General features: G+C 45.2%; 1 protein-coding gene across 3 annotated transcripts; it reads right to left on the reverse strand.

Moving 5' to 3' along the window:
* Positions 1-238: 238 nt before the first annotated feature.
* On the reverse strand, positions 239-141,860 carry MAP3K4 (mitogen-activated protein kinase kinase kinase 4). Of its 3 annotated transcripts, none has more exons than XM_073560183.1 (26): positions 140,777-141,860; positions 60,129-60,319; positions 54,034-55,415; positions 51,000-51,257; positions 48,669-48,815; positions 40,383-40,540; positions 38,535-38,651; positions 36,737-36,836; positions 35,473-35,556; positions 33,139-33,405; positions 32,815-32,964; positions 31,418-31,579; positions 28,562-28,695; positions 28,153-28,231; positions 26,357-26,435; positions 19,357-19,453; positions 17,380-17,480; positions 17,131-17,211; positions 15,774-15,965; positions 14,898-14,968; positions 10,053-10,169; positions 7,992-8,151; positions 5,974-6,096; positions 3,286-3,392; positions 2,716-2,895; positions 239-785 (listed from the first exon to the last, which is right to left on the reverse strand). In XM_073560183.1, exons 1-26 carry the CDS (start codon positions 140,779-140,781, stop codon positions 765-767), a joined length of 4,563 nt encoding a protein of 1,520 aa, XP_073416284.1. In that variant the 5' UTR covers positions 140,782-141,860; the 3' UTR covers positions 239-764. The 3 variants fall into 3 exon arrangements, with proteins under 3 accessions (XP_073416284.1, XP_073416285.1, XP_073416283.1); XM_073560184.1 differs by lacking the exon at positions 140,777-141,860 and adding an exon at positions 78,212-78,339; XM_073560182.1 differs by lacking the exon at positions 140,777-141,860 and adding an exon at positions 74,049-74,255.
* Positions 141,861-288,358: the final 146,498 nt, after the last annotated feature.

Raw genomic sequence — 288,358 nt, forward strand, 5'->3', positions numbered from 1 at the left:
GGAGTACATACTTTGAGTTCTGCTTAAACATATACAGCATGTTTTCCTCTTGATGAGAAACTGTAATCAATAACAAAAAATTCCTTGTTACGTAGATGTCCCTCTTGATCTTTGTCAGCAGACGACGAGCGGGTATAGTTACTACTTTCTATACCAACATTCAAATTATGGCTTCCGTAATCGCTTTAATTTCCCCCATGAATTGTTATCAGATAAATGGGAAAAAAATACAATTAGATGTCCTAAAATAAACCATTTATTAAGAAAACGCTCTTCCAACTTAACTTTTTCTTGCATAACAAATCTGAAGCTGGCCAGAAAATGACAGGATCACAGTGCACTCGACAAACCAGGGAAGTAGAAACAATTAGAAGGTCCAGAATACATGGTAATACTACAACTTGCGTCAGAGCTCAATACATAGGAAACAGTTCTGTGTTTATTACCGCTCTCATTCATTTGAGAATTAAGCCGGAGTACAAATTAAAAACACAATGGTCCATGTACAGTAGTAATGGCACTTCACCTAAACATGCAGCTTTTATAAAAACGAAAACACGTGCGGGGACATTGTCACATGAAGAAAATGTGCCAAATAACAGATACAAGAGCAGCAGGAGAAGTGACGGCCGTCAGCTGTGCAGTCTTACGGATCTTCACGACGGTGCACGGTGTGCCTCAGCTCAGTCTATGTAAATATTACATACAGTAGTGATTAAGAGATGATTTGCTGAATTATATTATTAGGCCAAATCTTGACAGTTTCATTCTTCATCGGTGCAAACCTGTCCACCAGAAAAGAGACAAATAAGACGCATGCTTGAAAACACCAGGCATGTTTTCATAGGACTCAACGGTCTCTCTACTCCCATGAAAAAAGCTCTGTTCTACTGTATTTGCGTGTGAACTTTGTTCTGGTGCATGAAAAAAATAATTTTTTTGTGCCTCCTCACATTCCAACAGCCATACATACTAGTTATTGCCTAAATTGTACTAGTTTTTATTATTGGGAAAAAGAAAATGCAGGAAAAAAAATAATTTTAATCACTCCAAATATGCTATGCAGATGCAAAGTATGGACTTTATTTACTGTGTGAAGTATTAAATTAATTTTTGCTAGTTTTTTTTTTTTACTTTAGCCATTTCACTGTCACATTTCTTGACCATTACTTATTGACTTTTTAACTAGATTGTACCAGTTTAACTCAATAATTAATATGTTGTGGGATCACTTAACCCCTTAATGACCAGGGGTATTTTTGGTTTTGCATTTTCATTTTTCCCTCCCCTTCTTTCCAGAGCCATAACTTTATTTTTCTGTCAATATGGCCATGTGAGGGCTTATTTTTTGTGGGACAAATTGTACTTTTAAATGACACCATTGGTTTTACCATGTAGTGTACACGAAAACAGGAAAAAAATTCCAAGTGCGGTGAAATTGCCAAAAAAAGTGCAATCCCACACTTGTTTTTTGCTTGGCTTTTTTGCTAGGTTCACTAGATGCTAAATATGACCTGCCATTATGATTCTCCAGGTCATTACAAGTTCATAGACACCAAACACGTCTATGTCCTCTTATCTAAGTGGTGAAAAAAAATTCCAAAGTTTCCCAAAAAAAAAAAAAAAAAAATTTGCGCAATTTTCCGAGACCCGTAGCATCTCCATTTTTCATGATCTGGGGTCGGGTGAGGGATTATTTTTTCCATGCCGGGCTGACTTTTTTAATGATACCACTTTTGTGCAGATACGTTCTTTTGATCGCGATTTTAATGCAATGTCTTGGCGATCAAAAAAAAGGAATTCTGGCGTTTTTAATTTTTTTTCTCGCTACGCCGTTTAGCGATCGGGTTAATGCTTTCTTTTTATTGATAGATCGGGCGATTCTGAACGCGGCGATACCTAATATGTGTATGTGGGATTTTTTTTTACTGCTTTATTTTGATCGGGACGAAAGGGGGGTGATTTGAACTTTTAGGTTTTTTTAATTTTTTTTTATTTTTCACTTTTGGCATGCTTCAATAACCTCCATAGGAGGCTAGAAGCATGCGCAACCCGATCGGCTCTGCTACATATGGGCGATGAGCAGATCGCCCATATGTAGCAGATTTACTGCTGTGCTTTCAGCGCCGACCACCGGGTGGCGCTGATAGCCATATGCCTGGAACAACCATAGAGGTCTCATAGAGACCTCTGGTTGTCCAGGCAACATCACCCCGATCACGTGACGGGGGTCGGCGATGACGTCATTTCCAGCCCAGCGGCTGGAAATGCTATTTAAATGCCCGCTGTCAGCTTTGACAGCGGGATTTAACTAGTTAATAGGCGCGGGTGGACGGTGATTCTGCTCGCGCCTAATGCGGGCACATGTCAGCTGTTCATAACAGCTGACATGTCCCGGCTTTGATGCGGGCTCAGCGCCGGAGCCCTCATCAAAGCAGGTGAGATGTCTGATGACGGACTGTGTCCGTCATTGGACATTAAGGGGTTAAGGACCCTTCACATGTGAGATTTATAATAAATTTCTCCAACTGTTCCATACTTCTGAGGGTACTGTAATAGCACAGACACATACTAGACAAGCAACCAAAATCAAATGTATGTAATGGATTTCCAGTTACAGCAATTTCTACAAAAAAAAATCTAACACAAGCAAACTAAAAATTTGAGTTGCATGGGTCCCTCAACTATAACAGCATCATCTGATGGTTCACAAACCTTGACAAAGGGATGGTCCAGTAGCTGACTAGCCGTCCATCGCTTCTTTGGATCGCTTTCCATACAGTGAGAAAGGAAATCTTTACCTTCTAGGCTCAAGCGATCTGGAATTGGAGGCTTGTGCCCCATACCTACTTTGTACATAATCTGGAAATTATGCTCAAATTCGTGCCATGGTCTCTGTTCCAGAGGGAAACAAAACATTAATATCGCAAGCACTTCCTCACTACAGATTGCTCTCACATAAAGATAGACATTGTTCTGAGAATTCGAAGAAACATTCCCCGAAAGCCAAACTGGAAAGCTAAGATAACCATCTGCTCCAGCAGGCCGTGCATGCCAGAGGAGAGACTTTTCAACAGCTTCATTAGGAAATAAATAATTAAAAACTTATCACAGTCACATTCTCCACAGCCATCAACTAGAAGGATTGACACACAGACCACTAACAGTAATAGTGTACGTTTCAAAACTAAACCGAATGTATGAAATTCTGTAGAAAATTTGACAGCTATGAGGTTCTGCAGGCAAAGCCGTTTCCAGCACATTATACAATCAAACTTCTTTTACCTTGCCAGTGACCATTTCAATTAGGACACATCCCAGACTCCAGATGTCCGCAGCTCGACCATGTCCTTCTCCTTTAGCCCTTGTGATGACTTCTGGAGCCATGTAAGCTGTGTAAGAAATTTTGTTAATAATAAATCAAGAAAAAGGAAAAATCTATATAATAATCCATTACTGCAAAAGGACTCGATGCTCAATTCATAAAGACAGATGTTTTGTACATCAGTGGTAATTAAAAACGACCTGGAGGCGTGCGCCTCTTAATGAATATGGCGCATCTTTCAGCTACAACATGCCAACGCAACAAATACCCTCCAGTCAGGATCAGAACGGCATTTGGTCATAATTTATGCCATTTTTAGTGTAAATGGTGATGAATTTTGCAGCTGTGGAGTACAAGCCAAGATTGGTGTATACTACAAAACTCACAAGATTTTCACACAGCTACGAACTGTGCAAAAATTTTGTGGCATTTCGAGCATCAATGAATCAGGGTCTCAAACTGACTGCTCCAGGTCTCATAGAAAGTTTTGGAGATCTGTGCTTTTAGAATGAATACTTAGAGATTAGTATTTGGCTAAGACAGGGCAAATCAACAACTACATATAATGCAGCAGCCATTTTAAGGTGATTTTAAGATCGGGAGTCAGAGCTCACAGCTCAGCAGTCCTCAGATAGGAAGAGAAAGCCCTAAAACATTAAACAAATACTCCAGATAGTAAAGTGCAGTATAACTGCAGCACTGCAGAAGATGATAGCAGTAGTCTTGGAATAATACAGAGGTTCAATGTATAAGGGGGAGACAGATAAGAGGTGCTACGTGCAGCAGTAGTGGCAGACTCTGTGACTGATCAGTGATACGGTAGCAGGCATACTTCCTGTTCTATGGAATTTGAATTACAATTACACAAACCAGATGCAGGACAGCACAATGTTTTACATGAAGGAAAAAAAAAAAAAAAAAAATCAGAGTCAGATGGTATGATTGCATGTCACAAGCGACTGTAGTGAGTTTTTGCATTTCTGAGGGCAGAATTCTGCAGTGCGCAGGCGCCAGACCTCTCCCGACGCCTGCGCACTGCAGGACTCTGCTCTGCCCTCAACAGGGCAAAGCAGTGCGCCTGCGCCAGAGCCATTACAGGACGTCATCACATGAAGAAGGGAGGCGCCGGACGGGACGGCTACACCCATCGGACCGGACCGCCCACCTCGGTGAGTATAATATAACGTGTTTTTCTTCTCTTTCAGGTTACATCAGAGGCTTAGCTACAGCATTACAGAATGCTGTAGATAAGCCCCCGATGTATATGCCAGCAGCTGCAAAGCCAAAAAAAGGGTGACAGATTCCCTTTAATAGAGGGTAAATCATCACGCAATGTTGCAAAAGATGTTGGTTGTTCACAGTCAGCTGTGTCTAAAATCTGGACCAAATACAAACAACATGGGAACGTTGTTAAAGGCAAACATACTGGCAGACCAAGGAAGACATCAACTGAATGAACATCCTCAAAGGCCGGCGATTGCATAATTTCTGCCAGGGGTTGTAGTATTTCTTATTACATCCTTTGGGGCAAGGGTTGATAAGATTGATAAAAAGTTAATTACAGTTTGCAACGTGATGTATGGATAAAAGAAAAGTGGCAATGGTAATGGATGGGGTAGTATAAAAGAATCATCTAGGCATGGGAGCCACTAGTAGCAGCAGAACACCCACTACCACTGACACCAGCCATCCTGGTAGTAGTGCTACCAAACACGAGCCACCATTGGCCTTCCTTTGCCTCAGGAAGGTGTATTAATGGGGAGGAAGTAGTGACCATTACGGAACATACGGCATATCACTTGCCTCAATCACTGCAGGATGAGGTTACCTCTAGCAGCAACATCGTCAGTTTGAGTCCATGTTCTGCACAGAATGGTCTGCCTGAACACATGATTAAGTGGGGTAATTTGTTTTTACAGTTTTTAAATAAAAAACAAAACAACAACATGAAAAGTCTGTCAGTGTGTTTGAGTTATTAACTGAGATGTCGGTTACTACTGGGTAACCAATTACCATACATTTCTATGGTGATGTCACTGACATTACTTAGGGCTCACTCAGATATTCGTGATCATTCTCGTATGCAAAAAAATTGAATGATTTTCATCAATGTTTGGTCAGCTTGTCAGTTTTTACTACAAGTTATCAGTAATTCTTGTATGCAAAATATAAATAATGAATGCTTCTCAAGCTTCTGTCAAATAGTCAATGAATAACAGACAGCAAACGGTTGGCATCTGGGTGCATTGGCGAGTTTGAGCCAGGACTTGGATCAGAAATCTCTCCGTGTTTTGGTGTGGACCACTCAGTCTGCAAAAATGCATGGACATGTAATCAGCCCCCCTTATGCATATTAGGGTGTGAGCTATATCCGTCAAAAACACGACTAGAATGTGTATTAAAAAAAAAAAAAAAAAAAAAAGACTCTAGAATGAGCCCTGGTGCTGCATTTTGGTTAAAGAGATTGAAACTGTTTGATACTAGGAGACCTCAAAGAGTATCTGCAATTGGTGCAAATCAAATTTTGGGGAGAACAAATTACTGAACCAGGCAAATTCGAATTTTAAGATGATATGATCTCTAGACACAAGTATATAATTCATAAAGATTGAAAAAAAAAAAAAACCCTATAATTAGCTGCTTTTTACCTGCTGTCCCCAGAGTGCTGTTTACTTCACCAGGCATGGTCTGGGCATTATTCTTTAGCTTCACTGAGCATCCAAAGTCTCCCAATTTTATTAGGCCGGAAGATGTTAGGAAAATATTTGCTCCTGTGGAAAAAAAGAAAATAAATATGGTACTGCTGCCGTTATCCTTATACTTGTGCTATCACCTAGTTTAGGGGTCAGATAAATCTACTTTAAGGTTAGATTCACACACTGCAGTTTATATGTTAAAACGCTGAGCCCAATGGAAAAAATAAGCAGAAAACATCCAGTGTGTTTTAGTTTGTGGCGTTTTGTGGTGTTTTTTTAATCTTCAAAAAGCATTTTGTACATTCACTTGAAAGTAATGGACTGACTTGTTTCTCAGGGGTTATCCTTGTTGCATCATTTTTTTCTTCCATTAAAGGGGTGTGCTTTCTTCCAAGCCAATAGAAAGCCCCTTGGAAGGATACATTTTTATTAAAATTTATCACTGAGCAACAGATTAGTGGTACACAGACAAAACAAAAGCATTATGATTTGCATATGTTTCATGAATTCCCATTGACTTGCATGGGCATGTCTGATCCGCAAACACATCAGGATAAGACCTGCTCAGAGTCTCATGGATCTCACACTCGGACACAGGATTTCTATAGATGTGTGAATAGATTGATGCAATCCTGTGGGTGCGTGTGCAGTGCGATCAAAAAATTACTCAGATACCACATAGACATTTCACAAGGATGTGTGAATGCAGCCAAAGATGAGATTTTTTTCCCTGAGGTTTTTGAAGAGTAAAAACCTCACTAGTAACTGAAATATCACAGCAAAGGACGAAGAAAAATGATTGGAAACCTTCTTGCACAATATATGGAAAAAACAAAACCCACATGTACATATGCAAGTTTGCATCGCACTGCAGCCTTGCAGCGCTGGGGTCGTGGGTTCGAATACCACCAAGGACAACATCTGCAAGGAGTTTGTATGTTCTCCCCGTGTTTGCTTGGGTTTCCTCCCACATTCCAGGGAATGATAAGGAATTTAGATTGTGAGCCCCATCAGGGACAGTGATGATAATGTGTGCAAACTGTAAAGAGCTGCGGAATATGTTAGTGCTATATAAAAATAAAGATGATTTATTATTAAAACTTAAGCAAAAACATATTTACATAAGAGAGACAGAAGATTCGGCACTGCTCCTTAACCCCAAAGCAGTTCCATGACTGCTATTCAAGTCGAAAATCACACACCTGGACCGACAAAATACCGTCAGAACGGGTGCTCAATCCAGAAAAGCAAACATGTAATCTGATTTTGTACAAAAGAGAAAAAAAAGTGATGGCACTCACCGTTCTGATGTGAAAATTCTTTATTAATTAAAAGGCATTGGCACAGGAGGAACGTACAGAGAGTGGACAATGGCCGTTTCACGCACTTGTGCTTCCTCAGGACCCGTTGAAGCACAAGTGCGTGAAACGGCCGTTGTCCACTCTCTGTACGTTCCTCCTGTGCCAATGCCTTTTAATTAATAAAGAATTTTCACGACAGAACGGTGAGTGCCATCACTTTTTTTTCTCTTTTGTACAAAATCAAAAACATTTACACCTCAAGGAATTAAGGTTCTGTTCACATTTGTTTTCCTATCGTACAAGCATCAATGGCACACCACGGACTAAACGGTCTTGCAATCGTGTCCTGATGGTCCTACTGCAGTGGCCATCTCTCTAAACAGAAAAATAGCACTGCATACAGTTATTTCCACCAGATATGACACTACAATGGAGGCTGCAATAGGATGCAGGTGTGTACGCAGCCCAATTACAGGAAATCACGATCCTGCCTGTGTAACAAAAACAGGGGCCTGTAGTGCACTAGAAGAAGCTCTAAATGCAGGAAGCATCATAAAAGCAACACCATGTTCTATGGACTATATGGAGCTAAATGGCAAATCATTTGCAAATGAACAATTTAAAAAAAAAAAAAAAAAAAGTATTTAGCATAAAATGTGTTTCTATTACCTTTTATGTCACGGTGAACAATGCCATGTTCATGAAGCACATTTATTGCAATTGTGATCTGCTTGGAGTAAAGCCGTATGACATGTTCTTGAAGTCCAAGCCTAGAAACTTCCTCTAAAGTACCTTCATCACAATATTCCATGAAAATGTACATTTCTTCCTGGATTGATGGTGAAAAACAGGTTTGTTAAATATAAGTACATAAGGCATCTCAATAAGTGGTCAAGACAAGAAAAAAAAAACTAAACCAGAGTACAATTCACAGAAAAAGTGGAAAATCCCAGTAAACAAGGTCACCAAGGTTATATCTCCAACCTGGATGATTAGTATGAACTGTGGCCCATTACACTGCATCAGAATTTTTTCCAGGATGCGTTATTGAAAGCTATTAGTTGGCTTGTTCAGGTCAATAATTTGATGACCTATCCTTAAGATCCCACATATTAGGAATCTTTAGCTTCGACCGAAGCCGGATGTGAACAGAGAACACACAGTTCACTGTGTAGTGTGCTGCCGAGAACTGAAGTGAATAGGAGCGGAGCTGTAGATTTTTACTTCAGGAAAGGTCATCATATCACAACTTGCGTAGGGAACTACTACAGTAACCACAAACATATAACCCAATAAACCACATTTCTTCTAGCTATACCTGTACCTTTTACCATAAACTTTCACAATAAAATGTTAAAATTATACAGTGTGTTGGTTAAGTCATGGTGCACTTTTGACCAGTCACAGGAAAGCAACAAAAGACGATAGAAGTGTGAAATTGGCGCAAAATAAAAGAAACTCTCCCAGTTTCTGTAGGATGATGTGGCAGCACATGAGCAGATGATGACGTAACACCGTGTATACAAAGGAGCAGCCCATGCCAGTCGAGATGTGGAAGGTACAGAGGAAAGTTCAGTGTGTTCTGTGGCTCGCTAAATTTGAATCCGTGACCAAAGTGTTACGTGAATATTGGTGCGTTTATAACGAAGCGTCATCACATAGGAATAACATTACTCAGTGGGATAAGCAGTTAAAGGAAACTGGCAGTTTGGTGGAGAAACCCCTTTCTGGTAGGCCATCAGTGACGAGTCTGTAGAGGCTATACGGGATAGCTACCCAAGGAGCCCTAAAAAAATCTCTGAGGGTTGTGTGTTCGACAATTACACCTAAGCAAGGAGATTGTGCTTAGCGATGAGGCGACCTTCCATATCAGTGGACATGTTCATCGCCATAACGTCCAAATATGGGCTGCTGAACATCCTCATGCCTACGTTGAGTACGAACGTAACACCCCTAAAGTGAACGAGTGTTGTGGCCTGATGCATGATAAGGTAATAGGGCCATTTTTTTTCGCGGAGCAGTCTGTGACGGCAAACACTTATCTTGACATGTTGGAATTGTATGCAGTGCCACAATTTCCAGAAGGTGTCATCTTTCAACAGAACGGCGCTCCTCCACACTATGCCACCATTGTTCGGAGTTTCTGAATAGAACATTCCCCCGGTGGTGGATAGGCAGGGGTTCTGTCAAACCATGGCCACCACGATCCCTGGATCTCACACCTTAGACTTTTACTTTTGGGGTTATGTGAAGCAACATGTGTATAATGAACGTATCAATGACATTAATCACTTAAAACAAAGAATCACAGACGTTATTCACTGTTAACCCAGACATCTTTAGCCGTGTTTGGCAAGAACTTCACTATCGTTTGGATGTATGTAGGGCAACAAATGGAGCCCACATCGAACTGCACTGAATAGGTGTGAAACTGGGAGAGTTTTTCCTTTATTTGGAGCAGATTTCACATTTCTATTGTCTTTGTTGCTTTCCAGTGACTGGTCAAAAGCGCACCATGACTTTACGGACACACTGTATTGTAACTGATCTTATTAGTGGATTCATAGAAAAAAAAGTTTTCGGGGTACACTGTTCATTTTCATATCGCTGTACTGTACTTTACTGCAGGAAAACAAAGCATGCCCATAGGACACTTACACTCATTACAAACGATTTGCATGTTTAACTATCAATAACTGCATGAAAATAATAGTAGGATAATATGCTTACTCTGTGAAGCTCCACACCAAAGTAGCGAACAAGGTTAGGGTGTTTGATGCCTTCAAAGATTTTCAGTTCATCAGCAGTTTCTTTAATTGTCTTATGGTCATTTGGTTGAAATCGGATCTTTAAAATAGATCATATTCAGATTATTACTCAAACAATGAATGCTAGAAATACAAATTAAAGATAAACTCCATCTCAAATGTTCACATTATAACTTATTTTATTTGACTATCTTTAAAATTCTCATCAATAATCAATGAGTTCCTATACCCAATACCTTATTTCATCTGTAGTTAATGGCAACATCAGTCAGTGATAAAATTATATACTGTATCAAGCCATGACATCAAAACATAAAATCAAGCCCTTGCTCATGTTTCAATGCCAGTTGTATTCCTTACCATTATGTAGTCCCAAGTAATTCTATGGTTTCCAGTCTTTAAAGGGACTGTCAGCTCACTATGCAGGCTATTAAGTAATCTGAGAGCAGCATGATGTAGGTGCTGAGAGACTGAGTGAAGTGATGTGTCATTTACTAGACTGCGTTGCTGTTTACGAGAAATACAGGGTGGGCCATTTATAAGGATACACCTAAATAAAATGGGAATGGTTGGTGATATCAACTTCCTGTTTGTGGCACATTAGTATATGGGAGAGGGGAAACTTTTCAAGATGGCTGGTGACCATGGCGGCCATTTTGAAGTCAACCATTTTTTCCAATGGGAATAGGGTCATGTGACACATCAAACTTAATGAGAATTTCACAAGAAAAATGATGGTGTGTTTGGTTTTAACGTAGCTTTATTCTTTCATGAGTTATTTACAAGTTTATGACCACTTATAAAATGTGTTCAAAGTGCTGCCCATTGTGTTGGATTGTCAATACAACCCTCTTCTCCCACTCTTGACAACAGCCTACCACATCCACATTGCCGGTATCTATTCACCCTGTGAGCTTAGCTTGCTATCCCACGAGAAGAAAGACGCAGAGGTGCTTGTGTGCCCCATACCACTTGAGTGCTATGGCCATGGCTGTGGAGTCGGAGTCAAGGAAATTGAGGAGTCTGAGTCAGAGGTTTGGCTCATCGACTCCACAGCCCTAGCTGTGGCGGAAGATGAAGGGGAAGACCAGAGGGGCAGGAACCCGATGTGCCAAGAAACCCCAGCCGATTGGCTGACAGACCGGAAGCGCTGATAGGCGCCAGAGTAATACCGTTGCTATCTGGCTGGAAATGTGCCCCCCCCCCCCAATGCCCTGAAGATCCAGATCCATTTAACTTTTGCTCCATGCACACGAACACTATGTGGGGCGGTGGAGGCAAGAGCTAGTTGGCTTACGGACCTGCTCCCCAGTACCTGACTACCGACAGTGTCAAGGTACATTGGTTCCTGTGACACCAAAGCGAGAGAATACAGACAGAACAATGACACTGTGCCATGTCGCTACATGGGTGAAAAACTGCATAATTACACTCTGTTACCCAGAGACATCTGAAAAACAGATAGCAAAAAAGGTTAGTGTCTAGCTAAGACAGGTCTGAGACACAGACCTTGCCTTCAACAGAAGCTACAAAAAAAACCGGAGGAAGCCTGACACCATCAGGTGAAGTATAGTCTGCTGTGAAGAAGCCACTTTTATTTAATTCCAATAATGTCAGCCTCCAGGTGGCAGCATACAATCCCATGGTTTTGTGTCCTCCAATGAGATGAACAAGAAAATACATTTTTTTTTTTATCAACAGGAGATTATCACTATAGGACTATGTGTCACACGCCTTGCTCCTGCTTTGCGGAACCATGCCTCCAGCTCAGAGAGAAACCGCGATGATATCAAAATAACATGCAGACCAACAAGTGACATCGCTGGAATCAGGGTCTCAGTCCCTACATCATGCTGTGCTCAGATTACATATCAAAGTCCTACTGACAGATCCTTTTTTATAACAATATGTGTTTGATAGAACTACAAATGATTCTATACATAGGAAAATCTGACAGGTGCTCGGAAATCCTCAGACACTGCTGGTCCTAAGTTTAATTAGAAAAGGCAAGCATGTTCCTGCAATGCTTCTACTCTTATCGTCATTAGTGAAAGCTAAGTTGATGCCCGTTACTCTAGCTTCCACATCTTGGGAACAGGCTTTGACTGCCATCCACATTGACTCATGTTTCTGAATGTAGGTCAGGAGAAATTGTTTAGTTTCCAGGCAACAATGCCTCAATGTAGAAGAACATCAGCAGCGGGTGGCATTAGCTTAGTGGGATCAGGTTCTACAGGTCAATGACGGATGTCTGAACTTAGCACTGTGTGATTAGATGTGTATCATAGGACTATAATATTCACAGGTGACAATATTTCAGCCTTTTGAGAAAGGATGTTAGTAAGAGTCTTAACATAGGAACGGTTTTTGCCTTGCCCTGTTATATCGAACGTGCCCCAACTCGGAGAATTCTATATCATAAATTGTACACGAGTTCCTCTACAACCTCAAAGCAAACACAGAAAACACACCAGATCCCATAAAACAAAGATATAGGCCCATGCCATGTAAAGAACACAGGCATATTTTTATGAAGCGGTTTAACCCCTTAAGGACTAAGGCGTTTTTGTTTTATGCTCCTATTCTTCCCAGAGCTATAGCTTTTTCATTTTTGCATGAAATCGGCTATGTGTGGGCTTGTTTTTTTTTTTTTGCAGGACAAGTTGGAAAATTAATGGTACCATTCAAAAGTGCCATATCATATGATGGAAAACAGGAAAAAATGCAAAGCGCGGTGAAACTGCAAAAAAAAAAAAAAAAAAAAAAAGAAGTGCAATTCCACAATTTGTTTTTTTTAACAATGTTGACTAAATGCTAAAGTCAAATGCTGACCTTCCACTATGATTCTTCACGATTCTCCAGGTCATTACGAGTTCATAGATGCCAAATGTCATTAGGTTATTTTTTTTTTAAAGTTTGTAAAAAAAAAAAAAAAAAAAAAAAATGTTGCCGTTTTCCAAGACGCATAGGATCTCCATTTTTGTGATCTGGGGCTGGGTGAGGGCTTATTTTTTAAGCGCCAGGCTGACATTTTTTTTTATACCATTTTGGGGTAGACATGAGGTTTTGATCGCACGTTATTGCATTTTAATGCAATGTTGCAGCAACCAAAAAAAACAAATTCTGGAGTTTTGACTTTTTTCTCTTTATGCCGTTTACCAATTGGATTCTTTTTATATTTTGGTAGATCGCATGTTTCTGAATACGGCTATAACAAATGTGTATTTTTTTTTTTGCTTTGTTTTATTTTGAATGGGGCAAAAGGGGGCTTACTTTATTATATTTTGGTAGATCGCATGTTTCTGAATACGGCTATAACAAATGTGTATTTTTTTTTTGCTTTGTTTTATTTTGAATGGGGCAAAAAGGGGGCTTACTTTAAGTTTTATATTTTTTTATATTTTGAAAAAATGTATATTTTCTCCTTTTACATGCTTCAAAAGTCTCCAAAGAGACAAGAAATTGCGGTCATCTGATTGCTTGTGTTACACATAGCAGGGCTGCTATGTGTAAGAAAAATGCTCATCAGCTAGTGGTGGCGCTCATAGCAGTCAGTCAGGCAAGGACAGACCCCAGCATGTCATGCCAACCCATCGGCGACCCGCGGTCATGTGACACGGGATACGATGGACGGAGCCAAGACGTGGTTCCGGCGTGGCCATTTTAAATGCCGTTGTCGGAGTTTGGAAGCGGAATTAATCAGGTTAACAGCTGCTGGTGGATCGCAATTCCACCCACAGCTGTTAGGTGTACATGACAGCTAATCAGATCAGCTGTTATGTGACGGAAAAGAGGCAGGCTCAGCAACGAAACCCACATCAAAGAGGGGGAGGCACCTTATGAGAGATAAATCAGTCATTGGGCACTAGAGGGTTAAAAGAAAGCAGTCAATTCATGCTGCCCAAACCATGGACAGTAAATCAGAGATCGGCTCATGCACTAGAATGTGTTGCTGTGTTTCTGATAAATAGACTGATGAAAGCGGGATGGGAGATGAAGCAGCTAGTCACAGAGGCATTTCTCATTCGGCTTCTCCCCACTAGCTCAGTTTGGGTATGTGCACACGTTGCGGATATTACCCTGTGGATTTTTCCGCGCGGATTTGGCTAAATCCGCAGGTAAAGTTATCTGCGCTTTACCTGTGGATTTAGTGCAGATTAACTGCGGATTTTCGGCAGATTTTGTGTGGATGTGGATTTCCCCTGCGTTTTGACACCTGCGGAATCCTATATTGGAGCAGGTGTCAAAACGCTGCGGATCCGCACAAAAGAATTGACAGAAAAATCCACAGCATGTGCACAGTGTTTTTAGTTTTCCATAGACGTTAATGGTACTGTACACCGCAGCAGAATCTGCTGCGGATCTGCAGGGCCAAATCCGCAGCAGAATCCGCAACATGTGAACATACCCTCAGACTTACGTAGGTGGAGACTGTCGGTCTAGCAGAGATAGCGGGGAGGAGCTGGAGGGGGCCTACACTCTAACATGTAGCAGTGTTTCAGAGTAAAATAGATGACTGTAATGCAGGAACTGTTTTCTAATGCATTTGTTCTGTGGTTCAGGCAGCATGAATAATTTGGCAGGTTCCCTTTAATCAGACAGCATACTAGAGAATATAGGGTATAGCAACAAATTATTTGCAATATCAAACAAAATAAATTCTTTTGATACAGTAAAAAAGCAGTACAGTTAATTGTTAGCAGAAAACGACACCTGTAATGGCCACATAATATGCAGTTTGTGCCTTTTTATCAAGCAGTTTATTAACCATGGAAATATATATGGAAACTGTCACCATCCAACTTACTTCTTTCATAGCCATGAGTTCTCCAGTATCAACACTAATGCAGGTGTAGACCTTTCCATACTGACCCTCACCTGTGAAATGAGAGACAGGTATTGGAAGGCAATACAAGCTGTAAAAATCTAAAGTAAACTACACTGTAAACTACAAAAAACCACCCCAACTAAACGTATATCAATCAGTGCCTTAGAGTTTTGTGCGATTCGCAGGACCTGGTCCAGTGTCCACGTCTGTAATCTGTGGTCGCTGGATAGGAGTTATGAAAACTGCCTCTTACAGCATCACTGGGTTCTTGCGTCAATTAGCCGGCCCGTGGCACCGTCACATACGCTTCAGGCCGCAAATATGACGTAGTGCCAGGCCAACTGATCAAAACAAGAACCCGAGGATGCTGTAAGGCAAGAGGCAGTTCTGAGGACTCCGGTCCAGCGACCACAGATTATGGATATGGACGCTGGACTGCGTCATGGAAATTGATTCCAACCAACTCTAGTATACTTTCTGTTCGCCACCATTATCCAACATCTGCACAGTACCTGACCTTCGCTGTACCAAATGACCCCAATTTAGACTAGCCGGACCAAGTGTCTAGAAGATTAATGTTGAGGCTCTCAGACTTACATTGACAAAGCGACTTTGGGTCCACACATGAGACGTTGTGTGATGAGGCTAGTGTGAATTGCAATCATGTGGCACAGAAGAGGACTGAAAATATATGGATTTTGGGAGATGATGGTGATTAGTACGTATATGACCATATGCACTGTAAACACCATACTGGATAAAAAGGTTTGTTAGAGTGCTTCTTTAAGCACAAAATGTTAAAAACTTAACCCATCAAACACTGACATTCAAACTAAAATCTAAGCTCCAACGTACCAATTTTGTTACCCCTCTGCCATTTAAAGGTCACTTTCCTCAGTCCAACATGCATAAAGTTATCATAGGATTTTGGAGTGTCACAGACTTGTCCTATTATGTTTTTCTTCCTCATTTGTCGATATCTTTGATCCTCGAATACCATGATTGATTTCTGAACAGCATCCATGGGACGGTGCCTGGCTGCAAAGTCTGTTAAAAGAAAAGAAATATATATCAAAGTCTACGGGGTAGTTCTCACCCGATTTTATTAACTAGAAATTCTCATTCATTTTAATTCCCTGGCTAATGAGACATTAATACCAACCATTAAAAAAATCTACCAACGAGCCTATGAGTTGGGGCATTGTACAACATGTTGGTGAGCTCAGACAGAAATTTTAAATGTTTCAGACCACTCATCAGCAATGCGCAACACCAGTGTTCAGAGGAGGTTTTTCTACTGTGGCGGAGCGACCAAGTTTTTCTACTAAGAAAGATTGAATGTATTCCTAACATCCTTTGAGGAACATGGTGCCTAGTCTTGCTTGCTAATTGCAAATCATACAAAAAGAAAAAGGAAACTATATGCCATGAAATCAATAATGTTTTATTATAAATCATTAAAAATGCATTGCAATACAATGCGGTATATGTGGGAGCAAATACATGCAAAAAATGACAAAAAAGGCCTATAGACCAGGTACAAAAAGAGGCTCAAGGATAAGAGTAATACATAAAGGTACAAATCCTACAATCAATTCATCATGGAAAGCCAGTATAAGCCCAGATCGTTTGATATTGACAGAGTGTATAAAGCATACAGCAAAAAAAGGATAAAAAGCCAAATAGCAAAAAAATATATATATGCCAGATCAAAATTGTAATGCAATAAGTATGCTATAGCGTAAAGCATAGTGCAATCATAAAGGCACACAAACTATTTGCACAAGGTGTTATAGCATAAAGTAAACCAGAGTTGGAAAGGAAGAGGCTAAGAGTTGCTGCTGCTAATGCAAATACTGTACCTGGATGGCCGTGGCACCGCTGACGCGCGTTTCGCGGTTAGGCTTTTTCTCAAGGGAATGTACGCACATTGTATTACTCTTATCCTTGAGCCTCTTTTTGTACCTGGTCTATAGGCCTTTTTTGTCGTTTTTGCATGTATTTGCTCCCACATATACCGCATTGTATTGCAATGCATTTTTAATGATTTATAATAAAACATTATTGATTTTATGGCATATAGTTTCCTTTTTCTTTTTGTATGATTTGTAATATATTGGAAATGCCATTATTACTAGGCAATATATAAACTGTGATGATTGCTTGCTAATTGATGGAGCCCATGGATACTGAAGCGAACTTCCAACTTTACCTCGAGTCTGACTGATTAGATTCTGAAGCTCCCAACTTCGTCTTGTAGAACCTCCTTGCTCTGCCTTCGGATAAGTAGGCTCTAAATACATTAAACAATTCTGTGTTAATAAAAAGGAATTCAAATTTAAAAAAAAAAACTGTGGCTATCTTTTATACAAGGATTTGGTGATCGGTATGGAATATAAGAAAAACATGATAACATCACAGTCGAGATGAAAGCTTAAACTAGTAGTGAAGTATGAGCTACCGTCTCTCTCCTCCGTTGGGCTTGAATGTCGACTAAGGGATCTAAATTGCAACTCTGATGCTATGGAGGAAAGTCTGTCATTCTCCGGGACGCTTGAGCCTCTGCGAGAGAGAGAACATATTCAGCATTAAAACCACTGTGTACAAACACTGAAAATGTCAGAATGAGACCGGCAAAAGATATTCCTTTCTTTACCAGAGTGGATTTTGATAGTCTGCGTTTCTCATTGTTCTCATAATACTAAATAAGTCTAGGAACCATACAAAAATAGACACTGATGTCAAATACAGTCAATATTTAAACCCTGATGGTGTAACGTAAAGTCTATGGGCATCGGGTCAGAGGCATGTCGAAAAGCATTCTTCAGACTGAAGCCCCAGATGAAGCACTGGACAGACACGAGTATGTGCTGTGAACCCAACCTAAATTAGGCCGGTAAAATACTTATTTGGCTGCACTGGGACAGAAATCTAGTGCCTCGGCAGGCAATCAATCGATTAGAATAATCACAGCCACAAATAACTTAAAATTAGTTTAAAGGGGTTTTCCACCAAGTACACTTTAGTAAAAAAAAATGTTCCTGTGCTGAGATAATCTTATAAAACGTGCCCCTGCTGTGTACTGTGTAATGGTCGAGGACATGGTCTGATCATAGCACAATTTTAGAGGATTGACGAATCTGCAGTCACAAGGAGTGACAACAGACTTTCGGAAAAAACTTGGACAACCCCTTTTATATTTTACCTTCGCAGTAAAAGCATGAGGACTGTTTTTTTGTGGGATGTTATTGTCAGTGGCACCATTTTAGGGTACAAATAACTAGTTTTTAGTAATTCTTCAATGGAAAGAATGGAAAAAAAACCCCAAAAATTTGCCATTGCTTTTTTTTTTACATTTTAAAGTTGCTGCACAAATAAAATGTTATCTTCATTTTGTGGATTAGTACTAGTACTATTATGGCAATACCAAATTGATATAGCTGTATTTACATTTTATTGGAAAAAAATACTAATATATTGGTTTAAAAAAAAAAAAAAAAAGTGTTGTTCAGTTGCCATATTCTGAGAGCTGGAAGCTTTATATTTTTCAGCAATTTTTTGCATGACAAGATGTATTTTTATTGGTGTCATTTTCTAGTTCATAAAGCATTTTGCTTGCTTTTTATACCATTTTACTTAATTAGATCTATTTTTTAATGTTCATACTTTTGCAGAAGAAAATCACTTTCAATAAATTTTCAAGATGTCTTTAAAGGAGTAATATTTTTTTCAAGATAAACCATATTTTCTTATTTGAAGAGGGATTCGTTATACACTTAATTTTGTTATACACTTAATTTTTTTTTTTACAATATGTGTTATTCCCACAAGAGAAAAATGAACATGCAATCCTTTGTAGTGCAGCATATTATACGTGATGCTCCCTACTCCTGTACTGGACAGACGCAGAATGTCCTCCCTCTGTTAGACTCCTTAGATGTATGTAAACACAAACTGGAGTAAGAAAGTCAGGAACATCCTGGACCACCCAATATGGAGAATATGGTTCCCAAAATGTGTTGTCCTGGAACAAATACTGTGTGCACCTTTCTTTATCTGGACATCACTGGCTCTGCTGGCAGCATATTTCCTCTTTTAGGCTACGTTCACATTAACACATTGCTCTCTGCTGAGCACTACATCAGTATCTGTCGGAATCCCTAAAATACAGCGCTTCCACTAGAACCTGACGGAGTATCTGTGGACACTGTTTTGCCTCTGTCCTGGCAGTGTTCGTCATTTTTTCCAAACATGAACAAAAACGAGGCTTGAGAAACACAAATACTGCCGAGTCCAGGTCCATACTATCCACAGTAACTTTATCAAGTGAAAGACTCAGTTGTCTTTCCCGTTGGAATACAGTTTTCGGGTATTCCAAGATACAATATAAACAGACAATCCTACTGGAACTTGTACGTGCATTATATATATTAAATACCTAAAGCCTTCTGGTGCTGGAGTGTTCAGATGTGGATTTGGTGGGTCACTGTGACATCGAGGCACCTTTACAGGTCTTGGACTATTGCGATGTGTAACTAAGAAAACAGGACAACAGAAGAGTAAGTAAGGTCAAGAATACAGCTGGTAAATTATACGTATCTGGCAAAATAAAAGATTATGATAATTTACTAAGACTTATACTAGTACAAGACGATAGGGAATAGTCACTGACACCTTGGTAATCTCATGATGCTCAGCCAGTACTAGAGTATTGCAGTTTATAGTAGAAGTAATTAAAGTCCACTAGGGAAACTAAAAAAAAAAAAAAAAAATCATGTAAAAAAATTTAAAAGTGGAAAATAAATTAAAATCACCCCCCATGCTCCTATTAAAAATAAAGGAAAACAATATAGTACTGCAGTGTCATTAAAAGTTGTTAGCTCACCAAACGAAAAAAAAAAAAAAAAAAAAAAAAAAAAAGTCTTCACTACTCAACCGCAAATAAACACGTTATGGGTCTCAGAACATGGTAACACAAAGCTGAATTTTTTTCTCTAATCCCCTCCACGACAGCACATAGGAGGTTGCCTCCCCATCCTGATTAGGGACGGAAAACAAGAGGTTAAATAGCCCTCCCCTTCCTCTAATCCCCAGAGTTTTCCTGTCCCTAACCAGGAATGAAGAGGTGCTATGTGCTCCGTGGATGGGGCCAGCGACATCCCGGGGTTCTCCTTACCATGAGCCGGGGTAGATCATCCTGCACCTTCCTCCCCGCTCCTGCCGCTGGCGGGACCCGCACCATCCTCCGGCGCTTCGGCAACGCTGGATGGTGAGTGGGGCTGGGGGCCTCCTGTAGCTCCCCAGCCCGGTATTCGCTCCCCCCGCGCGCCGCATGCCTGTCTCTCCTGAGCGGCATGCACCGGAAGTGACACGCAACGTCACTTCCTCCTTGTTTTCCACAGTGGAACGCACCGCCATTTTGGCAGGAAATTTAAAAAAAAAAAAAAGAAAGTGGCGCCAGGAACTTGAGGGGGATCGATCTCATCCGATTGGATGAGGAAAAGGAAGCTGGATCTCGGTTCCTATTTAAGGACCCTGATGGAAGACGCCATAAGGTAGGACAAACGTCTGCATGATGGATGCGCCTTTCCTGAAAGCTGCGTCTGCAGAGCCCAGCTCAAACCCTGGCCAAGTGAGTACACTCGGAAAAGGGTATATACCTTTTTGGTTTAGGACCCATTCTTAGGGGCCCCCCTCCTCTCTCTTTCAGGGAGACAAGGATCCTACACCAAAAACAGAAAAACCTACAAGCCGAAAATGCGCCATCTGTAGGAAAAAACTCTCCTCCGATTATAAAAAGACATTGTGCCAGCAGTGCACGGCAAAAATCGTACGGGAGGAACAACCATCCCTGATAGAGGAATTAAGAGGGATGATGCGACAGGAAATCCAGTCGTCCCCGTCTACCTTCTCCCAGTCATCCGGGGGGGGCCTAAACCTCAAGGAAGAGGAAATACGCCCCTGAGGACATCTCAGATTCAGAACCCGAATCATCGGTTTCGGCAGACTGGAGGGAAGAGGGTGAACTAACACCAGTCCGGTCAGAAGATAAGTGGTTCTTTTCCTCAGACGATATGGAGGAACTACTCTCAGCAGTCAGGAACATAATGGGAGTAGAAGAAGATAGGCCACCCCGCTCAGTGCAGGATGACCTATTTAGCGGCCTGAAATCCAGGAAGAAAATGGTTTTCCCTATCCATGATAATATCCAGACTCTAATCCTGGAAGAATGGGAACTCCCGGAAAAGAAGCTAAGTATCCCGGGCGAAATGAAGGATCGATTTCCCCTGGACGAAGAAGCCGCAAAACCCTGGACTGAGATTCCAAAAGTGGATATCCAGGTAGCCAGAGTAGCTAAAAAAAGACTACGGCACGTTTCGAGGACTCCTCACAGCTGAAACACCCGCTGGACCGAAAGATGGACAGCCTATTGAGAAAGTCCTGGGAAGCCTCAGCGACTTCCCTGAAAACAAATGTTGCATTGGCCTGTGTAACCAGGACCCTGTACCTCTGGCTTCAGCAGCTAGGAGACCATATAAAAAGGGGAACTTCGAAGGAAGATCTCCTAGCCTCTCTACCACTTCTACAGAAGGCAGCCGCCTTTTTAGAAGACTCCTCTGCGGAGTCAGTCCGTATTGCAGCAAGAACGTCCGTGCTCTCTAACACCACTCAAAGAGCCCTATGGTTAAAAATGTGGAGTGGGGATATCCTATCAAAATCAAAGTTATGCTCTATCCCATTCAAGGGCGAATAAGTATTTGGGCCGGCATTGGACGAACTATTAGAGAAGGTGACCGACAAGAAGAAAAACCTTCCTAAGCCAAAACCACCAAAGAAAAAACCCTATCATCCACTCCAGACTCAAACCCCCAATACAGGGGTAAAGGGAAAACGGGACGTTGGAGCTACCCAAAAGGCGGAAGAGGCAGGAATATTTTTCACGATTCCCGTTCAGACAGACAAAAAATGATGCCAAGCAAGTAGGGGGCAGAATTGCAGATTACTTCCCGAGCTGGCAGGAGATAACAACAAACCGAAAAATCCTGGACTCTGTCAGATGGGGAGAAAAAAAATAGAATTTTCCTCAGCACCCCCAAAACTTGGAAGTTACACATCTTCCGTCAGCAAAACTGCAAAAGGTTCTACACGGCGAGCTCCAAAAGATGCTATCATCAGCGGTAATCTCTCCAGTCCCAAAACTGGAACAAGGTCTGGCCCACTACTCACCACTGTTCTTAGTAAAAAAAAAAAAGCCAAGTGGGAAATACCGGGTCATCATCAACCTGAAGAACCTAAACCAATACGTCCGGTACCAACGCTTCAAGATGGAATCGATAAAGACTACGATACCACTGATTGGACGAGACTTTGCCATGGCCACCATAGATCTCCAAGAGGCCTATTACCACGTTCCCATCCATCCATCCCATTGGCAATATCTAAGGTTCGCAGTCACTCTAGACATGGAAGTACACCACTTCCAATTCAGAGTAATACCCTTCGGCATCTCTTCGGCACCTCGAACATTTACAAAGATAATGGCAGAAGTGGTAGCATTCCTCAGAGGGAAGGATATATGTGTCGTCCCTTACTTAGACGACCTCCTGGTCTTGGCTCCCTCCAACACCATTCTAAGACAACACCTACAAACAGTCCTGCAGACCCTGACGTCCCTGGGCTGGATGGTAAACATGGAGAAATCAGACCTGAATCCCTCAACCAGGAAGATCTTTCTAGGGATACTCCTGGATTCCCAAAACCAAATATCTTTTCTTCCGTCCACCAAGCAGGTGGGTGTGAGATCAAAAGTTCGGACTCTAAAAAGTCAGAAAACAGTGACCATAAGGTTTGCCATGTCAACATTGGGGTCAATGACTTCGTGCATCCAAGCGGTCCCCTGGGCCCAGGCCCACTCAAGGATACTCCAGATACATCCTTTCCCGCTGGAACAAAGACCCGGAGACCCTCAATACGAGAATCTCTCTACCCCAGCACGTAAAGCTATCTCTCAACTGGTGGCTCAACTAGGAAATCTAGCGAAAGGGACACCCTGGATACAAGATCCCATGACGTCAATCACAACAGACGCCAGCAAATGCGGCTGGGGAGCAGTATCTCAGGGAATCTTCCAGGGACTCTGGCCCAGAGACATGGAAAAACAGTCTTCAAACTACAGAGAACTGAGAGCGGTAGAAGAAGCCCTAAAGGCAGCAGAAACATTAGTCCAGGGAACCCATGTCCGAATTTACTCCGACAATATGACCACTGTGGCCAATCTACGTCACAGGGCAGCACAAAATACGGAAGTCTGCAAAACGTTTCGGCACGGATATTCAGCTGGGCAGAACACAATCTCCAGCCCCTTTCAGGTCTCTATCTAAAAGGATCCGACAACACCGAGGCAGAATTCCTAAGCAGGACAGACTTAGATCCAGGGGGATGGAGCCTCAACGCCAGAGTATTCCATACCTTAACCAAAAAATGGGGTCTCCCAGAGGTAGACCTATTTGCGAGCCGGGAGAATGCCAAAACAAAGCATTACTTCTCCATAGGGCCGAACAAGAAACACTCAAGAGTAGACGCCTTCGCTCACCCGTGGAACTTCGGACTGGCATACGCCTTTCCGCCGATTCCCCTAATACCAAGAACTCTGCAAAAGGTCAGGACAGACGGGGTCAACACTATCCTGATCGCCCCTCTCTGGCCAAAAAGGAGCTGGTTCGGAGCCCTAAAACTGATGAACTCAGAGGGTCCCCTGATCCTGCCCACGGACCGTGACCTTCTACATCAAGGTCCCATCCTTCACCCGGCTCCCCACAGCCTAAGCTTGGCAGCCTGGTTTCTGAAACCACAATTCAGAAAGCCAGAGGCCTCAGATGCAGTGATAGGTTTCCTACTTTTTTGAAGTGTAGCTATCACAAATGCCATATATTCCAAAATATAGGAAACCTTTTCAGCATGGTACGGATCCACTCCCATAGATCCCTTCCACCCCGTGTCAAAGATCCTAGACTTCTTACAGGACGGGTTATCCAAGGGTCTGAAACCAAGCACCTTGAAGGTACAAATATCAGCCCTAAGTTCTTTCTTCGATCAAAGCCTGGCAGAGCATCGATGGATCAGGAGGTTTATGTCAGCAGCTTCCAGAATCCATCCAAATAAATCCAACATGGCCCCGACATGGGACCTGAATATAGTACTAAAGGGTCTAACGAACCCTCCATTTGAACCTATCGACCAGGCCCAGATAGCTAAACTATCCTGGAAAACAGTACTACTCGTAGCCCTTACAACGGCAAGGAGAGTGGGAGAAATTCAGGCTCTGTCCATCAGAGAACCCCATCTAAAAATTCTGGACGATAGGCTAATTCTTCAGCTAGACCCTTCCTTTGTGCCAAAAGTGTCTTCAGATTTCCGCAGATCCCAGGAAATAATACTGCCCCTCCTTCTGTGATAGCCCGAGGCACGAGAGAGAAAGAGGATTCCATTCACTGGATGTCCGGCGAGCAGTTCTGACCTATTTGGAAGAGTCAAAACTTTGGAGGAAAGATCAGAATCTCTTTGTTCAGTATGGCGGACCAAACAAGGGGAAGAAAGTGTCCAAAAGCTCCTTAGCTAACTGGATCAAAAAAGCGATAACGGCCGCTTATAAAAGCCAGGATCTACCTCCTCTGGTATCCCTGAAAGCCAACTCCACCAGAGCTGTCTCCGTCTCCTGGGCAGAAAAAGCTGATGCATCCATTGAGCAGATCTGCAAGGCCGCGACCTGGTCTTCAGTCCATACCTTCACAAGGCATTATAGATCAGATCTTATGTCAGGACGAAATCTAACCTTTGGCAGGAAAGTCCTGCAAGCCGTGGTCCCTCCCTAAACCATTATCCTTTGGCATACCTCCTATGTGCTATCGTGGAGGGGATTAGAGAAAATAGAAGTACACTTAACGGTAGTTGGGTTTCTAAGACCCTCCACGACAGCACAGGTAATTCCCCCCCCCCTAACAAAATTTTGTTCATGTGACTTATGTGAATAAATAATATTTCAAGCATTCACTCTATGTGGTCCTTGGAAAACACTGGGGATTAGAGGAAGGGGAGTGCTATTTAACCTCTTGTTTCCTATCCCTAATCAGGATGGGGAGGCAACCTCCTATGTGCTGTCGTGGAGGGTCTTAGAAACCCAACTACCGGTAAGTGTAGTTCTATTTTTCCATCACTTTAAGGCTATGTGCACACGTTTGCAGATAATTTCTGCATAAAAACAGGACTCCTTCCCAGAAAACAAGCGTTTTATGCACTTTTTTGGGGGCAAAAAACGCATGTTTTTAATGCACTTTTTCCCGCGCGTCCCCAGACACATAGAAAATAGCCAGAAATGCGTAATTTAGAGCTAAATTAATGAGCATGCCGCGTTTTTTACCGCAAAGCATTTTTTTTGCGGAAAAAAACTCATCAATATGCACAAAAAGTGCAAAATGCATTAAAATGAATGGGAAGCTATTTTAAGCATTTTTAGAGTGGATTTTTTTGTAAATCCCCGAAAAAAAACGCAACGTGTGAACACAGCCTAACAGAAAAAGAAAAAAATTTGATGCAAGTTTGGCATCACCGTACTCGCACTGACCCGGATAGTCATGTTGCCATGTTATTTTTATCACACAAATGCCGCAAAAACAAAACCCCAAAAACAAAGGCAGAAATGCATTTTTTCTCTTTATCTTAACTTTATCCCAAATGCATTTTTCCCAGCTCTTCAGCACATTATATGGTAAAAAAAATGGAGTCATTCAAAATTACAGCTTGTCAGGTTAAAAAAAAAAAACCCTCATAGGCTATTTTGACAGAAAGAAAAAAAAAAAAAGTTATGGCTCTTGGAAAAACTGACGTGGGGGAGCGCAAAACCAAAAAATATTCCCTGTACTTTAAAGGGTTAATTACAGTTTGCAATACATTTATTGCGAAAAATAATTTCCAGAGATCCAGCTGTGCCCAAATGTAATCACACAGAATGAAAGACGCGATTATAGTAAAACTCCTCTTTGTGTCAGTGCCATGGAAACACGAATATGACAACAATCTCCCATTCACTTCTGATCTCCACTGCACTGCTATCAGGAGAAAGGATCGGCGCTCGTAATCTTCTCACAGTGTTACAGGTGCGAGCCATGCTACAGACAAGTATGGCGGAACGATTACCTTACAGTATATGCCACATGTCTCGCTGCCGCCAATGCACATTCTAGGTTTTTGATGTGAAAGATGGCTCTGTGCGGTGCTATGGTTCGCCTTACAAAGAGCGATACTTCAGGAGAACACCATGGAACCCACTGTAAGTCAATAAGGTCTATCGAGCAGCGCTGGTACTGTTTCTGGACAGATATGACACGTGAGCGGCAGTATTGACGTTTCTTTTCCACTTAAAGAAAAAAACAAAAACTTACCAAGGTATAAGCCGGTGACAGGACTATGAGGTTTTCCAATAACGTGGCCAATGCATTCATTCATAAGTGCTTGCAAACTCTGAACAACAAACCAAAAAGTCTAGTCATTCCAAGCATAATGAAATAGAACATAACTAAGGAAATGCATAACTGGCACATGCAATAAAAAGCAGATTGGTGTGAGTTTGAAGTTGGCTCAATATAGAGAAGGGGCATCATGGGGTGGGACCCGAGACCCCCACCGATTGCTCAAAAAACCTCTTAGAAATGCACAGCTCAGGAGACAAGACTATGACTTTCTACTCACTCGATCCACTCTGTGCCGCTTCCTGAGCTTTTGTCTTCTAGGAGGTCCCTGTTTAGCGACTGGTAGGGGCCTCAGAACTGGATGACCCACCGATCTGTTCAGAACGGCCATTAAACATAAAATATCCCAAAAGTTTAGCTACTCTAAGGTTTGAACCTTATTCCCTATCCACGGGATGGGGAACAACTTTCTGATCACTGGGGGTCCAAGCGCTGTGGTACTCTCCGATCCTGAAGACTGTGGATCTGAAGAGCATCCGCACTACTGCTGCATTCATTCTAATGGGAACGCCAAAGATCAAAAAAGCGCTGCGCTCTGTAACCTCCGGCACTACCATTAGAATGAATGGAGCGATAGTGCAGATGATCGACCTCTGTTCCAGTTCTCGGAAACGCTGGGGGTTCGACAACTTGCAGGGTAGATAACTTTCCAAATTAAAAAAACCCTTTAAAGAGCATTAAAGGGGTTGTCCGATCTAAAACTACAAATCTGCCGTCACTCTTTGTGACTGCAGACTTGTGAATCCTCACATCACACACTGCTTGCTGTGAGAAATCTCTCGTGACAGCGCCAGAAATGGTGGTCATGTGACAGCAAGTATGTGATATGCGTACTCCTGGCCAGAACCCCGACTAGTGCTGAAACAAAAAACACAGCCCAGTAAGTGACATCGCTGGAGTCAGGCTCTAAGCCCTTACATCAAGGTGCTCTCACATTACATACCAAAAACCTGCTAACAGAATGCCTTTAATAGCTGCTGGTCGAACTCATTCAGTCTTCCAGAAATCCACACACACACACAGAATCTGCTGAGTAAGCATGTCCGTAATGTCAGTGTGCAAATACACTCACCTAATGCTCGCTTCTTCAGTATCCAGCTCCTTCCTCTTCCGAGTCACGTGGTGGCAATTAAAATGATCGGGTTCACTTTATGTGTGAGCCAGAAGTCTTTTATAATGTAAGTCTATGGATCCTTGTTCTGATGCACCATAGGCTTACATTGTAACAGAGCACAGTGTGATCTGGAGAGTCTGACGAGACATCACTCAGACTATGGGAATGGGAATGGCGCTGGATACCGGAAGAGATGGCAATCAAGAGAGTGGATTCAAACACTGTCACTACACTATATGTATGCATACACACAGGTGTATGGAAAAAGGTTTATGGGACGGCTTCTTCACCAAATTATTATGTTCGTTTCATTCTCCATGCTTTACATTTGAATCTTCCCCTACAAAAATGTAACAATTTAGTAAAATAGTTTCTAATAACTGAAGGGAAATCTGCTCTGTACTAAAGGAAAATAAAGCAGCACTGACTCTTATTTTGCCAATTCATAATATGCTTCCAAATGATTCAGTATAAGGCCAAGCTCTACACACAATTGTCAGTGATGGTGAGCGAGGTAAGAGAAATGGAAAGAACAAAAACTCCGACCATATAATTGTTCCAGAAGACTACATGCAACTCAAATCCCAAAACATACCAGAAAGTCATCCTCCAGAAGGCCTGAAATAAATACTGGCTCAATTGCTTGAAGATAATCAAATCCTTGTGTTGCCCACCTATAAAAAGTGCAGATTGTCATGAATACTAACAGTGTATGTCCACATTTTACTTTCGCTGTCTAGCCAATCCATATGCCTTTTCTACATCAACTGCTTGTCCCATCTGGACAGCTTACCAGCTTGTAGAACCAGTATACTTTGTGACTGGGAACCATACCAGAACGCTTAGTAACCACACTGACGTCATGAGGGACAGCCGACATCTGCAAGCCTGGCGGTTCAGTTATTTTACACTCTAAATTGGTGACAATTTGCCCACTCTTTTTTTTTACTATTGGAAAAAAGAACTTACTCACAATTTTGTAAAGAAATGTATAAATATGTTACCTTGGTCTGGTGCCTCGGCCACTCTCACATTTTGTCAGCACATAGTTCATCCACTTTCTGGCAAAGCTGATGTATTTGTCACCAATGTCATGCCTGAATTTCCCAGACATCAGACGGACAACTTCTTTGTGATACTTGAAGGTAAAAATATTTAGGTCAGAAATGTCTGCTTGCTTGTTTCAAATGATTGAAGATACAAGTCATATTATCCCAATGAAAAAATGCTGGCGTCAAAAATTACTATATTGTGTTTATAACTATAAAGAAAAATATAGTTCCAATAACTGCACAATCCTTCCAGATTAGAAAATCACTAAAGCTACTCTTTTTGACGAGCATAAAGGTATATGTAGTCCACATCTGCAATGACTTTTCCAAAAAATAAAAAAATAATTGTTTTTACACTGCTTTTTAATTTTCCTTGTTTTAACAAAGAAAATAAAAGTAATTTTACTACACATAGCCTGGAGAAATTACTAATTGCATAAAGGAAACCTGTCAGGCCAATATTGCCGTTAGCCTGCAGATATCGGGCTAATCTGCATATTAATAGCATTCTGAAGGTACCCAGTAGTTGTAATGAAAGTGCAGCATCGTGTGCACAAATACTTTCTAGAAATTATGACTTGTATCCGGTATTACACACCTCGATTCCCTTATGCAGGTTTTGCCTTCTAATTATCAATTGACCAAGTTACTGGGTGCATACTGGCTGCTATGTCATTGGCAATCTCTCAAGAAGCTTCATTCACTGGAAGTGTCTTTGAATGGGTTCTAACAGTCTTGAGTTCCCAGTGGTGCGGAGCACTTGTTGGCTACTTTGTCTTCACTTTGTGGTCCACATCATCCACAACCATCGGTTGATTATGTTGGCCGTGTCCTCTGATGCAGCACTCCATTGCTCTCCTCTATGGTCACAGAGTCTGGAGGTGTATTATGGGTCATTGTCCTGTTGCATTATAAATGATGGTGCCACTAAGTGCACACCAGATGGGATGGCATACTGTTGAAGAATGCCATCTTAGCCATGCTGGGCAAGTGCACCTTTAATTTCAAATAAATCAACAGTCACCTACAAAGCAGACCCAAACCCATCAGAGCCCCACCTCTAATCTGTCCCAGTGGGCAACAGATATGTAGAAATCATCTGCTCACCTTTTCTACATCTCACAAAGAAATGGATATTGATCTCACAAGTCAAAATGTGAGACTTTTAGGTACGATAGTACAAATTGCCACTGATCTAATAATGCACATTCAGTTCTTGTGTTGATTGATACAAAACAAGTCTTTTCTTGTCTCCTGTCCTTAGTGACTTTCTTTGAAGCAATTTGACCATAAAAGGTGTGTGCACATGGTGCGGATTCTGCTGCGGATCAGCAGCGGTTTTGGCCCTGCGGGTCCGCAGCAGATTTGTGTGTGTTGTACAGTACCACTGTTTTCAATGGTAAACTGGAAAACGCAGTGCACATGTTGCGGATTTTTCCGCGCGGTTTTGCTGCGGTTTACAATCCGCAGCATGTCAAATTCTTTTGTGCAGAAACGCTGCGGTTTCACACCTCATCCATTATGAGGTGTGAAACCGCAGGGCAAAACCGCAGGCAAATCCACAAGACTTTAGTCCTGCGGATTTTACTACAAAATCCGCACCACCAAAAAACTCTGTGCGCACATACCCTTAAGGTTTGCTTCTGCAATCGCCGCAGGACAGTTGATGTGGAGATGTGTCCGCAACTTAATTCATCATTTATGATGGCTGTTATCAGAGGTGTTGTCAATTTGTGGTTTCTGAAGATTATTCATCAGTTACAGAGGTAATGCGTCTTTCTCTGGGACGGTCCTCATGAGAGCCAGTTTCATCATAGCGATTGTTGGTTTTCATGACTGCACTTGCGGATACCTTCAAAGCTCTAGGAATTTTCCAGATTGACTGACCTTCATTTCTTAAACTAAGGATGGACTTTCATTTCTCTTTATTTAGCTGAGCAGTTCTTGTCATAGTCTAGCTTAGAATAGTAGTGGAATAAGGCTCAGCACTGCATGGCACTGAGTACAAACATGGCCTTTACAAAACACACCTGATTGGGGCAAACATTTTCTGAAAGCTCATGATTCCACAGATGAACTACCAGGTGACTACCTGATGATGCTACTTGAGAGAATGCCAAGGTCAGCTGTCATCAGTGTAAAAGTGGGTAATTTGAGGAATCAAAGATTTTACACATTCAGGTTTGCTTCATTTACGTTTCTCTACTCGTTATCATATATATCCATTTTGTGGTTTTGTTACCATCAGTCTGAATTAATACTGTGAACAATCTAATAAGGAAAACCATTATATGAACAGTTGTGGCCAAACGTGAAAGGCTGCGGGAACTACCTGACCCCAGAGGTGGATAGAGGAACGGTTCTACGTGTTACCATCCCTCTTAAAGATTTGAGTGAATTCGGTTCTGGATAATCTGTACATACGGTAAGTGCTTACGGAAATCAGCATAACTAATGTGTACACTCTGCATATTTTACACTTTTAAGCGTACAACTTTTAGCCACATGAATTTGTATGAAATTTTCCAAATTGTAAAGCGATGGGCGAAAAGTTTAAAAAATAGTGTTTGAGAACAGAGTATGATTTTTTTAATTGTATAGTCCAGGTTGTGCGTGAAAATGGTCCTGGTAGCAAAAAATCATACAAGTGGACTGTGCTCAACCACGAAACATAAAGAAACATCCTATCAATCTGATTTTTTAACTTCTGTCATTTGCATATATTTACTTAAGAGATTCATTTTTTCCATTCCCATCCAACCATGAAAATCACTTCATTTTTTTCCAAATTTAATTTGAAGGACATACCTCAAACCCAAAATTGTAACCTTGAATCATGGCTTCTCGATAATATTGCTGCAAAGTGGAAGTTTCTGATTCATCCACCTCAGCTTCAAATTCAGAGGTGTACAACTGATCCACCCGGTCTATGGCATTGGTGATCTTATTGCAGAGGTCTAAGGCATCACTCTATTGTAACAGAAGAGACAAATTCAAGCTTCTTACATCAATACCAAAATTTAAAAAAATTCTGAAAAATTATAAATATTTGGCTTATGTCACTTTTTTTTTAGACTCTTATCTTTCTGTCAGTCGAGCAGTGAGAGCTTATATTATATTGTGCAGGCAAGTTGATGCTTTTATTGATACCATTTTGGAGTACATACAATACATACAACACTTTGATCAATTCTTATTGCGTTTTTTGTGGCTGTATGGCGATCGAAAAACGGAAAATCTGGAACTTTGATTTTTATGCACATTATGGCATTTACTATATAGGTTAATTAAAAGTGTATATATATATATTATATATTATATATATACACACATATACATACACACACACACACACACCATGCACTTTAATGATAAAGGCTGATTGGTGCACAGAAATTAACAATAAAGGGGTTAACAGCAGTGATTAGAGACCGCTCCACAATTGCTGCTGCTACAGGCAGATGCTGGCTGTGTAACATAGCCGGCGTTTGCCAGGTATGGCTTATGGCTTGGGTTCAGTTCCTGAGCAGGAACCATAATTCCACACTCAACATGCACAGTATCATGAATGTTTTTAAAAATACAACATATACTGGGGACTTAATAGGCTCAAATAAAATACAAAATATGGGAGGGAGTCTGACATCGGCATACTATTACACCTAATGTTGGAAAGGGGTTAAAGGGGACCTGTCACCAGGTTTGGCGATATGAGTTAGAGCCACCACCTTTCAGGAGTGATATACAGCATTCTGTAAAGTATAACACTGAGCGGGCTACATAGGGCTTCAGCTTTACATGGATTGCAGCAGGCTAAGAAGAAGTCAAGTATAAAGATAAAAAAAGAAAAAAAAAAAAAAAAACTTTTTTGAAGCACCACTGTGGTTTCAGTGTGAGGCTTGCGTGCGTTAGTTATGTCACACCAGCCCTGCAGCCAATCAGCAGCCACTTGCTGCTCACTTTCTTTGGATGAAATGGACACCAGAAGAAGAGAGAGCTGCTGCTCGCTGGACTTCCTACGAATGTCAGTAACAATAAGAAGGAAGTGAGAGGGAACGGCCACTGATTGGCTGCAGGAAGAGCACGCGCCAACATCACTACAACGGCACTGGCAGCAAGTACAAGATGCTGCTAAATTATCAAAGGGAACACCGAAATTGAGAATGAATTGTCTGAGAAATGGACCACACCTTAAAGGCTCTTACCTTAAGTTGATGCAAAGCTTCTGCAATCACTGGATGGCTGGATGTCTGTTCAAGCCCTAGCAAAAGAATGCCCTCGACAGAATGCTGAAACAGTTTTCTGTTGCGAAGCAAATGGGCTGACTGCATTACTACAAGCAGTAGATTGTCCACCTTATGGGTATAAATTAGAATGAAAGGTTTAGGGGCAAAACTGTCAAAATTGGAAAAAGTAAAAAAAATAAAATAAAAAAAGGAATTGGTCTGTGCTTTGTCTGTAGGAAATGACAGCACCACAACATAGTGAATAATATGGATTGAATACCTGTAAAAGTTATACACATGTACCTGCATACTTCTCAGAGTGTCAGCAGTTTCCACAGGAGGCACAATTTTCACAGTTTGTCCTTCCCAGGTACCCCAGATATCAACCCCTTGCTGATCCACCTCAAAGTGCTTGGTCATCAACAAGAAGGCCTCATATGCCACATCTTCACAGTCTGAAGAACAGTCTACACCAGCTGCAGCATTCAGTAACTGCAAAATGACCGTTCTTCCTATAGAAAGATTATCTGGCACGAACGCATGCAGATTTTCAAGGGTAGGAACTAAGACCTAAAAGAAGAGAACGATAAGTAATAAACCATTGTCAGTCTCATACATTGTTTTTTTTCCAGCCTACATGCTCCCGTCCATAAGTCTAGTCTGAAGTTTACACTGCCAGCAGTTAGTCCGCGCCACAGTATGGTGAAAATGTTTTGGTCAGTCATTCCTCCATTCAGTCTAAACATTAGACGCTCAGTCCACATTTTGGTGCAGTATTTTTATTTCAGATTGCCACTAAAGCAATAAAATACCTAATTAGTCTCAATGCATTCTAAGTGAACTATTTACATTAAAAGGGTGGTCCAAAATTAAATTTAAATTTTCATCCTAAACCCCTATCTATTTAATACCATAATCTAAATTTTCTAATTTAGTTGAGTAAAAAATTCTCTATCCCGAGCTACACTATATAACCGCTTTTCCTTTGTACAACATCCTTTCTGGCGATACTTCGTTTGAGAATCCAAGTGCATGCTGGGATAATCAAAGGAGGCGTCATTAAGGAGCAGAGGCTGCAGTCACTGCCTGGCCACCTCCCTGAAACAAGTCCCTGTGCAATGTGCACAAAGACAGTGCACTCTGGCACTAGAGTGCACTGTTCGTTTGTGCTGCGGATTTAATTTTAATTTGAGCACTGTAGAGCTGCCAGTAATCTTACCAGCTGCCAGCTTCACCTGTTATTTAGCTATTCCGGTTGATTTCTGCAGTTTGTGACCTGCCGGCTCACTCCAGCGTTTGCCGGGTAATCCAGGAGTTACTGCACAGTGTAAGTCTATTGGTGACAAAACAAGGCTCTCTATGACTTCCACTGAAAACTTGTAACCGTTACAAGCTGCAATCACAAGCGGCGGCAGGAAAAGTGGAAGACTGCCGCAGGTAAGTATATTACTAGGGACAGGGAACTAACATTAGTGGCACCACTCAAGGCACAACTAAAAATAAAACGGAGTGGTGCTTCAAAAACCAAAATAGTTTCTCTAGTCAAAGGAATACATACAGCAAAGCAGTTCACAGTACTGCAAAATAGCGGAGACAGAAGAACACTGCCACCCTAACATGTTTCGCCAAGTACTGACGTTCTCAAGGGAGTACAAGTGGCAATCACTGCAGTCGCAACGAATACACTGAATTTATATATTGAATTGTAACTGTTGAGCAGTGAGCTCAGAGATTACAGCAGCAATTACAAAACATTATTTTGAATAGCGGAACCATCAGGTTTTTAACTCAATTATGCGTTATGTTATGCTTTGTCAATGCTTAATAAAGGTTTAAACAAACAGTATATAGTTCCTGGAGAGTGAATGGAGACTGAGTAATAAGCTGCCTTAGTGACAATCTGAAATAAAAAGGATTCGTTATAGATATGGGTTACTTGGTTGTGAGATTTTCATCTTTGTGTAGAAGCCTTCTCGTAATGTTAATCTATAAACATTAGGAGTAAAAGTCATCTAGTGACCTACGGCGTTTACTATATGTATTAGTACATTTTTAGTTATTGATGACAGAAGCAACAATACTAAATATAGGAAAGGAGGGCGATTTAAAAGAAAAAAAAAATGAAAAACATTTTAAATTCTGATGCATTTCTAATAAAGCTTGTGATTTTTATGCTATGCTTGTATTATTCTGTCCCGCTCATGCTTTCCACATGGGTTTAATATTTTTTTTGGTAGTTGATTCTACTATGTCGGTGCACCAAAAGATATTTTGGTTAATTGGTTAAGCTTGCGAGCCGACTCAATAGCACCGTCACATACATGTACACCCCATATTGGCAATTGGCTAGTGAGTTCACCAAGTTTAGAAGCAATCCTCTGGGGAATAACTTCTAAATTTGATACAAACCCATGATCAGCAAAGTCCGGTTTCTCATGATCGGTGGGGTTATTTGCTATTTACAATCATTTTTCATCTCCAATACCCGTTTTTAAATCATGGTGTCATTTTGTGGCAAATAGAGAGTATGGTAATTTATATAAATTAACAATTCGGTCAAAAAGTCATATGTACATCACACATGTACAGTGAAGTGTATGGTATGAAATGCAGTCCCTTCATCAAACTGTCATTTACCTTTGAATAATTCTTGGATTTTAGGTAAGTTAACAAGTCTTGCACAGATGTGGAAAAAGTAAATTCTGCAGCAATCTCCAAATCCTGGAAAAAGAAAAATTACGGTAAGTTAAATAAAACTAGCTTAAAAATGCAATCACATAGCCTATCCTTTGGACTATAGCATTGGGGCACGAAGGCTCAGGTGTCCAGGATTTGCAATATCTAAACTTAAAAGAGGTGTTCTCAAGTTTGAAAGTTATCACCTATCTAAATGATAGAGGATAATTTCCAATCATTGGGGGCATTGACCCACGTCGATCCAGAGAATTGGGACTCTGAAAAGCTCTAGCTGAATGGAGTGGAGGTCGATCATGCGTAATGCCTCTCCAATCATTCATAGGAGCACAGAAAATCAGAGTGCTGCACTGGCAACTTCCAGTGCTCCCATTAAGAATTAATGGAGAGGCAACGCACAAGATGGACCTCCACTCTAATCAGCCAGAGCCCGTTTTCAGGATCGGTGTGTGGGCCATGGTGGTCGAATCCCCAGCACGTCGATGGGGGATAACGTTTAGACTTGAGAACACCCCTTTAATCTAAATGCATGTACTTCAGCCACTTCAGGCTTACTAGACTTTGCATTAATGTCGTAACACCACAGCTACTTCTTGGAAAACAATGCTAATACATTATTCAATCACATGGAACAGAAATGCCCTAATTTTTAAGCTTGCCTTTTCCTTTAGAGCTGCTACATGCAAACTTCGGCCTGAACTAGTAAGCACATGGGGAGCAGATATCGCTGTAAAGAATTTGGCTTTCTTGCATTATTATTTGTTCGTGCGCAAGGCTTCTTTACATGATGAAAATTGTTTAAAATCACCAACTAACAATTCTCAAGTCTAAAATTCAGTCTACATTTAAGACAGACTTGTAGTGCTAGAAATGTGTATGTACTAGAATTTTTTGAAAAGATTCTATAATCACACTGGTCACTGAATTAAGAAAAACACAGGCATCACCATTTTCTCCATTCTACAATAGTTTAGTGCTGTGCCCCATTACAGTTCCTCCCCGTACAGTGGTGCCTGCACGTTCTCAGGATCGCTCTGGGTCCCAGAGGTTGGACGCCACCAATTAATTGACGGCACCTAGCTGCAATATCCCAAAGTTCATGATAGGAATACAACGTCAATCATCGAGAGATAACTAGAGAGTCGGTGACCAGCAAAACACAAAAACTACTTGGAATAAGTTCAACAAGCAGACAGAGGTACAGTACCTTTCTTAACATTTTAGCAAAACCAAGAGCTTTGGATGCTCTCTCTCTGGCTTCATGAAAGAGTTCTTTCAGGGCACGGCTGGTTTCAATAACTGATCTCCTGCGGACAGCACAAAGACAGTTATAAGTATTATCAAGCAGGGATAACAGGGTGCATCGCTTAGTACAAGCAGTAAATCTCTTATTTGCATAAAAGACAATATTTCTGCTAAAAAAAAAAAAATAAAAAGTAACCTATTAAAAGAATTTGCAACCAGGTTTTTGCTATCCCACCTAAGGAGCAGCATTATTTAGGGGCAGAGACTCGAATACCAGCAATGTATCACTTATTGGGCTGCTTGCTGCAGTTTTTATAAAATCAGTTTTATCTGCTGTAGATCTTCCAGTGATATGAATGCTGAACTCTGCATAACCCACCCAATACCACTAAGTGACAACTGTGTACACTGTGCATCGGCAGAAAGCTGCCCATCGGTGGTGGGGACAGAATTATAGAGCTCATGAATACGGAGGACTACCTGGCAGCAGGATTATTAGTCTTCTACTGATAATCAACATCCATGGTTACAACCAAATCAGTTTTAAGAGACTGCAATGCCCTGCACATGGGGTAAGCGACATAGCTTATCAGAAGAACTATACTACATTCCTAATTTGAGGTATTTGCCAATATTACAAGCACACCTACCATATATTGGGATCGGATCTTAGAAATGGGAATACTCCTTTAAAGGAAGTGTCAACAAAGAATGACTGTTTGAACCAAGTACAGGCGCTCAGTGCTTCATGGCAGCCAATCATTTATATGCACCTTCCCACCTGCTTGGTTTCCATCCATCTCCACCCTTCTCTGGCTCTATTAAGCCAGAGCTGTCAATCAAAGAAGAGGGTGGGTGGAGATTGAGGGAAAACAAGCTGGTGTAAAGGTGTATTTAAAGGACTGACCATGATGTAAATCACTGAGCGGCTTTCCATAATATGAACAGTCATTCTGTGCTGACAAAGTCCCTGTAAGGATACATTAGTTACCCAAGGATAAATTACTTCATTAATCAGCACAGAACTTTATATCTAAAACTGGAATTGCAGACAGACTATATTTAGAGGAGCCAAGTTGGTATAGGTTGGCTCTATAATGGAATATGGCTCTACAGCCCCTGTGTATACACCACATTGTTATTGTCAACCATACGCTCCTAACTTGCCTATCTGTACAGCCTTCTTAAAGGGGTTGGCCATCAGTAAAATAGCACTTACACTCACCTCTGGTGCCGGCGCTGTTACAGCAGTGTCAGCACTGGCTCTCGCTGGGATTGCCTGACATTGTTATGTCACGCAATTCCAGTGGCTGCTTCACTCTCCCTATAATTAGCGAATCACATACATCCAGCGGAACGGAGAGCTGCAGCTCAATTACCACAGTTGTATGAAGTGGCCGGCGATTAGCCGCAAGGATCACGTAAAGCAACGTCACATGATCCCCGGGAGAGCCATTGTCGACACCATTGGAACGGTGTTACCACCAAAAGGAGAGAGAGTAAGTGTTATTTTATAAAGGGAGAAAAATACTGATTGAGGAGGGGCCGTTTTGTAAGTCTGAAATATGTAAAAATAAAAAAATTTAAAAAAAAACTGTTCTAGTGTTTAAATAATACAATATGATATACATATAAATTTATAGTAAAACTATTGACTCCTGCTGTTCAAGACAAATATGCACCATCCTGAATAACAGAACATCCTTTATGAAGAATTTGCCATTTCTATAATAGAAAACTCCCCACCATGCTAAACTTACCTTATTTCATCAGAGACGCTGCTGTCATCAGTACTGGCCCAAAATTCATCACAGCTCTCCTGTAAACCAGTGTCCAGAAACTTCCCTGTAGACTTCAGCAGCATCCCTGCAATATCGCTAAAAGCACAATATAAGGGTTACAGGCCCCGCCACTAGACCAGCTCACTGACATTCACCGGTAATGCATTCTGCAGTGTTGTAGAGCCAAACATTTTTATTGACAACTGCAAAAACATGTTTTCACTTTAGGCTAATAAACCTATTATAGACTATGCTTTGAAAATAAAAAGGATGGATTTTACTAAAGTCAAGGCACGCCTGTCAATGCACATGGTCTACGGTACATTCACCACAGCCAAGCAATAATGTGGAGAGTTTTAGGCAGGCCTCGGATTGTGCAGTCACACTCCCCCGCTATTAGTATTTCATAAGGGAGTAGGATCACCAGTTGCCTCCTGTCATCCTTCTCTAAGGATTGCCCCCTTCCTTAATCGCTGGTGTTTTCTTTCGGTGTTATTTTCCTATTAGGCTTATGTTTATTCGCCACTAAGTGCGGGTCCTCTCTTACCTGGGTAACGCAAATTTGACCCAATTAACAGATTCATTACAGATCACAGGCACCAATGCCTTATGGCACCCTTAACATAATGTGTATGGGGGGCTTAGACGGTCACTAACAGATGATGCTTGGGAGAGGAGAATAGCCTGTTGAAATTTAACAGCCGATCCTTTTGTTCTGCGTGGAAATAATCTGTTGTCGTCAGAATAGTTTGGCAGTAGCTCCCTCAAAGAACACAGGGACACTATACCAAACCTAGCATTTCTATGTCAGAACCAGAAGAGTCAGCTATCTAATGTGTATGGGGGGCATTAAGGCCATACATGTTAAAAAAAAAAAAAAAAAAAAAAAAAGTGCAACCTTGTGTTTTGAATGGGGAGAGGGAATAAAAGCCCCCACCCACAGACTAACGTTGGCATATCTAGCCGATACTAGCAATTAAAGCCTGGCAAACTAATGTGTATTGGAGTCTCATAACTCTTCCCTGAAACGTTGTGTTGGGGGAGAAGGATCTGACCTGCCAAATTCCAATTGCTGCTCCTTTTCCTCTACATGAGATTAGCGGCAGCCAGCGGAGACTGGCGGCAGCTCCAGAGAACACAGGAAAGCTTAAAATCCAACCTCCCCATTCTTCTGTTACTGGGCATATGCCATCACTAATCCACTATATATCCACATTTTATTGGCTGGTAATGTGAGGAGTTATCAGCTTCCACAGTGTCCGTACCAGATCAACTAAAAAATATAAAGTCAAATACCGGTAATTCTTTCCTAGTTTTGTTCTTCTAATTATTGGTGTTCTGGTCAAATACGTTGGCTAAGATAGATATATATATATATATATATATATATATATATATATATATATATATATATATATATATATTTTTTTTTTTTTTTTTTAAATTAGAGCTTCACTTTACTACCTCCGTGGTGTACATATTTCAGGGCACATTTCTCTCTGGCTCCTCTTTCTTTACAGTGTTATGTGATATTAAACAATATTTAATAAGACTAGTCACTAGTTGATGGAAATGATTAGGACTCTGTGGGGTACTGAGGTCACACTAAATTTTAATTAGGGGCTAGCAAGAGAGGATAACTTATAGTTCACCAGGTGATTGACAGTTGGCTATATCCTCTAGTCCCATAGAGAATGAACGGAGCAGGGGTAAAAATCGTTAGGGCAAGTGGGAGGTCATCGTCCATCATATGTCCTGTTGATGTGGAATAAGTTTAATAACCTGGCCTCAAAACTTTATAGCCATAAACCACAATGTCTTTCCTACCAGAAGAGTTTCCCAGCCTGAGCTTCTCCTCCCCGTATGTAGGGAGTAATTTCTTTGGTGAAATTCCATTCTTCCTCCAGAAGGTTCTTCAGGCTGTGCGATGCCTGAGGTAACTGCTGCAACATTTGGATCCAGCTCCGCATGTAGTCAAAGTACACCTAGCAGCGAGAAGGACGTCATTGTATCAGCTTGTGTAGATTAAAGCTAGAACATAATATTCTTGTCTCATCATTGATAACATCAGGAGTGTATGGTCATCACACCGTGAGTAAAACTTGGTGCTGGCTTCAGAACGTATGTATAACAGTTTAAAAGGCTATTCCAGTTACTAGAAGTTATCACCTTTCCACAGGTGCATATAATGGCTGCATAATCCCTACTGAGATCTCACACTGCTCAGTGCAAGCTGCAGCGGGACCAAGACTGAATAGCAATGAGCAAACATGCTTGGATAAAACATTAGCCGAACATGCGCGTATGCTAACCTACTGACTTCAGCGTCCTCGAAAAATGTTCTAGTCCCCACGGCTGTTAGCCGCAACACATGCAGGGATTGCCTGCATGTGTTTTGGCTGTTAGACAGATGCAAGACATGCTGCTTTCTAACATAATTCCTTATCTGAACATGTACACTCATCACTACTGAATACAATGTTATTCTTGAGCGCTCTCCTTTTAAGCTAGACTCGTAAAATGCTCATTTCCACCCCTTACCTATTGCTTCCATACATGTACGGCGGCTGTGTGCCATCACTATATGGAGTAGATTCAGCTCCCGACGGCCAGCACCCAAAAGTAACTGATGCGTTAGGAGATTGGTCTTGATCGCATCAGTTTAACCTCTTAAATGCCACTGACAAGTAGTTGACCGTCATTAAAAAGCCCACACAACGTCAATGAATGTCAGCTCGGTGAGCAATAAAAAAAAACTAGTGCTCAACCAAATGCATCAACAGAAAAATAAAATAAAGTTACAGATGTCAGATAACCGTGACACAAATGAAGCTTTTTTTTTTTTCTACAGAAGGACTGAATTTTTTTTAACCAAATTATTAAACATAAAAACAAACAAAAAAAAAACCACACAACACAACTGGTTGGTATCCCCATAATGTGAAGAATGATGCAGATCATTTTTACCATATTTTACCATTTTCCTTTTTTCCCCCCAATAATTTCACTGCGCTTGGATTGCCTGCCCCAATTAATTTTTGTGTTATAAAACCGCGATACTGTGGAATGTTCAGAACAGAAATTTAAAAAGTAACCTTGGAAATTGTGGCAGATTTGCTGTGAATTTGCAGTCCATTTTGAATGAGGATTGGTATTCAACAGGTCAGCTCCCTAGAATTTTCAATAAGAAATAAGGGCACTGCCATGATATTTTGAACTGTAGAATTTTTCCAATGCATATGAAGGGGGTGGTGAAAACCCCATTAACATGCACACTGCCTAAACCTTGCTCGTACAATTAGAAAGTAATGTAGTGGTCATTTCCGGGAGCTCATGTCTAAATGATTGAAATATGAAATTTTCTATCAGAGGTTCCACAAAATGTATTGACACACCTCCTAATAGGACCCATATTCTCGATTACAAAGGCATGCATGGATAACGATAACAAAATCTGTCGTAGTAGCCCTACGGTAAGCAGATTACAAATTTTATTTTCCAGAGCAAGCTTCAAAATAACAACAAAGGCATCTGTTGCTTATGCTCAGTAATATATGTATGGCTTACAGCTTTAAGACATGAGTTTAAAAAAAAAAATAATTTTAATTGTGTTTTTTTCGCACATTCATAATTTGCTCTGTATTTGAGAGGTGAGATGCAGTTTATATTCTCCTGTAACGGGTCATTATGACATAAATCACAACAAATATGCATATCCCGTCACAAACAGGAACCAGCACTAATTAAGGTAAACACTGATTTTCTTTTGGATCATCATCCAATGCATACTTCACTGAGTCATTTAGCTTGTTTGGTACAAGTAAACATGTTTGAAACAACATAAATGGAAGTTTTGAAGTCAAAATGAGAAGTAATAGCTTTATTTCCCACAACTTGAGGCCAAATCTCAGCTGCTGAATATTGCACGTTCATAGCCTGAGGTCACAAATAGTCTTCCTTATAAATTACAATTTAGAACAAAATTCAGGTTATTTAAGGACATTACCCATCAAATATGTTGGTAGGAGACTTTTCTAGCTTTGCATAAACAACGATATACAGAGGCTTTCGAAAGTATTCATCCCCTTGGCACTTTTCCAGTGTTTTGCTACTACACAATCTGGAGTTTCACTTTTTTTTAGGGTTTGCATCGATTCATGTAAAGAACATTCCTATAACTGTGAACATTTGGTTTTCATTTTATTGTGAGGAAAAGAACAAGCAGGACAAAATAACTGAAAACTTCAATGTGCATAACTATTCACCCCTCTAAAATCAGTATTTTGTTACAGCTACAAGTCGCTTTGGATAAGAATCTATTAGTTTTCCACATCTTGCCACTGAGAATTTTGCCTATTCCTCAAGGCAAAACTGCACCAGCTCCTTCAAGTTAAATGGTTTCCTCTGGTGAATAGTAATCTTCATGTATGACCACATATTCTCAATTGGATTAAGGTCTAGGCTTTAACTAAGCCACTCCAAAACATTTAGCGGTATGCTTTGGGTCATTGAAAGGTGAACCTCCATGTCAGCCTCAAAGCACTGAAAAAAGTTTTGCTCAAATATAATTCTGTATTTCACACCATCCATCTTCCCCTTGACTTGGGGACCATTTTTCTTGGGTCCCTGCTGCCGAAAAACATCCCCACATCATGAAGCTGCCATCACCATGTTTCACTGTGGGGATTATGTCCTTGGATTGATGAGCTGTGTTGAATTGGCGCCAGACACTTTTTACCTTGGTGGCCAAAAACATCAAGGTTACTTATCGGTAGCCGGTTTATCCGGAGCCCATGACGGCACACCTGAGAGAGGGGATCCGCCCAGTCAGGACAGGAACCCTACTGAAGAAAAAAGGGCAATACCTCTCCCTCACTCCAGTTGGTTTACAGAGCATGAGAGGCACTCCGGTTTAGTACACATGGTAAAACTCTCACCACATTATATTTAACAAAACAAGCACCCAAATTATAGTGCACACCAAAGGAGTGATAAGGGGGGGGGTTAGGGAAATATACAGGTGCCGTCATGGGCTCCGGAAAAAACGACTACCGGTAAGTATCCTTGGTGTTTTCCCGTCTCCCACGACGGCACACCTGAGACTTTTGTAGAATAAGACACCTTAGGGAGGGACCACCGCTTGTAGCACCTTTCTACCAAAGGTTAGGTCAGTAGAGGAAGATAGATCAAGTCGGTAGTGCTTAAAAATGGTCGAAGGTGAGGACCAAGTAGCGGCTTTACAAATCGGCTCAATCGATACCTCAGCCTTCTCTGCCCAGGAGGTAGCCACGGCTCTGGTGGAGTGAGCCTTGATGCCTTCTGGAACCGGCGTGCCACTTGCCGAGCAGGATAACATAATGGCCTCCCTGATCCATCTGGCAATGGTACTCTTAGCTACCCCGTATTCTTTTCTACTACCCTGAAAGGATACAAATCAGGGACTGATCTTTCCTCCACTGACTAGTTATTGACATATATTGTATGGAACTTTTGTTCCCCAGGGTTTCTAGGATTATTACAGAAAGATGGCAAGGAGATCTCCTGAGTCCTATGAAACTTTTGGACCACCTTGGGGAGGTAGGGCAGGTCTGGTCTTAGAACCACTCGGTCATCCAAGATCTGTATATATCGAGGGCATAAAGATAGAGCTTGAAGGTCGCTCACTCTACGGGCCGATGTTAAGGCTACCAGTAATACAGTTTCATTAAGTGTGAGTAGTTTTGGTGACCGCTCTTGTAATGGTTCAAAGGGATCTTTGGTTAAAGCCTCTAAGACTAGATTCAGGTCCCAAGGTGGTATCTTTGGGATAATGACCGGCCTCAACCTGCCACAGGGCTTTATGAACCTATTGGCTGCTAGGTTGCAGTTATATAGGGCCCCAGAGGTGAGACTTGGAGGGTGTTAGTGGCTAACCCGAGTTGCAGCCCCGACTGTAGGAATTCTAGGATAGGTCCCACTGGAGCTACAGTACATCCCCTAAAGGTTCCCCCAGGAAGTCTAGGAACTTTTTCCACGTTGTACCGTAGATTTAGGATGTTATAGCTTTCCTACTCTTCAACAGGGTGGAGACTAACCCTGTTGAGAATCTCTGGCAAATCAGTAGCGCCCTCTCAAATTCCAGGCTGCCAGATAGAAGCCCTTCACTTGAGAGTGGATCACTGGTCCCTGGGAAAGCAGGTCTGGAACCTCCGGTAAGATCCATGGATCTGTCACTGACATGAGAGTCTCAGAAAGGAGAACCAAGGCCTCCTCGGCCAAAACGGAGCTACAGTATAAGATTTTTTGGAGGAAGTAGAGGGCCCTTTAAACATATAGTCCGATCCTCTCCTTTCTTTAAAGTTCCAATTTTTCCTATCTCCTGGGGGACGACCCCTGTTAAATCTTCTCCGAAAGGGCTGTTTTTGGGTTCTCCCGGAAACCGGGGAAAACCTTTCTTCCTATCCCCCGCATGCTCCAAAATTTCCTCTAGTTTCTTCCCGAAGAGGAATTGGCCATCACATGGAATGGAACACAGTCTATGTTTCGATGGCTGATCCCCAGGACACCCTTTAAGCCACAGGGCTCGTCTTGCCGCATTTGACAAGCTTGCCACTCTAGCTGTTAATCTCGCGGAATCTGCTGAGGTATCTGCTAGGAAAGCCGCTGTTTCATGTACCAGTGTCAGTTTAGACAGTATTTCGTCCCTAGGAACTTTGTCCCTGATCTGGTCCTCTATTTGTTGTAGCCAGACCATGAGGGCACAAGCGGTACAAGTACCAGCTATTGCCGGTTTTAATCCGCCTGCCGATGCTTCCCAGATATGTTTCAGGAAACCATCTGCTTTTTTATCAAGCGGGTCTTTCAGCACGCCAGAGTCCTCTAATGGTAGAGATACCTTTTTTTGAGGATTTGGCTATGGCATCATCAATTTTTGGGACTTTTTCCCAGGTTTCTGAGTCTTTTTGTTCAAATGGGTACCTCTTTTTCGATGTAGAAGGTAAGGCACCCGACCTCTCAGGTCTTTTCCATTCCCTGTCAATTAAGGCCTTTATCTTATCATTTACAGGGAAGCTGCATTTTTTCCTTTCCTCCAGTCCTCCAAACATAACATCCTCCAATGATTTGGGAGTCTTTTCCTCCTTAAGGCCCATTGTAAACCTGACAGCTTTGACCAGCTTTTCCACGTCCTCTGTTGTAAAACACGGACGGCCCCCTATATTGCTGTCCGAGGAGGATTCTGAGCACTGAGTAGAGGAAGAGGAGGTGGACAGGCATTTTTCACGACCTTTCTGCACTATCGAGGCGCCTCTGAATCAGAATCCCTTTTGCAGCTTCTTTTATCTGTCTTTTTAAGGGCTGCCTTTAGGGAGCCTTTCACCTCCTCTTGTATTATAGCCCTAAGGCTAGTCACCAAATCAGGGGTTTCATCCCGTATGGTTTTGTTTATACAGTCCGCACAGAGATCTTTCTGCCACTGATCTGCCAGCGGGTGTCTGCATAGGGCGCATTCGCTATTCTTTGTTTTGCAGCTAGACTTCCTTGACCCCTAGTGATCAAACAGAAAAAATGGGACCCCCCGTTACCATAAGGGTGACATTCACGTAGATTACTCACCACCGCTGTCAATCACGGGTACCGATCTCGGAGGCTCCTCTGTTGTGAATTCGCTTTCTGGTCTACCTCTGGTTACTAGTGACGGTAGTGGAGGTGGTTATATTGACAGAGGGGTCGCGTGTTCTCTTTCCGGGCTCCCTCTGGTGGTTACTGGAGGTAATGGAGCTGATCTAATTAACAGAGGCCTGCCACCTGATAATGAGGAGGATGACTGGAGATCTGGAGTTTCTGACTGGATTTAAGACAACCGACTCCATCGATCCCTGCTGGTGATTTTTTTCCTGCCTCCTGAGGTCTTAAGTTTCCAGCTCAGTCCCTGCATGCTCAGGGGTCTGCAATCCGCTTAGTTACCAACCTCTCTGGTTTTCTAAGGCTTAGCTTGGTCTTGCTTCTTGCTTTCCTCCTCGGTGACCCAATCATAACACTCCTCAGGTGCACTCGTGACGTTTTTTCTGGACGTCTCAGAGTCATGCCAGTCGTCCCTGCCTCCTCCGGTGCCCTTTTACAGTCCCTCCCCCCCACTGCCACGCTGCCGGGATATCCATCTTGGATCCGGCGCCGCCCCCGACGTCACGCGGGCACGCCCATTCTCAGTGTGCCTTGCGCGTGATGTCAGAGGGGCGCGACCCGGAAGCGGCCACCCCTCCTGGATGAACTGGATGCCGGCAGGGGAAGGAGGGCGGCGCAGCAGCCACGGAAGAGCCCCTGGACCCCTGACTTTGCTGCACTGATGCCCGCTCAGACGCGGAGCCCCTGGGGGACCCGCGGACGGCGCTTCCACCCCCGACGCCCAGTACACAGGCTCTGCCTGATCTTCCATGCTGGCACGGGGGTGGGCAGGTACGGACATCTTGACTCGCAGTCTTCAGCATATGGGTCCCTGTCAGGACAGGAAACCCAACTGAAGCGAGGGAGAAGTATCGCCCTTTTATCTTCAGTGGGGTTCCTCTCCTGACTGGGCGGATCCCCTCACTCAGGTGTGCCATCATGGGAGACAGGAAAATTTAAAATTTAAATTCTGACAACAGCACCTTCCTCCATACATTTGGTGAGCTTCCCACGTCTTCTGGCAAACTCAAAACGGACCTTACAATTTGTGGGTGTAAATAAAGGCTTTTTTTTTTTCTACTCACTCTTCCACCTCTATGGAGTGTACGGCTTATGGCTTATTGTCGTCGTATGGACAGACTCCAGTCTCTACTTGGGAACTGCAGCTCCTTCAGGGTTTTCTTTGGTCTCTGTGCTGCCTCCCTGATTAATGCCCTCCTTGTACAGGCTGAGAGCTTTGATGGATGACCCTCTCTTGGAATGTTTATAGTGGCAACATAGTCGTTCCATTTGATAATGGATTTTATGGTGCGCTGCGGATCATCAGAGATTGGGATTTTTATTTCTATCCCAACCCCGACTTGGACTTAACAACTTTGTCCCTTATTTGTTTGGAGAGCTCCTTGGTCTTCATGGTGTTTGGTTAGTGGTACCTCTTGCTTAATAGTATTGTAACCTCTCTGTTCTTTCAGAAAAGGTATGCGACGCCTGCTAGGGCCGGGGGTACTCTGTCTGGGCAGGTCAGTCCTTCAGAGGATGGGACAGCAGCAGTGACACGGTCCGTGGCCCTGGGCGTGCAATAAAAAGGGGGAAAGTTTATAGGGGATTAAGTCATGACCCCACCCGTGGTGTTCAGCAACAGAGTCAATAATGACTTGCAGGATTGCTACTTCGAATAAGTAGCATTAGAGTTCAAGTCGTCTTCCTCTCTGAAGAGATAATTTGCATATTTAATTTCAAGGAAAGACCTGCCCACAGGCCCGCCCCGAAGCACAAACATGTTCCTCAACATAGAAAAAGACTGCGCTTCAGGGCAGCCTGTGGGTGACTAGTGGGCAGGTTTCTCCTTGTTTTCTTTGGCTTAAGGCCCCGTCACACACAGCGGTCTCGCTAGCGAGATCGCTGATTTTGTGACGCCACAGCGACCTCACCAGCGAGATCGCTGTGTGAGACGGGGGATCAGCGACCGGCCCCCCTGCCGGTTATCGCTGATCGTGCAGCATTGGCCTGGGCCGTTGTTCGATCGCTGGTCTCCCGCTGGCCAGCGCGCATCGCTGTGTGTGGCAACAGACCAGCGATCAGCAACGCTGCACGCTGGTTTCTAATGTAAACATCGGGTATCCAGGAGCCGCGGCTCCTGGATACCCACTGTTTACCTTGGAAACCGGCGTGCACACTAGTTTCCAAGGTAAACAGCAGGTATCCAGGAGTCGCGCGGCTCTTAAATACCCTATGTTTACATTAGAAACCAGTGTATACGCCGGTTTACAAGGTAAACATCGGGTATCCAAGAGCCGCGGCTCCTGAATACCCGATGTTTACATTAGAAACCAGCGGTGCTGATCTGGATCGCTGGGGCTATGTGACAGCTCACCAGCGATCAGCCTAACGATGTCCCAGCGATCCCATCATGTCGGATCGTTGGTGGGATCGCTGGGACATCGTTATGTGTAAAGGAAAATAAAATCTTACCATTAACATTTTATGCAGGTCTTCCTCAAAAGCATCAATATTACAGTCAGGCTTGTGAAAATCATCTAATACTTCTCGTAGCATGAACTGATAGTATTGCTTCATTAGCAGCCCGCCTTTCAGCACTTCTTTGCACTCTCGTACTAACTGTAAGGGAAATACATTACTGCATTATTTTGTGATGGCACAAAGAGAACAAGCATAATGCTGGTGTAACCACTACCATCGCTAGTTCTGCTGCATTCAAACTGCGGTAAACTATGTGTTGTCTTAGTTTACGAGTGGTACAGCCTATATATTTGATATTTCTCTCTGTACACTGGATACAAAAAAACTACAAACTTAATGCTGCAATTAATAAATTGCTTGATTTGATTTTTTTAAGTAATGTAGTTTAATATAATTTTTTTGCACATCTGCATAGTGTGCATTTATGATTATCGCATTTATGAAAGGCCACTGGTGTGAGCCAAGTTCTTTTCTGCAGTTCCTGTGAGACTAGACTAGGAGTTAGAAGATTTAGCCCACGTTGCATTTTTTTAAGCGTTTTTGCCGCGATTTTCGGCGCGAAAACGCTTAAAAAACTCATACTGAACGCACCCCATGCATTCCTATGGCATTCCGCACATGCTGTGCTAATGATGCGTTTTTTTCCGCAGCGGAACCGCATCACGGAAAAAAAACGCAGCATGCTCATTCTTTGTGGAATTGCCGAGATTCTGCAAAGAATTGCCGCGATTCCGCACCCATAGGAATGCATGAGATCCGCTTACTTCCCGCATGTAGCTATGCCCACCATGCGCAAAGTGAGCGGCTCATGTGCAGATGGTACCCAGGGCCTGGAGGAGAGGAGACTCTCCTCCAGGCCCTGGGTACCATATCCCTGAAAAAGAAAAAAAAGAATTAAAAATCGGGTTATATGCGCCTTCCCGGGCATCAGCGATGCTCCCGTTCCCAGTAATGCCTTGCGAGTCCTTTGATGATGTCACGGACCCGCAATACTGTAGCGATCCCTATTCCTCGCGAGATCGCTACAGTAACGCGAGACCTCATGTGATCAATGGTCTCGCAAGGCATTACTGGGAACGGGAGCATCGCGGGACGTCGGAAGGTGAGAATATCACGATTTTTTATTTTTTTTTAGTATTTTTAACATTCTATCTTTTACTATTGATGCCGCATGGGCAGCCTCAATAGTAAAAAGTTGGTCACACTTGTCAAACACTATGTTTGACGAGTGTGACCAACCTGTCAATCACATTCCAAGCGATGCTTCAAATCGCTTGGAAAGTGCTTGAATTCCGCACGCGAAAATTGCAGGAAAAACGCGATAACCGTGAAAAAAAAAAACCAAAAAAAAAAACACGCGTTTTCTGGGAAGGAGTCCGGTTTCAGGTGTCAGGTTTTAAACACTACGTGGGCACACATAGCCTTAATAATGTTGGGAATTTCTGGCAGAAAAAAAAAGAACCATTACATACAATTTGCTGATTATTACTAGATAGCTGCCTTTAAAACTGTACGTCCCTAACTTTACAGCTTCAGCAAATAAAGGTTATTCCATGGTCATGACACAAAATACCAACATACTTTGCATCACTTCTTTACAGTTGGCAAAGTATCAAAGTCATAGTCTTCATTGTTTATCCCCTTGACTCCTCTCCCAGTGATAAAAATCAGTCCTGATCGTGTAATTCCTGTGCCTGGTAAACACCTGCGTGTCTGATACAGGTACTGTACTGTTACCAGTCCTGCGTCTGTACGTCCATCACAAGACAGGTTTGTATGCAATAGGAAATAAGTAAATATTACTAAAGAGGACCTGTCACAAGGTCAAAACGATCAGTTTTTTGTTTTAGAGATACGGGCCTTTTTATTTAGTGCTATTTTTATTGGGTTTTCCAAGGGGTTGTGGCTCACAGGATTCTGCGTCTTTATGCTGCTCTATGTTACCACCCCGTGTTGCCACTTCACCTTAACAGCAGAAAATTAGCACTAAAGAACAAAAAAATAACCAGCTGCAGAAATAAAATAAGAGCAAAAAAGTGGCCCCTTTTGATCTGGTGGCAGGTGGTCTATAATTATACCATAACTAACTATTTGCTAAACCAATAAGAACTACTCATATTTCCCATGGTATAGTAAACTGACAGTTTGCACTTTAAAAAGCAAGAATGTACTTTATATACAACTCTCCAGCAAAAGGATAAGACTCAATGTTGTCTTTGCCTGTTTTTTTTGTATGTATCAGGATCTAAGCAATCAGTTTCTGAAGATAATGACGTCCAGAAAGCCCCAGGTGCATAAAGGAAGAAAGAAATCTATAGCTACCTGTTTAATGCTGAGAAGGGATGGCTCTCCAGCAGGTCTCTGCTCCAATCTCAATTTGAGACATTCATGAATCACATTAAGAAGAACACGGCAAAGGACTAGGAAGGCTGGCTCAAAAGATGGCAAGTCCATGGCATTCAGCTCTTCTAATGAGATAGGGTCACATGACAGGTCCAAGTTTTGTGTGGAACTAGAAGATTGCTTTAACAGGTCCGGTAAATAATCGGAACATAACATGAGGTCTGGGAAACCTGAAGACTGTACTCGTGAAAACACAAAAAACAATGTCAATATTAAAAAAAAAGTTATAATTTGCATCTATAGTCAGTGCTGGAAGTTTACATCAAGTCCTGGCACAGACTCATTATTCAACACCCAGATTATGAGCTTTAAGAGATATACTTGGGCTAAAGGAGCATGAATTTTACCAAAGGCAGATATTACTTACGCTTCAGGAAAACCGAAAAGCCTTGTACTTATAACTTTAGCAGATTGTTTATCTGCTACAAAAAGAACACACTGTGACTTCCTAATGGCACAAAATATCCCTCCTATTACCCATGCTTTATTTCTGAAAATAGCTCTGTGAAATAAGTGTCTCAAGTTACATAACAAGGAAAACCAAAACACTAAAAAAAAAAACCTACCGATTTGTATTCTTTAGCACAGGCATAGTGCAACATTTGGCCCATTGGCTGTTCCTGTCCAGCCTGCAGACCAGGACAGCCAAAGGGCTGGAAACACTGGGGTAAATCCATATGGTGTCACAACTGCAATGGTATCTGCATCCCAAGGACTGGTGAATACAATGATGGAGCAGGGAGCCGTCAGCTCTCTCCTCCACTATTGATACTGTGCATCTGAGAGCGCCAAAGGCATGATGACGTCACTAAACCTCACGAGCAGTGGTGACAGGTTCAGGTAAACAGTTTTATTTTTTACTTCTTTAAGTGATCAGTACTTGTGGGAAACTGGGTGAACATCATAACCGAGTGAGGCGCTGTGTGAGGACATTATACTGTGTGGGACATAAAACTGGACATTATATTGTATTGGTAGCTGTTGATTAAGCTACAAGGGCTGAACAGCAGCAGCAGTACGATTGTAAAGGTACGGTAATAAAAAGCAGTGAAACAAATATTGTTGATTAGCTGCTGCAGGTGAGAATATGCCACAAGCCCTATCGCAACGTGTTTGCAGTACCAGCTACATAGACTTAATTTTTCTCAATATTAAAATCATAAAAATCCATATAGTATATTACTAAAACAATAATAATATTGAGCAGAATTAAGTTTGGCCTGTTGGTTCGGACACCCACATCCATCATGGTCTCATGTGGCCCGTTGGGAAAATTAATTGCCCACCTCTACTTTATCATCTAGGTGCCGGGAAGAGGTCTCCAATCTATAAATCAAGCAGAATGTTTGGTAGTGGGCATAATGCCACCATACTATTTAGCACACAAGATCTGCACCATTGAATTTACTGCGATGGATCTGTAATACCAGATGCAGGTCACTAACTAGGATGGCAATTTAGAAGAAACTATCAATCCCTTTTCTTTTAAATCTCTTACACCCGTTCCAATAACTTGAAATATCAGATGTCCGTCGACTGTCAGGATTTGCATGCAGATAATTTTTATAGAAATGGAACAAAAAAAAAAGTTAAACATCAACCACATCCTTAAAAATTATTCTTTGGAGTTAACTTCCAATGATACAAAGTGAATCTGGCTATAAAATAAAGAAAATGTATATGTAGATCAGATAATAGCATACTTTATATGGAATCATTACATATTTTTATATGTTGAAATTCTTATTACGATCCCACATAATCGCTACGTATTAGGCAATTTTCACTTACCGTATACTGTACAGTACTCCATTCTTACTCCGAGTCTCAACTTTAGAAACCTATAACCTTTTAACAAGGAGTCGCTAATGACTACTGTGACAAAGTCACTGGTGGAGTAATGCAGGGGAGAGGTGTGTCACTGCACATGATGACGTCAGTGATAAGAAACCAGAGTAGTTTCCTCCAGCACACTACATGTTGTGAGGGTTAAATTAAAATTATATTATGGGCTGGTTTAAGTGGACATCCATAGAGTGGGTGGGAAGGTGTCCATTTTCTCTCCACCTACAAAGCCATGCATTGCTGTGTGCTAACAAGACATTTGGTGATGTCATCATCATGTGATCAGTCACATGGCCTGTGTCTTCAATGGCTGGCCTCCAAGGCCTTCAGGGTTCAGTGTGTGCCAGTAGATGGAGAACTCCAGGAAAGTGTGTGCTTAAAACCTTGAACCGTGAGTGTTCTGCTAGTCGGGAGCAGGGGGAACCCTGCTCTCAGAAGCACAGAGTTTGTTCTGCCACCATTTTGTTTTGCTGTTTCTGCCCAGAGGTCTGGATTTGCTTTACTACACCTTGGTTTATACTGCCTGTAATAAACCAAAGGAAGTTCTTAAAGCCGCAGTGTACCCTTGTCTATCTCCGTGCGCAGTCGAGTGAGTCGATCTACCACAATACCTTAACTGTCTAGATAACGGACCTCAATTTAAATCTGTAGGGAGATCTACTGTAAGCTGCTAGAGCCACATTCAGACATCCCTCATTACAAGCAAAAATGTCTGGCAACAGAGGGGGGCTTTATCATTGCCCGAATGAAAAAAGACAACATATTTACGCCATAATTTGTGACTTTTTCGCTCTGTTGTTCATGACACTTTTCAAAAATAAAGCGCAGCTCAGCAAAAGGGTGCAGGGTCCGACAATTCTACACAAGCCTATTGCCTACATAAAACTAATTTTCTGGCATAAAATCTGGGGAACTCTTCTTCGCTCACCTTTGTGCCCAGACTTCTCCATCTCGGTCTAATTGGTTTTTAAACTATGTAGTCTCTGAAATGTTGCAGGTCTTAAGAGTAAAATATCATTGTTAGGGTAAAGAAATCTTCTGACAGATCTCGATAAAGATTACATATATTACAAATACACCTATATATGTGAAGCCCATGAACACTAACCTCCAGTTTATGGTCAGTCTTTATCAAAGCTGTGCGTGCCCTCTGGAGTGAGCCATCCATTAATTTATGGAGCCTTAAAATTAACTTTCGCAGTCCCATTTGCTTTAATGCCTTGTCTACAAATGGTCTGTATATCGAAGTCACACAATCCCTACTACAGCCACCATCATGGCTGCATTCAGAAGCTGCCCAGCACGAGTCATCCTCTGACACAAATCTGTCCAATTTCAAAAGGTTGTTGTCCTCTTTTTTAAAATTAAACTTTACTTGGCTGTTTAAGTTATTTTCAGAGTCAGCACTGGCATTAAACATATTGTCCATCTCCTCTTTTTCATCTTCGCTTTCTTCTGTACAGGTTCCTGAGCTTTCAGTGCTCATAATCCCTTCCTGTTGTAGATCAGTGTCCTCTTCTTCTGGGCCATTTGATGGGCGAGGTGAAGATATTTCAAACACTGGCCAGCCAATGTCAGAAAGGTTTTTGATACCCAGAACAGTTCCCATAATCCTGAGCTTGTGGTTCAGGTCCTTAGTTATATTAAGCCATAAACAGAGTGCCTGCACTCGTGCTTGAAAGTCTTTTGCAGCATATTTTTCATAGTCTCTCTGGAGAGCTTGTAAAGATGGGTAAAGTGCCTCAATATACTCCAGGAGTTCCATTATCTGTTTTACTTGCTCAAAAGAAACCCTTTGTTTCTGGATGTGGTCATGATAGCTTGAGTGACCATCTGCAAAAGCTTCATGAGGGCTGATACATGTCCCTCCAGAGAATGTCCCATTAAGATCCCCCCCATTGCTGAAAGAAGACAGTCTCCCATAATTTACTTTAAAAGTTAGTATTTCATTGACAATTTCTGGTATGGCCTGTCGAGCTGTATAGAGATACAAGTCTTGGTCATTAATACTGCGGCCGGCATGCCAGGCTTGTAGCTCCAGCCAGAAGAGTTCATTCGATCTGTTAAACCACGTAGAAGAGGTTTCCTGACCCCTCTGTTCCCTTTCTTTCTTTTTGGAGACTGAAGTAAGCTTAAGCAGAAGCCGGAGAGTCTCAAAAAACTTCAAGCGGTCAGCCGGGCAGTCTGTTCTTGAGGTCTGTCGTGTAGTCCTGGCAAGAGGAACAGGCACAGACACTGGTAGCTTTGCATTGCTGCAGCCGAGGCTGAGGTAAGGCTTATTAAGGTCAACATCTGGTATGGATTTTTTTGGCAAGGATCCACAGCCTGGATCCAGCATAAAAGAACATTGCACATTTTTCTTGCGATCTCTTTCTGTTGTCCTGAGAGTTGCTCTGTTCTTCTTTTCCTGACGATAGCTGTGATCCTCTACATTATCGGTACTTTTACTTATTTCTTTCTGAGGTGTCTGATTTGGTGTGCTCATCTTTTCTGAAAAAGTAAAAAACACAAAAAAACTGACTTTAATAAATACATACAAATTCTTTAACATGTGATATACGTTCCATTTTTCAATCATGATAACCACAAAATATACTGATTACCCAATCGTGTGAATGGGGCCCACTGCAAGTCTATTTTTCCACCATTAAATGTACCTGTCTTCTACTGTTTTTTCTTAAATATTCCTTGCAAAGGATTGTAGAGCATGTTTATGTAAAAAGATGAGGACAGGAAGAAACTCCGGATTTGTAAACTCTCCCAAGTCTGTATATGATATACATTTGTTTTGGGTACCCAAAGATATCTATGGCAATAATTTTACTTTGAGTGCCCCTGCTTTCAAAAAGGAGGCTGAAAAGGTATTGTCCCCTGATGAATCTTGCTTAAATATCAATATCTCATTACCATCAGCTCTCAGGATTAGTCTAATTTAGTATATTATTTGAATGCCCTATAAAATAATATCAAAACACTGTTATTCCTTCTTAATGAGAACCTGTCATTCGATTCACACCGCCAAATCCATGGGCAGCATGTATCAGGGCCTGCACTATTGCAGCCAGGTTTTTCTTTCCTGGAAGCACTCTGGAATTTCAGAGAGTCATGTCAATGTTCTAAATTGATATGTGGAGAAGCCAGTAAGGGACCACACCAGACTAGTCAGCCTCTCGCTATAGTCCCTGGCCGGATAGTCAAACTACATTCTCTCTGAAACAGCGAAGAATTCCAAAAGATAGCCATACCTGGCTGCAATCGTGAAGCCAGTCTCATCTATGCTGCCCGTGGTTTAGGCAGCATGAATCGAATGACAGGTTACCTTTAAAAATTTGGAATAAATTGACACTTTTTCCACCCATATCTAAGGCGTTTGACCCTAAACACTAGTACTGCAATCATTGCTGACAGTGTTAGACTGTTATTTACAGAATTAAAAAAAAAAAAAATATATAGTACTGTGCTGTCGATTTACGCATCGTTACAGACAGAATAACAGATGATGGCACAATGCAGAGGTGCCTGAGCATTATTTCATGACTAGTTTATTCCAAAAGTCAGAGGAGATGACTGGCCCTCTTTTAATGGGAAAAAAAAAAAAAAAAGTATGAATCTGGGCAAATCATATATTTGTCCTTAAAACCCTGTATATCTCAGTACACCTGTACCAATCTGACCTTATGTTTATGTGGAAACTTATTCCCACAAAAATATTACTAACATACATATAAGGGTAATTACACACTTGTTGTGCTAGTCTAAATAATGTGTCACAGGCATGGTTGACATCTGTCCAGAAATTACGGGACAGTTTGTAGAAATAAGGCACTTTTTCACGTCTGGAAAATAAAAAGAATTGATGTGTCAGTGGTTTTTTTCTTTTAAAGATGGAGAGACTTGTGCATATTTTTTTTGTATTGATCACCATTTTGCAGTTCACAGTGAATGCAGCGAATGATCAGTAGATATATACCTCTTATCATTTTAATGATTTATTGTGGTCATCTAAAGTCTGCATAAAAAAAGTTGGTCATCTATAATAAAAAAAATAAAATTGGCAGCATTGGACACAGGGATTATAAAACCCTAGCTTTGGTTTGACCCCGCAGTGTAAAAGAGTACCGGTACTTTACATCCTCTGCAACTTGCTCTGCAAGGAGTTGTACAGACTACAGGAAGCACACAGCTTTCTGCCAGAGGGAACTGGCTGGAGGTTCCGTTTTAGATTACAACAACTTTTAACGGAGCTAAAAAGATTCACATATCTACGTATTCATGCTCGGGCACAAAAGAATTATATGCAAAGTTCATCTAAACACCCCCCCTTTCTATTTCGGAACGGTTATTTGGGATATTTAACAAGTTAGGTCCATATGCCATCCAATAGATATTTACCCACGCCACAGTTAGTTTCACCTTTATCAGTTACATGGCGGACTTTCTGGTAATTTACACAGTGCATCGGGACATATACCAACCTTTACTGCACATGTCCAAAATCTGAGTGATGTCACAGGAAGTGACGTGATACTTCTGATGCGGTCCAATGTGGCGCATATACCAGCCTCCATTACGCATCGTCCAAACATCGAAGGGGCGTTGCAAGAAGTGACGCAGCGACACCTCCGATAGCGTGGAACGCACGCCAACTGACTGCCACGTACTACATGTGTGCGCTATTGGCCTCTAGTGCTCAGCTGTTACACTAGAGCGGACACAGAAGCCCAGTGAATAGACTGCCAGCTTGATGAGGTGGGATATTTAATCCCACAAGCTTTGACCAACAGGTATGCTGAAAATATTATAGCATCTCTGGCATCCCATTATCCACCAGGCCTCCTGATAAACCGTGTGGATGGGGAAACACACTGAGGCGCAGTCAACTTCCATGATAAGTCACTTACTCCTTTTCATGAGCCCTCAGCATGATGTATCCAAGACTATATTGTTTCCATGTTCCCTATAATTTTGGGTTCATATTCCACCCTTGCCTTCATCTACTGCTATTCATAATAAGGCTGGGGGCAAAAGACATGTAGAGTTTTTCACAAATATAAATTCAACTCCTAAAGGGTAAATACCCTATGGAATAATCATAGGGAAAGATAATCTATTGGAATTTTATTGTTTTCTAGTATATCTCATTTATTGTCTACAAAATACCTACAGTAGATATATCATCCTCTCCTGAGAAGGAGGATGTTCCTTGATCCATTTTAGTTTAGCAATATCTAAAATTGACCTATATCTTCATGTCTTATCTTAAATCTATATGTTTTTCTACCAGCCTATTATAAAGGGACATCAAGGGAAGACAGGGTTAGTCTTCATTGAGTGGGGGTGCCAACAAATCATACTCTTTAGGGTTCCAACCTCCACAGATAGGCAGGAATCAGCTAGGATTATTCTAGAGACCTTCTAGGTATCTTGTAATTCACTTTGGTCTATGCTACCATGCATGTTATAATGCTCTACTTATTGCTATAATTCTTTAATGCAATTTAATTATTGTTTGTTACACTGGGTTGGTGTTCAATATTAAGTAATAATAAAAACAGTTTTAAGGGATTACAGGTTCACACAAGAAAAAAAAAATGAATAAAAAGTGTTTTTTTTAATTTTTTAACAAATCCTAAAAATACACCAAATATTTTTGGGTTAAACCACATTTATTAAAAGGAATAATGCCACATATACATTTTGTTACTATTGAAAACTAGATACTACTTTTAGTTCCTTATTTATAATTGTTTATTCCCACGTTCCCTTTAAAAAGTGTGTGCAAGAGCACAGTTCCTATTAGCATAGGGCTACAAGTCGAACAACATGAATTTGCAAATGCCACTAAAAATCCAATCCTACTGACTAAGGCTGGTTTCACATTTCCATCTGTGCGCGCAGCGTTTGATCTGCATGCGTACATATATTTAACATGGTGTACGCAGGGACATGTGTTTGCATGCTTCGTTTCGCGGTCTGCGGCGGTGCTCGGCAAACGCGACATGTTGTATTTTTTTGAGGCGTCAAATATGCGCAGGCATGCGGATGAGTTCGTCAAAAAAAGCATTACTGTCTATGGGAACGCATGAGTTATTCAAAATACATATAGAAATCCCATGAGACACGCCCATTTTTGTCTGGTGTCATATCAAACACAAGCGCATAAACAACGCAAACGCATGCAAAAACTAATACAAACGCATGCATGCAGCATCTTCCATCATGCGTAAGATGATGCGCATAAAAAACAATGCGTAAACATGCGGTTTACGGATGATACGTTGCGAACTCAAACGTTAATGTGAACCTAGCCTAAGTCTTGGCTTTGATTTGATTGGTTTTCAACCAAATTGCAAATCTAAAATAGTCATGTGACAGCATGATTGCACAACTGGTCTATGAAATAATGTGCAAAGAAAGTTGCTGTGTGGCACTAACAAGCAGGTAGCTCATGCTTTTAAGGTAAGAAGGTCAGCCTAGTCAGCCAGTGGCCCTCCTCCAGTAAAAGGTGCTATGCATTCTCTCGCAGTGTCTTGTTCTGACGCCAGCAGATGATTTATGCTTGTAAGCAGCGCATGGCAGGCACGTCATGTGCTGCTTACAAGCCAAGGATAGCTGCCGTAATACTCTCTGCTCCCCGCACCGGGACTATGTGCGTGGATAGCAGTGAATATTCATTGCTGTTTAATCGCGGACATGCTGTTAGCAGCAGCCGTCGGGCTTCCTGCAGACGTCGAGCGTTCACATGTGCAGCTACTAAAAGGAATGAATATTCACTGCATTCCACGCCTATGGGAGTGGAGAGCAGTGTATATTCATTGCCTTAATTAGCAGGGACACACAAAAGCCCAGAAGCTGTAGGAAGCCAGCGGCTGTGGCTAACACCATGTCCGTGATTAAAGAGAAATTAATTTTCACTGCCCTCCACGCCCAAGGGTGTGGAATGCAGGGAATATTCATTTCTCTTTAGCAGCGGGCATGGGAGTAAACCGCAGCCGCTGGCTCCTGCAACCTGCTGCTCCGCCGCCTCCTCATCACAGCCAGACAGCTACATCTGGACTATAAGATGCATCCTCCATTATTGTAGGAAAAAAAAAGTGCATCTTATAGTTCGAAAAATACGGTATAAGTTGCTTTGTCAAAAGTAGGGCAATGTAATACCATTCAAGGAATCAGACGACAAGCCAATGTTAGTCAATAACTGACCTTTACATAAAGTCCGAGTCACTGGCCTCCCCGTGCAGTTCCGCTGATGTTTGGATGACATACGCTTCATCTGTCGGGGAGTGCTGGGAGGAGAGGTGCCATAGAAGGTTTCGGCATTTGCTTCATCTGAAAAGTCATCAGCCTCACAATCCAGATTATCTCCAGCAGCATTTTCTGTTTTGCGCATGTGCCTGAAACATAGAGAACAGCGTTGATAAAATGGCTGATAATACAAAAGGGAGACAAAAAAAAAAAAAAAAAAGATAGTGAAAGATCACGGAGGATAATGATCTAACACAATTCTGTTGCTCAATAGATCTAGTTTTGTGTAAAAATTGTGATATAGGACTTAATTTTCCATAACACCTGTTAACACAATAAAGAGCTATTTGCCACAGATTCCATTATTTTTACTGGAAGCATGAATTTTATTTATCTGCTCCTCCAACAAAACAGGAAAACAGAAACCCTAGTGCAGATGTTAACACAGCTCAACTCTGACGTAAGTGCAGGTAATAGACATTAAGTCATAATTAATCAACCGTATGAAAATGTTAAAGGCAAAGCAGGAATGGAGCTGTTTACTGCCAGCAGTTGCACAGAGCAATAGTACAAACAGGGGAACAACACATACCTGTAGAAATCAGACCATCATCCACCCAGTCCTGCATAGTCACACGTGCTACTCTGAACTACACATGCCTTGTCTAAAAATGACAGCACATGTAAATGAATTAAAATGTGTTAACCATTTCAATTATTTTCTTGGAAAAAAAGCAGCATAAAAATCATGTTTTCTAATCTATAGTTTCTTCACTGATCTCCTGTTCCAGGTAACCTATTCCGAAACTACTTAGGGGCCCCAGGAGAAGCAACAAGCAGGTCAAACTAGCCTCCACTTAATGTACCAGAAGGATCTCTGCATCCCAGTCCCATTAAAATGAATAAGACTAAACTACCAGGTTAATTCAGCCACTACAGTATGTATGGAGCCTTGCCTGGTGAATTAAGAAGGAAATATGGCGCTTGACCACAGTGGCCCTTCAATCAGCTAAGTGTGAATTCAGACACCCTTACAATCTGATACTGATATCCTGTAAAGAAGTAATCCTGATGGGGTGGTAGGGAAGACTTTACCTGGAAACTGTTCTTTTGGCAAACTTTGCATAAATTCGTACAAGTAAAAATTTAGGAACCGTTACAATATAGATAACATATTGGATGCTTTCTTCACTTTTTAGCCACGTCTCTGCCCTCCGCCCCCGCTTCTGAACTCATCATTACTCAAGACAGGAAAAGACTGACTGCTAGCAGGTAGAGATGAGCGACTTAGCCTTTTTTTGGGTCGAGTCGGGTTTCATGAAACCCGACCTTCGCAAAAGTCGGGTCGAACGAAATAGGCCAATTTTTGTGAAAAGTCGAAAGCCGACTGAAACACGAAACCCAATGCAAGTCAATGGGGAAGCAAAGTCGGCAGGGAGTGGAGGACAGGAAACACACCTACAGTGCCCATTTCAATGCCAACAACATCAATTCTTATTACTGAAGCATTTCAACCTTAATTTACTTCATAATACCAGTTACGCACTGAAAAATGGGGGTTATTTGGCTAAATTTGTGGGGGGTAGGGTTGGCTCCAGGTTTTCATGTGACCTGGGCCAAAGAGCGCCCCTTTAACATATAGCACAACTCATGATACTCCGATACGGCAGAGAAATAGCGGTATAGTACAATGAAAAATACTTCACTTTTTACATCTCATGACTGATATCCATTTTAAATTCTCCAATAGCTCCAAAAACGGACAGTATATAACTCCATACAGTATTATGGCGCTATACAGAGTAATGAGGCCCATATATTTCTCTATACAGACTCATTGGTCCCATATAATGTTTGAAACAGTATAGGATGAGCTCCACATAATGCTACAGTATATGTTGGTCCCCATGGATGAAGCTGCACTGTCTTATGGGCCCAAATAATGCTCCATATATAATGGGCCCCATTTCTAATGCTCTAATGTATATTGGGCCCTGTAAATGCTGCTGCAGTGTCTGATGTCCACCTTTGGAATGCTCCAGTGTATGGTGGACCCCATATATCATTGTCCAGAGTATAGTGCTCCCCAAAAATTGCTGTCCCAACATTGAAAACAATTAAATAAGTCTCCTCAAATAAGTCTCCTCGCTAGTGAATCCCTGTACTAGTGTGGGCGTACAGACGTGATGTAATTGCGCTCTCTGATCAGAATATCACTGTCAGGAAACGCAGAAGACGTCATGGCGGTGGAGCAGGGAGAGGTAAGTATTTCAACTTTGCAAGTGCTGTGATCCTGAGCAAGCAGGGGGGGCCCACTCTTTGGCGACGGCACTGGCACAGGGCCCCTCATAGTACGGCGGTGTGTCTGACGGCGGGTGGGCCAAATCTGCACTTTCAGCTGCACCTTCCTCTTTGTCACCTTGTAAGGTGGTACAGTATATGGGAAGGGTAACCTGAGTTTCATCAGGGTCAGATTCTGGCTGTGTAGAGTGCGAGGGAAATGTAGTGGTCTGGGTCAATGTACCAGCAGAATCATCTAGCAGTGGCTGGGCATCAGTGCACTTGTGGCGTCCCCAGGAGTACGGTCGCCACAGTGGCATTACCTTCCTCCTAGGGAGTGTGATGTCATGCTTGGGAGCAACGAAGGATCTCTCTAGCAGTTAAACCAAGACACAACACATTTCCCACTCCATGCCAGCAGGGAGACCTCTGAACCTGACTGCTGAGGAGCTGCTCTCTGTGGTCGGGAGGAGGTAATTTAGGGCAGTCTGTGAAGGGAAGGGGGAAGTGTGTGGACGTGAGAAGGGGAGCTGGAGGATGAGCAGAGTTAAGGCTCACTCCTAGCTGGAGCACATGGTCCGGATTCCGGTCTCCGAGTTTGTAGGGACACTGACGTTCCTGCAGCTGAAACCGGAGGAAGTAGCAGCTGTAAATGCTCTGTACCCAACTAAGGCTCGGAGGCCCCAGCAGCGACGTGTGGGAGCCAGAAGGAAAAGGCTACGGCTGCCTGCCATATGAGAAAGTTCTAAAAGAGAGTCAACAGGGGGAACTTCATTGAACTCAGCACTGCGAGTATCTCAGATAAGCGCTAGAACGGAGGCCACACTACCTATCTACAGAGAGAGAATTCCAAATTGGCTTCCAGGCTGACCAACTCCTACTCCATCTGTACTCTGGGTCCTGGACGGCACCTACCAAGTACAGGTAAAGGAACTGCGCGACTGTCTGTCATCTTTCTCCTGCGCCTGGCACACGGCTCTGCTACATCCTGTACTGCACACCATCTTCCAACTCTTTCATCTGCCCTGCGACTACGGCCCTACCTGTGCAGGGCTTCTACATCTTAGCTGCATCACAACATCTGTCCCAGAGAAGCGACACTGCAGCGCTGGTCAATCTAATCAAACCACAGGTGGCGTCACATATAATTCACCTATAAACGTAGTTCACCCCTTTGCATGGACGTCAAGGGCCACGGAACGGCTCACCACCACCGTGACACATCCCTCTGAGACACCGGCTCGGTACCGATTAACCCCACTGCCCTGGCTGGCCACCCACACCCCCATGTCAGATTCATCTTGGACTGGGAAATTCACGATTTGACTTGATAACCCAGGAACGGTATGATAGAAAGAGCTACATGGACTAATGTGAAGTGTGGCCTGCTGCGTCATTCACTTTGGGTGGGGGTGCAGGACACAAGGAAAGGGGTTCTTCCTGACCAGGAGCGAGCACTTGACGACTCAGTGCTTGCATTTTTTGAAACTTCAGAGAGCATATTTGCTGGAGTCTGTTTCGGCAATGTAAGCCAAAACCAGTTCCTTATGCTCCGGCTTTAAAAGCGGTTAACCTACTCCCAGAAAATATAGCCTTCCAGGCGTTCCGGAGCCAGACCATGACGCAGGCTCAACACCTCCTGCCTTAGCTGCTATTGTGCTTTTGCCACTACCAGCAGATGCACCACCACCACCAGCTGGCCCCCCCACGGCCTCTTCCACCAAACTTCAAAATTTAGCACAAAATAGACACAAAATAACATCAGATATATGGCACTGTATCAGAAGCGTACAGCTCTATTCAGTCAAAGGATAATTGTCAATCTCCAGATATATTCCATCAGTCACGCAGAGATGCTCACAGGCTCAATATGGATTAGACAAGTATATAAAAAGTAGGCAAAGTGTACAGTATCATCAGATAGCAGGTATATATAGCATAGTTTAAACATTAACAATGTACGTCTATATATCAGGAGTAGTGTTGAGCCACCCCGCTAGTGTTTTCGTTCGTCGCACAGGAGGCAAGTTCGTCAAACCACATTGAAAACAATGGCAGGCAAGCACAAACACATAGAAAACAATTACAAAACACCTTAAAAGGTGTCCCAAAGCCGAAAAAATGCTCAGAAGACAAAAATTAACATATGGAAAAGGGCAACTACATTTAGAAAAGAGGTGGAGGAGTAAAAGGAGGAGGTGGAGGAGACACAAATATAGGCTTGTCATGCCCTTATGAAGTCAAGAAAGGCTGGAATAAAAATGTAAAATACCAACCAGAAAAAAAAAATCTGAAATCGAACACAATCATATACCGTCGGACTTCCCACCAATAAATTATGCCACCTGGCGATCGGGCGGCGTTATTCCCACGAACCTCCAAACAGCGTCCATGAAGGCAAAGTGTTTGCTTTCCGGGGGGCAGTATGATTGCAAAGCTGAACCTTAAAGGAATGTCCAAAAGGGCACCACCAGGAGTGGAGCCTGCAGCTTAAATGGACTCCACCCGGGAAACCACAACCATGCCACCTCAAGAAAAGATGCACACATTGAAAGTTTTGTCGATTCTGTGTGTGGTGTGGTGTCCGTTTGTAGTTGTGCTAGCGATTTGTCAGCTTTATTCTGTTAACAAACGAGACTCCGGCATGCCCCCGCGGTACACGTCAAGCTTACTAGAGGGATACGCGAGGCTCTGGCACGCGAGATCGCGCAATAACAGGTCTATCATTGCCTTACATGTCCGGGGCTGCATGTGCGCTACACTGAAAGGACCAGCTTTTGTCGCTTACAGGTGCAGATAACCCGCTGAACACCGTTAGTGATGGGGATATGTGATTCCAATTATTCCCCGTGAACGATGATTTCCCAGTAAGTGCAGGTCAACCGCAATTCCTGAATTAGGCCTAACCGGCATTCCTGAAAAAATGCAAAAAATTACGTGTCCAAACCACAGGTGCTGTAGCTTGCTTAACAGCTCGGCAGCCGTTCTCAGGCCCAGTATGGATTCGACAAGATTCTAGAAAGTTGATAAAGGGTACAGTTTCACCGGATAACACGTATATATGTAGCATAGTTTACACATTAAAAACCTATGTCTATAGATCAGGAGGCAGGCTCAGACGGTCTCAGGCCCAGTATGGATTAGACGTGATTGGACAAAGGTGACAAAAGTTACCGTATTACTGGATAACAGGTATGTATAGCATAGTTTACACATTAAAAATATATGTCTATAGATCAGGAGGCAGACTCAGACGTTCTCAGGTCCAGTAAGGATTTGACAAGATTGTACAAAGTTGAGAAAGGGTACATTATCACTGGATAGCAGGTATATATAGTATAGTTTAGGCTGGTTTCACATTTGCGCTTTTGTGCGCAGCGCATCGTGCGCACCCGTGCGCATGCGCACTGCGCACCTATGTTTAACATGATGTGCGCATGTTTTTGCGCACACTTGCGTTTTCGTGCGCATGCGTTTTTTTGTCTTTTGCGCCAGGTGCGCCAGACGCAACATGTTGGATTTTTTGGTGCGCCCTGTCTCGGCAAAAAAACGCATGCGCACGCTTGCGCACGGAATGCGCAAAAACAACACATTGAAGTCTATGGTAACGCATGCGTGCGCATGGTCTTGCGCACGGTTGCGTTTTTTTACGCATGCGTTTTTGAGTGAAACAAGTCTAGAATGTTCTCTAGACAATGGAAAAAACGTCACACTTAAAAACGCATGCGCATAAAAAACGCCAACGCATGCAAAAAACGCATGTAAAACGCAAACAACGCTGCGTTTTTTTTTACACATCAGCGTGCGCATGACGTTAAAAAAACGCGCGTTTGTTTTGCGTTTTTCTTTGCGTTTTTTATGCGCCCGATGCGCTGCGCAAAAAAACGCTAATGTGAAACTAGCCTTAAACATTTAAAATCTCCGTGTTCTCAGTATGGATTAGACAACAATCTAAAAAGTCAAAAAAAGGAAATGTATTTGAAGCGTACACCAGTATACACTTTTGGTGGTATTTTTTAATCTTCATATATATTTCTGTCTCAGTAAGACAGTCCAGACTCTCCGCAATAGGAAATGAGATGCATACAAATACTGACAAAGTCTAGTGATTGCAGAAATCTAGGAATTACTATTCACGGGAAAAACTTCCGTCACAATTCTCAGAGGCGATGCTGACCCTCAATTAATTAGTGTGTGGAGACAGCAAAAACCTCTCTTTCTGAAGAAGGTGTTGCTGTATCGCAGAACCGTTGATCCCATCGCCGTTACTCATATCCATCCAATTTTGATCACAGGGAGAGATGTAAACATGGTGCTCACTGCCTATCATGATCTGTCACGTAACTTTTGGAGTGCAAAACACAGAAGCCACAGGCCGTAGGCGATTAAATTGGATTGGCATGAGAGGGCACATTTAAAAATGTGCGCTGGAATGTCACACGTCTGTGGGTAGGAAAACTGTGAAAGCTGATGAGAAACTACCATTGCATCTCATAGTGAGTCATTGTCCATAAGAAATGGAAGCCATTGATCATCTGAAGCTAGAGTCCGGCCAGCGGGACAGGGCATAGCTACGTCTTAACCATCATCTTCTATCAGTTCACCAAATTTGTAGTGGCAGTCCCAGTGAAGGATTTGACAGCCCATACTACACAGCGGAGGAGCAGGGAGAGGTAAACATTGCAAATGCTGGGGCCCTGCCCAAGCAAGGGGGGCCCACTCGTGGGCGTCGGTACTGGCACTGGGCCCCTCATAGTACGGCGGTGTGTCTGATGGCGGGTGTGCACCACCACCGTCAGACACTTGATTGCACTATGAGGGACCCTGTGCCAGTGCCCGCGCACAAGAGTCGGCCCACCCACCTGTCCAGGGCAACGGCACTCGCACGGTTGCGTGCGCTAGGTGGTGAGCCCGGCCATGGGGGGAGGAGGCAGCCCAGTTAGGGAGGTTTACAAAATGGCATATGTTGATGTGGGACATTCACCTGCTGCTAAAGGCGAAATTGGTCAAGTCCCAGGAAGAGGAGGACCAAAGAAAGCCATTTTTCTGGCAACCTATGTGTCATCAGGGTAAGGTGTGACAAAATCCTTGGAAACCCATGCATGGTTCATTTTAATGAAGGTTAGAGCATCAACATTTTGGGTCGAGAGACGGGTCCTTTTTTCTATCAGGATTGATCCAGCTGCACTGAAGACTCTTTCCGACAGCACACTTGCAGCTGGGCAAGCGAGCTCCTGTAAGGCATATTGTGCCAATTCAGGCCAGGTGTCCAGTTTAGTGGCCCAATAGTCAAATGGGAATGACCTGTGAGGGAGAACATCGATATGGGACGAGAAGTAGTTTGTAACCATAGTTGACAAGTGCTGTCTCCTGTCACTTTCAATCGATGCAGTATTACCAGTCGTGTGAGCGGGACTTGAAAAATCAGTTCACAACATGGACATGAAACCCCTGTCTCCAACGCCACTTCTGATGTGTGCACCAACAACACCTCTTCCAAGTTGCCCCCGGCCCCTACGGCTCGTGTGAGAACCATCACCGCTGCCGTGTGCTGGGAATGCCTCAACCAACCGGTTTACCAGAGTTGCTTGTTTGCTAGCCAATATTAGGTCAAGGTTCTCCTGTGGCATGATGTTTTGGAATTTGCCTTTACAGCGTGGATCCAGGATGCTGGCCAACCAGTAGTCGTCATCATTCATCATTTTGGCAATGCGGGGGTCCCTTTTTAGGATCTGCAAGGCATAATCTGACATGTGGGCCAATGTTCCCGGTGTCAATGATGCACTGCGAGTGCTGGGTGGAGGAGCACTTTCTGGCAAATCCACATCCCTCCAGTCACGCACAAACCCTGTACCAGACCTTGCCACGCCAACATTTTCTATTGCCCCATGAGAAGCATCCTCCTCCCCTAAATAATCATCCCCATCATCATCCTCCTGCTCCTCTTCTTCCTCCACCTCGGCCAGGAGAGTTCCCGGAGCAGACAATGGCTGACTGTCATCAAGGCTTCCCTCCTCCTCTTCCTCATCATCCTCGGCTGCAGACGCCTGCTCCTTAATGTGCGTCAAAGTTTGCATGAGCAGACGCATAAGTGGGATGATCATGCTTATGATGGCGTCGTCTGCACTTACCAGCCGTATGCATTCCTCAAAACACTGAAGGACTTTACAGAGGTCTTTCAGCTTCGACCACTGCACACCTGTCAACTCCATGTCTGCCCTCAAAATGCCTGCCCGTGCATCCTCCCACAAATGCATTACGGCCTGCCTCTGTTCGCACAGCCACTCAACCATGTGCAGGGTGGAGTTCCACCTTGTTGCAACGTCAATAATTAGGCGGTGCTTGGGAAGGTGGAGCAATCGCTGCAGCTTCTGCATACGACTGGAGAGTACCGGCAACCTGCGAATGTGCGAGCACAGTCTTTGTACCTTCTGGAGCTGACCTGTTAACTCTGGATAATTATTGAGGAAGCACTGCACCACCAGGTTCAAGGTGTGAGCCAAGCAAGGTATGTGTCGGAGTTTTGAAAGAGCTATGGCTGCCACAAAATTCCGTCCGTTATCACTAACTACCTCGCCTGCCTCAAGATGTAGACTGCCCAGCCATGACTCAGTTTGTTGCTGAAAGTAGTCGGCCAGTACCTCCGCGGTGTGTCTGTCGCCCAAACACATCATCTTCAAAACAGCCTGCTGACGCTTTCCACTAGCTGATCAATAGGGGGGACACCTCGTGTGCAACACTGGCAGCTGCGGATGGAGTGCTCGTGTGACTGCGTTCTGTGGACGAGCTTTCGCTTCTGGAGAAGGAGGAGGGTCGAACGCCTACAGCCAACTGTTTCCTATACCGTGGGCTAGGCAGCACTGTCCCACTACAGCTGTCCCCTGTGGACCCTGCATCCACCACATTAACCCAGTGCGCAGTGATGGACACGTAACGGCCCTGGCCATGCCTACTGGACCATGCATCAGTTGTGAAGTGCACCTTTCCACTCACTGATTGCTTGAGTGCATGCGGTCTTTCACATGAAGGTGGAGGGCTAGGATGGCTTTGCGAGAAAAGAAGTGGCGACTGGGTAGGTCATAGCGTGGTACTGCGTAGGCCATGAGTTCGCGGAAAGCTGCGCTTTCAACCAACCAATAGGGCATCATCTCTAACGAGATTAGTTTGGCAATGTTGGCGTTCAAACCCAGTGTACGTGGATGAGAGGATGAGTACTTTCTTGTCCTACTCATAGTCTAGGGTAGGGTGAGCTGGACTTGAGAGATGCATATGGTCAAACTAGCGGTGGACATGGCGGACTGAGAGGGGGTTGATGATGGCGATGGAGTTGGTGTTCTTTCTGATGGCCTAGATTCAGTCTTTCTTTGCAATAACGGTGATTCCCTGACTGATTTGCCCTTGCGACGACAACTCAACATTTGCTGCTGGTGGTGTGCTAACCGGTGGGCTTACAGTGGGGGAAACAATGTAGTGCTGCTGCCTACCTTCTTTGGGAGCAGTTGCACATGTGGTACGTGAGGTTTGGTAGTCCGTCCATGCTTGCAAGTGCATGGTGGTTAAATGTCTTAGCATGCAACTGGTATTCAAATTTCTCAGATTTTTCCCTCGGCTAAAGGTCTTTGCGCACTTCTTACAGATTACCTTTGCCTGATCATTAGGATTTTGTTCAAAAAAGTGCCACACTGCACTCTTCCTACTATGGAAGATATTTTGAGGCCTTGCACGCTGTGCTATTTTGACCGTCTGGCTAAGCTGTCCTGCAACTCTCTTGGTTTTTGTAACCTGTTTTTGGACTGCTCCGGGCCTGCCAGATAACAGCTGTTGTGATGTTGATGCCCGCTGCGGATGCTCCTCCTCCTCTTCTGAGCTATTGGCAGAGGCACCCTCTTCCCCCAATGGATGCCAATCTGGGTCAACAACTGGGTCATCCATCACCTCCTCTTCAATGTCATGTGCACCTTCCTCTGTGTCACCGTGTATGGTGGTATAGTATGCGGGAAGGGGCACCTGAGTTTCACAGGGTCAGATTCTGCCTCAGTACACTGTGAGGACAACGTAGTGCTCTGAGTCAATGTACCAGCAGAATCATCTATCAGTGGCTGTGCATCAGTGCACTCCATGTCAGATTCATCTTGGCCTGGGTAATTCACAATTTGACTTGATAACCCAGGCATGGTATGTGAAAACAGCTCCATGGAGTAATCTGTATTGTGGCCTGCCGCATCCTTCAATTTTGGTTGGGGTGAAGGACACAAGGAAAGGTGTGGTTCATGACCATGAGCCTCCAATGACGACTCAGTGCTTTTATTTTTTAAAACTTCAGAAGAGGAGGTGATAGAGCTGGAGTCTGAGTCAGCAATGTAAGCCAAAACTTGTTCTTGAAGCTCCGGCTTTAAAAGCGGTTTACCTACTCCCAGAAAAGGGAGCCTTCGAGGCCTTGTGGAGCCAGACGATGACGCAGGCTTAACACCTCCTGCATTAGGTGCTATTTTGCTTTTGCCACTACCAGCAGATCCACCACCAACACCATCATTACCAGCTGCCAACCCCCGCCCACTTCCACCACACCTCCTCGTTTTTGGGGAAAATGTACCCAAAAAACCACCAACTATATGGTACTGTAAAACAAGGTACAAGGTGTATATAGTAGTGGGGAGAATTGGAATCTCTCGACTTCAGGACACAGTTGGATTCTGTCAGGCCCAGTTTATATTACACGGCAATGTGACAGGCAGATTTTGGATGGTGTAAGAAAGGTGTATATAGTAGTGGGGAGAATTTGAATCTCTCTAGACTTCAGGACACAGTTGGATTCGGTCAGGCCCAGTTTATATTACACCGCAATGTGACAGGCAGATTCTCGATGGTGTAAGAAAGGTGTATAGAGGACTGGGGAGAATTGGAATCTCTCTAGACTTCAGGACACAGTTGGATTCTGTCAGGCCCAGTTTATATTACACCGCAATGTGACAGGCAGATTCTGGATGGTGTAAGAAAGGTGTATAGAGGACTGGGGAGAATTTGAATCTCTCTAGACTTCAGGACACAGTTGGATTCTGTCAGGCCCTGTTTATATTACACTGCAATGTGACAGGCAGAAATTTCCTAGTGTATGACAAACTACAAGGTGTATATAGAATTGGGCAGAATTGGAATCTCCCTAGAGTATAGGTCTGTAAGAACGGACAAACTCCTCGGCTTTTCCTTACAGAGTCACACACTTAGATAGCTTCAGTTTGGCCGTGATAACAGCCGTTACCCGGTACTGTGTGAGGAGCGTACACCGCTGTATGGTGTGTGAAAAAATGAACGCTCAGTACCTCACCAGGACAAAACAATAAAATTTGGATTGCTTTTAAAAAAGCAGTTTGAACACCAGTGTGCGCACAGCAATGCAGCTAGCCTTAAAAGGCAGGCTAATCACCACCAGCGCTGCTGCACAAGAGCAAAAATCTTCACCTTTCACTGCACAGTAACTACAGTGAAAAGCGCCATCAGCTGAAGCAGTTTTTTTTTTTCTTTTTGCCTTCCTAACGCTCTCCCTACAGAATCAGCAGCAGCAACATGGCGGTTGGCGTACACGCCCTTTTATACCCCCTGTGAGGCCCCACAAAGCAAGCCAATTACTTGCATGCCCTTCTCCAAGAGGGTGGAGACTGCTGCCTATGTCATCACGTTGCCCACAGTGTCCGTTCTTCCTGATTGGCTGAAAAAGGGCGCTAAAGCATCTTTTGAAACGCGACTTTGGCGCTAAAGTCGCCGACCTCATACGCTAAGGTCGGGTTTCGTTTCATGAAACCCGACTTTGGCGAAAGTCGGGGACTTTTGAATTTTTTCGACCCGTTTCGCTCAACTCTACTAGCAGGTGTTAGTTTACATCCTCTATCATACTTTATGACGAAGAGTGGGAGGTAGAGCAGAAAAACACAATCATACAGCTTTCTATCAAATCTGGAGCTGGATACCTGCTACGGCCTGATTTGTTAAGCAGAAATCATCACTGAAGCTAATCTCTACCCAATAGCCCAGAGTCAATTGCAAATTATGAGATAGGGTCTGCCAAGGGAAAATCTGGTGAAAATGCTGGATATAAACACAGATATAGTGTTAATCCTCCTGAACGCATAGGACAGCTTTTTCTGAACAGTTATCCTTTATAGGATACCTTTCATTAGATGCATACTGCCTGAACTCCAGGAGGCATGAACTGTATGATTGCAGCCAGGAAGGTCTCTCTCTGAAACATTGTTATACTTCAGGAAAAAAAAAAAGGTTTGAAAAGCTGGGAGAGACCTATCAACATGTAGAGAGAAGCCAGCCAGAGCAGCACAAACTAGTCAGGTCTCTCTCCATTTTCTTCTGCTAGCTTTTCAAATCAGGTTTTCTCCAAAATGCTGCAGTGTTTCAGAGAGCGACATAAATGGCTGCAACCATGCAGTCAGGCTCCGATTCAAGCTGTTCATGGTTCCCTTTAAGCTTTATGTACATGTAGCAATTTATTGTCTGGAAATCCAGTAAATTAATGGAAACAAAAGCCAAACTGAGTATACACCCTTCTAGGCAATGTACAAATAAGCTGTGTGTCCTGCTAAGAATGTGCTCAGATAAAAGATAGGGGGTCCAGCTCTTGAAGCATGGAGGCGTCCATCGTAAGCGATATGACCAATATTGGTTAATCCTATTTCTCAACAGCAATGTGAAATAAAAAAAGCACACTGTGTTCCCTCTGCCCACAAGCACTAAGAGCAGCGAAACCTACCCCATGATGAGTCTGACCCTGGGGGGCCTGCATGGTAAGATGGTCTAAACTGGGTTTAAAAAAACAAAGCCTAAAAAACTTAAAGGATATGCGCTGAACATGCATATTTATCCAGATTCTAGAGCTTTGTTCACATTTAGCTCCTGCCTCTGGTTCAAGGTAAATGCATTACAATGTATGTCAGAGTAGAGAGCACACAATTTGTAACGCCCTCTTGTAAAGATCATAAAATTAGCATGAAGTGTTCCATCTCTCTGGAATCATATGGCAGATTTAAAAAAAAAAAAAAAAAAAAAAAAAAAACTCAGGGGAGCAGCAGTAAATAAAATTTGAGCAAAAACCGATCACTTCGACAGGCCCTCTTTAAAAATAATTTCATCTGGCGAACGAGCACTTTGTTCAATCATTGAGTATTTGGTAGTCTTTTAAGCAGGGCTGTGGAGACGGTAAGTCAAACCTCAGACTCCCCAATTTCCCAGACTGACGATCCCACAGCACGGCCTCACTACTAAGCATGTACATAATGTGCAGCACAGATTCATCTCTGCTAAAAGAACAGACATTTGTAGGACAGTTCATAACTTTCCAAAGTAATTATGAAAACATTTATAGCACATCCTGCATTGTACTACTGAACCCAATTTATTGTATATTTCAGGAGTCGGACAATTCATACTGACTCCACCAAAATGGACACCAACTCCACAACTCAGACACCCTGCTTTTAAGTAGATCATTAATATCAGATTGGCAAGGTCCACCAACTTGATGCCCTCTTACACAACAGTCATGTAACAAGTGTACAAGCCCTCAGCTCCCCCACAGACCAAAAAATTTACCTTATACAACTCTCCCTTGCTGTATGCCTATTGAATTGGTCTGGTCGGAGGGGTGGGGCTGCTCTGTACTTGCCCCCTCCCTCTCTCATCCGAAATATGCGCTCTGCCTGTTGATGGACGCGAATGATGTCATCCCCGCAGCGCTGCATATCTTGAGCCTGTGCAGTTTAAGCACAAATCAGTGCAGGCGTGCTTCACTGTGTCCTGCTGAAGGCAAAGACAAGTAATGTGAATGCACCATCTTTACTTCCGACTCATCAGTTCACTCAAGGCAAAAAGTCTGTGTTTTTGTAATGAAGTAGAAAAGATAGCTGGCACTCCGTCAGAAGACCTTTGTATTTATAAAATGCACCATCCTGTTTTATATGTTTTATCTATTGTGTGGCCTGCAACGGTTAGCCTGCACAAAAAAGATTAACTATAGGGCTAGCCCGTGAAGGGAGGAGTTAAGTGGGCATAAGAACTTTGTTCCTGTTTGTCAGTCAGTTGTTGGAAAGAAGGAACATACATTGGCAGGCCAGCATTAAGGGTGGTGTGTGTGAAGATGAGAAGACTATACTCAGGTAGCAAGAAGTAGGATGCCTATAGAATGTGCTATCTATATTAGCTAAGGAGATCAAGTGTCATCCAGATCTGGAAGCTGGAGTGAAGGAAGACTATGTTGGTCAGGTTAGGACACATTTTCTCCCGAGGAGTGGTAGTTGCACACCTGTAGTTATGTGGCCTGAATGAACGGGAAGTTAAGAGTAGTTGTGAGGTGCTGCCACCTCCACCGAGGTGGCCATTAACAAGGGAAGATGGAGGCCATCATAAATCAGTACAAGTATCAGATATATGCCACCAACTGTAATCGTCGAGTTGACACATCTGAATTGTGCAAAAGACATATTGCAGAGATTTCCCTTGCATTTCACTTTTAAACTGCACAGGCTTTAGATTTGCAGCACTAAATGAATGATGAGGAGACGTCATCGACCTCCATCAAAGCAGGAAGATCAACTATTGCTGAGAGACAGAAGCAGGACTGGAGTCGGTAAGCCAAACCTGCGACTCCGACTCCTCAATTTCCCTTACACCGATTCCAACTCCGACTCCACGACTCCGACATATATTGCTTATATTTAAGTGAAAAATTTATTGTAGTACAATGTGAACATCAGACATTTAATCATTTCTATGATCCAATAATCAAGATATTTAGATAGAACATAATATCTATTTATTGAAATACAACTTTAGACCACAAAAAACTGTAATAAATTGTAAATATGTAATACTGTATAATATCGATTACATACATACGGTACAGACCAAAGTTTGGACACACCTTATTCAAAGAGTTTTCTTTATTTTCATGACTATGAAAATTGTAGATTCACTCTGAAGGCATCAAAACAATGAATTAACACATGTGGAATTGTATAACAAAAAAGTGTGAAACAACTGAAAATATGTCTTATATTCTAGGTTCTTCAAAGTAGCCACCTTTTACTTTGATTACTGCTTTGCACTCTCTTGGCATTCTCTTGATGAGTTTCAAGAGGTAATCACCGGAAATGGTCTTCCAGCAGTCTTGAAGGAGTTCCCAGAGATGCTTAGCACTTGTTGGCCCTTTTGCCTTCACTCTGCAGTCCAGCTCACCCCAAACCATCTCGATTGGGTTCAGGTCTGATGTCTGTGGAGGCCAGGTCATCTGGCGTAGCACCCCATCACTCTCCTTCTTGGTCAAATAGCCCTTACACAGCCTGGAGGTGTGTTTGAGGTCACTGTCCTGTTGAAAAATAAATGATGGTCCAACTAAACACAAACCGGATGGAATAGCATGCCGCTGCAAGATGCTGTGGTAGCCATGCTGGTTCAGTATGCCTTCAATTTTGAATAAATCCCCAACAGTGTCACCAGCAAAACACACCCACACCATCTCACCTCCTCCTCCATGCTTCACGGTGGGAACCAGGCATGTAGAGTCCATCCGTTCACCTTTTCTGCGTCGCACAATGACACGGTGGTTGGAACCAAAGATCTCAAATTTGGACTCATCAGACCAAAGCACAGATTTCCACTGGTCTAATGTCCATTCCTTGTGTTCTTTAGCCCAAATAAGTCTCTTCTGCTTGTTGCCTGTCCTTAGCAGTGGTTTTCTAGCAGCTATTTTACCATGAAGGCCTGCTGCACAAAGTCTCCTCTTAACAGTTGTTTTAGAGATGTGTCTGCTGCTAGAACTCTGTGTGGCATTGACCTGGTCTCTAATCTGAGCTGCTGTTAACCTGCGATTTCTGAGGCTGGTGACTCGGATGAACTTATCCTCCGCAGCAGAGGTGACTCTTGGTCTTCCTTTCCTGGGGCGGTCCTCATGTGAGCCAGTTTCTTTGTAGCGCTTGATGTTTTTTGCCACTGCACTTGGGGACAATTTCAAAGTTTTCCCAATTTTTCAGACTGACTGACCTTAATTTCTTAAAGTAATGATGGCCACTCGTTTTTCTTTACTCAGCTGCTTTTTTCTTGCCATAATACAAATTCTAACAGTCTTTTGCAACTGAAAAACGTATACTCAAAAAAACGCAGCAAAAACGCTGTGTGTGAATGTAGACTTAGATCAGGAATAGAACAGTCATTTATAGGACATTTCATAACTTTCCCAAATTCCTATGAAAAAATATTCAGCACATTCTGCATTTAACTACTGTACCCAATTTATTATATATTTTAGGAGTCGGAGTCGGTCCATTTTATTCCGACTCCACCAAAATGAGCACCGACTCCATGACTCCGACTCCACAGCTCTGGATAGAAGGTGCCAAGCACAAACCAGCGATGCCCAAGGGACTGTTCCATAACAATTAGCAAACGGCACAGGAGAATCAGATAAGGCATTTTCTTTGATTTGCAGGGGAGCTGAAGGCTAAGGCCGAGATCACACATGCAAGGAATACGGCCGAGTCTCGCATGTTAGTATCCAGCACTGCCTCCAGCACTCTTGAGCAGAGCGTGCGGCAGCATATATTGCTCCCCTCCCGAGTGCCAGCGGGAGTTCCGAGTATCAACATGAAAGACTCGGCAGTATTCCTCGCATGTGTGACCCTGGCCTTATGCTGCTGCTTGACAGCTGTGCAAGAGGGTGTTAAAGGTGGTGCTTTAGTTTATCTTAGGTGCTAAGATGAATGGGCTGATGTGCAAAATTGAAGAAACTGCAACACATGCACAAGCACCATGGCCCCTAAACAGATAATGGTCAGGAACACCAAGACTGAGACGACACAGATGGGCCAATAATGTCCAATCTTAACAGAGGTCAAAAAGGTTTGGGAACAAAATAAAATGAAGGGCCTGTCACACTAAGCGATATCGCTAGCAATATCACTATAACATCACTGGTTTTTGTGACGTTAGTAATTTAGAGCGTTGCTTTTTTTACTCTGTTTGCTGCAAACATAAGAACAGGTAGTAATCCCTGTGATGGTAAAGCGGCTATTAAATATATTGGCATCATGACAAGTTGTGTGACACTGACGTTTGCACCTTACATGAAACGTCAACAGAAGCACGGGAAGTAAGGGAGAGGTTATATAACAGATGACTGACTGGCATTCACTTCTGCTACATTGCGATGGCTGGGTGATGGCAAGAAAGGAAGAAAGTAAATGCTTGATTGAAATTTATTGCAGAAATAACCACACAACTGCTGCAGTCAAATATGGAGTTACCTCTGTAAAAAATAATTGCCATCTAGTGCAACATTTATAGACAAGAATTACTTGTTGTGGGCAGAGTGCACCAATGATGCAACTGAGAACTGTATGGACATGCAGAGCGGGGAGGTCTGTGTCTGCAGCCGGCAGAACTATCGCTGGGATGGCCATCATTCCCCTCTTTGCGGCAGAACCGTGCAACCACTGACCAATGAAAGCGCTATTAACGGCGGTCATCTAAGTGCTCGGCCCTAGTATGGCCGGACAGGTGTGAACTCAGCCTTACCATAGAAAAGGTTGAGCTTTACAAATCAGTTATTCTGGAATTACAAGTTGATTTGTTCCGTGTGTCTCGCACAAGTACTTCAGGCTTACAAAGGGTAGAACATCCTTGCAGATACGCCAAGTAACCACAGAAATCCATATACAGAGAAAGCAGCAGGTACAGTGTCCATCTCCTAAACAAACACTCACCATACTCCTGTCTGACAAGACAACTATTATGATCAGCGTGCTCCATAGTTAACGATCGCAATAAATCTTTTGGTCGGAAAAACTGTTTCAGATGTTCCAAATTCTTGGCGGAGATGTCAGCCCATTCCATAGATGTGCAAAGTAATAAATGCTCCAGTGCTGCCTTCTGTACAGCCGACTAATCTTGTAGGAAACTTCTTACAATGAGTCACTAAGTCTCCACCCTAAGAAAGGCTTTTTTTTCCCCATAAAGCATCACAAGTCCGCCCAGCCGTCACCACAGAGGTAATGATCCAATACAGGAGGAGACGTGAGATCACGTCACTCTAGAAAAGCACTTCATTAGTAACATGCAATCCTAGATTCTCCCCAAAAACACAAAACTGATGTAAAAGTCACAGAGCACACGCAGGCATACAAAGAGGGCTGCATCCAAAATACTAATAAAAAAGGAAAAATTCAACATAGGAAGAAAAGATGACATATATACATTTAGAAAAAAAATAAATAAAAATAGCTTAGTATGCTTAAAACGATTAGTGATTGAGCCAATTTATTTTAAAATCTGACGTGTCACTTTATGTGGTAATCTGCAGATTGCTTTTGCATATCCAAATTCTTATATTTGTTTCTTTTTGGGACACATTGTACTTTACTCCAGTAGTAAATTTAGGTCAATGGCCCTAATTTATTAATCCTGCTATTCTGTTCGTTACCACTATACACTTGTTATGTTCCGGTCATTTTTGACCAGACCTAATAAAGTCTTGATTTTTAGCTAATTTAAGTGTTTTAATTGAAAAATGTTTGCAGTATTATATTGTATGTGAACCTGGTTGTTTATAAACAAATGAAAAATGGAAACAAAAACTTACTTTTTATTTTTTTGTGTCAAAACATTTAACATGGCTTTATTGGAATATTTATGCATATTGCATATTTAACGATGATCCTTCAGAACTCTGTTGTCTGTATATGTCCTCTCTGCTCTCTCCAGCTGGACTGAAAATTGAAACTGGATAGACTACTATGGCAATTGTCTACTGATAAGATAAAATAAAACACCCCCCACCCTTTAGGATAAGAGCTCAGAGTAAAGCAAACACACTTTTCAGACAGAATTTATTAGTACTCTTTCTATTTAACATGAACAGCAGGGTAAAAATATTTGTCACATAACTATACTGGAAGGTAATCCATCAGCAGTATTGTAATGAGAAAATGTATGTATGTGTAAATCTGCATGGACCAAAAGGACCCAGATAAATTGACAAATAGTAGTACCCCCTTAACCTCCAAGGGAGGTTGGCATGTTAACGCCCGGGCCAATTTTTACAATTCTGACCACTGTCCCTTTATAAGGAAATAACTCTGGAACGCTTCCATGGATCCGGTGATTCTGACATTGTTTTCTCATCACATATTGTACTTCATGATAGTGGTAAAATTTCAGTCATATAACTTGCGTTTATTTGTGAAAAAAATGGAAATTTGGTGAAAATTTTAAAAATTTTGCAATTTTCCAACTTTGAATTTTTATGCCCTTAAATCATAGAGATATGGCACACAAAAAACTTAGTAAGTAACATTTCCCACATGTTTACTTTACATCAGCACAATTTTGGAACCAAAATTTTTTTTGTTAGTTATAAGGGTTAAAAGTTGACCAGCAATTTCTCATTTTTGCAACACCATTTTATTTTTACGGACCACATCACATTTGAAGTCACTTTGAGGGGTCTATATGATAGAAAATCCCCAAAAGTGACACCATTCTAAAAACTGCACCCCTCAAGGTGCTCAAAACCACATTCAAGAAGTTTATTAACTCTTCAGGTGCTTCACAGGAATTTTTTGAATGTATATAAAAAAAAAAAAAATGAACATTTAACTTTTTTTCCCACAAAAAAATTACTTCAGGTCCAATTTTTTTTTATTTTACCAAGGGTAACAGGAGAAATTGGACTGCAAAAGTTATTGTGCAATTTGTCCTGAGTAAACTGATACCCGATATGTGGGGGGGAACCACTGTTTCGGCGCATGGCAGAGCTCAGAAGGGAAGGAGCGCCGTTTGACTTTTTCAATGTAAAATTGGCTGGAATTCAGATCGGACACCATGTCACGTTTGGAGAGCCCCTGATGTACCTAAACAGTGGAAATCCCCCACAATTGACCCCATTTTGGAAACTAGACACCCAAGGAACTCATCTAGATATGTGGTGAGAACTTTGAACCCCCAAGGGCTTCACAGAAGTTTATAACGTACAGCCGTACAATTAAAAAATCATATTTTTTCCACAAAAATGATCTTTTCACCCCCAATTTTTATTTTCCCAAGGGTAACAGGATCCTAAAAATTATTGTGCAATTTGTCCTGAGTACGCTGATACCCCATATGTGGGTGTAAATGACTATTTGGGCGCATTGCAGCGCTCAGAAGGGAAGCAGCGCCATTTGACTTTTTTGGCTGGAATTGAGATCGGACACCATGTCGCGTTTGTAAAGCCCCTGAGGTACCAAAACAGTGGAAACCCCCACAAATGACACCATTTTGGAAACTAGACCCCCCAAGGAAATTATCTAGATGTGTGGTGAGCATTTTGAACCCCTCAGTGCTTCACAGAAGTTTATAATGCCCGGGAGTGAAAATAAAAAAAAAAAAAATCATTTTTTCCACAAACATGATCTTTTAGTCCCCAATTTTTTTATTTTCCCAAGGGTAACGGGAGAGATTGGACCCCAAAAGTTGTTGTCCAATTTGTCCTGAGTACGCTGATACCCCACATGTGGGAGAAAACTACTGTATGGGCACACGTCGGGGCTTGGAAGGGAAGTAGTGACGTTTTGGAATGCAGACTGATGGAATGGTCTGCGGGTCTCATGTTGCCTTTGGAGAGCCCCTGATGTACCTAAACAGTGGAAACCCCCCACAAGTGACCCCATTTTGGAAACTAGACCACCTAAGGAACTTATCTAGATGTGTGGTGAGCACTTTGAACCCCCCAGTGCTTCACAGAAGTTTATAACATCCGGGCGTGAAAATAAAAAAATCATTTTTTTTCCACAAAAATGATATTTTTGCCCCCTATTTTTTATTTTCCTAAGGTTAACAGAAGAAATTGGACCCCAAAAGTAGTTTTGCAATTTGTCCTGAGTAGGCTGATACCCCATATGTGGGGGTAAACCACAGTTTGGGCGCATGGCAGAGCTTGGAAGGGGAAGGAGCACCATTTGACTTTTTCAACGCAGAATTGGCTGGAATTGAGATCAGACGCCATGTTGCATTTGGAGAGCACCTGATGTGCCCAAACAGTGGAAACCCCCCAATTTTAACTCTAACCCTAACCCCAACACACCCCTAACCATAATCTCAGCCCTAACCCTAGCCCTAACTGGAAAATGGAAATAATTTTTTTAATTTTATTATTTTTTCCCTAACTAAGGGGGTGATAACGGGGGTTTGATTTACTATTTATGGCGGGTTTTTATGTTTGGCAGCTGTCACACGCTAAAAGACGCTTTTTATTGTAAAAATCGTTTTTGCATCACTACATTTTGAGAGCTATAATTTTTCCATATTTTGACCCACAGAGTCATGTGAGGTCTTATTTTTTGCGGGACGAGTTGACGTTTCTATTGGTACCATTTTCGGGCACGTGACATTTTTTGATCGCTTTTTATTCCGATTTTTGGGATGCAGAATGAACAAAAACCAGCATTTCAAGAATTTCATTTGGGGGGTGCGTTTACACCGTTCCGCGTGAGGTAAAATTGATAAGGCAGTTTTATTCTTCAGGTGTGCACGATTACAGCGGTACCTCATTTATGTCTTTGTGTTTTGGCGCTTTTATGCAATGAAAACAATTTTATATAAAAAATAATCATTTTTACATCGCTTTATTCTGTGAGCTATAACTTTTTTATTTTTTCGCTGATGAGGCTGTGTGGCAGCTCGCTTTTTTGCGGGGGGACTACATGACGTTTTCAGCGGTACCATGGTTATTTATATCCGTCTTTTTGATTGCGCGTTATTGCACATTTTGTACGGCGGTATGATAATAAATCATTATTTTTTGCTTTGTCTTTTATTTTTTAAGGGGTTCGCTAAAGGGGTTAACTAGTGGGACAGTTTTATAGGGCGAGTCATAACGGACGCGGCGATACCAAATGTGTACTTTTGTTTTTTTTTATTTCCAAAATGAATTAGGGAATTTTTTTTTTTTTTTTATTTATTTAGCGATTTTTTTTATAAATTATTTTTACAATTTTTTTTTTTTTTTTTTTAACTTTATTACAATGTCCCAGGGGGGACATCACTGTCATGAGACAGATCGCTGATTGGTCACATCACAGATCGCTGTGACAGATCAGCAGGCTTCCTCATGCCGGCGCTCAGCAGGCATGAGGAAGCCGTCTCCCTGCAGGCCCCCGGTGCCATATTGGATCTGTGGACCTGTAAGGATGGAGGCCCCCGCAGCAGCGCTGCACATCACGCTGCTGCGAAGGGCTCAGGGAAGCACGGAGGGATGCTTCCCTAAACCCCCGGTACACTGCGCTCATGTTTGATTGCGGTGTGCCAGGGGTTAACGTGTTGGGGGCGGTCCGTGACCGCCCCTGACACAGTGCCGGGTGTCAGCTGTGATAATCATCTGACGCCCGGCAGCGATCAGCGGCACTCACACTGTGAGCGCTGCTGATCGCGATGACGTACTATCCCGTCCATGGGCATAGGGGCCCAGGTCCCATGGACGGGATAGTACGTCAGATGTCAGAAAGGGGGTAGATGTAATATACAGTCCAAAATGAGATTATAGGTCCTTTATTTTACTCATAAAATGGCTGGAGATCACTATAAAAGCCTATCGGTCATTTTTGACCGAACAGTACAAGTGTATAAAAAATTGTGGAGCAAAAAGTAAACAAAAAAAAAAAAAATACCCATAGTAAGAACCCCTCAAATGAGGAAAAGTCAATCAACCACAGGTTTCAGAACCACATCTTGAATATTTTAAAAAATATTACAGTTCAAAATCGGTCGTTTTTGACCGAACATAACAGCAGGGTTAAGACTGGCATTGTTCACATCAGGCTTAATGAATGGAGCAGCTCGAGTAACATGCACCTAATTTATTAAGATGTGCATGCCATTTAATAAATCTGGCACAACTCCGACAGAAATGGACTAGTACTAGTGATGAGCGAGTATACTCGTTGCTTGGGTCTCCCCGAGCATGCTCGGGTGGTCACCGAGTATTTTAGCGTGCTTGGAGATTTAATTTTCGTCGTCTCAGCTACATGATTTGCGACTGCTAGACTGCTGAATACATGTGTGGAATGCCTGATTGTTAGGGAATTCCCACATGTATTCAGCCTGTCTGCAAATAACAAATCATGCAGCTGAGACGACAAAAACTAAATCTCTGAGCACGCCAAAATACTCAGAGATCACCCGAGCAACGATGCTACTCGCCCATCACTAGTACTAGTCCATTTTTAGCCTGTTGCATCTTGTTGGAATGAGAAATTTCAGGGCAGGGTAACACTTTAGCGGAAGAAACTTAGGCCTCGATTCAATAAGACTAATGTCGTGTACAGCCCATAATCATAAACAGAATTGTTATTATTATAGTGCCATTTATTCCATGGCGCTTTACATGTGAGGAGGGGTATACATAACTAGATGGGCATTTCCTGAAAGGAAATACATGGTGCCTGAACAGCGCTGCCAGCTTTACAGCAGGGTATCAGGTGTCGACTGTAAGAAAGTAAAGTTAGAATATGAATGTTGTGTATAGCGATGGCACAACCTGGGATGGGTTGTATATGAAGCCAATGGGGGTGATGTAGTGATGTCACCATCATATAATATTGGGTGCAGGCTAAAGGACCTGTGTGATGTCACCACCATTTGCTTCAAGGGGACGCTGGGACCCACAATGATGAAATGAACGGGGTCCGGACACTTGTGAAGAACAGGTAGACGGTCCTAGGCAGAGTCTGTATGTAAGAAATCGTGGCTGCTCAGTTTGATTTATTGATTTCACTAGAAATTCTGATTGCAACGAATAATCTCTCTAGCAGCAAGTTCTCACAGGTAGACTCTGCTAATGTAAAGTTTGTCTGCTGGAAACAAACTATTTTTATGTAGCTAATGAAGTCACATTTAGGGCTAGTACACACAGTCAGAATAATCGGTCAAATTCGGATGTAAAAATCGGACTGTGTACAAGCCCTTATAAAGCAGTGTATAAGTGTACACATACTACAGTATGATTACTTACATATAGCTTTAAAATCAAAGGAAAGCGAATTAGAATGTTTTATGCCAAGTCAGAGAACAGGAAGCCTGTGCTGGTACTGCACCACACACACCAGATGCTCTTACGCTTCATGCCCCTTTGACAATATGAAGTAAAAACACAAACAACTTTGTAAATTGTAAATGGGTGGTGGTGGCCACAGCTTTCAATAAATCAGAAACTCTCACATTTTAAAAATTAAAATCATTGAAATGGAACAGGAAGCAGGGTGCCACACAGACGTGCACTAGTGCCTTCCGATATAATTTTATCCACTCCGTTAACATATACCATCCTGCTGTGACTTAACAACAATACATCAAGAATAAACACCCAAAATGAAACATGTATGTATATGTGTATATATATATATATATATATATATATATATATATATATATATATATATATATATACACACATACATACACACACACATATATATATGTACCCACACTTATTTTCTTTTTTCTTATTATCATATATTCTTTATGTAAAATACTTTTTTTATATATATATATATATTACAATAAAATCCATAAATACAGAGTTCATAACATTACATGGGTTGGAGGGCAGGACAGAAAACACACCTGGAGGGAAGGGAGGAATTCTCATGCTGTACACGCTATATCCAATGTCGGGAGCGGTGTCAAAGGACGTGACAAGATCTGATTAGTCCTTAAGGGTACTCTCACACACCAACAGTCTGCAGATACTCGGCCAAGCAGCTGCTGTACGTGTTTGTACCCGGATAGACTGGGCACTGAACAAGTGCTCGGTCAGTTGGAGAGATACTGCACCACTGTAAATTAGACATTTCAGTATTGTGCTCAGCCATTCATTGACGCTAGCACTCAACCGCGGCAATGAAGGTCTATGGCCATGGCCACCCACTCGGTCGAGCAGGTGGACGCAGCAGCCGCTTAGTGTAAGGGCATATTCACATGTGGCCATGTGAATACGGCCATTGAAAATAATAGGTTGTGATTTGTAGAGCTAAAATGTCCGGCGATATACGTGCCAAAGAATCTCCTGTGTGCAACGACCTTATTGCCACAAAACCTGTAGCAAATCTGCTGGAATAAGCACGGCATAGTTCCCCCCATGGAAATTAATAACATAGGTGAATTACTGTATTTTAGGGTTGTGGGAAAGAAACAATGACATGCCCTATTTTTTGGCTCCTAGCCCTTACATAATACTGTATGGCAAAATTTGCTATGAGAAAAAAAAATGGCAGCGATTTGTTAACTGCTCCTCTCACACGTGTGAATACACCCTTAGGGGCAGATTTACCTCAGTGGAAATTCCTTCAGAAATTCTGCTTTATGTTTTTCACCGAACACAGAAATTAGAAGGTGACTAGCAGACTAGGAAGAGCAAGACTCACACAGTGAAACTGCCTGACAGACTGCTCGAGTTGCTCTGACAACCAATCAGAGGTCAGCTTTCATTTTACCTCAGCAGTTTCAAATATGAAAGCTGACCTCTGGTTGGTATGGACAACCAAAATGGTTTTACTCAAGGCAATTTTCATTAATCAGGCCACTAACATTTGTTAAAGAAATCAGGGAACCTTGTCACATACATTTCTTATAGTAGTGCAGTGGTCCCTATTTACTCAATAAAATTGTACAGTTAGTGGACTAGTAAGTCCTTAAGGTCCCTTCACACTGAATGATACCGCTGACGAATGCGACGCTGCAACGTCGCAAACCCAACATCGCAGCATTGCAAGCGCAGCAGTCACAATGAACAATTTTCTTCGCTGGGAGTGTATGATGCATGACACCCCAGCGATGAAAACGGCCGGGACTGGGATCTGCCATGCTCAGGAATGTCCCCTGCGATGTTGTATCCCACTGTCAAATGCAGCAATTGCCGCCGTCATAGAGGGGTATTGCTGAAACGTCATGGATCGGATGCTCGTTCAGTGTGATGGGGATCTTAGTAAAGATAGCAACCATTTAATTGCAGCTGTACCCCTGAAAAATAAAAATGGACAAAAGCGCATATCGCGTTTTCATGGAAATATTTTGTGGACATTCTTGTGGTGCGAATCATCTTAAGTTGGTAAAAGCCAAATCGACTGGCATAGTACAGCCCCTCACAAGCCACTTTGGCATGGTGTGGCCCCTCAACAGCCACTATGATGGGGCCTTTCAGGAGCCAGTCTGGCAAGCGAGGCCACTTTAGTATGTGAAGCCCAAGACCCACTTTGTTGTGCCGGCCCCCTCAGGAGCCAGTCTGGTTCCCAGGGACCCTCAGAAACCACTTTGGTGCCAATGAACCTCAGGAGCAAGTCTGCCATGTAGGGCCCTGGCCCTGGGTAGCCATTTTGGCCCCTTGGTAGTCACTTTGATGTGCAAGACCCCTTGTTAGCCACTTTGGCCCCTTGGTAGCCATTTTGGCATGCAGGAATCCTTGGTAGCCACTTTGGCCCCTCGGTAGCCACTTTGGCCCATTCGGCCCCTCGGTAGCCACATTCGGCCCCTCGGTAGCCACATTCGGCCCCTCGGTAGCCACATTCGGCCCCTCGGTAAGCCACTTTAACCATGTTGACACATGCTGCCACTTTGCCTCGGGGGCCACTTTGGCGCTCCGGGCCGCTCAGGGGCCACTTTGGCACACTGGGCTTCTAAAGCAACTATGGCGTCCGACTGCAGTGATGGCAAACCTTGGCACTCCAGCTGTTGGAGAACTACAAGTCCCAGCATGTCTCATCTGCTAGTGTAGGGAGGTTGAACTGACGGACTGATCTGCCTGTAGTAAGAGGCAGAGGGGTGGCCCAGTGTAGGTATAAAAGCGCTGAGATGAAGAGAAAGGGTGCTGTGCTGTAGTTTGACCATTAGAGGGCAGTGGGGAGTGTAGGAGTGGGACTGTGTAACTGCCATTGGTCAAAGAATCTGTCAGGTGATAGTGGGCAGAGCTACCAGGACTGGAGTATAAGAGGTTGAGGGAAGGTTCTGGAAGGTCCAGTCAACCAGGGGAGCTCACTAGTAAGGAGGTACTGCTGTAGAGAGAGACGGTAGAAAGGCTCCAGAGAGGACTGACAGTTGAGGCGGTCACGGGGGGTGGCCCAGAGGACACTAGCCGTAGACGGTCTGGGGGCACCAAGCGGACGGCGTACTTGGAATGGTGAAGTGCTGTGGTGGATGGGCCTAGGGCAGCCACAGTGAGAAGAGCCATAAAGGACGCCACAACGACAAAAATAAGAAGTGAAGGTACCCGGGTCTGTGAACAAAAGAAGTGTGAAAGTCCTGTGGTGAATTGCAGTGGTCGTCAGAGAAGTGGCAAATAAAAACGGACCTGTTGAATACAACCCCTGTCTCAGAATCGTGTCTGTCGGCCGCAAGAAGTGGGTCACCCCCCCCTGTCGATTACCCTTCCTACACTGCCTCAACTGCTGCAGGTTGCAAGGGCATGCTGGGAGTTGTAGTTTTACAACAGCTGGAGTGGCAAGGTTAGCCATCACTGGGTGGGGCTTTTCAGAAGCCATTGGCGCGCTGCGCCTTTAAGACCTTGAATCAGCGATCTGTCAGCTTCTATTAGCTAATACGGGTTGTGTGTGGAAACTGCATTTGCATAGCTGCCATCTTTGTAAGGTCACTGCACCTGCGCTGTGGCTTCAATCCATGTCAGTTGGGGGTCATGGAAAAGTCGCCATTAATTCCTATGGGAAAATTTTTTGCTTAAAATGCGATTTTTTTAAAAACTACAAATCGGATCGACTCCAAAAATAAATAGCACACCTGTCCCCACCGAGGGCTTCAAAACGCCGCCTGAACGGGGTCTCTGCGCCGAACGGTTCGGGGCGCATTAATTGCAGAAAACGCGGAGAAGAAGAAGTAGAATAAAATATAAGAAATCTGATTACAATATGTTGCTTGAACCTAGAGGTTCAAGCACCATAATAAAAACAAATACAGTAATCTTAAACGATACAAGTCACGACTGTTACAGGGGGAGAGAGGACCTTGCCCGCGAGGGCTCACAATCTACAAATAAAACATAAAAAAAAAGTAATACTGTCATAAGGTAAATATATGGGAAATATTTATTCGCTTGTATGATGTGACAATGTGGTTTAAGGGTATGGATTCTAATTTTTCCACATTTTTGTTAAATTTCAGATATTTTCGTTGATAAAAGCAAAACTTAATGGCCCCGAAAATGTTTATGCCAGTTTTCTGTCATAAAACACGTTCAAATCTAGTTTTTTCAACTCGGAAGTTGCACAAAATGTTTGAACTTTTGGCATCTTTACACTAGATCCGAACAACTATTTTGAAAAGGGCAAGATGTGGCATGCCTGAGCCTGCCCCCCCCCCCTTTAATTCGCAAAACATGCCGCTTTAGTAATGTAATTTACACCAGAAATATGCAAACAGCTTCTTAAAAGAATGGCAGCAACTCTAGTGCCACCTATTGGGGGTAGCAATCCACAGGCCGGGGGTCACACGAGTTCTCTCATTCAAGAGAATTGGGTTGATTTATGCAAATGACACTTTGCTCAAACTCTGCTTTGAGTGTGAGACAAGGTGGATTCATAATTGGCTTAGTGATCGGGCCTGAAGAGTGGTTGTAAATGGCAGCACATACAGTTGGAAGAATGTCTCAAGTGGGGTACCACAGGGCTCTGTCCTGGGCCCTGTATAGTTCAACATCTTTATCAATTATGTAAATGAAGGAATTGAGGGTAACCTGATTCAATTTGCTGATGACAAAAAGCTAGGAGGGATAGCTAATACTAGTGAAGAGAGAGAGGGTTCAAAAAGATATAAATAAACTGGAGCAGTGGGCAGCAACTAACAGAATGGTTTTTAACAGGGAAAAATGCAAAGTACTACATCTGGGCAATAAAAATGTAAAAAGTATATATTATATACAGAAAGGAAGGAATAGGGCTAAGCAACAGCACATGTGAAAAAGACAGGTATACTAATAGATCACAGACTGAACATGAGTCAACAGTGTGATGCAGCTGCAAAAAAGGCAAATACAATTCTGGGATGTATTAACAGAAGCATACAGTCTAGAACATGTCGTCATTATTGCAGTCTACTCCTCTTTGGTCAGACCTCATCTGGAATACTGTGTCCAGTTTTGGGCGCCACATTTTAAAAAAAACACATCAACAAACTGGAGCAAGTCCAGAGAAGAGCAACCAGAATGGTGACCGGTCTGCAAAGCCATGTCCTATGAGGAACGGTTACAGGATTTGGGAATGTTTAGCTTGCATAAAAGAAGACTGAGAGGAGACTTAATAGCTATCTACAAATATCTCAAGGGCTGTCACATTGTAGAAGGATCATCTTTACTCATTTGCACAAAGACCAGAAGCAATGAGATGAAACTGAATGGGAGGAGACACAGATTAGATATTAGAAAATACTTTTTGACAGTGAGGGTGATCAATGAGTGGAACAGTCTGCCATGAGAGGTGGTGAGTTCTCCTTCAATGGAAGTCTTCAAACAGAGGCTGGACAAACATCTGTCTGGGATGATTTAGTGAATCCTGCTTTGAGCAGGGGGATGGACCAGATAACCTAGGAAGTGCCTTACAACTCTATTCTATGATAGCTCTTCACTCCAATTCTCTTGCACAAGTTATTTCTCCATCCCTCCATTGCCAGCGTCCACATTAATTGGACTGCATACGCACCTTGTATGAGCGAGTGCGTTCGGTCCGATTATTGTATGCACCCACAACACGATTGTTTTCTCCTGCTGAACTGGCATGAGAAAATCATCGTAGATCTGTTCTGTCCCAAAATGCTATCTGATAAAACACTGCATAGTACTCAACCGTGTTAGATGCTCATGTGAGTGAGCCGTTAGGCTGAAGAGAGAGTATCGGATACGATATGCTAATGTCATTCAGCTCCTGCTTTTCTGTGAGCGTGAGCCGAGTGTCAGTGCTCTGATCCTCTTGCATGAGGGAATCACAGCACAGCTGAGGAGGAGACTGAGAAAGGGATTTCTCCATCTCCTCGGCTGTCTGCGTATGACGCACAGCACTCGGGTGATAGTGCCATGCAATTTTTCATACTCACTCAGATGGGTGTATGCTGCAGTTTTTGAATTCCGTATCGGCACGAGGTGTCTGTTTCTGACAATGTGACTATGGGGTTAGTAATGGGTGCGTTTTATTGACGCCTCTCCATTACTAACCTCAGACCACCTTACAATACAAAGGTGACATCAACCCCCTCCAACTATCACCCCACTTGCCACAGCAACAGGGCAAGTGGGAAGAGCGATGCCAAGTGCCAGAGTTGGCGCATCTTAAAGATGCGCCTTTTCTGGGGCGGCTGAGAGCTGATGTTTTTAAGTCTGGGTGGGGGGGCAGTATCCATGGCCCCTTCCTAGGCTATTAATACAAGCTCGCAGCTGTCTGCATATCCTTTGCTGGTTATTAAATTATAGGGGGACCCTACGTCATATTTTTTCAGGGTCCCCCATTTTAATAGCCAGTAAAGGCCAAGTATACAGTTGTGGGCTGATATTAATAGCCTGGGAAGATCCATGGGTATTACCCCCTTTTTAGGTTATAATCATCGGCCCCCAGCAGTCAGCTTTCCCTCTACTAGTTATGAAAATTACGCAGGCGCCTACGCCATTTTTGTCATAAAAATAATTTTATTAACTAAATACATGTACAGTAATTTGCACATACCATTTACTGTATGTAATTCATCTCTTCTATGCTGTTGGCTGCCTGTAGTGATTTTACAGTACATGGCTTTTGTTCTATGTATCTACAGTTGTGGCCAAAAGTATTGACACCCCTGCAATTTTGTCAGATAATACTCAGTTTCTTCCTGAAAATGATTGCAAACACAAATGCTTTGGTATTATCTTCATTTAATTTGTCTTACATGAAAAAAAAACACAAAAAGAATTGTCCTAAAGCCAAATTGGATATAATTCCACACCAAACATAAAAAAAGAGGGTGGACAAAAGTATTGGCACTGTTCGAAAAATAATGTGATGCTTCTCTAATTTGCGTAATTAACAGCACCTGTAACTTACCTGTGGCACCTAACAGGTGTTGGCAATAACAATCACACTTGCAGCCAGTTGACATGGATTAAAGTTGACTCAACCTGTGTCCTTCTGTGTACCACATTGAGCATGGAGAAAAGAAAGACCACCAAAGAACTGTCTGAGGACTTGAGAAACCAAATTGTGAGGAAGCATGAGCAATCTCAAGGCTACAAGTCCATCTCCAAAGACCTGAATGTTCCTGTGTCTACTGTGCGCAGTGTCATCAAGAAGTTTAAAGCCCATGGCACTGTGGCTAACCTCCCTAGATGTGGACGGAAAAGAAAAATTGACAAGAGATTTCAACGCAAGATTGTGCGGATGTTGGATAAAGAACCTCGACTAACATCCAAACAAGTTCAAGCTGCCCTGCAGTCCGAGGGTACAACAGTGACAACCCGTACTATCCGTCGGCGTCTGAATGAAAAGGGACTGTATGGTAGGAGACCCAGGAAGACCCCACTTCTTACCCCGAGACATAAAAAAGCCAGGCTGGAGTTTGCCAAAATTACCTGAAAAAGCGTAAAACGTTTTGGAAGAATGTTCTCTGGTCAGATGAGACAAAAGTAGAGCTTTTTGGGCAAAGGCATCAACATAGAGTTTACAGGAGAAAAAAAGAGGCATTCAAAGAAAAGAACACGGTCCCTACAGTCAAACATGGCGGAGGTTCCCTGATGTTTTGGGGTTGCTTTGCTGCCTCTGGCACTGGACTGCTTGACCGTGTGCATGGCATTATGAAGTCTTAAGACTACCAACAAATTTTGCAGCATAATGTAGGGCCCAGTGTGAGAAAGCTGGGTCTCCCTCGGAGGTCATGGGTCTTCCAGCAGGACAATGACCCAAAACACACTTCAAAAAGCACTAGAAAATGGTTTGAGAGAAAGCACTGGAGACTTCTAAGGTGGCCAGCAATGAGTCCAGACCTGAATCCCATAGAACACCTGTGGAGAGATCTAAAAATGGCAGTTTGGAGAAGGCACCCTTCTAATATCAGGGACCTGGAGCAGTTTGCCAAAGAAATTATTAATATATAAATTAGGGATGAGCGAGTATACTCGTTAGGATTCGGTACTCGGCGAGTATTACGGTACTCGCGGTACTCAAATCCTGACGAGTATTTCACTACTCGCCTCGAAATATTCGCACAGCTCAGCACGGTCCCCGCACAGCCCAGCACCGTCCCACACAGCCCATTATTCGCATTTCCCATAGACTTACATTGGACGAGTACAGCGAGTCCGAGTATTTGAATACTTGCTCATCCCTAATATAAATAAATGTCACTGACATCTATATATCTATGTATTCTATCCAGTCACTCTAATCTTACTGTGCGCGGCACATGAATTGCCGGCTTTTATGCTATATAAATATATTTGTTTTGACGAATATTTCCTTTGAAAACGATGTGTAAAGGACAGAATTTCTCTGTAAAAGCTCATGTAAAAAAAAAAAAAAAAAAATCGCATTGCAGTTGAATAGCAATTGCACTGCATTCATTCGGATGTAAATTGAATGCTAGGTGTGAAAAATCGGATTGTAGTTCGCATTACATACACTCATGCCACTCTCAGCAGGGAGACTCGGACCGATTTTTCATACCTTTAGGCTGTGTGCCCACGATGCGATTTTTAAGCGTTTTTGCCACGATTTTCGGCACGAAAACGTTTAAAAATCTTGTACAGAACGCACCCCATGCATTCCTATGGCATTCCGCACATGCTGTGCTAATGCTGCGCTTTTTTCCGCCGCGGAATCGCATCGCGGAAAAAAAAAAAAAATCGCAGCATGCTGATCATTCTTTTGTGCGGAATCGCAAAGAATTGCCGCGATTCCGCACCCACAAGAATGCATGAGAATCGCTTACTTCCCGCATGTGGCTATGCCCACCATGCGCAAAGTTAAGCGTCTCATGTGCGGTTGGTACCCACGGAGGGGAGGAGAGGAGAAAAAAAAAAAAAAAAAAAAAACAACAATCGGGGTATATTTCCCTTCCGACGTCCCGCGCTGCCTTCCCGGGCCACAGCGCATAGGCGGCCTCAATAGTAAAAACCTGGTCACACTTGTCAAACACTGTTTGACGAGTGTGACCAACCTGTCAATCACTTTCCAAGCGATGCTTCAAATCGCTTGGAAAGTGCTTGAATATCGCACGCGAAAATCGCTGCAAAATCGTGCGGGGGCAAAAAAACGCACGATTTCAGAGAAGGAGTCCAGTTTTTAGTGTCTGGATTTAAATGCAACGTGGGCACATAGCCTTAATGTGACTCCGGCCTTAGAGGTAAAAACAGTTCAGTCATGAGGTGAGATTAGAAATCAGAATCTCTCTCACAACCACTTCCTATTTGTTAATATGCCCTCACTTTCACATGGCTGTGTGCACTTGGGAAAAGGAAGTCATTATTACATTGGTTAATAGTAAACTACAAGTGTTCTAATGTGGCCATTCGCTGTTATTAGACAACACATATTACCGTATTTTTCGAACCATAAGATGCACTTTTTTTCCAAAAAATTTTGGGGGAAGTGGGGGGGTGCGTCTTATGGGCGCAATATACTCACTTTCGACCATGGCTGGTGCTGCGGGGCTCTGTGGTGTGCTGGTGGCGGCGGGCTGTGCTCCGATGCAGAGGCTGCAGCTCTCTGTGCTCCGTGGGGGGCTCTGCCGGCATTTCCTCAAAGCCCGAGGCCCGCGCACATCCGTTGCTGTCTGTCGCCATGTTGCAGTGGCCTCCGGGAACATGGACGCCGGGAAGATGGCCGCTGGTCCGGGGACAGCGCATGCTCAGGTTCAGATCTCGTCCCGAGATCTCCGGAGACGAGATTTAAATCTCGGCAACGAGATCTGAACCTGAGCATGCGCCGTCACCGGACTGGCGGCCATCTTCCCGGCGTCCATGTTCCCGGAGGCCACCACAACATGGCGGCAACCAACAACGGATGTGCGGGGGCCTACGGGCTTTGAAGAAATGCCGGCGGGGCCGCCGCCCCTGCATCGGAGCCGCCGCCCCTGCACCGGAGCACAGCCCGCCACCACCACACCACAGTGCCCACCTGCCCCAGCACAGCCCGGCTTCCCCAGCACAGTCCACCTGCCCCCGCACAGGCCACCTGCCCCAGCACAGAGCCGCCGCCACTGCACCAGCCTGGACCACTGAATGAGCCCTGTGACCACTCCTCCACCTGTGCTGAATCCCTTCCCTGGTAAGCTGAATTCGGACTGTAAGACGGACCCCCATTTGACACTTTTTTCTCTATTTTCCTTCTGAAAATTTGGGGGGTGTCTTATGGTCCGGTGCGTCTTGTAGTGCGAAAAACACACTACATCAAGAAATTCAACATTTACCAGGGCTATATGGCATAAATACAAATACTGCATGTTAAAATTTTACTAGGTTTGAAAAGAAAAATAAAATAGCTCCTAATTCTGTCAACATACAGCAGACAGTCCCAGCATCAGGCCGACTAATCCTAACCTCTGTATTCAGCCTGTATATGAATTAGGAGAAAACTGATGTGGATATGGTTTGGTGCTGCTACAGAACCAAGTATTATAAAATATACTCTGATATCACGCATTTGTAGAATTTTGCAAAAAACTATGAAACAAAGCAAATGAAGAGAAGTTTAATAAGGTAAAGCAGTTGGTAAAATCCATGAGTAAATCCATGTAGAAAGCAACAGGATTGTTCAGAAGTGAAAGCTAATCCCCTATCCTTAGGATAGAGGATAACTTATAGATCACTGGGGGGGCACACCCCGATTTCTGCCATGGATAGGCACAGGTTCACTTACAGATTAGCCCCATCAGCTGCCTACTTGAGTGACTTTTTTTTTTTTAAAAAAAAACCCTGGCAGAAAAATCTCCAATGCCTAAAGCAGCAGGTTTCAGGCACAAGAGCAAGTCACAGAGAAAAAGAATCCTGTGTAAACATAGCTGAATAAGACATTGCTGTTGGGATGTAGTCTAAAAAAAAAAAAAAAAAATCTGGATTTACAATACATGCAAACATGGCCTAAAATAAGTTACAATTACTAAATTAATCTGATACTTTAAGGCTAAGTTCACACTAGGAATTTTTGCAACTTTTTATATATGCAAGTTTTCAGCTGCGTTTTCAGTACCAGCAAAGTCTCTGAGAATTCAGAAATCTCAGGCACACAGCTTGTTTTTTTGTCATCAGGATTTTGCGCTTTCCTCGTTTTTTGCACAATGGAGAATGTAACTTCTTCAAGCACTTTTCACCCATTGAAATGAAAGGGTGCTGAAAAAAAAACCGCATTGAAAACGCAGGTATCAGGTTTTTTGCTGCCTTTTCTGTGCCAGAACCTGATTCTATAGAATAGGACTTCCCACACCCCCAACACTAAACTTTATCAGTATGCACAAGAGACAAATCCGGCATGCCAAAACCGCTGCTAAAGAAAAACCAAGGAAAAACATGCCTTTTTCTGCAGCTTCTTTCCTGCCAAGAGATCAGGTTTTGCTTCAGAAGAAAAAAAAAAAAAAAAACACACCTAGTGTGAATTTACCCAATACAGACAAATTGCTTTTGCCGCATAAATTAATAAACTGATGGACTTGGCATAAAACCTGAAAAGTTGAGTGCAGAATTCCGGGTTTTGCCTCAGCCTGACAACAGAATTTTCATACCCTTGTTACATATTCCCTGTGGCTCCCAAAGCAATCTCATATCCTATTGGCCCGCAAGTGACATTCTAATAGGACATAATTAGGATTCAGTGTCAGTGTAGAAAAATGCATGCTCATCGCTCGCCAAAGACTCTGTCCCAACAGGTTTAACACATGAAGCTACTGACAGTTCTAAAGGTAATTTCCTTCAGACCAAATTAAAGTCCAATGATCTACCCCACACAGGAACTTGCACTGACTGCAAAACTCACGGGTGTTAAAGGAATACCACAGCACAAACATGCTCGGACAAGACGTCCTGCTGTAAAGTTAGGAAGAGAAATGCTGGAAAATGACACACGTAGAATGTTTCCATGATACAACTTGGTATTTAATTGCTACTAATACGGGACAGCCTACTCTCACATAGACGGAAGACACAAAGCACACTGTACCTACAGCTGGCCACCGACGTGTGAATAGAGCCCAACGGTTTATTTTATTAGAAGTCAGTCATCACATAACACATAGATCAATTAAAGGGAACCTGTCATCAGGATTTATATGGCATGTATGGAAAGTTGTTTTAACCCTTTCACCCAAGCCTGGTTTCACCTTCCTGCCAATTCTGACCACTGTCACATTATGTGGTTATAGCTCTGGAACGCTTCACCGGATCCCACTGATTCAGAGACATTTTGTACTTCGTGTCAGTGGTAAATTTTTTCAGTTTGTTAAAATATCAGAATTTTGGTGACAATTTTGAAAATGTCGTTTTTGCACTTTCGTTTTTTGCTCCGCTTCTTCCCAGAGCCATACCTTTTTTTATTTTTCCTTCGAGTGCTTGTTTTTTGTAGGACAAGTTGCACTTTTGAACAACACCACTGATTTTACCATATAAAAATTCCAAATGCAGTGAAATTGCAATTCCACTATTTTACTCATTTATACACCATGTTCCAAATTATTATGCAAATTATATTTTTCTCTGATTTTCCTAACTGTTCGGTGCAAATGACAGTCGGTCTAATAAAAGTCATCACCCATTAGATTATACATCGAATTTTATTGAAGAAACCTCCCAATAATAACAGTATAATCTCCAAAATGAATAAAAACTCAGAATGCACTGTTCCAAATTATTACGCACAGTAGAATTTCTAAACATTTGATATGTTTTAAAGAACTGAAAATGCTCATTTGTGGAATTTGCAGCATTAGGAGGTCACATTCACTGAACAAAAAAGCTATTTAACTCCAAAACATCCTAACAGGCCAAGTTACATTGTTAACATAGGAACCCATCTTTGATATCACCTTCACAATTCTTGCATCCATTGAACTTGTGAGTTTTTGGAGAGTTTCTGCTTGTATTTCTTTGCATGAAGTCAGAATAGCCTCCCAGAGCTGCTGTTTTGATGTGAACTTCCTCCCAACCTCATAGATCTTTTGCTTGATGATACTCCAAAGGTTCTCTATAGCAGTGGTCCCCAACCTTTTTTGCACCAGGGACCGGTTTCAAGCAAGACCATTCTTCCATGGCCCGGCAGGGCGGGGATGGAGGTGTGGCAGGGGCGGGGCTTTGGTCATAAGGGGGCGGGGCTATGGACACGGTTGTAGTGTAGCAGTGCATACTTATAATTAAATAACATTTAGAATGTGACTCAACTCACCATAGGTTTTGAATGAGTGCTCCATCACTCCCTTCTCCCCATCATTGCCTTCACCCCATCACTCCCTTCACCCCATCACTCCCTTCACCCCATCACTCCCTTCACCCCATCACTCCCTTCACCCCATCACTCCCTTCACCCCATCACTCCCTTCACCCCATCACTCCCTTCACCCCATCACTCCCTTCACCCCATCACTCCCTTCACCCCATCACTGCTGTCTCTCCATCATTGCCTTCACCCCATCACTGCTGTCTCTCCATCATTGCCTTCACCCCATCACTGCCTTCACTCCATCATTGCCTTCACCCCATCACTGCTGTCTCCCCATCACTGCTGTCTCCCCATCACTGCTGTCTCCCCATCACTGCTGTCTCCCCATCACTGCTGTCTCCCCATCACTGCTGTCTCCCCATCACTGCTGTCTCCCCATCACTGCTGTCTCCCCATCACTGCTGTCTCCCCATCACTGCTGTCTCCCCATCACTGCTGTCTCCCCATCACTGCTGTCTCCCCATCACTGCTGTCTCCCCATCACTGCTGTCTCCCCATCACTGCTGTCTCCCCATCACTGCTGTCTCTCCATCACTGCTGTCTCTCCATCACTGCTGTCTCTCCATCACTGCTGTCTCTCCATCACTGCTGTCTCTCCATCACTGCTGTCTCTCCATCATTGCCTTCACCCCATCACTCCCTTCTCCCCATCATTTCCTTCACCCCATCACTGCTGTCTCTCCATCATTGCCTTCACCCCATCATTGCCTTCACCCCATCATTGCCTTCACCCCATCATTGCCTTCACCCCATCATTGCCTTCACCCCATCACTGCTGTCTCTCCATCATTGCCTTCACCCATTACCCCCTCATGGCCTTCTCTCCCCATCACGGTCTTCTCCTCATGTCCCCATCTCCTCCAGGGCCAGGCTCCACCTACACAAACAGACACACACACACACACACACACATACATGTACACACACACACGTACACACACACACACACACACACACACACACAGACACACCACCTCTCTCCTCTCACCTGCCCGCCGCCCACGCTTCCTCACTCTGACACAGCAGCGGCCGCGCTCCTCTCTGTGTCAGTCAGAGACAGGAAGCGCGGGCGGCGGGCAGGAAGCTGGACGGGTACTTGCAGCTCCGCTCCTGCTATTCCCTCTTGCAGGCAGCGGAGCTGCTTGGATCGCTCCCTGCCCGCCGCTACACATGAGGGCAGTCTAAGAACTGCTGTGCGCCGCCCCAACCCCCGCTACGCCACTGACCGCCCCTGGCTCCCCTTGTGTCCGCGGACCGGCAAGGGCACTGCAGCGGCCCGGTGCTGGGCCGCGGACCGGCGGTTGGGGACCCCTGCTCTATAGGGCTGAGGTCAGGGGAAGATGGTGGCCACACCATGAGTTTATCTCCGTTTATGCCCATTGGCAGAAAAATCTCCAATGCCTAAAGCAGCAGGTTTCAGGCACAAGAGCAAGTCACAGAGAAAAAGAATCCTGACTCAGGTATTCTTTGCAGCATGAGGTGCATTGTCATGCATGAAGATGATTTTGCTCCTGAGGGTACGTGTCTGCTTTTTATACCATGGACGAAAGTTGTCAGTCAAACTCTATATACTTTGCAGAGGTCATTTTCACACCTTCAGGAACCTTAAAGGGCCCCTACCAGCTGTTTCCCCATGTTGTCACACAGATAACAGCACACACAAACAGATGTTGTCCTCGGTGGGATTTGAACCCAGGACCCCAGCGCTGCAAGGCTGCAGTGCTAACCACTGAGCCACCATGCCGCCAACTGTTTTTGTTCATTATTCTTCTCCGGGTCATTTGTTTGTAGATGCCAAACATGTCTAGGTTCTTTTTATTTTAAGTGATTGTAAAACAAGTCATTTTCCGAGGCACTTAGCATCTCCATTTTCCGTAATCTGGGGCTGGGTGCGGACTTATTTTTTGCGTGCCAAGCTGACATTTTTATTGACAATATTTCAGTGTACATGCAATGTTTTGATCGCCCAGTAATTCTGGAGTTATGATTTTTTTTCTCTCGTTACACCATTTACCGATCGGATTAATTTTTATATATTGATAGATCGGGCGATTCTGAATGTGTAGCCATACCAAATAAGTGTATTTTTAATATTTTTTTAATTGTTTTATTTTGAATAGGGCAAATGAGGGGCGATTTAAACTTTTATAGTTTTTTCAATATTTTTGAAAAAATTTTTTATTTGTGAGACATGGGAGACTAGAAGCTGCGATCATCCAATCGCCTGTGCTACGCACAGCAGAGCAATGCTCATAATTTTTCAGCTATGACAACCACAAGGGTCTCCTGCACACCCCGGGTTGTCATGCCAAACCATCAGTGATCCGCGGTCATGTGACAAGGGCGCTGATGGGCAGGGTTTGTGACGCGCTTCTGTAGTAATCATGTTAAATGCCACTGTTGGAAATTGACAGCGGCATTTAACATGTTCAGAACCACGGGTGGATTGCAATTCCACCCATGTCTGTTAGCTGACATATGCAGGAAAGATGTGGGCTCAGCGCAGGAGCCCACATCAAAAGGGGAAACCTAACATGTGCCTTACATGTACAGAGCATGTTGAGAAGGTGTTAAACCAGTTACTCATGTTGTACAAAATAATTTAGAAATAACTTTTCCCACATGTCTACTTTACATCAGCATGATTTTTGAAGCTTTTTTCCATAGCTGATATTGCATGCGCTGTGCACTTACAGCTTTCCTGCTGCTCTCGCTTGCCCCTGACTGACAGAACACTGAAACATGAGTAAGCTGTCAGAGAGCTGTAACTGCACAGCCCACCCACTGCACATACAACTCATTAGCATGCAATATCAACTATGGATTTCTCTAAAGCAGCAATGCAGATTTCTTCAAAAAATGTAAATATTTACTAAAAATTAACCTTATTACGACATCCGCCATACTTGTACGGTGCTAGAGGCTTGTTACCGCAAATCACCCTACATGGATGGCGTGATGATCGCGCTGGCTGACTCAGGGTATGTTCACCCTGGAAGTTTTTGCTGCTTTTTTTTGCTAATTTTCAGCTGCTTTTTTACAGTACCAGCAAAGCCTATGAATCATAGAGTCGTAGAGTTGGAAGGGATCTCCTGGGCCATCTGGTCCAACCCCCTGCTCAAAGCAGGATTCGCTAAATCATCCCAGTCAGATGTCTGTCCAGCCTCTGTTTGAAGACTTCCATTGAAGGAGAACTCACCACTTCTCGTGGCAGCCTGTACCACTCATTGATCACTAACTGTCAAAAAGTTTTTTCTAATATCTAATCTGTGTCTCCTCCCATTCAGTTTCATCCCATTGCTTCTAGTCTTTCCTTGTGCAAATGAGAATAAAGTTGATCCTTCTACAATGTGACAGCCCTTTAGATATTTGTAGACAGCTATTAAGTCTCCTCTCAGTCTTCTCTTTTGCAAACTAAACATTCCCAAATCCTGCAACCTTTCCTCATAAGACAGGGTTTGCAGACCGGTCACCATTCTGGTCGCTCTTTTCTGAACTTGCTCCAGTTTGTTGATGTCTTTTTTAAAATGTGGTGCCCAAAACTGGACACAATATTCCAGATGAGGTCTGACCAAAGAGGAGTAGAGGGAAATAATGACTTCACGTGATCTAGACTGTATGCTTCTGTTAATACATCCTAGAATTGCATTTGCCTTTTTTGCTGCTGCATCACACTGTTGACTCATATTCAGTCTGTGATCTATTAGTATACCCAAGTCTTTTTCACATGTGCTGTCACTTAGCCCTATTCCTCCCATTCTATATATGCTTTTTTCATTTTTATTGCCCAGATGTAGTACTTTGCATTTCTCCCTGTTAAAAACCATTCTGTTAGTTGCTGCCCACTTCTCCAGTTTATTTAAATCTTTTTGAATCCTCTCTCTCTCTTCACTAGTATTAGCTATCCCTCCTAGCTTTGTGTCATCAGCAAATTTAATCAGTTTACCCTCAATTCCTTCATCTAAATCGCTGATAAAGATGTTGAACAATACAGGGCCCAGGACAGAGCCCTGTGGTACCCCACTTGAGACATTCTTCCAACTGGATGTGCAGCCATTTACGACCACTCTTTGGGTCCGATCACTAAGCCAGTTATGAATCCACCTAACAGTTGCTTTGTCCATTCCATACTTAGTCATTTTTTCAATAAGGATTGAAATAAGGATTTCAGAAGTCTCATGCACACACTTTTTTTTGTCATCAGGATTTTATCCTATGCTGTTTTTTTGGACATAGAGCATGTCATTCTTTCAGCGTTTCTGCAGTGTTTTTCACCCATTGGCTTGAATGGATGTTGGAAAAAACCGCAGGTATCTTTATTTGCAGCCTTTTTGCTGCAGAAAAGTCATGGACAGCAACTCAACTTTAACAGCATGCACAAAGACACAAGTTAGCTAAGAAAAAAAAAAAAAAAAAGCCGCTCTTGGATTCCTCAATGACCCCGAGTTTCAACATATGTTGCACCGCCTTGGAGATTACCTCTCGCCAGGCCTCAGGAATACGATATGGTTTCACGTTCACCCGCACATGTGGCTCGGTCAGAACTTCGTGCTCCACCACCTTTGTGCACCCCGGCAACTCTGAGAACAGGTCCCTGTTCTTCTGGAGTAACTCCCGGCACTGCTGTTTCTGGGCCTTCGATAGCGTCTCGGCTATGGTAACCGCTCCAACCTCCCCTTCTAGGTTGCCCAGCAAGCACGGAGTTACCGCTGGCTCTCTATCTTGCCACGGCTTGATGAGGTTGACATGGTAAACCTGGTATAGCTTCAGTCTTCCGGGTTGGTCTCCCAGCCTCTCCACCACCTCATATGGCCCTTGCCACTTGGCCAAGAACTTACTCTTCACCGTCGGGATTAGCACGAGAACTCGGTCTCCCGGACTGAACTGCCTCACTCTGGCTGACCGGTTGTAGACCCTGGCCTGAGCCTCTTGTGCCTTGGGGAGATGTTCTTTAACAATGGGCATCACCTTCGCAACCCTCTGCTGCATCAGTGCCACATGCTCAATGACGCTTCTGTGGGGCGTGACTTCGGCTTCCCAGGTTTCCTTGGCTATATCTAGGAGACCTCGCGGATGCCGGCCATACAGAAGCTCGAAGGGCGAGAACCCCGTGGAGGCCTGGGGAACTTCACGGATAGAAAACAGTAAATACGGCAAGAGACAATCCCAGTCTCTAACATCTTTCTCTATGACTTTTCTCAGCATGCTCTTCAGTGTCTTGTTAAACCTCTCAACAAGGCCATCTGACTGCGGATGGTACACTGAAGTCCTCAACTGGGGAGATTTGCAAGACTCTGCACAATTCCCACATCACCTTGCTCATCTCCTTCGGCAAACCCGTCCGGGAAAACACATGGACCAGCTCGCGGGCTATACTCTTCGCGGAGGAGTTTCTCAGGGGAATGGCCTCAGGATAGCGTGTGGCATAGTCCAGGATGACTAATATATACTGATGGCCCTGAGCTGATTTAACTAAGGGACCAACCAAGTCCATGGCAATTCTCTCAAATGGCACCTCAATAATGGGCAGTGGCACAAGAGGGTTCCGAAAATGAGATGTGGGGGCAGTTAACTGACATGTCGGGCAGGACCTGCAAAAGTTTGCTATTTCCTGGTGACACCCAGGCCAATAGAACCTCTGTACAATCCGTTCCTGCATTTTTTCCACCCCCAGGTGTCCCCCCAAGATGTGTGAATGGGCCATGTCCAACACTTTCCGTCTATATGGGCCTGGTACTATTAACTGCTCCACCACCTCCTCCCTTATTTTCGTGACCTGGTATAACAATTCCCCACTCAACATAAAATAGGGAAACCTTGTGTCTGCTCCCGGGCTCTTGTGCAACCCCATTAATGACGGGGACATTGTTAAAGGCTTCCCTCAGCGTGGGGTCCCTATGTTGGGCAGTCCCAAAATTCTCCCCGGCCACCCCTAACTCCGGGATGTCAGGTACAGGGGACCCTTCCTCTTCATCCCCAACAAGGACACATAAAGGAAACCCGTCTGCCTCTGGTGGAGGCGATACCTCATTGGAGTGGATTGGTTCCCTGCTCTTGCTAGCACACTCAGAACCCTTCCCCTACAAATCCCAAAACAGACAGAAATCCCGGCCAATAATTATAGGATGCAACAAATCTCGAACAACGCCAACTTCATGCGACTCGGTGCCATGCGCCGTTTCAATGACAATCCGCTTAGTTACCAACCTCTCTGGTTTTCTGAGGCTTAGCTTGTTTTTCCTCCTCCGTGACTCATTCATAACACCCAAGCGTGCGAGAATTTCCGCTTTTAATTTGGGATACTCTCTGGCGTCTTGTACAGTCAGGTCAGAGTACGCCTTCTGGGGCTCCCCCGTTAGGTATGGGGCCAGTACCTCTGCCCACCACTCTGGCTGAAGTTTTACCCTCTCAGCCACCCTCTCAAACCCCATCAGGAAGGCCTACACATCATCCTCAGGGGTCATTTTTTGCAACGCGCGTCTTACCGCCTTCGTGACGTGGGTGGCATCAGCCGGACCTGGGGTTGAGGCGCTCGTCCTGCCCTCTTGGATGGCGGTTACCAGAAGCTGCATCAGCTGCCGTTGCTCCTGTTGGCTCTGCTGGAGCTGCTGTAAGAACAGCCTGTTGGCCTCCTGTTGCTGTGTCTGGGCCTGGACCAGGTGTTTCAGCAGGTCCTCCATTATTCCGGGTAAAGCTTGCTGCCTCGCTGAAAACTTTACCCAGGACATGCAGCAACGGTCTCAAGTTTCTGCTGGGAACTCTGCCCGCACGTCTAGCACCAATTGTAGGGATTCTACTCGCTTAGGTGCGACGGGAGACAGTCAGGAGGCAGGTTCCCTTAAAGTTCATGCAGTGTATTACGTCATAAACCAAACAGCATGTCACCAAAATAAACAGCCATCAGTTCAGGCGACAAAATAACATCATATGTCCTTTCCTTCAGGCTCAGTCCGCGAGCCTCAGCGCACACAGGAGGTGTATACCCTCCTCACATACAGCTGCCTGGTTCAAGAGCAGGCCACATTATAAGGGTGTAGCCACAGGCACGAACCCAGCAGCTGACTGGTCACATGACTGTGACCGCACCATAGGTCCTTCAAAATAATAACAATACAGCAATATTTGTTATGTCTTACATTATGGAGACAAGCCATTTATGAGACACATCTCCCATCGATTACACGACCCTTAGCCCTGCCACAAGGGGTTATTAGTACATTTCTTTTGCTGATAAGAGGGTAGTCTCCCTGCTGGTATGCCCAGCAATAAGTGGGAAACAATGTTCAATTTTTCTGCAGCAATTCTAGGACTCCAAAATTTAATAGATGGGTTTTCTATATAATGTATGGACAAATAAAGAGATAGAAAAATCTACATGGCCAATTTCAAGTCCATTGGCTATGAAGAGTTTCTAATCAATGGATATTCCGAATAAATCACTTCCCTCTAATTTTCACACATCCGGTGTGTGGGGTCCGGCGGCGTGCGGCGAAAAGCCGGGCCGCCGGATCCGGTCTGCAGCTGTGACACCGGATGTGTGTGCGGCGTCTGATACGGCTCGGACAAGATTTAAAGGAGCCGCAGGAGTAGGTGGACAGAGGCAGCCGCTGAGAGAGACAGCTGCTGAAAGGGAGGTGAGGGGAGGGTAGTAGAGGAGAGGGGATGGGAGAGGAGAGGGGAGGGGAGGGGTGAGGAGAGAGGGGTGGAGAGAGAGAGAGAGAGAGAGAGAGAGAGAGAGAGAGAGAGAGAGAGAGAGAGAGAGAGAGAGAGAGAGAGACACATGTGGGGTTAACACTCAGTGTCAAGGCGAGAGAATCTCTCTCTTGCCGGGCACTTGTGGGGTTAACCCCACAGAGAGATCTCTCTCTCACCCAGACACTGTGAGTGTTAACACCACAAGTGCCCGGCGACAGAGATCTCTCACAAGTGTCCAGGTGACAGAGAGAGATATCTCTCTCTCTCGCCGGGCACTTGTGGGGTTAACATTCACAGAGTCCGGGCATGCGCTGTGGAAAAAGCCGGTCCGGCGCTGACAAAAAACGTTGCAGAGAACGTTTTTTGCAGATGCTGGACGGCTAATTTTTGCCGTGTCCGGCAACAACTGGACACGACGCATAACCATCCGGCACGATGCGGCGACCATGAAAGCTTTTGGGACAAAACCGGATCCGGTGCTGGATGCGGTTATGAAAAATTTTGCCGCATCGTGCCGGATTACAAAAACCGGATGTGTGAAAGAGGCCTTAGGATATTTGAAAGTCTGACTTGATATATGCTTTTGCACTGGACGGATTATTATGTACAACGTATGGCCTGCACAGACAAGAGGCCCATATACACAGACTAGAGATGGCAAACCTGTCTTATGCATATGGAGGCCGCACGATAAGGGACAGGCAGTTTTTCAATTTTCAGCTACATTAGTACATGAGTATTAGGTGAACTTTTGATGTCGCATATTTTGTGGACATTACTTGCATGTTTTTTTCATAGTCAGCTTTTTTTTTTTTTTTTTTTTTTTAAAGAAACCGTTTTTATTGCCTTTTCGAGGCTGTGCTTTTTTATCTCTTGTTGGTATAACATGTATTATATTAAGCTGCTTTGTTTTTGACACTTTTCGATATTTGGATTTCACAAAACTTTATTGATACAGTCATGTTCTGATTACACACAGATTTAGTGCGTTGCTGCTGCATTTTTTACCAGTGGATTTTCCACATCTAATGCAACTCTAGAAGATCCATACATAAAACTCCGAGTACCGGCAAGAGAAATTAACATGTCATGGATTTAAAAAGAACAGCAAATCGAAGAATGAAGCACAGTGGGCATGAGATGTCTATAAATCCATTTCCTATGCTGAAACTGTAAGGCGCTGCGTTTTTTGCGCAACAAAAATACACAGCGTCAAGGCGGCAACATGGCATCTTTTCCTAAGCGGACAGTCAGACAGCCATACAACACGGACGACCATCACATCGCAGCGAACGGACTGTGCCGGCGGCACTTCTGACCATAGAAATGCAGTCTGTCACGCTCAGGTCAGGAGAGCCGCCAGCCAGTCAGAGCATCAGTGTTATACAGCCATCTGACCAACTCTTTTGTTCCTCCGGAGTAAGCGGCTTTCTTTACCCTGCCCTTGAGAATATACATGTATGAATGCTCAGCCGAACTGAATGTACTTCTGTATGAAGAGGGAGGAGGCGAGCCAGGAAAGATACCTGATGTCTAATGAACACCAAGCTGTAAACTATGTATGGATATGGCTAGCACAAGATGAAGACACACAAGTACATTATGAAATTGCCATCTATGAAATGTCAAAATGCCACCTGCTAGAAATCACTAGAACTAAAGTGACGCAAAATTGAACGTTTGTGCCATGTATACAGGAATGCTACATACACATAGCATTCAAGTGTTACATCTTTGCACAAGGTACAGTTGTGCAAACCTTTATCTATTTTTAATGCATGCTCTTTCAGCTTTGACAAATGGGTGGAGCTTATCAGCAGGGGCGTGGCTAATCCTAGGCAGCATCTTCATGAATTTGGTGCTTCTTACACCAAGATTCAGACTGGCATACAAATGACCAGTCTTGAGGAATATTAAATATTTTTTGTTGCAGCTGCTCTCTGTAGGAAAGGGCCAAAACTTAACTGACTTTTACTGCAAACTGCTGCAATTTGTGCAAAGCAATTTTTGCCTGCTTGGCCTTTACTGGTGAAACATTGTGAAAAATGCATCATTCCTTCTACGCTTTATTTTTTCCCTTTTGCATCTTTTTAAAATTGCTATAAACTATATTTGTGCCTCTATGAAAAGCGCAAATTGGTAAATTGTAGCTTAGCTCCATGACAGCTCCTGACATACATATATTGCGTTTTTCTCTCTTACTGGCAGACAAAACATTGCAACAAATGTATTAAGAGGCCTATGAATCTTAAAAGGGGGTACTTGGGACATACCGCTCCTGCCAGGGATTCAGCTGCCTCTGCTGACGTCACATCTACAGAGCGGAGCTTCTTTTCCGGTCCTCTCTGTAGGCAGGGCGGGAATGCCGAAGTCACTCTGACAGCCGAATTCTCACTGCCTAACTAGGGGAGCCGGCTGTCAATCAGGATGATGTTGTAAATCCCAGCCCATCATGTCAGTATATGCAGCTGAATCCACAGCAGGAGCGGTCTGTGACTACTCCATGCTGGGGAAGAACAGCACCAGGCACAACAGGCAGGTAAATTGCAATTTCCAGCCTGTTCGTTAGATACTTGCTCTTTACCAAGACTTAAATGCGGCTCTTAGCAGATATCCTCACTGATTACAGTTGCAGCAGTAGAACCACTTGTGCTTTTCAATGCCATTTTCAGGGCAAGTTCCAAGCACACACACAAAAAAAAAAACAAGTTTGAAGCGGGAAACACTCGACCACATACACTTTATATGCCTCTAGGCCCAGCAAACAATACAGGATTTTGCAGGTTGCAATAGCAAATATGGCGAATGGAAAACATTTTTTTTTAAATGACAATTTACAAAAAAAATAAATAAATACTACTGAGTAAAAACAGGAACACACAGAGCCTTATTGACATGTTCACATACAGCATTTTCTGCAGCCAAAACCTGCTCTTGACCGTAAAAAGCTACAACTCAAAATGCTGTTTTGCTGCGTTTTTTATTGTCTTTCAAGGGTGAAAAAAATGCTGCAAAAACACTGAAAATACTCACATGCTGCACATAAAAAAAGATACAGTGCTCAAATCCTGTAAGGGGGGGGGGGGGACAAAAACAAAAGCATGAGATTTCATGCTTTTTGCTGCTGCAGGAAAAAATGCTGTGTGAACATAACCTAAAAGTTACCACTGCATGTGATAAAAAACTACACACAGCCGTGTAAGGGGAAAAGTGGTAACAAAAGCACGTTCGCTATACCATAAAGGTCACTAGGAAAGGTGTCCCAAGAGTGGGATGAATGGAGAAACACCCAGTGCTCTGCACTTCCACTTGCTGGGAACAATTTTCCACAGTAATGAAGTCACACCCACCGATGGCTGCTGTCAGCGGCTGCCAAAAGCCAACCTGTATCCAATCTGCATCCAAAGGGCAAAGCTGAACCAAACAGGAACTGCATGAGCTCTCCGACATGGGGAGAAGGGGTGTAGGTGACAACGAGCACTTGTGACCTACTCGTATGCTCCAGACCCTCCAATGCACCAGCAGAAGACTACTTTAGTGAAACCACCAAGATTTCCTTCTCGTGTTTCACTTTTTCATGCAGTTTGTGTGACTATATGACTGTGGCTGCAGACGTAACAAGTCTTCGCTGCCAGCACAGACCCACAAAGCTTGAGACAGTAAACATGCCACAGACCTAGCACAACCTGCCGGTTATTCTCTGGATCTTGCCCAATACCGGGTATATTACTAATACAAGACAGCTACAGCTGAATCATAACCGGAGCGTAGGAACATTCACCATTAAGGCCTCATTCAGACGTCAGGATTTTTCACACACAAAAAAAAGGTACCAGTGTCATCAGTGTTTTGGATCCATGAGTCAGGAGTGATTTTCACGTATGGATAAGTAAATAATTAAGTGACAAAGTTTCTCTTATACACTACAATAATAAATACGGATTGTACACGGATGACATCCATGTGCTGTCTGCGATTATCACGGAATTAGCCTTGCACTGGTATATTTTTACCAGCATCATGGATAAAAACTGACACATGGGCTGCGAAAAAAAATAAGGACATGTGAACAGCCCCAAAGACTATAATGGGCACACGTATCCGTAAAAATCACTGATGGAACATGTACTTGAAATACGAATGTCTGAACGAGGCCTAAGGGAGAGGACAACCATATGTTAATTGCACGATTTGAGGGGGGGGGGGGGGCGCGCAAAAGGCTGGACTGGTAACTGTTGGCTAACAGATGCCCCGTCATTGTGATGGATAGCCTTCAGGGAAAACTCACAAGTGGCATATTTTTCTGCAGTGGATTTGCTGTATTATGGGTCCATCCAGAATCTTCCATTAAAAAGCGCTGCAAAAGCACCACATAAAATGAACATTGTGCACAGCAAAGACAAAGCGACATTGCTGTACACATGTTCTGTCTTATGTCACTTCCTTTAACTGTTTTGGGTCCCAATAATATTAACCCCTTTACGACCTATGATGAATAGGTACGTCATAGGTCACCCCCCTTTGATGCGGGCTCCGGCGCTGAGCCCGCATCTTTTCAGGTGAATGACAGTTAATTTGTCATGTGCCCCTAACAGAAGCGGGTGGAATCACAATCTGCCTGAGGCTGTTAACATGTTTTATGCCGGTCAAACACTGAGCCTGCTATGTGTAGCACAAGTTATTGGATGATCGCAGCTTCAAGTCCATAAGGCTACATTTTCCATGATCTGGAAATAGCAGCGCTTTGGACACAGCGCATGTTCACTTCCTCCAAAACACAGTGTGAACACTGGTAAATCCGCATGTGTTCACCAAACCATGAAGATTTACAGCATTCAATACATTTCTACTGATGGAATCTCTCTGCAAGAGAAATTGACATTCTGTGGACTGGAAAGATGTGCCACATGTCAGAGTCCGCAGGCGATTAAGCATGCATAGAAATCCAATCCACTATGCTGTCACAGCAGGCCGCTGCGGGCTTGATATTGCGTAAATAAGCAGCGTCAAACTCGCAGCAGTTCCTGAATGTGGGCATGCATTGAAGTAAAAAAAAAAGTTAATATTTCGTAAATTTTTAAAAGAAAATACCGAATATACTCGTGTATAAGCCGACCCCCCCCCCCTAATTTTGCCACAAAAAACTGGGAAAACTTATTGACTCGTGTATAAGCCTAGGATGGAAAATGCAGCAGCTACTGGTAAATTTCAAAAATAAAAATAGATATAAAAGTAAAATTAATTGAGACATCAGTAGGTTAAATGTTTTTGAATATCCATATTGAATCAGGAGCCCCATATAATGCTCCATACAAAATACATCCCATATGCACAAAGGTTAATAATGGCCCCATAAAATGCTCCACAGAATAATAGGCCCCACAGGCTATGCCCCCATATGCGGCCCCACAGGCTATGCCCCCATATGCGGCCCCACAGGCTATGCCCCCCTTTTGTGGCCCCACAGGCTATGCCCCCATATGCTGCCCCATAGACTATTACCCCATATACTGCCCCACAGACTATTACCCCATATACTGCCCCCATAAAATGCTCCATATATTATGCCCCATATGCTGCTGCAAAAAAACAAAAAAAAAAGCCATACTCATCTCTCCTGCTCAGGACCCGGCACCTGTGATATTCACCTGTCTGGGGTCCATCGCTGCTCACCACTGTCTGCGCGTCCTCTGTCAGTGACTGTTCAGCCAGCAGAGGGCGCGGCGCGCACTAACCACGTCACCGCGCCCCCTGCTGGCTAAACATCATGGACACAGAAAGCAGCAGACGGTGGTGAGCAGCGTGGGAACGAGGACAGGTGAATATCGCTATACTCACCCGTCCTGGAATGTCTCTGCAGCCTCGCTTCTCCACTGTCTCCCTTCAGCGGTCATGTGATACCGCTCATTACCACTCATTAATATGCGCATATTCATGAGTTTAATGAGCAGTACCACGTGACCGCTGAAGGCAGGAAGGGAGACAGTGGAGAAGCGAGGGGGCTGCAGAGTGCCAAGACGGGCGAGTATGATCTGTGACACCCCCGCCCCCCCTCCCCCGCTGACCCCCAGGTATACGACTGGTGTATAAGCCGATAGGGGACTTTCCGCCCAAAAAAATGGGCTGAAAATCTAGGCTTATACACAAGTATATACGGTAAGTAAGTTCAAATTACCCCCTTTTGCCCCATTCAAAAAGAAAAAAAAAATTTTAAAAAAAGGACATGATTGGTTTAGCTGGGTTCAGATACGCCCGCTCAAAATATATAAAAAAAAAAAAAATAAGATTGGTAAACAACGTAAGAAGAAAAAGAAAAAAAAAAAGCGGCAGAATTACTTTATTTGGTCGCCGCAACATTGCAATAAAATGCAATAACTGGTAATCAATACATTGTATCTACACCAAAATGGTATAAATTAAAAAAAAAAAAATCAGCGCAGTGCGCAAAAAATAAGCCCTCACCCAGCCCTAGATCACAAGAAAAATGTTTTTAACAACCTTTGGAATTTTTTTTTTCACCACTTAAAAAAAAAAAAAAAAAAAAGAACCTATACATGTTTGAAATCTGCAAACTAGTAGTTATCTGGACAATCATAATGGTAGGTCCGTTTTACCGTATAGTAAACATGGAAGAAAATAAAAAAATCTGAAACTGAACTTATTTTTTTTGCAGTTTCACCGCACTTGGAATTTTTTTCCCGTTTTCCAGTACACTATATGTAACACCGATGGTGTTGTCCAAAAGTAAAACTCATCCCACAAAAAAACAAGCCCTCAAGCAAAACAAAGTTAAGGCTCTGGAAAGAAGGGGAGCAAAAAAAAAGGAAAAATGAAAAATCCCAAGGTCATGAAGGGGTTAAAATGCAACAAGTGGCAATTAGGAAAGCTGGGAAATAGACTGATGAATACCCAAACAAATGTTCTCATGGAGCTTTTTAGAAGTTGAAAAAATCCAACATGTATTTACACAGAATCTAAATCCCATTGTGACCTTTAGATTGCTGACACATATTTACAGATTGTACTGGTGATGATGTATGCCAAAAATCCGAGAGCAATCTGTCCAAAAGCGTCTTCAGTAAGTGACCTTTCACTAGTATAAGGGTCAATGGACATAAGAATGGATGCTATACTGTGGCTCCCTACGACATTTGGTCATTGAATAACGTGGTGCGGAAGGGAAAATCAGATGGCACTCGTCCGATTAATATGGTGGGGTGAGAAGCCGTTACTAGCAATCGGCCAGCACTGTAGCTTCAGAAGCTTTGGCTTTACTTTCCAACAGAGAGGAAAGGTTTTAAATACAAGAGTTAGGACTGTCCCACAAGGGTTGCCGTGACGTGGCGGGATGGCTTCTACATTATTTTGATCAAAATTATGTTAACTAAATACCCTTATTATTACTATTATTACTACCTTCATGCAATTTTTGCAATATATTTTTTTACTTTTTTATTCCAGGATATTTGTTTTGTGTTCTGTTTTTCTCTGTGTAAAGGTCATGTGTTCATATGCAATTACATTTAGCATGCACATTAATTTACTTTTTCTGCTCAGACCCAGTTTCTCACTTTCCAACAGTTGCATCTGTCATTCTCCAATTAAATAGAATCAATAGGGAATGATCCAAATGAAATTGTTCTATCAATACATATTAACCCCTTCATGACCCTGCCTATTTTGGCCTTAATGACCAGGCCAATTTTTTGCAATTCTGACCAGTGTCCCTTTATGAGGTAATAACTCAGGAACGCTTCAACAGATCCAAGCGATTCTGAGATTGTTTTTTTCGTGACATATTGGGCTTCATGTTAGTGGTAAATATAGGCTAATAGTTATTGCGTTTGTGGAAAAAAAAAAACAAATTTGGCAAAAATTTAGCAATTTTCAAATTTTTATTCTGTTAAACCAGAGAGTGATGTGACACAAGATAGTTAATAAATAACATTTCCCACATGTCTACTTTAAATCAGCACAATTATGGAAACAAAATTTTTTTGGTTAGGAAGTTATAAGGGTTAAAACAAGCTGACCAGCGTCTTCTCATTTTTACAACCAAACTTACAAAACCATTTTTTTTTTTTATTTTTTTTTTTTTTAGGGACCACATCACATTTGAAGTCACTTTGAGGGATCTATATGGCAGAAAATACCCAAAAGTGATACCATACTAAAAACTGCACCCCTCAAGCTACCGTATTTTTCGGACTATAAGACGCAACGGACCATAAGACGCCACCACCGCACCGCAGAGCCCCGGAGGTGAGTATATTGCGACCATAAGACGCACCCCCCACTTTCCCCAAAATTTTTTGGGGAAAAAAGTGCGTCTTATGGTCCGAAAAATACAGTACTCAAAACTACATTCAAGAAGATTATTAACCCTTCAGGTGCTTCACAGGAACCGAAGCAACGTGAAAGGAAAAAATGGACAGTTTAATTTTCCCCAAAAAAATTTCTTTTAGCATCAATTTTTTCATTTTCACAAGGGTAACAGGATAAAATGGATCCTAAAATTTGTTGGGCAATTTCTCCTGAGTACATCGATACCTCATATGTTGTCATAAACCACTGTTTGGGCGCACGGCAGGGCCCGGAAGGCAAGGAACACTATTTGACTTTTTGAATGGAAAATATGATGGAATATTTAGCAGTTGCCATATAGCGTTTGGAGAGCCCCTGTGTGCCTACACATTGGAGCTCCCCCACAAGTGACCCCATTTTGGAAACTAGACCCCCAAGGAACTTATCTAGATGTATGGTGAGCACTTTCAAACCCCAGGTGCTTCACAGAAGTTTATAACGAAGAGCCGTGAAAATAAAAAATTGTTTTTTTTTCCCCTTCAAAAAAATCTTTTAGCCCGCAATTTTTTATTTTCACAAGAGTAACAGGAGAAATTGGACCCCAAGAGTTGTTGTCCAGTTTGTCCTGAGTACGCTGGTACCCCATATGTGGGTGGGAACCACTGTTTGGGCACACGCCGGGGCTTGGAAGGGAAGTAGTGATGTTTTGAAATGCAGACTTTGATGGAATGGTCTGCGGGCGTCATGTTTCGTTTGCAGAGCCCCTGATGTGCCTAAACAGTAGAATCCCCCCACAAATGACCCCATTTTGGAAACTAGACCCCCCCCCAAGGAATTTATTTAGAGGTGTAGTGAGCACTTTGAACCCCCAAGTGTTTCACAGAAGTTTATAATGCAGAGCCGTGAAAATCATCATTTTTTTTTCTTTTTTCACAAAAATAATTTTTTAGCCACCAATTTTTTATTTTCCCAAGGGTAACAAGAGAAATTAGACCCTCAAAGTTGTAGTGCAATTTTTCCTGAGTACGATGATACCCCATATGTTGGGGTAAACCATTGTTTGGGCATACATCAGGGCTTGGAAGGGAAGGATCACCATTTGACTTTTTGAATGCAAAATTGGTTCGAATCAATGGTGGCGCTATGTGGCATTTGGAGACCCCCTGATGTGCCTAAACAGCGGAAACCCCTCATTTCTAAATCCAACCCTAACCCCAACACACCCCTAACCGTAATCCCAACCCTAGCCACAAGGCTAACCCTAATCCCAACCCTAACCCAACACACCCCTAACCCAAATCCTAACCCCAACCCCAACCGAAAAATAAAAATACATTTTCTTTATTTTATTACCTACCTATGGGGGTGATAAAGGGGGGGTATTCACTATTTTTCTTATTTTGATCACTGTGATAGGGCCTATCACAGTGGTTAAAATGTCCCTGAATCATTCATTCAATCTGCCAGTCGGCAGATTCTGCGGGCGCACTGCGCATGCGCCCGCCATTTTGGGAGATGGCGGCGCCCATAATCGATGACGGAGGGACACCGGGACTCGGAAGGTACCGGGGGGAGCAAATGCTGACGGCGGCAGCAGATCACCGCCGTCAGTCGGTGGCAGGGGCAGGAAGAAAAAAAAATGTCACTGTCCATTTGTGCATGTTTCTTCAGAAGTGGTTTTAGTTCCATAAAGATGCGGTGCATTATGGTATCCTCCATTTTGATACAGGAAAGATTATCTTTGTACCGTGTTAGCCAGTAAAGAAAGCTTGCAATGTGTTACCATCTTTTCAGTTAGCCATTAAAAAGGTATCAACCACTGAGGACTCTCAATTCTGAATATTTTTCTATAGGCAGACAAATCATTTGTGATTTAGGAGCTAAATGCAAATTTCCTCTTGTGAAATATTGTGCTCTAATTAACATAAATATTCAGACAGGTGGGAGGGCCAAGCCATGTTCTTGCACACAGCATCAGATGAACTAAGATATGGAGAAAAGTATTTTGATCCTACGGATAAGAATAGGCATGGGCAAAAAAAAAAAAAAATCCTAAATGAATAGCTAAGATGCAGGGTCCGTGACGCATCCCTCTACCCCGACGCACGTTTCTTCCACACATCTTCAGGGGGCGTGAATAAAATGTCCGCCCAGAACAGAATGCCACACACTGCTGCAGCGCGTGCTGTTGATCCTCAGCATTCGTTATTGCCTCCAACCCTGTGCACACTACTATCGGGATGACTGATGAAGGTCATTGTAAGACCAAAACGTCATCTTTATTTTTGGATTGCCTGCACACACTAAAAATATCTTCTTTTAAAATTTACGTGAGTGCAAAGTTTTCTAAGAGATGTCCAGAGCCGAGAACCCAGCTCTCTGCTACGAGCGTATGCACTTTGCAAGTAAATCAGAACAAGACAGCTAGGCCCCCCAACTCATACTGTGTGTGTGTGGGGGGGGGGGGGGGGGGGTTAAGTCACTTTTCTTTTTTGCCTCGTGGTTTGACTTTATTTTTATTTATTTTTACACACCCACTTCTTCAAAATGACAAACACAACTCATGATGCAAAAAAAGTCTATTTTTGTCTTTAAAAGAAGCTTTTCCTTTAGGGCTATGACAGAAGATTATTGAAGACTGACTTGATGAATCCCAAGCTGTGTGTAGAAACAGGAGGTCAATTTTCCCTGCATGAGTCATTAGTAGCAGAAAAGTCCCTGGCAGGGAGAAGTAGGGAACAGCTGGGTCAGGAATTAGAGGGGAATGATAAATGAAGGGGGGGGGGGGGGGGGGGGAGAAAAAAAAAAAAAAAAAGAATTCCTGTTTCTACATAGAGCAGAGAAAAGGGAAGAAGTTACTGGGTGTAAGGGCAAAATGAGCAATTGTAACTACTCCGTGCTATATAATATGATGATTGCAATACATTAACCCCTTCACTATCTGGCGATTTTCCATTTTCCTTTTTCCTCCCCTTCTTCCAAGAGTCACAACTTTTTTTTTTTTAATTTTTTCATCAATATGGCCATGTTAGGGCTTGTTTTTTGCAGGACAAGTTGTACTTTTGAACGACACCATGGATTTTACCATATGTACTAAAAAACGGGGGCTGCTTCAGGGCTTAATTTTATGCCCTGAGCTGACATTCTTATTGAGACCATTATGAGGTACGGTAGATATGATGTTTTGATCGACTCTTATTGCAATTTATTGCAATGTTGCGGCAGACAAAAAAAAATAGAAAATTAATTCTGGCATTTTGATTTTTTCTCATTACGCCATTTACAGATCTAAATGAATTTATTTTATTTTTTGATAGGAGCGGACATTTCTGAACATAGCGATAAATGTGTTTTTTTACACGGTTTTATTTTCAATGAGGCAAAAGGAGGGGGGGGGGAATTTAAATTTTTTTTTTACTGTCTTGAAATAGTCCCCCTTAAAAAACTTGAAACTGCAATCAATCATCTGATCGTCTGTGCTATACACAGCAGTAAGTCAGCGATGCTATGTATAGCAGAAATCATGATCTCTGAATGCCGGCCACGATCCAGTGTTCACAATGACAGGAACAAGGGTCTTCTGCAGACCCCCGGCTGTCATGACAGCCTATCGGCGCCCTGTGATGACAGGATTGTAATATAATTGTAAATAAACAATGGCTAGATGAACTGTGATGACTCCTGATGAAATATTGGCAGCTTTGGATGCTTCTAGTGATGTCGATACTGATAAGGAAGATAATTTGGAAGATAATTTGAGCTGGGTCGAAAGTGACACAGATCTTGATGCCGCATCGGATTCAGACAGCGAACAAAGTGCTATTCTGTCTGACACTGGAGACGCCAATTCCTCCGATGAGGAGGACGACGACGACGATGATGATGATGATACTTCAGGTGAAATTCTTAGCAAAGATGGCTATAAGTGGTTGCTACAGCCAAAGACTATTCGCCGAACTCCAATCCGAAACATTGTCAAGGCCAAACCAGGACCAAAGGGTGATGGACGCCTTGCCGATACATCCTTGAAATCATTCGAACTTTTTTCAAACAATGCTTTGATTGAAGAAGTCGTCAAATGGACGAACCAAAAAATTAAAAGTGTTAAAGTGAAATACAAGACCCAGTCTGGATATCTATATGGCGCAAGCATTGACGAGATTCATGCTCTACTTGGAATTCTGCTCTTCTTGGGTGCTATGAAAAGTGTAAAAGAAAGCACAGCAAGTGTTTGGAAGAAAGATGGCACTGGACGGCCAATTTGCATAGTAGCTATGAGTCAGAAACGTTTTTTTATTTCTTCTGTATTGCTTGCGATTTGATGACTCCACCACTCGAGATCAAAGACGGGAAGCTGACAAATTGGCACCAATTAGCAAGATTTAGAATCAATTTGTCTTGGCTTGTGAAGCGAACTACTCTCCTGGAGTTGGGTGTACTGTGGACGAACCTTTGCTTGGATTCAGTGGAAGGTGTGGCTTCAAACAGTACAAACCAAATAAGCCAAGCAAATATGGAATCAAGTTATACAGTTGTTGACACCCCAATTCTGTCAGATAATACTCAGTTTCTTTCTGAAAATGATTGCAAACACAAATTCTTTGGTATTATTATCTTCATTTAGTTTTAAATGAAAAAACACAAAAAGAATTGTCCTAAAGCCAAATTGGATATAAATCCACACCAAACATAAAAAAAGAGGGTGGACAAAAGTATTGGCACTGTTCAAAAAATCATGTGATGCTTCTCCAATTTGTGTAATTAACAGCACCTGTAACTTACCTGTGGCACCTAACAGGTGTTGGCAATAACTAAATCACATTTGCAGCCAGTTGACATGGATTAAAGTTGACTCAACCTCTGTCCTGTGTCCTTGTGTGTACCACATTGAGCATGGAGAAAAAAAAGAAGACCAAAGAACTGTCTGAGCGCTTGAGAAACCAAATTGTGAGGAAGCATGAGCAATCTCAAGGCTACAAGTCCATCTCCAAAGACCTGAATGTTCCTGTGTCTACCGTGTGCAGTGTCAAGAAGTTTAAAGCCCATGGCACTGTGGCTAACCTCCCTAGATGTGGACGGAAAAGAAAAATTGACAAGAGATTTCAACGCAAGATTGTGCGGATGTTGGATAACGAACCTCGACTAACATCCAAACAAGTTCAAGCTGCCCTGCAGTCCGAGGGTACAACAGTGTCAACCCGTACTATCCGTCGGCATCTGAATGAAAAGGGACTGTATGGTAGGAGACCCAGGAAGACCCCACTTCTTACCCCGAGACATAAAAAAGCCAGGCTGGAGTTTGCCAAAACTTACCTGAAAAAGCCTAAAACGTTTTGGAAGAATGGTCTCTGGTCAGATGAGACAAAAGTAGAGCTTTTCGGGCAAAGGCATCAACATAGAGTTTACAGGAGAAAAAAAAGAGGCATTCAAAGAAAAGAACACGGTCCCTACAGTCAAACATGGCAGAGATTCCCTGATGTTTTGGGGTTGCTTTGCTGCCTCTGGCACTGGACTGCTTGACCGTGTGCATGGCATTATGAAGTCTGAAAACTACCAACAAATTTTGCAGCATAATGTAGGGCCCAGTGTGAGAAAGCTGGGTCTCCCACAGAGGTCATGGGTCTTCCAGCAGGACAATGACCTAAAACACACTTCAAAAAGCACTAGAAAATGGTTTGAGAGAAAGCACTGGAGACTTCTAAGGTGGCCAGCAATGAGTCCAGACCTGAATCCCATAGAACACCTGTGGAAAGATCTAAAAACGGCAGTTTGGAGAAGGCACCCTTCAAATATCAGGGACCTGGAGCAGTTTGCCAAAGAAGAATGGTCTAAAATTCCAGCAGAGCATTGTAAGAAACTTATTGATGGTTACCAGAAGTGGTTGGTCGCACTTATTTTGGCTAAAGGTTGTGCAACCAAGTATTAGGCTGAGGGTGCCGATACTTTTGTCTAGCCCATTTTTGGAGTTTTGTGTGAAATGATTAATGTTTTGCTTTTTGCTTCATTCGCTTTTGTGTTTTTTCATTTAAGACAAATTAAATGAAGATAATACCAAAGAATTTGTGTTTGCAATCATTTTCAGGAAGAAACTGAGTATTATCTGACAGAACTGCAGGGGTGTCAATACTTTTGGCCACAACTGTATGTCATGGCTGACAGCAAGAACCTTTATTCGGTTTCTTTGAAGATTTACAAAAGGAGCTGGAACTCATGCTCCAGGATTGCCGATTCCTACCCAAGCTGTGCTGGATTTGATTCCTACAATTGTTGGAACGAACAGAAATGTTACAACAGACAATTACTACACTTCGATTCCCTTGGCTTTGGAGCTGAAGGTTCGCAGTTTGACTTTGGTTGGCACATTGAAGAAGAACAAAGCTTATATCCCTCCAAGCTTTGTCGCTAAAGCCGATCAAGGAACAGTTCAGTATGCTTTTGATCATGCAAACGACTTTACATTGCTGTCCATTGCGCCAAGAACAAGAGAGTTGTGTTTCTATCGACCATGCATCGCAAAGAAGAGAAAGACGAAGAAACCGGAAAAGAAAAAAATGCCTTCTACAATAGCCAAAAAGGAGGCATCGATAGTCATGATCAAATGTGCAACTTGTACAGCACTGCTAGAAAATCGAATCGGTGGCCAAAGAGGGTCTTTTATGGAATGATTGACAGCACTGCGGTGAATGTTTATGTTATTTTTATTGAAAATGTACCGAATTACGTATCTAACAATTTGGACAAACGCAAAACGCAGTTTTTGAAGGAAGTCGCAGTTGCACTGATCACTCCATATGCGAGTCAGCGATTGGATGTGCATCAAACGCCAAAGGATGTCACGCAAATCATCCGCAGTTGTGGAATTTTGCAGGCACCATCAGACGTTCCAAGTGACACCAGCAGTGTTACAGAGCAGCGCAAACAGTGCTGTTTGTCCTGGATCAAAAGGACAAAAAGACGAGATTTGCTTGCAATGACCGCAAGAAGTTCATTTATAAGAACATGGCACTATGACGTGCAGTGATTGCAAGGGTTAAATTTATTGCCAGATCATTCGTTGTCATTATGTTTTTACTAAAATCCACACAGTTGCAGTTATTGTGCATTTTTTTTTATTGAATTTGAATACTTTTAGTTATTAGTAAAGCATTTTGGTATAAATTTCAGTTTGTGTTTGATGATGACAAATCACTTAAAAGTTACGAATGATTTCATAACTGTGTTCTGAAATGATGACAGAATAAAACTTGATTATTCTGAACAGCCAGCATGTTCAGTTTTATGAAATATGACGATTTTGAGCCTGGGTCATATAGACCCCATGGTACCAAAGCAGTGATTTTTTTCATGGTTGCAATAGCAGGGTTAACCTTTTTTTATGGTGACTTTTTTAGTGCAAGAAGTTGAACATTTTGTGAAATGTTGCAAAAATTGTGCATGCATAAAATCGCGCCAGAAGGAAACTGGAGTACTTATGCACAAATAAAATTGAGAATTTTCAAAAAGCTGCAAATGATGACGTGGGAAAAAACATATGGAAAAATGCAAACCTGCCCACAATGGCAAACCTAAAAAAGGAGCAAATGGAAACCAGGCATGAGACCAAAAACTAGGCAAGAAAAGGCACAAGGCAATTAAGAATTAGGCATTTTGAAGGATTTAAAGTGGTAAACATATGACTGAATTCAATAGAACTGACAACTTACATGAGTCTTAATGGAGGGACCATTAGCGTAAGATGCTCTTAATTCATTAATTCACTCAAGCAAAAATGTTACTCCAGTCAGGAACTGGAGTACATTTTGGCATAAGTAATACCACTTACATACAAGTGCATGAAGCGAGGCCGAGTCCACTAAATGGGTTCAGCCTGGGAGCATGCATATCCCATATACTTGACAGCCTTCCCCAATGCAAATACCAGCAAATCTGTTGATAATGAATGTACAGCAAGGTGGCTCAGTGGATAGCCTTGCAGCGCTGGAGTCCAGGGTTCGAATCCCAGCAAGGACAACATCTGCAAGGAGTTTGTATGTCCTGGGTTTCCTCCCACATTCCAGAGACATACTGATAGGGAATGTAGATTGTGATCCCCATCGGGAACAGCGATGATAATGTGTGCAAAACTGTAAAGCGCTGCGAAATATGCTAATGCTATATAAAAATAAAGATTATTATTATGAATGACTGCAGACTTGTCATTCTAGACCAGAAAACCCCTAGGCGACATGCGCCATACTAGTACTGCGCGAACTGCATTTGTACCAGCCACAGTACTAGTATGGCACCGTCATTTTCCGGTCGCCGCGCAGTGATCGGGTACCGATGGCTCCTGTCCCTGTGTCCCAGTATGTCGCCCCGGGGTGCTGCACCGACCCCCCTGCATCGGCTATTGTTGTGACTGGCTGGTCAGAATTGACCAGCCAATCACAGCACTGTCACAATAAAGTTAATAAAAAAAAAACATGCGACATGCTGTGATCTGTGCTGTGTGACGCAGCACCAGTCACAGTGGGTGGTTTGATCACGTCACCTCACCTGATTAACCCCTATGGCGCTGATTGGCTAGAAGCTATTGTTCAGCCAATCAGCGCCAAAGGGGTTAACCTAAAATAGGGATCACCGCCCTGCACACCATCTTTACCTCTGATTTGGCGTGCAGAGCGGATCTCCAAACCCCTCTGTGTACCTGAGTGAAACAATTCATTGGTGGCAGTGTGATCTCCCTGGCGATCTCCAGCCTCCATCTTCAGCGTCCTGCTCCAGCTTCCTGCTCTGTCCTGTGATCTGCCTGCTGTGTGACTCCTATAATCACAGCAGCAGCACCTTCCTCAGCCCTTTCCCAATCCCCCATCCCTGTTCCAGTTCCCCCCCCCCATCACTGAATTTTTAGCGCACTTTTTTGTGCTTTTTCTTCCTGTGCTGAGCACTCGTGCTCTTCCTGAGTCCACAGCGCTCTGATCAGTATCGCTGCTGATCAGAGACTGCGCCACAGGACTTTTTCTTATTTTTAGGTAGCTAGGGTAGCGGGCGTCGCAGTATGGGCAACATCTGATTTTTATTTTTTATTTTTTTTTTTTTAGAAAAAAAAAATTGTTCAGAGTAGTTTCATAGGTAGGGAGGTAAAGTCTTTTTTTTTTTGCATAAAATAATTTGCTAGTGCATTAAGGGAGCGTACATCACACTCTTGGTAAATTTATACTTTTAATACAAACTTATTTTTTTACATCTGATTTTTCTTTTCATTTTTTTATTGTTTCTTCTACATTTTTTCTCTACTTTTTTTATTCTCTGTTTTGTTATAATAAATAGTACCCTATACACAAGCACCACCCATTACACGTGTACATACACATTCCCTGGGTTTGGAAAAAGAAAAAAAAAAAAAAAAATGGCCCATTCGTCAAGAATACGCTATTCACCAGAGAAGGCTTACGCTACTTTGTGTCCAACACGGATTCAGCCAGCGAGGAAGATCCCACATTCCTCTATTCCGCCTCCTCCTCATCATCTAGGGAGGATGAACCCCCAACAAGGCGCCCTAGGACCCAGGCAACTCCTGCAGAAATCGATCCCATATGGATTGCACCCTCCGAAAATTATCAGCCTGTCATTCCGGATTTCAGCAGTAGCTTAGGAATCCAGTTTAACATCACTGGCCTCACTGAAACTGACTTCTTCAAATTCTTTTTCAGTGATGAAATAACAAATCTTACGGTGACCCAGACAAACCTGTATACCCAACAATTTTTCACCCAAAATCCCACGTTATCATTCGCCAGATGGACCCCCCGTAAATGCAACAGAGATGATGACATTTTGGAGAGTAGTGCTGCATATGGGCATAATAAAAAAAACAGGGCTTCGGCAATACTGGAGTACTGATATTCTCTATAGTACACCAGTATTCCGTATGGCCATGACAAGGACACGTTTTGAAGGGATCCAAAAATGTTTGCATTATAGATGATAATGCACAGCGTCCTTACCGAGATGATCCAAACTTTGATTGTCTATATAAAACTCGGCCAGTGGTTGAACACTTCAGCATAAATTTTGCCGAGGTGTACACACCCCAGAGGGACATCGCTATTGATGAACCTCTTGTTCGCTTCAAAAGGGAGGCTAAAATTCCAACAATTCCTGCTCAGTAAGAGGTCCAGGTATGGAATAAAGCTGTACAAACTGTGCAAAAGTACCTCAGGGTACACCCACAAATTTAGGGTCTACAAGGGGAAGGACACCCAGCTTAATCCCCCTGAATGCCCCCCCCCCCCCCCCCGTCTTGGGGGTGAGTGGGAAAATTCTGTGGGAATTGCTGCACCCACTGCTGGATAAGGATTATCACCTCTACATTGATAACTTTTACACCAGCATCCCACTCTTCAAGATCCTCTCTGCCAGATGTATAGCCGCATGTTGCACCGTGCAAAAAAAAAAAAAAAAATCAGCAAGGCCTCCCTAAGCCGCTAATTGGCAAACACTGAGAAAAGGTGAAAGTGTAGGGAAGTGGATTGACCTATGGACCTGTCTGAAGAGGAACAATGAATGCAAGATGGGCAGTAAATATACTTGACGTGAATTTGTACATATGTACAGTCATGGCCAAAAGTTTAGAGAATGACACAAATATTAATTTTTACAAAGTCTACTGCTTCATTTTTTCTAATGGCAATTTGCATATACTCCAGAATGTTATAAAGAGTGATCAGCTTAACAGCAATTACTTGCAAAGTCAATATTTGCCTAGAAAATGAACTTTATCCCCCAAAACACATTTCAACATCATTGCAGCCCTGCCTTAAAAGGACCAGCTAACATCGTTTCAGTGATTGCTCCATTAACACAGGTGTGGGTGTTGATGAGGACAGGGCTGGAGATCAATCTGTCATGATTAAGTAAGAATGACACCACTGGACACTTTAAAAGGAGGCTGGTGCTTGGCATCATTGTTTCTCTTCTGTTAACCATGGTTATCTCTAAAGAAACATGTGCAGTCATCATTGCACTGCACAATAATGGCCTAACAGGGAAGAGTATCGCAGCTAGAAAGATTGCACCTCAGTCAACAATCTATCGCATCATCAAGAACTTCAAGAAGAGAGGTTCCCTTGTTGCCAAAAAGGCTCCAGGGCGCCGAAGAAAGACCAGCAAGCGCCAGGACCGTCTCTTAAAAGTGTTTCAGCTGCGGGATCGGGCTACCAGCAGTGCAGAGCTTGCTCAGGAATGGCAGCAGGCAGGTGTGAGTGCATCTGCACGCACTGTGAGGCGGAGACTCTTGGAGCAAGGCCTGGTCTCAAGGAGGGTAGCAAAGAAGCCACTTCTCTCCAGAAAAAACATCATGGACAGACTGATATTCTGAAAGAGGTACAGGGAGTGGACTGCTGAGGACTGGGGTAAAGTCATTTTCTCTGATGAATCCCCTTTTCGATTGTTTGGGACATCTGGAAAACGGCTTATTCGGAGAAGACCAGGTGAGCGCTACCACCAGTCTTGTCTCATGCCAACTGTCAAGCATCCTGAAACCATTCATGTGTGGGGTTGCTTCTCAGCCAAGGGAATGGGCTCTCTCTCAGTCTTGCCTAAAAACACAGCCATGAATAAAGAATGGTACCAGAATGTCCTCCGAGAGCAACTTCTCCCAACCGTCCAAGAGCAGTTTGGCGATCAACAATGCCTTTTTCAACATGATGGAGCACCTTGCCATAAAGCAAAGGTGATAACTAAATGGCTCAGGGAACAAAATAGAGATTTTGGGACCATGGCCTGGAAACTCCCCAGATCTTAATCCCATTGAGAACTTGTGGTCAATCATCAAGAGACGGGTGGACAAACAAAAACCTTCAAATTCAGACAAAATAAAAGCATTGATTTTGCAAGAATGGACTGCTATCAGTCAGGATTTGATCCAGAAGTTGATTGAGAGCATGCCAGGGAGAATTGCAGAGGTCCTGAAGAAGAAGGGTCAACACTGCAAATATTGACTTGCTGCATTAACTCATTCTAACTGTCAATATAACCTTTTGTTACTCATAATATGATTGCAATTATATTTCTGTATGTGATAAAAACATCTGACAAACACACATAAAAACCAGAGGGCAGCAGATCATGTGAAAATATAATACTTGTGTCATTCTCAAAACTTTTGGCCATGACTGTATGAGGAAACAGCTGGAATTAGGAAGGGATGGTGTAGGACCCGGTAATGGCTACTAGGGACTAGGGGGAGATAAAGAATAGCAGGAAAAGGAGATGGTGCAGTACTGAGGTTTGGCCACTACAGGGAGTTGAAAGAAAGCAGGGAAAGGACTTAGCAGCTAATGCTTAAGAAACCGCAAAGTCATGGTGGGGGGAGTTACGGGGACTCGGGAGGGGAATTCCAAGGCAGGGGAATAAAAAGAGAGGGAGAGAGCCCCAGGGAGGTCCAGTCCAGGAGGAGGAGTTCAGCGCAGGAGGAGACTGAAGAGGGACGAGCTCCGGAAGGGACTGGAAAGAGAGACAGTCAGGGGGGTGGCCCTGACAGGATAGCCGCAGGACAGAGGACGCCCGAGGTACCAGACGGACGGACTCGGCCAGGGGAAGCGCTGTGGTGGTGGGCCTAAGGCAGCCACAGTGAAAGAACTGTGAGGGACGTCACTTTAGGGGAAAGCAGGAGGTGAAAGGTACCTGGGCCTGTGCGTTGAAGCTGTCGTGGTGCTGTGGTCATTGGGAGGACAGAAAATAAAGTGGACCTGTTTGAACGCACATTGGTTTCTGTCTCCAGTCTGTTTGCGGCCGAAAAAGGACCACCCCCAGTTGGCGCACAATCCTACAAAAGCAGAGCCCAATGCAGCGACAACATGCTGGTGGTCAAGTATATAGACGAAAGGGATGTCCTTATCCTGACCACCATACACAGTGACAACAGCTCCCTTGTCACTGTTCGTGGGACCACAACACAAGTCCCAAAGCCATAGTGTCTTGGATTACAATCGGTACTTGGGAGGTGTAGATCTCTTAGATCAAGTCTTCCAACCATAACGTGCCATGCGAAAAGCCAAAGTATGGTACAAAAAAATTGGCCGTGCACATTGTACAGATGGCACTGTATAATGCTTTTGTGCTGTTCCGATCTGCAGGCAAAACGGAGACCTTCCTTCAGTTTCAGGAGGAAGTCATCAAGGCCCTAATGTTTGGCACTCAGGGAGTGGAGGGTCTTCTGAATCTGATAGTGCCCGTATTGTCCCAGGTCACCATTTCCCAGGGCACGTTCCCCAAACAGCGAGGAGCGAGGACAGGACGATCACAAAAACGGTGCAGAGTATGCTCCAAGATGGGAATCCGAAAGGACACAACTTACCATTGTGAAACTTGCCCTGAGAATCCTGGCCTTTGCATTAAGGATGGTTTCAAACCGTACCACATGTCCACAAGTTAATAAAATTAGTTTATTACCTGGTGACACAACACACTTATTATCTGATGTACCCCTCACATCTTACACATAATACATTATAAGTTCATACACCGGTAAAACCAAAAGCATTATAATCAATACTATAAAACTCTGCCTCTAGATAAGTTCCTTGTGGGGGGGGGGGGGTCTAGTTTCCAAAATGAGGTTACTTGGAGGATTTCCACTGTTTAGGCACATCAGGGGCTCTGCAAATGCAACATGACGCCCGCAGACCATTCCATCAAAGTCTGCAATCCAAAACGTCACTTATTCCATTCCGAGCCCTGCCGTGCGCCCAAACAGTGGTTTTTCCCCACATACAGGATATATCGGCGTACTCGGGAGAAATTGTACAACATCTTTTTCTGTCTATTTTCTCCTATTACCCTTGGGAAAATATAAAAATCGTGGCTAAAAGCCCATTTTTGTGGAAAATTGTGTGTTTTATTTTTTCCACAACTCAAAGTTATAATTTTCTGTGAGGCACTTGGAGGTTCACGGTGCTATCTAAATAAATTCCTTGGGAGGTCCAGTTTCCAAAATGGGGTCACTTCGTGAGAGATTGCCACTGCTTAGGCACATCAGGAGCTCTGCAAATGCAACATGATGCCCGCAGACCATTCCATCGAAGTCTGCAATCCAAAACTTCACTCCTTCCATTCCGAGCCCTGCCGTGCACCCAAACAATGGTTTTCCCCCATATATGGGGTATTGGTGTATTGAGGAGAAATTGCACAACAACTTTAGCAGTCCATTTTCTCTTTTTACACTTGTGAAAATAAAAAAAATTGTTGCTAAAAGATCATTTTGGGGGGAAAAAAAATTAGATTTTTTATTTTCACGCCTGTACGTTCTAAACTTCTGTGAAGCACCTGGGGTTTCAAAGTGCTCACCACATAGCCAGATAAGTTCCTTTAAGGGTCTAGTTCCCAAAATGGTGTCACTTGTGGGGGGTTTCCACTGTTTAGGCACATCAGGGGCTCTCCAAATGAGACATTGCATCCGATCTCAATTCCAGCCAATTTTGCTTTGAAAAAGTCAAACGGCACTCCTTCCCTTCCGAGCCCCGCTGTGTGCCCAAACAGTGGTTTTCCCCCACATAAGGTGTATCGGCGTATTCAGGAGAAATTGCATAACTTTAGCAGTCCAATTTCTCCTTTAACGCTTGTGAAAATAAAAAAATTGTTGCTAAAAGATCATTTTTGTGGAAAAAAGTTAATGTTCATTTTTTCATTCCACGTTCAATTAATTCCTATGACGCACCTGAAGGGTTAATAAACTTATTGAATGTGATTTTGAGCACCTTCAGGGGTGCAGTTTTTAGAATGGTGTCACTTTTGGGTATTTTATATCATATAGGCTCCTCAAAGTGACTTCAAATGTGATGTGGTCCCTAAAAAAAAAAAAAAAATGGTTTTGTAAAAATTTGTTGGAAAAAAAAAAAAAAAAAAAAAAAAAATAATGAGAAATTGCTGTTTAACTTTTAACCCTTATAACTTCCTAGCAAAAAAAATATTTTGGTTCCAAAATTGTGCTGATGTAAAGTAGACATGTGGGAAATGTTATTTAACTATTTTGTGTGATATGACTCTCTGATTTAAGGGCATAAAAATTCAAAGTTTGAAAATTGCTAAATTTTTGCCAAATTTCCATTTTTTTCACAAATAATCACAAGTTATATCAAAGAAATTTTACCGCTAACATAAAGTACAATATGTCACGAGAAAAGTCTCAGAATCAGAATTGAACCAGAAGGGAACTGAAGGTAACTGTACACAGTCACTGTAAACAATGTTTCTGTTTGTTTTCATTTTCACCCCAATAATCCTTCACTTTCTGCTAATTCCCCTAATCCCTACTCCTAGTAAGGAACTGTTCATCTCTTCTTCAATCCTCCCCATCCACCTCACCTCCGCCTCAAAACTGTTCCTTAACATACAATCCTCTGTCTCCAAACACAGACAGCCCCCTCATGCCCTCTCCTGCTCCCACCTGCTAACACTTTCTCTGCTCCTTCTCACTGCTGGTGATATCTCTCCAAATCCTGGTCCTCCTCACCACATTCCCACAGTCATTTCTACCTCCCATCCACGCTCTATCACAACCTTCCGTAACCTCTCCAACCTTATACCCATTCACCCAGCCCCCGCTTCCCCAGTCCCACTAACAGGAGCTCTGTGGAACGCTCGCTCTGTCTGCAACAAGCTTTCCTACATCCATGATCTTTTTGTCACTACCAAACTTTCCTTCCTCGCCATCACCGAAACCTGGCTCACCCCTTCTGACACAGCCTCTCCTGCTGCACTTTCGTATGGCGGCTTCCACCTTTCTCACACCCCCCGCCCCAGCAGCAAACATGGCGGAGGAGTTGGTTTTCTCCTGTCAGATACCTGCTCCTTCACCCCAATCCCACTGCCACCCTCTGTTACCCTCCCTTCCTTTGAGGTGCACTCTGTGCGCATCTACTCCCCCTCCAACCTCCAACTGGCTGTCATCTACCGCCCCCCAGGGCCAGCCACCACCTTCTTTGACCACTTCACCACCTGGTTACTTCATTTCCTTTCCACGGACATCCATACTATCATCATGGGCGACTTCAACATCCCCATTGACACTTCCCTCTCAGCTGCCACTAAACTTCTATCTCTCACTTCCTCCTTCGGCCTCACTCAATGGTCTTCTACATCCACCCATAAAGATGGCCACACACTGGACCTCATCTTCACCCGCCTCTGCTCCCTATCTAACCTCTCTAACTCACCTCTTCCTCTCTCTGACCACAACCTGCTCACATTCTCTTCCCTCTTCACTCCATGTCTACAATCCCCACCCCACAAACTTTCACACCCTCGCAGGAATCTTAAACACCTTGACCTACACTCATTCTCTGAATCCCTCCTCCCTCTCACAGATATAAGTTCCTTACACAATGCAGATGACGCTGCTACTCTATTTAACACCACAATAGCTGTAGCTTTGGAATCCGCTGCCCCACTTACACATACCAAAACTCGCAAAATCAACAGACAGCCCTGGCACACCAGCCTGACCAAAGAGCTGAGGCGAGCTTCCAGGGCTGCTGAGCGCAGATGGAAAAGATCCCACTCCAACGAGCACTTCATCGCATTCAAACAGTCCCTCACTACTTTCAAGACCACACTCGCCACAGCTAAACAAACCTACTTCTCATCTCTCATATCCTCCCTGTCTCATAACCCTAAACAGTTATTCAACACCTTCAATTCTCTCCTCCGCCCCCCAGCACCTCCTCCCTCCCCACTCATCTCAGCTGAAGACTTTGCCTCATTTTTCAAGCAGAAAATTGATATCAGGGACAGTTTTGGTCAACAACCCCCAGAGCCCTTCCTCCTGACTTCCCAGCCCTCCACCTTCAAAACCAACTTCTCCACCATTACAGAAGATCGACTCTCCACCCTACTCTCAAGATCACATCTCACCACCTGTGCACTCGACCCGATCCCATCCCACTTCATATCAAACCTCACCACAGTCTTCATCCCAACCCTAGCCCATCTCTTCAACCTATCACTAACAACTGGTGTTTTCCCCTCAAGCTTTAAACATGCCTCCATCACACCTATCCTCAAAAAGCCCTCTCTTGACCCATCCTCTGTATCTAGCTATCGCCCTATATCACTTCTCCCCTACGCCTCCAAGCTACTGGAACAACACGTCTACCATGAACTGTCCTCCCATCTCTCTTCTTGCTCCCTCTTCGACCGCTTACAATCTGGCTTCCGGTCACACCACTCCGCTGAAACTGCCCTTACTAAGGTCACCAATGACCTCTTAACCGCCAAGAGCAAGCGACACTACTCTGTCCTCCTCCTCCTGGACCTGTCGGCTGCCTTTGACACAGTGGACCATTCCCTATTATTACAGACCCTCTCATCCCTCGGTATCACAGACTTGGCCCTATCCTGGATCTCATCATACCTAACAGACCGGACATTCAGCATCTCCCACTCACACACCACCTCCTCACCTCGCCCCCTATCTGTCGGAGTCCCACAAGGTTCAGTCCTTGGGCCCCTGCTGTTCTCTATTTACACCTTTGGCCTGGGACAGCTCATAGAATCTCATGGCTTTCAGTATCATCTTTACGCTGATGACACACAGATCTACATCTCTGGACCACATATCACCTCCCTACTAAACAGAATCCCTCAATGTCTGTCCACTATTTCATCCTTCTTCTCCGCTAGATTTCTGAAACTCAACATGGACAAAACAGAGTTCATCATCTTTCCCCCATCTCACGTGAACCCCCCTACGAACCTATCAATTACAGTAAATGACTGCCCACTCTCCCCAGTCCCACAAGCTCGCTGCCTCGGAGTAATCCTTGACGCCGATCTCTCCTTTAAGCCACATATCCAAGCCCTTTCCACTTCCTGCCGACTTCAACTCAAAAATATTTCACGAATCCGTTCATTCCTCACCCAAGAATCTGCAAAAACCCTAGTCCATGCCCTCATCATCTCTCGCCTTGACTACTGCAACCTCATGCTCTGTGGCCTCCCCTCAAACACTCTCGCACCCCTCCAATCTATTCTAATCTCTGCTGCCCGACTAATCCACCTGTCCCCCCGCTATTCCCCAGCTTCTCCCCTCTGTCAATCCCTTCACTGGCTCCCAATTGCCCAGAGACTCCATTACAAAACCCTAACCATGACATACAAAGCCATCCACAACCTGTCTCCTCCATACATCTGTGACCTCGTCTCCCGGTACTTTCCCGCACGCAACCTCCGATCCTCACAAGATCTCCTTCTCTACTCCCCTCTTATCTCCTCTTCCCACAATCTCATACAAGATTTCTCTCACGCATCACCCCTACTCTGGAACTCTCTACCACAACATATCAGACTCTCACCTACCATCGAAACCTTCAAAAAGAGACTGAAGACCCACCTCTTCCGACAAGCCTACAACCTGCAGTAACCACCGATCGACCAAACCGCTGCACGACCAGCTCTACCCTCGCCTACTGTATTATCACCCATCCCTTGAAGATTGTGAGCCCTCACGGGCAGGGTCCTCTCTCATCCTGTACCAGTTATGACTTGTATTGTTTAAGATTATTGTACTTGTTTTTATGTATACTCCTCCTTACATGTAAAGCGCCATGGAATAAATGGCGCTATAACAATAAATAATAATAATAATAATAATAATAATAAAAATCACCGGGATTCGTTGAAGCGTTCGAGAGTTATTACCTCATAAATTGATAGTGGTCAGAATTGTAAAAATTGGCCTGGTCAGGAAGGTGAAAACAGGCAACGTCTCAAAGGGGTTAAGTATTACAAGGATGCATAGTTACCTGTGTGACTGTTTATGTACTCACTTATATAGCACCATTAATTCCAGTGCTGTTGACTGTGCCATCCATGTGTCATTGCTGTGTGACCTCCAAGGTCCTCACGCACAACAGAACAAAAGGTGCTGGGGCACTTGGAGCATTTGGTCCACACACTGTGGGCACAAGCCCCAGAAATACAGCTCTGCACCATTCAAGTGACCGCAAAATGAAAAACTAAAAAACTATAAAGAGCGATTGTGGTCAATTCTCATTCTCTAACCTAGTTATTGAGAACACTTAAAATGACTATCACTCTGCTTTTGCCACCTAATCTGAGAGCAGCATGATGTAGGGTCAGAGATCCTGATTTCAGACAGGTGTCATTACTTGGCTGCTTGCTGTAGTTTTGATAAAAATCTAAGTTTTATCAGCAGGAGTTTATCAATAGTGGTCTAGTAAACCTGCTACCAGGTAGTCCAACCACAGCCCACCACTGACTGGCAGCTTTCTGCCTGTGAACAGTGTACCCAGAAAGCAGCCAATCAGTGGGGTGCGTATGGTTATACAAACCCCACATTTGAGCACTGCGAGATTGACATAAATCTGTGTTTTTGTCTTCACAACTGCAGCACCCAGTTAAGTGATACATTCTTGGAATCAGGGCCTCTGCCCCTACTGCTATCACGTGGGGTAGCAAAAACCTGCTGACAGATTCCCTTTATCTGCCATTTTTTTTAGCTTGAGAAAAAAATATTCCATCTTGTGAAGCAGTCTAAAATACAAATGAAATGGCTCCATACAACAACATATTTGTTGCTTTGACCAGATGCTCTGTCTGAGCGCATTAGCATGTTCAGACACTTTTCACATAATATGCAAGAAACACTCTTCCCAGGCAGCAGGCAGAGATCCTTGCGATACCGTGCCACTTCTTCCTCAGCAGGCTGTTCCATTCCACAACAATCCCTTGTCTCCTGCCACAGTCCACCTGACAAAGTGACTACAATGTGACAAGTGACGCAGAATGCCAAGGAAAAGCAACTTCCACTGAAAACCAGACGACCAATGCAGCAGTGTCTCAGTTTTGGCGTTTATCGCCTGTTTTTTTAAAGCCTATGTGTTTTATAGTCATAATGATGAGCATCGTTTGAGGTTTAGGGATGTTTTGGCCCAACTTCTCATTTGTCACTTTTTGAAAAATAAAAACATTTGTGGCGCAGATGTATTCAACCCTTCCCAGGAGTGATTTTATGTCCTGATTTTTTTTGCAACATTTGATGAAACAAGTGACTTGTTGCACTAAAAAAAATTGAAAAAAATAAAGACTTCAAAAAAAAATATTCAAAATGATGAATCGAGGCCAACAAGAAATGGCAGTGTCTGAAAATAACAGGAGTTAGGCTATGTACCCACGTATGCAGAAAAGAAACGGACCTCTTCCCAGGAAAAATGCGCGGTTTTTATGCGTTTTTTTTTCAGGAGCATCTACATGCTCATAGAATATAGTTAGAAATGCGTTTTTTGCGGAAAAAAACGCATCATGTGCACAAAAATTGCGGAATTCATTAAAAAGAATGGGATGCTTCTTGTGAGCGTTTAAGCCGGGAAAAACGCGAAAAAAAAAGGCTTACGTGGGTACATAGCCTAAAAATCACCAACTTGTAACAGCAACTGCACATGTAGCATCATACCTTTTGCGGTTTGGAAACTCTTATATACAGTTTAGACTGAATGAATTCAACAACAGCACGATGGAAGCAGCCGCGCAGCGCCACACCAGTCCGGGAAGCGCCACAGCAGCCCGGACAGCCGCGTGGCACCATACCAGACTGAGGATACAGAAAAATAATATGGTCCATTAGATAAAGCCAGCCTGTCTCATAATGTAGTGAGCTGGTCAGTTAGTAGATTTTACACCTTGAAGTAAACCTAATACTTAGGACACTGCCCTTAAGATGATTTAGAGCCATAATCCGGCTATAAAGCGTACACTTATTCATAGCTACATATGCAAATTGTGACAAGTCTGAAGGGCCATTGCTTTCATACAACAGTCCCAATTTGCAGTCTGAATGACATTCTACCCTGCCCACAGCATGGGTCATGCGACTGCAATCTTGCTCATTAACCCAACTTCCTTCCTCCCTGGGCAGGCGCAATGTGTGGATGGAAGTCAGACAGCGTCCCCCGACTTCACTGCATCTGTGGACGCAAAACTGCTAGAGGCAGTAAAGTAGGAGCGGATTATGTGCATATTTACGTCACGCGAGCCTAGCCTTAGGCTTTGTACAAATGCAACATTTTTGAAGCATTTTTTTCTGAGGCCGGAAGCTGTTCTTTTGGCAGTGAAAATGTTTTGTTCCAAAAGCAGGTTTCATTGTATTTTTATCTACAGATCATATTTAAAGAGAACCTGTCAGCAGGTTTATGCCATATACCGTAACCTACGACCAGCACCTTTCAGCCCCATGTGACAGCACTTTAAAGCTATGTGCACACGTTGCAGATTTTCGTGCAGAGTTTTCTGCATCTCTTGGCAAAATCCGCAGGTCAAAATCCGTGCTTTTATTGCGCGGACTTCCTGCTGATTGGCATGCATTTTTACCAATGCGGATTTCTATAATGGAATGGGTGTAAAAACGCATGAGGATTCGCAACAAGAATTGACATCCTGCTTAAAATAATCCGCAGCAGATTTTTCCGCAGCATGTGCACAGCTATTTTTTTCCATTGATTTACATTGTACTGTAAATCACTTGTGAATCTGCAGAGATTCCGCGCGGAGGATCCGCAGCCAATCCGCAACGTGAGCACATAGCCTAACATGCTGCATGTATTATTCCAATTTGCCCTGTAAGGCTATGTTCACGCTAGGCATTTTTATGCAAATTTTCAGCTGTGTTTTACAGTACCAGCAAAGTTTATGGGATTTGAGAAATCTTATGCACACAGCTTGATGTCCTTGTCCTCAGTAGTTTGTGCTTTGCTTGGTTTTTGCACAATGGAGCATGTCAATTCTTTCAGTTGTAAGTAATGGTTTTGCTGTGTTATTTGTGCCAAAACCTCATGACGTAGAATATGATTTTTTTTTGTCACTAAACTTTATCAGCATGCACAAGAGACAAATGTAGCATAACAAAAACACAGCAAAACCTGTTTTTTTTTCTGCAGCTTTTTACAGCAGAAAAAAAAAGCAGTAAAAATGCCACATGTGAACATAGCCCAAGGCAAAAAAAAAAAATCACTTACGGGGTGGCCCAGTCTGATGCCTTCTCTCTTTTTGCAATGCCGTCCTCTTTCTTAGATTTGTGCGGATGACGCGTCCAACGTTATTCACACAGTGTTGGCAATCTCGCTCCTGCGCCGGGGCACTAGTCTCTGCCTTGCAAAGGACAGAACAAAGTACCTTCTGCGCATGGGCAGGAAAAGGCCGAAGAGCACCAGAGCATTACAGTACTTTGTTCTGCCCTCAGCAGTAGTGCGCCGGCAAAGGGGCGTGAAGGGGAACACTGTGTGATGATGCAGAACGCATCATCCACACAAAATAGAGGTTATATGGGAAAAAAAAAACTGTTTGCTGGAAGGAGGGAGGTCCCAGCTGCTTTTGCACTCTCATTGCTTTCTAAGGGTGAAAAAATGCTGAAAGAATTGACATGCTGCAGAGACTTTTGTTCAGGCGCAGTGCACCTCTCTGAAGCTGGAACGCATATACCCGGCCTCAGAGGGGAAGAAGCCGTGCGCATGCGCAAGGTTAGTGCTTGTGATGATGTTGGTGCTTGTAAGTTACGTTATCATGACCACAGGAGCGTGATAACATGCTAAGTGGGGCGACTACTCTAGGGACACTAACGCCCCTTCGACTAGTCAAAGTCCTCATTTACATATCATAAACAGACTTTAGAAATGCATAAATAGATCTTTAGAAAAAAATACGTAAACACACAGACTGCAGTATGCCTATATGTGCAGACGCAAATGCTTGCGGTTCTGGGGGCACAGGGGACCTGACTGGTTAAGTGCTAGATGGTTTTCTAACAATAATTGGCATTGTGGGTTACATATCTACCGAGAGAGAAAGTATAAGGCCATAATCACACCTTCAGTTTTTGTGAGCTAAACCAGGAGTGGGTGCAGAAGTGGTGACGTGTTTCTATTATACTTTTCCTCTGATTGTTCCTCTCCTGATTTTGGCTACAATTACTGATGTTATAGGGAACCTGTCCGCAGGATTGTGCACACTAACCTACAGACGGTGTCAGGTCAGCGCCAGCCATTATACTGATTAAAATGGTACCTGGGTGATAAAATCCGTCTTGTGATTGTGGTTTAATCTTTACTTTCGGTTTGGCTTCTGACAGGTCATAATAATAATAAAAAATGTATTACCTGTCAGAAGCCAAACTGAAAATAAAGATTAAACCACAATCACAAGACGGATTTCATCACCCAGGTATCATTTTAATCAGTATAATGGCGCCAACCTGACACTGTCTGTAGGTTACTGTGCACAATCCTGCTGACAGGTTCCCATTAAATACTGACCAAGCACTGAAAGTGTGAATGTGGCCTAACTGTGAAGAGGGGTTGACTTGGTGCACCTAGAACTATTTTGCAACCTATGTAACTACTGTATTTGTAAACACATGTTGCTTCTTATTTCTAACAATAGTTTTTCTTAAACCTCTTCTCAATTGTACACTTCAAAGTGACAATGGCATTTGTGAATTGTAGCAGCAGATTAATGTAAGTGAGGAAAAAAGAGCAAGTGGTTAGTAGCCTTTAAGCCATGGCATCTGGAAAAACAGCCAGATTAGCATCAAAAGGTGCCCTATAGCATGCAGGAAAAAAAAGACATCAACAATGAGAACCTGAGACGGGCATAATGGAGATTAGAGCTGTAGCTATGGGCAACAGCAGCGCTTCCCTATATTATGAATGGGAGTGCTGTGCTACAAGGGTCTGCTCGGACCCCTCCACCATAACAGAGGTGACCAGTACCCTACACACAGCTGGCACAGCACCGCTTCACTATAGCAAGAGTGCTGTGCTACAAGGGTCTGCTCGGACCCCTCCACCATGACAGAAGTGACCAGTACCCCACACACAGCTGGCACAGCAGCGCTTCACTATAGCAAGAGTGCTGTGCTATAAGGGTCTGCTCGGACCCCTCCACCATGACAGAAGTGACCAGTTCCCTACACACAGCACTTCACTAGTGCTGTGCTATAAGGGCCTGCTGGGACCCCTCCACCATAACAGAAGTGACCAGTACCCCACACACAGCTGGCACATCACTTCACTATAGCAAGAGTGCTGTGCTATAAGGGTCTGCTGGGACCCCTCCACACAGCTGGCACAGCACCGCTTCACTATAGCAAGAGGGCTGTGCTACAAGGGTCTGCTCGGACCCCTCCACCATGACAGAAGCGACCAGTACCCCACACACAGCTGGCACAGCACCGCTTCACTATAGCAAGAATGCTGTGCTACAAGGGTCTGCTGGGACCCCTCCACTATAACAGAGGTGACCAGTACCTCACACACAGCTGGCACAGCACCGCTTCACTATAGCAAGAGGGCTGTGCTACAAGGGTCTGCTCGGACCCCTCCACCATAACAGAAGTGACCAGTACCCCACACACAGCTGGCACAGCAGCACTTCACTATAGCAAGAGTGCTGTGCTATAAGGGTCTGCTGGGACCCCTCCACCATAACAGAAGTGACCAGTACCCCACACACAGCTGGCACAGCAGCGCTTCACTATAGCAAGAGGGCTGTGCTATAAGGGTCTGCTGGGACCCCTCCACCATGACAGAAGTGACCAGTACCCCACACACAGCTGGCACAGCAGCGCTTCACTATGGCAAGAGTGCTGTGCTATAAGGGTCTACTGGGACCCCTCCACCATGACAGAAGTGACCAGTACCCCACACAGCGCTGGCACAGCAGCGCTTCACTATAGCAAGACTGCTGTGATATAAGGGTCTGCTCGGACCCCTCCACCATGACAGAAGTGACCAGTACCCCACACACAGCTGGCACAGCAGCGCTTCACTATAGCAAGAGGGCTGTGCTATAAGGGTCTGCTCGGACCCCTCCACCATAACAGAAGTGACCAGTACCCCACAAACAGCTGGCACAGCAGCGCTTCACTATAGCAAGAGGGCTGTGCTATAAGGGTCTGCTCGGACCCCTCCACCATGACAGAAGTGACCAGTACCCCACACACAGCTGGCACAGCAGCGCTTCACTATAGCAAGAGGGCTGTGCTATAAGGGTCTGCTCGGACCCCTCCACCATGACAGAAGTGACCAGTACCCCACACACAGCTGGCACAGCACCGCTTCACTATAGCAAGAGGGCTGTGCTATAAGGGTCTGCTGGGACCCCTCCACCATGACAGAAGTGACCAGTACCCCACACACAGCTGGCACAGCACCGCTTCACTATAGCAAGAGGGCTGTGCTATAAGGGTCTGCTCGGACCCCTCCACCATGACAGAAGTGACCAGTACCCCACACACAGCTGGCACAGCAGCGCTTCACTATAGCAAGAGGGCTGTGCTATAAGGGTCTACTGGGACCCCTCCACCATGACAGAAGTGACCAGTACCCCACACACAGCTGGCACAGCAGCGCTTCACTATAGCATGACTGCTGTGATATAAGGGTCTGCTCGGACCCCTCCACCATGACAGAAGTGACCAGTACCCCACACACAGCTGGCACAGCAGCGCTTCACTATAGCAAGAGGGCTGTGCTATAAGGGTCTGCTCGGACCCCTCCACCATGACAGAAGTGACCAGTACCCCCCACACAGCTGGCACAGCACCGCTTCACTATAGCAAGAGGGCTGTGCTATAAGGGTCTGCTGGGACCCCTCCACCATGACAGAAGTGACCAGTACCCCACACACAGCTGGCACAGCACCGCTTCACTATAGCAAGAGGGCTGTGCTATAAGGGTCTGCTGGGACCCCTCCACCATGACAGAAGTGACCAGTACCCCACACACAGCTGGCACAGCAGCGCTTCACTATGGCAAGAGTGCTGTGCTATAAGGGTCTACTGGGACCCCTCCACCATGACAGAAGTGACCAGTACCCCACACACAGCTGGCACAGCAGCGCTTCACTATAGCAAGACTGCTGTGATATAAGGGTCTGCTCGGACCCCTCCACCATGACAGAAGTGACCAGTACCCCACACACAGCTGGCACAGCAGCGCTTCACTATAGCAAGAGGGCTGTGCTATAAGGGTCTGCTCGGACCCCTCCACCATAACAGAAGTGACCAGTACCCCACACACAGCTGGCACAGCAGCGCTTCACTATAGCAAGAGGGCTGTGCTATAAGGGTCTGCTCGGACCCCTCCTCCATGACAGAAGTGACCAGTACCCCACACACAGCTGGCACAGCAGCGCTTCACTATAGCAAGAGGGCTGTGCTATAAGGGTCTGCTCGGACCCCTCCACCATGACAGAAGTGACCAGTACCCCACACACAGCTGGCACAGCACCGCTTCACTATAGCAAGACTGCTGTGATATAAGGGTCTGCTGGGACCCCTCCACCATAACAGAAGTGACCAGTACCCCACACACAGCTGGCACAGCAGCGCTTCACTATAGCAAGAGGGCTGTGCTATAAGGGTCTGCTCGGACCCCTCCACCATGACAGAAGTGACCAGTACCCCACACACAGCTGGCACAGCAGCGGACAGGCAAGATGAACATCAGGACTACGCTTTGTGCAACCAGTAGCAAAGAATACAACGGGACAGATGTGTAATCCCCTGAACAATAGCAGAGACCGGAGATCAATCACAGCCTGTGCCAGGAGAGCCATGCCCACCTGGCCTCACACAATCACACACATCGGTGTGGCAGGGGCACAATATCAGCTATTCTGCATCTGTGAACTCCCCCAACATGAAACACAACAAGGCGCCCCCCACTTTTCACCAACTTACAGAGAAGTTGCCTCTGCCCTGGGATCACTACTGATGAGGGGTAGCACAGGCAGGATGGGAGCTTTCAATGATGGCACCCCCCTGCCTCACTAATGCCACTATACAGACAGATGGAAGGCACCTACCTCATAGGAGCAGAAGTCACGTCCAAAGTCCTTCTTATTAAAGCATCCAAGCAGACTCCATAGAGAGTGCCGCCTCAGGCATTCTGCCCAAAGTGCCGGGCTGCACACTCCTCAGGCTCCTCACTCTGGCTCCCCGGCTGCACACTCCTCAGGCTCCTCACTCTGGCTCCCAGGCTGCACACTCCTCAGGCTCCTCACTCTGGCTCCCAGGCTGCACACTCCTCAGGCTCCTCACTCTGGCTCCCCGGCTGCACACTCCTCAGGCTCCTCACTCTGGCTCCCAGGCTGCACACTCCTCAGGCTCCTCACTCTGGCTCCCAGGCTGCACACTCCTCAGGCTCCTCACTCTGGCTCCCAGGCTGCACACTCCTCAGGCTCCTCACTCTGGCTCCCAGGCTGCACACTCCTCAGGCTCCTCACTCTGGCTCCCCGGCTGCACACTCCTCAGGCTCCTCACTCTGGCTCCCCGGCTGCACACTCCTCAGGCTCCTCACTCTGGCTCCCCGGCTGCACACTCCTCAGGCTCCTCACTCTGGCTCCCCGGCTGCACACTCCTCAGGCTCCTCACTCTGGCTCCCAGGCTGCACACTCCTCAGGCTCCTCACTCTGGCTCCCAGGCTGCACACTCCTCAGGCTCCTCACTCTGGCTCCCCGGCTGCACACTCAGGCTCCCCAGCTGCTCCTGGCTTCTTTTTCCTGTCGCCCCCTCTTGCACTATTGCAGGATGCAAGCGACAAGTACCGAGTGGCTCACTATTTGCCAGGAAGGGAGCCGGATCCTCCCGCGCAGGCGCCTTCCCCAGGTGTGGAGCGGCGGCTCACTATTAGGCAGCTGCAGAGGGCAGGCATTGCTTGCTTTGCATATGGAGGAGGGCAGAGCTGGAGCCGCTCCATGCATCAGGCGACGTCGGTGCTAAATTGCTTGATTACATTCCACAGATAGTGACGGCAGTGTGGTGGAAGATGTCGCCGTGTGCGGCCCTCACTCCTCCGCCGAGGCCTGCATGGCGGCTGTGACTCACAGTGTAGTCACTGGGGCTGAGGCGGAGAAACGCTGGAAGGACATATTGCCCTCATGTGTTTCTCATTGTCGGTGCATGCAGAATGGCGTCAGTGCCCTGCAATGTCAGTGCTAATCTAACGTGCAGCTATGGACACGTTCAGGAAAGCCCCCAAACCGCGGGGTCCCCTGAGGTGGAGGAAGTATACACTACAGGGCTCATTCTACAAGGGAAAGATCATTGTTCTCTGCAGCATATTATCCTGTCAGCAGCCTAATCTGTGCTGCCGAGAACAATGGCAGCCTAATCTGTGCTGCCGAGAACAATGGCAGCCTAATCTGTGCTGCCGAGAACAATGGCAGCCTAATCTGTGCTGCCGAGAACAATGGCAGCCTAATCTGTGCTGCCGAGAACAATGGCAGCCTAATCTGTGCTGCCGAGAACAATGGCAGCCTAATCTGTGCTGCCGAGAACAATGGCAGCCTAATCTGTGCTGCCGAGAACAATGGCAGCCTAATCTGTGCTGCCGAGAACAATGGCAGCCTAATCTGTGCTGCCGAGAACAATGGCAGCCTAATCTGTGCTGCCGAGAACAATGGCAGCCTAATCTGTGCTGCCGAGAACAATGGCAGCCTAATCTGTGCTGCCGAGAACAATGGCAGCCTAATCTGTGCTGCCGAGAACAATGGCAGCCTAATCTGTGCTGCCGAGAACAATGGCAGCCTAATCTGTGCTGCCGAGAACAATGGCAGCCTAATCTGTGCTGCCGAGAACAATGGCAGCCTAATCTGTGCTGCCGAGAACAATGGCAGCCTAATCTGTGCTGCCGAGAACAATGGCAGCCTAATCTGTGCTGCCGAGACCAATGGCAGCCTAATCTGTGCTGCCGAGAACAATGGCAGCCTAATCTGTGCTGCCGAGAACAATGGCAGCCTAATCTGTGCTGCCGAGAACAATGGCAGCCTAATCTGTGCTGCCGAGACAATGGCAGCCTAATCTGTGCTGCCGAGAACAATGGCAGCCTAATCTGTGCTGCCGAGAACAATGGCAGCCTAATCTGTGCTGCCGAGAACAATGGCAGCCTAATCTGTGCTGCCGAGAACAATGGCAGCCTAATCTGTGCTGCCGAGAACAATGGCAGCCTAATCTGTGCTGCCGAGAACAATGGCAGCCTATTCTGTGCTGCCGAGAACAATGGCAGCCTATTCTGTGCTGCCGAGAACAATGGCAGCCTATTCTGTGCTGCCGAGAACAATGGCAGCCTATTCTGTGCTGCCGAGAACAATGGCAGCCTATTCTGTGCTGCCGAGAACAATGGCAGCCTATTCTGTGCTGCCGAGAACAATGGAAGCCTATTCTGTGCTGCCGAGAACAATGGCAGCCTATTCTGTGCTGCCGAGAACAATGGCAGCCTATTCTGTGCTGCCGAGAACAATGGCAGCCTATTCTGTGCTGCCTAGAGCAATGACAGCCTATTCTGTGCTGACTAGAACAAAGGCAGCCTATTCTGTGCTGCCGAGAATAATGGCAGCCTATTCTGTGCTGCCGAGATTAATGGCAGCCTGTTCTGTGCTGCCCAGAGCAATGGCAGCCTATTCTGTGCTGACGAACAAAGGCAGCCTATTCTGTGCTGCCGAGAACAATGGCAGCCTAATCTGTGCTGCCGAGAACAATGGCAGCCTAATCTGTGCTGCCGAGAACAATGGCAGCCTATTCTGTGCTGCCGAGAACAATGGCAGCCTATTCTGTGCTGCAGAGAACAATGGCAGGCTATTCTGTGCTGCCGAGAACAATGGCAGCCTATTCTGTGCTGCCGAGAGCAATGGCAGCCTATTTTGTGCTGCCGAGAACAATGGCAGCCTATTTTGTGCTGCCGAGAACAATGGCAGCCTATTTTGTGCTGCCGAGAACAATGGCAGCCTATTCTGTGCTGCCGAGAACAATGGCAGCCTATTCTGTGCTGCTGAGAACAATGGCAGCCTATTCTGTGCTGCTGAGAACAATGGCAGCCTATTCTGTGCTGCAGAGAACAATGGCAGCCTATTCTGTGCTGCAGAGAACAATGGCAGCCTATTCTGTGCTGCAGAGAACAATGGCAGCCTATTCTGTGCTGCAGAGAACAATGGCAGCCTATTCTGTGCTGCAGAGAACAATGGCAGCCTATTCTGTGCTGCAGAGAACAATGGCAGCCTATTCTGTGCTGCAGAGAACAATGGCAGCCTATTCTGTGCTGCCGAGAACAATGGCAGCCTATTTTGTGCTGCCGAGAACAATGGCAGCCTATTCTGTGCTGCCGAGAACAATGGCAGCCTATTCTGTGCTGCTGAGAACAATGGCAGCCTATTCTGTGCTGCCTAGAGCAATGACAGCCTATTCTGTGCTGACTAGAACAAAGGCAGCCTATTCTGTGCTGCCGAGAATAATGGCAGCCTATTCTGTGCTGCCGAGAATAATGGCAGCCTATTCTGTGCTGCCCAGAGCAATGACAGCCTATTCTGTGCTGACGAACAAAGGCAGCGTATTCTGTGCTGCCGAGAATAATGGCAGCCTATTCTGTGCTGCTGAGAACAATGGCAGCCTATTCTGTGCTGCCGAGAACAATGGCAGCCTATTCTGTGCTGCCGAGAACAATGGCAGCCTATTCTGTGCTGCCTAGAGCAATGACAGCCTATTCTGTGCTGACTAGAACAAAGGCAGCCTATTCTGTGCTGCCGAGAATAATGGCAGCCTATTCTGTGCTGCCGAGATTAATGGCAGCCTGTTCTGTGCTGCCCAGAGCAATGGCAGCCTATTCTGTGCTGACGAACAAAGGCAGCCTATTCTGTGCTGCCGAGAACAATGGCAGCCTAATCTGTGCTGCCGAGAACAATGGCAGCCTAATCTGTGCTGCCGAGAACAATGGCAGCCTATTCTGTGCTGCCGAGAACAATGGCAGCCTATTCTGTGCTGCAGAGAACAATGGCAGGCTATTCTGTGCTGCCGAGAACAATGGCAGCCTATTCTGTGCTGCCGAGAACAATGGCAGCCTATTTTGTGCTGCCGAGAACAATGGCAGCCTATTTTGTGCTGCCGAGAACAATGGCAGCCTATTTTGTGCTGCCGAGAACAATGGCAGCCTATTCTGTGCTGCCGAGAACAATGGCAGCCTATTCTGTGCTGCTGAGAACAATGGCAGCCTATTCTGTGCTGCAGAGAACAATGGCAGCCTATTCTGTGCTGCAGAGAACAATGGCAGCCTATTCTGTGCTGCAGAGAACAATGGCAGCCTATTCTGTGCTGCAGAGAACAATGGCAGCCTATTCTGTGCTGCAGAGAACAATGGCAGCCTATTCTGTGCTGCAGAGAACAATGGCAGCCTATTCTGTGCTGCAGAGAACAATGGCAGCCTATTCTGTGCTGCCGAGAACAATGGCAGCCTATTTTGTGCTGCCGAGAACAATGGCAGCCTATTCTGTGCTGCCGAGAACAATGGCAGCCTATTCTGTGCTGCTGAGAACAATGGCAGCCTATTCTGTGCTGCCTAGAGCAATGACAGCCTATTCTGTGCTGACTAGAACAAAGGCAGCCTATTCTGTGCTGCCGAGAATAATGGCAGCCTATTCTGTGCTGCCGAGAATAATGGCAGCCTGTTCTGTGCTGCCCAGAGCAATGACAGCCTATTCTGTGCTGACGAACAAAGGCAGCGTATTCTGTGCTGCCGAGAATAATGGCAGCCTATTCTGTGCTGCTGAGAACAATGTCAGCCTATTCTGTGCTGCCTAGAGCAATGACAGCCTATTCTGTGCTGACTAGAACAAAGGCAGCCTATTCTGTGCTGCCGAGAACAATAGCAGAAAAAACTCCAAAAATACATTTTCAATACATAACTGTAAACATACAGACGATGCCTCATAAAGTATCCATAGAGACGACTCCCAAACAAATGAGAAAACAGGAGAACAACAGAGTTCAAACTATATTTGTACGTGTAATTTTATTAATGCAAATTCAAGACCCATACATGAGAAACAGGACATATATACACAAATATATCAAATGGTCAAATAGATTATTTAGCCTGAAACTGTGAAACAGAACAGACTGGCGATATTAGTTAAAATGCCAAAATAAGTGACACAGTGAAGGGTAGATAGTATTATGTCCATCACGTATGAGGTGGAAATAGGCGAATAATCATAACAAAAGGTCCCAATTGGTAATACAAATGTGCAGTAAAAAATAGACAAATAAGTGGTAGTTGTCTGGTTATATTGCACAATGCCCTGAAATGTAAACAATTGGCACAGCGGTCGGAAGTGCAGTTGAAGGCAGCGCGGGGTGATTGTGTGTAGTCACAATACCTGGCAACGCCAATCTATGTTCACTAGGGTGACCGGATCTCATATGGGGGGGAAAAAATGTCAGAATCTTGTTCGTCTGGACCCCACAAAACGATTCCCCTTTCCAGATACTGAGAGAGCCAAAATTTGAGCTCGATCAAACGACGTTAACCCGTGCCGCTCATCGCTCAAAGTTTGAAAAAATCCAAATTGAGGTATTTTAAGATTTAGGTATTTTGCATAGTCTGTTAGACTATAAAGAATGTGACAACAACATTGCAGAAATAGCCCTGACCAAATTTTCGAACCATTTGTGGTATTTGAATGCAGAGTTGGTGGGATTATCGTTTTTTGATCCCACCATTACAGACAATGAAAAGTTGTTAATGGCTAATAAATTGCTCAGTAGCACAGATGAACCATCAGAGCACGCTAACCTACATGAGTTGATAATTTTACATAGTTATCTAATCTATTCTAGAGCTTTTGTTAAAGTAGTTTTTGAAACGTCAGAATATAATGCTCGGCATTTGCTTACAACTTGCAGGACATATTGCTTTTGTTCTTCATCTTTTGTCAGAAGGTCGTTAAAGTCGGTTACTTCCTACCTCTTTTAATTTTTCTTTCCTAACTTTTGGATTTACAACCCTAGCGTGCTCTGATGGTTCATCTGTGCTACTGAGCAATTTATTAGCCATTAACAACTTTTCATTGTCTGTAATGGTGGGATCAAAAACCGATAATCCCACCAACTCTGCATTCAAATACCACAAATGGTTCGAAAATTTGGTCAGGGCTATTTCTGCAATGTTGTTGTCCCATTCTTTATAGTCTAACAGACTATGCAAAATACCTAAATCTTAAAATACCTCAATTTGGATTTTTTCAAACTTTGAGCGACGAGCGGCACGGGTTAACGTCGTTTGATCGAGCTCAAATTTTGGCTCTCTCAATATCTGGAAAGGGGAATCGTTTTGTGGGGTCCAGACGGACAAAATTCCGACATCGATTTTTTGCGGTCACCCTAATGTTCACGCTAGCTGCGACTTCAAACATCACCGCTGGGTCAAAAAGTGCAGCAGAGGCTACTAAGTGCCAAAATAATGGGAACCTAATGATTTACATGCTAAAATGTATTGCACCAAAGCCACATATTAAAATATATAGGAACATACCCATCATGTCACATGTGAGTCGCCAACCTGAGAACCCCATTTGATATATTTGTGTATATATATGACTTGTTTCTCATGTATGTGTCTTGAATTTGCATTAATAAAATTATACGTACAAATATAGTTTGGACTCTGTTGTTCTCCTGTTTTCTCATGAGAACAATAGCAGTCTATTCTGTGCTGCTGAGAACAATGGCAGCCTATTCTGTGCTGCTGAGAACAATGGCAGCCTATTATGTGCTGCCAAGAACAATGGCCTATTCTGTGCTGCCGAGAACAATAGCAACCTTTTATGTGCTGCTGAGAACAATGGCAGCCTATTCCGTGCTGCCGAGAACAATAGCAGTCTATTCTGTGCTGCCAAGAACAATAGCCTATTCTGTACTGCTGAGAACAATGGCAGCGCATTCTGTGCTGCTGAGAGCAATGGCAGCCTATTCTGTGCTGCCGAGAACAATGGCAGACTATTCTGTGCTGCTGAGAACAATAGCAGTCTACTCTGTGCTGCCAAGACCATTAGCAGCCTATTATGTGCTGCCAAGAACAATAGCAGTCTATTCTGTGCTGCTGAGAACAATGGTAGCCTATTCACACGCGTAATTAGAATATGACACCTTATGGCCACATGCACACATTCAGTATTTGGTGAATTTTTTACTCCAGTATTTGTAAGTCAAAACCAGGAGTGGAATGGTCAGAGGAAAAGCATAATAGAAACATTTGCACCCCTTCTGCATTTATCACCCACTCCTGGTTTTGGCTTATAAATACTGGGATAAAAAGTTCACCAAATACTGAATGTGTGCATGTGGCCTTACCGTGCAACCGTGCAAGAACCTACCATGTTTTTTCCAGCGGAAGATTATTCAGGAAGTGCCAGTGTCTGTTGTCCTGAACAATCTTGTGTCTTGATTCTTTTCTCATTACACTGTGTTACCAAGGTTTTGTCCCTCGGACAATTTTGAGTGTTCCTGATAGATTTTTTCATGTTGATTTCAGAAATGACTTCAGGAAAGATGTATATCTTTGTACCGTGTTAGCCAGTAGATAGAAAAATATTCAGGATTGAGAGTCCTCAGTAGTTGATACCTTTTAATGGCTAACTGAAAAGATGGTAACACATTGCAAGCTTTCGAGACTACTCAGGTCTCTTCATCAGGCTAGACTAATACAAAATCTGAAGTCACATATTTATGCACAATACAGCCTAGAAAAAATGCAATAGATAAGACAAGTGACGTGAAGCAGAACTATCAATATGGGAGAGGGAGAAACATAAATATAAACATTGGACCAGTTCATAGATAAGGAGTCTGGATGTTTTATGGTCCTCTGATTGGGGTCTAGTTCTGTGTTGCCCCGCAAGGTTTTAAAAGGAAATTCCTTAATTGATGTAAAACGACATAAATCCATGCGACACATTCATTCCAGCACTGAGAGTGTCAAAGTTCGTCATAAATTTGTACTCCCAAACTCGTCTCTCTCTCTGAGATGTGAAGTTACCTTTCAATACCAGTAATTTCATATCCATGCTGCTGTGATCAGGGATACAGAAATGTTTTGCCACAGGTAGATCCATTCTTTGGGCACCCTCACTGAGCAGGTATCTGGATGGGTAGAGGGTATTCTTAAACCACTGGTGAAGGATACATCCAGCTACATTCAGGACACAACTGACCTATTGAATAAACTGGCAGCAATAGGTCCTCTACCAGAAGGAACCATCCTGGCCACCATGGATGTGGAATCTTTGTACTCTAATATCCCACACCAAGATGGTTTACATGCCTGCAAATTCTTCATGGAAAACACAGGGACTGATGCTGATGCTGTGGTGAAACTTATAAAATTCATCCTCACGCACAATTACTTTGAATTTGACAACAGGATCTATCTACAGGAGACTGGCACAGCTATGGGAAGTAAAATGGCTCCACAGTATGCAAATCTTTTCATGGCCAAGCTTGAAAGCGATTTTTTGTCTTCATGCCCCATCAGGCCCCTGGCCTACTACCGCTTCATTGATGATATTTTAATCATCTGGACGGAGTCTGAGCAACAGCTAAAGACGTTCCACGAACAGTTTAATCAATTTCATCCCACCATCAATTTAACACTCAACTACTCCAGTACCGAGATTAATTTTTTGGACACCACCATTAAGCTAAAAAACAAAGAAATAGAGACATCCCTGTATCAGAAGCCAATCGACCGTCCAACATACCTTAAATGGGACAGTTTCCATCCAAAACACATAAAGAACTCTATTATCTATAGCCAAGCCATCAGATACAATCGTATATGTTCCAACCCCATGGATAGAGACAAACACCTTGGTCGCCTCAAATAGACCTTTTTGAATCAGGGTTACCATCCAAGAACAATTGAAAACCAAATTACAAGAGCCACCAGATTGTCAAGGAATCACCTGCTACATTACAAAGCTAAAGAAGAAAATAACCGAGTGCCTCTAGTCGTCACCTACAACCCAAATCTGGAGGTGCTAAGGGGAGCTGCACGGAAATTACAACCTTTACTACAAAAAGATGCCCGATTAAAATCCATTTTTCCAGACCCCCCACTGCTGTGTTTTAGGCAGCCCCCAAATTTAAGAAGCATCATTGTCAGAAGCTCCCTGTCCTCTCCAACAGCTGCAGGAACCTTTCCTTGCAACCAGAAAAAATGTAAAACCTGTCCATTTATAATGACCACGGACAAGATAAAGATCCCCAACTCACATCAGGACTACAAGATCCCAGGTACTTTCACCTGCATTACATCTAATGTGGTGTACTTAATTATTTGTACTAAATGTCCAACTGGGGGTCTGTATGTGGGGGAGACAGGGCAAAAGCTTAGAACAAGGATGAATGCTCATCGTCACACAATAAGAGAAAAAAGAATGGATCTACCTGTGGCAAAACATTTCTGTATCCCTGATCACAGCAGCATGGATATGAAATTACTGGTATTGAAAGGTAACTTCACATCTCAGAGAGAGAGACGAGTTTGGGAGTACAAATTTATGACGAACTTTGACACTCTCAGTGCTGGAATGAATGTGTCGCATGGATTTATGTCGTTTTACATCAATTAAGGAATTTCCTTTTAAAACCTTGCGGGGCAACACAGAACTAGACCCCAATCAGAGGACCATAAAACATCCAGACTCCTTATCTATGAACTGGTCCAATGTTTATATTTATGTTTCTCCCTCTCCCATATTGATAGTTCTGCTTCACGTCACTTGTCTTATCTATTGCATTTTTTCTAGGCTGTATTGTGCATAAATATGTGACTTCAGATTTTGTATTAGTCTAGCCTGATGAAGAGACCTGAGTAGTCTCGAAAGCTTGCAATGTATTACCATCTTTTCAGTTAGCCATGAAAAGGTATCAACTACTGAGGACTCTCAATCCTGAATATTTTTCTTTCAATACCAGTAATTTCATATCCACGCTGCTGTGATCAGGGATACAGAAATGTTTTGCCACAGGTAGATCCATTCTTTTTTCTCTTATTGTGTGACGAAGAGCATTCATCCTTGTTCTAAGCTTTTGCCCTGTCTCCCCCACATACAGACCCCCAGTTGGACATTTAGTACAAATAATTAAGTACACCACATTAGATGTAATGCAGGTGAAAGTACCTGGGATCTTGTAGTCCTGATGTGAGTTGGGGATCTTTATCTTGTCCGTGGTCATTATAAATGGACAGGTTTTACATTTTTTCTGGTTGCAAGGAAAGGTTCCTGCAGCTGTTGGAGAGGACAGGGAGCTTCTGACAATGATGCTTCTTAAATTTGGGGGCTGCCTAAAACACAGCAGTGGGGGGTCTGGAAAAATGGATTTTAATCGGGCATCTTTTTGTAGTAAAGGTTGTAATTTCCGTGCAGCTCCCCTTAGCACCTCCAGATTTGGTTTGTAGGTGACTACTAGAGGCACTCGGTTATTTTCTTCTTTAGCTTTGTAATTTAGCAGGTGATTCCTTGACAATCTGGTGGCTCTTGTAATTTGGTTTTCAATTGTTCTTGGATGGTAACCCTGATTCAAAAAGGTCTATTTGAGGCGACCAAGGTGTTTGTCTCTATCCATGGGGTTGGAACATATATGATTGTATCTGATGGCTTGGCTATAGATAATAGAGTTCTTTATGTGTTTTGGATGGAAACTGTCCCATTTAAGGTATGTTGGACGGTCGATTGGCTTCTGATACAGGGATGTCTCTATTTCATTGTTTTTTAGCTTAATGATGGTGTCCAAAAATTAATCTCAGTACTGGAGTACTGGACGGAGTCTGAGCAACAGCTAAAGACGTTCCACGAACAGTTTAATCAATTTCATCCCACCATCAATTTAACACTCAACTACTCCAGTACTGAGATTAATTTTTTGGACACCATCATTAAGCTAAAAAACAATGAAATAGAGACATCCCTGTATCAGAAGCCAATCGACCGTCCAACATACCTTAAATGGGACAGTTTCCATCCAAAACACATAAAGAACTCTATTATCTATAGCCAAGCCATCAGATACAATCGTATATGTTCCAACCCCATGGATAGAGACAAACACCTTGGTCGCCTCAAAAATACCTTTTTGAATCAGGGCTACCATCCAAGAACAATTGAAAACCAAATTACAAGAGCCACCAGATTGTCAAGGAACACCTGCTAAATTACAAAGCTAAAGAAGAAAATAACCGAGTGCCTCTAGTAGTCACCTACAATCCAAATCTGGAGGTGCTAAGGGGAGCTGCACGGAAATTACAACCTTTACTACAAAAAGATGCCCGATTAAAATCCATTTTTCCAGACCCTCCACTGCTGTGTTTTAGGCAGCCCCCAAATTTAAGAAGCATCATTGTCAGAAGCTCCCTGTCCTCTCCAACAGCTGCAGGAACCTTTCCTTGCAACCAGAAAAAATGTAAAACCTGTCCATTTATAATGACCACGGACAAGATAAAGATCCCCAACTCACATCAGGACTACAAGATCCCAGGTACTTTCACCTGCATTACATCTAATGTGGTGTACTTAATTATTTGTACTAAATGTCCAACTTGGGGTCTGTATGTGGGGGAGACAGGGCAAAAGCTTAGAACAAGGATGAATGCTCATCGTCACACAATAAGAGAAAAAAGAATGGATCTACCTGTGGCAAAACATTTCTGTATCCCTGATCACAGCAACGTGGATATGAAATTACTGGTATTGAAAGGTAACTTCAATTCTCAGAGAGAGAGACGAGTTTGGGAGTACAAATTTATGACGAACTTTGACACTCTCAGTGCTGGAATGAATGTGTCGCATGGATTTATGTCTTTTTACATCAATTAAGGAATTTCCTTTTAAAACCGTGGGGGCTTCACAACACAGAACTAGACCCCAATCAGAGGACCATAAAACATCCGAACTCCTTATCTATGAACTGGTCCAATGTTTATATTTATGTTTCTCCCTCTCCCATATTGATAGTTCTGCTTCACGTCACTTGTCTTATCTATTGCATTTTTTCTAGGCTGTATTGTGCATAAATATGTGACTTCAGATTTTGTATTAAGGTGCTGTCACACTTAGCGATGTACCAGCGATCCCGACCAGCGATATGACGCGGTCAGGATCGCTGGTGCATCGCTAAGTGGTCGCTAGTGAGCTGCCACACAGGCAGATCTCACCAGCGACATCGCTGGGGACGGGGGTCGCTACTTACCTGTCACACTAGGCGATCCTGCGTCCTTCCGTCCGGCTCCACGCGTCGCTCGTCTTCACAGGAGGAAGCGCCGCAGGAAGCTGACGACGAGAAACAGTCCTGAACGTTCTCGCGCGATCAGCGATAACCAGCGGGGGAGCCGGTCGTAGGTAAGTATCACACACACAGATATTGCTAGCAATATCACTATAACGTCAGTAGTTATAGCGATATTGCTAGCGATATCTCTTAGTGTGACATGCCCTTTAGTCTAGCCTGATGAAGAGACCTGAGTAGTCTTGAAAGCTTGCAATGTGTTACCATCTTTTCAGTTAGCCATTAAAAGGTATCAACTACTGAGGACTCTCAATCCTGAATATTTTTCAGAAATGACTTCAGATTTTTCCTATCACGTAAGGTTTTTGAGAAATGATACGAAACATTATAATCTGCTATAATTCTAAAAACTCATATATGAACTTTTTCTGAAACAATATTCTGAATTTTCCACTGAAATAACACACATATGCAAGCACTTATTATGCGAATTCCGCGCAGGCGCAGTGAATCATTTGGCTGACCTTGTACGGAGCATACCACATCTCCTGGGCAAGGGAGGAATCAAAAGACAATACTGACATACTTAGAGCATGGCTGGATGGATCACGACCTTCAATGTCGTTCACTGTCCCAATGATATGGATAGATAGCAGAAAGATAGAGAGCAGAAAGATCATAAAACAGATTGCTACTTCTGTCTTACAAATGTAACAGGATATTCAGCAAAGAATAAGAAATCAATTTAGAATATCCTAATTTTCCTTCAGCCATAAGATCAGTGCCACACAATAAAAGTCTTCGTGTTCCAAAGCAGCCCAAAGTATGGAGGATGAACTAACAATGTCAGTGGAAAATTAAACTGCTGCAGACCCAGACTTTGAGCCTTCTACATCTAATCCACATCTGTTCAGTCACGCTGATCTGAGTGACTTGGTCAGAGATTTGAAATTGTCAGAGGCGGGCAGAATTATTGGGATCAAGGCTACAAGAATGGAATCTCTTATTACCAGGAGCAAGAGTTTCTGTTTTTCGCAGTTGTCAAGAAGACCTTAATCAATTTTTCAACCATGTCGACAGTTTAACCTTTTGCAACAACGTCTTGGGGTTGTTTGGTGCTCTTGGATGCGAACATGACCTGAAGGAATGGCGACTGTTCATTGACTTGTCATTTTTAAGTCTGAAGGCTGTGTTACTACTCAACGAAAATATCTATCCTTCTATACCTGTTGGACATGCTGTACACATGAAAGAAACATATAATAATAATAATAAATTTTATTTTTATAGCGCCGACATATTCCGCAGCACTTTACATTTCAGAGGGGATTTGTACAGACAATAGACATTACAGCATAACAATAATCACATACAGTAGATTATAACAAATACCAAGAGGAGTGAGGGCCCTGCTCGCAAGCTTACAGTCTATGAGGAAAGAGGGAGACACGAAAGGTGGGTGGTAACAGTTGCTCTGATTGTATGGACCAGCCATAATGTTAAGTGTGTAACAGTACAGACACAGAGGGCTAATGGATGCATAAAGCATGTGGGAACATGATGCTGGGAACCTGGTTATGGTAAAACTTTTGGCTCTGCCACACAGGGATAGGTTAGGTTAATGTGTTGAGGCGATAGGCCAGTCTGAATAAATGCGTTTTCAGGACACGCTTAAAATTGTGGGGATTGGGGATTAATCGTATTGACCTGGGAAGTGCATTCCAAAGAATTGGCGCGGCACGTGTAAAGTCTTGGAGACGGGAGTGGGAGGTTCTGACTATTGAGGATACTAACCTCAGGTCATCAGCAGAACGGAGGGCGCGGGTAGGGTGGTATACTGAAACAAGGGAGGAGATGTAGGGTGGTGCTGAGCCATGGAGGGCTTTGTGGGTGAGGGTAATAAGTTTATACTGAATTCTGGAGTGGATGGGTAGCCAGTGTAATGACTGGCACAAGGTAGAGGCATCGGTGTAACGATTGGTGAGGAATATGATCCTGGCTGCAGCATTCAAGACAGATTGGAGAGGGGAGAGTTTGGTAAGAGGGAGACCGATTAGAAGAGAGTTACAATAGTCGAGACGAGAATGAATAAGAGAAACAGTAAGAGTTTTTGCAGAGTCAAAAGTAAGAAAAGGTCGAATTCTAGAAATGTTTTTGAGGTGCAGATGACAAGAGCGAGCCAGTGATCGAATGTGGGGGGCAAAGGAAACCTCGGAATCAAGTATGACCCCAAGACAGCGGGCATGTTGCTGGGGAGTAATAGTGGAACCACACACGGAAATGGCAATGTCGGGTGTAGGTACATTAGTAGCGGGAGGAAACACCAGGAGTTCAGTCTTTGACAGGTTCAGTTTCAGATATAGTGAGGACATGATATTAGACACAGCGTTTAGACAATCGCCAGTGTTTTCTAGAAAGGCTGGCGTGATGTCAGGAGAAGAAGCGTATAATTGGGTGTCATCAGCATAGAGATGGTACTGGAAACCAAATCTACTGATTGTTTGACCAATAGGGGCAGTGTACAAGGAGAAGAGGAGGGGGCCTAGAACCGATCCTTGAGGAACCCCAACAGTAAGGGGAAGGTGAGAGGAGGAGGAACCGGCAAAAGAAACAGTAAAGGAGCGGTCGGAGAGATAGGAGGAGAACCAGGAGAGAACGGTGTCCTTGAGGCCAATGGAATGGAGCATAGTGAGGAGGAGCTGATGATCCACAGTGTCGAATGCTGCAGAGAGATCCAAGAGAATTAGCATGGAGTAATGACCATTTGATTTAGCTGTTAGCAGATCATTAGAGACTTTAGTGAGGGCAGTTTCAGTGGAGTGTAAAGAGCGGAAACCGGATTGGAGAGGGTCGAGAACAGAGTTTTCTGAGAGATAGCGGATAAGACGGGAGTGGACCAGGCGTTCCAGGAGTTTAGAGATGAAGGGAAGATTAGAGACAGGTCTATAGTTAGCGGCACAGTTTTGGTCGAGGGATGGTTTTTTAAGTAGTGGATGTATGATGGCATGCTTAAATGAGGAGGGAAAAATACCAGAAGAGAGAGAGAGGTTAAATATTTTAGTTAGGTGAGGGGTGACAGCAGGGGAAAGGGACTGGAGGAGATGTGACGGAAATGGGTCACTGGTGCAAGTAGTTGGGCGAGAAGATGCAAGGAGCCTGCTTACTTCTTCTTCTGTGACTGGTTCAAAATCAGAGAGTGAGTTAGATGCAGTGGGGGAGGGAGGACAGTGCATGGTATGAGGGGATTTGGAGATAATTTCCTGTCGGATCTGGTCAATTTTTTCTTTGAAGTAATTGGCCAGATCGTCAGCTCGGAGCTCCGTGGTTGGGGCCTGTACTCTTGGATTGAGTAGAGAGTGAAAAGTGTCAAAGAGACGTTTCAGGTTATTGGACAGTGAGGTGATGAGGGTGTTGAAATAGGTTTGTTTGGAGAGGTGAAGGGCAGTGTTGTATGTTCTAAGCATAAACTTAAAATGGATGAAATCTTCGTGTAGATTGGATTTTCTCCACAGACGTTCGGCGCACCTGGAGCACCGCTGCAGGAAACGTGTTTGCACCGTGTGCCAGGGTTGTCGCCGTCTGTGTTGTGGTGTTCTATTTATAGGGGGTGCAAATTCATCCAGGGCACTTTGAAGTGTTTCATTGTAATGCTTCAATGCAGAATCAGGACATGAGAGGGAGGAGATAGGGGCCAATGAAGACTGCAAGTTCTTCAGAAGTTTCTGGGTGTTAATGGCCTGTATGTTTCTATAAGTCTGGACAGTGGGGGTGACCTGAGCAGCCTGGCAGTTCTTTATAGAGAATGAAAGAAGATTGTGGTCAGAGAGCGGGAGAGGGGAGTTTGCAAAATCATCCACTGCACAAAGCCGAGAGAAGACCAAGTCGAGGGAGTTTCCGTCTTCATGTGTTGGAGAATTAGTAAGCTGCGAAAGGCCAAATGAGGAGGTTAGAGATAAAAGGTGAGTAGCAGATGGGGAGAGGGGAAGAGCAATGGGGATGTTGAAATCTCCCATGATGAGGGTAGGGATGTCACAGGAGAGAAAATGGGGAAGCCAAGTGGCAAAATGATCCAGGAACTGATGGGAGGGGCCGGGAGGACGATACACCACCGCCACTCGCATGGAGAAGGGGGTGTAGAGTCTGACGGCATGGACCTCAAAAGAAGGGAAGACAAGTGAGGGTACTTGAGGGATAACCTGAAAGGTACATTTTGGTGATAGGAGCAGACCAACGCCTCCACCAGCTCTATTGTCTGATCTTGGGGTATGAGAGAAGTGTAGCCCCCCGTATGAAAGAGCAGCAGCAGCGGTAGTATCTGACTGCTGGATCCAGGTTTCAGTAAGAGCCAGGAGGTTAAGAGAATTAGAAAGGAAGAAGTCATGAATGAAGGAGAGTTTGTTACACACTGAGCGAGAATTCCAAAGTGCACAATTAAGAGAGACAGATGGCATGCAGGGAATATTAATAAGATTAGAGGGGTTTCTGAGTGTAGCAGTGGGGGGGTTTGACTTTCTATAACATGGGGGACCAGGGTTGGGAGCAATGTCTCCTGCAACTAGGAGAAGGAGGATAGAAAGAGTGAGCAGATGGTTAAGTGAATTGTGAGAGCGTCTCTGGTGTTGAATGGTGGGACTGCCTGGATCTGTGCAATTTAACAATGTGAAAAGAGCATGAATGCTATACATAGGAGAGGAAAGAAGCGAGGGGCCAATATGGATGGAGTGTGGAGAGTTAATGCCAGGGCGGTGGATGTGTGTGAATGCAGCGGCCAGGATATAAATTACACAAATGCATATGGTATATATTTGTTGTACTCCAAATGTACAGGGAGTAGATGTATATAAATGTCTTACCTGTCTCCTGCCCTGTCTAACTGCCATGTTATAACTGCCAGAAGTACTTTGATACATGTACTTCGATTACATGTGCATAAATGCCACCCCTGCATAAATGCTCCCCCTAGCTAGGTCTGAATATATAGGAGGTTAAGGCTAAGTTTTTTTTTTTTTTTTTTTTGGCTCTCTCTTCTCGTTAATCAATCACACTAAATTGAGACACCAGGACCCAATAAAATGTTGTGGTCAAATAAACACATGTCCAGCACTACATGGATCATAAAGCACTTTGAAAAGTTTCTTGACCTCACAACATAAGGGGACAAGCAGAGTAAGTTGAAAAAAACTATATACCAGATATAAGCTTGCAGAGTTGAAAACACATAGATAGCATTCAGGATTAACTGCTTGCTGACATTGAATGGAGACACAGGAGTGGATTCAGAGCAGAGATTGGAAAAGCTGGTTACCAGATATAAGCTTGCAGAGTTGAAAACACATAGATAGCATTCAGGATTAACTGCTTGCTGACATTGAATGGAGACACAGGAGTGGATTCAGAGCAGAGATTGGAAAAGCTGGTTACCAGATATAAGCTTGCAGAGTTGAAAACACATAGATAGCATTCAGGATTAACTGCTTGCTGACATTGAATGGAGACACAGGAGTGGACTCAGAGCAGAGATTGGAAAAGCTGGTTACCAGATATAAGAATATTATGGAGTAATTGTTGACCCAATTTAATTATAGAAATTATAGCTGGAACATATGTGGTGATCTAAAAGTTGTTGCGCTTCTTCTTGGACTGCAGCTTGGATATACCAAGTTTTGTTGTTTTATTTGTGAGTGGGACAGTCGTGCACGAGAAATGCACTATTTCAGAAAGAACTGACCACTCCGCGAAAACCTGGTTGCTGGACAGAAGAATGTTAAACATAATCCTCTCGTTGATCCAGCAAATTTATTTCTCCCTCCTTTACATATTAAATTTGGGCTTATGAGGAATTTTGTCAAAGCACTGAACAAAGAATCGGAAGCCTTTTCTTACTTGCGACAGAAATTTCCAAGAATAAGTGATGCAAAGATTAAAGAAGGTATATTTATTGTCCCACAGATCAGAGATATAATGAATGACAGTAGCTTTGATGGTCTTTTGCAAGGTGCTGAACAAGTGACATGGAGAGTCTTTAAAGATGTGACCTTCAACTTCCTTGGCAACAGCAGGGCACCGAACTTTGAACAACTCGTGGACAACATGCTCACAGCATATCATTTGATGAAATGCAAATTGTCACTAAAAATGCATTTTCTACATTCTCACTTGGACTTTTTTCCAGCCAATCTTGGTGCCGTTAGCGATGAACACGGTGAAAGAATTCACCAAGACATTGTGCTGATGGAGAAAAGTTACCAGGGAAAGTGGAGTACGTCAGTGCTGGCTGACTATTGCTGGAATCTTATTCGAGAAGCATCTGATGCGGATTATAAATGACAGTCGTCTGCAAAACACTTTTGAACAAGTGCTTTTGCTACTGACATCGATGTACATGTATGTAGTGTCTCAGACGTCATAATGTAGACTATAAAATGTTGTTTCTTAACCCCTTACTGCCAGCTGACAGAATAGTACGTTAACAGCTGACGTGCCCGCAATAGGCGCAAGCGGAATTGCGATCCTCCCGCGCCTATTAAGTAGTTTAATGCCGCTGTCAAACTCTGACAGCGAACATTTAAATGCACTTCTGGAGGCCGGCCCGGACATACGCGCAGCAATGACCCCCATCATGTGATCTTGGGTCATCGCTGTGTTGCCATCACAACCAGAGGTCTCCTCGAGACCTCTATGGTTGTTGATGGCAGATTGCTATGAGCGCCACCCTGTGTCTGTAATTCTGCTGCATAGAGGTGATCTAAGCATCACCTCTAAGTAGCAGAGGCGATTGCGCTATGGCAGCTTCTAGCCTCCTTTGGAGGCTATTGAAGCTTTCCAAAAGTAAAAATATAAAAGTGTTTAAAAATATAAAAAAACATAAAAGTTCAAATCACCCCTCTTTTGCCCCAATCAAAATAAAACAAAAAAAAAATCAACCCTACACATATTTGGTATCGCCGCGTTCAGAATCGCCCGATCTATCAATAAAAAATAGGATTAACCTGATTGCTAAACGGCGTAGTGATAAAAAAATTCAAAACGCCAGAATTACATTTTTTGGTCGCCGCGACATTGCATTAAAAAGAAATAACGGGCAATCAAAAGAACGTATCTGCACGAAAGTTGTAACATTAAAAACGTCAGCTCGGCATGCAAAAATAAGCCTGCATCCAACCCAAGATCACGAAAAGTGGAGACGCTATGGGTCTCAAAAAATTGCCCAATTTTAATTTTTTTTTCAGCAAACTTTGGAAATTTTTTTCACCACTTAGATAAAAGAGAACCTAGACATGTTTGGTGTCTATGAACTCGTAATGACCTGTAGAATCATAATGGCAGGTCAGTTTTAACATTTAATGAAACTAGCAAAAAGCCAAACAAAAAACAAGTCTGGGATCGCACATTTTTTGCAATTTCACCGCACTTGGAATTTTTTTCCCGTTTTCGAGTACGTGCTATGGTAAAACCAATGGTGTCGTTCAAAAGTATAACTCGTACCCAAAAAATAAATTTAAATTTTCTCAGGGGGCAAGAACTCCCCTGAAATTTGTTGCACGGTGTTATCTGAGCGCTTTTTGTGGCATCTTTTTTTTTTTACTTGTATGAAGAATGGTCCAGACTCTCCTTTTAGCTGCTTTGTGTCTCTGAAAACCTGAAGCAAAAGACTGAACATGTGAACAGCAAGTGTTTTTTACACTATAGGACATCTTGAACAGACGCTGCGTGCACATGCCCATAGGCTACTAAATGAGCACGGATCAGCAAACAGGCTCCTGGTCAGCAGGCGGACGTTTAGGGACACAGATTAGTTTGTGTAAATGAACCTTAAAGGGAATGTATCATCCCCACAAACAATATTTCATGTTTCAACTTTAAAAATATGTATATTTTTCTTTATTTTCATTGTTTTTATAGTATAAAATATGAAAAATCCTTAAAGGGAGCCTGTCACCAGGTTTGGCAGATATAAGTTACGGCTACCACCTTTCAGCGCTGATATACAGCATTCTATAATGCTGTACATCTGCCCCCAAACTGATCTGTAAGGCCGGGGTCACACTGTGTTCAGGAAGTCCGTTAGACGGACTGCATTACACCACGGCATAACGCGATGTAACGCAGTCCATTAACGCTGCCATTGACCCCTATTGTCGGGCGCATCGCGTTATGCTTTACTGTCAACGCAGCCCGTCAACGCTATGTGTTGAATGGGCTGGTTAAACGTAATGTAAAGCTTTTATCATAGTCATATGCGGGGCGGTCAGGTCCAAAAGGTGTCGATGTTCTTGGTCCAGCGCCTCTTATCTTCTTATGATCACTGCTCTCCTTGCTTCGTGTGGATCACGCATCCCTGCATCATCCACACAGTGTCCCCAGCATCGCACTCCTGCGCAGGTCTTCTTCTCTACCCTGTTGATGGCAGCGCAATGTACGGCAGTGTTCAGGCACTGGGGCTCTTTGACCTTTCAACAGGGCAGAGAAGTATGTCTGCGCAGGAGCACAATGCCGGGGACACTGTGTTGATGACCTAGGGACTAGTGATGGGTGAGCACTAAAATTCTCGGGTGCTCATTGCTTGGGTCGAGCAAATTGGAATGCTCGGATACTCGACCCGAGCAACGAGCCCAATGTAAGTCTATGGGAAACGGGAGCATTTTTCCGGTGAATCCCCCCTTCGGTCTGCAGAGGGACTAGAAATTGCGGAAATCAATGGTAACAGTGCTCAAATGACATGGGAACAGCATGGGGAAGACCCCTGGAAGCATTTCTGGCTCCCAGGTCACTGCTGTGAACAATGTTATCAGAGTGCCACTTTTACAGACTGGGAAATGTGTTAAGGAGCATCCTTTCCAGGGTAATGACTTGTATATAAGGCAATATAAATAACCAAATACAAAAAGGCTCCTCCACACCTTGAGCTATGTTCACACGTAGCGTTTTTAATGCATTTTTGAACTTTAGCATTGCTTTCAACCGAGACAAATGCATTCACTGGGAAATGTCATTTTAACATTTTACAACCTTATCTGGCCATGTGATGTGTGACACATTATCAGACACATCCTGTTTCGTTTATGAAGGAGGGACACTGAAAGTCTGAAAGCCTATTTTTATAGGGCCATCAGGCGGCCTTTACTATTCTTAAAGGGCCAGCAGTCGGCCATGACTATTCTTAGAGAGCCATCAGCCTGCTATGCTTTGTCGTTCCTATTATTAAACAGTGTGTCTCCTATACTGATATTGCGTATGCAGTGAGTGGCAGTGCGGCCCAAAATTTGGATGCACCCCAATACCCCTTTGAAGAGACGTATAGGAGGGCCTCCTGAAAACAATGTTCCCATTGTTAAGAAGTGGGTCTCCCATACTGTTTGCCTATGCAGTGAATGCAAGGGCTGACAAAAATTTGGAGGCACTCCAATGCCCCTTTGAAAAGACGTAGAGGAGGGCCTCATGAAAAAATGTACCAATTATTAGGAAGTGGGTCTCCCGTATTGTTTGTATCAGAACTCTGAACATTTTTTGTTCACCTTTTGGGCATTCCTGCCCTCTTTCAAGATGGCGTCTTTTGTCTCATGTGCCCTTTATAACTCCACCCCAGCCTCTAGTCAGTGCTAGAGTATTCTGCCTGTGTCCTGTTCCTGGTGGCTTCATGGCTTTCTACCTGCTCCTGCAAACCTGTGTGGATCACCTGCTTCCTGCTCTTGGAGTTTCTACTGTACACACCTGTTACCAGTATTCCTTCTGCTTCTGGCTGCTACCTCTGTGCCCCTGACCCCATCTGCATTTGCTACACTTGTAAGCTGGTGGCTGCTCTGTCTCTTCCTTCGTTTAATCAGTGCAGAACAGTCCCGTGCTTTGCACCTATCTTCCCAGGCCTCCCTGGATGATTTAATTATATAGACTTGCCTATATATATATATATATATATATATATATATATATAAATACACACACCGTATTTTTCGCTTTATAAGACACACCTGATTATAAGACGCACCCCCAAATTTGGTGAAGAAAAGAGAATTTTTTTATGTTAAATGGAGGTGTGTCTTAAAATGCCAGTGTCCGTCTTTCAAATCATATATATGTCCCTCATCCTGGTATCTATATAACCCCCATCCTGGTACATGGCCCCCTTATGCTGGCACATAGCCCCCCCATCCCATCCTGGATATGTCTACCTGGTCACTATTTGCCCCCCTGCTGATGCTGACACGCACATGGCCCCCCCATCCCTATATTCCCCCCTGCTGGCATGCACGCGGCCCCCCATCTCTATATTCCCCCTTACTGGCATGGACATGGCCCCCCGTCCCTATATTCCCCCCTGCTGGCATGCACACAGGCCCCACCTTCCCTATATTTCCCCCTGCTGGCAAGCACATGATAAAATAAACATTTAACTCACCTTCCGATGATGGCTCCAAGCTCCCCCGTGGCTCTTCCTGGGTCTGTGCTGACATCCAGGAGCTGTTCAAACAGGCACTTGATTGCAGCTTCAGGACCTTCCATCACATGGCCGCAGTGCACACTGGGAGTCACGTGACCGCAGGTCCTAGTGGTCATGTGATGGAAGGTCCTTGTCACGATCCATGTTTGGATCTGTGGCAGACCGGACTCATATATAACCTTTTTTTTCTTTCAAGCCTCTGGCTTAATGTTAGTTTTGCCCCAGGTGGCCGCCAATGTTACTGCAACCTTAGTTGCTCTGCTTGGGTTTTTGCCCCCGGTCGCCTCTGGGGTTACTACATGGTGAATTAGCCATCAGGTGTTACCACCCCCTGTCCTTCCTGTAAAAGGTTGTCAGGTGCTCTGGATCACTGTTGGTGATACTGGTCATTCCCTAACTAACCTTGGAGGAGAGAGGAGCTATTTGGAGCAGTGCTGTTGCAGCTCACCTGACAGCCTTGGTGCTTCAGCTGGAAGCTGTGTCCGGGTGCCGTACTCTGCTGCCTCAGGAGCATTGGCAGCAGAGCAAGCTAAGTGTTGTTTGTTTTTCCCTGTTTGTTATTTTCCCTGGTGTTATATTAGTACAGCGGTGGGACCAGTGTCCGCACTTGCCAGTTCTCTAGCAAGGGATAGTTGCAGGGCAAGCGAGGGGCCTAGGTATCCTGGTCGGCGACAGGTTGAAAGAACCCATATAGGGAACGTGAGGAGAGTACAGGGCTCTTCCTTAGGAGAGAGCAGGAGGTGCCCACTTCCCCATTCCCTATTGTAGGGCCCACCGTTGTAATTGTGTCCCCGGTGTCCCCTTGTTTGTCTTGTTGTTTTAGTTACCGACCGATCGGCTGGTCGCGTCACACAGGGCAAGTCACTTCGTGACAGTCCTGAAGCTACAATGAAATGCCTGTATGAGCTGCTCCTGGATGTCAGCACACACACAGGAAGAGCCACGGGGGAGCTGGGAGCACGGAGCCATCATCGGAAGGTGACTATAGTCACGGGTTGGGGGGGAGAGTGCAGGCACATGCAATATGCGCTGCTCCCCTGTCTACCAACTCAGCGCGGCTTCAGCACAGAGGTGATGGACAGCAGGTGCAATGAATATTACATGAGCCTAATGAGCGGAAGCACTGACCACCCGCTGTCATCCCACCCCAGCCCCCTGACATCACTCCAGAGCTGCCCCCCTCCACTACAGTGCACAGATTTGGATTATAAGACACACACCCCGCTTCCCCCAAAATTTGGGGGAACAAAAGTGCGTCTTATAATTCGAAAAATACGGTATATATATATATATATATATATAGTATATATACATATTGTAGGGAATCTACTTGCTTAGGTGCGACGGGAGACAGTTAGGAGGCAGGTTCCCTTGAAGTTCATGTAGTTTATTATGTCATAAACCAAACAGCATGTTACTAAAATAAACAGTCTTCAGTTCAGGCGACAAAATAACATCAAAATGTCCTTTCCTTCAGGCTCAGTCCGCGAGCCTCAGCGCACACAGGAGTTGTATACCCCCCTCACATACAGCTGCCTGGTTCAAGAGCAGGCCACATTATAAGGGTGTAGCCACACCCACGAACCCAGCAGCTGACTGGTCACATGACTGTGACCTCACCACAGGTCCTTTAAAACAATAATACTACAGCAATATTTGTTATGCCTTACATTATGGAGACAAGCCATTTATGAAACACATATCTCCCATCGATTACATGACCCTTAGCCCTACCACATACCTCCCCCCTCTGCCTAAAGCCGTGGGGCTTGGCACTTTCACCTACCAGGCAAGGGATTCTGGAGAGGGCATTGGCATTCCCATGGAACTTCCCGGCCCTATGCTCTACATGAAAGCTGAATCTTGTAGCGCTAAGAACCAGCGGGTGACCCTAGCATTCTTACCCTTTGTTTCCCTCATTCACCTGAGTGGGGCATGGTCGGATATTAATCTAAACTTCCGTCCCACCAGGTAGTACTGTAATGTATCTACTGCCCATTTTATGGCCAAAAACTCCTTCTCTACAACTGAGTAATTTCTCTCACAAGAAGTCAACTTCCTACTCAAGTAGAGAACAGGATGATCCTTCCCACGTATCTCTTGGGAAAGGACTGCTCCTACCCCGACATCTGAGGCATCTGTCTGGAGGACAAATTCACGTTTAACGTCTGGGCCCACCAAAACGGGTTGCTTACAAAGAGCTCCCTTCATTTCTTGGAATGCTGACTTTGCTTCTTGGGACCAGCTGACCATCACTGACTTTGTCCCCTTAAGCAGATCAGTTAGAGGTGCAGCCATTGTGGCGAAGTTTGGGATGAACCTCCTGTAATATCCCACAATCCCCAGGAAGGCTTTAACTTGCTTCTTTGACAGAGGTCTCGGCCATGTTTGAATTGCCTTCACTTTATTGACTTGGGGTTTGATCTCGCCATGCCCCACTACATATCCGAGGTACTTGGCTTCCTCCTTACCCAAGGCACACTTTTTGGGGTTTATTGTAAACCCCGCCTCCCTTAGAGCATCAAACACTGCTTGGACCTTTTCCAGGTGAGACTTCCAGTCCGGGGTAAAGATGACGATATCATCCAGGTACGCGACAGCGTATAGCTTATGAGGTGCAAGGATTCTATCCATAGTCCTCTGGAAGGTTGCTGGAGCTCCCTGCAGGCCAAACAGCATCCGGACATACTGGAAGCACCCGTCTGGTATGGAGAATGCCGTCTACTCCTTGGCCTCCTGTGCCATGGGGATCTGCCAGTATCTCTTTGTCAGATCCAAAGTGGTTATGTTCCTGGCAGGTCCAAGTCTCCCGATGAGCTCATCAACGCATGGCATGGGATAAGCGACGAACTTGGAGACCTCATTCAGCTTCCGGTAATCGTTGCAGAACCTCCATTCACCATCAGGTTTTGGGACAATCGGGCTCGACCAGCCACTCTTGGATTCCTCAATGACCCCGAGCTTCAACATACGCTGCACCTCCTTGGAGATTACCTCTCACCGGGCCTCAGGAATACGATACGGTTTCATGTTCACCCGCACATGTGGCTCGGTCAGAACTTCGTGCTCCACCACCTTCTTGCATCCCGGCAACTCTGAAAACAGGTCCCTGTTTTTCTGGAGGAACTCCTGGCACTGCTGTTTCTGGGCCTTCGATAGCGTCTCCACTATGGTAATCGTTCCAACCTCCCCATCTAGGTTGCCCAGCACGGAGTTACCACTGGCTCTCTATCTTGCCACGGCTTGATGAGGTTGACATGGTAAACCTGGTATGGCTTCCGTCTTCCAGGTTGGTGGATCTTGTAGTTTACGTCTCCCAGTTTCTCCACCACCTCATACGGCCCTTGCCATTTGGCCAAGAACTTACTCTCCACTGTTGGGATTAGCACGAGAACTCGGTCTCCCGGATTGAACTGCCTCACTCTGGCTGACCGACTGTAGACCCTGGCCTGAGCCTCTTGTGCCTGGCGGAGATGTTCTTTAACAATGAGCATCACCTTCGCAACCCTCTGCTGCATTAGTGCCACATGCTCAATGACGCTTCTGTGGGGCGTGACTTCGGCTTCCCAGGTTTCCTTGGCTATATCTTGGAGACCTCGCGGATGCCGGCCGTACAGAAGCTCGAAGGGCGAGAACCCCGTGGAGGCCTGGGGGTCTTCACGGACAGAAAACAGCAAATATGGTAAGAGACAATCCCAGTCTCTACCATCTTTCTCTATGACTTTTCTCAGCATGCTCTTCAGTGTCTTGTTAAACCTCTCAACAAGGCCATCTGACTGCGGATGGTGCACTGAAGTCCTCAACTGGGAGATTTGCAAGACTCTGCACAATTCCCTCATCACCTTGCTCATAAAAGGTGTCCACTGGTCGGTCAGGACCTCCTTCGGCAAACCCGTCCGGGAAAACACATGGACCAGCTCGCGGGCTATACTCTTCGCGGAGGAGTTTCTCAGGGGAATGGCCTCAGGATAGCGTGTGGCATAGTCCAGGATGACTAATATATACTGATGGCCCTGAGCTGATTTAACTAACGGACCGACCAAGTCCATGGCAATTCTCTCAAATGGCACCTCAATAATTGGCAGTGGGACAAGAGGGTTCCGAAAATGAGATGTGGGGGCAGTTAACTGACATGTTGGGCAGGACCTGCAATAGTTTGCTATTTCCCGGTGACACCCAGGCCAATAAAACCTCTGTACAATCCGTGCCTGCGTTTTTTCCACCCCCAGGTGTCCCCCCAAGATGTGTGAATGGGCCATGTCCAACACTTTCCGTCTATAGGGGCCTGGTACTATTAACTGCTCTACCACCTCCTCCCTTATTTTTGTGACCCGGTACAAGAATTCCCCACTCAACATAAAATAGGGAAACCTTGTGTCTGCTCCCGGCTCTTGTGCAAACCTATTAATAACGGTGACATTGTTAAAGGCTTCCCTTAGCGTGGGGTCCCTATGTTGGGCAGTCCCAAAATTCTCCCCGGCCACCCCTAACTCCGGGATGTCAGGTACAGGGCACCCTTCCTCTTCATCCCCAACAAGGACACATAAAGGAAACCCGTCTGCCTCTGGTGGTGGCGATACCTCATTGGGGTGGATTGGTTTCCTGCTCTTGCTAGCACACTCAGAACCCTTCCCCTACAGATCCCAAAACAGACAGAAATCTCGGCCATTAATTATAGGATGCAACAAGTCTCGAACAACGCCAACTTCATGCGACTCGGTGCCATGCGCCTTTTCAATGTTCACCCTGGCCATAGGGTAGTCCTTTGCATCGCCATGTATGCACTGAACGCCAATCTTTTTACCCGGGAGTATGTTGAGAGGAAAACTGGCCCTCACAAGGGTCACCAAGCTCCCGGAGTCTAGAAGCGCCATTGTTGCTCGCCCGTTCACCTTCACGGGACACACTTGTGGCCCCTCGTTAGGTGGCGAATTCACACTGCAAGCTGGATATGCGTAGTATGAACTACGGCGTCCCCTGCTGCAGTCCATCTGCTCGGTGGTCTGGGAACAACGGGCAATAATATCACCCGAGGGGACCTTGGGCACCGCCTCCCCCGCTCCATTTTACCTTGGATGCACCACCCCTTTTTGGGACTCCGCCCACTGCTGGGTCCCCCAATACGGAATGGGCTGCTTCCCCAAGGAACCTTCCATCCCCTGGTATCTCTCGACCAGCCCAACCCGTTCATCGGCATTTTGGGGATCACTCTGGGCCACCCAAGTCTGTAGGGGTCTTGGCAGAGAATGCACAAACCGATCCATGAGCACTCACTCTACCATCTGTGCCGGGGAAGACGACTCTGGCTGCAGCCATTTCTGGACCAGGTGCAACAGGTCGAACATTTGGGAGCGCGGCGGTTTGTCCCGGTGATAGGCCCAGCGATGAACTCGCTGTGCCCTGGTAGTCATTGTTACCCCCAAGCGTGCGAGAATTTCTGCTTTTAATTTGGGATACTCTCTGGCGTCTTGTACAGCCAGGTCAAAGTACGCCTTCTGGGGCTCCCCCGTTAGGTATGGGGCCAGTACCTCTGCCCACCGCTCTGGCTGAAGTTTTTCCCTCTCAGCCACCCTCTCAAACACCGTCAGGAAGGCCTCCACATCATCCTCAGGGGTCATTTTTTGCAATGCGCGTCTTACCGCCTTCGTGACGTGGGTGGCATCAGCCGGACCTGGGGTTGGGGCGCTCGTCCTGCCCTCCTGGATGGCAGTTGCCAGAAGCTGCATCAGCTGCCGTTGCTCCTGCTGGCTCTGCTGGAGCTGCTGTAAGAACAGCCTGTTGGCCTCCTGTTGCTGTGTCTGGGCCTGGACCAGGTGTTCAGCAGGTCCTCCATTATTCCGTGAAGAGCTTGCTGCCTCGTTGAAAACTTTACCCAGGACATGCAGCAACGGTCTCACATCTCTGCTGGGAACTCTGCCTGCATTCTCCACTAATTGTAGGGATTCTACTCGCTTAGGTGCGACGGGAGACAGTCAGGAGGCAGGTTCCCTTGAAGTTCATGCGTTTATTACATCATAAACCAAACAGCATGTCACCAAAATAAACAGCCTTCAGTTCAGGCGACAAAATAACATCAAACTGTCCTTTCCTTCAGGCTGTCCGCGAGCCTCAGCACACACAGGAGGTGTATACCCCCTCACATACAGCTGCCTGGTTCAAGAGCAGGCCACATTATAAGGGTGTAGCCACAGCCACGAACCCAGCAGCTGACTGGTCACATGACTGTGACCTCACCACAGGTCCTTCAAAACAATAATACTACAGCAATATTTGTTATGCCTTACATTATGGAGACAAGCCATTTATGAGACACATATCTCCCATCGATTACACGACCCTTAGCCCTGCCACAATATATATATATATATATCCATGTTTGGACTTGATAAGGACTACTTGTTTCAAGCATCCTCAAGTGTGGTTTCAAGCCTCCTCAAGTGTGAACTGCGCTTCACAGACTGCTCCGCTGGTACGGTCAGAAAGTTACTCCCTCAGCATCTTCCCAAACTTTGCACTTCTTGTGAGAGTACCCCGCGACTCAGAACCTGTGTGATGGGAAGGTCTGAGAAAACTCTCCCAGAACTTTGCCAGTGTTCCCCTTCCTCTACTGGATTGGAGTTGTCTCTCTCGCCTGTACTCCTTGAATATCCAACAAATTGTGACTTCTGCTGCCAGCATTTTCAGATGGCAATTTTTTTTAATAATTTTGCAACAAGGGCCTTCTGGTACTGCCCCATTTTAGTAGACCTGTTCGCCTTGGGAATAAGACATAGAAAGTTCTCCTTGTAGCGTGGGTCTAGAAGTGTCACCAACCAGTAATGACTGTCACCCAAAATTTTGAGAACGCGAGGGTCACGGGAAAGGCAACGTAACATAAATTCAGCCATGCGTGCCAGACTGCTAACAGGCAAGACTTCTGTGTCCTCTCAAAGAGGACAACTGACCATGCCCTCCTCATCCTCATCCCTGTGTGTAATCACCCTGTAAGGTTCCTTGCTCCTTGTCATTGTGCTCCGCCTGCAATGCATCCTCTTTGATTGTGAGCTGAGAGTGTTTCAGAACACAGAGAAGTGGGATGGTGATGCTAATTATGGCGTCATCGCCGATCACCATCTTGGTAGACTCCGCAAAGTTTTGGAGGATGGTACATAGGTCTGACATCCATGTCAAATCCTGAGGTCTTACGTGTGTGGTCTGAACTGAATACTGTCAGCCTTGTTGATACTGGTAGTCAGCAACTGCCCTCTTCTGCTGACAAATCCTTCCCAACATCTGCAGTGTAGAGTTCCAACGCGTGGGGACATCACTCACCAGTCGGTGAGCCGGAAGCTTCAAACGCTGCTGAAGCATGACAACGGCGGCGGAAGCTGTAGCTGACATTCTAAAATGGGTACACAGGCGGCGTACTTTGACAAGCAGATCTGGCAGCTCCTGGTAGGTTTTGAGGTTAAGCACATGGGCCAGGCATGGTATGTGTGAGCGATCGTCTCATCTCAGAGCCTCCACCAGGTTCTGGCCAATGTCACACACGACCATGCCTTGATTTAGGTTCAGCGGTGTCAGCCACAGATCTGCCTGCTCTTTCTGAGCTGTTCAAAACTCTTTAGCATTGTGCGGTTTGTCACCTAAGCATATTAGCTTCAGCAAAGCCTGCTGCCGCTTGGCTGAGGCAGTGCTGCAGTGCTTCCAGCTTGTGACTGATGTGGTCATTTCAGAGATGGAGGATGAGTTGCAGGAGATGTAGACTATGGGGGCAACCCTGATTGACCTTGGGCTCGCAATCTTCGGCGTCGGGAGGATGTGTTCTATCCCAAGATCCAACTGGGTCCCAGGTTCCACTATGTTAACCCAGTGTGCCATCAGCGAGCTGTACCGTCCCTGCCCACAAGCACTTGTCCACGTGTCTGTGGTTAGGTGGACGTTCCCAGTAACTGTATTATTGAGGGCACGGCCAATGTTGTGGGACATGTACTTGTGTAATGCGGGTGTGGCACACCAGGAGAAATAGTGGCGGCTGAGGACTGAGTACCGAGGGACGGCTGCCGCCATCAGGTTGCGGAAAGCTTCCGTTTCCACGAGTCTAAAAGGCAACATTTTGAGCGCAAGCATTCACAAACTGTGGGAATTAGTAGTGTGGCCTGTGGGGTGTTGGATGCGTATTTGCACTTGGAGGCATCTTCGCATGCACCGTGGACAGGGGATTGGCTTGCACGCACAACATCGGAAGAAGCAATGGTGTCACCCGCAGACACTGTTCCTGGACTCTGCAGTTCAGCCCACAAAGTCGGGTGCTCTGCTGCCATGTGCCTGATCATGCTGGTGGTGGTCAGGCTGGTAGTTTTGCTACCCCTGCTGATGCTGGCCTGACAGGTGGTGCAAATGGCCTTTTTGGGGTTATCGGCAGAGTCTTTAAAAAGCAACCAGACTCGGGAAGACCTAACAGTTGCACTGGCAACTTCTGTCATGTTACGTGGAAAGATTGCCTGCCTTCTGTCTGCAGCCACCACACTGCTTCTTCCTGCATGTTGGGGTGCTATGCATCCTTTCCCGTGTATGCTGCTGTCCTCGCTCTGCATGTCCTCCTGCCAGGTTGAATCCGTTACTATATCATCCACCACCTCGTCTTCCATTTCCGCACCCTGGTCCTCCTGACTTTCTGACTATTGTGTCTCATCATCGTCCACCTCTTGTGACACTTTCCCACCATCGCCTTTGTGTGACCATGGCTGCTCAAATATTTGGGCATTGCAACATGCGATCTCCTATTGCCCCGCTTCAAGTGGACTGGGCGAGAGGCCTGAATCTATAAATGGAAAAGTGAACAGCTCTAAGGAGTGTCCAAGCGTGAGATCAGTTGTCTCCGGGCACTCGGCATGGTGGGAGGAAGGAAGATCAAGGTGAGGTATATGCGGTCCAGGCTCACAGCTACTGAGACTTGACTACGGCTACTGAGACTTGACCATGTGGAAGACAGGGTGGTGATGGTGGTGGCAAAGTGACTGGAAGCATTATTCACTATCCAACCAACAACCTTTTGACACTGCTGAGTTCAATGGTGGTGTGCTGCGGTCCCCTAGTAATTGGGACAGGAAGGTCGGGTGAGAAGATGTGGGTATTTGTTGTGGCACAATTTCAGCTTACTCACGGCCTCGGCCTCAGCATGCACCATCACCATCACATCCAGTTCCCCGTCCCTTGCCACACGCCTTGCCGATTTTAAAAAAAGGGCAATATTTTCCACGTTTACTACAAATGGCTGAATTTGAAGCCAACTGCAACAAAATTTAAATGGAGGCCAGAAATGGCAGAATTTTGAGCGCACTTTTATGTGATCCGTGTGACGGACAAACCACAGTTTTAAACAGCTGGCCTGTAGGTAACTATTTTTAACAGCAAACTGGTGTCAATAACTTCGTTAACACACTGCAACAAAATTTAAATGCAGGCCAGAAATGGCAGAATTTTGAGCCCACTTATATGTGATCTTGTCAGGACTCTGAACATTTTTGATTACCTTTTGGGCATTCCTGCCCCCTTTCAAGATGGTGTCTTTTGTCTCATGTGCCCTGTATCTTCCTGCTTTATAACTCCACCCCAACCTTTTGTCTGTGCTAGAGTATTCTGCCTGTGTCCAGCTCCTGACCCTGGTGGCTTCCTGGTTTTCTACTTTCTCCTGTGAACCTGTGTGGATATTCTGCTTCTCCGCTCTGAGGTTCTGCTGCATACTCCAGTTTCCAGTATTCCGCCTGCTTCTGGCTGTTAGAGCTGCTCTCATCTGCACTTGTTGGACAAACCACAGTTGTATATAGCTGGCCCGTAGGTAACTTATTTTAACAACAAACTGGTGTCAATAACTTTGCTAACACACTGCAACAAAATTTAAATGGAGGTCGGAAATGGCAGTATTTTGAGCGCACTTACCATATTTTTCGCTTTGTAAGATGCTCTTTTATTTTCCCAAAATTTTTGGAAAAATCCAAATATTGAAAAGAATAGAGAAAAAAGTAAAAAAAATATTGCTTACTGAGGGGCTGACGGTGGCTTCGGAGCAGACTGGTAGAAGGCAGGGTCACCTGTGGGGCAATGCTGCAGGCCTGGAGCTGGGGGTGTTGACGCGGTTATCGGCGGTGTTCGGCACGGTTACCGGCGGTGATTGGCTGTATGCGGGCGGCATAGTATCAGGCTGTGAGTTTCCGGATTCCGGACTGAGCTCCTGTGTCTACCACACAGGACTTAAGAAAATGGCCGCCAAACCAGCGCGTGCGCAGATGAAGCTCTCAGTCACTGAGCTCTCGATCTGCGCATGCACTGCAGTAGTTCTCAGCAAATAGCTGGCAGCAGGCAAAATTCTGGGTTCTGCTGCACACAGAGACCTAAAGAAAAGGAGGGAGAGAAGTGTGATTCTCCTCCTCCTCTGCAGGGATAGCTATTGATTGGTGGAGGGAACTGTTGCTGAGCTGCCTCCACCAATCAGTGTCACGGCCTCTCGCCTCTCGGCGCGCTCCACCCGGCGCGCTCCTGCTCTGCAGTGCGTCCCCGTGCCCGGCCTCCGGCTCCCACGGCATTGGGCACCCGCTCACAGCCTTACTCCTGGCGCACAGCCCCCTGGGTAGCGTGACGCGCTGGCCCCACCCCCAACATGGCGGCGCCCACCGCTACATATGCTTGGCGTCGGGACAGGTAAGATGCCTGATTATCAAATACGGTGACTCTGCCTAGTGCGGTGTTCGCTGTGTCCTCAGGCCCCTTTCCCTGTTAGTCTGTCTGCTCTGTGTTCACCTCCGTGTACCTCGCAGCTGTCCTCCCTGCGCAGCCTCTGTCCTTGTCCTCTGTGCTCTGGGTTCCTTGCCTCGCGTACTTTGTGAACTCCTCTGTCCGTTTCGGCCTCCATCTAGTTCCTCTCCGCACCTCCCTGTTGTTTCGTTCCCTCTCACCTTATACTTCTTTGTGCTCCTTCTCTAATTGCGGCCTCCAGCCTTGTTACCCCTGGCTCTCCAGTCCGGTGCCTCGCTAGGTCCCTGTGTGTCTCGGTACCTACTCTACGGATACTTCTGTGCCTTCTTACCCGTCTATTTGCCCAGTCGCCCCTTTGGTTCTGGCTGTCGCGGTTCTATCCCCTGGGGGTCTGTCCCTAACGCTCCCTGTATAGGGGGTGGTCTTCACCTGGGTGCTCGCCCTCGGGGGCTCTGGAGCCGTGACCCAGAGGGTCCACTTTCGGGTACCTTTTCTGTCCTCTGTCGTACTAGTAACACCATTATAGCCGTAACAGCATAATTAGGCCATGGACTCCGCTGGAGCCTCGGCAGCCCAAAAAGAGTTGGTTTTCCTTCTGGAGAACCAGACGCGCATGATGTCCTTTATAAAAACTATGGACTCGCGTCTCTCCGCTCTCCAGTCCTCTGACCCGGGTAATGCTGCCCAGTTGGCGGGCTTACAACAGGAATTGGCTCAGCAGCGAGACACCCAGTCACATATCCTCAGCTACATGGCTTCGGTGGACGATCGGCTGCTCGCTCTGCACTCGGCCGTGTCTGCTCCTCCTGCTGCAGGTCCCCATCCTCCTCCGTGGTTAGCCAAACCTCCCCGGTATAGCAGGGACGCCAAATTGTTCCGGGATTTTATTAATCAGTGCCACCTCCATTTTGAATTGCTACCCCAGCAGTTCCCCACAGACCGAGCCAAAGTGGCCTTCATCATTTCTCATCTGGAGGGGGACGCTTTGGCTTGGGTCAATCCTCTCTGGGAGCGTGATGACCCAGTAGTTACCCAGCTTTCCGTTTTCCTTGATACCTTCCGTCTGATTTTTGACGAACCGGGGCATCTAGCCTCTACCACTGAAGCTTTGTTTAACTTGTGTCAAGGTTCTCTTACTGTGGGTCAGTATGCTATCCAGTTTAGGACCCTCTCCTCCGACTTAGGTTGACGAGGCCTTGCGAGTCGCATAAAGGATGAGCTCGCTGCGCGCGATACCCCAACAGCCCTAGAGGATCTGATCTCTCTAGCCACTCGGATTGATCTCCGGTTTCTAGAGCGGGCTAGGGAGAGAAGGGTCTCGCGTCCATTTTCTTCTGTCCGCAGACCACTCAGTCCTCGACCTAGGAGTCTTCCTTCCTCTCCGGCACCCGAACCCATGCAGGTGGACCGCCTGAAGCTCTCTGATCAGTGTCGCAAGGAGAGGAGCCTCCACGGTCAGTGTTTCTACTGCGGTAGCAGTGCCCATCTCATCCGAACCTGTCCGGAACGTCCAGAAAACTTCTCCACCTAGGCCAGGTAAGAGAGGCCTCCCTAGGTGTATGTGATACCTCTCTCCCTCTCACTTTGTCTGTCCTCTTGCATGTTGGTGGTAAGCGGGCTTCTCTGGTGGCCTATGTGGATTCGGGTGCCGCCGGAAATTTTATTAGGTTAGAGGAGGTTAAAAAACTTTCTGTTCCCGTGAGGCCCTTGCAAAAACCTCAAGTTCTTGCTTCCGTAGATGGTCGACCCCTGCTAGAGACAGTCACGCTAGTTACTAATGAGGTGGATTTGCAAGTAGGGGTTCTGCACAAGGAGAAAATCACCATAGCGTGAGGTCAGCCATGAGGTCGCCGACTTGAGCACCAAAGTCGCGTTTCCCACAATCCTTCCAGCGCCTATTTTCAGCCAATCATGAAGGACGCACACTGTCGGCAACGCGATTACGTCGGCAGCGGCCCCCACCATGTTACAGAAGGGCATGAAAGTGATTGGCTGGCTTTGTGTGGCATCACAGTGCCTATAAAAGGCCGTGGCCGCCGACCGCCATCTTACTTCTGCCGATCTTAGCATAGGGAGAGGTTGCTGCTGATCGTTTTCAATAGGGAGAGTGTTTAGGCAGGGAAAAAGTAAAAAAAATTGCTTGTGCTGATAGCGACTGTCACTGTAAAACACAACTGTATAATGTGCAGTGACAGGGGAGGATATATTTGTGTGCAGCAGCTCTGTTGGTTATTAGGCTGCCTTATAAGTCTCCCTGATAGCTGCATTGCTGTTTGCACACTGCTGTGCTGAGTGCTTTTTTAAAAGCAAAAATATTTGTAATCCTTTTTTCTGCACAGTTACCAATCCTTCATTTTTTCACACTTTTTTGTGCAGCAGCTCTGTTGGTTATTAGGCTGCCTTATAAGGCTCCCTGATAGCTGCATTGCTGTTTGCACACTGCTGTGCAGAGTGCTTTTTTAAAAGCAAAAATATTTTTATTCCTTTTTTCTGCACAGTTACCAATCCTTCATTTTTTCACACTTTTTTGTGCGACAGCTCTGTTGGTGATTAGGCTGCCTTATAGGCTCCCTGATAGCTGCATTGCTGTTTGCACACTGCTGTGCAGACTGCTTTTTTAAAAGCAAAAATCCTTTTATTCATTTTTTTCTGCACAGTAGATACTGAGCATACATTTTTTCAGACACCGTATAGAAGTGTACGCTCCTCTCACACTACCGTGTACCGGCTGATATCACGGACAAATACATGCTATATGTGTGTGACTCCATAAAAAAATACACGGAGATTAACATTTTTCCATACATGCACCGTATAGAGGTGTCCGATTATCAAACAGTATCGGATATCTGGTGTTCTTATTACTTTCACATCTACACAGAGTCAGCGTGTGTGTGTGACACTCCATAAATACATATACGGACATTTCCATTTCTTTATACACTGTATTGAGCAGTCCGATTGTCAAACAGTATCGGATATCTGGTGTTCTTATTACTGTCACATCTACACAGAGTCAGCGTGTGCATGTGTGACACTCCATAAATACATATACGGACATTTCCATTTCTTTATACACCGTATAGAGCAGTCCGTTTGTCAAACAGTATTGGATATCTGGTGTTCTTATTACTGTCACATCTACACAGAGTCAGCGTGTGTGTGTGAGACATTCCGTAAATACATATACGGAGATTGACAGTTTCCCCAACAACTTATACAGCTGTATGCCTCTGATACAGTACCATATATCTACTTTTTGGATTACGGTGAAGTACATACTGGGTGAGCGTCTGTGACTCACAAAATATATACGGAGATTTCACTTTTTACATACAGCTTACACAGCTGTACGCTACTCATACAGTACCATTTCTCTGCTGATATTTTTGGTACATTTTCCCAAACATGAGGAAGTCTGGTGGAAGAGGCCACGGACGTGGGCGGGGGGGCGCAGGTGGTACTGATGGTGGTGGTGGTGCATCGGCTGGTTCTGGCAAAAGCACAATAGCAGCTAAGGCAGGAGGTGTTGAGCCTGCGTCATCATCTGGCGCGAGAAGGCCTTTAAGGTTCCCTTTTCTGGGAGTAGGTAAACCGCTTTTAAAGCCGGAGCATCAGGAACAGGTTTTGGCTTACATTGCCGAAACTGCCTACAGCTCTATTGTCTCCTCTTTTGAAGTTACAAAAACTGCAAGCACAGAGTCATCAGTGCAGGCCTCTGGTCAGGAACAACACTTTTCGTTGTGTCCTTCAACCACACCAAAAGTGAAGGATGCTGCAGCACACACTTCAGATTACTCCATGGAGTTCTTTTCACATACCAGTCCTGGGTTATCAAGTCAAATCCTGAATTCCCCAGTCCAAGATGAATCTGACATGGAGTGCACTGATGCACGGCCACTGCTAGACGAATCTGCTGGTACATTCACCCACAGCACTACATTGCCCTCGCAGTCTACTGAGCCCGAATCAGACCCTGATGAAACTCAGGTGCCCCTTCCCGCATACTATACCACCTTACACGGTGACACAGAGGAAGGTACAGAGGAAGGGTCAGATGACATTGAAGACGAGGTCATGGATGACCCAGTTGTTGACCCGGACTGGCATCCATTGGGGGAAGAGGGTGCTAGTGACAATAGGTCAGAACAGGAGAAGGATCCGCAGCAGGCATCATCATCGCAGCAGCGGTTATCCGGCAGGCCCGTAGCTGTCAAAAAACTTGGCAAGAAAACTAAAAGAGTTGCAGGACAGCTTGGCCAGACGATAAAATTAGCACAGCGTGCAAGTCCTGAAAATTTGTACCATAGTAGGAAGAGTGCAGTGTGGCACTTTTTTGAACAAAATCCTACTGATGACGCAAAGGTTATCTTTAAGAAGTGCCGAAGGACCTTTAGCAGAGGGAAAAATCTAAGAAATTTGAATACCAGTTGCATGCTTAGACATTTAACCAACATGCACTTGCAAGCGTGGACGGACTACAAAAACTCAGGTAGCACATGTGCACCTGCTCCGACTCAAGTTAGCCGGCAACGCTCCATCGATTCCCCCACTGTAAGGCCACCGCTAAGCACACCACCATCAAGAAATGTTGAGGTGTCGCCGCTAGGCCAAACCAGTCACGCAAACACAATATTTTCGCGAGGAAACACTGAATCTAGGCCATCAACACCCTCACCATCACCAACCCCTTCTCAGTCCGTCATGTCCAATGCTAGTTCCCCCATATGCAGCTCTCAAGTCCAGCTCACCCTACCAGACACTCTGAGTAGGACAAGAAAGTGCTCATCCTTTCATCCGCGTACACTGGCTTTGAACGCTTACATTCCCAAACTGAACTCATTAGAGATCATGCCCTTCCGTTTGCTAGAAAGCGAAGCTTTCCGAGAGCTCATGGCCTACGTTGTCCCACGCTATGACCTACCCAGTCGGCACTTCTTTTCTCGAAAAGCCATCCCTGCCCTCCACCGGCATGTGAAAGACTGCATTATCCATGAACTAAAGCAATCAGTGAGTGGAAAGGTGCACCTCACAACAGATGCATGGACCAGTGGGCATGGCCAGGGCCGTTACGTGTCCATCACTGCGCACTGAGTTAATGTGGTGGATGCAGGCTCCACAGGGGACAGTGGCGGTGGAACAGTGCTGCCTAGCCCACGGTATAGGAAACAGTTGGGTGTAGGCGTTCGACCCTCCTCCTCCTCCAGAAGTGAAAGCTCGTTGACAGAGCGCAGTCGCACGAGCACTCCATCCACGTCTGTCAGTGTTGCACACGAGGTGTCCCACTATCGAACAGCTAGTGGAAAGTGGTAGCAGGCTGTTTTAAAAATGATGTCTTTTGGCGACAGTAGACACACCGCGGAGGTACTGGCCGAGTACTTGCATCGACAAACTGAGTCATGACTGGGCAGTCTACATCTTGAACCAGGCAAGGTAGTCAGTGAAAATAGGTGGAATTTTGTGGCAGTCATAGCCCTTTCAAAACTCACACACATACCTTGCCTGGCTCACACCTTGAACCTGGTGGTGCAGTGCTTCCTAAATAATTATCCGGAGTTAACAGCCCTGCTCCATAAGGTGCGAAGACTGTGCTCGCAGATCCGTCGCCCAAACGTCCACTCCAGTCGTATGCAAAAGCTGCAGCGATCACTCAAGCTCCCCAAGCACCGCATAATCATTGACGTTGCTACAAGATGGAACTCCACCATGCACATGGTTGAGAGGCTGTGCGAACAGAGGCAGGCTGTAATGCATTTATGGGATGATACACGGCAGGCAGTTTGAGGGCAGACATGGAATTGTCGGGTGTTATGAATGAGTCACCGGAGAAGGAAAAAACAAAAATGCAAGCTAAGTCCAGAAAACCGGAGAGGTTGGTAGCTAGCGGATTGCAGACCCCTTATCCTATTCACAACTAACAGTAGCCGTGGAGCGTTCCTACGGTGGTCCTAGATGCCTCTTCACAGCCGGAGAACTAAATAAGCCTAAAGAAAGAAAGGGGAAATCTAAACTGCCCCAGAGCAGACCCCAAAGCAATAGACAGCCCCCAACATGTATTGTCTGTGAAAACAGATGAAAACACAAACGCAGACAGAAAGACAGGCAGAGCAAATGATGGGGCCCAACTAACTAGATAGGACCGGACAGAAAAGATGCTGGCTGCAATCCGCAAAAACCCTACCAAAAATGTCCCAACACGTCTGATAGGAAAAATGGCCCTGAAGTCACTAGACTTCAAAATCCCTATATCAGCACTCCGATATATTCTGAAGACAGAGCAAAAGAGATTTAACCAATCAGGGACAAAAATGGAAATTCAGCAGAGCCCCAGCCAGGGCTGGCAGAACACAAAACTAAGCAAATCAGACAAAATCTCATGGAACAATAACAGAGCAAACTTAGCTTTAGAAGACAGGAACTGAACTGGAGGCCAGAGCTCAGAGCAGAGAAATCACCAGCAACCCTACCGGGCGTCGGCTGCCTTATATCCACTCAGAGATTCCAGATGTACAATCGCAATCCACCTGTTCAGGTGACAGGTTTCTCCCATCCAAATCAGTTTCACCACCTCCTTTCACCAGCAGAGGGAGTTCATCGGACATCAAAGGTGAACGAGAAAATGAGCTCACAACAGTACCTCCCCCTTGAGGAGGGGTCACCGAACCCTCATCCACGCCACCAGGCCGGTCAGGATGTGCCCGATGAAAAGCACGAACCAATCTTTCGGCATGAATATCAGATGCAGAGACCCAAGAATTATCCTCCTGGCCATAACCCTTCCACTTAATCAAATACTGGAATCTCCGTCTAGCCAGACGAGAGTCCAGTATCTTCTCAACCTCATATTCCACATTACCTTCAACCAATACAGGGTCAGGAGGTGCCACCACTGGATCTACTGGCTCAACAGACCTCTTCAGCAGAGACTTATGAAACACGTTATGGATCTTAAATGTAACAGGAAGTGCCAATCGAAAAGAGACAGGATTAAGAATCTCCAAAATCTTGTAAGGTCCAATAAATCTAGGTTTAAACTTTGGAGAAGCCACCTTCATAGAGATATTCTTTGATGACAACCAAACCATATCACCCACCTCAAACTGGGGACCAATGGTCCTATGCCAGTTGGAAAACCGCTGGGCCTTTTCCTGGGAGAGAGACAACTTATCCACCAAGTCTGGTGCATTCTCTCCACCACAGTGTCAACACCTGGGCAGGCAGAAGACTCCACCGGCCCTGAAGAGAATCGAGGATGAAACCCAAAGTTACAAAAAAAAGGTGACATTAAAGTGGCAGAACTAGCTCTATTATTTAAAGCAAATTCGGCCAAGGGCAAAAATGAGACCCAATCATCCTGATCAGCAGAGATAAAACATCTCAAATAAGACTCCAAAGTCTGGTTTGTTCTCTCCGTCTGCCCATTGGTCTGAGGGTCAAACGCAGAGGAGAAGGACAACTGAATTCCCAGCTTGGAACAAAAAGTCCTCCAAAATCTAGAGACAAACTGAACTCCTCTGTCAGATACAATGTTCTCAGGAATCCCATGCAAGCGAACCACCTGTTGCAAAAGCAAGGGCACCAACTCTGAGGAAGATGGCAACTTAGGGAGTGGCACAAGATGGACCATCTTAGAGAATCTATCACAAATCACCCTGATAACAGTCATTCTCTGAGAGACAGGCAGATCAGAAATAAAATCCATTGAAATATGGGTCCATGGCCTCCTGGGCACCGGCAAAGGCATCAACAACCCACTAGAGCGAGAACAAGATTTAGACCGGGAGCAAGTCCCACAGGACTGCACAAAATTCCTGACATCACGAGATAAGGCGGGCCACCAAAAAGACCGACTCACCAAATCTCTAGTACCAAAAATACCTGGATGATCAGCTAATGCGGAGCAATGAACTTCAGACATTACTCTCATCCTCCACTGGTCAGGAACATACAATTTTCCAATGGGACAGCGCTCAGGTTTGTCCTTCCAGAGCACGTCTCAAATCAGGCGAGATGGCAGAAAGAACTACCCTGTCACCTAAGATGGTAGTAGGCTAGGTCACAATAGGAGAATCAGCAAAGAAACTCCTAGAGAGGGCGTCTGCCTTGACATTCTTAGTGCCTGGAAGAAAAGAGACCACAAAATCAAAACGTGTGAAAAACAAGGCCCACTAGCCTGTCTAGGATTCAAGCGCTTGGCCGACTCAAGGTAAAACAAATTCTTGTGGTCAGTGAGGACCACGACCTGATGTCTAGCTCCCTCCAACCAATGCATCCACTCCTCAAATGCCCATTTCATGGCTAACAGTTCCCGATTCCCCACATCATAGTTGCGTTCAGATGGGGAGAACTTTCGGGAAAAGAAAGCACAGGGATTCATTTTAGAAGTTACCGGATCTTTTTGGGACAAAACAGCTCCTGCACCAATCTCAGAAGCGTCCACCTCTACCTGAAACGGGAGTGAGACATCAGGTTGCCGCAAAACCGGAGCAGAAGTGAACCTCCGCTTCAGCTCCTGAAAGGAAGAAACAGCCTCTGGAGACCAATTCAGCACATCAGCACCCTTCTTAGTCAAATCAGTCAATGGTTTGGCAATACCAGAAAAATTAGCTATAAATTTATGATAAAAATTAGCAAAACCCAAAAATTTCTGGAGGGCCTTCAAAGAAGTGGACTGAACCCAATCATAAATCGCCTGTACCTTGGCCGGGTCCATTTCAATAGTTGACGGAGACAAAATAAATCCCAAAAATGAAATCCTCTGTACACCAAAAAGGCATTTCGACCCCATAACATAAAGGGAATTCTCCCTCACAATCCGGAACACAGTCCGAACATGTTCCACATGAGAGTCTCAATCCCTGGAAAAGATCAAAATATCATCCAGATAGATGATTAAAAATTTATCCACAAAGTCCCGGAAAATATCATTCATGAAGCACTGGAAGACAGAAGGGGTATTAGTGAGCCCAAAAGGCATCACCAGGTACTCAAAATGTCCCTCTGGAGTATTAAACGCCATCTTCCATTCATCCCCATGCTTAATGCGAATAAGATTATACGCCCCCCTGAGGTCAAGCTTGGTAAACCAGCAAGCACCTTTAACTCTGGAGAATAGATCAGAAATCAGGGGTAACGGATACTGATATTTAACAGTAATTTTGTTGAGGGAACGATAGTCAATACAAGGCCTTAATGAACCATCTTTCTTGGCCACGAAAAAAAACCCAGCACCCAAGGGTGAAGAGGATGGTCTAATATGACCCTTCTCCAACGACTCCTTAATATAAGATCGCATAGCCTCATGCTCGGGTACAGATAAATTGAAAAGTCGACCCTTGGGAAATTTACACCCAGGGCTCAGCTCAATTGCACAGTCATAACTCCTATGAGGAGGCAAAGACGCAGATTTATTCTCACTAAATACATCATAAAAATCAGCCAAATAGTCAGGAACATTATGCGACTGGGGAGAGGTGGAGAAAACAGGAGTGTCACTAAGAGCACACTGACAACCCCAACTCACCACAGACACAGATTTCCAATCCAAAACTGGATTATGGATTTGCAACCAGGGAAACCCCAGAACAATGGTATCATGCAAATTATGCAACACCAAAAATCTGCAATTTTCTTGATGGTCTGGGGCGACCCGCATTACCACCTGGGTCCAAAACTGAGGTTTATTCTTCGCCAAAGGAGTAGCATCAATACCCCTCAAAGGGATAGGCGTCCGCAGAGGTGTCATAGGAAACCCACAACGTTTAGCAAAATCCAAGTCCATCAGGTTCAGATCCGCTCCTGAATCCACAAAAACCTTAGCGGAAAATGTGGACAGGGAGCAGATCAGAGTAATTGCCAGAAGAAACTTAGGTTGTACACCACCCACAGCAAATGTGTGTGCAAAACGTTTCCCTCGTTTAGGGCAGACAGAAATATTATGAGAGGCATCTCCACAGAAAAAACACAGCTTATTATGCCTTCTGAACTCCCGACGTTGCGCCCTAGACAAAACTCTATCACATTGCCTAGGTTCAGACATTTGTTCAACAGGTGGCAAGATTTCTCGTGTAATTTTACGTTCACGTAAATGCCGATCAACCTGAATGGCCAATGACATAGAATCGTCAAGACCAGAGGGAACAGGAAATCCCACCATAGTATCATATTCCGGTTTCTGACAAACCCTTCCGAAAGAGAGCTGCCAAGGCACCATCATTCCAGGTAGTAAGGACCGCCCACTTTTGGAATTTTTGACAGTACAACTCTGCAGAATCCTGACCCTGGCTCAATGCCAACAGGGCTTTTTCAGCTTGATTAATAGCATTAGGTTCATCATACAACAACCCCAAGGCTTCAAAAAATGCATCCACATTAGTTAGAATAGGATCATCAGGTGTCAAAGAAAATGCCCAATCCTGGGGATCGCCGCGCAGCAAAGAGATGACAATTTTAACCTGCTGCGCAGAGCTCCCCGATGAGCTAGGCTTCAAGGCAAGAAATAATTTACAATTATTCTTAAAATTCAAAAATTTAGACCGATCCCCAAAAAACACATCAGGAGTAGGGATCTTTGGTTCAGCAGCATGTGAATGAGCAAGATAGGTGGAAATTCCCCGCACTTCAGCAGCGAGCTGCTCCACACGATCAGACAATTGCTTAATCTCCATTAAGAAATAATTCCTCCTACGGCCCCAGAGAAAAAGAGGAAAAAATATACATTAAAAAAAAATAAAAAATTCTGACACTTTTTTTTTTTTTTTCTACAATTCTTTTCTGCTATTGAGTACCCTAGAATCTGCAGTATGGCTGGTGATTCTGTTATGAATGAGTCACAGGAGGAGGAAAAAACAAATATGCAAGCTAAGTCCAGAAAACCGGAGAGGTTGGTAGCTAGCGGATTGCAGACCCCTGATCCTATTTACAACAACTAACAGTAGCCATGGAGCGTTCCTACGGTGGTCCTAGATGCCTCTTCACAGCCGGAGAACTAAATAAGCCGAAAGAAAGGGGAAATCTAAACTGCCCCAGAGCAGACCCCAAAGCAATAGACAGCCCCCAACATATATTGTTGGTGAAAACAGATGAAAACATAAACACAGACAGAAAGACAGGCAGAGCAAACGATGGGGCCCAACTGATTAGATAGGAAAGGACAGAAAAGATGCTGGCTGCAATCCGCAAAAACCCTACCAAAAATGTCCCTACACGTCTGATAGGAAAAACGGCCCTGAAGTCACTAGACTTCAAAATCCCTATATCAGCACTCCGATATATTCTGAAGACAGAGCAAAAGAGATTTAACTGATCAGGGACAAAAATGGAAATTCAGCAGAGCCCCAGCCGGGGCTGGCAGAACACAAAACTAAGCAAATCAGACAAAATCTCATGGAACAATAGCAGAGCAAACTTAGCTTTAGAAGACAGGAACTGAACTGGAGGCCAGAGCTCAGAGCAGAGAAATCACCAGCAACCCTACCGGGCGTCAGCTGCCTTATATCCACTCAGAGATTCCGGATGTCCAATCGCAATCCACCTGTTCAGGTGACAGGTTTCTCCCATCCAAATCAGTTTCACCACCTCCTTTCACCAGCAGAGGGAGTTCATCGGACATCAAAGGTGAATGAGAAAATGAGCTCACAACAGTCGGGTGTGCAGTGGTCAAAGCTGAAAGACCTCTGTAAAGTCTTTCAGTGTTTTGAGGAATGCACACGGCTGGTAAGTGCAGACGACGCCATCATAAGCATGAGCATGCCACTTATGTGTCTGCTCATGCAAACTTTGACACACATCAAGGATCAGGCGTCTGCAGCTGAGTAGCAACAGGAGAAGGAGGAGGAGGAGGAGGGAAGCCTTGATGACAGTCAGCCATTGTCAGGTCAGGGAATTGTCTTGGACAAGGTGGAGGAAGAAAAGGAAGATGAGGAGTAGGATGAGGGGGATGATTATTTAGGGGAGGAGGATGCTTCTCAGGGGCAAGAGAACATGTGGGCGTGCCAAGGTCAGGTACAGGGTTTGTGCATGACTGGAGGGATGTGGATTTGCCAGAAAGTGCTCCTCCACCCACCACTGGCAGTGCTGCATTGACACCTGGAACATTGGCCCACATGTGTGACTGTGCCTTGCGGATCCTAAAAAGGGACCCCCACATTGCCAAAATGCTGAGGGATGATGACAACTGGTTGGCCAGCATCCTTGATCCATGTTATAAAGGCAAATTACACAACATCATGCCACAGGAGAACCTAGAGCTAATATTGGCTAACAAACAAGCAACTCTGGTAAACAGGTTGTTTGAGGCATTCCCAGCACACAGCAGCGGAGCTGGTTATCCCACGAGCCATAGTGGGCAAAATGGAAGAGGTGTTTGTGGTGCACACAGCTGATCTGGCGTTGGAGACAGGAGTTTCCTGACTATGTTGTGGTCTGATTTCTCAAGTCCCGCGCACACGACAGCTAATACAGAATCGATTGCAAGTGACAGGAGACAGCATTTGTCAACTATGGTTACAAACTACTTCTCCTCCCATATCGAGGTTCTCCCTCACAGGTCATTCCCCTTTGATTATTGGTAGAGTTGAGCGAAACGGGTCGAAAAATTTCAAAAGTCACCGACTTTTGGCAAAGTCGGGTTTCATGAAACGAAACCCGACCCTAGGATGAGGTCGGCCACGAGGTCGGCGACTTACGCGCCAAAGTCGCGTTTCAAAAGTTTGTTTTGCGCTCTTTTTCAGCCAATCAGGATCCACGGACACTGTGGGCAACGTGATGACATAGGCACGGGTCACCACCATCTTTCAGAAGGGCATGCAAGTGATTGGCTTGCTTTGGTGGGTGTCACAGGGGGTATAAAAGGGCGTGCACGCCGACCTCCATCTTACTTCTGCCGATCTTAGCATAGGGAGAGGTTGCTGCTGATTCTGTAGGGAGAGCGTTAGGCAGGGAAGAAGAAAAAAAAACTGCTTCTGCTGCTAGCGATTGTGCCTGTACAACACACCAGTCACTGTGTGTGCAGTGCAAGGGGAGGCTATATTGTGGTGTATCAGTGGTGTTGGTTGTTGGGCTGCCTTCTAAGGCTTCCTGACAGCTGCATTGCTGTTTACCCACTGCTCTGCAAACTGCTTTTTTAAAAGCAATCCCAATTTTTTTTTTTTGTCCTGCTGAGGTACTGAGCTGCAAACTGCTTTTTTAAAAGCAATCCCAATTTTTTTTTTTGTCCTGCTGAGGTACTGAGCGTGCATTTTTTCACACCATACAGCGGTGTACGCTCCTCACACAGTACCGTGTAACGGCTGTTATCACAGCCACAGTGAAGCTATCTGTGTCACTCTGTGAGAATAAGTCGAGGACATGTTCCGTTCTTACAGACCTGCACTCTAGGGAGATTCCTACTCTGCCCAATTCTACATACACCTTGTAGTTTGTGATACACTAGCCAATTTCTGCCTGTGACATAGCGCTGTGATATTCAGTGGGCCTCACACAATCCAAAAGTGTCCAGTGTCCACAAGTGTCTGCAGAAATTCAAAATCTCCCTTATCCTCTAGTCACTTTGGTCACAGCTGTGCCATCGAGCCTGTGACATAGCGCTCAGATATTCAGTGGGCCTCACACAATCCAAAAGTGTCCAGTGTCTGCAGAAATTCAAAATCTCACTTATCCTCTAGTCACTTTGGTCACAGCTGTGCCATCGAGCCTGTGACATAGCGCTCAGATATTCAGTGGGCCTCACACAATCCAAAAGTGTCCAGTGTCCACAAGTGTCTGCAGAAATTCAAAATCTCCCTTATCCTCTAGTCACTTTGGTCACAGCTGTGCCATCGAGCCTGTGACATAGCGCTCAGATATTCAGTGGGCCTCACACAATCCAAAAGTGTCCAGTGTCTGCAGAAATTCAAAATCTCACTTATCCTCTAGTCACTTTGGTCACAGCTGTGCCATCGAGCCTGTGACATAGCGCTCAGATATTCAGTGGGCCTCACACAATCCAAAATTGTCCAGTGTCCACAAGTGTCTGCAGAAATTCAAAATCTCCCTTATCCTCTAGTCACTTTGGTCACAGCTGTGCCATCGAGCCTGTGACATAGCGCTCAGATATTCAGTGGGCCTCACACAATCCAAAAGTGTCCAGTGTCTGCAGAAATTCAAAATCTCACTTATCCTCTAGTCACTTTGGTCACAGCTGTGCCATCGAGCCTGTGACATAGCGCTCAGATATTCAGTGGGCCTCACACAATCCAAAAGTGTCCAGTGTCCACAAGTGTCTGCAGAAATTCAAAATCTCCCTTATCCTCTAGTCACTTTGGTCACAGCTGTGCCATCGAGCCTGTGACATAGCGCTCAGATATTCAGTGGGCCTCACACAATCCAAAAGTGTCCATTGTCTGCAGAAACTCAAAATCTCACTTATCCTCTAGTCACTTTGGTCACAGCTGTGCCATCGAGCCTGTGACATAGCGCTCAGTTATTCAGTGGGCCTCACACAATCCAAAAGTGTCCAGTGTCCACAAGTGTCTGCAGAAATTCAAAATCTCCCTTATCCTCTAGTCACTTTGGTCACAGCTGTGCCATCGAGCCTGTGACATAGCGCTCAGATATTCAGTGGGCCTCACACAATCCAAAAGTGTCCAGTGTCTGCAGAAATTCAAAATCTCCCTTATCCTCTAGTCACTTTGGTCACAGCTGTGCCATCGAGCCTGTGACATAGCGCTCAGATATTCAGTGGGCCTCACACAATCCAAAAGTGTCCAGTGTCCACAAGTGTCTGCAGAAATTCAAAATCTCCCTTATCCTCTAGTCACTTTGGTCACAGCTGTGCCATCGAGCCTGTGACATAGCGCTCATATATTCAGTGGGCCTCACACAATCCAAAAGTGTCCAGTGTCTGCAGAAATTCAAAATCTCACTTATCCTCTAGTCACTTTGGTCACAGCTGTGCCATCGAGCCTGTGACATAGCGCTCAGATATTCAGTGGGCCTCACACAATCCAAAAGTGTCCAGTGTCTGCAGAAATTCAAAATCTCCCTTATCCTCTAGTCACTTTGTTCACAGCTGTGCCATCGAGCCTGTGACATAGCGCTCAGATATTCAGTGGGCCTCACACAATCCAAAAGTGTCCAGTGTCCACAAGTGTCTGCAGAAATTCAAAATCTCCCTTATCCTCTAGTCACTTTGGTCACAGCTGTGCCATCGAGCCTGTGACATAGCGCTCATATATTCAGTGGGCCTCACACAATCCAAAAGTGTCCAGTGTCTGCAGAAATTCAAAATCTCACTTATCCTCTAGTCACTTTGGTCACAGCTGTGCCATCGAGCCTGTGACATAGCGCTCAGATATTCAGTGGGCCTCACACAATCCAAAAGTGTCCAGTGTCCACTAGTGTGAGCAGAAATTCAAAATCTCCCCTGTCCTATAGACACCTTGTACCTTGTTTTACATTACTATATAGTTTGTTGGATTTTGTCTACATTTCTACCAAAAATGAGGAAGGCTGGTGGAAGAGGCCGTGGAATTGGGCAGGGGTTGGCAGCTGGTAATGATGGTGTTGGTGGTGGATCTGATGGTAGTGGCAAGAGCAAAATAGGACCGAATGCAGGAGGTGTTGAGCCTGCGTCATCGTCTGGCTCCATAAGGCTTCGAAGGCTTAGTTTTCTAGGAGTTGGCAAACCGCTTTTAAAGCCAGAGCATCAGGAAAAAGTTTTGTCTTACATTGCTGACTCAGCCTCCAGCTCTATCGCCTCCTCTTCTTCAGTTGTAAAAAGTAAAAGCACTGAGTCGTCATTGGAGGCTCATGTTCATGAACCACACCTTTCCTTGTGTCCTTCACCCCAACCAAGATTGAAGGATGACGCAGGCCATACTACTGATTACTCCATGGAGCTGTTTTCACATACCATGCCTGGATTATCAAGTCAAATGGTGAATTACCCAGGCCAAGATGAATCTGACATGGAGTGCACTGATGCACAGCCGCTGATGGATGATTCTGCTGGTACATTCACTCAGAGCACTACATTGTCCTCGCAGTGTACAGAGCCAGATTCTGACCCTGATGAGACTCAGGTGCCCCTTCCCGCACACTATACCACCATACACGGTGACACAGAGGAAGGTGCACATGACATTGAAGAGGAGGTGATGGATGACCCAGTTGTTGACCCAGATTGGCATCCATTGGGGGAAGAGGGTGCTGCTTACAATAGCTCAGATGAGGAGCATCCACAGCAGACATCGACATCGCAACAGCTGTTATCTGGCAGGCCCGGAGCACTCCAAAGACAGGTTCCAAAAATCAAAAGAGTTGCTGGACAGCTTGTCCAGAGGGTCAAAAGATCACAGCGTGCTAGGCCGCAAAATGTCTGCCAAAGTAGGAAGAGTGCAGTGTGGCACTTTTTTGAACAAAATCCTCATGATCAGGCCAAGGTTATCTGTAAGAAGTGCGCAAAGACCTTTAGCCGAGGGAAAAATCTGAAAAATTTGAATACCAGTTGCATGCTTAGACATTTAAACACCATGCACTTGCAAGCGTGGACACAACACCAAACCTCAAGTGCCACATGTGCATCTGATCACAACGAAGGTAGTCAGCAACGCTACATTGTTTCCCCCACTGTAAGCCCACCGGTTAGCACAGCAGCAAATGTTGAGGTGTCGTTGCAAGGCCACAGCAGTCAGGGAATCCCACTGTTATATCAACGAAAGACTGATTCTAGGCCATCAGAAAGAACACCAACTCCATCACCATCATCAACCCTCTCTCAGTCCGCCCTGTCCACCGCTACTTCCAACATATGCAGCTCTCAAGTCCAGCTCACCCTCCCAGACACTATGAGTAGGTCAAGAAAATACTCAGTCTCTCATCCGCGTACACTGGGTTTGAACGCCCACATTGCCAAACTAATCTCGTTTGAGATGATGCCCTTTCGGTTGGTGGAAAGCGCAGCTTTCCGCGAACTCATGGCCTATGCAGTACCACGCTATGACCTACCCAGTCGCCACTTCTTCTCTCACAAAGCCATCCCAGCCCTCCACCATCATGTGAAAGACCGCATTGTCCATGCACTCAAGCAGTCAGTGAGCGGAAAGGTGCACCTCACAACTGATGCATGGTCCAGTCGGCATGGCCAGGGCCGTTACGTGTCCATCACTGCGCACTGGGTTAATGTGGTGGATGTAGGGTCCACAGGGGACAGCGGTGGTGGGACAGTGCTGCCTAGCCCACGGTATAGGAAACAGTTGGCTGTAGGCGTTCGACCCTCCTCCTCCTCCTCCAGAAGCGAAAGCTCGTCCACAGAGCGCAGTCGTACGAGCACTCCATCTGCAGCTGCCACTGTTGCACACGAGGTGTCCCCCTATCGAGCAGCTAGTGGAAAGCGTCAGCAGGCTGTGTTGCAGATGATGTGTTTGGGCGACAGACACACCGCCGAGGTGCTGGCCGAGTACTTGAAGCGACAAACTGAGTCATGGCTGGGCAGTGTACATCTTGAGGCAGGCAAGGTAGTTCGTGATAACGGCCGTAATTTTGTGGCAGCCATAGCCCTTTCAAAACTGAGCCACATACCTTGCTTGGCTCACACCTTGAACCTGGTGGTGCAGTGCTTCCTCAAAAATTATCCGGAGTTAACAGCCCTGCACCAGAAGGTGCGAAGACAGTGCGCGCACATCCGCCGGTCGCCTGTACACTCCGTTCGTATGCAGAAGCTGCAGCGATTGCTCCACCTTCCCAACCACCGCCTCATTATCGACATTGCAACAAGGTGGAACTCCACCCTGCACATGGTGGAGCGGCTGTGCGAGCAGAGGCAGGCCATAATGCATTTGTGGGAGGATACACGGCCAGGCACTTTGAGAGCAGACATGGACTTGACAGGTGTGCAGTGGTCAAAGCTGAAAGACCTCTGTAAAGTCCTTCAGTGTTTTGAGGAATGCACACGGCTGGTAAGCGCAGACGACGCCATCCTAAGCATGAGCATCCCACTTATGCGTCTGCTCATGCAAACTTTGACGCACCTTAAGGAGCAGGCTTCTGCAGCCAATGTTGATGAGGAGGAAGAGGAGGAGGGAATCCTTGATGACATTCAGCCATTGTCTGCTCAGGGACCTCTCCTGGACGAGGTGGAGGAAGAAGAGGAGGAGGAGGAGGAGGATGATGGGGATGATTACTTAGGGGAGGAGGATGCATCTTGTGGGGCAAGTGAAAATGTTGGCGTGGCAAGGTCTGGTACAGGGTTTGTGCATGACTGGAGGGATGTGGATTTGCCAGAAAGTGCTCCTCCAACCAGCACTCCCAGTGCATCATTGACACCGGGAACATTGGCCCACATGTCAGATTATGCCTTGCTGATCCTAAAAAGGGACCCCCGCATTGCCAAAATGATGAACGATGACAACTACTGATTGGCCAGCATCCTGGATCCACGCTATAAAGGCAAATTACAAAACATCATGCCACAGGAGAACCTTGACCTAATATTGGCTAATAAACAAGCAACTCTGGTAAATCGGTTGCTTGAGGCATTCCCAGCACACAGCAGCGGTGATGGTTCTCACACGAGCCGTACGGGCCGGGGTCAGCTTGGCAGAGGTGTTCGTGGTGCACACAGCAGAAGTGGCGTTGGAGACAGGGGTTTCATGACAATGTTGTGTACTGATTTTTCAAGTACCGCTCACACAACTGGTAATACTGCATCGATGGAAAGTGACAGGAGACAGCAGTTGTCAACTATGGTTACAAACTACTTTTCCTCCCATATCGATGTTCTCCCACACAGGTCATTCCCCTTTGACTATTGGGCCGCTAAACTGGACACCTGGCCTGAATTGGCACAATATGCCTTACAGGAGCTCGCTTGCCCAGCTGCAAGTGTGCTATCGGAAAGAGTCTTCAGTGCAGCTGGATCAATCCTGACAGAAAAAAGGACCCGTCTGTCAACCCAAAATGTGGATGATCTAACCTTCATTAAAATGAACCACGCATGGGTTTCCAAGGATTTTGTCCCACCTTCCCCTGATGACACATAGGGTGACAGAAAAATGGCTTGCTTTGGTCCACCTCTTCCTGGGACTTGACCTATTTCACCTTTTGCATCAGCTGAATGTCCAACATCAACATATGCCACTTTCTAAAACTCCCTAACTGTGCTGCCTCCCCCCCCATGGCCGGGGTCACCACCTAGCGCACGACACCGTGCAAGTGCCGTTGCCCTGGACAGGTGGGTAGGCCGACTCTTGGGCGCGGGCACTGGCACAGGGTCCCTCATAGTGCAATCAAGTGTCTCTGACGGTGGTGGTGCACACCCGCCGTCAGACACACCGCCGTACTATGAGGGGCCCAGTGCCAGTACCGACGCCCACGAGTGGGCCCCCCTTGCTTGGGCAGGGCCCCAGCATTTGCAATCTTTACCTCTCCCTGCTCCTCCGCTGTGTAGTCTGGGCCGTTAAATCCATACTGTGCCTGACACCGTTTGAGCCTGACTCCTGATGTATAGACATATATTTTGAATGTGTACGCTATCCATACATGTTATCCGGGGATACGGTACCCTTTCTAACCTTTGTGCAATCATGTGCAATCCATACTGGGCCTAACACCGTCTGAGCCTGCCTCCTGATGTATAGACATATATTTTGAATGTGTACGCTATCCATACATGTTATCCGGGGATACGGTACCCTTTCTAACCTTTGTGCAATCATGTGCAATCCATACTGGGCCTAACACTGTCTGAGCCTGCCTCCTGATGTATAGACATATATTTTGAATGTGTACGCTATCCATACATGTTATCCGGGGATACGGTACCCTTTCTAACCTTTGTGCAATCACGTGCAATCCATACTGGGCCTAACACCGTCTGAGCCTGCCTCCTGATGTATAGACATATATTTTGAATGTGTACACTATGCTATCCATACATGTTATCCGGGGATACGGTACCCTTTCTAACCTTTGTGCAATCACGTGCAATCCATTCTGGGCCTAACACCGTCTGAGCCTGAGGCCCATATTGGAGGAGGAGGAGGATGATGGGGATGATTACTTAGGGGAGGAGGATGCATCTTGTGGGGCAAGTGAAAATGTTGGCGTGGCAAGGTCTGGTACAGGGTTTGTGCATGACTGGAGGGATGTGGATTTGCCAGAAAGTGCTCCTCCAACCAGCACTCGCAGTGCATCATTGACACCGGGAACATTGGCCCACATGTCAGATTATGCCTTGCTGATCCTAAAAAGGGACCCCCGCATTGCCAAAATGATGAACGATGACAACTACTGATTGGCCAGCATCCTGGATCCACGCTATAAAGGCAAATTACAAAACATCATGCCACAGGAGAACCTTGACCTAATATTGGCTTGGCATCAGCTGGGCATCAGTGCACTTGTGTCGCCCCCAGGAGTACGGTCGCCACAGTGGCATTACCTTCCTCCTAGGGAGTGTGATGTCATGCTTGGGAGCAACGAACGATCTCTCTAGCAGGTTAACTGATTGGGCGGCGTTATTCCCACGAGTCATGACCCTCCAAACAGCGTTCATGAAGGCAAAGTGTTTGTTTTACGTGGGCAGTATGGTTGCAAAGCTGAACCTTAAAGGAATGTCCAGAAGGGCACCACCAGGAGTGGAGCCTACGGTTAAATTCGACTCCACCTGGGAAACCTCAAACATGCCAGCTACAGAACAGATGCACACATTGCAAGCTTAATTCCGTTAACGAACGAGACTCCGTCATGCCCCGCGGTCCGAGTCCGGCTTACTAGAGGGACACATGAGGCTCTGGCACATGAGATTGGCCAATAACTGGTGTGTCATGCCCTTACATGTCCGTGGCTGCATGTGCGCTACACTGAAAAGGCCAGCGTTTGTCGCTTACAGGTGCAGATAACCCGCTGAACAACGTTAGTGATGGGGATCACTGATTACAATTATTACCCGCGAACAATGATTTCCCAGTAAGTGCAGGTCAACCGCAGTTCCGGAATTAGGCCTAACCGTCATTCCTGAAAAAATGAAAAACTTACGTGTGCAAACCACAGGTGCTGTAGCTTGCTTAACAGCTCGCCAGCCGTTCTCACGCCCAGTATGGATTACACGTGATTGCACAAAGGTGAGAAAGGGTACCGTATCTCCGGATAACATGTATGGATAGCGTACACATTCAAAATATATGTCTATACATCAGGAGGCAGGCTCAGACGGTGTTAGGCCCAGTATGGATTGCAAGTGATTGCACAAAGGTTAGAAAGGGTACCGTATCCCCGGATAACATGTATGGATAGCGTACACATTCAAAATATATGTCTATACATCAGGAGGCAGGCTCAAACGGTGTCAGGCCCAGTATGGATTGCACGTGATTGCACAAAGGTTAGAAAGGGTACCGTATCCCCGGATAACATGTATGGATAGCGTACACATTCAAAATATATGTCTATACATCAGGAGGCAGGCTCAGACGGTGTTAGGCCCAGTATGGATTGCACGTGATTGCACAAAGGTTAGAAAGGGTACCGTATCCCTGGATAACATGTATGGATAGCGTACACATTCAAAATATATGTCTATACATCAGGAGGCAGGCTCAGACGGTGTTAGGCCCAGTATGGATTGCACGTGATTGCACAAAGGTTAGAAAGGGTACCGTATCCCCGGATAACATGTATGGATAGCGTACACATTCAAAATATATGTCTATACATCAGGAGGCAGGCTCAAACGGTGTTAGGCCCAGTATGGATTGCACATGATTGCACAAAGGTTAGAAAGGGTACCGTATCCCCAGATAACATGTATGGATAGCGTACACATTCAAAATATATGTCTATACATCAGGAGGCAGGCTCAGACGGTGTTAGGCCCAGAATGGATTGCACGTGATTGCACAAAGGTTAGAAAGGGTACCGTATCCCCGGATAACATGTATGGATAGCATAGTGTACACATTCAAAATATATGTCTATACATCAGGAGGCAGGCTCAGACGGTGTTAGGCCCAGTATGGATTGCACGTGATTGCACAAAGGTTAGAAAGGGTACCGTATCCCCGGATAACATGTATGGATAGCGTACACATTCAAAATATATGTCTATACATCAGGAGGCAGGCTCAGACAGTGTTAGGCCCAGTATGGATTGCACATGATTGCACAAAGGTTAGAAAGGGTACCGTATCCCCGGATAACATGTATGGATAGCGTATACATTCAAAATATATGTCTATACATCAGGAGGCAGGCTCAGACGGTGTTAGGCCCAGTATGGATTGCACATGATTGCACAAAGGTTAGAAAGGGTACCGTATCCCCGGATAACATGTATGGATAGCGTACACATTCAAAATATATGTCTATACATCAGGAGTCAGGCTCAAACGGTGTCAGGCACAGTATGGATTTAACGGCCCAGACTACACAGCGGAGGAGCAGGGAGAGGTAAAGATTGCAAATGCTGGGCAGCACAGGCAGCACAGGCAGCACAGTTAGGGAGTTTTAGAAAGTGGCATATGTTGATGTTGGACATTCAGCTGATGCAAAAGGTGAAATAGGTCAAGTCCCAGGAAGAGGTGGACCAAAGCAAGCCATTTTTTCTGTCACCCTATGTGTCATCAGGGGAAGGTGGGACATATATTTTGAATGTGTACGCTATCCATACATGTTATCTGGGGATACGGTACCCTTTCTAACCTTTGTGCAATCATGTGCAATCCATACTGGGCCTAACACCGTTTGAGCCTGCCTCCTGATGTATAGACATATATTTTGAATGTGTACGCTATCCATACATGTTATCCGGGGATACGGTACCCTTTCTAACCTTTGTGCAATCACGTGCAATCCATACTGGGCCTAACACCGTCTGAGCCTGCCTCCTGATGTATAGACATATATTTTGAATGTGTACGCTATCCATACATGTTATCCGGGGATACGGTACCCTTTCTAACCTTTGTGCAATCACGTGCAATCCATACTGGGCCTAACACCGTCTGAGCCTGCCTCCTGATGTATAGACATATATTTTGAATGTGTACGCTATCCATACATGTTATCCGGGGATACGGTACCCTTTCTAACCTTTGTGCAATCACTTGCAAGCCATACTGGGCCTAACACCATCTGAGCCTGCCTCCTGATGTATAGACATATATTTTGAATGTGTACGCTATCCATACATGTTATCTGGGGATACGGTACCCTTTCTCACCTTTGTGCAATCACGTGCAATCCATACTGGGCCTAACACCGTCTGAGCCTGCCTCCTGATGTATAGACATATATTTTGAATGTGTACGCTATCCATACATGTTATCCGGAGATACGGTACCCTTTCTCACCTTTGTGCAATCACGTGTAATCCATACTGGGCGTGAGAACGGCTGGCGAGCTGTTAAGCAAGCTACAGCACCTGTGGTTTGCACACGTAAGTTTTTCATTTTTTCAGGAATGACGGTTAGGCCTAATTCCGGAACTGCGGTTGACCTGCACTTTCTGGGAAATCATTGTTCGCGGGTAATAATTGTAATCAGTGATCCCCATCACTAACGTTGTTCAGCGGGTTATCTGCACCTGTAAGCGACAAACGCTGGCCTTTTCAGTGTAGCGCACATGCAGCCACGGACATGTAAGGGCATGACACACCAGTTATTGGCCAATCTCATGTGCCAGAGCCTCATGTGTCCCTCTAGTAAGCCGGACTCGGACCGCGGGGCATGACGGAGTCTCGTTCGTTAACGGAATTAAGCTTGCAATGTGTGCATCTGTTCTGTAGCTGGCATGTTTGAGGTTTCCCAGGTGGAGTCGAATTTAACCGTAGGCTCCACTCCTGGTGGTGCCCTTCTGGACATTCCTTTAAGGTTCAGCTTTGCAACCATACTGCCCACGTAAAACAAACACTTTGCCTTCATGAACGCTGTTTGGAGGGTCATGACTCGTGGGAATAACGCCGCCCAATCAGTTAACCTGCTAGAGAGATCGTTCGTTGCTCCCAAGCATGACATCACACTCCCTAGGAGGAAGGTAATGCCACTGTGGCGACCGTACTCCTGGGGGCGACACAAGTGCACTGATGCCCAGCCACTGCTCGATGAATCTGCTGGTACATTGACCCAGACCACTACATTCCCCTCGCACGCTACACGGCCTGAATCTGACCCTGATGAAACTCAGGTTACCCTTCCCATATACAGTTCCATCTTACACGGTGACAAAGAGGAAGCTGCAGATGAAAGTGCAGGTTCGGCCCACCCGCCATCAGACACACCACCGTACTATCAGGGGCCCTGCGCCAGTGCCGTCGCCAACGAGTGGGCCCCCCCTGCTTGCTCAGGATCACAGCACTTGCAAAGTTGAAATACTGTGCAGTGAGATGGAAGATGGGGACGACGAGGAGTCCAGACAAGTTCAGGGATTCCCTAGCGAGAAGACTTATTTGATTGTTTTCAATGTTGGGACAGCAATTTTTGGGGAGCACTATACTCTGGAGAATGATAGATGGGGCCCACCATACACTGGAACATTCCAAAGGTGGACATCAGACACTGGAGCAGCATTTACAGGGCCCATTATACACTAGAGCATTAGAAATGGGGCCCATTATGTTTGGAGCATTATTTGGGCCCATAAGACAGTGGAGCTTCATCCATGGGGACCAACATATACTGTAGCATTATGTGGAGCTCATCATATACTGTTTCAAACATTATATGGGACCAATGATTCTATATGGAGAAATAGATGGGCCTCGTCATGAGATGTAAAAAGTGAAGTATTTTTCATTGTACTATACCGCTATTTCTCTGCCGTATCGGAGCATGATGAGTTGTGGTATGTGTTAAAGGGGCGCTCTTTCGCCCAGGGCACATGAAAACCTGGAGCCAGCCCTCCCCCCCCACAACTGTAGCCAAATAACCCCCATTTTTCAGTGCGTAACTTGTATTATGAAGTTAATTAACCCTTTTGCGCCTGAGCCTGTTTTTGCCTTCGTGACCAGGCCAATTTTTTCAATTCTGACCAGTGTCACTTTATGAGACCATAACTCTAGAACGCTTCAACGGATCCTGCTGATTCTGACATTGTTTTCTCATGACATATTGTACTTCAGGATAGTGGTAAAATTTCTTAGATATGAACTGCGCTTATATGTTAAAAAAATCAAAATTTGGCAAAAATTTTGAAAATTTAGCAATTTTCAAACTTTTAATTTTTATGCCCTTAAATCAGAGAGTGATATTGCACAAAATAGTTAATAAATAACATTTCCCACATGTCTACTTTACATCTGCACAATTTTGGAAACATAATTTTTTTTTTTTTGGAAGTTATAAGGGTTAAAAGTTGACCAGCGATTTCTCATTTTTACAACAAAATTTATAACACCATTTTTTTTAGGGACCACCTCACATTTGAAGTGAGTTTGGGGGGTCAATATGACAGAAAATACCCAAAAGTGACACCATTCTAAAAACTGCACCTCTCAATGTACTCAAAACCACATTCAAGAAGTTTATTAACCCTTCAGGTGCTTCACATGAATGAATGGAATGTGGAAGGAAAAAATAAACATTTAACTTTTTTTCACAAACATTTTACTTCAGAACCATTTTTTTTATTTTCACAAGTGTAAAAACAGAAAATGAACCACAAAATTTTTTGTGCAATTTCTCCCAAATACGCCGATACCCCGTATGTGGGGCTAAACCACTGTTTGAGCACACGGCAGAGCTCAGAAAGGAAGGAGTGCCGTTTGACTTTTTCAATGCAGAATTGGCTGGAATTGAGATAGGACGCCATGTCGCATTTGGAGAGCCCCTAATGTGCCTAAACAGTGGAAACCCCCACAAGTGACCCCATTTTGGAAACTAGACCCCTTAAAGAACTTATCTAGATGTGTCGTGAGCACTTTGAACCCCCAAGTGCTTCACAGAAGTTTATAACGTAGAGCCATAAAAATAAAAAATCATTTTTGTTCCACAAACATGATCTTTTAGCCCCCAATTTTTTATTTTCACAAGGGTAACAGGAGAAATTGGACCCCAAAAGTTGTTGTCCAAATTGTCCTGAGTACACTGGTACCCCATATGTGGAAGAAAACTACTGTTTGGGCACACGGTGGGGATCGGAAGGGAAGTAGTGACGTTTTGGAATGCAGACTTTGATGGATTGGTCTGCGGGTGTCATGTCGCGTTTGCAGAGCCCCTGATGTGCCTAAACAGTGGAAATCCTCCACAAGTGACCCCTTTTTGGAAACTAGACCCCCCCAAGGAACTTATCTAGATGTGTGGTGAGCACTTTGAACCCCCAAGTGTTTCACTAAAGTTTATAATGTAGAGCCGTGAAAATAAAAAAATCATTTTTTTTCCACAAAAATGATCTTTTAGCTCCCAATTTTTATTTTCACAAGGGTAACAGGAGAAATTGGACCCTAAGAGTTGTTGTCTAATTTGTCCTGAGTACGCTGGTACCCCACATGTGGGGGGGGACCACTGTTTGGGCACACGGTGGGGCTCGGAAGGGAAGTAGTGACGTTCTGGAATGCAGACTTTGATGGAATGGTCTGCGGGCGTCATATTGCATTTACAGAGCCCCTGATGTACCTAAACAGTGGAAACCCCCAAATCGAATTCCAACCCTAACCCCAACACACCCCTAACTCTAGCCCTAACCCTAGCCCTAACCCTAGCCCTAACCCTAGCCCTAACCCTAACCCTAACCCTAGCCCTAACCCTAGCCCTAACCCTAGCCCTAGCCCTAACCCTAACCCTAACCCTAACCCTAGCCCTAACCCTAGCCCTAACCCTAACCCTAGCCCTAACCCTAGACATAGCGCTAGCCTGCCTACCTGCTTTTTTTTTCTTCACTTTTTTTTTTATTTTTGTGTTTTTTATTTTTTGTATTTTTGACTCATAGTAACGCCACTTCTCTGATCTCACACTGGCAGATGATCAGAGGAGAAGCAGCGTTACTATGTGACAAGATCGCTGCCCGGCACATAGTAACGCCACTTCTCCTCTGATCTCACACTGACAGATGATCAGAGGAGAAGCAGCGTTACTGTGTGACAAGATCGCTGCCTGACACAGCTGTGCCAGGCAGTGATCAGCTGTGCCAGGCAGCGATCTAGTCACACTGTAACGCTGCTTCACCTCTGCTCATCTGTCAGCATGAGCTCAGAGGAGAAGTCGCGTTATAATGAGGGAGATTGCCGGGAAACAAGCAGCTTTCCCAGCGAGCTCTCTCATTGGCTGCTGTGACGCGACGTCATCAGGACCTGAACCAATCAGGTCTCGATGACGTCGGGGGTCCCAGCATGCATTGTGCACCGGGATCCCCGCGTTATAAGGTATGAGGGGGTCCCGGGGGGCACAAAACCGCCGACAGTAGATAAACGTCGGCGCTGCACAAAGCCCAGCAAGCGCCAACGTTTATCTACTGTGGGCGGTCGCGAAGAGGTTAAGGTTGACAAGCTTAAGTAAGAAGAATTGATGCTTTTGGCATTCAAATGGGCACTGTAGGTGTGTTTCCTGTCCTCCTCTCACTGCCGAATTTTATTCCCCATTGACTTACATTGGGTTTCGTGTTTCGGGACGACCCCGACTTTTCCCTATAATCGGACGATCTTGCTCGACCCGACTTTTGGAAAAGTCGGGTTTCACGAAACGAAAAGCGACCCTAAAAAACCAAAAGTCGCTCAACTCTAATTATTGGGCCTCAAAACTGGACACATGGCCTGAATTGGCACAATATGCTTTACAGGAGCTCGCTTGCCCTGCTGGTAGTGTGCTGTCTGAAAGATTCTTCAGTGCTGCTGGATCAATCCTGACAGAAAAAAGGACCCGTCTATCGACCCAAAATGTTGATGATCTAACCTTCATTAAAATGAACCATGCATGGGTTTCAAAAGATTTTGTCCCACCCTCCCCTGATAACACATAGGTTGCCAAAAAAAGGCTCGCTTTTGTCCTCCTCTTCCTCTGACTTCTCCAATTCCTCCATTTGCAGCAGCTGAAAGTCCAGCCTACACATCAACATATGCCATTTTTTAAACCTCCCGAAATGGGCTGCCCCCCCCCCACCCCAGGCCCGGGGTCAACACCTGCCGCTCCCGGGAAAGGGCTGTTACCCTGAACAGGTGTGTGGCCCAACCCTTGGGCGACGGCACTGGTACAGGGCCTCTCATAGTACAATAAAGTGTCTGACGGTGGGTGAGCCCACTCGCTGTCAGACACACTGGCATACTATGAGGGGCCCTGTGCCAGTACCGGCGCACACGAGTGGGCCCCCTATGCTTGCTCAGGGCCACAGAACTTGCAATACTTACCTCTCCCTGCTCCACCGCCGTGACGTCATCCGCCTTTCCTGACAGTGACATTCAGGTTACAGAGTGCGATGACATCACGTCAGTATGCCCTCTACAAAAACAGTACAAGTGCAGAGAGCTTTAAAATGGCAATGCTGAGGAGTCCAGAGTAGAGCAGTGCCCAGCGAGGAGAGGTATTTAATTTTTTTTAAATGTTGGGAGCATTTTTTGGGGAGCAATATACACTGGAGAATGATATATGGGGCCCATCATACACTGGAGCATCATCCATTTGGCCCATCATATACTGGAGCATTCCAAATGGGGGACATCAGACACTGGAGCAGCATTTACGGGGCTCATTATACACTGGAGCATTAGAAATGGGGCCCATTATATATGGAGCATTATTTGGACCCATAACACACTGGAGCATCGTCCATGGGGACCAACATATACTGGAGCATTCCAAATGGGGGACATCAGACACTGGAGCAGCATTTACGGGGCATATTATACACTGGAGCATTAGAAATGGGGCCCATTATATATGGAGCATTATTTGGGCCCATAGGACAGTGGAGCATCATCCATGGGGACCAACATATACTGTAGCATTATGTGGAGCTCATCATATACTGTATGGAACATTATATGGGACCAATTATTCTGTATGGAGAAATATATGGGGCTCATTATTCTGTATGGCGCACTAGGTGGTGGCCATAATACTGTATGGAGTAATATACTGTCTGTTTTTTGAGCTATTGTAGAATTTAAAATAGATATCAGTCATGTCATGTAAGCAGTGAGGTATTTTTCATATACCTATATTTCTGTGCCGTATCGGAGCATTATGAATTGTGGTATGTGTTAAAAGGGCGCACTGACACTCTTTGGCCCAGGGCACATGAAAACCTGCCGCCAGCCCTACCCCCCCCACAACTTTAGCCAAATAACCACCAGTTTTCAATGCGTAACTATTATTATAAAGTAAATTAAGGTTGCCAAGCTTAAGTAATAAGAATGATGTCACTGGCATTGAAATGGGCACTGTAGGTGTGTTTACTGTCCTCCACTCCCTGCCGACTTTGCATCCCCATTGACTTGCATTGGGTTTCGTGTTTCAGTCGGACCCCGACTTTTCCCTGTAGTCGGCCGATTTCGTTCGAAACCCGACTTGACCCGAAAAAAGTAAAAGTCGCTCATCTCTACTGACAGATGATGGGGGTTGTAGCCATATTTGGTGTAACAGATCCCTCCAATAATTGTGTACCCTGCAGATCCCCCATAACAGTGCGTCACCACATATCCCCCATAACAGCGCGTCACCACAGATCCCCCTTAACATTGTGTCATCTGCAGATCCCCTCAATAAGTGTGTACCCTGCAGATCCCCCATAACAGTGCGTCTCCACAGATCCCCATAACAGTGCGTCATCCGCAGATCCCCTCAAGTGTGTACCCTGCAGATCTCCCATAACAGTGTGTTACCACAGATCGCCCATAACAGTGCATTACTACAGATTCCCATAACAGTGCGTCATCCGCAGATCCCCTATAAGTGTGTATCATGCAGATCCCCCATAACAGTGTGTCACCACAGATCGCCCATAACAGTGCATTACCACAAATCCCCCATAACAGTGCGTCATCCGCAGATCCCCTATAAGTGTGTACCATGCAGATCCCCCATAACAGTGCGTTAGCCCCAAATCTGCCATAAGTGTATTCCATGCAGGTCCCCATAACAGTATGTCACCACAGATCCCCATAACAGTGCGACACCACAGATCCCCATAACGATGTCATCCGCAGATCCCCCCATAAGTGTGTACCCTGCAGATCCCCATAACAGTGCGTCACCACAGATCCACCATAATAGTGCATCACCACAGATCACTCATAACAGTGTGTCACCACAGATCCCCCATAACAGTGCATCAGCCACAGATCCCCCATAACAGTGCGTCAGCTGCAGATCCCCCATAAGTGTGTACCATGCAGATTCCCGTAACAGTGCATCACCACAAATCCCCCATAACAGTGCATCAGCTGCAGATCCCCCACAACAATGTTTTTCATTCATCATAGGTGTAGAAAAAGACATGGGCCACACATCTAAAATCATAAGTTGATCTAATGCTACTAGGCAAAATGAAACTGAACATGACATGAGGTTCTTAGTTTAACATTCTGGTTAAGGCTCATTCACACATCAGTATTTGGTCAGTATTTTGCATCAGTGTTTGTATGCCAAAACCAGGAATGGAACTTATCGAGAAAAAATATAATTGAAAGACTGACTCCTGTTCCTTATTTTGGAGACATTACTGGTTTTGGCATACAAATACTGATCAAAAATACTGATGTGTGAAAGAGGCCTTAGGCCAGGGTCACACTAACCGACGCAAAATACGGTCCGTAGTTTACATGCGTAATACGGATGAATGACCCCTAAAAAGTGCTCCGTATGTCATCCGTAAGCAAGGTGTGGTCGCGTATTTTGCGCATGTCAGCATCCGTATGGAATCCGTATGGAATCCGTATTGCGAGATTTTCTCGCAGGCTTGTAAAATGGACATTTCACGGTTTTGAGGCCTGCTAACTATTTAAATCATTAGTCTGCACCCTATTTATTGCCTCAGGAACAGGTGGCTGACTCCATTCTGTCCATTTGTGACCTTGCCTTCACTAGATGTGTTGGTGTTGGATGTGCAACATGGCAGACAGTCTGAGTTTCAACACAACTGAGCAGGTTCTCTTAAACTGGCTTTTGTCACGCCGCTTTGGTCAACCATACCCAGTGATAGTGGATCCGCGGAGGAGGAGACGCATGTGGGTACATCCACTTTTTGAGGCAACGACTCACAAGAGGTCATTTTCACCGCCTCTATTCTTCTCTGCGGGAGCATCCTGCAAAATTCTACCAATACTGTCGCATGAGCCTTGCAACATTTGATCGACTCTTGGAGACAGTGCGCCCTGGGATAACCTTTCAGGACACAAGGATGCACAAAGCTATATCTGCAGAAGAGCGACTTCTACTCACATTACGGTATGTACTACACAACCACATTCTCTATGTTCATGATGTGTGGCCCAAAGTATGTATTTATTGCTTCATGAACTAATTTTAATGCCCTCATCTTATTCCAGATATGTTGAAACTTACAGACCAGAATGTTATGTGTAATATGTACTGAATATCACTTAGTCATTGTGCGACCAAATATGTGTGTGTTAGTAGATCTGAAATCCTAACAAGTTTGGTATGTATGTACCTGTTTTTTGGTTAATTTGTGCATTCTAAAATGTTCCTTTTCTGTTGTTCTTCAGCTCCCTGTTCACTGGCCTATCTTATGCCGCCCTCCACCATGAGTTTCTCATTGGAAGATCTACCATTTCTGGCATAGTCAGGTCGACATGTAGTGAAATATGGTCAAGACTACATCAACTCGTCATGCCCGAGCCCAGAATGGAAGACTGGTTGAGGATATCAAGGGACTTTGAGGAGGAATGCCAGTTTCCTAATTGTATTGGGGCCCTTGATGGCAAACATATCCGGGTGCGTAAGCCGCCGAACTCTGGCTCCCAATTCTTCAATTATAAACAATACTTTTCTGTTGTATTGTTGGCTCTGATCGACCCTCAATACAAGTTTATAATTGTTGACATTGAGGCCTATGGAAGGACGGGAGACTCTCGAGTCTTCAATACTTCCATTATGGCTCGGCGGCTACGCACCAACCAGTTGGATCTACCACCACCACGCCAGCTACCAGGCTCCACTCAAGAATCTGTCCCTTATGTCCTTGTGGCAGATGAGGTGTTTCAGTTAACGCGCAATGTCATGAGGCCATATCCCCGGCGTAACCTTGACCACCGGCGCAGAATTTTTAACTTGCGCCTATCACGTGCTTGGCGACTGGTGGAGTGTTCCTTTGGCATTCTTTGTGCAAAATGGCGGGTACTCCAGTCTGCCATTCAGCTGAGTGAACAAAATGTTAATGAAGTAGTTAAAGCCTGTGTCGTTCTTCATATCTTCAACAGGATACATGATTGTTCCTCCTCTGCTGGTGTTGTGCGTGGGTTGGACAATGTGCGTAGGGCGAGACCACCTATCAACCCTCAACGTAGACTGCTCTCTGGCCTCAAAGTGCGTGATATTTTCACAAATTACTTTATGTCACTTGAGGGGGAAACTTCTTGGCAAGAGCATGCTGTGTCTATGTTATAATATTTTGGTTTCTGTGTGTCTAAATATATATATTTCTTCCCCTTCTGATTCTATGACTGTTGAATTGCATTGGTAAGCGTATGTTAGTATGCTGACACGTTTTTTTAGAATTGAGACAGAGACGTAAAATGTAGTAGACAAATGTTTACTTTTGCCTTTTTTTGTGTTTTTTTTAAAGCAAAACATATTCTTGCCATATCAGAAATGTGGCAATGGGCCAAATTGGCCTTTTTGCAGATGTGAACATTGTGTGACAATAACATTTTCACACATAGAAAACAACAAAAATAACATTAGGCAATAACAAAATGGAAATATTATAAATTTTGGTATGTTGGGGGAGGAGAAGGCGGAAGGCCAGCCTGTGTTTGCTGCTGGCTACTTTGCCGAACTTGCCCATCGCCCTGTGTGGGGTCATACTGTTGCCCATGATGTGGGTAGTGTACTGCCTCCTGGGATTGGACTTGGTACTGGCCAGAGTGATAATGAACAGGGGCATCTTGTTGGGTCGGGTAGGCCCGTGTCTCATACCCACCAATATAGCCATGTCGTCCCCAACCAGGTTTGGACCAGCCTCCAACACTGAGTGGGAAAAAGTGGCCATATTGGTGAGGTTGGCTAGAGCCAGACATATGTGGCTGCTGTTGTAAAGGTTGGGTAGGGGAAGGAAGGGGGTGAGGTGTAGGCCCACGTATTTGAGGATCCTCAGAGCCTGCTTGAGCAAGCATGTGTGTGGGTGGTCTAAGGTGCATTAGATTTCTGGGTGAAAGCTGCCACCTCTCCAGATATTCAAATAACTCATATGGGGTATTGGGGTGTGTGCTTGCATCAAGCAGGATCTGAAAACATCCTTGTATACGGAGCCTCACCTCACGGGAAAGGGCACGAAGATAAAGGGCCAGGCTGCATGAGTATGCCTCCTCTCCATCATCATTATTGACTCTAGACAGATAGTTGAGGACCCCTGTGTCCACATTGGTACGGGTATCTTGGGCAGGGATATGGCGCCTTCTTCTTCCTCACTGGGATGGTCCAGCAGGCTGTGGGGAGCCCCGGATCTGAGCAGTTGGGCTGCTGCTCATGTTGCCCTGCTCCTCCTGTATGGCTGATGGTGCAGCAGCAGACGGTCCTGGTTGTGGATGTGGTCCTGGTGGTGGGGTTTGTGGCGCAGGCACTGGGTTTTCCTGAGAGGATTCTTCACCCATGCTTCTTGTAGGGGGAGAAGATAGGCCAGCCACCTCATCCCCTACAGGATCAATGATGGGCTCTGTATCTGAGCCAGTTCCTCTCTCCGTAAGGTTGGACTGAGTTCTGTTATGAAATAGAACAGAGCCAAAAATAAATCAATATTTTTGGCCCTGTAAAGTATCTGTGTAATGTGGTGTGAGGTATCTACTTACGGTCTCAGATCCAGAATATGGGCGAGGAAGGAGAGGCGGTCATAATATATGTATTTCCTCTTTAGGTGGCCCGCATCACCACTCCTGGACCGCTGCTGACGTTCCCGCCTGTATTGGTCACGGATGCTGCGCCAGCGTCACATCACATCTTCCACTGCAATGTGACAGGAAATATTCTCAATTTCACATATTTGATAGGTCAAATTTGCTACCAGTAGCCTAGGCATGTGGCCTTCTGGGGTGTGCTTTCTACCCGAGTGGCATATATAATTGGGGCACCCAGGCCAGATACACAGGGTAACAGTAGTTCATGTATCAAGTAACTACACTTACTAACTTGGTTGGCTAGGAGGATGAGGAGCTTGTGGCCTGGGCCAAATGATGGCAGTGTAAAACCATGGGTTACATCAAAATCTACCCGCCTCATGAGGAAAAAAGTACAAGCACAGGAAGGGGGGGGGGGGCTGATTCTATATGCATTTTTTGATGTGAGGTAATTTTAAACAGTTTTTGGGTTGTACTTACTCAGTTGCTGCTGCTCCTCACGTGGCCGATCACCAAAATCGTGGAACATCTGGCGACATATGCGCCTCCATGACGCCTCCTTTCTTGCCCGGCTGGCATAATGGGCATCACGTTGGTCCCAGATTTCTGGCCGCTCCTGCACTAACACAATAAGCATCTCCACATTGAGAAAATATGGCGCCATGATGCTGATGTACTCCGTGGAGGCATACTTCCTGGATGTCTGGAGCGCTTTTTGAGCTCATTTGCATGTCTAAGCTTCCTGATGATGGATTGGCCCATTTCCTGTCACCTGCCAAAAGACCTGCGTATTTCTCGCAAGTCACACGTGTGGTCCGTGTGTAATACGTATCTTTTGCGCACCCTTAGACTTGCATTGGCGTACTACGGGCGTTGTACACTGACAATCGCAGCATGCTGCGATTGGCACGGACCGTAGAATACGGGCGATAATTTGTACGGCTGTTGGGAGCTGCCCCATAGAGAATAATTTGTCCGTGTGTAATGCGTGCTTTTAACGCCTCACACTTGTCCGTATTCCTCTCTAGTGTGACCCCGGCCTTACACTGTATGAAGCCGCTAGCACATTTATTTGTTTTCCTGAAGTTTTTGTATGTTTCCTGCGATGTATATGTTTCATGTTCCAGCTTCCACCTAATGTTTTCCGGTGTCAGGTTTTGTTAGGGTATGTGCACACGTTGCGGATTCTGCTGCAGATTTTTCCATGCGGATTTTGATAAATCTGCAGGTAAAATGACCTGCGTTTTACCTGCAAATTTAGTGCAGATTTAGGCTATGTGCACACGCTGCGGTTTTTGCTGCGGTTCCGCTGCGGTTTTGGCCGCAGCAGAACTGCAGCAGTTCTGCAGACAGTGTACAGTAGCATGTTATCCTATGGGATTTACAATTTTCTGTGCACATGCTGCGGATTTTTAACTGCGGAAAAGCTGCGGTTTTGAATCCGCAGAAAGAAATGACATGTCCTCCATTGTAGAGGTGATAAACCGCAGGTCATTTTACCTGCGGTTCAGCAGATAAAAAATCCGCAGACCAATCCGCAGCGTGTGCACATAGCCTAACAGTGGATTTTCTGCAGTTTTTGTGCGGATTTCACCTGCGTTTTTACACATGCGGTTTCCTATAATGGAAGTTGTGTAAAATCGCTGCAGAATCCGCACAAAGAATTGACATGCTGTGGATTCAAAACCGTAGCAAATCTGCGCGGAAATTTCCGCAGCATGTCCACAGCGTTTTCTATTTTACATTGAATATAATGGTACTGTACACCGCAGGAGAATCTGCTGCGGATCCGCAGGGCCAAATCCGCGGCAGAATCTGCAACGTGTGCACATACCCTTATACTGTAACCTCCATTTCTTCATCTAAGTCTGCGGGGGGGGGTGTTTCTTAGCATAAGTCCGGGGTCACACTAAACGACGTAAAATACGGTCCGTATTTTACATGCGTAATACGGATGAATGACGCCTAAATAGCGCTCCGTATGTCATCCATAATCAAGTTGTGGTCGCGTATTTTGCGCATGTAAGCATCCGTATGTAATCCGTATGGCATCTGTGTGCCGAGATTTTCTCGCCGGCTTGCAAAATGGACATACAGTATAATGGAGCCCAATGACAGGTTTTCTAACATAAACGAAAGAATAGATATAGACACATAGAATGCATATATATATATATATATATATATATATATATATATATATATATATACATACATGTCATTGAGACTCACACGTATATATATATATATATATATATGTATTTATATATAATAGGACCGTGAAGAAGGCACATAGTGCTGAAACATGTAGTCCCTTGCTGGAATGTTACCAATTGTTTGGCGTTCCTCATACGTTTTTTATATGATTTAATGGATAAATAAAGAAGAAGATTTTATAATTCTGGTGAACTTTCATCTTTTTGCTGGATCCCAATTCTCTCTTATTCCTATATATATATTTATATTTCATAATTTCATTGAGTTCTTCATAGCAGAATAGCCACTAATTCAATTGCCGGCTTCTGTCAAATCATTCCCCAACCCGACATGAAATGACACATGGTTTACATACAATAAACCATTTCATTTCATGTTTTTTTATATGTCTTTCATTAGTAATTAGATGAGGGTTGATGTGTAAAATTTGGGAGGTGTAGGTGTTAATTTAAGGGGTTAATTCGTTGTAAAACAATGCGTGGGCTCCCGCGGTAATTTGTCAACCAGAGAGGTAAAGCAGGTGGGTGAGAGCAGATTTTAATAGCTATGAGTGGGACCATTGTTTTTGCCCCCCCCCGGCTACAAAAATCTGGCCCCAGACACCCCAAAAATGGCGCATCTATAAGATGTGCCAATTCTGGCACTTATTCTCTCTATTCCCATTGCCCTGTAGCGGTGGCGAATGGGTTAATATAACAAAGGGTTAATGTCACCATTCGATTGCAAGGTGACATTAAGCCGATTAATAATGGAGAGGTGTCAATAAGACCCCGATCCATTATTAACCCTATACTAAGAAAGGGTTAAAAGCCACACACAGACATTAATTAAAAAGTCTTTTAATGAAATAAATACACCAAGTTTTTGACAAATTTTTTTTACTCTGGTAATCCCAAAAAAAACATGACCTGCAAAAAAATAACATAAAAAATCACCAATATCCTTACCTCTCCGCCATTCAGTCATATCCCATGCTGCAATCCATCAGAAGAGGTTAAATAGTTTACAATGAGGACCGTACTAATGCGACCAGCCCCACTGTAAACTGTGTTACCTTTACACTGACACTATACACTGTATATTATATACAGAGCTCCTGTGTATGTCACCAGTGATCACTGTATTACCTGTGCGTTATATACAGAGCTCCTGTGTTTAATGTCATTAATCACTGTATTACCAGTACACAGACATTGGATAGTAAGTACAGATCCCCTGTGTATAATGGCACATATGTCGATAGTATTGTTTTTTTTATTACTGATCAGTATTGTAGTATTCAGTCACTATGTGGTGGTAATATGTGGTCTGGACATGGTGTTGCGGTATTTGTCCCTTGTATGTGCTATTATTTGGTCACTTTGTGATGGTAATATGTGGTCTGGTCATGGTGCGGTGGTATTTGGTCCTTGTATGTGATATTATTCGGTCACTGTGGTAGTAATATATAGTCTGGTCCTGGTGTGGAGGTATTTGTTCCTTGTATGTGGTATTAATTATAGGTCACTATGTGGTGGTAATATTGTGTCTGGTCATGGTGCGGTGGTATTTGTCTATTGTATGTGATATTAATGGTCATTTTAAAAATTGAAAAATAAATACAAATGTACCTAAATTGTATTGCATATTTTAACAAATATTTAATAGGTTACAGTAGAGTAGAGCTCGACCAAAAGTGTCTACAGTGTTGTGATGGCGGCTTAAAAAATATTTTGGCGAAAAAAAAAAATCTGCCGGCTATATGTGTGATCTGGTGGTGGGAACTGTTAATGTGTGATTGGTTAGAATAGGAGTTTTCCAAGAGAGGGTGGTGGGACTGTGAACAGTTTGAAGGGTGGAGGCGGGGCTGGGGTGGAGCCTGGGTGGAGTCTTACGGGGGCCCCAAAAATTTTCCCAGTATGGGAAGCTGAAATTCTTAGTGGCAGCCCTGCCCCTGCCCATATGCTGCAGCAGTTAAGGGATGTGCGGAGTGCGGACACTGGACAGTGTGGAATGGATGGATCCTCTTGGTCTGGCCTGCCCTGTCTGCTCCAGGTAAGAGTACTACCAGAGCTGAGCAGGACTGAGGGACTGGGACTGAGGCGCAGGCATGATTTTGGGGTACTCCTGGGGTGGGGGAGAACTTAACATGGCAGGCATGATTTTGGGGGGTTCCGTCCTGGGGTAGAACTGAAGCATGATTGCCTGGCTGCTCATGAATGGGGGGGCCCCTGGGGAGAAGCATGGCTGCTCATGAATGGGAGGGCCTCTGGGGAGAAGCATGACAGCTCATGAATGGGGAGGCCCCTGGGGGAGATGCTTGGCTGCTCATGAATGGGATGGCTCATGGGGGGGAGAAGAAACATGAATCGGGCGGCCCACATAGGGGGAGAAGCAGCATAAACTGGGGGTGCCACATGGGGAGAAGCAGCATAAACTGAGGGGGCCACCTAGGGCGAGTGTCACGATCCAATTCTTGGAGCCGTGTTAGCTTCTGGATTAACGCATATACACCTTTTATTTTTCCTTCAAGCCTTTGGCTTAAGGTTAGTTTTGCCCCCGGTGGCCACGGGAGTCATTGCATCCTAATAGTTGCTTTGGCTACCTTTTGCCCCCGGTGGCCACAAGTGTCATTGCACTTGATGTTTTCTTTGCTTTGCCTTTTGCCCCTGGTGGTCACTGGGGTTATAGCAGTTTTTTTGTTAGCAGCAGCAGCAGCACTTATCAGGGTCTGGGGCCTCCCCTCTGACTCAACCAGAACCACAATGTGCGGCTTTGGCAAATATGCCCCCTAGAGTCCCTGCTGGGGAGCGGGACTTGCTCATACACACGGATGCACCCAGGCAGGTGGGAGGAGTTGGTGTCCCCATGGTGCTGTCTGGGGTTCCCCGAGATGAAGGGGTATGTCCCTGTAGTGAGCAGACTGGTGATTTAGTCCACGGGGCTCACGCCGAAAATTCTCTAACATCGAAGAAGCCGCCCCCTCCTGTTCGTGTGGAGGAAGACTGCCAGGATGAGTATATTTCCTTCTTCCTTCCCTTCCCAATTGCGGCTCCGGCAGATATGCCCCTGGAATCCCTGCTGGGGAGCGGGGCTTGCTCATACAAGCGGACGCACCCAGGCAGGTGGGAGGAGTTGGTGTCCCCATGGTGCTGTCTGAGGTTCCGTGAGGTGAAGGGGTACGTCCCTGTAGTGAGCACACTGGTGATATGGTCCGCGGGGCTCACGCCAAAAATTCTTTACCATCTAAGAAGCCGCTCCCTCCTGGTCGTGTGGAGGAAGACGACCAAGGAGTGTATATTTCCTCCATATCCCCATCCCCTTCTCCTCCAGTAGTGGCAGCAGGGGTGCTGCCATGGAGTAGGGGTAAGTCGCAACCCTCACCATGAGCTGCCCCCCTGAGTCGGAGTCCTCTTTGGAGGGGGGCAGAGAGGAGAGGTTGCCTCTGAGCCTTGTGGGGGTGTGAGTGTTACGACACTTGGGGACGCCTCTGTTGTCGGTGCTGTGAGGAGTTCACCATCTAGTGGCAAGAGAGTGAATAGCAATAAACATTCAGGTCCGGACCTGGGTGTGTACGTGTTTGCATGGGTGTCTGAGTTATCCTTTGTTATACCCAGGCCTAGCTCATTCCCCAGGTCGGCACTCTGGAGATTTGTGGTGCCTCCAGAGTATACGTCTTCACCTCCATCTACCCTCTATTGCCATGACCCGGAGTGTCAGATGATGGTTGAAGGGAACTCTCATGGAACAAGGCGTCCGCACTGTAGGTGGCATTCAGTGTAAAACGGTGTTGAGGGTCCAGAGGCCCCTCATTGAAGGAGGGGTACTGTCACGATCCAATTCTTGGAGCTGTGTCAGCTTCTGGATTAATGCATGTAAACCTTTTTTTTCCTTCAAGCCTTTGGCTTAAGGTTAGTTTTGCCCCCGGTGGCCACGGGTGTCATTGCATCCTAATAGTTGCTTTGGTTACCTTTTGCCCCCGGTGGCCACAAGTGTCATTGCACTTGATGTTTTCTTTGCTTTGCCTTTTGCCCCTGGTGGTCACTGGGGTTATAGCAGCTTTTTGGCCCCTGATCATTTGACCATTCCCTTTACCTATATAGGGTCACATGGTCTATAAGCAGGTGTTGGTGATAGCGTATTTTAGGTATTCCAACCACGGTGAAGGGAGCAGCTGGCTGAGGTGTGAAGCCACTGCAGAAACCTGGTGAAGTTAGCAGCTGACTTGAAGGTTGGAGCCACTGCTGAAACTGGTGTTGAACTCTGTCTTCCCAGTGCCCGCAGCAGAGTGAGATGGTGAAGGTGGCAGCTGGCTCTGAGGTGTCGAGCCACTGCGAAAAGTTAATCAGGTGATGCACTCTGCTGCCTGGCGCTGCAGCAGAGCAAGATAAGTGTTTTTGGTGTTTCACTTGTTTGTATTTTTCCCTGGAGTGTATTAGTACAGCGGTGGGGCCAGTGCCTGCAACACCCAGCTCCCTAGCAAGGGATAGGTGTAGGGTGTGCTAGGGTGACAGGTATCCGGCTCGGCGACAGGTGAGGAACCTTTATAGGGAACGTTAGGAGTGTGAGGGTCACTGACTCAGGGGAGTGCAGGAGGTCTCCACGTCCCCGTTCCCTATCACAGGGCCCACCATTGTAACTGTTTCCCCTTCCCCCGTGTCTTGTTGTTTCAGTTACCGGGATGCGGGTCGTGTCACACAGGACAGTTACACGTGCCAGTTTTGTTGTTTTAGTTACAGACCTGCGGGTCGTGTCACAGAGGACGGGTCCTCTTGACAGCGAGAAGCACAATGCCAAAATAGACCGCATATGGGGGAGAGCATTATGAAACAAAGGGAAACGGGGGTGCCTATATATATTACCTATCTATATTTTTACATAACTTTGCTGCCCTATGAAGGATGGGGGGCCCCGAAAAATTTCTTGCACAGGGGCCCACTACAGTCTGTGTCCGTCCCTGAAGCCTTTGCAGTTGTTTTTAGCTAATTATTCTAATTTACTGAGATAATGACTTTTGGGTTTTCATTATCTGTAATCCATAATCATCAACATTAACAGAAATAAACACTTGAAATAGATCACTCTGTCTGTAATGACTCTATATAATATATGAGTTTCACTTGTTGTATTGAAGAACTGAAATAAATTTAACTTTTTGATGATATTCTAATTTTTTGAGAAGCACCTGTACACACCAGGGGATGGAGAACTAAAGCACTAGAGCACTAGACACCAAGGTGTCACTAGACTCCAAGTCTAGGAATCCCCAGGGTTTGTAGGACAAATATATACAGGGTGTTACACCCCGGGCGGCGCCACCTCGACTTACTCACCTCGCTTCGGCATCCTGGCAGGTCTCTGGACGAGGGGCATGCTGCTCGGTGTTCTCGCTTCCGGTTTCACGGTCGGTCTCTGGATCCGGTGACACGCACGCTTCGTCCTCAGGCTTAGGCCGCAGCCACGCGCATCTCTGACCTCTTATTTTAAATTAAGCTCTTGACCCGGAAGTCTTTCCTGACCTGCAACAGCCACTAGCATATCAGGACACTTCCTGCTAGGGGAGGCGCCTGATTATCACTTTGCCTCCCTGCTAGGCCAGCTAGGTTCCTGCATGGTCACTCTTTGTACGCAGGTCCCTGCGTGTACCCAGGCATGCCTCCCCGTATGCGCTCTCATTCTCTTGCACCAAAGCGTGCTTCCCAGTACGCACTCTGCACTCGCTTGTACCCAGGCGTGCTTCCCAGTACGCACCCTGCACTCTCTCATACCCTGCATGCTTCTAAGTATGCACTCTGTACCCAGTATGCCCCCATATTCACCCTGCTAGACACAGTCTCTTGCGCCTCCTTCGAGCCGGCCACCTGGTACCAGCAGTCATGGTACTTCATCCCCTTGGGTCTGCCTCTGACGCTCCCTGTATAGGGGATGGTCCACACTAGGTCAGCTCACCCAGGGTGGGTTGGTATCACGGCCCAGAGGGTCCACTCCAGGAGTCGTTACACAGGGTGGGTCATTTATACGGATACATCTAAATAAAATGGGAATGGTTGGTGATATCAACTTCCTGTTTGTGGCACATTAGTATATGGGAGAGGCAAAACTTTTCAAGATGGGTGGTGACCATGGTGGCCATTTTGAAGTTGTCAATTTTGGATCCAACTTTATTTTTTCCAATGGGAAGTGGGTCATGTGACACATCAAACTTATTGAGAATTTCACAAGAAAAACAATGGTGTGATTGGTTCTTATAGACGCCTCTCCCTTAGTAACCTGTGGGCTAACTCCACAAATATTAACCCCATTTGCCACTGCTACAGGGCAAGTGGGAAGAGCCGGGCAAAGTGCCAAAATTGGCACATCTAATGGATGCGCCATTTCTGGGCGGTTGCGGGCTTCTATTTTTAGCCTGGAGGGGCAATATCCATGGCCCCTTACCAGCCTGAGAATACAAGCCCCCAGCTTGTCTGCATTAGCAAGGCTGGTTGTCAAAAATGGAGGTAGCCCACGCCTTTTTTTTAAAATTATTTATCAATCAATCAATCAATCAAATGTATTATCGCCAAGTACATATTACATATATACAAGGAATTCTTTGTGGCAAAGAGGCAACATAATATATAACAACAGATACAACAAGTAACATCTAAGGCTGGTTTCACATTAGCGCTTTTTAAGCGCAAGCACGGCCGGGGGTAGCTCCGCCCCCGAGCCGGTTCTCCGCACTTTTGACGGTGCGCCGTGCGCGCCAAAATCAAACTTTTCGGATTTTGGCGCGCACGGCGCACCGTCAAAAGTGCGCAGCGCAGGTCAAAGCGCAACTAGCGCACGGCCTGCGCATGATCTGCGCACCCTATGCTAAAGATAGGGTGCGCCGATCGCAGACGCCGCTGTGCGCTAGGAGGCGGCGCTACAAGCAAGGGGCGGGCACGCCGGGCAGAGAACTGGCTCGGGGGCGGAGCTACCCCCGGCCGTGCGTGCGCTTAAAAAGCGCTAATGTGAAACCAGCCTAACAAGACAGATACAGTATATAGTCTACACATGACAATTTAATTGTTGAACAGAGAGTGGATAGAAGCTGTTCATATGGCGGTTGGTGCTGCATTTGGGGACTCTGAAGCGACGTCCTGAAGGGAGTAGTTGGAATGAGGAGTGTCCCGGGTGAGAGGGATCGGATGAAATTTTCAATGCGTGGGATCGAATACTCTTATCATAAAGATCCTGGATTTTAGGCAGGGGGGAGCCTATAATTCTCTCTGCTGTTCTGAAAGTCCTTTGTAAGCGGAGTTTGTCATGCGCAGTGGCTCCCCCATACCAGACTATCAGAGAGGAACAAATCACAGATCTGATGACAGCATTAAAGAATAAGATCAGCAGATTCTTAGACAAACCATATCTTTTCAGCTGACGCAGGAAGAACATCCTCTGTTGTGTTTTTCCCCCATTTAAGATCATGAGAGATGATAACACCAAGGAATTTGGTCTCTGTGACCATAAGAACCACTTCGTCATGGATGTAGATTGGAAGTATCTCATGTTGATCTTTCCTAAAATCCACAACCATCTCAGCAGTTTTTTTAGTGTTGAGTACAAGATTATTGGCTTTACACCAGTCACATATTCTTTCCACCTCACTCCGATACAAGTCTTCAGCATTTCCCCTGATGAGACCAATCAGTGTCATATCATCGGCAAATTTCAAGATTTTTACTGAGTCTGCTGAAGAGATGCAATCATTCGTATAGAGAGAAAACAGTAACGGGGACAAAACACACCCCTGAGGTGCCCCGATGTTTGTGACCAAGGTGTCCGAAGTGAATGGTCCAATTTTTACACTCTGTATCCTGGCTGTCAGGAAGTTATAAATCCACAAGCATAAGTTGAGAGGGACTCCAAGAGCTACCATTTTCTTATGAAGTAAATTCGGATCAATGGTATTGAACGCTGAGCTAAAGTCCATGAAAAGAATCCGGACATATGAGTGCCGCTCATCTGTATGATCCAAAATGTACTTCAGTGCCAGATTGACAGTGTCATTTGCCGAACGATTCTCCTTATAGGCAAACTGAAGCGGGTTTATTTAGATAATTAATGCGGCATGGGGACCCCTCTGTTCTTGATAACCAGTCATGCTGACAGCTGAGAGTTGCAGCCCCCAGCTGTGAATTTTGCCTGGCTGGTTATCAAAAATACAGGGGAACCACACCGTTTTTTTATTATTTAGAGGGCAAGAGCCAGCTAGTGAATACTCCCATCAGTCACTCCTGCTCTCGCTGTTATTAGCAGCAGCAGGCGTCGGATGATGGGAGCAGTAGTCCCATCAGCTGACACCAGTGACCTGAGGTACATTTTATACCTCCGATCACAATTGAGCTCTCTGACCGGCGGGGATGATTTCACCACCGATCATAAGCCGTGTTTGCCGTGCTGTCATGCACATTACAGTGTGACAAACACTCAGTGTTCGGGCAGCCAAACCCAAACAGTAACATGGACTTCTAGGTGAAGTCCATGTCCATGCCCGAACAGTAGGTGTTCGGTACGAATGCCGAACCTTACTGTTCAGGTTCGTCTCTCTCTGCACACCACGCTCTTTGTGTACATAGTCTATTGACAGTGAGCTGCTTGTCGCAGGAGGGAGCGGTGTTGAACTTGCACACGGCTTGATAAGTAACACATCATAAATTCAACATTTTAACTCCTACCTCATGCTGTCCTCAGATTACATAGCAAAAACCTGCTGTAGGATTTCCGTAAAGATTCCCAACTTACTCCCAGGAGGCCTTGTGAAAGTTTCGGAAGGTGCTAAACAACTTGAGTACCCCAGTAGGTGAGTTCCGCTTTTATTGTTTGTTTTTTTTCCCCACTATTTTTAAACTGAACTATTTCTAGTATAAATTCACAGCTAATCACCACCATTACATTTCAATTTTCACTCTGTTTATCATACAGTAAAAAAAAAGCTCCTGGCATTATGTTAAATGTATATGTTGGACTTCTATGCAAAAAAACTAAGCATACATTGTAGGGTATTTTTTTTAACCAGACTCCATGGTGTGGGATAGCATAATCTATCCCACCCATTTGTTTTGCAGTAGGCTGATGTATATCAGCCAGAATAAGTGAAAATGAGATTGTTTTGGACTGTTTCTGATAATGTAACCCTATGGAGATGTTATTCTTGTACTTTGGCAGCCTTCATGGCCTACAGTATATGAACAGAGACTAGGAAATAGTAATTCTGTTTCCTAATTAAATAATTTATATTGTCCATAGTGGTAGAAAAGAGAAATAATATCTAACCTGTTAATAACTATAAATGCTTCAGCAGTTCTGGTTGAGCAAAAGAAAAAAAGAACTAAGAAATACAAAGAAATAATAAAATGCCATAAAGTATTTAAAGTATGTAAAAAGATATTTTGCTCTATCAAATGCTCACATAAAAATGAACTCACCTTATGGTGAGTATAATACATTGTGAAAAAAAAAAATCAAAACAGAAAAAATAGTGATTTCACATTTTAAGTTGTTTTAAAACATAGCACTAGAGGGCAGCGCTGTATCTTTTTTTATTCTTTAATTCTATTTTACTGTGCTAATTCTTGCAGGATATGTGGTGAGTTCATGTACAATAATATGTAAATTATGTTAGCACTGACCTTGTTTCAGATAACCATAAATTGTTACATTTATTTGGGGTTGAAAGGGAGAATGCAATCTTCTGGCACTGTTCACTATTACCAGATGGTTTCCTGAGTTCACCTTAAAAGGGTTGTCAGGGCTTAGGGTTCAAATCTGCAGTCAGTCTATGTGACTGCATACTTGTGAGTACTCACATAGCGTTCATTGTGCGCTGGGAGGATTCTCTGGAGCCAGGAGCCGGCAGTCAAGTGACCACAAGTATGCAGATTACACACTTACTACTACATTCCAACATGACTGTGTCCGCTCTCAATCAATACACTTACATTGAGCAAGGCAGCGCCCATCTAGTGGGAACATGACTGCATGTATGCAAATCGCATACTTGCGGTCACTTGCCTGCCGCTCGCAGCGTTGACACTGGAAAAGCCTCACAGTGCACAGTGCCCACTGTGACTGCAGACTTGTAGCCTAAGGCTGGACGACACCTTTAAAGGAAATCTGTGAGTAGTATCAACCCTCCTAAGCCATCTATAAGTTCATGTAGGTTCTAGAAAATTGAATAAAATGATACCATGATATCTGTGATCCAATGCTTTATTCCAAAGGAATCCACATTTTTTTTAAATATGTAAATTAACTGTTACAATCTATGGGCTTGACTTAGTTCTCCCTGATATTCTGCCCCATTGAACTTATTTTAAATGAAAGTAGGTGTTAGCAGAGTGAGACATGAAGATCAGGAGAGCAGACTGTCAGTCATTACATGTCTCACACTGGTAACATCCCCCTGTGGGTGTACCCTGAAACAGTGATGTGTGAACTTCTGAATGTTTGGGCCCGGCGGGTTGCATAGGTTGAAAAAAGGCCTAGGTCCATCATGTTCAACCTTTCTCCACCAATTTTACATTTTGTCATTATTTTAATTATAATCAGTAATAGTGTGTGTATCAATGAAATTGTCCAGCCCTTTATAAAGCGGTTATAGTTTCTGCCATTACTACCTCTGGTGGTAGGGCATTCCATAGTCTGACTGCTCTACCTGTAAAGAACCCTTTATTCCACCCGTAACGAGTGCTCCCTAGTCCTCAGTATGGTCTTTGGAAGTGTGAAGCAGTGACCGGTGTCATATGTGAGGGGCCCCATTTGTCCCCCAGGATGTGTAATGAAGCACATGGAGGCCAGGGGAGTGCATTGCAGTCATAGGCATAGCTATGATTGCAAGGCAGAATAGAAGTAAGTGTTGATCTTGGGCAAGCTATTTGTCCAAGGTGGACTTAAGAAATCCGACCATGGGCATGTATTTTTGAAATGGACTACAGGATGGTGGTGGTGCTGTCCACTATGTTAGGAAGAGACTTGCCCCTGTTCTGGTCCCTGTGGGAGACCAGGCTTTACCGTCCCAAGGTAAATGTTATTCCAGGCACGGAACCCGAAGATCCCAAGTCAGGGATACCTGCTGTAGGGGTCACCAACATAGGGACAGAGTGTACCCCCGATAGGCTTTCCCTGGAGGAATTGGCAGGAGAAGTCGAGGAGACGCAACCTCTCCTTTAGCTGGATGTGTCCCCTGGTAAGTTCGGGACAGCTCAGCTCCAGGATCCCACCCTGGCCCGGGCACGAGAAAGGGTGGTTGAAATTAATGGAATAGCTCAGCAGCCAGATGCTGAGGCAGTTTTTCCTCGCATGTTATCCACCAGGAGTCGTTGTACCGGGAAGAGGTACAAAGTCCGGGATGAGGTGGTGGAACATCTGGTGGTGTCCCAATCTTACCGTCGGGCGATGCTTGACATGGCTCACACCCATATGCTAGGGGGGCATTTGGGGACCAAAAAGACGCAGGAGCGCATTCTGCAGCGTTTTTGGCCTGGAGACTACGCGGAAGTCCAAAGGTACTGTGGCACATGTCCGAATTGCCAACTATCCTCAACCACCGCAAACTACTGGAGTCCCTTGGTACCTCTGCCCATCATAGAAGTACAATGTGAGCAGATCGCAATGAATCTGCTAGGCCCCATAGTGAAATCCGCCCATGGCCATCAACATATTTTGGTCATTGTGGACTACACCACCAGATACCTAGAGGCAATACCTCTCTGCCACACATCGGCCAAGCTGATAGCCCACGAGCTATTTGCCGTGTTTTGTCGCCTTGGGATACCAAAGATGATCCTTACAGATCAGGGGACTCATTTTATGTCCCAGGTGACCAGTGAGCAATGTAAGTTGCTCCAGATTAAACAGCAATGTTCGTCGGTGTACCACCCACAAACCAAACCGAGGGGTTGGTGGAGAGGTTTAATAAGACCATCAAAGCCATGCTCAAAAAAGTTGTAGCCAAGGATGGGACTGATTGGGACATGTTATTGCCCTATTTAATGTTTGCTGTCCGAGAGGTACCACAGGCGTCCGCAGGTTTTTCCCCGTTTCAGCTGTTGTATGGCAGGAATCCAAGGGGACTGCTTGATGTAGCTAATGAGACATGGGAACTGGAGCAAACTCCGCATCGGAGCGCAATTGAGCACGTGGGGAGCATGCAGGACCGAATTGCGGCAGTACGGCCCATAGTAAAAGAGCATCTACAGGACGCCCAGGCTGCGCCGACCCACACGTACAATAAGAGAGCCACAGTCAGGACCTTTAAAAAAGGGGACCGGGTGTTGGTACTAGTGACCACCACAGAGAGTAACCTCATGGCCAAGTGGCAAAGGCAATATGAGATACAGGGGAAGGAAGGAGAGGTGAATTGTAGAGTGCACCAACCCATAAAAGGAAACCCGAGCAACTATACCACGTCAACCAGCTAAAAGCCTGGAAGAACCGGGAATGTTTGGTCACGGAGGCAACTTCGGTCATACTAACGGGAATCCCACTGCCACAGGCCAAGGACACAGCAGGGGGTCAGGTTAAAATAAATGAGGCTCTCACAAAACAGCAGCGGCAGGAGGCTTGGGCTCTTGTGCTGCAGAATACGGACATATTCTTAGAACTGCTGGGGCAGATCTCTGTAATACAACATGATATTATCACTGAGCCCTGGGTAAGGGTACGTATGAAACTGTACTGAGTGCCAGAAGCCCAAAGGCAAGCCATCGTGGCCAAAGAGAAGCAAATTCTTCAGTTGGGAGTCATTGAGGAGTAATGGAGTGAGTGGGCTAGCCCCATTGTACTGATCACAAAGCCAGACGGCTCATTACATTTTTGTAATGACTTTAGGAAATTGAATGAGGTATCTACATTTGACCTATATCCAATGCCCCGGGTGCACAAACTAATTGAGAGACTGGGGGAAGCCCAATACTTTACCACGCTCGATCTCAACAAAGGTTACTGACAGGTCTCGTTAACGGCGTTGACAAAAGAAAAGACCACTTTTATCACATCAGAGGGTCTCTGTCAGTATGTTGTCCCACCTTTTGGGTTACATGAGGCTCTGGCCACATTCCAGAGGCTGATGGACATTGTGTTTAGAGCCTCATCGGAATTACGCATCAGCCTATTGGGATAACATAGTCATCTTTAGTACCAACTGGGATACACACCTGTCCCAGGTACAAGTAGTGCTGGAGTCTCTCAGAATCACGGAGTTAACATCCAACCCAAAGAAATGCAAAATAGGACTCACGGAAGCCTGGTACTTATGTTTTGTGATCAGCCGCAGGGTTATCAAGCCCCAAGTAAACAAGATTGAGTCCATTCAAAACTGGCCCAAGCCATTAAGTACCAAATGTCATGATCCATGCTGGATCAGGACTGATATAAAGCACGGGTAACCTTTTTTTTCTTAAGCTGTGCTTAAGTTTGGTTTTTGCCCCCGGTGGCCATTAGGATTATTGCACTGTGGTGTCTTTTGTTCTAAATTTGCCCCCCGATGATGGTGATCATCATTGCACTCTGGTTTCTTTAGTTAGTGCACATGATTATAATGCAGGTGTGATTGCTCTGGCTCTGCTATAAATGAGTCACAGGTGTTGCAATCAGTGTTGGTGATAGTGTTCATTTCAACCATCCTTGGTGGAGGAAGGAGCTGGAGAGCATTCCTTGCAGCACTGTCTTAGCCCTGGTGTGGAAAGAGTCAGAGGGGATTTCCTTGTCGCTCTGACAGAGCTTGGTGGCAGCTATTCAGGAGGAGAGCTGCATTCTGGTGGTGGACTCTGTTGCCAGGAGCAAGTGCAACAGAGTAAAGCTAAGTGGCGTTTCCCTGTTTGTGTTTTTCCTTAGTGTGTATTAGTACAGCGGTGGGGCCAGTGCCTGCACCACCCAGCTGCCTAGCAAGGGATAGGTGTAGTGTGTGCTAGGGCGACAGATTGCTGATTGGCTCCCAGTGCGGAACCAGCATAGGGAACGTTAGGAGCGTTAGGGACACTGACTCAGGGGAGTGCAGGAGGTCTCCACGTCCCCTTTCCCTATTGCAGGGCTCATCGTTGTAACTGTTTCCCCTTTCCCCATGTCTTGTTGTTTTAGTTACCGGCCTGCGGGCCGCGTCACACAGGACAGTATCATGTGCCGCCGTCTTGTTGCTTTAGTTACCGGCCTGCGGGTCGCGTCACACAGGACGGGTCATCATGACATTATCATCAAACGATAGCTTTTTTTTTTGCTGAGCCATGGACCCAGTTCAGCCCTTTGCCCTAATGCTGCAGATCCTTACTAATGAGATTAGGGGGCTGCGCGGAGGGTTGGTGCGGCAGCTGCGTCTGTTGGTGGGCTCTGGGGGCTTGGTTCAGGAACAGGCTCAGCCAGAACCCAAGATATCCCTCCCTGACAGATTTTCTGGAGGAAGAGATCAATTCTTGGTGTTTCAACAAGCCTGCAAATTATATTTCAGGCTGTGCCCTCGTTCATCAGGGAGTGAAGAGCAACGGGTGGGAATCATTATGTCCCTTCTTAAAGGGGATCCCCAATCCTGGGCCTTCTCCCTATCAGATGATTCTCCTTCATTGGTGTCCGTGGACGAGTTTTTTGCGGCTTTTGCGCTTGTGTATGGGGATCCTGATGGCGTCGCCCTGGCAGAATCCCGAATCCGTAGGTGTAAACAGGGAGCCCGGGTTGCTGAGGAGTACTACTCAGAGTTTAGGAGATGGGCCACTAACACCCAGTGGAATGACCCTGCACTTAGGAGTCAATTTGTACAGAGTTTGTCTCCAAAGTTGCAGAATACTCTGGTGCAGTACGCCGCCCCCAGGTCGCTGGAGGCCGCCATGTCCCTTGCCATCCGGGTGGATAGACGCTTTAGGGAAAGACATATACAAAAATTGCCCCCTGATGTCCTCGCTAGGGAGGAGGACCCACCAGTGCGGACGGAGGAACCCAGACAGCCCGGTATTGTTGATACAAAAAAGGGGGTGTCTGCGGCTTGTCGTGGTGGGGGGTATGCTTTTCCTGTGGGAAGCCTGGCCATTTTATGAGAGCCTGCCCAGTTCATGCCAAGTCTCCTGATGAACCTATGCAAGTAGGAGGAGCTAGTTTGTATTCAGAGCTGCCTACGGTTCGGGGAGTGGTGTCAGCATGTTTGTACTGTGGGCAGACAGGTCATGTCCTGAAGGCTTGCCCATTGCGCGCCAAATTATCTGTGCCATCTGAGAAGCCGCATTCCCCTGGTCGCTTGGAGGGAGGCGGCCAGGGAGTATACCTTTTCTCCATTTTGCCCTCCCAAGGTACCATGTCAGCCGAGGTCTTGGCTGGCGGGGTACCGGAGGTGATACCGGTGCTTGTGGACAGCGGAGCAGGAGTGAGTCTGGTGGATGCTCGCTTTGTCCAGACTCATGGTCTGAGGTGTAGGACGCTAGCTCAACCTATTAGCATCCAGGCCATAAACTCTGTTCCACTGAGCCAGGGGAGCTTGACCCAAGTCGTAGAGAAGATTGTTGTGAACTCATTTTCTGGTTTACCTCTGGCTTCTGGTGAGGGTGGTGGAGCTGGCTGTGTTGACAGAGGAGTCGTGAGTTCTCCATCCGGGCTCCCTCTAGTGGTGACAGTAGGTAATGAAGCTGATCTAAATGACAGAGACCTGCCACCTGAGGAGGAGGACTGTGAGTGGACATCAGGAGTCTCTGACTGGATTTAAGACAGCTGACTCCCTAATTTTGTGCTGGTGATTTTTCCTGCCCTGAGGTTCTGGTTTGCAGTTCTGTTCCTGCCTTCTCAAGCTAAGTGTGCTCTGTTATTTTTTCACATGAGATTTGGCCTGGTTTACTGAGTTTTTGTGGTCAGCCAGCCCCTGCTGGGGCTGTGCTGAATTTCCATTCTTAGGTCTCTGTTTATGCCAGTTTGCTTTTTGTCCCTGGTCAGATTGGTCTCTGTTTGCTCTGTCTTTAGAATATACCAGAGTGCTGATATAGGGAATTGAAGTCTAGCGACTTCAGGGTTTTTGTTATCAGAAAGTGTTGGACATTTTTTGGCAGGGTTTTGGTGCGTGATTGCAGACAGCATCTTTCCTTTCCTGTCCTTTCTAGTTAGTTTGGGCCCCATCGTTATCTCAGCCTATTTTTCTATCTGTGTTTGTGTTTTCATCTTGTCTCACCGACAATACATATTTGGGGGCTGTCTATTGCTTTGGGGTCTGCTCTGGGGCAGTTTAGATTTCCCCTTTTCTTGCTTTAGGCTTATTTAGTTCTCCAGCTGTGACAAGGCATCTAGGATCATCGTAGGTATGCTCCACGGCTACTGCTAGTTGTGTGGATAGGATCAGGGGTCTGCAATCCGCTTAGTTACCAACCTCTCTGTTTTTTTGTGGCTTAGCCTGTTTTTGTTTTTCCTCCTCGGTGACTCATTCATAACAGAAGATCCATCTACGTATAGGACATCATGAGGAGTCCTTGTCGTGCTACGTCTTGGAGGGAATGCCAGTACCTATTGTTTTAGGGCTCCCTTGGCTGAAAAGACACAACCCGGTAATAGATTGGCGGGCAAGGGAAGTGGTCAGCTGGGGGCAATCGTGTGAGGGCTGCTGCCTTGGAACTACTGTCTCTGCTGTCTCTCCTCAATGGACCCCTTCCTCTTCGGTGAGAGCAGCAGATGTGCTGCAGGAGAGTAGGGGCAAGGCTCAACCCTCGCCTTTGGCCAACCCTGGGAGGCGCAGACCTCGCGGTGGAAGGGGTTGGAGGGTGGTGTACCCCTTGGAGAAGTGCGGGGGTGTGAGTGTGGTGACACAGGGGGATGCCTCTGTTGTCAGTCTCAGAAAGAGTTCTCCAAATGGTGACAAACGAACGAGTGGCAATAAACGTTCAGATCTGGACCTGTGTGTGAACGAGCATGTATGGGTGGCCACCAAAAAACATCCAGTGGAAGTGTGTTGTGGAGTGTTACCAGCTCATACCAAACATACACATACACCACTCGTTCCCCAGGTCAGCGCTTCGGAGATGTGTGGTGCCTCCAGAACATACATTGCCAATTCCAGCGGGCTCGTTTCTCATCAACCTGACGTGCAGGTAGTTGCTGGGGTGAACTATGGGTCTGGGCGTCGCCGCTGTGGGTGGCTCCCTGATGAGGAGTGGTCTTGAGGGTCCAGAGGCCCCTCATTAAGGGGAGGGTACTGTCATGATCCATGCTGGATCAGGACTGATATAAAGCACAGGTAACCTTTTTTTTTCTTAAGCTGTGCTTAAGTTTGTTTTTTGCCCCCGGTGTGTTATGAATGAGTCACCGAGGAGGAAAAAAACAAAAAGCAAGCTAAGCCCAGAAAACTGGAGAGGTTGGTAACTAGCGGATTGCAGACCCCTGATCCTATCCACAACAAATAGCAGTAGCCGTGGAGCGTGCCTATGGTGGTCCTAGACGCCTCATCACAGCCAGAGAACTAAATAAGCCTAAAGAAAGAAAGGGAAAATCTAAACTGCCCCAGAGCAGACCCCAAAGCAATAGACAGCCCCCAACATGTATTGTCGGTGAAATAAGATGAAAACACAGACACAGATAGAAGGATAGGCTGAGCAAACGATGGGGCCCTCACTAACTAGAAAGGACAGGAAAGAAAAGCTTCTGTCTGCAATCACGCAAAAAACCCTGCCAAAAAAAATGTCCAACACGTGTGATAGAAAAAGGCCCTGAAGTCGCTAGACTTCAAATCACTATATCAGCACTCAGGTATATTCTGAAGACAGAGCAAAAGAGATCAACTAATCAGAGACAAAATGGGGATTCAGCCCAGTCCCAGCCAGGGCTGGCTGAACACAAAAACTAAGTAAACCAGGCAAAAACTCATATGAACAATAACAGAGAAAACTTAGCATTAGGAAGGCAGGAACCAAAGTGGAAACCAGAAGCCACAGTCAGGAAAAATCACCAGCAAGAAACTAGGGAGTCGGCTGCCTTAAATCCAATCAGAAACTCCTGATGTCCATTCGCTGTCCTCTTCCTCAGGTGGCCGATCTCTGCCATTTAGATCAGCTTCATTACCTCCCTTCACCAACAGATGGAGCCCAGATAGAGAACTCACTACTCCTCTGTCAGCACAGCCAGCTCCATAACCCTCACCAAAAGCCAGAGGAAAACCCGAAAATGAGCTCACAACACCGTTGGCCATTAAGATTATTGCACTGTGGTGCCTTTTGTTTTAAATTTGCCCCCCGGTGGTGGTGAGCATCATTGCACTCTGGTTTCTTTAGTTAGTGCACATGATTATAATGCAGGTGTGATTGCTCTGGCTCTGCTATAAATGAGTCACAGGTGTGGCAATCAGTGTTGGTGATAGTGTTCATTTCAACCATCCTTGGTGGAAGATGGAGCTGAAGAGCATTCCTTGCAGCACTGTCTTAGCCCTGGTGGGGAAGGAGTCAGAGGGGATTTCCTTGTCGCTCTGACAGAGCTTGGTGGCAGCTATTCAGGAGGAGAGCTGCATTCTGGTGGTGGACTCTGTTGCCAGGAGCAAGTGCAACAGAGTAAAACTAAGTGTTGTTTCCCTGTTTGTGCTTTATCCTTAGTGTGTATTAGTACAGCGGTGGGGCCAGTGCCTGCGCCACCCAGCTCCCTAGCAAGGGATAGGTGTAGGGTGTGCTAGGGTGACAGGTTCCTGATCAGCGCCCGGTGCAGAACCGGCATAGGGAACGTTAGGAGTGTTAGGGACAATGACTCAGGGGAGTGCAGGAGGTCTCCATGTCCCCTTTCCCTATCGCAGGGCCCACTGTTGTAACTGTTTCCCCTTTCCAGTGTCTTGTTGTTTTAGTTACCGGCCTGCCGGCCGTGTCACACAGGACAGTATCACGTGCCGCCTCTTGATGTTTTAGTTACCGGCCTGCGGGTCGTGTCACACAGGCTGGGTCATTGTGACACCAAACAGGTGTGGTTATTCCTTGGCATCATTGGGTACTACCACTGGTTTATACCCAATTTTACAGTTGAAGAGGTAATAATACGTAGTGATAGCAGGATTTTAGCTCTCTTTTTATACATCCTAAAATCTTGTTTGCTTTTGCGGCTGCTGCTTGACATTGAGTACTGCTGCTCAACTTACTTGTAACCAGAATACCCAATTCTTTCTCCTGTTCTGTAGTCCCAAGTATGCTCCCATTTAATGTATATGCAGCAATAGGATTACTTCATCCTATGTGCATTACTTTGCATTTATCTACATTAAATCTCAATTGCCAAGTGTTTGCCAATTCAGTCATCTTATTCAGAACGTTTTGCAATATTTTAATGTCAAGGTCAGATTTTAATATCCTACGTAGGTTGGTGTTATCAACGAAGACTGACACGTTATTCTTAATCCCATCCACAAAGTCATTAATAAAAAAGTTGAAAAGAATCGGTCCTAGCACAGATCCCTGTAGTAACCCACTGTTGACTATATCCCATTTAGAAAACGTACCATTTCTGACAAATCTTTGGTTCCTGTCATTTAGCCAATTCTTTGCCCATCTGCATATATTTCCCCCAGTCGTTGCTTCTGTAGCTTCAGTATAAGGCTAACTTCACACGTAGCGGAGCTCTCGCAGAAATTACCTCGAGAATTCTGAATTCCATTCCGCGGGAAAATCGCATTTTAAATTCCTGCGATTTTCCCCCGGAAAAACTAGCATTTTGCAAGCATTATTAGCTTGCAGAATTGCTAGTGTTTTCCAAGCGACCTGTAGCATCGCTTGGAGAACTGATTGACAGGTTGGTCACACTCGTCAAACATAGTGTTTGATGGGTGTGACCAACTTTTTACTATTGAGGCCGCCTATGCGGCATCAACTGTAAAAGATAGGATGTAAAGAATAATAATAAAGAAATTATATATTGTTATTCTTACCTTCCGGCGTCCCGCGCAGCCTTCCCGAATCTCTCCACACTCCCGGTCCCACTAATCCTTTGCGAGAATTACCGCGATGACGTCCGTTCTCGTGGGATCGCGACGTCTCGCGGTCATTCGCGATGACGTCGCGCGAATGACCACGAGACTTCACGATCCCGCGAGAACAGACGTCATGGCTCGCAAAGGATTACTGGGACCGGGAACGTGGAGAGAGGCGGGAAGGCTGCGCGGGATGTCGGAAGGTGAGAATAACAATATTTTTTATTTTAAATTCTATTTTTTACAGGGATATGGTACCCAAAGCCCGGAGGACAGTCTCTTCTCCTTCGGACCGTAGGTACCATCCGCAAATGTTCTGCTTACTTTTCGCATGGTGTGCACAGCCACATGCGGAAAGTAAGCAGAACAATGCATTCCTATGGGTGCGGGATCGCCGAGATTCCGCTAAATTAATGACCATGCTGCGTTTTTTACAGCGAAGCGATTCCACCGCGGTAAAAACTGCAGCATTAGCACAGCATTGCGGAATCCCATAGGTATGCATGGGATGCTTATTTTTCATGGCAAAATTGCGCGGTTGAAACCGCCGCGAAAATGCGAAAAAACCACCACGTGTGAACTTAGCCTAAGGCTGTTACGTGGAACAGTATCAAATGTCTTTGCAAAGTCCTGATAAATCACATCAGCCGAATTACCAGTATCCAGATTTGCGTTTACCTACTCCTAGAAACCCAACATGATAGTTAGACTTGACTTATTCTTCATGAATCCATGCTGGTTGTCCATTATTATATTATTATCTACAATATACTTCTGCTGGTCATCTCTTTTAATGCCATCAAAAATTTTGCACACTACTGATGTCAGGCCTACCGGACCGTAGTTACCTGGACCCACATTCTTACCTTTCTCAAATATCGGTACCACGTTAGCCATCCTCCAATCCTGTGGCACCACCCCTGTTACAAGAGAGTCTAAGAATATGAGATATAATGGTCTGTCATTTATTGAACTCAATTCCCCCAATATCCGTGAATGAATGCCATCTGCAGCGGGGGATTTGTCAATGTTTAAATTGCTCAGACATAGATGTACTTCTTTTTGTGTTAAACTAGTTATATCAGGTTGTGAATTTTGATTTTTGCCTTTTTGAATGATCCCGGGTTCAGCCGAACATTTTAAAAATGTTCAGTTCAGGTAGCAGAACAGTACCCGAACCCCATTCAGATAAATAGTGGGTCTGAACATCTGTTGTATGCCATGCTGTCATCTGCCTGACAGTGCAGCAAACACTGCTTTTGACTGGCAGTAAGAGAGCTGTAGATCACACACTATCAGATGTCAGCGTGTGCCAGCAGAATATGCCTGCTGCCGCTAAGAACAGCAAGAACAGGTGCGGCTGATGGGAGTATCCATCAGCCAGCGCTATAAATAAATAATTGTTTTAATAAAACGAGGAGGGTCTTTCTATTTTTGATAATCTGCATGGCAAATCTGACACCTGCAGGCTGCAACCCTCAACTGTACGCTTTATCATGGCTAGTTATCAAGAATACGGATGTCAAGGGGTTACCGAAACAGAGATGAGCCAGAAGACCAGTTAGGGCTGGCGGAATGCACCAAATAATAAAGATGGTAATAAGGTGCGTTCGCAGCCCGGGGTCCACCGTGCAGGGTGGTAAATTGCTGCTCAGTAATGGCGGATGGTATATGGCGGTATACTAGAGAAACACATGCGGGTTAACGTCACCCAGTGTGTACAGGGGCAGACTCTGTTGCTTCACATAGCCGCACTACCACTGAACATAAACACCGGAGTCTGTTTGTGCTCACAGAGCTCGGCTATAGGAGCACTAGTGTATGGTCACAGGACTCTGCCCCTGAGATGCTGGGTAGAGTCCTTCTAAACCCACGAGTGCTCGACACCGCAACTGTGGAGTCAGGAAGAGCAATGAGGAATACAAATTGCACCAGGTGTGCACTGCACCGCCTCGGTGGACTCCACTAACCTCTAGAGCGGGGGAAAGCGGTTAACTTGCGCACGGCACCGCTATAAGGAACGCGGCTGCTAGTGCGGTGCAAAGGTGCCTTGTGCTGAATGGCACTGTGACGCTAACGCTCATGTGGAGAGCGGGGTGCTCTGTGGCACATAGACTAAGCCACTGCTGGTGCTGACTCTGACTACTAATTCCCTAACCACATTCGTAATATCCAAGGGAGGGGAATCATAATAAGTCAGTCACCAGTCTCATGCATCCATCTTCACTCATACACATAATAACAAGAGTCTATACAAGTGCATGGCTGTGCGGCCATGCGGCTCTTTTATAGCAGCATCCTTCCGGGGCCTTCCTGAGCTTCCTGATGGTCTAATCCGAGCTGGAGAAGGACCTGAGCATGTGACCTCCGATCTCCAATGAGAGATCGTCCCAAGAGCATGCTCAGTGGACCGAAAGGAGGACTTAGTCCCTGGAGTAGCTCGCTGCTGACCAGCATGCGTTGCTATAGCTGGACCAGAGGTGGCAGCAGCAACTAAACCTACAGAGCTGGTCTGAGCAGAGCGCCTGGATCGACGAGTCTGCTGAGCAGCCCCCTCTGTGGCCAGAGAGGAATGGGATCTCTGCTGTGCAGCTGCAGAAACCTGACGCCTAACAAGACCACAGCATCTGATTGCTCCTACTCCTGAACAGAAAAGGAGCACTTCATCTTCTTTATAAATTGTGTTAATTTCTTTTGCAGAACAGTGGTTAATCGGGCATGTTGGGAGCTCTGGGAGTCTGAGCTCTAAGCAGAGCTCTGTTAGCCACTCCTATCCATTATATAATCTGCATCCTGATTAAAATGTATCGTCAGAGCTAGCTTATGCAGCATGGCTTGGAGGAGAGGTGTTTTGGTGCTTATATGCTTACAGTTGTGGCCAAAAGTATTGACACCCCTGCAATTCTGTCAGATAATACTCAGTTTCTTCCTGAAAATGATTGCAAACACAAATTCTTTGGTATTATTATCTTCATTTAATTTGTCTTAAATGAAAAAACACAAAAAGAATTGTTCTAAAGCCAAATTGGATATAATTCCACACCAAACATAAAAAAGAGGGTGGACAAAAGTATTGGCACTGTTCGAAAAATCATGTGATGCTTCTCTAACTTGTGTAATAAACAGCACCTGTAACTTACCTGTGGCACCTAACAGGTGTTGGCAATAACTAAATCACACTTGCAGCCAGTTGACATGGATTAAAGTTGACTCAACCTCTGTCCTGTGTTCTTGTGTGTACCACATTGAGCATGGAGAAAAGAAAGAAGACCAAAGAACTGTCTGAGGACTTGAGAAACCAAATTGTGAGGAAGCATGGGCAATCTCAAGGCTACAAGTCCATCTCCAAAGACCTGAATGTTCCTGTATCTACCGTGCGCAGCGTCATCAAGAAGTTTAAAGCCCATGGCACTGTGGCTAACCTCCCTAGATGTGGATGGAAAAGAAAAATTGACAAGAGATTTCAACGCAAGATTGTGCGGATGTTGGATAAAGAACCTCGACTAACATCCAAACAAGTTCAAGCTGCCCTGCAGTCCGAGGGTACAACAGTGTCAACCTGTACTATCCGTCGGCGTCTGAATGAAAACGGACTGCATGGTAGGAGACCCAGGAAGACCCCACTTCTTACCCCGAGACATAAAAAAGCCAGGCTGGAGTTTGCCAAAACTTACCTGAAAAAGCCTAAAACATTTTGGAAGAATGTTCTCTGGTGAGATGAGACAAAAGTAGAGCTTTTTGGGCAAAGGCATCAACATAGAGTTTACAGGAGAAAAAAAGAGGCATTCAAAGAAAAGAACATGGTCCCTACAGTCAAACATGGCGGAGATTTCCTGATGTTTTGGGGTTGCTTTGTTGCCTCTTGCACTGGACTGCTTGACCGTGTGCATGGCATTATGAAGTCTGAAGACTACCAACAAATTTTGCAGCATAATGTAGCGCCGAGTGTGAGAAAGCTGGGTCTCCCTCAGAGGTCATGGGTCTTCCAGCAGGACAGTGACCCAAAACACACTTAAAAAAGCACTAGAAAATGGTTTGAGAGAAAGCACTGGAGACTTCTAAGGTGGTGTTAGGAATCAGATTTCTGCCTCTCCTTTGCTGAAATCTAGATCCTCACATTCTGCAGTCTCCTGCGCTTTTCCTGCTGCAGAGGAGATTGCAGAGGAGATTGCCCTGCGGCAACTCTCTCCAGAGGCTAAGTCCTTTGTTCCCTCATCTTAGCATGCTCATGGGCCGAACTCCCATTGGAGTTTGGGAGTCAGGTGCTCAGGTCCTGTGTCGAATCCCATTGGCTCTTCCTGGAGCCTTGGGGATTTCCGGAAGGTCCCGTTCGCTATAAAAAGCGCACATGGCTGTTCCGCCATGAGCTACAATATTCATACTTGCTGCTGTATGTTTGTTGATGGATGCTTGGACTGGTGAATGACTCATTTGAAACCCCCATTCCTCTGATACTACGTCTGTGTGAGTGTTTGAGTTCTGCCAGTAGCAGCGCTAGCGCCAGCGCGCATTTGCTCCATCTATCTCAGCAGCTTTGCGCCAGCGAGATAGTGGCGTTTTGTCAGTGGCGCAATTATCACCGCACTGTGATTGCAGTCCAACCGGGCGTTCGCAGTTGCGATGCCAAGCACACGTGTCTCTACGGTAGGTCTAGACGGAGTAGTCCTGCTGTCTAAGGCTACTCCTGTGACCATAAATACCGCGTGTGCATCGCTGAGATTCTGTGACCTTAAACAGATTCAGAGTTTCTGTGTTTGGTTTTTGCTTGCCACATCTGTGATTGTAACAGAGCTTGCTTAGTGCAATTGGGTGCAGTTTAACCCTTTGCACACTGCTGCCAGATTGCTCTGCCTTCACTTAGCTGTGGTTTTTCCAGCTTCCGCACGGTGGACCCCGAGTGGCGAAGGCACTTTAATTATATTTTTATTTAGTGCCTTCCGCCACTCCTAACATACTAGCGCCAGGGTCTGGCTAGTTATGGCAGATCAGCAGCAACTTATGCAGTGCATACGGCAGCTTGAGAACTGGTTACTCACCCTCGAGAAGGCTCTCGCCGCTGCACAGGCTACGGATGCTACTGTACAGGCTCTAACTGATGCGGTAGGCCGTATGTCTGTGTCCACCCTTGCACCGACAGTCACCCGCCTCCCGTTACCCGATAAGTTCTCTGGGGATGGCGCCTCCTGTAGGGGTTTCATCAGCCAGTGCTCAATCCACCTGGAGCTGATGGCTGCGCAATTCCCCACAGAACGGGCCAAGGTGGCATTTGTTATATCTCTACTGTCGGGCAAGGCTCTGGAATGGGCTACGCCTTTGTGGGAGCACGGTGAACCTGAAATACGGACCGCAGAGCACCTGTTAATGGCCATCAAGCAGGTTTTCCTCGGCCCACAGGTCACGCATTACACGTCTCTGCAGTTACTTGCACTGACTCAGGGGTCGCTCTCGGTTAGCCAGTATGCCGTCCGTTTTCGGACACTGGCGTCCGAGCTGGAGTTGTCCGACAAGGCCCTTATCCCCGTTTTTTGGCATGGGCTAGCGGAGCATGTCAAGGATGCTCTCTAAACTAGATAGATCCCCACCAGCCTGGAGGAGCTAATTTCTGTCTCCTTGCGTATCGACCTCCGTTTTTCGGAGCGCGGTATGGAGCGTGCTCACTCCAAGCGGAGAGCTAGCTCGGCTCCCAAATTTTTTGAATCTCTTGAGCTGCCTGAGCCAGAGGTTCTACCCCCAGAGCCCATGGAGGTGTCTCGCACCGGTTTTGATACAGGTCCGACCCAAGAGTCCATTTGCGGTTGTTACCATGTGTGTGCTGCTTCTCAGGAAGCCAGCTCCCCGCAATGCTCGGAATCTGAACCGGTCGAGACCTTTGTCCCTCCTCATCTTAGGACTCAGGTTCTCGCTTGGGCACACGCGTCCAATGCGCACAACCATCGGGGCTATATGCAAACCACGAAGCTATTGGCTGGGGCGTATTGGTGGCCCCACAGGGCTCGGGACATCAAAAGATTTATTCAGGCATGCACCTCATGTGCTCAGGAGAGCCTTCCTAGGCAGAGGGTGGCGACGGCCGCCGACTCTCGGCGACGCTCTGTTGCATCGGCCGCTCCCGCCATTTCCCAGGTGTCTCTTCTGAAACCTGGTGACCTTGCCTCCACTGATGCCGTCCAGGTGTCCCGGTTTATCGTCTCACCTACCAGGACACAAAGCTCCCTTTCGGACGAGTTTGTGCCCTATACCACCACAGGGCACAGGTTGGTGGTCCGGAGGGCTCAGGGAGGAGGGGGCCCTAGGAAGGGGGGAAATGTTAGGAGTCAGATTTCTGCCTTTCCTTTGCTGAAATCTAGATCCTCACATTCTGCAGTCTCCTGTGCTTTTCCTGCTGCAGAGGAGATTGCTCTGCGGCAACTCTCTCCAGAGGCTAAGTCCTTTGTTCCCTCATCTGAGCATGCTCATGGGACGAACTCCCATTGGAGTTCGGGAGTCAGGTGCTCAGGTCCTGTGTCGAATCCCATTGGCTCTTCCTGGAGCCTTGGGGATTTCCGGAAGGTCCCGTTCGCTATAAAAAGCGCACATGGCTGTTCCGCCATGCGCTAGTATATTCATACTTGCTGCTGTATGTTTCTTGATGGATGCTTGGACTGGTGAATGACTCATTTGAAACCCCCATTCCTCTGATAATACGTCTGTGTGAGTGTTTGAGTTCTGCCAGTAGCAGCGCTAGCGCCAGCGCACATTTGCTCCATCTATCTCAGCAGCTTAGCGTCTGCATTGCACCAGCGTGATAGCGGTGTTTTGCCAGCGGTGCAATTATCGCCGCACTGCGATTGCAGTCCAGCCGGGCGTTCGCAGTTGCGACGCCACGCACACGTGTCTCTACGGTAGGTCTAGACGGAATAGTCCTGCTGTCTAAGGCTACTCCTGTGACCATAAATACCGCGTGTGCATCGCTGAGATTCTGTGACCTTAAACAGATTCAGCGTTTCTGTGTTTGGTTTTTGCTTGCAACCTCTGTGATTGTAACAGAGCTTGCTTAGTGCAATTGGGTGCAGTTTAACCCTTTGCACACTGCCGCCAAATTGCTCTGTCTTAACTTAGCTGCGGTTTTTCCAGCTTCCGCACGGTGGACCCCGAGTGGCGAAGGCACTTTAATTATATTTTTATTTAGTGCCTTCGCCACTCCTAACATGTGGCCAGCAATGAGTCCGGACCTGAATCCCAATGAAAACCTGTGGAGAGATCTAAAAATGGCAGTTTGGAGAAGGCACCCTTCAAATATCAGGGACCTGGAGCAGTTTGCCAAAGAAAAATGGTCTAAAATTCCAGCAGAGCATTGTAAGAAACTCATTGATGGTTACCGGAAGAGGTTGGTCGCAGTTATTTTGGCTAAAGGTTGTGCAACCAAGTATTAGGCTGAGGGTGCCAATACTTTTGTCTGGCCTATGTTTGGAGTTTTGTGTGAAATGATCAATGTTTTGCTTTTTGCTTCATTCTCTTTTGTGTTTTTTCATTTAAGACAAATTAAATGAAGATAATAATACCAAAGAATTTGTGTTTGCAATCATTTTCAGGAAGAAACTGAGTATTATCTGACAGAATTGCAGGGGTGTCAATACTTTTGGCCACAACTGTATATGGGAAGGCATTTGGAGGAGTTATCTGTGACCGTTGAGTGGGTTTGTAAGTGTGATAATTCCCTTCCATCCTCTTATTTTGTTTTTTTCTCCATCCTCCACTCCCCGGTGAATTCCTCTGTTATATATGGGTGAATATTTGTATGCCTGGCATTTTCAGTTACCCCTTGCTCGTGTTGCCTTGTTCGTCATGTTGGTGTATTGCAGTGCACGGTGCACGGTGCATCTGAATGGGGGAAGGGAACAGATGGAGGGCTAACTCAGGAGATAAGAGAGGATAGAGGCTGCAGCCTCTTCACCTTCAGAAGTATCCCAGGGAATAGAAGCAGACCAAGAAAAAGGATATGCAACAACTATAGGGATCACCACCAATATTTATAATACAAAAATATATTTTTATTTAATTTCAGCAAACACTACATACAAACACATAGTTAAAAACAATTTAAAAAGTCTGTGCAAAAGCAGACATTAGAAAGTGAACAAAGAAAATTGGGTCATAATCACATACAATTCAATATTTAAGGTTCCAAAACCCCAGACAAAATACAAAAGTGCAAATGCTCATTAATTAATGAGGTCTCACTACATAGAGATACAGTCATATGTTAACGTTTGGGCACCCCTATTAATGTTAACCTTTTTTCTTTATAACAATTTTGGTTTTTGCAACAGCTATTTCAGTTTCATATATCTAATAACTGATGGACTCAGTTATATTTCTGTATTCAAATGAGGTTTATTGTACTAACAGAAAATGTGCAATCTGCATTTAAACAAAATTTGACCGGTACAAAAGTATGGGCACCTCAACATAAGTGACATTAATATTTCGTAGATCCTCCTTTTGCAAAAATAACAGCCTCTAGTCGCTTCCTGTAGTTATTACTGAGTTCCTGGATCCTGGATGAAGGTATTTGTGACCATTCCTGTTTACAAAACAATTCCAGTTCAGTTAAGTTTGATGGTCGCCGAGCATGGACAGCCCGCTTCAAATCATCCCACAGATGTTCAATGATATTCAGGTCTGGGGACTGGGATGGCCATTCCAGAACATTGTAATTGTTCCTCTGCATGAATGCCTGAGTAGATTTGGAGCGGTGTTTTGGATCATTGTCTTGCTGAAATATCCATCCCCTGCGTAACTTCAACTTCGTCACTGATTCTTGCACATTATTGTCAAGAATCTTCTGATACTGAATTGAATCCATGTGATCCTCAACTTTACCAAGATTCCCGGTGCCAGCATTGGCCACACAGCCCCAAAGCATGATGGAACCTCCACCAAATTTTACTGTGGGTAGCAAGTGTTTTTCTTGGAATGCTGTGTTTTTTAGCCTCCATGCATAACGCCCTTTTGTATGACCAAACAACTCAATCTTTGTTTCATCAGTCCACAGGACCTTCTTCCAAAATGTAACTGGCTTGTCCAAATGTGCTTTTGCATACCTCAGGCGACTCTGTTTGTGGCGTGCTTGCAGAAACGGCTTCTTTCGCATCACTCTCCCATACAGCTTCTCCTTGTGCAAAGTGCGCTGTATTGTTGACCGATGCACAGTGACACCATCTGCAGCAAGATGATGCTGCAGGTCTTTGGAGGTGGTCTGTGGATTGTCCTTGACTGTTCTCACCATTCTTCTTCTCTGCCTTTCTGATATTTTTCTTGGCCTGCCACTTCTGTGCTTAACAAGAACTGTACCTGTGTTCTTCACTTCCTTACTATGTTCCTCACAGTGGAAACTGACAGGTTAAATCTCTGAGACAACTTTTTGTATCCTTCCCCTGAAAAGCTATGTTGAATAATCTTTGTTTTCAGATCATTTGAGAGTTGTTTTGAGGAGCCCATGATGCCACTCTTCATAGGAGAATCAAATAGGAGAACTACTTGCAAGTGGCCACCTTAAATACCTTTTCTCATGATTTGATACACCTGGCTATGAAGTTCAAAGCTCAATGAGGTTACAAAACCAATTTAGTGCTTCAGGAAGTCAGTAAAAAGTAGTTAGGAGTGTTCAAATCAAGAAAATGATAAGGGTGCCCATACTTTTGCACCGGTCAAATTTTATTTAAATGCAGATTGCACATTTTCTGTAAGTACAATAAACCTCATTTGAATCCAGAAATATAACTGAGTCCATCAGTTATTAGATATATGAAACTGAAATAGCTGTTGCAAAAACCAAAATTGTTATAAAGAAAAAAGGTTAAAATTAATAGGGGTGCCCAAACTTTAACATATGACTGTATATTATTATATTTCAATATTTCAGTGACACTGACCTTGAGAAAGACACATCTTTGTGTTGCTACGTGTGGGTCCTAGGTTCCATAAAACCCGGCTGTGTGCTTCCAGTTGGGGTCTGCCAGGTATCATGGTTGGAGGCAGGGGAGATTTTTGTCTATGCCTCCAGGGCTCCTTTGCTGGTAATATGCTCTATCTGCTGTGAGTTAATATTGGCTGCACCAATTTGAATGTCCCAGGGTGTATGTTAATAGAGTTTGGAGTACCATTAATAATATTTGCTGATGGTTCCCTGTGTTAGCATGCGTCTAACACAGTTTGTATGTCTATGACAGTATTTATTTGTAAACAGCATGCATACAGGTATCAGTACTTGAAATATTTTCTTTGTTCACTTTCTAATGTCTGCTTTTGCACAGACTTTTTTAATTGTTTTTAACTATGTGTTTGTATGTAATGTTTGCTGAAATTAAATTAAATATATTTTTGGATTTTAAATATTGGTGGTGATCCCTATAGTTGTTGCATATACTTTTTCTTGGTCTGGTTCTATATAGTCTTATATGCATTGGGAGATCCCACATACGATATTATTTGAGATGGTGCCCGTCTACCCCATTGTTCTCTATCCTGGGGAATAGGGCACACTAGGGCGCCCCCTAGTGTTAGGGACAGGGAAGGAGCACCTGATCCCGGGTCACCCGACAGCAGAGTACTGACATTAGCTCTGACTGACTTTAACCATTTTTTGATCCATTATGGATTCTATTACTGTTCTGACAGGGCAACTGCAGCAGCTCAGTTTGGAGGTGGCAGATCTAGCACTGTTGTTTTACAGCACCCTAATACATCTGGTGTAAGAATCATGTCTCCCACGCAAACCATAGTGGAGACCAAGATCTCTTTACCTGACAGGTTCTCTGGGGAGCGCGACAAGTTTGTGGTTTTCAGAGAGGTCTGTAAACTGAACTTAGGCCGGGGTCACACTAGAGAGGAATACGGAGGAGTGAGAGGCGTTAAAAGCACGCATTACACACAGACAAATTATTCTCTATGGGGCAGCTCCCAACAGCCGTATATCTCTCGTCCGTATTCTATGGTCCGTGTCAATCGCAGCATGCTGCGATTGTCAGCGTACTACGCCCATAGAACGCCAATGCAAGTCTATTGGTGCGCAAAAAATACGGATTACACACGGACCATCGTGTGACTTGCGAGAAATACGCAGGTCTTTTGGCTGGTGACAGGAAATGGGCCAATCCATCATCAGGAAGCCTAGACATGCAAATGAGCTCAAAAAGCACTCCAGAGATCCAGGAAGTACGCCTCCACGGAGTACAGCAGCATCATGGTGCCATATTTCCTCAATGTGGAGATGCTTATTGTATTAGTGCAGGAGCGGCCAGAACTCTGGGACCAACGTGATGCCCATTATGCCAACCGGGCAAGAAAGGAGGCGTCATGGAGGCGCATATGTCGCCAGATGTTCCATGATTTTGGTGATCGGCCACGTGAGGAGCAGCAGAAACTGAGTAAATGCACCCCAAAAACTGTTTAAAAATACCTCACATCAAAAGATGCATATAGAATCGGCCACCCCCCCTTCCTGTGCTTGTACTTTTTTCCTCATGAGGCGGGTAGATTTTGATGTGACCCATGGTTTTACACTGCCATCATTTGGCACAGGCCACAAGCTGCTCATCCTCCTAGCCAACCAAGTTATTAAGTGTAGTTACTTGATACATGAACTATTGTGACCCTGTGTATCTGTGCTGAATGGGCCAATTAGATATGCCTCCCTGGGTAGAAAGCACACCCCAGAAGGCCACATGCCTAGGCTGCTGGTAGCAAATTTGACCTATCAAATATGTGAAATTGATAATATTTCCTGTCCCATTGCAGTGGAAGATGTGATGAGATAGTGGCGCAGCATCCACGACCAATACAGGCGGGAACGTCAGCAGCGGTCCAGGAGTGGTGATGCGGGCTACATAAAGAGGAAATACATCTATTATGACCGCCTCTCCTTCCTCGCCCCTATTCTGATCTGAGACCGTAAGTAGATACCTCACACCACATTACACAGATACTTTACAGGGCCAAAAATATTGATTTATTTTTGGCTCTGTTCTATTTCATAACAGAACTCAGTCCAACCTTACGGATAGAGGAACGGGCTCAGATACAGAGCCCACAGCCTGCTGGACCATCCCGGCGAGGACGAAGAAGGCGCCAGATCCCTGCCCAAGATACCCAGACCAATGTGGACACAGGGGTCCTCAACTATCTGGCTAGAGGAATACAGATGATGGCGAGGAGGCATACTCACGTAGCCTGGCCCTTTATCTTCGTGCCCTTTCCCGTGAGGTGAGGCTCCGTATTCGAGGATGTTTTCAGATCCTGCTTGATGCAAGCACACCCCCCAATACCCCATATGAGTTGTTTGAATATCAGGAGAGGTGGCAGCTTTCACCCAGAAATCTAATGCGCCTTAGACACCCCACACACATGCTTGCTCAAGCAGGCTCTGAGGATCCTCAAATACGTGGGCCTACACCTCACCCCCTTCCTCCCCCTACCCAACCTTTACAACACCAGCAACATATGTCTGCCTCTAGCCAACACCACCAAAATGGCCACTTTTTCCCACCCAGTGTTGGAGGCTGGTCCAAACCTGGTTGGGGACGACATGGCTATATTGGTGGGTATGAGACACGGGCCTACCCAAGCCAACAAGATGCCCCTGTTCCATATCACTCTGGCCAGTACCAAGCCCAATCCCAGGAGGCAGTACAATACACACATCATGGGCAACAGTAAGCTCCCACACAGGGCGATGTTGGGCAAAGTAGCCAGCAGCAACCACAGGCTAGTCTTCCGCCTTCTCCTTCCCCAAATTACCAAAATTTATAATGTAGCCATTTTGGTATTGCATTATGTTGTATTTTTGATTTTGTATGTTTGAAAAATTGTTTGTGAAAAAATGTTCACATCTGCAAAAAGGCCAATTTGCCACATTGCCACAGTTCTTATATGGCAATAATATGTTTTGATTTAAAAAAAAACAAAAAAAAAAGGGTCAAGTAAACATTTGGCTACTACATTTTACGTCTCTGTCTCAATTCTAAAAAACAGTGACAGCAAACTAACATACGCTTACCAATGCAATTAAACAGTCATATAATCAGAAGGGGTAGAAATATATATATTTAGACACACATAAACCAGAAAATTATAACATAGATACAGCATGCTCTTGCCAAGACATTTCCCCCTCAGGTGACATAAAGTAATTTGTGAAAATATCACACACTTTGTGGTCAGAGAGCAGTCTACGTTGAGGGTTGATAGGTGATCTCGCCCTAGGCACATTGGCCAACCCACGCACAACACCACCAGAGAAGGAACAATCATGTATCCTGGTGAAGTTATGAAGAACCACACAGGCTTTAACTACTTCATTAACATTTTGTTCACTCAGCTGAATGGCAGACTGGAGTACCCGCCATTTGGCACAAAGAATGCCAAAGGAACACTCCACCAGTTGCCGAGCACGTGATAGGCGCAAGTTAAAAATTCTGCACCTGTGGTCAAGGTTGCGCCGGGGATATGGCCTCATGCGCATTAACTGAAAAGCCTCATCTGCCACAAGGACATAAGGGACAGATTCTTGAGTGGAGCCTGGTAGCTGGCGTGGTAGATCCAACTGGTTGGTGCGTAGCCGCCGAGCCATAATGGAAGTATTGAAGACTCGAGAGTCTCCCGTCCTTCCATAGGCCCCAATGTGAACAATTATAAACTTGTATTGAGGGTCGGCCAGAGCCAACAATACAACAGAAAAGTATTGTTTATAATTGAAGAATTGGGAGCCAGAGTTCGGCGGCTTACGCACCAGGATATGTTTGCCATCAAGGGCACCTATACAATTAGGAAACTGGCATTCCTCCTCAAAGTCCCTTGATATCCTCAACCAGTCTTCCATCCTGGGCTCGGGCATGATGAGTTGATGTAGTCTTGACCATATTTCACTACATGTCGACCTGACTTTGCTAGAAATGGTAGTTCTTCCAATCAGAAACTCATGGTGGAGGGCAGCATAAGACAGGCCAGTGGACAGGAAGCTGAAGAACAACAGAAAAGGAACCTTTTAGAATGCACAAATTAAACAAAAAAAAAGGTACATACATACAAAACTTGTTATGGATTCACATCTAATAACACACATATTTTGTTGCACAATGACTAAGTGATATTCAGTACATATTACACATAACATTCTGGTATGTAAGTTTCAACATATCTGGAATAAGATGAGGGCATTAAAATTAGTCCATGAAGCAAAAAATACATACTTTGGGCAACACATCATCAACATAGAGAATGTGGTTGTGTAGTACATACCGTAATGTGAGTAGAAGTCGCTCTTCTGCAGATATAGCTTTGCGCATCCTTGTGTCCTGAAAGGTTATCCCAGGGCGCACTGTCTCCAAGAGTCAATCAAATGTTGCAAGGCTCATGCGACAGTATTGCTAGAATTTAGCCAGATGCTCTCGCAGAGAAGAATAGAGGCGGTGAAAATGACCTCTTGTGAGTCGTTGCCTCAAAAGTGGATGGACCCACATGCGTCTCCTCCTCCGCAGATCCACTATCACTGGGTATGGTTGACCAAAGCGGCGTGACAAAAGCCAGTTGAAGAGAACCTGCTCAGTTGTGTTGAAAGTCAGACTGTCTGCCATGTTGCACATACAACAGCAACACACCTAGTGAAGGCAAGGTCACAAATGGACAGAATGGAGGTAGCCACCTGTTCCTGAGGCAATAAATAGGGTGCAGGCTAATAATTTAAATAGTTAACAGGCCTCAAAACCGTTAAATGTCCATTTTGCAAGCCTGCGAGAAAATCTCGTCATGCGGATGCCACACGGATTACATACGGATCACATATGGATGTTGACAAGCGCAAAATACGCGACCACACCTTGCTTACGGATGACATACGGAGCACTATTTAGGGGTCATTCATCCGTATTACGCATGTAAACTACGGACCGTATTTTGCGTCGGTTAGTGTGACCCCGGCCTTATGGTTATGTCCTGCTTCCTCAGGTACAGAGGAGCAACATGAAGGAATAATAATCTCGCTCCTTCAGGTGGACCCCCAAGCACAGGAGGTTTCTCTCCCGTCTGACTCCCAGTCACTTCAGATGGTGGAGGAATTTTTTCTGGAGCTGGGCCTTATATACGATGAACCTGACCATGTCTCCTTGGCTGAATCCACACTGCGCCAACTTCAGCAAGGAGATCGGCCAGTGGAGTAGTATTGCTCTGAGTTTCGGAAGTGGGCCACGGACACTAAGTGGAATGTCCCCGCACTCCGTAGCCAGTTCTGTGAGGGGCTTACAATAAGGGTGAAGGATGCCTTAGTCCCGTATGAGACTCCAGTCTCCCTTGAGGTGGCCATGTCTCTGGCAATCCGGATTGATCGCTGTCTATGCCAGAGACATAGGGAGACACACCTGTATGCGGGAATTGCAGGACCAAGGGAAATTGAGACTGAGTCATCTGAGGAACCCATGCAGGTGTTTGCGGCAACTTACACTGGAAAACTGTCTATTGTTTGGCACAAAGTAGGAGCATGTTTTTACTGTGGTAAAAAGTGTCATTTCGTGGGCACGTGTCCTTCCCAACCTAACAGTAAACAGCCGCCGGAAAACTAAGAGGCCCGGGTTGTGGGAAGGTTATCAACCCAGGTGTACTCATCACCTCCGTGGGTAGGATACAATTTTTTCTGACAGCTTAAATTCACCTGAGTGAAATTAAGGTAGATGTGTCTGCATTTCTGGACAGTGGGGTGGGGTTTAAATTGATTGACACTAGGTTTGTCCAGGTCCAAAGCCTCAATCCTCATCCTCTGTGTAGACCCATACCAATAATCTCCATCAACTCTTCCCCTTTGAGACGGGGGTATTTTACTCAAGTCATCCGAGGTTTACATCTTCAGGTAGGGGCCATGCACTCTGAGGTAATAGACTGTTATGTGCTAGAGGGTCTGCCCTCACCTGTGGGTCTTGGAGTTTTGTCTCTCCTGGAGCTGGGTACTCAGGTCACCGGGCAGTTTTAGATTCAGGAGGTCACGGGAGTGGCAGCCATTCCCGGTGCCTGTGCTCCAGGGACAGTGAAATTGGGGTTGAAAAATAAAGGAAAAATAAAAGAAATTTGAAAAAGAGTACGTGACGCCAGTTGGAGTGTTCGACTGAAAGATAGCCAGCACTGCAGATGATGCCTGAGGGGGTAGATGGTGATGGCAGTGCAGATGTTTAACCCCCTCCAACCAGGGCTGACCCCCAGAGATTGTGATGAAAGTAGATGGCACGGAGTAATAAGGCATGAGACAAGGAAAGTCACTTTATCATTTACTGTAGTTCAGATGCAGTTAAGAGGAGAGATTACAACTCTCACCAGGTTTACAGTCTGCTCTGCAAGATGGGGGTTATCCTTCTCTCTGCTGAGACTCGGTGTAAACTTCCTGCTATTCTAATCCCTTCAGGGACCATGGCTTCCCGGAGTTTGAAACTTCTGGTACAGCCACTTACTCACTGTGTTTTCTTCCCTTGGCAACTTTCAGCTTGGATCCTGTGTGAAGCACAAGTTTCTTCTTGCACAATCCTTCACTGATCCTAGTATGCTGTAGTCTTCCTGGGGAAAAACACTCTGCTGTTGGTTGTATAAACCCACACATTCTCTCAGCTTACCACCCTGCTCTAAAAGCTTGGATGGCCTAGGGGCTGATTCCCTGATTCTTCTTAGCTTTGCTCCTGGAGGCAGCACGTTATGGCTTCCAGGAGCGTTCTCCGCTTTCTCCCCACCGTCTTCTTCACAGAAAACAACAACTCGACTCCTCCCCCTCCCAGTTAGGGTACGTCTCCAAGCTCTAAGCTTCAGGGAAGTAAGGGAGTGAGGTAAAATTGTGTGTGTGCAGTGGTCTCTAGCAGAGAAAGCATAACCCATTGCTACAAAGCACATACAAAACAGTACATATTTAACCATTTTGTGGCGGCAAAGACACAGGGCGCCACATTCTCCCCTAGTTAAAGGTAGCACGTCCTCGGGCTACACCACTGAACATAAGCGCACAACAAAATGACAACATTTAACGTGAGTATAGGCGAACGGTCACATTAACTGAGTTGAGTCGTGGATTACAGCCCAAAACCACTTCTGATTGGTTGGATCGTCCCTGAGTGGAGCTGCAGGGCACTCAGACCATAATATGAAATTCACTGCACTGGCTGTTTTAGATGGCTTCCTGCCAAGGTACGATTAACGGGTTTTTCCCTTCAAGTTTCCGCTACACATTGCTGAACTTTCTGATACTGCAATTGTCTTTCTGTGTTCCAATCAGTGTCCAATTGGCTGGATATGGTTTCAGAAGTTAGGACTCCCATTTCTAGGTCAATGGGGAGTTTACCTGGCCATGCACGCATCAAGTAAGCTGGGGCATATCCAGTTGAGCTGGTGGGGATATGATTGCACATTTCGATCAAATCAGGCAATTTTTCAGGCCATTGGTTCCTTTCTTCTAGTGGTAGGATCTGCAATAAATTGATTACCAGATGGTTCAGTTTTTCACAAAGACCATTGCCTTGTGGGTGGTATGGTGTAGTTCTGATCTTTTTACATCCATAGAGGGAGCAAAATTCTTGAAAGACTTCTGCTTCAAAGGCTGGACCTCTGTCTGTCAGCACTTGATCTGGGTAGACATGGGGTCTGCAGAAATATTCCTTGAATGCCTTTGCAGCTGTTCTTGCTGTTTGGTCTTTCACCGGAATGACCACTAGGAAGCGGGAATAATAGTGATCCACTCTTGTTAAGGCATAGCTATACCCTGATCGGCTTGGGGTTAGTTGCACGTGGTCTAAGGCCACCAGTTCCAAAGGTTGTTTAGTGACGATGGGCTGCAAGGGGGCCCTTTGATTGGCAGAATTCTTTCTTCTGAGATTACATGGGCCGCATTCCCTACGCCACTGTTCAATAGACCGTCTCATACCTGTGCAGAAGAAGCGGTAGCGGATGACTACTTCCAGCTTTTTCCAACCAAAGTGTCCTGCTTGATTGTGGTAAGCTTCCAAGACCATAGGCACATTTTTTCTGGGGACCACTATCTGCCAGACCAGTTCATGCGTACGTGGGTTAATAGCTCTTCGGATCAACTTGCCTTCAAAAAGGAACAGCTTCTTTCTCTCTTTCCACAACTGTTGGACATCTGCAGGAGCATCAGGAGCTGGAGACGAATCTGCTTCACCAAGGAGTTCTTTGACCATACATATAGCCGGGTCACTGCTCTGCATCTCTGCCCAACCATGGTGGGGTAAGGGAAACTTTGTGAACGGCAAGACTTCTCCATGTCATGTGGTTAGAGTCTTGGGAGGCACCGTGGCGGAGGAACGCCAGCATCTCTATTTCTTCCAGGTCTTCTAGATCTTCTGCTGGATCAGGAGCATTTGGCATATGGGAGAAAGCATCGGCATTAGCGTTTTTAGTGCCAGCTCGGTATTTAATGACGAACTCATAATTGGACAACCGACCCATCCATCTTTGTTCCAAGGCGCCAAGCCTGGCGGTCTCCAGATGGGTTAATGGATTGTTGTCCATATAGATGGTACATTTAGATGAGGCCAAATAGTGCTTGAACCTCTCGGTCACTGCCCAAATGATAGCCAAGAATTCTAGCTTGAAGGAGCTATGGTTGGTAGAGTTCCTCTCAGTAGGACGAAGCTTCCGACTGGCATAAGCAATGACTTTCTCCTTACCCTGCTGCTCTTGGACAGGACAGCTCCTAACCCAACATTGCTGGCATCGGTGTGCAGGATAAATGGCTGATCATAGTCTGGATACGCTAAGATCTCTTCTCCAGTAAAGGGCATGACAGACTAAGCGATATCGCTAGCAATATCGCTATAACTTGTGACGTTATAGCGATATTGCTAGCGATATCGCTGTGTCTGATACTTACCTACAACTCGCTCCCCCGCTGGTTATCGCTGATCACGCGAGAACAGGCTGGACTGTTTCTCGTCGTCAGCTTCCTGCGGCGCTTCCTGCTGTGACGACGAGCGACGAGCGTGGAGCCGGGCGGGAGGACGCAGGATCGCCTGGTGTGACAGGTAAGTAGCGACCCCCGTCCCATATCGCTGGTTGGGATCGCTGGTGCATCGCTAAGTGTGACTGTACCTTTAGTGCATGCTTAAGGCTGTTGAATGACTCATCCAACCTAGCATTCCACTCTATCAGGGGACTCTTGCCTCTGGCCTTTTTGGGTTGGCCAACTAGGAGATCTTGAAGGGGGGGCTGCCAATTTAGTAAAGTCTTTGATAAAGCGTCTGTAGTATCCCACTAGGCCTAGGAATTGTCTGACCTCTTGGATGTTGGTGGGTACCTGTCAGTCTCTTATGACAGTCACTTTGTCTGGGTCGGGTGCTACTCCTTCTGCACTCACGGCATGGCCTAAATACTGCACTTGGGCTTTAGGAGATGACATTTAGATGGTTTTACCTTTAAGCCGAAGTTGGACGACGCCTCCAAGACCTCTTCCAGGTGTTGCAGATGTCCCATCTAGGTCCTGGAATATACAATCACATCATCCAAGTACAATAGCACAGTCTCAAAGTTCATATGTCCCTGGCAACATTTCATAATGCTCTGAAAGGTCACAGGAGCACTACTCAATCCGAACGGCATGTAATTAAATTCATGTAGCCCCATAGGAGTAGTGAACACAGTTTTTTCGTTGTCTGCCTCAGCAACAGGAACCTGCCAGTACCCGCTGGTTAAGTCCAGAGTGGAGAAGTACCTAGCTGATTTTAACGCTGCTAGAGACTCCTCTATGTGCGGTAAGGGGGTATGCATCTTTGTGAGTAGTATTGTTAAGTTGTCTGTAATCTACACACATGCGCATGGTACCATCTTTCTTTTTGACTAACACCAGGGGAGCTGCCCAAGGACTGTAGCTATCCCTGATTACCCCTGCTTGTTTCATTTCTCTTAGCATACCTATTAAACACTGATAATGAGCTGGAGGTACAGAACAATACCTCTCTTTGATAGGTGGGTGATCTCCAGTGGTGATGTTATGTTGAAACCCTTTTACCTACCCAAAATCCAAGGAATGCTTACTGAAAACCCTCTTGTATTCTTGTACCACTCGCTGCACTCCATTTTTCTGATGTACAGGAGTGGAGTCGGTGCCAACATGTATCTTTTGGAACCATTCCTCCATCTGAACAGAAGAGCCATTGCCATCCGTCGCTTCTGACGGATCCAAGGGTTCTACAGCCTGAATATCGTTGTTGCTGACTGTGAATAGTTTGGCTACAGTTGCATAACGGGGCAAGTGAGCTTCCTCCTCTCCACAGTTCAGAACACGTACCGGGACCCTGCCCCTTTTAACATCAACAATTCCCCTGGCTGTCAGCACAGTAGGTCTGCTATCTGAATAGACTGGCTCAAGGAGAGCTTGGTAGACCCATCCTCTGATGCCTATGGCTGCTCTGCACCAGATGAGAGTCTCACTCCTAGGGGGAAGCATAATGGATTGGGGATCACTCACCCTTACACTACCAATCTCTCTACTAGTTATCACCACCTGCTGTTGTTGCACAAGGGCCTTGATATCTTTACTGAGGGGATGCTGTTCTTTGTATGGGGCCGACTTGGCTATGTCTTGCTAAATGGTGATGACCTCACTTAAACAATTTTCAATCACATTTGTGCCTAATGTTATGATAGGTTGACACTGCTCTTTCCCCCTCTACCACCACGAGACCTTGAGCTTTGAGCTCCACCTTCCCCACTTTAATGACAACTTCCTTGTACCCCACCTGTGTCAGAGGTTGACCATTACTTGCTATTAGTGACAAGTCACCATCAAGAAGTTGGGTGAAATCAGCATCAGTCCAGTATCTTTGGTACAGTGTGTGAGGCATTGTGGTTGCCTGTGATCCAGTGTCCATCCACTACCACTGGTATAAGTAGATGTCCCCCAACATACCTGTTTCTCCAGTTAGTTGGACCAGATTGTCTTACTCCTGGGGGTTGGTCCTTGCCCCAGGGGTGGCCCATTTAACCCCTTCCTGACCAGTGACACAGCGTATGCGTCATGAAAGTCGGTGCCAATCCGACCAATGACGCATATGCTGTGTCATGACTTTAAAGCCCCCCTGCAGGTCGGGTGACTGGGGCCAATGAAAGGTCACCCGACCCGCACATACAGGGGGCTTTGTACTTCACCACAGAGGGGTGGCTTCGCCCCCACGTGGCTACTATCGCTGATTGGCTGTCAAAAGTGAAACAGCCAATCAGAGCTATAGTAATATTTCATCAATGAAATTTGATGAAATATTACAAACCAGCCAAGGCCGATGCTGCAGTAGCATCGGACTTGGCTGGAGACTGAAATCGACCCCCCCACACCAGCTGACGGGGGCGATTGGCCCCGCCACTGAATGACAGAGGCGGTCTGCCACCGCTGTCATCATCTGCTCCCCCCGCCTTCCCTCCGCTCCCCCCGCAGTCCGATCACCTCCCCTCCTACCCCCCATTACCTTCCGAGTGCCGCTGTCGCTCCCGGGGTCCCGCAGTCCCGGATCATGGGTGCCGATATCTTGGAAAATGGTGGGCGCATGCGCAGTGCACCCACTGGAATCTGCCACTGCAGATTCCAGACATTCATTTTGATCACTGTGATAAACTCTCCCAGTGAGCAAAATAAAATAAAAAGTAAATAAACCTCCCCTTTATCATCACCATAGGTAGGCACAAATAATAAAATAAAGAAAATATTTTTATTTTTATTTTTCCATTAGGGTTAGGGTTAGAATTAGGGTTAGGGTTAGAATTAGGGTTAGGGTTGGAAATAGGGTTAGGGTTGGAATTAGGGTTAGGGTGGAATTAGGGTTAGGGTTGGAATTAGGATTAGGGTTAGGGTGGAATTAGGGTTAGGGTTGGAATTACATTTAAGATTAGGGGTGTGTTGGGGTTAGGGTTGGGATTAGGGTTACGCTTGTGGTTAGGGTTATGGTTTGGGTTGGGATTAGGGTTAGGGGTGTATTGGGGTTAGGGTTATGGTTAGGGTTGGGATTAGCGTTAGGGATGTGTTGGGGTTAGGGTTCTGGTTTGGGGTGTGTTGGGGTTAGGGTTGGAGTTACAATTGAGGGGTTTCCACTGTTTAGGCACATCAGGGTGTCTCCAAACGCGACATGGGGCCACCATTGATTCCAGCCAATTTTGTGCTCAAATAGTCAAACGGTGCTCCCTCCCTTCCAAGCCCCGATGTGTGCCCAAACAGTGGTTTACCCCAACATATGGTGCATCAGCATACTTAGGAAAAATTGCACAACAACTTTGGGGGTCTAATTTCTCCTGTTACCCTTGATGATTTTTTTATTTTGACGTCTCTGCGTTATAAACTTCTGTGAAGCACTTGGGGGTTCACAGTGCTCACCAGACATCTAGATAAGTTACTTGAAAGGTCTAATTTCCAAAATGGGGTCACTTGTTGGGTGTTTCTCCTGTTTAGGCACATCAGGGGCTCTGCAAACGTAACGACGACCGCAGACCATTCCATGAAGGTCTGCATTTCAAAATGTCTCTACTCCATTCCAAGCCCTGACGTGTGCCCAAACAATGGTTCACCCCACATATGGGGTACCAGTGTACTCAGGTCAAACTGAACAACAACTTTTGGGGTCCAATTTCTCCTGTTACCTTTGTGAAAATAAAAAATTGCGAGCTAAAAAATCATTTTTTTCACAGCTTTGCGTTATAAACTTCTGTGAAGCACTTGGAGGTTCAAAGTGCTCACCACACATCTAGATAAGTTCCTTGGGGGGTCTAGTTTCCAAAATGGGGTCACTTGTGAGGGGTTTCCACAGTTTAGTCACATCAGGGGTTCTGCAAACGTAACATGACGCCCGCAGACCATTCCATCATGCCGGCACTTCAAAACGTCACTACTTCCCTTCTAAGCCCCGACGAGGGCCCAAACAGTGGTCCCTCCCACCAGAGTACCAGAGTACTCAGGACAAACTGGACAACAACTTTTGCGGTCCAATTTCTCCTGTTACCCTTGTGAAAATAAAAAATTGTGGACTAAAAAATAATTTTTTGAGGGAAAAAAATATTTTTTATTTTCATGGCTCTGCGTTATAAACTTTTGTGAAGCACATGGGGGGTTCAAAGTACTCACTATGCATCTAGATAAGTTCCTTAGGGGATCTACTTTTCAAAACGGGGTCAGTTGTGGGGGAACTCCAAAGTTTAGGCACACAGGGGCTCTCCAAACACGACATTGTGTCCGCTAACGATTGGAGCTAATTTTCATTTCAAAAAGTCAAATGGCGCTCCTTCCCTTCTGAGCCCTGCCGTGCGCCCAAAGAGTGGTTCCCCCCACATATGGGGTACAAGCATACTCAGGACAAACTGGACAACATCTTTTGTGGTCCAATTTCTCCTGTTAGCCATGTGAAAATTAAAAAATAGCGTGCTAAAAAATCATTTTTGAGAAAAATTTTTGTTTATTTTCACTGCTCAGCGTTATAAACTTTTGTGAAGCACTTGGGGGTTCAAAGTGCTCACTACACATCTAGATAAGATCCTTAAGGGGTCTAGTTTCCAAAATGGTGTCACTTGTGGGGGTTTTTCACTGTTTAGGCACACAGGGGCTCTCCAAACGCGACATGGTGTCCAATAGCGATTGGAGCTAATTTTCCATTCAAAAAGTCAAATGGCCCTCCTTCCCTTTCGGACCCTGCCGTGCACCCAAACAGTGGTTTATGACCACATATGAGGTATCGGTGTACTCAGGAGAAATTGCCCAACAAATTTTAGGATCCATTTTATCCTGTTGCCCATGTGAAAATAAAAAAAAAAAAGAGGCTAAAAGAAAATTTTTTGTGAAAAAAAAGTCCTTTTTTTTACGGATCAATTTGTGATGCACCTGGGGGTTCAAAGTGATCACTATGCATCTAGATAAGTTCCCTGGGGGGTCTAGTTTCCAAAATGGGGTCACTTGTGGGGGAGCTCCAATGTTTAGGCACACAGGGGCTCTCAAAATGCGACATGACAACTGCTAAATATTCCAGCATATTTTCCATTCAAAAAGTCAAATGGCGCTTCTTCCCTTCTGAGCCCTGCTGTGTGCCCAAACAGTGGTTTATGACCACATATGAGGTATCGGCGTACTCAGGAGAAATTGCCCAACAAATTTTAGGATCCACTTTATGCTGTTGCCCATGTGAAAATGAAAAAATTGATGCTAAATGAAAAATTTTTGTTGGAAATATTAAAATGTCCATTTTTTCCATCCATGTTGCTTTAGTTCCTGTGAAGCACCTGAAGGGTTAATAATCTTCTTAAATATAGTTTTGAGTAGCTTGAGGGGTGCATTTTTTAGAATGGTATCACTTTTGTGTTTTTTCTGCCATATAGACCCCTCAAAGTGACTTCAAATGTCAGATGGTCCCTAAAAAAATGGTTTTGTAAATTTTGTTGTAAAAATGAGAAATCGTTGGTCAACTTTTAACCCTTATAACCTCCTAACAAAAAAAAATTTGTTTCCAAAATTGTGCTGATGTAAAGTAGACATGTGGGAAATGTTATTTAGTAACTATTTTGTGTCACATAACTATCTGGTTTAACCTCTTCCTGACATCCGACGTACTATCCCGTCCACGGTTCCCGGGCCCGTATGACCGTGGACTGGATAGTACGTCTACCGCGATCAGCGGCGCCCACGTGGTGAGCGCCGCTGATCGCGGCCGGGTGTCAGCTGATTATCACAGCTGACACCCGGCACAATGTGTCAGGGGCGGTCACGGACCGCCCCCGACACGTTAACCCCTAGCACACCGCGATCAAACACGATCGCGGTGTACCGGGGTTAAAGGGAAGCATCGGCAGGGAGGGGGCTCCCTCCGTGCTTCCCTGAGCCCCCCACGGCAGCGTAATATGCAGCGCTGCTGCGGGGGGGCTCCTTTCCTCCAGGCCCCCGAATCCAAGATGGCGACGGGGGCCTTCGGGGGCCTGAGGAAGCTGGCTTCCTCAGTGCCTGCAAAGCGCAGGCATGAGGAAGCCTTCTGCAGTGCCTGTGTCAGATCGCTGATCTGTCACAGTGATCTGTGATGTGACAGATCAGCGATCTGTCACAGGACAGTGATGTCCCACCTGGGACTATTTAATAAAGTAAAAAAAAAAATCAAAAAAAGTGTAAAAATAATTTTAAAAAAATCGCCAAATATATTAGAAAAAAAAAAACATATTCCCCCAATAAATCCATTTTTTGGAAATAATAAAAAAACAAAACAATAAAAGTACACATATTAGGTATCGCCGCGTCCATAACAACCCACCCTATAAAACTGTCCCATTAGTTAACCCCTTTAGCAAACCCCTTAAAAAATAAAAATAAAAAACGAAGCAAAAAATAATGATTTATTATCATACCGCCAAACAAAAAGTGTAATAACGCGCGATCAAAAAGATGCATACAAATATCCATGGTACCGCTGAAAACGTCATCTTGTCCCGCAAAAAACGAGCCACCACACAGCATCATCAGCAAAAAAATAAAAAAGTTATAGCTCACTGAATAAAGCGATGCAAAAATAATTATTTTTTATATAAAATAGTTTTCATTGCATAAAACCGACAAAAACATAAAAAAACGACCTAAATGAGGTATCGCTGTAACCGTACTGACGTGAAGAATAAAACCTCTTTATCAATTTTACCGCACGCGGAACGGTGTAAACGCACCCCCCCAAAAAGAAATTCATGAAACGCTGGTTTTTGTTCATTCTGCGTCCCAAAAATCGGAATAAAAAGCGATCAAAAAATGTCACGTGCCCGAAAATGGTACCAATAAAAACGTCAACTCGTCCCGCAAAAAATAAGCCCTCACATGACTCGGTGGGTCAAAATACGGAAAAATTATAGCTCTCAATATGTGGTGATGCAAAAACTATTTTTACAATAAAAAGCGTCTTTTAGCGTGCGACAGCCGCCAAACATAAAAACCGCCATAAATAGTAAATCAAACCCCCCGTTATCACCCCCTTAGTTAGGGAAAAATAATAAAATAAAAAAAATGTATTTATTTCCATTTTTCCATTAGGGTTAGGGTTAGGGTTAGGGCTAGGGGTGTGTTGGGGTAGGGTTAGGGCTAGGGTTAGGGCAGGGTTAGGGCTAGGGCTAGGGTTAGGGTTAGGGCTAGGGTTAGGGCTAGGGTTAGGGCTAGGGTTAGGGTTAGGGGCGTGTTGGGGTTCGGGTTGGAGTTAGAATTGGGGGTTTCCACTGTTTGGGCACATCAGGGGCTCTCCAAATGCAACGTGGCGTCTGATCTCAATTCCAGCCAATTCTGAGTTGAAAAAGTCAAATGGTGCTCCTTCCCTTCCAAGCTCTGCTATGCGCCCAAACAGTGTTTTACCCCCACATGTAGGGTATCAGCCTACTCAGGACAAATTGCAAAACAATTTTTGGGGTCCAATTTCTCCTGTTACCCTTAGGAAAATAAAAAATTGGGGGCAAAAATATCATTTGTGTGGAAAAAAATGATTTTTTTATTTTCATGTCCGAGTGTTATAAACTTCTGTGAAGCACTTGGGGGTTCAAAGTGCTCACCACACATCTAGATAAGTTCCGTGGGGGGTCTAGTGTCCAAAATGGGGTCACTTGTGGGGAGTTTCAATAGTTTAGGTACATCAGGGGCTCTCCAAACGCACATGACACCCGCAGACCATTCCATCAAAGTCTGCATTCCAAAACGTCACTGCTTCCCTTCCGAGCCCCGACGTGTGTCCATACAGTAGTTTTCTCCCACATATGGGGTGTCAGCGTACTCAGGACAAATTGGACAACAACTTTTGGGGTCCAATTTCTCCTGTTACCCTTGGGAAAATGAAAAAATTGGGGACTAATTGATCATGTTTGTGGAAAAAAATACGAATTTTTTATTTTCACGCCCGGGCGTTGTAAACTTCTGTGAAGCACTGGGGGGTTCAAAGTGCTCACCACACATCTAGATAAGTTCCTTGGGGGTCTAATTTACAAAATGGTGTCATTTGTGGGGGTTTCCACTGTTTAGGTACATTAGGGGCTCTCCAAAGGCAACATGACACCCGCAGACCATTCCATCAAAGTCTGCATTCCAAAACGTCACTACTTCCCTTCCGAGCCCCGACGTATGCCCATACAGTAGTTTTCTCCCACGTATGGGGTATCAGCATACTCAGGACAAATTGGACAACAACTTTTGGGGTCCAATTTCTCCTGTTACCCTTGGGAAAATAAAAAAATGGTGACTAAAAGATCATGTTTGTGGAAAAAATACGAATTTTTTATTTTCACGCCCGGGCGTTGTAAACTTCTGTGAAGCACTGGGGGGGTCAAAGTGCTCACCACACATCTAGATAAGTTCCTTAGGGGGTCTAGTTTCCAAAATGGTGTCATTTGTGGGGGGGTTCCACTGTTTTGGTACATCAGGAGTTTTCCAAACGCGACATGGTGTCCGATCTCAATTCCAGCCAAAAACGTCAAATGGCGCTGCTTCCCTTCCGAGCTCTGCCATGCGCCCAAATAGTGGTTTACCCCCACATGTGGGGTATCATCGTACTCAGGACAAATTGCACAATAACTTTTAGGGTCCTGTTACCCTTGGAAAAATAAGAATTGAGTGTGAAAAGATCATTTTTGTGGAAAAAATATGATTTTTTAATTGTATGGCTTTATGTTATAAACTTCTGTGAAGCCCATGGGGGTTCAAAATTCTCACCACACATCTAGATAAGTTCCTTAGGGGGTCTAGTTTCCAAAATAATGTCATTTGTGGGGGGTTTCCACTGTTTTGGTACATCAGGAGTTTTCCAAACGCGACATGGTGTCCGGTCTCAATTCCAGCCAAAAACGTCAAATGGCGCTGCTTCCCTTCCGAGCTCTGCCATGCGCCCAAATAGTGGTTTACCCCCACATGTGGGGTATCATCATACTCAGGACAAATTGCACAATAACTTTTAGGGTCCTGTTACCCTTGGAAAAATAAGAATTGAGGGTGAAAAGATCATTTTTGTGGAAAAAATATGATTTTTTAATTGTATGGCTTTATGTTATAAACTTCTGTGAAGCCCGTGGGGGTTCAAAGTTCTCACCACACATCTAGATAAGTTCCTTAGGGGGTCTAGTTTCCAAAATGGTGTCATTTGTGGGGGGTTTCCACTGTTTTGGTACATCAGGGGTTTTCCAAACGCGACATGGTGTCCGATCTCAATTCCAGCCAAAAACGTCAAATGGCGCTGCTTCCCTTCCGAGCTCTGCCATGCGCCCAAATAGTGGTTTACCCCCACATGTGGGGTATCAGCGTACTCAGGACAAATTGCACAATAACTTTTAGGGTCCTGTTACCCTTGGAAAAATAAGAATTGAGGGTGAAAAGATCATTTTTGTGGAAAAAATATGATTTTTTAATTGTATGGCTTTATGTTATAAACTTCTGTGAAGCCCATGGGGGTTCAAAATTCTCACCACACATCTAGATAAGTTCCTTAGGGGGTCTAGTTTCCAAAATGGTGTCATTTGTGGGGGGTTTCCACTGTTTTGGTACATCAGGAGTTTTCCAAACGCAACATGGTGTCCGATCTCAATTCCAGCCAAAAACGTCAAATGGCGCTGCTTCCCTTCCGAGCTCTGCCATGCGCCCAAATAGTGGTTTACCCCCACATGTGGGGTATCAGCGTACTCAGGACAAATTGCACAATAACTTTTAGGGTCCTGTTACCCTTGGAAAAATAAGAATTGAGGGTGAAAAGATCATTTTTGTGGAAAAAATATGATTTTTTAATTGTATGGCTTTATGTTATAAACTTCTGTGAAGCCCGTGGGGGTTCAAAGTTCTCACCACACATCTAGATAAGTTCCTTAGGGGGTATAGTTTCCAAAATGGTGTCATTTGTGGGGGGTTTCCACTGTTTTGGTACATCAGGGGTTTTCCAAACGCGACATGGTGTCCGATCTCAATTCCAGCCAAAAACGTCAAATGGCGCTGCTTCCCTTCCGAGCTCTGCCATGCGCCCAAATAGTGGTTTACCCCCACATGTGGGGTATCAGCGTACTCAGAACAAACTGCACAATAACTTTTAGGGTCCTGTTACCCTTGGGAAAATAAAAATTGGGGTGAAAAGATCATTTTTGTGGAAAAAATATGATTTTTTAATTGTACCGCTGTACGTTATAAACTTCTGTAAAGCCCTTGAGGGTTCAAAGTTCTCACCACATATCTAGATAAGTTCCTTGGGGGGTCTAGTTTTCAAAATGGGGTCACTTGTAGGGGGTTTCCACTGTTTAGGTACATCAGGGACTCTCCAAACGTGACATGGCGTCCAATCTGAATTCCAGCCAATTTTGCATTGAAAAAGTCAAACGGCGCTCCTTCCATTCTGAGCTCTGCCATGCGCCGAAACAGTCGTTCCCCCCCACATATCAGGTATCTGCGTACTCAGGACAAATTGCACAATAACTTTTGCAGTTCAATTTCTCCTGTTACCCTTGGTAAAATAAAAAAAATTGAACCTGAAGTATTTTTTTTATGAAAAAAAGTTAGATGTTCATTTTTTTTTAAATATTCAAAAATATTCCTGTGACGCACCTAAAGGGTTAATAAACTTCTTGAATGTGGTTTTGAGCACCTTAAGGGGTGCAGTTTTTAGAATGGTGTCACTTTTGGGTATTTTCTATCATATAGACCCCTCAAAGTGACCTCAAATGTGATGTGGTCCTAAAAATAAAATGGTGTTGTAAAAATGAGAAATCGCTGGTCAACTTTTAACCCTTATAACTTCCTAACAAAAAAAAATTTTGGTTCCAAAATTGTGCTGATGTAAAGTAAACATGTGGGAAATGTTAGTTTTTTGTGTGCCGTGATTTAAGGGCAAAAAAATTCAAAGTTGGAAAATTGCGAAATTTTCAAAATTTTCGCCAAATTTCCATTTTTCTCACAAATAAACGCAAGTTATTTGAATGAAATTTTACCACTAACATGAAGTACAATATGTCACGAGAAAACAATGTCAGAATCACCGGGATCCATGGAAGCATTCCAGAGTTATGACCTCATAAAGGTACAGTGGTCAGAATTGTAAAAATTGGCCCGGTCATGAACGTGCAAACCACCCTTGGGGGTGAAGGGGTTAACAGAATAAAAATTAAAAATTTGAAAATTGGGAAATTTTCAAAATTTTTCCAAATTTCTGATTTCTTCACAAATAAATGCAAAAATTATCAACCTAAATTTACCACTAACATGAAGCCGAATATGTTACGAAAAAAAAGTCTCAAAATCGCTAGGATCCGTTGAAGCGTTCCAGAGTTATTACCTCATAAAGGGACACTGGTCAGAATTGCAAAAAATGGCCTGGTAATTAAGGTCAAAATAGGCTTGGTCATGAAGGGGTTAATGGACATTTCTTTTTCAATATGATCAACCTTATGGCACCATCTGCAGATGGGTCTTCCAGAAGAGTCAAATCGGTCTGCGGGTCAGTCGTTGCTGCTGTTGTGGCATCCTCTTTGGCCGTCAGCATGGGAGATCATCCGGGCTTGATGCCAATTGGATCCTCTCTGTGGAGGGAACAAGTCTGGAGAGTCTGAACAGATTTACATAGAGCAGCCACATTTTTAGTCAGTTCCTGTACTTGCAGTGGTAGATCTGCAGTAGAATCATCAACTGGAATCTGCACATACTGTACTGCAGGCACCTGGGGTGAGGATACTGCCCCCTGGTGGCATGTAACAGCTGGATGTTTAACTGGCCCAGTGCAGACATAGGTAGATTCTCTTAAGATACGGATGGATCTGTCCTTAAACTGAACAAAATCTATGTCAGGGTTCTGCAATGACATCATGCGCAGTTGTGCTTTACTGTAATCAGACAAAAGACCTTCAATTAACTGCTCTTTCAGCATTTTGTTCTTATCTCTTACACTGTCTGGATCAATTTGTTTAATGGCCCGCAGCGCCTCCTGCAGGTTAAGGGCATAGTCTCTAACAGTGTCCTGTGATTTCTGTCTGCAGCTGAAAAATTGCATCTTTATTTCTGAAGCAATACGGGTGTCAAAAGTATCCCTTAATTTAGCAAAAATGTCTTTTACAGTCTTTTTATCAGTCCCTGGTCAGGATTTAACTTTTCTCTGAGCAGCGCCACTGAGCTGACTTGTAAGTATACTGACTTTCTGCTCCTCTGATATAGGGTCAATTTCAAACATGCTTGCCAGCTTCCCCTTGAAGTCACTTAAGGTGTGCGATTCGCCAGTGTACTGTGGCAGCCATGCCGCACCCGGTATATAAGGCAGGGTGAGAGGCAATATGGTAGCTGCAGCAGCTGCACCCTGAGTGTCGCCGGGATTAGACATTTCCCCCCCTAGTTAACCCTTGCAGGGGTGCGACTCACCACTTCAATTGCTGCAGATCATTGCTCCTGTAGGACTTGTGGCGCGCATGGGATCCTGTTCGTGACGCCAAGTTTTGTCTCGCCCGGAGTGGGGTACTCAGGTCGCTGGGCAGTGTTAGATTCAGGTGGTCTTGGGGATGGCAGCCGTGCCCGGTGCCTGTGCTCCGGGGTCAGTGAAATGGGGGTTGAAAAATAAAGTAAAAATAAAAGAAATTTGAAAAAGAGTACGTGACGCCAGTTGGAGTGTTCGACTGTAGGATAGCCAGCACTGCAGATGATCCCTGGGGGGGGTTAGATGGCGATGGCAGTGCAGATGTTTAACCCCCTCCAACCAGGGCTGACCCCTAGAGATTGTGATGAAAGTAGATGGCACGGAGTAATAAGGCAGGAGACAAGGAAAGTCACTTTATCATTTACTGTAGTTCAGATGCAGTTCAGAGGAGAGATTACAACTCTCACCAGGTTTACAGTCTGCTCTGCAGGCTGGGGGTTATCCTTCTTTCTGCTGAGACTCGGTGTAAACTTCCTGCTATTCTAATCCCTTCAGGGACCATGGCTTCCCGGAGTTTGAAACTTCTGGTACAGCCACTTACTGTGTTTTCTGTTATGAATGGGTCACCGAGGAGGAAAACAAGACCAAGCTAAGTGACAGAAAACCAGAGAGGTTGGTAACTACGCGGATTGCAGACCCCTGATCCTAATCACACAACTAACAGCAGCCGTGGAGCGTACCTACGATGATTCTAGATGCCTCGTCACAGCCGGAGGACTAAATAAGCCTAAAGCAAGAAAAGGGGAAATCTAAACTGCCCCAGAGCAGACCCCAAAGGAATAGACAGCCCCCACACATGTATTGACGGTGAAACAAGAAGAAAGCACAAACACAGGTAAGAAAATAGGCTGAGCAAACGATGGGGCCCACACTAACTAGAAAGGACAGGAAAGGAAAGATACTGTCTGCAATCACGCCAAAACACCCTGCAAAAAATGTCCAACACTTCTGATAGCAAAAAAACCCCTGAAGTCACTAGACTTCACCCACTATATCAGCACTCTGGCATATTCTGAGAACAGAGCAAAAAAAGGCCAATCTAATAAGGGACAAAAAGCAAACTGGCACATACAGTTACATAAGAGTGGAAATTCAGCACAGCCCCAGCTGGGGCTGGCTGACCACACAAAAACTGAATAGACAAAACCAAATCAAATGTGAACATTAGCAGAAAAACTTAGCTTGAGAAGACAGGAGCTGATCTGGAAACCAAGACCTCAGGAGGCAGGAAAAAATCACCAGCATGGGAATAGGGAGTCGGCTGTCTTAAATCCAGTCTGAGACTCCAGATGTCCAATCGTCGTCCTCATTATCAGGTGGCAGGTCTCTGTTAATTAGATCAGCTTCATTACCTCCTGCCACCACCAGAGGGAGCCCGGAAAGAGAACTCACAACTCCTCTGTCAGCACAAACAGTTCCCTCACCAGAAACCAGAGGCTGACGAGAAAATGAGCTCACAACAGTTTTCTTGCTTTGGCAACTTGCAGCTTGGATCCTGTGTGAAGCACAAGTTTCTTAATGCACAATCCTTCACTGATACTAGTTTGCTGTAGTCTTCCTGGGGGAAAACACTCTGCTGTAGGTTGTATAAACCCACACAGTCTCTCAGCTTACCACCCTGCTCTAAATGCATGGATGGCCTAGGGGCTGATTCCGTGATTCCTTAGCTTTGCTCCTGGAGGGAGCACATGTTATGGCTTCCAGGAGCGTTCTCCATTTTTCTCCACCGTCTTCTTCACAGAAAACAACAACTCGACTCCTCCCCCTCCCAGTTAGGGTATGTCTCCAAGCTCTAAGCTTCAGGGAAGTATGGGAGTGAGGTAAAATTGTGTGTGTGCAGTGGTCTCTAGCAGAGAAAGCAGAACTCCCATTGCTTACAAAACACATACAAAACAATACATATTTAACCATTTTGTGGTGACAAAGACACAGGGCGCCACACTTTCTTGGCTCACTCTGCCCAATCCTGTGGTAGATTGGCAGACTCAGGAAGTGGTAAAGTGGAGTGAGTATTGTCAAGGACAGTGCTTGGGTACCCGGCTTGCTAGGGTGGATACCCAGTCTGTGCTGAAATATCTGTCTCACTTTGGGGATGTGTTCTTGGAGCAGGGGTGCCAAGAACTTCCTCCTCATCATCCTTATGACTGTGTAGGGCAGTGAACTGACCTATGGACCTGTCTGCAGCAAGAAGGTAAATGCAAAATGTAAAAGTACTTGACATGGACTGCTGTATACAGTTGTGGCCAAAAGTAATGACACCCCTGCAATTCTGTCAGATAATACTCAGTTTCTTCCTGAAAATGTTTGCAAACACAAATTCTTTGCTATTATTATCTTCATTTAATTTGTCTTAAATGAAAAAACACAAAAGAGAATGAAGCAAAAAGCAAAACATTGATCATTTCACACAAAACTCCAAAAATGGGCCAGACAAAAGTATTAGCACCCTCAGACTAATACTTGGTTGCACAACCTTTAGCCAAAATAACTGCGACCAACCGCTTCCGGTAAACATCAGTGAGTTTCTTACAATGCTCTGCTGGAATTTTAGATCATTCTTCTTTGGCAAACTGCTCCAGGTCCCGGATATTTGAAGGGTGCCTTCTCCAAACTGCCATTTTTAGATCTCTCCACAGGTGTTCTATGGGATTCAGGTCTGGACTCATTGCTGGCCACCTTAGAAGTCTCCAGTGCTTTCTCTCAAACCATTTTCTAGTGCTTTTTGAAGTGTGTTTTGGGTCATTGTCCTGCTGGAAGACCCATGACCTCTGAGGGAGACCCAGCTTTCTCACACTCGGCCCTACATTATGCTGCAAAATTTGTTGGTAGTCTTCAGATTTCATAATTCCATGCACACGGTCAAGCAGTCCAGTGCCAGAGGCAGCAAAGCAACCCCAAAACCTCAGGGAACCTCCGCCATGTTTGACTGTAGGGACCATGTTCTTTTCTTTGAATGCCTCGTTTTTGTCTCCTGTAAACTCTATGTTGATGCCTTTGCCCAAAAAGCTCTACTTTTGTCTCATCTGACCAGAGAACATTCTTCCAAAACATTTTAGGCTTTTTCAGGTAAGTTTTGGCAAACTCCAGCCTGGCTTTTTTATGTCTCGGGGTAAGAAGTGGGGTCTTCCTGGGTCTCCTACCATACAGTCCCTTTTCATTCAGACGCCGGCGGATAGTACAGGTTGACACTGTTGTACCCTCGGACTGCAGGGCAGCTTGAACTTGTTTGGATGTTAGTCGAGGTTCTTTATCCAACATCCGCACAATCTTGCGTTGAAATCTCTTGTCAATTTTTCTTTTCCGTCCACATCTAGGGAGGTTAGCCACAGTGCCATGGGCTTTAAACTTCTTGATGACACTGAGCACGGTAGACACAGGAACATTCAGGTCTTTGGAGATGGACTTGTAGCCTTGAGATTGCTCATGCTTCCTCACAATTTGGTTTCTCAAGTCCTCACACAGTTCTTTGGTCTTCTTTCTTTTCTCCATGCTCAATGTGGTACACACAAGGACACAGGACAGAGGTTGAGTCAACTTTAATCCATGTCAACTGGCTGCAAGTGTGATTTAGTTATTGCCAACACCAGTTAGGTGCCACAGGTAAGTTACAGGTGCTGTTAATTGCACAAATTAGAGAAGCATCACATGATTTTTCCAACAGTGCCAATACTTTTGTCCACCCTCTTTTTTATGTTTGGTGTGGAAATATATCCAGTTTGGCTTTAGGACAATTCTTTTTGTGTTTTTTCATTTAAGACAAATTAAATGAAGATAATAATACCAAAGAATTTGTGTTTGCAATCATTTTCAGGAAGAAACTGATTATTATCTGACAGAATTGCAGTGGTATCAATACTTTTGGCCACGACTATGTTTGTGGGGAGACAGCTAAAGACAATGGAGGATGGTAAAGTACTGGGTTTGGCCACTAGGGGGAGACCAAGGACAGCAGAAAAAGGAGATGATGTAGTACTAATTCTTGGCCACAAGATGCAGGCAGGGAGTAGTGAGGAAAGGACTAACAACAGCTAATGCTGAAGAAATCGCAGAATCATGGTGGGCGGAGTTACAGGAGCTGTAGAGGGGAATTCCCAGGGATGGAATTATAAGAAGGAAGAGAGAGAGTTCCAGAAGCCAGCCAGTGCAGGAGGAGGAGCTCAGGAGAAGATGACATGAGAAGGGAGAGAAGAAGTTCCGGGAGGGACTGAGGAGAGAGACGGTCAGGGTGGTGGCCCTGACAGGAGAGCCGCAGGACAGAGAAAGCCCAGGGGTACCAGATGGATGGACTTGGACAGGGGAAGCGCTGTGGCCATGGGCCTAATGGCAGCCACAGTGAAAGAACCGTGAGGGACGTCACTGTAAGAGGAAAGAGAAGAAAAGTGAAAGGTACCCAGGCCTGTGCATAGAAGCTGTGTGGTGCTGTGGTCGTTGAGAGGACAGCCAATAAAGAGGACCTGTTGAGCGCACATCGGTTTCTGTCTCCAGTCTGTTCGTGGCGAAAAAAGGACCACCCCCCCAGTCAGCACACGTACCTACACTTGGCGTAGTCGGCAGGATTGCCACCGCCAATACACCAACTTCAGCGGTAAGACTGCGCCGAAGATCCAAAGGACCCAAGCTGGACGGGTTGAAGACTTACTCTTGTGATTTACAAAATTGGACTGTGTTCAGGATTGTTGGCTTTAATCTGGAGTATCTGGAGCGGAAAAGGACTTTGTAGGATGGCGGTGTTGTATAAGCGCCTGAAAGAATCGGAGGAGGTTGCGGCCACATTGGACAACCAGGAGTAGCCACTGGAGTAACTGTTGACGACCCTCCCTGCGGAACTATCAGACTTGGAGGCTGGTCCTGCCGGACGGCAGGATGAAGAACGGCAGCGGACACCAGATGACGGGACCGGGAGCCAGTTACACGGATGCGCTGGCTCCTAGAGGAGCCGCGGGATGGCCTGTGGGTGTCACGTGGACTCGTCCTGTGTGACACGACCCGCAGGTCGGTAACTAAAACAATAAAACTGGCACGTGTAACTGTCCTGTGTGACTTGACCCGCAGGCCGGTAACTGAAACAACAAGACACGGGGAAGGGGAAACAGTTACAACGGTGGGCCCTGCGATAGGGAATGGGGACGTGGAAACCTCCTGCACTCCCCTGAGTCAGTGTCCCTCACACTCCTAACGTTCCCTATATAGGCTCCTCACCTGTCGCCGAGCCGGATACCTGTCACCCTAGCACACCCTACACCTATCCCTTGCTAGGGAGCTGGGTGGTGCAGGCACTGGCCCCACCGCTGTACTAATACACACAAGGGAAAAATACAAACAGGGGAAACACCAAAAACACTTATCTTGCTCTGCTGCAGCACCAGGCAGCAGAGTGCATCACCGTATCTACTTTTCGCAGTGGCTCGACACCTCAGAGCCAGATGCCACATTCACCATCTCACTCTGCTGCAGACACCGGGCAGACAGAGCTCCACACCAGTTTCAGCAGTGGCTCCAACCTTCAAGCCAGCTGCCAACTTCACCAGGTTTCTGCAGTGGCTTCACACCTCAGCCAGCTGCTCCCTTCACCGTGGTTGGAATCCCAAAAAGACACTATCACCAACACCTGCTCATAGACCATGCGACCCTATATAGGAAAAGGGAATGGTCAAATGATCAGGGGCCAAAAGCTGCTATAACCCCAGTGACCACCGGGGGCAAAAGGCAAAGCAAAGAAAACATCAAGTGCAATGACACTTGTGGCCACCGGGGGCAAAAGGTAAAGCAAAGAAAACATCAAGTGCAATGACACTTGTGGCCACCGGGGGCAAAAGGTAACCAAAGCAACTATTAGGATGCAATGACACCCGTGGCCACCGGGGGCAAAACTAACCTTAAGCCAAAGGCATGAAGGAAAAACAAAGGTTTACATGCGTTTATCCAGAAGCTGACACGGCTCCAAGAATTGGATCGTGACAGTGGGGAGCCATGGCACCGGGGAAGGTGAGCGTTCCCCCGGCCCAGCCAGCGGCACTGCAGGCAGTTCCCGCTCCCATGCCACATGCACGAGACAGGCCCCAGGGCCCCGACACCTGCCCTCAGCTCTCCCGCTTGACTTTTCCTCGTCCAGCGTCCCCGACTCCTGATGGATCTGCGGCCCACGCAGGGCCAACCGACACCCCTGCCAATGATTCCGAGCCGCCCGGCCTAGCGGTGCCCCGTGCCATGTCGCCGGTGAGGAGCGGACCCACGGCCTTCCCACCAAGGCCCGCGGTCACCCCTGCTGCACTTCACGTCCCGGCGGAGGCCTATCCATCGATGCCCGCCGCCACATCGGCCCCGCTCCATATTGCCGCGGCGGCCGGGCCGCCAGGCTCTGCGGCCTGCTCGCTGACACCCGCAGCCGAGACCGAGAGCAGATTTGGATATTAGTTGCTGGAACTTTTTTGCTTGATTACCAAAGCCGCTTTTTCTGAGCACCATCCTGGAGTCCACTCCCAAATCCACAGAAATTCATCTAATGGTGAGCTGAATACCTTTTTTTTTTCTTCTATGTGATCTGATTGAGTTAGCTAATCTAGGCAGGGGCATAACCCCCTGTCTTTCTTCATTAGAAAGAAAAACTCCGCAGCAATGGGGGATGAGGATGGTCTGATGTGAACCTTTGCCAAGCTATACACGATATAGTCCTTCATGGCCTGCCTCTCTGCACCAGAGATATTACATTATCTTCTCTTAGGCAGCTTGGACCCAGGAACAAGATTAATGGTGCAGTCATAAGGATGAGTGGGAGGAAGTTCTTTCCACCCCTGCTCTGAAAACAGATCCCAAAAGTCAGACAAGTATTTAGGCACAGACTGGGTATCCACCCTTGCAAACCTGGTGCCCAAGCAGTGTCCTTGACAATGCTGCTCACTCCACTTTACCACCTCTCAAATCTGCCAGTCAACCACCGGGTTGTGCAGAGTGAGCTATGGAAGTCCAAAAACCACAGGAGAGGGCAGACCCTCTAGTACATAACAGTTAGTACCTTCTAAGTGCATGGCCCCTACCTGTAGTTGTAACCCTCGGACGACTTGATTAACATACCCTGTCTCAAGGGTGCAGAATCAATGGAGATTATGGGTACTGACAGTGTATGTGGATTGAGGCCTTGGATCTGGACGAACCTAGCGTTGATCAAGTTAAGCCCTGCTACACTGTCCAGAAAGGCAGAAACAGCCACCTTATTTCTGCCCAGATGAATATCAGCAGGCAGAAAAAATTTTGTTCTACAGACAGAGGAGATACACTACGGTTCAAAAGTTTGAGGTCACCCAGACAATTTTGTGTTTTCCATGAAAACTCATACTTTTATTAATCAAATGAGTTTGCTTGTACTATTTAATGAAGCTGTCAGTTGAGGACTTGTGATTCGTCCATTTCTCAAACTACAGACTCTAATGTACTTGTCTTGTTGCTCAGTTGTGCAGTGGGGCCTCCCACTTCTCTTTCTACTCTGGTTAGAGCCTGTGTTTGCTCTCCTCTGAAGGGAATAGTACACACTCTTGTAGGAAATCTTCAGTTTCTTGGCAATTTCTCGCATGGAATAGCCTTCATTTCTAAGAATAAAAATAGACTGTCGACTTTCACATGAAAGTTCTTTTTTTCTGGCAATTTTGAGAGTTTAATGGAACCAACAAATGTAATGCTCCAGATTCTCAACTAGCTCAAAGGAAGGTCAGGTTTATGGCTTCTCTAGTCAGCCATACTGTTTTCGGCTGTGATAACATACTTGCACAAGGGTTTTCAAGGGTATTCTAACCATCCATTAGCCTTCTTACAAAGTTAGCAAACCCATGGTGCCATAAGAACACTGCAGTGATGGTTGTTGGAAATGGGCATAAAAACCAGACGTTTGCAGCTATAATAGTGATTTACCAGATTAACAATGTATAGAGTGTATTTCTGAATCATTTAATGTTAGCTTCATTGGAAAAAACTGCTTTTTTTTAAAAAATAAGGAAATTTCTAAGTGACCCTAAACTTTTGAACGGTAGAGTATGTACACCCGGGTTGCTAACCTCCCAACAACCCGGACTCCTTCGCTTTCCGGCGGCTGTTTACAGTGATAAAGGGAAGAACACGTGCCTGCGAAATGGCCCTTTCTACCACAGTAAAAACATACTCCCCTTTGCATCGAACAACAGACTGCTTTCCAGAACGAGTTGCCCCACCCAACTGAATAGGTTCCTCAGATGAATCAGACCAGGTTTTCCTTGGCCCCTGACCTACCGCTCATTCAGGTGTCTCTGTATGTCTCTGGCAAAGACGGAAATCCACCCGGATAGCCAGAGACATGGCCACCTCAAGGGACACTGGAGTCTCATACATGGGCGTGGAATGCAGTGAATATTCATTTCAGTTTAATAGCGGGCAGCAGGGCTGGTGTCAGCCCCCGGGCTAGTGCCAGAGCTCTGAGCAGGTGGGGACCCATTCGCCATTGAGGACACCGATGCGCTATCGGGGTGCGGTGTCTGTGCCAGTTCCAGTGCCTGAGAGTGGGTCCCTGCTGGCTCAGGGCCCCAGCTCTTGCAATACTTACCTCTCGCCTCTCCACCACCGCGGCATCTTTAGTGTCTTCTGACTGTGACATTCAGGTCAGAGGGCGTGATGACGTCACGTCTGTACTACCTCTGCCTGAACAGTCACAGTGCAGAGAGCCACAAGTACGCTGACACCTGATATGTGGGGGGGAACGACTGTTTCGGCGCATGGCAGAGCTCAGAATGGAAGGAGCGCCGTTTGACTTTTTCAATGCAAAATTGGCTGGAATTCAGATCGGACATCATGTCGCGATTGGAAAACCCCTGATGTACCAAAACAGTGGAAACCCCCCACAAATGACACCATTTTGGAAACTAGACCCCCCCAAGGAATCTATCTAGATATGTGGTGAGAACTTTGAACCCCCAAGGGCTTCACAGAAGTTTATAACATACAGCCGTACAAATAAAAAATCATATTTTTTCCACAAAAATGATCTTTTCACCCCAAATTTTTATTTTCCCAAGGGTAACAGGACCCTAAAAGTTATTGTGCAAATTGTCCTGAGTACGCTGATACCCCACATGTGGGGGTAAACCACTATTTGGGCGCATGGCAGAGCTCGGAAGGGAAGCAGCGCCATTTGACGTTTTTGGCTGGAATTGAGATCGGACATCATGTCGCGATTGAAAAACCCCTGATGTACCAAAACAGTGGAAACCCCCACAAATGACCCCATTTTGAAAACTAGACCCCCTAAGGAACTGATCTAGATGTGAGGTGAGCACTTTGAACCCCCAAAGGCTTCACAGAAGTTTATAATGCCAGGGCATGAAAATAAAAAAATCGTATTTTTTCCACAAACATGATCAATTAGTCCCCAATTTTTTCATTTTCCCAAGGGTAACAGGAGGAATTGGACCCCAAAAGTTGTTTTCCAATTTGTCATGAGTACGCTGACACCCCATATGTGGGAGAAAACTACTGTATGGACACACGTCAGGGCTCGGAAGGGAAGTAGTGACGTTTTGGAATGCAGACTTTGATGGAATGGTCTGCGGGTGTCATGTTGCCTTTGGAGAGCCCCTAATGTACCTAAACAGTGGAAACCCCCACAAATGACCCCATTTTGGAAACGAGACCCCCTAAGGAACTTATCTAGATGTGTGGTGAGCACTTTGAACCCCCAAGGGCTTCACAGAAGTTTATAATGCCCGGGCATGAAAATAAAAAAATCGTATTTTTTCCACAAACATGATCAATTAGTCCCCAATTTTTTCATTTTCCCAAGGGTAACAGGAGAAATTGGACCCCAAAAGTTGTTGTCCAATTTGTCATGAGTACGCTGACACCCCATATGTGGGAGAAAACTACTGTATGGACACACGTCGGGGCTCGGAAGGGAAGCAGTGACATTTTGGAATGCAGACTTTGATGGAATGGTCTGCGGGTGTCATGTGCGTTTGGAGAGCCCCTGATGTACCTAAACTATTGAAACTCCCCACAAATGACCCCATTTTGGACACTAAGCCCCCCCCCATGGAACTTATCTAGATGTGTGGTGAGCACTTTGAACCCCCAAGTGCTTCACAGAAGTTTATAACGCTCGGAGGTGAAAATAAAAAAATCATTTTTTTCCACAAAAATGATATTTTTGCCCCCAATTTTTTATTTTCCTAAGGGTAACAGGAGAAATTGGACCCCAAAAATTGTTTTGCAATTTGACCTGAGTAGGCTGATACCCTACATGTGGGGGTGCATGAGCTTGGAAGGGAAGGAGCACCATTTGACTTTTTCAACTCAGAATTGGCTGGAATTGAGATCAGACGCCATGTTGCATTTGGAGAGCCCCTGATGTGCCCAAACAGTGGAAACCCCCAATTCTAACTCCAACCCGAACCCCAACACACCCCTAACCCTAATCTCAGCCCTAACCCTAACCCTAACCCTAGCCCTAACCCTAACCCTAGCCCTAACCCTAGCCCTAGCCCTAACCCTAACCCTAACCCTAGCCCTAACCCTAACCCTAACCCTAGCCCTAGCCCTAACCCTAACCCTAACCCTAGCCCTAACCCTAGCCCTAACCCTAACCCTAGCCCTAACCCTAACCCTAATGGAAAAATGGAAATAAATACATTTTTTTTAGTTTATTATTTTTCCCTAACTAAGGGGGTGATAACGGGGGGTTTGATTTACTATTTATGGCGGTTTTTATGTTTGGCAGCTGTCACACGCTAAAAGACGCTTTTTATTGTAAAAATAGTTTTTGCATCACCACATATTGAGAGCTATAATTTTTCTGTATTTTGACCCACTGAGTCATGTGAGGTCTTATTTTTTGCGGGACGAGTTGACTTTTATATTGGTACCATTTTCGGGCACGTGACATTTTTTGATCACTTTTTATTCCGATTTTTGGGAAGCAGAATGAACAAAAACCAGCGTTTCATGAATTTCTTTTGGGGGGGTGCGTTTACACCGTTCCGCGTGCGATAAAATTGATAAAGCGGTTTTATTCTTCGGGTCAGTACGCTTACAGAGATACCTTATTTAGGTCGTTTTTTTGTTTTGTCGGTTTTATGCAATGAAAACTATTTTATATAAAAAATAATTATTTTTGCATCGCTTTATTCTGCGAGCTATAACTTTTTTATTTTTTCGCTAATGATGCTGTGTGGCAGCTCGTTTTTTGTGGGACAAGATGACGTTTTCAGCGGTACCATGGATATTTATATGCGTCTTTTTGATCGCGCGTTATTACACTTTTTGTTTGGCGGTATCATAATAAATCATTATTTTTTGCTTCGTTTTTTATTTTTATTTTTTAAGGGGTTCACTAAAGGGGTTAACTAATGGGACAGTTTTATAGGGCGGGTCATTATGGATGCGGCGATACCTAATATGTGTACTTTTATTGATTTTTTTTTTTATTTCTAAAAAATGGATTTATTTGGGGGAATATTTTTTTATTTTTCTAATTTATTTGGCGATTTTTTAAAATTTATTTTAACACTTTTTTTTATTTTTTTTTTTACTTTATTAAATAGTCCCAGGTGGGACATCACTGTCCTGTGACAGATCGCTGATCTGTCACATCACAGATCACTGTGACAGATCAGCAATCTGTCACAGGCACTGCAGAAGGCTTCCTCATGCCTGCGCTTGAAGGCCCCCGTCGCCATCTTGGATTCGGGGGCTTGCAGGAAAGGAGCCCCCCGCAGTAGCGCTGCACATTGCGCTGTCGTGGGGGGCTCAGGGAAGCAAGGAGGGAGCCCCCTCCCTGCCGATGCTTCCCTTTAACCCCTGGTATACCGCGATCATGTTTGATCGCGGTGTGCAAGGGGTTAACGTGTCGGGGGTGGTCCGTGACCGCCCCTGACACATTGTGCCGGGTGTCAGCTGTGATAATCAGCTGACACCCGGCCGCGATCAGCGGCGCTCACCACGTGGGCGCCGCTGATCGCGGTAGATGTACTATCCCGTCCATGGGCATAGGGGCCCGGGTCCCATGGACGGGATAGTACGTCTCATGTCAGGAAGGGGTTAATGTTCTGACCTCAGTGCAGACTCTCACCTGCACACCTGGGACCTATTATGGTGGCCTATCATTGCTTCTTATAGCCTCAGGAAGCTCCCATCCCCCGTCAGTTATACTTTCGCCATTGGCATTGTGTAGTGACCCCTGAGTGTGTTAGTGCTGTGTTCTGGTTGAATGATTCTCTGTGTATGACTCGGTCTGTTCTCTGGATATTGCTTTGGATTCTGCTTGGTACCTTCTACTTCTGTCTGGTTTTGATCTCTGCTTGGCCCTGACTATCCGTTCTGTCTCACCCCTGATACTTTAATGATATCTTGTTTATAACATTTGGCTTTGTCTGACCACCCGTCTGTTTATCCCACCTGTACCTCGCTTGCCTGTACTGTGCATGACCCCCGCTTTGCCCGACTTTGAGTTTTCTACCTTCTTTGAAAGCAGGACGCTAAGCCCCGCCCCCTTGCAGTCACATGACCATTCACATGACCGTAGGTCCTGTGCCAGCTTGCTAAACTTCGACATTCAGGTCCTGTGCATCTTTATTTTCCGGCTGTTCTTGTCCTCAGGGGTCCCTACGGTGCGGGTGAGTCCCTGCTTAGCGGAGGCTGTACGCCGGCGCTGTCAGGACCCTGAAAGGGCCATTATACACTGGAGCATAATACATAGCTCCCACTATACCTTGGAGCATCATATACAGGGCTCATTATACCCTGAAGCATTATATGGAGCTCATCTAGTGTCAGACTGGAGCACCTTGGGCCCACCAGAGGAAATCATTCTTGGGGCCCACTATGTAGCTACATAGAAAGAAATACAAGACCACCAATTGTGTGGTAAATCACGATAATATCAGGGTATAATATAAGGTTGTACACGTCTTAATTATGTAGCAGGGGTGGGGATAGTCACCTCATAGAATATAATGTAGCCCCCTCATGGAATTAATGTAGCCTCCTGATAGAATATAATGTAGCTTCCCTCATAGAATATAATGCAGCCCCCCAATAGAATATATTGCAGCACCCCACAAAATATAATGCAACCCCCTCATAAGGTATAATGCAGTCCCCGCCATAGAATATAGTGTAGAAGCCTCATAGGGTGTAATGCAGCCCCGTCACAGAATATAATGCAACCCCCCATAGAGTATACTGTAGGCCCTTCATAGGGCATAATGCTGCTCCCACATATAGTATGATGTAGCCTGCAGAATATAATGTAGTCCCCTGATAGAATAATGCATCCCCACCACAGAATATAATGTAGCTCCCCCCATAGAGTGTACTGTAGCCCCCTCATATAGTATGATGTAGCCCCCCAGAATATAATGTAGCCCCCTGAGAGAATAATGCAGTCCCCCCACAGAGTTTAATGCAGCCCCCCTCATAGGGTATAATGCAGCCCCTCTCCACCTCCATCATTGTTCTCCCCCTCCACCCCCATCATTATCCTCATTACCACCTCCATCATTGCCTTCTCCCCCACCACCCCTATCATTCTCCCCCACCACCCCTATCATTGCCCTTTCCACCATCTACATCATTGCTTTCTCCCCCACCATTGCCCATTCCACCACCTCAATCATTGCGCCTACCCCAACACCACCATTGTCCTTTCAACCACTACCATCATTGTCTTTACACCACAACCATCATTGCTTTCTCCCCCCTCCACCCCCATTTCAACACCTCCATCATTGCCTCCTTCCCAACCACCCCATCATCCTTCCCCACCACCCCATCATTGCCAATCTCCAATACACACATGCACAGCACCGCACCACTCTCACTCACACACACACACAAAGCACCGCACCACATACACACACCACTGCACCACTCTCACACTCACACACAAAGCACCACACCACATACACGCACGCATATTGACACACAGCACCCTCACCTCTCGCAGCACATCCCGGCATCCTGCTTCCTGCCTGGCAGCTTTCTGTCTGAAACAGCCGCATGCTGAATGATGACGTCATCCAGCTGTGCTGTCTCAGATAGGGAAGTGCCGGGCAGGAAGCAGGACGCCGGGATGTGCTGCGAGAGGAGAAGGTGTTGTGTGTCTGTGCGTGTGCATGTGGGTTGGTAAATTTTAACATTGAGAGATAGAATATCAAAAATAAAATCCAGAAAATCACATGACATAAATTATATAAATGTATTTGCATTTTGCAGTGAGAAATACGGCAAGTATTTGATCCCCTATTAACCATTAAGAGTTCTGGCTCCTACAGACCTGCATTAATGTTAATGCATTGCATTAACCTGCAGTATTATGGGCAGCAGTTCAAACACCAGACAACTGGAGCAGTTTGCTCTTGAGGAGTGGACCAAAATACCTGTCCAGAAGCGCAGAAGTCTCATTGACAGTTACAGGAATCGTTTTATTGTAGTGATTTCCTCAAAAGGTTGTGCAACAAAATATTAAGTTAAAGGTACCATCATTTCTGTCCAGGCCTATTTCATGAGTTTTATTTTTTTTTAATTCTGTGGAAGCATGGTTTAAAAGCAATGTCTGACTTTCATTTGTTCATTTTCATAGATTTTTTATTTATTATTACTTTTGTCAGAGTAAAGTTATTTATGTGACCATTGTGGGTTTTTCTGTCATAGAATCATAGAATGATAAAGTTGGAAGGGACCTCCTGGGCCATCTGGTCCAACCCCCTGCTCAAAGCAGGATTTACTAAATCATCCCAGTCAGATGTCTGTCCAGCCTCTGTTTGAAGACTTCCATAGAAGGAGAACTCACCACCTCTCGTGGCAGCCTGTTCCACTCATTGATTGATTTCCTAACTGTCAAAAAGTTATTCTAATATCTAATCTGTGTCTCCTCCCATTCAGTTTCATCCCATTGCTTCTAGTCTTTCCTTGTGCAAATGAGAATAAAGATGATCCTTCTACAATGTGACAGCCCTTGAGATACTTGTAGATAGCTATTAAGTCTCCTCTCAGTCTTCTCTTAGCTAAACTTTCCCAAATCCTGTAACCGTTCCTCATAGGAAATGGTTTTCAGACTGGTTTGCAAGCAAAACCTTTGCTCAAGTTGTAACAATTACAGATTGCTCCGGGTTTAACTGCTTTACATAGTTTCAAGTATTGATTTTTTTCACAAAGTATTTGTGCCCTAAATTTATGACATTTTACTTAATGTGTTGTTGAACATAGTGTACTTAACATTATTTGGGATATCCATTATTATGTATATTTAAATATTTCTATTGACCATATAACAAAAATATCTGTGGTTACATTTTAACTTTAATGCTAACATATTGATCCAAAAACTTCACAACCCTGATTTAAGCTTTGATAAAGGGACTGACCAACCAGTTCTTTCTGTACTTTAAACACATTTGTGTCAACATTCGGCTCAAACAGATGTATTATATCAAATCTGTCACACATTAGGCTACTTTCACACATCAGGTTTTCGGCGTCAGGCGCGATCCGTCGTCGTGCCGGAATGCCGGATCCGGCAAATGTTTTGTAAAACCTGATGTGCCGGATCCGGTTTTCTGCCGGATCCGTCTTGTTCTTGACAGACAAAACCGGATCCGTCTCATCCGGTTCATCCGTTTTTCTATCCGTTTTTCGACGGATTACGCCGGATCCGGTTTTTAAAATTGACCCTTGTGGCCCCTCAAGGCAGAGTACACTGGCAGGATGACAGAGTGTGAAAGATTTGTGCCCTAACCAAACTTGTGTACCTTCTGGACCAACAGTATATACCTTTGCCAACCAAAGTTGGCTATCTTGTCATGGTCTACTATTTTTAGCTTTAGGCCACAGGTGTGTACCTGGTTGTGTTTTATGCAAAGTATTTCACCTTTTAACAAAAGTTGTGTACATTGTTAGGAAATCACCAACAATAAACACAACTTTTTAGGTGAAATACTTTGCTTCAAACACAACCAGGAACACAACTGTGGCAAAAAGCTAAAATTTACCCACAGTTATATACCTGGTTTTGAATACCTTTTTACCTTTGAAATACCCTGTATTTAACCTTTTTTTTAAACATAGTTCGCCGCAGAAAGAAAAGACAGACAACCATTGTGAAACGATAATTTAACTTTTATTTAACATTTTTTTTTTTTTTGTAAAATGTTTTTAAAGTGCAAAAAACTTTTTTAATAAAGGTTTTAAACCCAATGGGCATTTTTATTAAAAAACACACATTACAAATCTGTGTAGTGTGGGGTGGAAATACTGCTGGAGGGCCTGCGGGACACTTCGACACTGGGTGTGTGGAGAGAGGACTGGGATCGTGGTGGGGAAGGAACAGTTAGAGGTGAAGGTGTGGAAAAAGCTACAGAATGGGTGGACATGTTGGAGGCAGAAGAGGTGGTGGGCGGTGGAGTGGAGGGTTGGGCAGGGACTGTAGGAGCAGATGATGTTGATGGAAAGTTGTATGGGGAAGGAGTTTGGTACGGGGAAGGAGTTTGGTACGGGGAAGGAGTTTGGTACGGGGCAGGTTGCTGGAAGTGGGGAGATGTCTGGTACTGGGGAGGTTGCTGGTACTGGTGAGGTTGCTGGTATGTAATAGGAGGGGGAGGATGGAAAGTGGCTGGAGGGGGTGCAGATGTAATAGGAGGGGGAGGATGGAAAGTGGCTGGAGGGGGTGCAGATGTAATAGGAGGGGGAGGATGGAAAGTGGCTGGAGGGGGTGCAGATGTAATAGGAGGGGGAGGATGGAAAGTGGCTGGAGGGGGTGCAGGTGGAGGAACTACAGTGGTGGGAGGTGGAGGTTGGGAGGTAACCTGCTGTAGAGCACCGTGGCACGAATGCATTACATGCATCTATCTGCTGGGTAGGAGATAGTATTGCCATGCGCTCCACAACAGACCTGAAAAAGGTGTGGTTTGGCGAAGATCTTGCTTCTGAATGCATGGTTTGCAGAAGTGTCTTCACCTCCAGAATGCTGGAGTTGATCTGCTGAAAGCCTGCGGAGATTTGCTCTGACAAGACTTTTAGACAGTTCTGGAAAGATGCATTCAGATGCAAGAACTCTTGCGCATAACTCTTTTCCTGACCCCTCTGCAGCTGCCGCCCAGTACCCGCAGGTGTACTAGAGGTGGCAGGGGCAGAAGGGTGGGGTAAAGGGAAAGCGATCTCCTCACCAGCAGCTTCATGTAATGTAGGCGGCCACGATGCTCCTGTGCTGGTGGATGGGACAGATGGGTCGAATGTGTGGGAAGGCTGGGAAGGTGCAGATGTACCGGGGCGGTCGAAGTGTCCCTCGGTGCCGGTCTCCTCAGGGATCGCCTCAGAAGGGTCCAATCGTGCAGGCTCCCGAGTGCTGCTCACCGTGCTGTGGAATAAAGAGAAAAAAAAACAATTAAAATACTGACATGGTATGGCCCTGGCTGAAAAAAAAAAGTTACATCTAACATTTTTTTTTACATGTGGTGTGTAATATTTACCTTCTGGTGAGCATTGTTTCCCGGAGGAACGACAGGGCTTGTGCGTACTTGTACTTGCTCCTGCGTCCTCCAGATCCACTCGGGGCCCGCATCTCTCTATTGAACTCCTTCTTGAAACGATCCCTCACAGACCGCCACCGATTCACAATTCTGTTCCCTGAAACGAGAAAGGAGTGGTTAGTATACAACATCAGTGTTTCACAAACTCCAGTCCTCATGGTCCCCAGGGGTCATGTTTTCAGGATTTCCATAGTAAATAGAAATCCTGAACACATGATCCGTGGGGACCACGAGGACTGGAGTTCGGGAAACACTGGTTTACATCAAGCAACCGGTACTGTATATACTTACGCTCTTTAATCTGGGCCCGAACATTGAGGTCCTCCCAGCGGCCCACAAGGAGCGAACAGATTTCCTCCCAGAGTCGTCGGGTAACGATAAGGTCAGCGTGGCGGCGGTCAGCCATATTCCAGAGCGGCTCCCTTTGTCTGACGAGATCGATGAGGTGGTCCACATCGAGTCCTCCATCCTCACCGTCAGAGTTGGGAGCACGCTGTGAAGGCTGTTAAAGAAAAAGACAAAAATAACATTAGCCTCCACAAAAGAAATGAAATAAAAAGTGCAAAAAAACAAAGCAAAAATATTTATACTTACACGCTGGTGACCGCCGCGTTGCTGTCGCCGACGACCCTGGGAGGCACTGCGAGGACCTCTTGGCCGAGCACCAGATTGGGAAGACTAGAGAAGAAAACAAAAAATGTTATGTCTTTGGATGTAGGCATTTGTTTGCTGTGTGTGGTCTGCAGAACATTGTTTTCTATGTGTTGTGTGTAGTGTGATGTTGTGTTTCTGCGTTGATGCAAAAAACTTCCCAATTGTGAGCCCACTCCAGGTGTCTGTCCACCCCTTCCTTCTTCTTCTGGGAGCTCCTCTTCATCTTGTGATTCCTGTTTTGAAATAAAAGGCAATGAATAGACATATATTACAGAGATGATGGATTTTGGAAATAAAAACTTACCGTCAAACGCTGACGATGCGAGGGAGGGCTCCCAGAAGAAGATGTGCTGTCCTGTTGATCGCCAGACTCCATGGCTGTGGGTATTGCTGCTGCTGTTGCTGCTGCCAGTGATGCCATTTCTGCTGCTGCTGCATCTCTTTGGCGGCTGTTGAATAAAGAGAAACAAAGGGCCAATGAATATCTTGATATTCCATGGCCCTAGTTTGGAGGAATGGGGGATTTGATAATTACCGTCTCTCATCTGCTGCTGGACTCCCCTCCTCAGCATGTTCCATTTGCTGCTCCATTTGGGGTGGTGCTGATGGTGCTGCTGCTGCAGATGTCTGCTGCCTTCTCCTGCTCCTGGTTCTTGGCTTGGGTGGCATGTTGGGTGTGGCTGAGGGTCCCATTGTCTTGCTTTTATATATCTCCTGTGGGCAGAGCTACTGAGCATGCTCAGACCAAAAAACCGGATCCGGCGCATTGCGGCGCTCATAGGCTTTCATTGTGTGAAAAAGCCGGACGCGCCGGATCCGGTGTGTCCGGCTTTTTCGCCGGAGACAAAAAACGTTACAGTAGCCGTTGTATTGTGACAGATATGTTATAAATTTTGTATTTTGTAACTTATGTAACTTATTTCCAGTTTTTCTTGCATGTACACTCTAGATCGCTTACTAAGGAAGAAAACTGCTTAGAGAAGGAACAACAGTAAAAATTGTATTGTGCTTATACTGTACATAGCACTGTGCTCTAAGGCCTCTTTCACACATCAGGTTTTCGCCGTCAGGCGCGATCCGGCGCCTTTGACAGAAACCGGATCCGGCGAAATGCAATGCCGGATCCGGTTTCCCCCCCATTGACTTGCATTTGCGCCGGATCGCGCCGGATGGCCTTGCGTTTCATCCGGTTTTCGCCGGATCCGGCAATGTGTCGTGATCCGGCGTCTGGAAAAAACGGCTACTGTAACGTTTTTTGTCTCCGGCGAAAAAGCCTATGAGCGCCGCAATGCGCCGGTTCCGGCGAAAGCCGGATCCGGCGGCCGGATCCGGTTTTTTGGTCTGAGCATGCTCAGTAGCTCTGCCCACAAGACATATATAAAAGCAAGACAGTGGGACCCACAGCCACACCCAACATGCCACCCAAGAAAGCAACCAAGCGAAGCAGGAGAAGGCAGGAGACCACTGCAGCACCATCAGCACCACCACCACCCTAAATGGAGCAGCAAATGGAACATGCTGAGGAGGGGAGGCCAGCAGCAGATGAGAGACGGTAATTATCAAATCCCCCATTCCTCCAAACTAGGGCCATGGAATATCAAGATATTCATTGGCCCTTTGTTTCTCTTTATTCAACAGCCGCCCAATAGATGCAGCAGCAGCAATGGCAGCAGCTGGAACACCACCCACAGGCATGGAGTGTGGCCACCAGGAAGACAGCACATCATCTTCTGGGAGCCCTCCCTCGCATCGTCAGCGTTTGATGGTAAGTTTTTATTTCCAAAATCCATCTTCTCTGTAATATATGTCTATTCATTGCCTTTTATTTCAAAACAGGATTCACAAGATGAAGAGGAGCTCCCAGAAGAAGAAGGAAGGGGTGGACAGACACCTGGAGTGGGCTCACAATTGGTAAGTTTTTTGCATCAAACGCAGAAACACAACATCACACTACACACAACACATAGAAAACAATGTTCTGCAGACCACACACAGCAAACAAATGCCTACATCCAAAGACATAACATTTTTTGTTTTCTTCTCTAGTCTTCCCAATCTGGTGCTCGGCCAAGAGGTCCTCGCAGTGCCTCCCAGGGTCGTCGGCGACAGCAACGCGGCGGTCACCAGCGTGTAAGTATAAATATTTTTGCTTTGTTTTTTTGCACTTTTTATTTCATTTCTTATGTGGAGGCTAATTATGTTATTTTTGTCTTTTTCTTTAACAGCCTTCACAGCGTGCTCCCGACTCTGACGGTGAGGATGGAGGACTCGATGTGGACCACCTCATCGATCTCGTCAGACAAAGGGAGCCGCTCTGGAATATGGCTGACCGCCGCCACGCTGACCTTATCGTTACCCGACGACTCTGGGAGGAAATCTGTTTGCTCCTTGTGGGCCGCTGGGAGAACCTCGATGTTCGGGCCCAGATTACAGAGCGTAAGTATATACAGTACCGGTTGCTTGATGTAAACCAGTGTTTCCCGAACTCCAGTCCTCATGGTCCCCACGGATCATGTGTTCAGGATTTCTATTTACTATGGAAATCCTGAAAACATGACCCCTGGGGACCATGAGGACTGGAGTTTGGGAAACACTGATGTTGTATACTAACCACTCCTTTCTCGTTTCAGGGAACAGAATTGTGAATCGGTGGCGGTCTGTGAGGGATCGTTTCAAGAAGGAGTTCAATAAAGAGATGCGGGCCCCGAGTGGATCTGGAGGACGCAGGAGCAAGTACAAGTACGCAGAAGCCCTGTCGTTCCTTCGGGAAACAATGGTCACCAGAAGGTAAATATTACACACCACATGTGAAAAAAAATGTTAGATGTAAATTTTTTTTTCAGCCAGGGCCATACCATGTCAGTATTTTAATTGTTTTTTTTTCTCTTTATTCCACAGCACGGTGAGCAGCACTCGGGAGCCTGCACGATTGGACCCTTCTGAGGCGATCCCTGAGGAGACCGGCACCGAGGGACACTTCGACCGCCCCGGTACATCTGCACCTTCCCAGCCTTCCCACACATTCGACCCATCTGTCCCATCCACCAGCACAGGAGCATCGTGGCCGCCTACATTACATGAAGCTGCTGGTGAGGAGATCGCTTTCCCTTTACCCCACCCTTCTGCCCCTGCCACCTCTAGTACACCTGCGGGTACTGGGCGGCAGCGGCAGAGGGGTCAGGAAAAGACTTATGCGCCAGAGTTCTTGCATCTGAATGCATCTTTCCAGAACTGTCTAAAAGTCTTGTCAGAGCAAATCTCCGCAGGCTATCAGCAGATCAACTCCAGCATTCTGGAGGTGAAGACACTTCTGCAAACCATGCATTCAGAAGCAAGATCTTCGCCAAACCACACCTTTTTCAGGTCTGTTGTGGAGCGCATGGAAACGCTCTCTCCTGCCCAGCAGATGCATGTAATGCATTCATGCCACGCTGCTCTCCAGCAAGTTACCTCCCAACCTCCTCCTCCCACCACAGTAGTTCCTCCACCTGCACCCCCTCCAGCCACTTTCCATCCTCCCCCTCCTATTACATCTACACCCCCTCCAGCCACTTTCCATCCTCCCCCTCCTATTACATCTACACCCCCTCCAGCCACTTTCCATCCTCCCCCTCCTATTACATACCATCCACCTCCCCAGCACCATCCACCTCCCCAGCACCATCCACCTCCCCAGCACCAGCAACCTCCCAAGCACCAGCAACCTCCCCAGTACCAGCAACCTCCCCAGTACCAGCAACCTCCCCAGTACCAGCAACCTCCCCAGTACCTGCAACCTCCCCAGTACCAGCAACCTCCCCAGTACCAGACATCTCCCCACTTCCAGCAACCTGCCCCGTACCAGACATCTCCCCACTTCCAGCAACCTGCCCCATACCAGACATCTCCCCACTTCCAGCAACCTGCCCCGTACCAGACATCTCCCCACTTCCAGCAACCTGCCCCGTACCAGACATCTCCCCACTTCCAGCAACCTGCCCCGTACCAAACTCCTTCCCCATACAACTTGCCATCAACATCATCTTCTCCTACAGTCCCTGCCCAACCCTCCACTCCACCACCCACCACCTCTTCTGCTTCCCACATGTCCACCCATTCTGTAGTTTTTTCCACACCTTCACCTCTAACTGTTCCTTCCCCACCACGATCCCAGTCCTCTCTCCACACTCCCATTGTCGAAGTGTCCCGCAGCCCCTCCAGCAGTATTTCCACCACACACTACACAGATTTATAATGTGTGTATTTAAATAAAAATGACCAGTTTTATGGTTTCAAAGCTTTATTAAACAAGTTTATTAAAATTTTAAAAAAGTTTACTAAAAAAAACATTTTTCAATAAAAGTTAAATTATTTTACACTGGTTGTCTGTCATTTCTTTCTGAGGCGAAAAAGGTTAAATACAGGGTATTTAAAAGGTGAAATGGTATTCAAAACTAGGTATATAACTGTGGGTAAATTTTAGCTTTTTGCCACAGTTGTGTTCCTGGTTGTGTTTGAAGCAAAGTATTTCACCTAAAAAGTTGTGTTTATTGTTGGTGATTTCCTAACAATGTACACAACTTTTGTTAAAAGGTGAAATACTTTGCATAAAACACAACCAGGTACACACCTGTGGCCTAAAGCTAAAAATAGAGACCATGACAAGATAGCCAACTTTGGTTGGCAAAGGTATATACTGTTGGTACAGAAGGTACACAAGTTTGGTTAGGGCACAAATCTTTCACACTCTGTCATCCTGCCAGTGTACTCTGCCTTGAGGTGACATAAAGTATAGTGCAAAATTGTCCCTCATTACTGAAACCGTCACAGAACTTCTAGTGGTAATGTCATGGTAATCTTGCAAGGTGGTTTCTTCAGAGGTGTCCTCAATGGAAATGGGTTCCTTGCAGATAACAAAATTGTGGAGTACCACGCACGCTTTGATCACCTCGTCCACAGTTTCTGTCTTGAGGTTGATCGCAGTCAATAGGACCCGCCATTTGGCTGTCAGAATACCAAAGGTACATTCAACCATTCTTCTTGCTCTTGTGAGGCGGTAATTAAAAATGCGTTTTGGTCTTGTCAATCCTCTGCTAGAGTACGGTTTCAAAAGGTGTTCTGACAGCTGGAAGGCTTCATCCCCTACACAGACAAATGGCATAGGTGGACCAGATGTTTGCGGCAGCGGTCTAGGTGGTGGGAACTGGAAGGTGTTTCCATACAGTTTACGCCCCATGGCAGACAGTTTGAAAACTTGAGAGTCATTGGAGCGGCCATAGGCCCCAATATCAACCGCAATAAATTTGTATTCCGCGTCAGCGATGGCCATGCGGACAATTGAAAAATATTTCTTGTAATTGAAATATTCCGATCCCGATCCAGCTGGCTTTACAATGCGGATATGTTTCCCGTCCACAGCGCCCAAGCAGTTGGGAAACTGACATATCTGTTGAAACTTGTCAGCAATTTCAATCCACCTCTCTGTTGTGGGCTCTGGTAAAAACTCTTCAGCTAAGGAGTCCCACAGTGCACGGCATGTGTACTTCACTATTCCAGATATGGTGGAAATCCCGAGTCTGTACTGGAAATGCAGTGACGAAAGGGATTCTCCAGTTGCAAGAAATCTGTGGGGAATTAAAAAACAATAAATTAGTTTTAAATCACAGCATTACATACCAAAACTGACCTATAACACTTGGAGATACAAACTACCACCAACAAGATTGCAGTGAAAGTGTGCTCTGATGCGAGCATATCCAATAAATGTGGCTTACCTTAAAGTCACCATCAGACGCTCTGCGGGTGAAACAGAGAAGCGGCAATAGGTGTCCGCTTTTCTTATGAGGTGTGCAATGCGCTCCACCAAGTAATCAAAATTCTCCATTTTCATCCTAACATATCCAAAAAATTTATCCGGGTTTCGTCGAAGGTCCATGCAGAGTGTAGAATAGACCCCACGCGTCATTCTCTTGGCTGTGATGGGGTGGATCCACAAACGTCGTCTACGATGCCTGATGCGCCGCTGTCTCGCTCTCTCCTTCTCCAGAACAATCACCCTCAAACGATTCGCCTCCGCTATAAAATCCGCCAAATTCTTCAAAATATTTCCAATGACAACATCCATCTTCGCCAGTAACTTGCTCTTCTCTCCAACCTGCACTTTCTCCTCTACAACCTGTCAAAGAAGGGCTGTAGGAACATGCTATATATAGTTTTCCAGTAGCCAATCCCGTTCGGAAGGCCACAAGGGTCAATTTTAAAAACCGGATCCGGCGTAATCCGTCGAAAAACGGATAGAAAAACGGATGAACCGGATGAGACGGATCCGGTTTTGTCTGTCAAGAAAAAGACGGATCCGGCAGAAAACCGGATCCGTCACATCCGGTTTTACGAAACATTTGCCGGATCCGGCATTCCGGCACGACGCCGGATCGCGCCTGACGCCGAAAACCTGATGTGTGAAAGTAGCCTAACATTGCACAAGACTAACAACGCCCCCTCCCCCTATGATAAGCACCTCGCTGTTTATGGATTGTAGTCACAGAGAGCCTGGTGTGGGCGGTGTTAGCTTCAAAAAGGGTCACTTGGTGAGAGGCTGTTCTAGTTAAAATAGTCTGTCAAGAAGGGAGAATCCCTTGAAGAAAAATATTCATGATAGGGCTTCTTTATTAAATGTGTGTATATATGTTATTTAACCCCTTTGATTTTTTATTTTCACGCCCGGGCGTTATAAACTTCTGTGAAGCACTTGGGGGTTCAAAGTGCTCACCACACATCTAGATAACTTCCGTGGGGGGTCTAGTTTCCAAAATGGGGTCAGTTGTGAGGAGTTTCAATAGTTTAGGTACATCAGGGGCTCTCCATACGCACATGACACCCGCAGACCATTCCATCAAAGTCTGCATTCCAAAACGTCACTACTTCCCTTCCAAGCCCCGACATGTGCCCATACAGTAGTTTTCTCCCACATATGAGGTATCAGCGGACTCAGGACAAATTGGACAACAACTTTTAGGGTCCAATTTCTCCTGATACCCTTGGGAAAATAAAAAAATTGGGGACTAAATGATCATGTTTGTGTAAAAAATACAATTTTTTTATTTTCATGCCCGGGCATTATAAACTTCTGTGAAGCCCTTGGGGGTTCTAAGTGCTCACCACACATCTAGATAAGTTCCTTAGGGGGTCTAGTTTCCAAAATGGTGTCACTTATGGGGGGTTTCCACTGTTTAGGTACATTAGGGGCTCTCCAAAGGCAACATGACACCCGCAGAGCATTCCATCAAAGTCTGCATTCCAAAACGTCACTACTTCCATTCCGAGACCCGACGTGTGCCCATACAGTAGTTTTCTCCCACATATGAGGTATCAGTGTACTCAGGACAAATTGGGCAACAACTTTTGGGGTCCAATTTCTCCTGGTACCCTTGGGAAAATAAAAAAAATGGGGACTAAAAGATCATGTTTGATGAAAAAATACGATTTTTTTTATTTTCACGCCCGGGCATTATAAACTTCTGTGAAGCACTGGGGGGTTCAAAGTGCTCACCACACATCTAGATAAGTTCCTTAGGGGTCTAGTTTCCAAAATGGGGTCACTTGTAGGGGGTTTCCACTGTTTAGGTACATCAGGGGCTCTCCAAAAACAACATGACACCCGCTGACCATTCCATCAAAGTCTGCATTCCAAAACGTCACTACTTCCCTTCCGAGCCCTGACGTGTGCCCATACAGTAGTTTTCTCCCACATATGGGGTATCAGCCTACTTAGGACAAATTGGACAAGTTTTGGGGTCCAATTTCTCCTGGTACCCTTGGAAAAATAAAAAAATTGGTGACTAAAAGTTCATGTTTGTGGAAGAAATACGATTTTTTTAATTTTCACGCCCGGGCGTTATAAACTTCTGTGAAGCACTGGGGGTTTCAAAGTGCTCACCACACATCTAGATAAGTTCCTTGGGGGGTCTAGATTCCAATGGTGTCATTTGTGGGGGTTTTCACTGTTTTGGTACATCAGGGGCTTTCCAAACGCGACATGGTGTCCGATCTCAATTCCAGCCAAAAACGTCAAATGTCGCTCCTTCCCTTCCGAGCTCTGCCATGCGCCCAAATAGTGGTTTACCCCCACATGTGGGGTATCAGCGTACTCAGGACAAATTGCACAATAACTTTTACTTCCTTTTACCCTTGGAAAAATAAGAATTGACGGTGAAAAGATCATTTTTGTGGAAAAAATATGATTTTTTAATTGTACGGCTGTACGTTATAAACTTCTGTGAAGCCCTTGGGGGTTCAAAGTTCTCACCACACATCTAGATAAGTTCCTTGGGGGGGTCTAGTTTCCAAAATGGTGTCATTTGTGGGGGGTTTCCACTGTTTTGGTACATCAGGGGTTTTCCAATCGCGACATGGTGTCCGATCTAAATTCCAGCCAAAAAAGTCAAATGGCGCTGCTTCCCTTCTGAGCTCTGCCTTGCGCCCAAATAGTCAT

The sequence above is a fragment of the Dendrobates tinctorius genome, unplaced genomic scaffold, assembly GCF_039654945.1.
Source record: "Dendrobates tinctorius isolate UK_male_01 unplaced genomic scaffold, ASM3965494v1 ptg000293l, whole genome shotgun sequence".
In the NCBI taxonomy this organism is placed as follows: Eukaryota; Metazoa; Chordata; class Amphibia; order Anura; family Dendrobatidae; genus Dendrobates; species Dendrobates tinctorius.

Excerpts from the sequence above, each read along its gene's own strand:
- MAP3K4 (XM_073560182.1), bottom strand. The coding sequence starts at position 74,197 with ATGCAGCGCTGCGGGGATGACATCATTCGCGTCCATCAACAGGCAGAG. Across the intron at positions 19,454-26,356 it reads TGTCACCGGCTTATACCTTG|TTACACATCGCAATAGTCCA; the intron begins GTAAGTTTTTGT and ends CTGTTTTCTTAG. Across the intron at positions 3,393-5,973 it reads CAGCACTCTGGGGACAGCAG|CTTACATGGCTCCAGAAGTC; the intron begins GTAAAAAGCAGC and ends TTTCTTACACAG.